Source organism: Passer domesticus, chromosome 1, assembly GCF_036417665.1.
Source record: "Passer domesticus isolate bPasDom1 chromosome 1, bPasDom1.hap1, whole genome shotgun sequence".
Taxonomy (NCBI): Eukaryota; Metazoa; Chordata; class Aves; order Passeriformes; family Passeridae; genus Passer; species Passer domesticus.
Window position 1 is genome coordinate 127,555,821 of NC_087474.1, and position 213,298 is coordinate 127,769,118.

At 36.7% G+C, this 213,298-nt stretch overlaps 1 protein-coding gene and 1 long non-coding RNA gene across 15 annotated transcripts; one reads left to right on the top strand and one right to left on the bottom strand.

Moving 5' to 3' along the window:
• The first annotated feature begins 3,432 nt into the window (after nt 1-3,432).
• C1H8orf34 (chromosome 1 C8orf34 homolog) lies at nt 3,433-193,917 on the top strand. 14 transcript variants are annotated; one of them, XR_010347424.1, is made up of 14 exons: nt 3,433-4,260; nt 26,514-26,661; nt 27,599-27,730; nt 36,302-36,430; nt 50,581-50,609; nt 56,657-56,826; nt 60,706-60,872; nt 100,034-100,169; nt 117,318-117,403; nt 122,256-122,329; nt 132,040-132,160; nt 137,416-137,894; nt 143,183-150,890; nt 151,898-152,928. XR_010347424.1 is itself a non-coding variant. In XM_064388565.1 (14 exons), exons 1-14 carry the CDS (start codon nt 4,192-4,194, stop codon nt 193,900-193,902), a joined length of 1,863 nt encoding a protein of 620 aa, XP_064244635.1. In that variant the 5' UTR covers nt 3,433-4,191; the 3' UTR covers nt 193,903-193,917. The 14 variants fall into 14 exon arrangements, 13 of the variants coding, with proteins under 13 accessions (XP_064244635.1, XP_064244663.1, XP_064244683.1 ...); XM_064388565.1 differs by lacking the exon at nt 151,898-152,928 and adding an exon at nt 193,889-193,917 and having other exon boundaries at nt 143,183-143,291; XM_064388593.1 differs by lacking the exon at nt 151,898-152,928 and adding an exon at nt 193,889-193,917 and having other exon boundaries at nt 143,198-143,291.
• Nucleotides 112,157-117,940, bottom strand: LOC135280577 (uncharacterized). Its single transcript, XR_010347462.1, has 3 exons — nt 116,650-117,940; nt 114,255-114,344; nt 112,157-112,489 (listed from the first exon to the last, which is right to left on the bottom strand). It is a non-coding gene; the product is annotated as an uncharacterized LOC135280577 (long non-coding RNA).
• Nucleotides 193,918-213,298: the final 19,381 nt, after the last annotated feature.

Sequence of the window (213,298 nt, forward strand, 5' to 3'; positions counted from 1 at the left end):
AAGGAAAACATCACCAGATTTTGATGAATACCACCTCTTTTGATGTGCCTGCTACTTCTTCTCTTCTCTGTAATTGTTTTTGAAAGGTTTGTTAAGGAATTTGTGATGACTTTTGATAGCTGAAACATAAAGCACTTAATGGGAACCAGAAAGCTATTTAAAGGTTTGTAATAAATTCATATATTGCCATTATATTTCTCTCAGATTGTAGTGTCTCTTTTGTACTCCAGATGCCATCTCAAAAAATAAACTTCGTACAGAGCATATGGATCAAATTTTAGCCAGAAGGGAAAAAAATTGTTGACTTGGCACTTGGTATTTGTGACCCACGGAGTACTTTTACAGCCAGCCAAGTCATCAGTTTCCTTTTCTGCTAGGCAGTGGCAGCTCTGACTCCTGAAGAACACCTTTGCACGTGAAGCCTGGGTAACTTAACTCTGGCAATGATGAATGGGTACTGCAACTGACTGTAACTTAGAAAATTCAGTGCTCAGCACTGGAACCGTAGCAAACCTGAAAAACTGGAAAATGGATGGCAGGACTGAAATGATGTAGAATACTATGGAATTATTTAATGGGTTCCTACTCTAGCAAAGTCCTTGAACTAAGTAAGTCAAACCAGAAAGGACCTATCAGAAAATGCACACTGTTCTCTTGAAGAAAAGATTGCAGGGTGAGAAACCCACCAACATAATGATGGTAAGAAGCAGGGATCTCAGATATCACAGACAGGATAAGAACTGAATAGAGTGTGGTCACAAGCATCTTAAAATTAGCCCTGTTCTTTTGACTCTTTCTCCTTGTTTTTTGGAATCTTTTTTCTTGGGATACTTTTCATTTTTTGGTGCCTGTGTGCAAATCTTTTCAGTCACTTCTGTTCTTGCAGTTCACTGCTGAGTGTTATGTAGATGTGCATGCTGTGTACTGCTCCTGAAAGAAAAATATCCATGAAATGAAACCAGGACCATAGCAAAGTGCAATACAGAGACCATATTTTATTACTTAGGTTGTAAAGTAATTTACTGTTCAGTTGCTCATACAAAAAGGCTGCTGAAAGTAATAAAAAATTCAGGAATGCCTAAACCAGTAATTTTAATCAAAGGTATTTTTTCCTTTGTTATTAAGATGAAAGTTAATTTTAAAAGACTGTATTAATACCAGTTTTAAAAACTTAGAATACTGTAATTAAATTTTGAAAGTGTTTTTCTCCTAACGACTAAGAGGACAGCAGGGACATATCCAGCTTTCTGTGCTTATTTGGAAATCACATGTATTTACTTATTGCTAGTTTGGTGTGGCTTGTTGTAAACCTAGCAACAGTTTTTGTGCTTTCTTGGAAAAAAGAGAAAAGACTGCTATCAGTAAAGCTCCTTTTCCTATTATACCATGTCACTCAGCCTATGCTCTCTGCAGGAGACACCTGAACTCCCATATTTTAGCAGTCAGAAAGCTTTTCTGTCAGGGAACTGCTGAATACCTTCAACTAGGTAACAGTATCATGAAGCTCTTGGTAAGGAACTGTCTGTGTTCACGTCTCTCTAAAGTACCTAATCCATATCAAAGGATAACCTGTGACTTAAGTCTCATGGGAGCTGTGGGGGTTACAAGATGTGTCTGTTTAGAAAGCTAATTCTACATTTGGCCTTGGAAGCTTTCCCAGCCACAGCAGGACTGCTACTGTGTCTCCCAACACAACTGGAAAATCTAGATTATATGTCTGGGTGAGAATTAAGAGAAGGAAAAATGGTCTAGGGAAAAAGGAAGCAAGAATGACAACAGACACCAAGAAAATCCTTGGTAGGTATTCAAAAGTCATCTGAACATAGTGTTGGGCAATGAGCTGTGAGTCTGTTGTAGCAGGGGGCTTGGACCAGTCCCTTCCAACCTCAACCATTCTGTCATTCAGTGGGAGGAAAGAAAAAAAACCAAACCAAAACACAGAAAACCTCAAAACTCTGAGGTTTTAACAGTGAGATCTTGGCATCTATCTAACTGTACAATATTCAATCATAGACAATTATGCTATCTTTAACTGCCTCCTTTAATAAATTATCTTTTCTATTCATATTGCTGATAGTCTTGTTTCTTTTCTTCAGTCCTCTTCCTGGTCTACACAGAGCAGTGACAGTTAGCAGGTCCTGTATGGCCATGTCCCTACAGGTCTGGAGGTGCTGCTACTTTGAGAAGTCAGGCTGTGTAGGGCTATAGAAACATATGCTCTCATTTTTGCATCATAGGAGGGGGCATAATTTTACAAAGTGGGAGACTTTTACTTATTGGAGCAGTCTGCGTTCTGCTGAGATTGATGAAATTTTACAAACATCCTCATCTGATGGGACTTATTAGAGCCACTGTAGAGAACCTGAATCACTGGCAATTACCCTTATGATTGCATGATCCTCATTAGGCTGATTAAACTAGCATAGCACCATATTATGTAGGTGGCACCAGGCAATACTTTGCTGAAGAAGAAACACTAAAACTCTGAGTTGATACAAATTTTAGGAGACTACCCACTGAGAATCCAAATAAAAAAAAAAAGTGCCATTTTTAAATGACTACTATGGAAACAAACACTGCCTCAGTAAGGCTGGGATGAGCACATTCCAGCAAACCATTAAAGAATTCTACAGGCTACTGCTTACACTACAGGATGTGCTGCAAGCTCTTTGTAACACACTTACACTTGACCTCCTTCTAGTTAGAAGCTTGAGGTTTAGGTCAGTGCAGAAGACTTTGAAGTCAAACAACAGTCAATGGCTATGAAAGCGGAACTCAGAATCTTTTGACTCCTGACAAAATTCATTCTTTTCTTTAGTGATTTCTGAATCAGGAGACGCTTGTACTCTTGCATTTGCAGAACACTGCTTGATTGGGAACAGGCAGCCTGATTCAGCAGTTGTGCTGAATGTTCCCAATAGTCTTCAAAGCTGTTTTGTGTTTTTTAAAAAAATCCTTATTAAAAAAGGTATTTTTTTAACCAAACAGGTTAATGTTAGTACAGCAGAATCAGTTATTGCAGAAGAACAGAAGTGTCAAACCCCAAGAAGCATGTTTTTGCTTATTCTTCTCTAAAGAGGGAGAGAGAAAAAAAAGGCTATGATCCTGCTTCCAGAAATGGTGGGATACTAATTACTTGAAGACAAAATAAACACTGATTCTTTGATGTACCTATTAACTCACTACTCTCTGAATCAAGCTGAATATTTCTCACTTGCTCCATCACGCCCTTGGCTGCTTGCTGGAACTCAACACAACCTGCGACCAGGACGCACCTGCATAGCTACTCCAATTATTCCATTAAAATGCTCGTTGTACCTAAGTGGGAATTTCATTGGCATCAAAAGAAAGGTAGCATTTTAAGATTCAAAGATAATTTAAACAGCAATTAAGGGAAAGCGCTGGCTGCAGTCCTTGCTGCCGGCAGCGCGACTCGTTTCACTCCTCCGCGACCTTCCCGCAGCCGAAGTTTTCGCGTGCCGCTCAGGTGCCTCACGCCGGGCGGCCCGCGGCGCTCACCCCCGCCCGGGGCACCGGAGCCAGGTGGGAGACCCGCAAAAGCCGGCGGGGAGGGAGGGCTGCGGCTCCTCCGGGGGCAAGCCCGTCGCCGGGCGGGCAGGGGAGCGGCGGAGGCAGAGCAGCCCCCGCCTCCCGCCCGCTCTCCTCCCCCTTCCCCCGCTCCCGCCTTTTGTGCGCCGAGCCCGGGCGTCAACGGGCGCCGGCGGCCGCGGAGCTGACAGGAGCCCGCGGCTATCGGCCTCGGCAGCGGCGCTGTGGCGAGGGCGGCAGCGCTGAGCCGCGGCCGCTCCCGTCACCAAGGCGCTGCCTGGCACAGAAACACAGACAGAGACGGACTGACAGACACACGCAGCGCGGAGCGGCGCGGGCTCGGGGGCCGCCTTTGTAGCTCCTCTCCTCCTCCCTGCACCATGCTCCGCTCCAGGCAGCGCCCGCCCGCTGCTCCCTGAGGGCAGCCAGCCCCGTGCCCGGCAAAGCGGGCGATTGACACCCGGCTCCTTCCCCGCGGCCCCAGTTACCTGAGTTAGCTCCGTCCCGGGCACTTTGGCAGCGCCTCCGCCCTTTCCCGCTGTGGCAGCCCTAGTGCAGCGCAGGAGCGAGCCGCCAGCAGCCGGAGGGACTGCAGCCGCCGCCGGGGAAGACGAGCTCGAGCCCCCGCCTCCGGAGCTCTTCATGGCGTCTCACCAGCAGACGAGGATCCAAGCCTACCTGGAGAAGAATAAGATCGGTCCCCTCTTCGAGGTAAGGTGCGCTCTCGCCGGCCGGCTCCTCCGCGGCGGGCAGCGGTGGGGGCGGGGGTGTCCCCACGATGCCGTGGCCCCCGCGCAGCCCAGGTGAACCTGGGGGCGAGGATGAGTTTGAGGCGCTGCTTCGGCAGTGCCGGCACCCCTCACTCTGCCCTGCCGCCCCGCACCACGCGTGTGCCCAGTGTCCCTCCTCCGCGCCCCTCCGAGCGCCGGAGCTGCGCGCAGCCCTCCCTTCCCGGCTATCCCGAGGATCTGCCCCGCTTCTTCGCCCCACCACGAACGCGCCGCCCCCTGCTTCGCACGATCCCGCGCCGGTCGTCAAACAGGTGCCCCTCCGCCCCGCCGCCCACGGCCCGAGTCTCCGGGGCCGCCCCGGCGGCCGCGGGACAGCGGCCCGGCCCCGCCGTCCGGCCGCGGGGAGCCGCGGAGCGGCCGCGCACCCGCCGTGCGCTGCGAGGGGAGGCGGCGCTTCCAACCCCCGCCGGCTCCGGGGCGGCAGCGCTGAGCTCCGGGCGCCGCTCGGCCCGCGGGCGAGCCCCGAGGCGCTGCCCCTCCGGGACCGGCCGGCGGGGGGGGACAGGTGGGTGCCTCCCACCGGGAAACACACCCTCTGCAGCGAGCGCTCGGAAAGAAGTCTGTCCTGCGAAAAGTCCTTGTTGTTGGTGTTTTCTGAGATTTTTATCTGCAGTAACACACCGTGTTTTTGCTATAGGTTTAACGTTTTCTTACAGCGATGCACTTGCAGGGATTTGTAGATGCACAGATGTGCATATTTTACTATTTCAGTACATAAGCTGTGAATACTTAGAATTTGAAAGGGTGCTAGAGCAATCGTGATTATTACCATTTTATCATCCTGTTTCTTATGCAGTTTTAAACATCTAAATGCACATATATTATGCACTGCACTCTGGCAGTATCACAAGGCACAAGTCTCCTTTTTTCAGTATTTAACTTGTTCTCAATCAAGCTTACTATGTATGAAATCTCTTTTATTCTGGTGTGGTGGATGCCTCATTTTCAGTGTATATTTTGCCACCCTCCATGAGAAAGGTTCAAATTTTCTTAGAAAATTATTCACTAATGGTCTGGTTTTATATTTTTTTGTATGCATAGGCTGTTGAAATACACTATGCTGGTTCAGTGCTAGCGGTGTTTTTATTTTGCAATAAATAAAGCCCCATTTGATGGAACAGTACCTGGGTACTAGGGAACAGCAGTTGATTTTTCTAGTTAAGAAATTGATAAAAATGGAAACGTGTGGTTCAATTCCTGGATAAAATTCTGTTCAATCAGCTGTGTTGCTAGGTCTAAGTACGTAACTGACACTTGTTTATTTCAATTGGAATTCAGTGCTTTGGGGTTGTTCAAGGGTTAGGCCCTTGACAGCTCTCATTTTCTTTTAAATTTTTTTAACCCATAGGTTTAAAATTCAAGTGAACCACTTGACATCTCTGTTCTGAGTCACTGTGTGTTAACCTAGTTTCTCCGCAGTATAAGATATGTGTCACTATTTGGATTCTTGTAGGATGTTTCAATTATCAATAGTGGAGAGAAAGATTAAGAAGTTGTATTTGTTTCAGCATTTCATGTATCACCACGTTTCACTAATCTTTGTAATGTAAGAATTTCATTGTGATAGAAAGAATCTGTGAAAGGCTCTTTGCATAACTGTACAGGCTGTCTACAGGTTCTTGGTGCACTCCTGTATACCAGGAAGACTTTTTGGTGTGAAATCTACTTACACCTGAATACTAGCGACTGGTTTTAACGTCTAGGGGTAGAACATTCCTGCAGCTGTTTGTAGTTATTTTAGTCCATTACACTGGGGAGAAGAGGAAGAAGAAGAAGATCATAATTCTTATCTCCTCTACTTCCTGATTGGCCGTTTAAAATCTCCTTACATATTTAATTTTTGATGTACTTTTTGTTCTCAACAGTTTATTGAAGATCTGCAGCCTGTGCTTGATCTTGTAGTCCTTAGAAAAAGAAAGACAGGTATTTGAAGTTGATAGGAATTGATCAAAGAAGATGCACGGATGAATCTTGTACTCTACACTGGTATTACTATTAGATGTGCTTTGTGGTTTTTCAAGAATGCCACATGTTCACAGTCAGATATAGTCACTAACTAACATGTCAGTTTTTCACGTGTCTAAAAGTTCTGACATGTTGCAAAAGGAGACCTGTACTTCATCTTTCATCCAGGGACAGCTAGCATTTTCTTCTACCACTTCTGGTTTGGATGCTAATTAACTGTCACTTGCCATGGATGACAGCCATCTTTTTTTTCAGGGAGTACTAATTTTCTAATACTCAGAACAGAGTGGACTTGGATTCACTTTTCTCCAGTGTTATTTACTGAGCAGGTTGTGACTGTAATTGCTCAATATATGCTTCAAGTCAACATTTTAGGGAGTGCATGAAATAAAACTGGGTAGCTGAGGACAGTCACGGGAAAGAAGGACAGGGAGAGAAGAGGACCTGTGAGCTTTCTAAGACGAGGGCAGGGATAGTGATACATAAACAGACTGTATTTTGTACTTGCATAATTAATAATCAGTGATCAGTGGGACTTTGCACCACTGATTTTAGACATTTACAAAGGCACGGAATGCTGGTGGATGGAACAGTTGGCGGTGTACTGAAGGTGAAGTACAATTCCCCTGCATTACAGTTAAGAGCAGTAGTTGCTCTTGCTAGTAGGTCATAGTGTTCCAGTGTCCTGGTTGTGTCTCTTTTCTCCATGCAGTCCTGTATTTACATGCAGGCCTCCTGTTACTGTGGTTAGGGATTTTTGTACTTCATTAACCAGCAGTACTTACTTAAGAACATCTTTGCTGAAGTTTTGTGGTTTGACACTTGAATTATATTCCTAATTTGTGTGAAAGAGAAGTGTTCAAGAGAAGTGCTGACACATGAGATGCAGGAAGACCTTAGGCTCTGCCTTGGTTAGAAAGTTGTTTCCTTCTCTGTAAAGAAATGTGAGGAGTAACCTCCTGGAGAAAGAATTAATGAGTTTAAGCTGACTCAGCAGGCATTGGCCTTCTACTGACTACCAGTATCTGTTAACACATAGTAGGAAGCCTGATCCACTCTTTTATGAATGGTTACTCAGCCCAGATTCACTTGATTCCAAACATTTTTACAAGGTAAATTCTTATTTATGGGTTAGAGGTGGGAAGGAAGGTGGGTGGGAATTACTGTGTACATCTGAGACTGTGTCTATTTGGAGGTTTAAGACAGGTTGCAAAACAACTTAGATACTGCAGCCTCATTTTCCCTTTTGAATGTAGGTCCCCAAGTCATGACTTCTCAGAACTGTTACTTCTCTGCCATTTAATCTTTCAGGTGCCCAAAAAAAAGATTTTTGCAGGTAAGATTGCTGTGAACCTATAATGCAGCTTCTAAGTGCCCCAGGGCATACAGCTGTTGTTAGTGCTGACAGTAAAGTCTTAAATTGACCCCTTATATTCTGTCAGGCTACATGAGCATCCTTATCCTGTTTTGTGTAGTTTTTGTGTGTGGTGGGTTTCTTTTCTTTTGGTTTTGAAAGCTTAGACATCTTTCTGTATGAGATTGTTGGCATCTGAGAATACTGTGGTTAGACAACGAGTTTAGATTTGAGGAATGCCCTTTAGAAATGCCTCTTTTCTGGGATTTTTGTGGTAACACATACCATGGCACTACCTGATTTTTTTAGATTTTCTTTTTTTTTCACATTAACTTGGAATGTAATAAGAATTCTAAACATGAATTATTTCTGTGATGAAATTTTGCTGTTGTTTTTTTTTTTTTATTCCATCTTTCTAAAATGCGAACAGGAGGTATGTGCCTAAAATTGGCTAGGACAGAGTATTCAGAATCAGCACCCACTCATTTCTGTCTGAGTGAAGTATTGACCCACTTTGCATTTCAAGCATCCAATCGAACAAGTTCTTTGTGTGTGCTAATAATCTCAATGAATAATCCTGCTGCCTGTATCCATACATCTCATCTTCTGTACAAGTGTATCTCTTTAGCATCCAGTTGTGCTCTCATTTGGGCAACCTGACACTTAGTTTTTGTGAATTTGAAAGATGGATCAGCACTCTTGAGAACAGATTGCAATAAATCTTCAAGAGCTCTGAGATAAATTTAGTGGTTTGGAATTTTTTTATTTCTGGAAGCGCAGCTAAAAAGCATCCAGCAGGTACATTGTTGTTATGCAAACCCAAGAACTGTAATTTCTTCGAGTTATAAAAAGCCAAAATAATTCTTCTCAAAGTAAACATGCCAAACTCCTGGTTACCTAAGATTTTTTTTTCTCCAAGTAATGTGGGGTTAGAACTGTAATTTTTATTTCAAAAAACAAAAAGGCTTTGTAATACCACCCTTAGCTTTTTTTTTCTTTTCTTTCTTTAGCAGACATAATTACTGAAGCAAATACAATAGGAAACTGTTTTGTTTGTTTGTTTTTATCAGTGATGTTTTTTTCTTTCCCTGAATGAAATAGCATTATTGGTGTATATTATGCAGTGGTGTCCATTATTTAAATAAAATAACTACACTTTTCACTTAAACCTTAGCCTATTTGGTGATGAACACTATCTATAGTGCATCTTATGACCAACTTAGTCAAAGTTTGGTGATGAATTTTTGAGTTTTGAATTGTCTTTTGAACCGCTGTCCATGTTGGGAAGTTACTTCTTGGTTTTAAATACACAAAGGTAGACACTGTCAACTTGAATATCAAATTAACCACTTCACAATTTCTCACAGTATAAAATTATGTTGCAAGCTGCAATATATGCAATTGGAATGATAGAGGTGAGTTTAAAGAATTGTTTTCTTTTGAGGTTGCTCAGAACCTCCAAATTTTGAGTATTTTGGTATTATACTTAATGGGTTAGATTCTGTTACTAGTGTGAAAGGGTCTGTATTACAGATTACAGAAATTAATTTAGTGAAGCATTTGATTTCAAGCAGCTAGATGGAGCATTTGAAAGGCTGAGTTTTTCAGTACCTATACATCACAAGGATCATTTTGGGCACTAACTGATTAGCCAGTGACATTGTTTCAGCCTGGCAGTTTCTGTTGCAGGGAAGCCAGTATTAGTTTTTCAAATAATGTGTGGAAACCAACAGTGATCTAGAAATGCTGCAGTCTTACACTGTAGGGGGTAGAGAATCACATTTAAGTTCTAATTTTTATTTTTGTTGATGACTGTTGCAGTAAGGTGTTACTGTAGCCTTAATATGCACTGAAGTAAAATACCTATTTAAGGTGAATGTGAGTCAAAGGGAAAAATGGTGTAGAGATGTCCTTTGCATTTTTGAGAATTCATCATATGTTCTCATAGTTGACTTGGATAAAGTTACCTTTAAGGGAAAGCAAATGAAATAACCTAATTAAAACTATAGATACACCCTTTTCCATTAACAAACAGTTTCATAAGCAATGGCTTTGTGCTTATTACTTAGCTTTTGTGGTGACCAACAGGATGGAAATGTCAGAAATTTCCCTGTGGTTGAGGCAGTAATAATTCTAGTTTCCCATGTAATCTAAGATTAAGAAAAATAATGTTTCTGAATGGGAAAAATTACACTGTTTTGCTATCTGATAGTTAATCTCTCAGCATTTAAAAGGAGCTGCATTTTTGTGGTTTACTCCTCTGGGAATTTGTCTGAAGTTAGCTGAAGACTTTAAAAGCATATTGGAAAAAGACAATGAAAGAGATCATAGATACAGGTATGCACTTGTGTGGCTAAGAACATAGATAGTAATCACATAAACCTTGTTTCCATAATGGCAAAAACATTACTTGCTTGACTTGGAAAAGTGGGCTCTCTTAATTGCTTTGAAATCCTTTGGCAACAGACACAGAAATAAATAAAAATCCAGGTAGTAGTTAAATTGAAATAATTGTATCTAAAATATGGAATGATAAGGTGAAAGTACCATAATAGCATCCTTTTGTTATGTTAACTTTTAATATTTTTAAACTCTCAAAATGACCATTACTTTGTTTCTTGAGTGGAGGAGCAGAAGGCATAAATATCTTGCATCAAAAAATACCTGGGAAAATGAGAAGTAGTTCTCACTTGACTTGTTCCCACCATTGTGTATCAGCAAAGCTTGGCTGCTCCATGGTAAGATATAAAGCTCAAAGATATGGTATTGAATTTTTTCTGGCAAGCCATCTAATAATTAATCAGTCTGGATCAAAATAAGCCCATTACTACTGGTCTTATTTCTTTGTGTTTTATCACATTATGAAGTATCTTCAAAGTTTCAGATTACATTAACAATATTGAAGTAATCTCTTCAACTGTTTGTTTTGTTTCTTTTGATTAGTCCAGTCTCTTTGGTACAACAGATCAATGTTAAATGGCAAATATAAAGTAAAATACTTTGATGGTTTTAACTCAGCCTAAAATTTTTTCTAACATGCTCTTTGCTGTTACTTATCTATGCTTGTCCAAGTGGGCCAGATAGTATCCATACTCCAGAGTCAGCACAGTCTGAGCTTTCTGTGTGTTTAGGATCTTCTGGGAGGAAAGGGAACAGCGAGTACCTTAACCAGCATTTCTGCCACACATTATGTGCTACTTTACTGTTCTGGAGCAAGTGGGTTTCCTAGTTATCTGCTTTATCATGGACTAAAAAGAAACACCTAGACAGACACCAGTTATTAGTGTACCTTATTTTAGAAGTGTTACTTAGTAAATTGAACCTAAAAACATAATATTTAAATTGAGTTAGAAACATTTTAACATCATGGTCTTTTACATTTTGCCTCTTTATTTTGAATGTGTAATCAATATTCTTTCCTTTTTTCCCCAATATATTTTATTTTCACTTATTTTCACATCTTTTTATTTGTCTTATTTATGCAAACACAGAAGTGGGGACTAATTTCTCATTTTCAATTGACTAATGATTATTTGGGATTTTTTCATACAGCGATTTTAAATATATTTTTAAAATTCTTGTGGTATTTTATTATCTGGGAAAGCACATGTGTTTTTGTGTAAGTTTTATGAGTTAAGAAGGATAGAGATACTTTTTTACCTCTGGACTACAAGAGGTGGCTGGAAGCATTTTTATGCTCACCAGCTTTCGGAACAAATACTACCCATACACTTTAATGTCTGTAATTAATTACTCAGACAAAAATGAGGTGTTCTTTCCTGTATTGGGTACTATCCCCCTTGCACAGATGCACACTTCTTCTCTTAAGAAATGTCATATGAGCTGTGCAGTATGCCAGAAAGATATGTTAAGAGTTTTTTCTGCCTGAAACCATAAGATGTGGTTAAAAGCTAGTAAAAGCAAGAGCATTTTCAAATGCAGTTGTTAGGAAAACCTTGGGCTCCTGACTAAAGCAGTGGGCTGTCTCACACATTACTAAAGGTGATGAAAAGCAGCACACAGCTGATAGGAGAAACAAGGATTACAGATTTTCATCCTTGGACACAGGTAAAGAGTATGATCACTTGAAATGCACACCTATGCCTCTGCCAAGGCAACCCAACATCCAAATCTGCTCTTAGTAGAGACAGTGACATCCTTTAAAAAGGCTTGCAACAGACACATTTTTGATGGCCTTAACTTTTATGTTAGGTCCCATATGCTGTGCTGTGTCAATTCTCCTTTGTCTACTCAGTTTCACTGAACACTTATTTTTAGTTCCATCTATAAGCGTTCAGGCAGAATCGTTTGGCTGTAGTTATGAAGCCCCTCTGGTTTTTCTCTTCTGTTGATTTGGGCAGTTTTCTTCCCTTATTTGCATAAAATTCAAGTATTATCTTTGCCTTAAACATATAGTTTCCAGTGAAACACCTCAGATTTTGGTGCATATATAGCATACATAGCACTACATGTCTTACAGTTGTGAGAAATACATATACAAAATGAAGAATGCATATGCATTACCTGTGATAAATAGAAGCCTATTTTACATTAGCCACCTCTTAAAAAAAGTCTGTTCATACAGAGAGTGAAAACTTTTAATTGTGTATTTTTGTGAAACATCCTTTCTCCTTCCTCATTTTCCAGCTCCCTGCAATATTCAATAAATGAAATCACTCTATTCATAAACGATATTTCTCTATAGTGTCTGGTACAATATTCTTACTATACAATAGCTCTTTTGTTGGCTTCTGTAGAAGCTGCTTTCTGGGGCAGGAATCACGAGAGTTTGGGTCTTTCAACTGTGTTGGAGCCTTTTTAATTGAATCTTTTCTCCTCTCATAGTTTGTTTTACTCCAGACCCTCTGATGGTTTAGTATTCAGGACTGTGGGCTATGAGGCTGATATAATAGCCAGTTGTTGCAGATCCTGTTCATCTTCATTTCTGGCTGCACATTCCTGCTGTCCTTGTTCCAGAACTGGTGGTTGTTCATGTTACAGTTACCCAGTTTGAGAATATGAAATAGAAGAAAATGAACCCTACAAATAAGTGAAAATTGTTCAGTAGGCTGAGCTCAGTGGGTCACCACGTAGTCTGTTGAGGAATATGTCATTGACTTGGGAGAGAAAATGTAGGTGGTGTGAGGGTGAAGGGAGAGAGGGAAGGGCAACTGCTTTTCTTCAGTAGCAAGCATGAGAGAGGGCATGAGAGATCTGCAAAGCTTGTTGCTTGTTAGCTTTGTATAGATCTTGTCTTTTAAAGGTGCAGTTCCCCATAGGCTAGGGGAATGTCATGGAGCCCAGTTGATTCTGTGAAGGAGCAGAAGAGGGAATTGAATAATTAGGGAGGATGGCTGAACAAATTAGGAGGAAACAGACCATATGAATACACTGAGTGTGAGAGTGAGAAAGGATAGGAAATGGGAGGAGGTGGGATAAAAAAGATTAATGCTATATTGCCAGTACGTTCTTTCTCTTCTCTATTTTATTTTTATAATCTTAGTCTGTATTGTCAAATGGTTACCTGGAATCTGTACTTTGTTTTTTTAAAGAAAGGTTCTAGTGCTGGTGGTTGCTAAGAGTATAAATAAAGAGTGAGAAAGACAGGGAAAATATAACTTATTATGTAAAGAGTATGTATGTTTTGCAGTGTTGGACTCGCACCTCCAGTACTTGATCTTGGATGTATTTCTTAGGCATGGATTTGCCAGAGTTAAAGGTGTCCTTAGCACCACTATTAATACTGGCTCCTGTGCCATGAACTCCTTCATTAAGAAGTAGCTACACTCCAATTTTACAGGCATTCTGCCTCTGCTGACATTTGTATGAATGCAGAGGTAAACAGATTGATTGTGAAATATTCCTCTGGTCAGGTATCTCTATCAAAGAAAGGAATTCTGAATGAACATAAGTTCCGTATTCCTTTTGGTGCACTAGTGCAGGAAAGCTGCTCTGTGTTGTTGATAACAGAATTAATCCTAGAAGCCTAAATAAGTGGAAGCAGTGTCTTCTGGAGACATGAGAGATGGTTCATAGAAATGAAGAGGAAGGGTAGTTTCAGCTGTAGGTGACCTTTGAAGAGAACCTGTGAAAGCAATTATACATAGGCCAGCTAGGAAGAGAAAAGGTTTATGATGCAGACTCTGCGATAGTTTTGTAGAGACAGAATTGGGGGCTTTTGTGTAATTAAGGGTATTATTTCATTTGAAGGAGAAGAAAAGAGAAATGGGATAATTTCTGTGACTGAATGTACTAGGATTTCTCAAACTGAAATGAATGTGCATGTGCATGCTCTATGAAATGCATACAGATGCTCTGAAACATTAGAAAAGGCCTGCGAATCCCGTGTGTGCTGGACAGAGATCCCATATAAATGTGGCAGGTGTTGTGTGTTCCTGTTCAGACACGTGTTAATTGCCTGTGTCCACTGTGTGTATGACATGTTCAGTGCACCCAATGTGACCTGGGTGCTCATCGTCCTAAGGATTCTGAAGAGTCTTGTCCTTCCTATGTAGTGACGACAAAGCAGAGTTGTCCAGGGAAATGCAAACGGAGAAGACCAAGGTTTGCAGATGCAGGCATGCCTCTGGTATGCCATATGAACCACCACCCATAATTGTGCTGATGATACATTTTTGCATGATGTAGAAACACCAGTTAAAAAATCAAAAAAGCTGCTTTAGAGCTCCTCCTAAGTGTGTCATGGTTCAGAATAATGCCATTAGATAGTAATGCCTGTAATCTAATATGAAGTGTAAGACAGTGAAGCTATTTGGAGACAGAAGCTTGATGTAGACTTACCAATAAGGAACAGTGCAGAGAGATAAACACAAAAAGGAGACTAAATTGCTAGAGTAACAGATTTAATCTTGATGTCTTATTCCCTGAAGGAGGAATACCTGAAAGAAAAAGACAGCAGGGGAGAAAAAGAAACTCAAGAGAATTTATTTTATTCTATGTTTCCCTGTGATAATAGAAAAAAAATAGAAAAATGAAGTTGGTCAGAATGAAGATCCACTTAACATTTAAACACTGAAAAAAAGTTAACTAGTAAGGAGAGGAAATAAAATATATAGTAGTTAGGATACTAAAGTGATAGTCATGTATGTGGCTACATTGCTTCTTTTGCTGATGCTGTCCTCCTGCATTATGATGTATTATTTTTGCTTGTGTTTCCCCTTCCTTTGTCTTGTTTGTCTGCATAGAACCTGCGAACCCCACTGGCTCCTACAGTCTTCACATGGTTTAGGAGTTTTAACAGCAAGGCCCTGAGCTCATTATGGTCTTTCTGCTTTCTCTTCTTTCTTTGTGTTGCCTCAGTGCCGGGTAGCGCTATTAATCCCATTAATTGGTGCCACACAATCAAGAAAAAATTGATTTCTCTCTCCTTCTCCGCTACTTAGAGAAGTGTGGCAATTCAGAGCACTGACAAGTCTCAAGGCTGCAGCGCAGTCCATGTGAGCACGCTGTATTCCCTCAGGGAGCCCTGCTGAGTTGGTGAGACCCTGATTTACAAGAGGAAGGCCTTCACTCATAACGAGGCAGATGTAGTATAATGTTAAATAAAGAGCAATCTGATCATCAGGAAGCTTTAATTGGGCAATTGCTGTCTGGGTTGGGAAGTTACTTCACAGTCTCAGAAACAAACAAAAATGTACACCAGTGACTCACAAACATAGTTTTCTAAATAAAAAAAACCATTAGAAAATCAGATTAAGAATGCTTTGACTGTTATTAAAAATAGCTCCACAGCTCCAAAACCCTATCATCATCTAAAATCACACAAATTTCAGCTTCTAGGAATTAAGTGATTTTTAGTTGCCTAAGCCATTGCAGTCTTGATGGTAGAAGTGTCTGATGAGAAATGATGGGTCTAACTCCAGTTCTAGGTATAATTCCATTATCTGTCCTTAATAATTACTGTTGCTACCCACAGAAAGTCTCCAGTTGTTAGTACAGCAGTACCTCTTTAAATATCCACCTAAGGCTCTAGCTTTCTTGTAAAATATAGAGCTTTAATCCTTTGTTTGAAAGCTTGAGCCAGAGGACAGCTCCTGGATGTTGCAGGTTATGTCCCTGCTAGGCTAGTGACATGGTGACTAAATTCATATTCCAGTTTATATAGAGGAGATAGTCAAAGCGCAAATGACACTTTCAAGAAACATACCAGTTCTATGTATGTGTTAAAGTTACCTTGTTTGGGATAGAAAGGGACTTTAGTAAGTTGATCCATATGATATTATTATTAGTACTCATATTTTTTATGTCTTTAAAATAATTTTTTCTGCTACTTTTTCTTTCAGGATAAATGTATTCATTAGCTTGTGTTTTTGCTACACAGAGACTGATACTAATTTTTTTTCCTATTTTATAATTACGCTTTGCATTAATGGCTTTAATATTGCCATCACAGGTGTAGCTTAGCTAATCTGTAACTTACAGAGTGGAATGTGTATCCAGCTTATGTAAGCTAGTATTTATTTAGCTGTCCCCCTTATCTCAGACCTACTTTATAGGGCATGATAGAAGTGTCAGCCTTAAGCCTGTGCAACCAATGCACTTGGCCTCAGAGGTCAAACAGTGGTGTCCGACATCCTCTCATTTCAGAGCCTTTTTTTTTTTGCAGCTTGGTACTGACACAGCTCTCTGTTTTCAACTGCTCTTTAAGGGCTACTGTGAGTTCTTTCACATCACTTCCTTAGGTGAGGTTTTTTTAAGGACTTGGGCATGCAAGTTAGTTTTGGTTTAATGCCATCATTTGTTAATGAAACAAATAATGACATTAGACCTCTCTTCTGTTAAACATGTGCCTGGATGTAATTCATGATGTATCTACTCTATGTGGTCAGCAAAGTTTGGTATTTTTCCTTATATGGTTCAACTGTATGTTCACTTTGGCTCATCAGTTGTCTTTTGCTAAATAATTCTTATCTGGGCATGATTTTAGAACATCCTTCCTCTAAGGAGGAAGTGTCTTGTTTGGAGGAAGTTTTCCAGTGACTTTCTGTGCAGAAGTTGTATGGGGATGTGTTCTTCCTCATGGTGCTTCGTAATGGGCAATACAGTTGAGGAAAGCAGGGAAATAGAGTGAGAAGCTTTTGTCTCTTTTCATGGTGATCAGATCTCTCTCTTTGTTTTGTGACATTTAAATGCACCTGTGCACTGGTTAAGGCTTTTTTTTTTTTTTTTTTTTTTTTTTCTTTTTTTTTTTTTTTTGTGACTTCGGGTGAAAAAAAACAGCATTCAAGTAACAGTTCAACAGTTCCACACAGGATGTTGTAGTTGTGTCTAGGCACAGGAAATCGTTTTTTGATTGTGGAAATAAGTTAATGGAGGACTGTCCTCATACACATGTTTAGATTGAATTTTTGACATTACATACTGCAGGATTAAAATAAAATATAGTATTTCTTAAATGAACAAAGATAAATATTATTTATAAATCAGTCAATATTTCTTTTTTTATTATTTAACATGGTTATTTAGATATTTACTAGAATATTATTCATGCATTTATAATCAAGTTTTGTAATATCTGTGGACTGGAGGCTTCTGCATGGCAAAAGATTCTTGTATTCTTGTAATAAAGAGACCAATTGTTTCCAATTTCATTGTGTGTTTCACAATTTTTTTTTCCAAGTAGCAAAGTTCAAGTGTGTTAATTAAGCAAAAACTTCATCTGTACTTAAGTGGACACTGGTTGAAATAACTTAATATAAAAGTGTTCCTTGTAATAGTAAAAAGATTTTCCAGTTGCAATTAGAGAAGCATTGAGTAAAAGCAGCAGAACTTGACTAAGTGTTCTCAAAAGATTGTGAGAACTTGCGGAGAGTCTGCAGTGGTGGTTGCCCTGACAAGATACTGCACATCTTCTGTTACCTGTGACAGGCAAATCAGTGTGACCTTTCCTGTGGGGGGGGATAGGATACAAGTAGTTTTAAGTGAATCAAGCAACTGCTTACATGTGAAATAACCTCTTTGTCTTCTTAAAATGCAATGTAAAAAACCCTTATTATTATATAAGAAGTTCCAGGCACAATTGCAGTATATAAATTTTACAAATATAAAAAAAACCTCTTTGTGTTTTGCAGTTGTTAAAATTAATTTCCAGATTTTTCCATGGCAATAAATTCTGACCTTTCCAGTTGAGAAATCTCTGTTGTATTGTTGCATATTAAACATTTAGATCTATTTAAAAAGCTGATTACAACATTGGTATGAAGTCTTATGAGACGAAGTCAATCTCTCACAGGTAAATAACAGGAAATTAAGATGTGTATCTGAATAGATATTAATCTATTCAAAGGGTATGAATAAAACTTATAATTATACTGCATATTGTTCGTAGTTGTTTAGCTGCTGTACTAAAAGAACATTTCCAAATGACAGGATTTAAGTAATTTCTAACAATCAGGGAGGATGTATTAACTTCTTTGACATTTGTTTAGTGAACATTACTGGAGCAAACTTAGCGCTAATTTATGTAGGCAGCTAAAGTCAAGGTAATTAAATCTGTGTTAGAATATCTCGACTCTGGTAACTCACATTCTCCATTTTGTGTCTTTGTAATTTCTGGTAATTATTTGAAGTTTTGTGTGAATAGTTTAAAAATTCTTGGTCAAGATTAAAAAAAATATGAAAGCAATTTTTATCATAATTTTAACGCATAGAAGTTACACAGAATATTTAATAACTTTGGCTATACACACTGGGCAGTAAAATGTTTTAAAACATCATCTCATATTTATCTTTCTGTATAACCTGAATAAATCTAATGGTGTAGTAATGCAAAATTATTGAAGGAGTGTTTGGGGGGAGAAAGAAAAGCACCTGGGAAGTGTGGTGGTTGCTGCACTCATTTTTAAAATGTATGTTATCAAAGTTTTCCATGCAAATAAAAGGATTTCTATCAATCTTCAAAACATTTTTTTTTGATTGGCTTCGAGAAAGAAGGAAGTGTTTGTAATTGTGAAGTCACAGAGCAGTGATCTAATTGGTCAAAGCATTTTAAGCATGTGCATGTCTTTGTAATTATTTACTTCTCAGGCATAACGAATATCTAAGGTTAAGGACTTTGCTGAGTCAACTCCTCAATATATCAATTGGTTTTTCATATATGGCCTTCTCCTGATCACTGCTAATAAACCCTTGATAGATCTTTCTATAGTGGTACTGTCCTGGGTCTGACAGGGACTGGGTTTTCTTCACAGCAAGCCTGTATGTTGGTGTATTTCAGATTTGTGGCTGAAACAGTGTTGGTACACCAGCTTTTTAGCTGTTGCTTAGCAGGGATTGCACAGGCTCAAGGCTTTCTCTGTTCCTCTCTCTGCCCACCAGCAAGCAGGCCCAGGGTGGGGATATGTTGGGAGGGGACACACCTGGAACAGGTGTCCCAACCTGGGCAACCTGAGATATTCCTTCCCATGTATTTTCATGCTCACTAATTAAACCTGGGGAGTAAATGTTCTGAAATATCTGTTACTTGCAGACTGGCAAGGCAGTGGGAGGTGGTGAGTGATTGCCTCGGTGTTACTTGTTCTTTGAATTTGTTTTTTTTTTTCCTTCTCCCTTTCCTGTGGTTATTAAGCTGTCTTTATCTTGACCCATTAATTTTTCTTGTTTTTGTTATTTTCATTTTTTTCCCATCCCACTGAGGGTGGGGATGAATAAGTGGCTAGTGTGTGCTTGGCTGCTGGTTGGGATCAGCCTACCAGAGGTAGCCACAAAAATACCTGCTACTTCAGTTTCTAGCATTAGAAAAAAACATGTCTGATAGGTTGAGGCTAAGTCAGTGAAGCTTAAACTGGAAATATGATGTGATTTTTTTTAACAGTTGTAGTAATGAGTCATTGCACATGGTGGAACAAGTGATTTCAACTTAGACCTTGAAATTGAAAGGAGATTACTTCAGCTGATCAGAGAAAGATCAGCTCCAGCCTATTGAGTTAGCTTTTAGGTAAGGCAGTGATGTGTAGTCAGTGTTGTTTTGTGCCTGTAATTTAAGTCCAGGTTGTAATAGTCTTTTCTAGTCTTTATCTATGAGTGTTTCTTTTGATGTAAATCCTACAGACCTTTCAGAAAACGAGCCGTTTTCATTTTCTTTGGCTGAACTGTGAAGTGCATGCCTTGGGGGAAGAATTTCAGTGGCTGATAGAGTGGATGGAAACTGAGGAAGGCTTCTGAATTACGCTTCAGGGATACCTTTCAGTGTTTTCTGCAATAACATGAGCTACTCGCATTTGATAAATCCTTGCTGAGTTAAGATAATGATATGGTAGGCATAATTCCACAAGAGTGAGATTGTCATGCAGAGATACAGGATTGCAGAAAGAAGTATAAGCTATCATAGGAAATCTTCGTGATTTGAAAACTAAACTATGGGAGAAAACGTGATAACTGTTGCTATGATTGGCATCTCTGAGGGCATGTCTTTAACCTTTTCTTATTCTACTGAGAATTATTTAATGTTTTAGAATAACCTAGTATCAGTGAGTTCTCTCGTGACAGTATTCTTGGAATGTTTAAATGGGAGAAAGGAAATATTTCAATAAAACCACAGATTGAAGGTGTTTGAAGCTATTTTGTGAAATCAGAAGTGGTAAAATAGATTGGAGACAATGATATTTGAAATACTAAGATTAGGAGAGGAAAAAACCTCAAAGGATAAATAAGTGAAAAGATGCAGCAAGAGGTTCAGATAGATACTGCATGTTATACTGTGTATGGTGGAGTTTGATAAAGTGTCATGAACTTACTCAGTGAAACTTTGAAATTGTCCACCAGACCCCATGCATTCCTAAGTAAGATCAATGATGCATATTTTATCAAGTATTACATGCATGAGTTGGAATTATTTCAAATAGAGCTAGTTCATCTGAATCATAGAACTGATAATATGATCTGCAAAGAATTTAAAGTGGAACAAGTCTGCTGTTTCTATTCTGCTCTCCAGTCCCCCTAAAAAATGGTTGGTAACACAGCCCCCAAAATTGGTCTTTTCTTATTGAATTGGCACAGATATTTAGTAGATGAACACTTAAAAAAGACAGCTATTCAATGATGTTTGTTTCCAGACTTTCTCCTGTTATTCTCACTCTGTGAAATGTTGCCTGTGCCACTAGTCCCATACCTTAGATTTTTGCAGCAATGCCACCTTTAGGGGAATTTTGTTTGCACCAAAGCATCAGGGCCACCATATCAGCTTTGTACTGTCATTTTACTTCTACATCCAAAGTAATTTCTCTGTGGGTAGTGTTCTCATGCTGTGTACTACAGTTTTGTGATTTTAAATTTAACTGCACAGCTGTCTGAAATGGTATTAGTGAGGTCTTGAAGAAAGAATGTGTTAATTGAAATTCAATTTTAGTCAATTCCAGGTAAAAGTATGAATATTTTCATGAGCAAGCTGAATAGGACTACTGTTTGTTCTCAACTGTTATACTACTATGGTTAGTTTGAAGTAAATAGTATGGTACAGGCATATGAATTTTATTTATGTGGAAATTTGTGTCAGATTGAATAATTTATTTTATAGGGAGATGTGATGATCATTTCATGAACATGAAATATGTTGAAGTCCATTTGATTCATAGTTTATAATGTGATTCTACTACTTTTAATTAAGAATTCCTCAATAATATTTAAAGCCTGGCTATTTTCCAAAAGAAGGATGCTGGTATTTTTCATTTATTTCCGTAGAAAATAATACTTTTTGGTGGAAGTAGTCATTTAAGCAGTCATTTCTGCTCTCTTTAAGAATTTCAGACTTCTAATTTAGTCAGTAAGAATAATGTTAAAATATACGTAAAAGAAATTATTTGGTTTTGTTTCCTTGCTTTGTTACTTTAGTAATCAGAATGGAATTCTAACAAAAATGTGTCAGTCATTAAAAAGTTTCTTAAACCTAATGTCCTTCCACAAGTTTCCCCTCAATTTTGTATCTTCTTTATTTACTTACAGCCTGTATGAAGGGGTTAGCAAGTCTAATTTTAGATGTCTAAGTGACCCAGCTTCACTGTAGTCAGTGCATGTATCTCCAATAAGTCAGTGGAGCCAGGAGAGCAATTCTTCCTATTCTAAGTGGATGTACTCTGGCTGGTCAGCTGGGAGACATCTAGCCCCTCATGACTTCTTTATTTACAAAGTCACTACTGACATCACTGTGGAGACTTGCTGTATTTAATTGTACTTAAACTTCTAATTCAATCCATGAAAGAAAGAATGTAACACAGCCAGAGTCTGTGAATGCTGTGCCATAGTCTGTACAAGTCTGTTCAGTTAAAATGTGATTGTTGTGTAGTTACCATTACAAATTACAGGGCAAGATAGAATGTCTCTTAATTAACTTAATAACCTGATAGGTACATTTAGACAGGGCTAATTAGGACTTTCTTGTAATTGGGCTTATGATTAATAGACTGTGAAGACTGTTTCATTTGTATTAAATGCCTGGAAAGTTACAAGGAAATAAAAATTTGAGCCTTCATTGAATAACTAATAGAGAACCTCAGTATAGCACAATAGTGAAAGATGTAAAGAATTCTTTATAAATTATTGTTTATACATTCTGTATGTTCTTTATAAATAATTAATATACTAAACCACTACTTTAGACCTGGTGTTTTTTTCAAGGTCTTTTGCAACCTTATTACATGTGCATGAATCTCTCTTGGAAGAGAGATTCATCCACAAATGAACTTATACAAAATTTTTTTTAAAAGTCTTACTAACATAGTTCAATAAAACTAGTGAATGTAGGAGCATATGAAGATACCTTTGCAAGATATGAAGAAAGAAGAACTGGTTTGCACAGTGCTAGGTAAAATCCATGAAGCAGTTAACTGAAAGAGCTTATATCACCTTCCTGTTCTTTCTCATTCTGCCTTTAGACAGGGCAGAGCCTAATTTGGGGCAATAGAATTGGGAAGCTGCAGAAACTGATGTATTCACCTGAGTGCTCTAGTCTGTAGTAACCATGGAAGTTTCCTTTGGCCCCTTTTCTGTGCTCCCGTGTGTCTCAAGGGTGCACAGGGAATTTATTATTACTGACTTCTGATCATCTTCTTCACTTCTTTCACAGCTGGGAGGAAGAGACTGTGTGGAGTCCACTGATAGAAAAGACAAAGGGACGTAGAGTGAAAGGAAAACACAGCAGTAGAAAGGAGATGGGAGGGGAGAGATTATGGGTAGTAAGCAGTTCCTTTGGCAGCATGGGGAGCCAATCTGCTATGGCTTTTTATTTGTTATAAGAACAACAGACTTGCCTAATTTGAATTGTAGAAAACTTAGAAATTTGAGCTAAAAATGTGAAAAGTATAATTAATATTTTTAAGAGACTTATCTTTTGGTGTCTTGCACTTTTGTTTTTATGAAGAGTTGAAACTTACCTCATGATTTGTTAATGAAAAAATGAATCTGAGTTTCAATGATCTTGTGCCATTTTTGTTCTGCTTTTAATGCAGAGGCGTCTTCAGTGAGACTAGTTGGTCTTTTCCCTTTTCTTTTTCTTGTGAAACCTTGCATACTTAGCACATTGTGAGTCAGATCAGGCTGTTGCTAACCAAAAAGGAATATTATTTTTGTACCTCATATGCTTTAGTTTTTCTTATTTAATACATTCACTTTTGTAATCTTTTTTAAGAGACATTTCAAACATGTGAAAGTATATTTACAGTACCATGTAGTGTGTTATTCCTGCTATTAAGATGTCACCCGATCAACAGATGAGGTCATTAAATAAGCTTTTGATAATTTAATTGGAAGTTTAAGTTGGTTTGGCTAGAGAATGGTGGTAGAATGAGAATACCCTTTAGTTGACATTCCTAATCTGTAATATTTTTTCACCTCCACAGAAGTATGTGTTTTTACTTAAAAAATTAGGTGAGCACTCACTATGTAGAGTTAATGTTGGTGAAGCTTTGTGCTTGTTTCTTGTTGGGTAGCTTGGGTTTGGCTTTATTTTTATTTTTGTTGCCCCTCCAACCCTCCCACCTCATGGCATAGCCAAGCAACTGAATGCAGGCAGCTAGCATATTTCCATGTAATAATTGCCAATTTTGTGGAGATGAAAAAAGTCTCAAAGGGAACATGAGCTTGAAGAGGACAGGTGGAGAGCTGAGCAGATGGAGTTTCATCCCTTGATGAAACTGGTAGAAACTGGATGAAACTGGTAGTTATGTCCCTTGGCAGAAACTGATAGAAGGACAAAGACAGTGAGGGTCATGGAGCTGTGATCCTGTTTCTGGGATGTCTGACAGTGTGTGAGGCAGAAGGATATGGAAGAGAGATAACACCTTCAGCATGTGAATGTGAATTTACACAGAGGATATGTCTGAAGCTATTGTTCTTGAAATGGAGGTGTTCTTTGCACCTTGTCCAGAGTTCAGGAACTCCATGGAAAGTGGTAAATTGGAGATCACTTCCAAACCTTGCTTGAAGCAGCTTGAGAAGTAGTTTCCTAAGTGTTTCTTTTCTCCCCTTTTGCGGTGGAATACTTGTAGTAAAGAGTTTTGTCTTCTTTAAATGGCAGATTTTATAACCTGAGTTGCCTTTGTACTAATTTTAAGTTGCATTTACTTTTAATGATATTTCTGAGAGTGCTTGAGGCAAATCAGTTTGAGGCTTGTTACACAAATAAGTAGTTTTTTTTTCTGAACTTTACACTCTTCAGTTCCTGAAGATTTCAGCAATGTTATATATTTTTTTTTCCACTTTAGGTGTACTGGATTGGTGCAACACATTTGTTATTCCAAATAAAAGTAGTGCCTACAGTTCTTTAAAATTTTCTAACTGCTGTCTCAGAGTAGGACTGATTATTCTTTTGGAGACCACAGATCTCTGTCACTCAGGTCTTATTATCAATATAACAGTAGGTACAAAAAGTGGTCCTTTTTAATAGAATCTAGTTTCACATCACCTTGGTCTTTAGGTTTTTTGCTACATCTCAGAAGAAGTAAGGAATCTTGTAATCGGTTTTATTTTATTAGATGCATTTCTGTTACTTAAAGACCATTTCTTCCTGCTACAAGCAAATCAGTTATGGCAACAATCAAGTCACATTTGTCTTACACTGATATGTAGGCATTCTAAAATTTCTCATATTTCTATATTAACTTTTTCAATACTATGTTACTATTACAGTGCATTACTAATCTAAGACAAAAATAATTTTCAAACCATGATTCTGAGAAATTATTTAAATTACGAGTCGGTTGTAACAGATTGCCACTCTTCCTTTGGTAAGAGAATCCTCTGCAGTGGAATTACTACAGCTATTGTGGTCGGTTACAAGCACTAGATTACATCTTCCCATTGTTGCTAATTCTGCATTTTGGCAGGGAAAAGAATAAAGGTTTGCTGTTAGTGTTGCCAAGCAACTAAAATATGAATTACTGCAATTTCTGATTTTTTTCTTGTCTGATGTATATTGGAGGGTTTCTCCTGCCTTGGTAAGACGCAGGCCAGATGAAGTTACACTCCATAGCTCCAACAATTCTAAGATTAGTAAGTAGCTTAATTTCTCCCTGTGGAGTTGCAGTTCAAAACCAGAGACAGCCAGGGTTTTTCATTTCGCTGTGGATAAGTATAAAAAATGACATCACAGAAGATTGTGTCTTAACAAGACATGGGCATATTGGGCATATTTTCTCCTGTTTGATGACAAAGAGAACTTTCTGTGCCTTAGTAATCCCGTGTGCAGTTTGCTGCTATTTGATATACTTCCTCTGAAGTATCTTTTCCCAACACACTTAATTGATAGTAAAGCTAAGTAACTACTGACATTTGAAAAAAAAAATTATTACATGAAAGTGTGTGGAAAAGATGAAGTGGGGATAGAATTAAGTGCATGTAAGTTATGTTTAGGTATACTTGGGAATAGGTGAAGAGAGAATATATGCTCTGAGTAACTTAGTTGTTTTGGGGGTTTTTGCCTTTTTTGTTAGTTTATTTTTATTTTGTTCTCATTTTGTTGTACATTCCTGTAATTTTTACTTCTGTGGAGCTTTTTCATTTTGCAGCAGCGGCCACAGATCTCCTGTAGAACTAAATGGGTTTCAGGGTCACCTCACCTGCCCTGAGTCATTCATTTCCTCTCAGAGCACATGTGCAGAGCAGAGTCACAGCTTCTTTCTGGATTCCTAATGTGTTTTGTGCCTAGGAAGCCAGAAGGAACCCCTGCAGCAATAATGAAGAATGTTTCCTTTTCTGCAGCCCTGCACAGCCAAGGTGCAGAACAGCACTTGGATAGCACCAATGCAAGGCATAGAAGATGCTTTCCTGTTGACATTGGCTTTATATCCATGTTTGCAACAGTGTAATAAAATATTTCTTTATTTCTATACTTCAGTGTTTTTGAGGACTTGCTTTAAAAACTGTCTACCTCTTTGATCAGACCTTGGAGTTCCCAGATATGAATGCATATTTGAACCAGACAATTGTTCTGTCTGTCAATGAGATGAAAATTCACAAACTTTCCTGACACTCCAGTTTCCAATGACAAGAAACTTGGATGTATTGGTCAGAGAAGAGCTACTTGCAGCTCTGAAGAGGTGGTGGTTCTGAGTAATTAAATGAACAGCATTACTGTTTGGAATGAATTTGAACAGGTAGCAGGGATTGGCTTTTTTAACCTATGTTCCAGTGGATAAAAGACTGTATAGACTGAGAACACTTCAGATATGAGGACTTCATAGGACCAAGCTAGCAACAGTTTGAGGAGATGGATGTTCCAGCTGTTTTCTTCAAATTTGAAAACAAATCTTTCTTTTGTAAATGCTCATTTTCTTTTGGTGAATACAAGATTAATTTAGGTGCAATATCTCACTAATTTTTTGTTTTGGCTTAATTTTCTAAAGGAGTTGATGACCAAGCTGATAACGGAGACACCTGACCAGCCAATCCCATTTCTAATTGATCATCTTCAGTCCAAGCAGGGAAACCGTGGTCAGCTTCAGAGAACATTGTCTGGCTCTGCTGCCCTCTGGGCAGAGAGTGAAACACCAGGTATGTTCTGTGCTGGAAAGGACTGGTCTCCAGTGTAATCTTCCCACACTTTTGTCCATGGTTTTCTGGATGCACATGTACCTACTGAACAGGTACTGCTTTATGGTTTTGAGCATGCAGAATAAATTCTGTTTATCCAGCAGATACTGAATTTAATATACATTGCTGTCTGTCAGCTCTACCTAGGTATATGTGATGTGAGTATGCATCAGAGTTACAGAATGGAAACAGTCCCAGGGTCAGTGAGAGAGGTTCCCTTGCTGTCCTCTTTCTTTGTTTTCCTTTTCCCTCCCATGGTGTATTTGTGCCTGAGATTAAACTCTATTGAGATATTTTCTTTAATAATACATGTTTTTATTTACCTATCATCCCAACGCTTTAATAAGGAGCCGCTATGCTACTTTATAAACTCCAATGTGAATAATTTATGATTGTAAATCTTCAAAAGCATGAAAATAATATTCTGAAGTATTATCTGCTCTGATTATAAAGTAGAAGACTTGGTTTTCATATTCTGGTACAAGCTATTATTACAATATTAGTTTTGTGTTTAAAAATTGGATGATGATCTGTTTCAGACTATAGAGTTTAAATAGTTGCTGGTAGCCAAAATATTAATTTACTGACAAATCAACCATTTATATCAAATACACAGTTTTAACGTAGGCAGTAAAACATGTACATAACATGGACATTAAGTATTTTTCATAACAAAAAATAGACCTTTTAAATGAAAAACATATTAATTTCTAAGTTTTGATATTTAAAAAGTGGAATAAATATAATAAATATAAAAGCTGTCAGAAATAGGAGGAAAAAACAGCTGTCTTTAATTTGGATTGATATACCTTGGGGCTTTTTTGGTTAATTATTTGTTAAGTCTTTGAAAAATTACCCTGCAAATGTTATGATTATCTAATTTGATTTTTTTTAACAGAAAATAAAGGAACAAGAAGAGATTTTAGAAATTATGATAAGCCTTGGCAGGTAAATGCAAAAAAGCCTAAAAAGTCAAAGAGTGACCTTGCTGTGTCCAACATTTCTCCACCATCACCGGAGTCCAAGTCATGTAAGAAAGCTTCACTACATTAATAATTTGTGCATACTTTCCAACCTGTAGTATGTTTTTCATTTGAATAATATTTAAAATAAGGAAAGCAAACTGTGAACAGAGGAAATGCCTATATATATATATATATATATATATATGTTAGAAGAGTTTAATTCTTGCCTTAATCTCACTTGAATTATAAATATTTTATAATGCCCTATGTTTTCATCAGATTTAAAAGAATTCTGGATAGATTGATTAAAAACCAGACTGATATCTGGGTGCCATCCACTGTTTTATGTTCCGATAATGATTATGGTTTGATATTTTAGTTTACGTTGTCATTTTGCATGTGTGAAATCTGTTCTGTTGGTATTGGTCCTAATAGATTTTTTTTCTGTGTGTCAAGCAATTCAAAACTATAACATATGAACAGATACTGTTCAAGATATGGGAGTAGTGTCAGCAGAACAGGTGTACTGTTCTGAGTTGCTGAAGGAATCTAAATGTACACTGAAAGTAAAGGCAGAGTAGAAATACAGCAGCTGCAGAGAATATTGTCAACTACCTGTAAAGAATTAGTGCAAATGAAGACAACAGGCCATAATGAAATATACTTCCTGTGTACTGGCTATTGAAGAAATCTAATTTTTAAGCTTGATTATTAATGTTGGGGTTTTTTAACAAATAAGTGTATTTAAAATATGCGTGCATATATAAATATAGTTGCACACCCAGGGAATTGTTTATACAAGATTTTTCTCCAAAATAAATTGGAAAATTAGATTCTCTTCTGTTGACTCTTATAGTTTTTTGTTATTTTTATAATAGCCAAATCTTTATAATGCTGAGTGTGACGAGGTATACCAGATGAGAGCAGAGATATAATATGGTGCAATAGAAAATTTGTTGTCTTTCCTCTAAAAGCAATATGGGAAAGTCTAGACTTAGGAGTCAAGGAAAATTGCCCAGTGACCTCACTAAGTCAAAACACTACACAGCAATGGGTAAAGTAAATCATGATAAATTTATGCAATAGAAATACTGTTCTTTTGAGTTATTAATAGTCTTGTATGATTATGAAACATTTTTTACTGAGAATAAATAACTGCAACAAGTAAAAATAGCTGTTACAGATAGCTGTGTCCCATTGTACAGGATTTTCTCAGGATTAATTTTTTTCTAGAAATGGAGCATTTGTCTCTTCTTCTTCATGAAGCACATTGCCTGCTTCAAAAACACTCAAATTTGATCATCAATTCCATTATGCCTCTCAATGGGCACATGAATTTTTAAGTCTGTTCAAAAGAAGCATGTGTATTTTAATTTATTTTCAAGAATAAATAGAGGCATTCCAATAAATGCTTATAGTCACTCAGTCTGTGTCTTATCTAACAGATTTGCTAGATAACAGCAAATTACGGCGATCCACTGTTATACAGTGGCCAAAAGGTATTGTAAGCTGTTCCTGCCATCATACAGTGTTCCTTCCTTCTGCCCTGTGCTTGCTTTTCAGACTCTGTGGTATGCACCAAGTAACTTTCATGCCACCTCCTAAAGATCTCGAGTTCTCTGCCTTTATCCCAGATAGCGGGGGTGACATCAGGTCACTCCCCTCCAGTATGTGCCTACTCCACATTTTGTGTTTGTTAGCCCTTAGGTTGCCCCATTAGAGGGACAAAGAGGAGGCTGGGCATTCTAAACTACCAGGTCTCATGTCAAGCAAAGAAATATTTTATACATCCCTAAAACAACTGGGGTCAAGGATCTGTCCTTGTGGACTGAAGGAAACTTATTAATACTCTTCGCTTGGTAAGACTTACTCTCAAGCTACCCAAGTCTAGAAACAGTATGTGGGAGTGCAGCTTTGCCTGCAAAGGAGGTAGAATTAGGGTGTGCTTAGTGCAACTGACATTCATAAATACATGGCACTACATGGGATTGATTCTAAGCATACTGAAAGAGAAGACTAATATAATTCCAAGGCCATTCTGTCATCTTTGAAAGGTCATAGTTATTGTGGATGTTGCTGATGATTAGAAAAATGCAAATATCTCATTGATTTTGAGGAAGGGCAAACCTCACCCTCTGCAAGGATTATTGAGCAAACTTTCCTGAAAGGTGTTCCTAGTCACAAGGAAGAAAATGTGATTTGAAACATCAAGCATGAATTTATGAGACCATATATGTCTGATCAGATCAATACAGTTGCTGTCTTTGGTGAAATAACGGGCCCTGTAACCAAAGAAACAGTGATGGATCTTTCATACCATGACGTTAGCAAAACCTTTTTCAGCTTCCATTTATCCTTATAACTCTGTTGATAAGATATGGACTCAATAAGTGGACAAGATGATGCATGGAAAGTTGACTCAACTGGTGGATTCAAGGGATTGTGACTAGCCAAAAGGTATTGTGAGCTGTTGCTGTCATCATACTGATGACAGCAGTTCCTTCCTTCCTCCAAATTTCAATTGGAAAGTCTATCTTTAATGGTATGCTCAAGGGACTGGTACTGAGATTGATGCCATTTAAAAGAATTTCCTAATGCCTTGGATGATGGGTAGCATTTCTCTTAGGTTTGTGGTTAGACCAAACTGTGGAATGTGATTGGTATTCTGGGTAGTAGGAGTGCTCTTCAGAGGGATAGGACCAAGAAATGGGCTGAGAGGAAACGTCTTGAAGTTCAACACAGGCAAATTCAAAGTCCTACTTCTTCGATGGAATAAGCCTGAGCCATAGTGTAAGCTGGGATATGTGTGTCTAGAAAGTAGCTTTGCAGAAAAAGATGTGTGATGCTGATGGACAAGGACTTGGAATACAAACCAGCTGTTGCTGTGTGCTCATGCAGTGCTGAAGGTGACCTGCATACCAGGCTGCAGTAGCAAAAGTAGAGCCAGCAGTGTTTGCTTTTGAGATGGCATCTGGAATCCATTGTGAGAAATGGTGATGTACTGGAGCAAGTCCTCTGGAGGCTCACCGAGATGATGACAGTGTTGGAGCATGTGATGGACAAAAAAAAAGCTGAAAGAAATTGGTTTGGTCATACTGAAGAAATGAAAGCTCAGGGGAGATTTCATTGTTACCATCAACTAGTATGCTGGAGGATGGATGAGAAGGCATAGTCAGATTTGTCTTCTCAAGAGTATTTAGTGAAAGGACAAGAGGAAACAAAATTTATACTGCAAGGGTAGTCAAACATAGGAACACAGTCAAACACAGGTTGTGCAGAGAGGCTTTGTAATTGCCATCATGGAGTATATTTAAAACTGAACTGACTATTCTGAGCAACCTGCCCTCAATGGACCAGTCTAGGGCCCCAGGTTGGGCTAGAAGACTTCCAGAGGTCCTTTCCAGCCTAATTATCTTCTGTTTCCATGCTTTGCTGTTTTATGCATTTCAGTTTTTTTCTGTAACACTGATTTATTTAAACCTTAATTAATCCTATTGTTTTTGTTACTTACACCTGCAATTAGTTGTGTCTGAAACTTTTGGAAAATAGTTTGTATATTTTAACTGCATTTTCTTTTAATTGCTATTGCAGAGGTTGGTTTCAGACATGTGCCTTTTTTGCCATATCTTGCATCTCTTATTTTCTGCAAAATGGATTAATGTTGTTATATTAATCTATAGATATAGATATAATCTGTATGTATAGATTAATATTCTAAATGTGCTTTTGACCTTTCTTTCTGGTTTATGCCCAAATCAGCGGGTACCATGTACCCCTTCAACTACACAGATCAGCAAGCAAATATATTTAGAAGGAATTCTTTCCTAATGTGCATACCATATTACATTTGTTTTGTGTCTTCAGCTTCTACCTCTTGTACTTATTTTCCCAAAGCATCTCCAAAGAGGTAGTAAGGACTCATCTGTGAAACAGAAAGTTTTGGACCTGCGGAGACGTAAAGATTTACTCTCAGATTTGTGTTTAAAAGAAAATAACAAATCCCCACACCCAAGAATCTAAAAAGCACACCCCCAAACTGCCAAAAAAACCCCACAAAATTTAAGGGAGTCCATCAACTCTATTATGTTCTGTTTCAGAGTTTTTGTCTTGTGACTTTCTGGTTCAAATGATCACAAACTTGTACATTTATTCAGAACTGTCATTTCAAAGGAATATTTGGAAACATGAGTATATTCGATTTATTTAATTAGGAAATATTTTTTTTTCCTTCAGCCTTTTTTCCTTTTTTTCCTTGACTGCAGTGTGCATGTGATTGCTGCACAAATGTCTCTTCCTTATGCTTTCAACTTTTTTACTAGAAAGATACCTCCACTCCCTCCAGCCTGTTATGATCTCAGGTGCACCTGAAACACACAAACCATCGTTAATATCCAAGCTGTCTGACCAATTGTTTGGTGTGTGCTAAACCAGAGTTAACCAGAAGCTGCTGCTGTTGTTTGGCAAGGAAGAAGCTTGGAGCTAGGGGTGTTTGTGTGTATATAAATGAAATGTTGAAATGATCATGTCATTATCTGAAGAAAAACAAATTTGGAAGTTTCAAACTAGTTTGTAAAACAGACTTTTGCTTCCCAGCAAGCTACTTCTGGCCGAGTAGGTTGATCTCTTCACCACCTCCATATTAAATCAGATCACAGATCATCCTTTCATGCTGCTTTAGTTCAGCATTCTCACCACATCCAGTATGCAAGTACAGTGTTGCGTGCTTCTAGATGCTCTCAGTCAGTCTAGGACTGTAGGCCATCATTCTTTTAGCCTTTTAATATCCAGATACTATGTAAACCAGTTTGGATTTATTATCAAAGAACTCCAACCTGAATGCTATTACAAGATTTAAATACATAAGTAATTTTACGCTAAATTATATTAAACATGTTTTTGTTCTTTGAGATGTAAGATGGCCATAGAATGCATTAATGAAATGTTGGATTTTAATAAGCAATTGGTCTGATTCTGTCTGCAGATCATGCATTGAAAAGACTAGTATGGGTAGATAAAACCAGTACTGATCTTGCACCATCATCCAGCAGAAAACAAAGGTGTGCTGATTAGTGGCAGAATTCATAACAAGTGTGAATTAATCTAATTTATGGTCAGCGCACACCACCAGAAAATCAGAATTACTGGCAAGTGTGTCTGTCCACTCTCCTAAGATGAGATGGTGAAATCTCAGCTCTCTAAAGGGAAACTCTACATCTTTCAATAAAAATGCTACCATGTGGATGTAGTAAATCTTCTGAATTGTAGGCAAATAATTTCAAGAGGAAGTGTTATATAACATATAAATCTCTCAAATAACAAAGATGAGGTTGAGGTGGGTAATGTGATAAGAGATTTGAAATTCCTGATATGATTTTGTGGAATGAGTGAGTGTAATGAAGAAAGATGAAGGTCAGTGGATAATGAAAGGATTTTGCTAACTGTGTAGTGACACATGCACGTAAACGATTAATGATGGATTTTGTGCATACAGAGGAGGATCATGTATTTGAGCAGATTCCCAAGAAGGGTCATATGGTGTTTGTACAGTTCTGAATGCTTCCAACAAAGACATTAATTTTAAAATTACCAGTGCTTGTTGATCCTACAGCTGAGAAGTTAAGGGTGTATATTTTGAAAAATCTGTAAGCAAGAAGGAAATGAACTTGAAAGAACAAACATGTGCCACATGATTCTCCTAAATAGATGTTGTTTTAATATCTGTTCATTATTTGAGAGACTAGGTAAGTAGGAAGTACTATGTCTTCTCTGGAAGTAATGACAATTTCAGTCAGTTCTGATTCTGTTTAACTTCCCCCTCTGTTTTGATTCCTCAGAATGAGCCAAATCATTGTTGAAACAAATTACATTGAAACACAGAAATAATTCATGACAGCATATGTATTTTGGTACCTTTTCACTGAAGTACAAAATGGCTCAGTAAAACACAGCTGATTGTCCACCAGCATGCAAAGCAAATTTCCACCATGGTTTTGACTGATTTCTCACTATCCATCTAGTGAGCTGTAGTCCAAGCTTCCTGTGTTTGTGAGACATTTCTCTGAAATTAGGAACCAGGTCACTATCTTGAGCAAGTGTCCCTACTTGTCAAGAACCAGAGTCTTGACTTTCTTTTTCCTCATGTCAGTTGGTTTGTATACTTGGCAGTTGCTGATCCTGGCAACTCCACAGCTGTCAAGTAGAACTTACATTTGTTTCATCCAGCTTCTGTCCCATGACAAATTTTGCTTCAAAAGGGTTTCTCAAAAACCCTTTTTTATTTTGAAAAATGTGTTTTGTTTCAAACTGCCATGGTATAAAATTCTAGCTTATGTAAACTTTCTGCAACCTGGAAGTTCCAAGGTTTGGTCATTTTGTTTTACGGTTTTGCTATATGAAATTGTTGTCTGTTTGTATTCTGGTGGTACTATGAGATTTTTTTGGTGTGGCAAGTTCAGCATAAACATAGTAAACATAGTAAGATGATGGTAAAATGGCTGCAAAAGGACTCAGAAAGAGAGAGAACTCTTTATAGAATTTCTTTTCTAGTTTATTAAAAATTTATATTTACAGTTAGTAATAATTTTGAAAAAATACTAGGTGGAACATTTTGTTTTCTGTAAATAAGCAAAAAAAAAAGGATGAGAAATACTGAAGTTTTGCTGTTTAATTCATGTATGCTGCAGTCTGTGACTGGAGTCAACTTTTGTTACACAAGAATTCATGTAACTTTTAATTGACCTAGCAGTTCTTAAACCAGGGACTTATAAAATAGTGCTTGAAGTTTATAAGTATCAACAAAATATTACAAGCTGCTCATCTGAGTAGAGACTATTCATACTCTAATACCTTAAATAACTTATACCTTATGTATTTACTGGGAACCACGATAGCTCATTATTTCCATTGTCCTGAGAAGGAAATACATTGCTTGCCTTTATTGAACACAGAGCAGAACAAGACTGTGACACTTCAACTTGTTCCTCTTTTCCCTTCTCCTTATTGAGGATTCTTGTGTCCCTTTCCTTCTATTCTTATCACTGTAGGTTTTTTTAAATGTCTCTTTTGTCTTCTATCTTTGTGAATGTCTGTAATTACAGTCTCATAAATTAACTTCCCTAATAGCCAGGTTCCTGAGTGGGTATTACAGATCAGGATACACTCTGGGTTGTCAGACTCTTCATAGATGTCTGTTTTGGTTTATGTCTACAGGAGGTAGAATCATGTTATTTGTGAAAGAAGGACTTCAACATAACTTTGTCCCATTTCTTTACCTGGGAAAGGTGACTATTGACTTCACTCCGCAAGGGAAAGTTGATCCAAAGTGGAGCAGACTATATATTCACACAGAGAGAAGTCAGCATTAAGGCAAATTTCAGTACCAAGTAATTTAACACATTTTGTAATAGCTACCAGACTTGATGTCTGAACATGATTTCCCCATACCATCATAAAACCAGTCTGAAGTTCCAAATTATCATGAAACCGCCTTTTTAGCACAATTTCTAAGAGTTTGTAAGTTGCCTTCTTAGCATGTAGTGAAAATGATGTTAAGAAGCATAGATTAGTTGACAGCTGTCAAATTAATAAACAAATATTTTGAAGCTGGCCAGGATATACTGGATATTTTAGGCTTGTCTTAGAAGTTATTTTTAAGTCAGCAGCTGGTAAATGATGGTTGTTAAAAATGCAACTGATTCTTTCTGGTGGAAAGGTGACTAGACATCATCATCTTCATATGAGCATAGTAATGCTGTGTTTGGAGACAACCCAACTGTTGCATTTCTTGGCAAAAGCAGCAGCTCACTTAATTCTGAGCACTGGCAAAAAGAACATGTTAAACTGCAGTTCCAGAAACAGCATTGTTTTTGTTTTCATTTCTACAAATTGTTCAAAATGTTCACATTGTTCAAACAAGCTCTGTTCATTGTGCGTCTTACATATCTCAGACACTCCTTTGTTTTAGGTAAACTTAACTCAGCAGTTGAGATGCTGTTATTTTAAAATTTAAGACTTTGGTAACAGATAATGGGCAGCAGATTGTAAGCTCAGGTCTGTGTTTCCCAAAGGCTGAGTTTCTTTAAGTAGTGCAATGAAGATTAAAGGCTGTACAACATGAATGATAAGGCCTTACTTTGTTTCAGTGTTTTTTATGAACTGTGTTATCTACACAATATTATTTTTGGAAAAGAAAAAAATAGTTTCAAAAGCTGTGTCTAAATTATTTTTTTTCTTGATAAAAAAACTAGCAAAGCTAAAAGTTACTAATTTTTCTTTTGACATTTTTTCTTATTGATTCCTAGGCCACACAATTCTGTTTTGTTGTAAATTAGATACCATCATGTGCAATAGTTTAAATACATTTTTTATGTGTTAGTTTTATGATTTTCAATTACTAATGTTAATTATCCAGTTTACCAGTTAATTTGTTGCAAGAATAATTCAGTATGCATTTGTTCACAGATGTTTTTCCTTCACATTGACGGAAGAAAATATTTCCAGCAGTTAAAATAAAAGGATAGTTAAGTAATTTCCACCCAAGATACTTGGGCTTGTAAACTCACTGTGCAGATTTTTTCCTACTGTAGGAGTCTGAACTACCAAATCTAAACTTCATCTATATATCTGTGTATATTTAGTGCCAAGGTCAATAGAGCATCCTAAATGGGATTGGAAGACAAAACCGGAGAACCATGATTTTGATGAACTAAATCATATTCTTCAAGAGAGCAAAAAGCTTGGAAAAGCCCTTGAGAATCTGTCTCGCAGTAAGTTGATTGATTTTAGTTTTTTAATGTAACCATGCAGCCTGAATTGTAATTTGGAGGTATGTATCAGGAACGTGGTCTTCTATTCAGTGAAGACCAAGGTCATTGACATCAGCACTTACATTCCTGTTAAAGTTTACAGATTGCCTGAGATAATTCAGGAGCTCTCCTGAAACTACTATCCCTGCACCACCTTTTTTTTTTTTTTGCTTTAGTTTTCTACCAGTTTAGTGAGCTGAATTAGCTCATAAGGAAATCAACACAAGAGTTTGGTTTGATGAAAATGGTGGGAACATGCAGCAGGGAGATTGCTCCTTTGTGTGGTAGTTAAATGGATTAACCTTTGCAAAACCTCAACCTCATTGATGGAGTTCAGACCTGTTATTGAAAAATATTAGCTGTTTTGTGGCCTTGATTTCATTGACCTTCTAATTTTCAAAAGAAGTTAAAATATTTTGAAGCATCTCAAATAAATACTCAGAAACATGAAATACAGTTATTTCATAGTAAACCCCCATGTATTCTCCCTTAAACACCTGTGTAATGAACAGCTCTGAGGCTTACTGGATATATCAGGAATAGCTGCTCTTTTTTTTTTTTTTTTTTTCCCTTTTGCTTTCTTTCCTGTAGAAGAGAATTCTGAAATACATTTGTGGGAGCAAGTACTGCTAACAATTTTTAAAGTATGAAATGATGACAAGTACTCTTCACCACGCTACATAAAAACTAGGTGTGACGTGATCTGGCAGATATTTGTGTGAGAAATGTTTATTTCTTCTCTCATTAAATTTTATCCCTGGAAGTTCTTGATTTGCTGGAGAATTTACAGATAGTGAGGTCAGAGAGAGCTAGATGAGGAAGAGAAGATCTGTTTTGCACTTAATTTTGAGATTCAGCATTTTTTCAAATTGTGCCAAATACCCAAGACTAGTTTTCCCAAATCGCAGTCACCCAAATGTTTTAGGTTGATTATTCTAAGCAATTTTCAAACTTGTATAATAGTTACATAGCTTTTTTGAAATACTTTTCTAGTAAATTGGTCTATCTGCCTGTAAGGAGCTAAACCAACTGTGGTCAGCATCTCTGATTTTCTGCCTCACTGTTGCCTGTCTCTTATGGATGTGAGTGTAATTTTCAAGCTTTTCTCCTCCAAGCTATGCACAGATACAGAAACAACATTTTGTATTTCAGAAAGGCTTATTTATTCACTCTTTGGAGCTACAAACTAATCAGATATGAGAGTTCAATAATTAATGTCTAAATCCACTCTTCAATCCTACATCTTTGTCTTTCATTCAGAATATTGTGAAGTTTCCACTTTTACCTAGAACTATACCTATACTTTCTTGTACCTAAAATAGATTTTGCAGCATTCTGTACCTCTCCTTGCCCCACATTTTTCTAACTGGAGTGTAAAACTCTGCAGCTCTACTGGGTCCTACACTTGGACTGGGTGAATGTACCTGGCCACCATTGTTGGAATCTGTTTTTCATAGTTATTTCAGAAATGAAACATTCTTCACTGTTCCTTACTAGTATTTGATGCTTTCTGGTGGTTTGTCAAGATAATATAGGAATTGAATCCCATCCCCCAGAGTGCTTTAAATCACTCTCAGCCTGATAATAAGTTCACTTTCATGAATGTGCTCTCTATTTCTTCATCCAGATCATTAATGGAAATATTGTCAGACCTCTTCATGATCCCATTTCAGATCTGAAAACCAGCCCTTGAAAGCTACTCAGTAAGTGTGGTTTTTCCCACCAGATGTTTTTCTACCTTGCAGTGTTTTCACATAGATTGTAATTCTCTAGCTTTTTTTCTTTTAGTGAAGTATCATCTAGGATAGTAAACAGAGTCTTACAGCTGGAGCATTTTGCATCTGCTTCTTTCTCTTATCCACTAGGCAAGTTTCCCAATTGAAAATGCAATTAGACTAATTTAATGTGATTCATTCTTGATAAATTCATGTCAGCTCGTTCTTATCGCCTTCCTATTCCATTAGATGTTGATACATTATTTATTTAACAGCTATGATTCTTGCTGTTGTCTGATTTAGGCTTGGTAGTTAGTACTTGCCCACATCTTCCCTTTTTCTTTTTCAAAAACGTGTGTTTGTTCTTCTCTGGCCTCGCTGTTCCTGAAAGACAGTTGCTAATGGATTAGGTGTTTGTTCAGTTAGTTAGTTAAATGCTCTAGAGTGAATTTCACAAGAGTCTGCTAATTTGAATGTATCTAAATCACCAGCATATTTTTCAGCTTCCCTTGTCTGGCTTGCAGTTTTTCCTCTTAAAATCACTCCTGTTAAGCATCTGGCTGCAACTGATTTTTTTTTTTTTTTTTTTTTTTTGGTAAAGACTGAAGCAGTGAAAATACCGAACACTTGGAATTCTTTGTATCATCTCTTATTTGCTAAGATGTAATAGTTCTGTATTTTCATTTGTTCTCCTTTTCTAGTGTATTTATAGTATCTTTTTTTATGGCTTTTTATGTTCTTTTATAGTTGTTAGTTACTCTGCACTTTAGCGTTTTTTTCTTGTTGCTATCATTTGAACACTTGCATCAGATTAATTCTAAGCTGTTTCCAGATTCTGCTTGTTTCCAGATTTTGTTCTTTTGATTTTCACTTAATTTCAAGAAATAAAGAAATATTTCCTATTATTTCTTACATGTCAGCATGATATTGAGAAATCAAAATGAAAAAGGTAAAAATTCTGTAAATAGAGACAAGGTAGAATTTTGAAAATAAATTAATTTTAGTTCTCACAGAGATAGAATGTTGATTGCACACAGGATATATCTTAGGGTGCTTCAGTTAATAGAAGGTCTAGGACTTTAAGGTGCATGAAACTCACTCTGTGCTGTACCCAAACAAGCATCCCATGTTGTGAATATTAAAAAAAGCCACACAAGATCCCACATCTACCTCTCCTGAAGCTTGTTTTGGGCAGGCTAGTTAGTGCTTTTGCTTCTACAAGCATGCCATGAGTTTAGTGCTGCATTTGGTACTTATCTTGTTTTGAAGTGGTGTGGGACAGACACTGGGCTCAACAGCTGAATACACAAATGATCAAAATGTACTATTAATTGCTTTTTACAGCACCCTCTCTTTCTTCCTTCAGTATTTCTACAGTGAAGAGTGACACATGAAATGAAATGTTTGAAGTTAAATGAATTTTCCGTCAAGTCCTGGAATTTATTTACATTTTAAAGACAAGCTTTAGATCTTTTAGTAAATTTCCATGACTTTGTAGCCTGTTAGACAGCTGACATAGCCTGTGAATTAAATTCTAGTTTCTATTGCTTCATTTACTATGCAGTCCAGATACCTGCTTTGAGACAAACTTGTGCACTTCTTGCAAAATTAGAACTGCCTGTAAGATTTGGAGGGCGAATCTTGGGCACATAGATGTCTGGTCTCTTCTATATTCAGTCCTAGTGGTTAAAACTGAACTTGCTTTTATTTGGACCCTTTCTCCCAATCCCTGTCAAGAGTGAGTAATTCTGTTCTTTAGTAGGTCTGAGAAACCAACAAGTGACTTCACACTCAGAGTTAAAAGTATTTGAGGAGTTTTGAGAGACTGGAGATTATTTTTATAATTATGGTCCAAGTGTGGTGGAGATTGCTGATTTAAGTGTACCATTTTTCAGAGGCTTGCCCACATGGGAAAGCTGGATTTTGTTTGCTTCTTCAATCAGCTGTATGTCATTGAACTGGATTTGGAACTATCAAGTCATCTATTTAGGGAAGATTTTGGTTTATAAAGCTGCTTACAGGAATATACTGTATATCCTTTGTGCATGGTTAATTTTCCTTTATTGCAAGGTCTCCTACCTTTATTGTTGTCATTCTTCTTCCTGTGCTGATCAAAAGGGAGAAGAGTTCCATCCCGTTTCAAATATATGCTCTCGTATTTCACCTTCTGGCCTGTTTGCCTTTAAACAGAATAAAAATCTGTAAAGCTAAGGATCTTGCTAGTGAATGCCTTTGATCTTGCCTTTGTCATTCCCCTATTTTCTGAGGATGGAAAAATAGATAACAAGATATGGAAACCAGTGAATTATGAGAGTTTTGAGTAGGGGAAAATTGAGGACTAAATCAGTGAGATCATGCTGCAGTTAGGTGGGAAGTCTGCATACTTGATGAACAACTTTGCATCTTTTATACAAACAGTTAAGGATTAGGGTGCATATTGAAAATGTGTGCATATTGAAGGTGCTGGTAACTGCATTTGATGAAAAAATATCTTCTGCTGTGAGATAGGTACTCTTTCATAATCACAAATAGCCTTTTAAAGAAGATAACTGATATTTTGTTGGTAGTGTTTGAATGCTTGTTCAGGCCAGGTGTACACTTCAGATCAGAGGGGAAGAAACAAATTTATCATGCTTTGCATTCAGTTGACATTCTAAAGTAAAAAAATGGTAGTAAGTTAACATTAACAAAAACTATGAATCCAAGTCAGTTTCAGGGAATCCCAGAAACAATGGTATCTACGTAAAACCAACAGGAGAAAAGTCCTCTTTTGTTTCTTAATTTTGAAGGGGAGTAATCAGTAAACAATCAGTAAACGGGAAAACCATGGTTTTCCATCTAGTAGGAGATATTGCTGGAAATCATAAGGAATTATAGAATCACAGACTAGTTAAGGTTGGAAGGGACCTCGTAAAGGCATCTGGTCCATCATTACTGCTCAGGCAGGCTCACGTAGAGCCAGGTGTCAAGGCTCTTCAATACCTTCAAGAGTGAAAGATCTCAAAGTCTTACCAGAGGATCTCAAACAGTTATTTATCATAATATTAGAATCAGTTGATGTTGTTTATAATTTTGTTAAGAAAGGTAAGCATGATCTTACCTCTTTAAGAAAAATATAAAATAGTAAAACGTAAAATCGTGTGTTCTGTTTATATTTTACAGGGAAGAAGATAAGCAACAAGAGTAAAAAAATCTCATAACTAGAAGGGTAGAACAAGTTCTAAACAAAATCACAATATGTTAACAAACTGCTAAAATCATGTCCTCAGTTTTGTGGATGAACCTTCGAGTATGTGGGATGTGAGAAGCTTTATATATACATCATGAACTACTTGAATGCATTTAGTAGTCTCTGACAAACACATTAGAATGGGGTTTCATTTAGAATCTTCCACACTGTAGGAAACTATTAATGATTTACATTCCAGTTATGGAAAATGAACTTTATTTGAATGACACTAACATTTATTGAAGGCAGCCATTTCTGATGGTGGTGATCATGATTATATAACTGTAAATGCACATCTTCAGGACACATAACTAGATTTTTCTCATTGCCTTATGGGGGGCATTTTTTTAGGACATAACATGTTAGTATTTTTTTCAATTGTATATAGTTGATGATCTGAAATTGATGTCAAGTTTGTAAAGATGACTTCCCTGATAACAGTTGATCATCTAGCCCTAAATACGTTCTGCTAACTGAACCACAAGACTAGTCATCGTGTAGAGAATTTTTTCCTTCTTCTCTTCAGCCTGAACTTTAAAATCATGATATTCTTGCATGAGATCAATGCTTGTGATTTATTTTGAGATCAACATTTTTAGATAAGCTCAATCAAACCTTTAAGCAAGATAATTTTATCTCAGTACTACAGCTGTTATCTGATACTGCCTTTGCTCTTAAAATCCAATTGCTTTTAGTGTGATGTATGAGTAATAATACAAAATCATATTTTCTGAGATTGAAAGAGGAACAGTATGAGCATAAATATTACTCTTCAATTAAAAACTGGGGCTTGTATGGCCAGGAGGTCCCTGCTACTTATAAGTATCTTTTTCCTGCAGATGTTTTCATCACCTTTGTGAAGGTATTTGCCATTCTGATCCAACCTCCCCTATGTTTCAGGACTGGAGTCTCTTTTTGAGTTTTAGTATTTGGCTTGCTTGAAGTTTCTCTAATATTATTGCAGAACTGGGATTTGTGTGACTGTCATCTCAGCTATGGAACTTTCTAGTTCTTGGTGTAACGGGGTTGGCGTTTGTGGGACAGCAGAACATGAACTATGACTCTGTCCTTGGCTACTGAGTGCTGTGGACTACGCATCTTAACCCACCTATTGCAGTGTACACCTTCCTCTAAAGAGTTCTGCAGTTTTGGTTATTCTCTTCTGAGATGACCCTGGCCTAGGAGAGTTTCTGGAACATAATACTGGTTGGGTACTTTGCATTTTATTTATTTGTGTTTGCATAATTCATTAGTCACTAAACCTAATCCTGAAATCTGTATTCTCTGGAATAGAATACACACAGTTGGAATAGAACAGTTAGAGCTGCTCAGAAATTTGGATAGAGATATTCTGCAAGTCTAAAGCAAAGATTATTTTGCTAGGGATTGATTTTTTTTATCTTTTTATAAAGCTACTATGAGGAGGAGGGATTAAATCCATGTTTTCTAGATATTAACCATAAGATGTGTATTGTGCTCCTATGTCAATGTGTGGTGCCTTGAAGATGACAGTTTCTCTTGGTTTAATATGGCCAAGTGTTGGGAGGAGTATTATCCTTGTTCAAGATGAATATCACTACAGAAAGTTTAAAGTTGTTTAATAATATGAGGACATACGCCCCTCATTGATAAAAAGTCTGAGGTTTAATTTCAACATGCCTTCACAGAAAATCTCTGAGTTACTACTGGAGGAAAGTGGTAAAATTACTCTGTGTAGGTAAAGGAATATATAAGAATGTCTATTATGGCACTCAATGAAAAACATATTTTAAAGTTTTTACACAGAAATGAGTGATATTTTTAGGGGTTTTTGTGCTTTTTCTGGGGGAGGAGTGCTTTGCTTGGTGCAACCAGAGCAAGCATTTTATGTCCTTTATAATCCAAAAATGGTGTGAAAGAGTTTCAGTTTTCCTTGTTTTCAATGCATGGTTCATAGAGGTACAGGGACTAGAACACAGAGTGCTTCCTGCTGCAGTATGGCACGAGGTTTTGCCATGGGAAATGCAAGTGTATCTAAGATGGTCTGTCCCACCAGTAAGAAGAACATAAGCTTCCCCATAGAATTTGGAGTTGGAGAATGCATGGGGCAGTGAACTGCTGGACAGTTGATACATCATATAGTATTTCTGTGTTTATGCTCAAAACTGCAAGATTAATAATGGTAGAATAAGAATGCTGTTTCTGTCCTGGAGTTTGTTACAGAACCTGTGATATGCACTATGAGGTTGACAGTCCAGTCATCCAGAAGTTCCCTGGCCTAGACTGATCCTGAGAATGAATTTTGTCAAGTTAGTCAGAGTGGCATTGAAGTTGGCTTAGTATGTCTAAATTTTGAATGTCAAAAGCCATGTGTCAAATCCAGAAAGCTTTGTTTGGCAGGTAGGAAAACTGTCTATTGGGAGCTCTGTGGCCATCTTCTGGATGTTTAGGAAAATGCATAAACATCTCCTTGAATATTGAATTAAATAATGGTAGTCTGGCATACATTAAAGTAGTAGCATTTTATTTTCTCATGATTGGATACACATAAGTCTTCTCAGGTGTACATGTTGTGTTTAGAAAAATGCAAGTCTCAAAAAAGCCCCTCAACAAATTTTTATTATGTGTTATTTCTTCCTGTAATTATTTACGGACCACAAATAAAAGCAAAAACGGTAGATATCTTTTAAGTTCCAAAACTTTCATTCTAACCAGAACTCCGGATCTGTAATTTCAGGTGTGTATAGCATATGAAAATATTGCCAGATTTTAAGCTACTGTGAAGCTGATCAGGAATAATGCAGCAGTAAGGCATTTTATACCTTGTCATTTCATAGAATCATAGAGTGGTTTGAGTTGGAAGGGACCTTAAAGTTCATTTAGTTCCACCCCTCTTTCTATGAGCTGGGACACCTTTCACTAGATCAAGTTTCTCCCGGCCCTGCATAACCTGGGAAGACTTCCAGGGATGGGATATCCACAACTTCTCTGGGCAACCTGTTCCAGTGTTTCCCACCCTCACAGTAAAGAATTTCTTCCTAATATCTAATCTAAACACAGCCTCTTTAAGTTTGAAGCTATTCTATCTCTACATGCCCTTGTAGAAAGTTGCTCTATAGCTTTTTGTAGCCCTTTTTTACGTACTGGAAGGTGCTATAAGGTCTCCCCAGAGCCTTCTCTTCTCCAGGCTGAACAACCCAACTCTCTCAGGCTGTCTTCACAGGGGAGGTGCTCCAGCCCTCTGAACATTTTCATGACCCTCCTCTGGATTTGCTCCAGCAGGTCCATGCCCTTCTGTTTTTGGGGGGCTCCAGAGCTGGACACTCTCCCGGTGGGGTCTCACAAGAGTGGAGCAGAGGCAGAGAATACCTCCCTTGACCTGCTGGTCACACTGCTTTTGATGCAGCCCAGGGTGTGGTTGGCTTTCTGGGTGCACTGTTCAGGTGCACATTGCAGAGTAAAGTCAAGCTTCTTGTTTACTGACACTCAGCAGTACTTCTACCCAGGGCTGCTCTCAGTCCATTCTGTGCCCAGCCTGTACTTGTGCTCTGACCTAGGTGTAGGACCTTGCATTTGGCCTTGTTGAACTTCCATGAGGCTGGCACAGCTGCCCCACCTCTCAGGCCTGCCAAGATCCCACTGGATGGCATCCCTTCCCTCCAGCCTGTCAGCTGCACCACACAGCTTGATGTCAACAAACATGCTGACGGTGCACCTGACCTCACTGTCTGTGTTACTAAAATACACAGCACCCATTCCAATACATCCCCTGAGGAATGCCACTCACCACTGGTTTCCACTTTGACACTGAGCTATTCAGCACAGTTCTTTGGAGTGTGGCCATCCAGCAGTAACCCTCTGACTGATCCACCCATTATAAAGACATAAAGCCATGTCTCTCCAGAGTAGAGACAAGGATGTTGTATGGGACAGTATCAAATGCCCTGCACAAGTCTGTGTAGATGAGTCAGCAACTTATCAGTTGCTCTTTTTCAAAAATATCTGAAAATTGTGTGGTGCCTTTTGTTTTGAAAATTGATTTTATGCTGTTGAATTGAGAACATCAAAGTCTAAAATCCACTTTTCAAAGAGAAATAATATCACTGAGTGGAAGCTTTATTTAGATATTGGATAAAGAAAGCTCTTCTACTAAGAAGCATATGCATATGCAAAAGCTAGGCATTTTAAGGACTCATGGAATTGTTGTTAACAATGTTCAGTTTTCTTTGAAAAGAAAGTTGATTTCTTGGTAAGCTAGAAATGAAGCAGAATGTCCTAAGCAGAAAACCTGTACTGTGGAAGATACTAATTCTAGACTTGGAAGGATTTTATTTTATTAAAATATAATACAAAGGTTTTGAGAGGCAGCTTTTACATCAGAGAAAATGCTAATGCTATATTGATCTACATCTTTATTTCTGCATACTTACCATTGTGCTTCTGCAGGTTGTCATAGATTTCTGTTCCCAGTCTTCTATCCCTAAGATAGCCATGTAAAGAATGGTTTTAATAATCCATGGTAATTTTAAGAGACAGGACAAACAACTGATCTAGTATTTTAAATATAAAAAATCTGTAAGGTAAATGGCTAATGCAGCATGAGATACACTTTTTATGCAGTCTGCTTAAAGTAGACATGATAATAGTAATTAAAATATAATAAGTTGCAGGTTGTAAGTTATACATTAATAAATATAAGTTACAAATTATAAGTTAATAAATTACATTGTTAGTTAGATATATTTAATTTAATCGTAGCATGCCAGACCTTTCTTGCAATCAGACAGTACATTGTTTTTCCACTCCCCTTCAAAAACTAAGCTAATGACAGAACAAGTGTTCCAGCTGAGAGGGGCTGTGCTAGCATTAACAGCACCTCTCCAGATTTGTTGCTGATCAGAGATGGCAGCAGTTGTGGCTGTGGAGCATTTCTAAAGGACTGTGGAAGCATGTTCATACAAATTACTTCATTGTTCAGCACCCTTACAGCACAGAGGGTTGTTACATCCTAAAGTAGAAACAAGTGCCCTGAATTTGTCTTTGTAATTCACCAGACAACTGAGCTGGCTGGATACTTGTGGTGCCTGATCAAATTTCAGCACCAGTAATTACTTGTAAAAGGGAGGATTTTTTTTTAAGACATGAAATTGGCAGCTAGCTACCTAAATAATTACGGCGTTAAACCTTGCCCATGAGCTTTAGTTGATGATGGGAAGCAAACTTCTCACTGCTTTGGTTGCAATGGTTAGTAAGAGTGGTTGGTCTATTGTATAGTTGTCAGTCACATTATGATATAAAACCATAGCAAATATTGTCTGTGAGAAACAGCTGCTATAAGAGTAAAGGTAAAGCATGCTCCTTTATTTCTGGAGGATTTGCTTTTGACATCAGAAGACCTCTCCGAGCAAAGGCAGGAGAGCAGTTTTTAACACTCCACTTTGTATCAGCTGCCTTGTGTCTTGCAGCAGGGCAATGATGATGCTGCTTTAAACTTCCATTCTCTACATCCATCATCATGCAGAGTCAGGCTTTAAATGCTCTAAGCTGGGGCAAGTCAGAAATTGTTGTTCCTAGTAACTTTTATTCTAACAAAGCCATAGGATTTAAGGTTGAATAAACTAGATGTGTCAGGTTTTCTGGTGTTGAGTTTTTTTGTGATTAGGATTAAGTTTGGATGGAAAAGACTAGTCTCAAGAAGTGACTAAATTGTCAGATTGAAAGTTTTTAGTGTATGGACATTTTTGCTATACCTATGAATGTTTTGCTTAAAACTGCAGTGTTGTTTCTGTTTAGTAGTTTTGTGGAGTGGGCTTTCCCTTTGCCTCTAGTGTTCTGTGATTTTATAATGCTGGTTTCCTATTTAGAATATGTAAAAGGTAAATGAAAACAAATATAGAAAGTGCAGAGAGCATAGTCAATGACACTTTGTCACTTATACAAAGAAGTGACAAAGAGTTTTCTTTTTGAAAAATGCTGATGTCTGGATACTAGCAATTACATGAACCAGAGATAGCAACCATTGTTAACATTTCTCTATAGAAATTCAACTATTTTAAATTGTCAGAGTATTCTTTGAAAATGAGGTAACTGACAGGAACCTATCTGACTGCTGAAAAGTCATGAGTCTGCTAAGGGTCAAGAAATTAACTGGAATCCTAAATACTCCTGTACAATAATGGTGACTATCTCTAGTTTTGTTCTCAGGATTAAGATTTCTTCGGTCAGGTTTGAGTTTTCTTTTGGTTTTTTGTTTGGTTGTTTTTGGTTTGGTTTGGTTTTTTTTGGGTTTTTTTTTTGGTTTGTTTTTGTTTGTTTTAATCTTATGGTAAATATGCAAGAGTTCCAATTTTTTGGGGAGTTATTTTGTGAAAACTTGGGTACATATTATTCCACTTGAAATCTGTGCCCAAAAAATGATGTCACTGTTGGATTTTCTGTCTACTGTCCATAGGATGCAAATCCCCCTCCTCTCAGTCAGCAAAGACATTCTGTGAGTTTGGCAGTTGGAAAGAAAATTGTTAAGAGTTGGGCACACACTAACTGTGGTGCAGTAGTGTCTTGGAACAAAATACGTGTATAACCAAGGTTATTTGTGGTTATTGATCCTAGTCTCTGCTAATGGAGTTATTGGTGACTGAAAGAGTACTGTTAATATTAATGAGGCTCAAGACAACAGAAAGGTCTCTGTGACTGACATGGCAAATGCCACCTCCAGAAGAATCACCGTGCTGAGATTGCTGCAACAAGCTGCTTTAAAAATTTCTTCACCAGAATCCTTTGTCTTTTCTCTTGATGCCACCTTAGAGAGAGAGCGAGCTAAAAAGAGTTTGCAGGTTTAATTCTGTGATTGCAAAGATCAAAGATTTCTAAGTTTGTAAAATTTTATTTTGGCAACGTGTCCTCAGAAGCTGCTAATTCTCTATATGCTTGTCTAAAAGATACAGTTTATTTTAGTGTCTTTCTACTATTTCCAATTTAGTAAAGAGGAAATTTGAGGCATTCTGGTCAATTAAATTACTCAGTTCAGTGTCTTCTCTAAATTCAGAGTAAGTTCTAGGGAGCAATAGGACTTACACAAAGCATTTTACTAAAAGCACACTCATTTAGATTATGGATGTTTTAAAATTTCATGTCTTATATGTAATATAATCAGAGAAGTTAGTAGAGCTTTTTGAGTGAGACATATAGTAGTGCATATTGCTGTTCCATACTACTTTTGCTACTTTGTTCTTTTAGTACTGATCTTTGATAGGCAACACAGGCAATTGGGTAGTAAAAAACAGTTGGCTTTTTTTGGAGCAGATTTTTGGAAATAACAGGATTAGCTTTTTAATTTTCTTTTACCATAGTTGAAAATATATATTTTTAAGGGGTGAGTCAACACAAGATAAAATTGCCCTTCTGTCCACTCCCAAGTTACAAACACCCATTCACAGGGATATGTGAAAGCAGAAGAAAAGGGTACTAATCTTCAATATGAGGAAATAAGCCTGTATCAAAACCAAATTAACTATATTAACGTTATGGGAAACTGCTAAGAAAAAATAGGTTGACTGTTTAGAGAGTGTATGTGGTTGTAGAGTGGATTGACCTTGGTTATGCAAAAATGCATCCATGTGATGGAGAGCTGATGATAGTAGCCAGGTTTTCAAAGATGAGATGAAAAGAAGCTTGATTTGGGTTTTTATTGCCTTCAAGAGTGAAATTATTTTCTCTCTAGAAGATGTCCATTTGGGATTGAAGAAATTCATAACACCTTAAAGTCTGGTTGATGCAACCTGGTTATTATACTCTATGGGCATTAGTATTGTGTCTGGGCTAAATAATAGTCTGAAGTTATTAAAAACTGGCTAATTATAGTGAGGGATAGAAGAATTAGTCAAAACAGATCCTTTTCAATTTAATCCACTTTAGTACTATTGAATTGCTGTAAATATTTATTTAACTCTTGTCATAGTTCTTATGTGTTGATGAGGGTCTTTAAAATATAATTGCAATTCTCGCAGCACTTTGTTCCTTTAAAAACAGAAATTGCTGTAAGGAATTAATCTAAACTGAGAATTAGCCAAATAGAGTTAATGATGAAAAACACAGTAAAAATCCCAAAGAATTCATGTAGGTATGGTATATGAAATAGTATAGAGCTATACATGTATAAGCTTATATATTAGGTTGTACTGCTGCACTCTTAAGTGTGATTTTAGAAAGAGTAAAATCAGCTCTCTGCTCAGCTTCTAATACATATTTTGCAATATAACCTCTTCATTTCATCAAAGAAGATGTCTTGATAACATGATATGGTTTAGAAAACAGTTTTCAAGAGTGTGTTGTTCTTATGTATTTCATTTATTTTCACCACCAGGACAAACTTTTCTTTTTTTGAAGTTCTAATCTTGAAATGTTTTTTATCAAATCTCCTAAGAATCTAAGAGATGCTTGCTTCCAATCTATCAGAATTTTCAGCATGGTGGCGTTAGATATATATGATGATTTGAGCACTTCTTGTGACATACTGTTGTTTGTAAAAAGTTAAAAATTCTGAGACAAACTCTGCATATTTAATGTGCTACAGAATAGAAATAATTGAAAAGTGACATGATGGAAGCAAGCATAGGGAAACCTTGGGCAGGCATCTGCAGAAAAGATGAGCAAATACACAAGTTCTTGTTCAGAGGATTTGGGAAACATTTTGCATTCTGTTGGGAAATTCTACTTTATTCTCTGAAGTTCCACCTGGTTTTAAAGGATCATTTCCACTTTGTATTGTGAAGAAAGAGAGAAGAGAAATGTCCATATTGCCCTGTAATTGCAGCATAATGTGTTTTGCATGCTGGTCAGGGTGAGATTTGCATAATAATGTGTCCATGGTAAATCTGATATTGCTGATTTAATTCAGAAAGCAGATAGACGTATGCTTAAATTTGTTGTCACTTTACTGGCACATCTGCCATTTTAATTTCCATAGTTTTTTGAAAAGTCATTTTGATAATATTGCAGCTGAGGAAAATGAAGAGTGTATTGTTTCCAGGCAATTTCACTAATGGAATGAAATATGATACATTATATGGTACAGCAGCATGCAGAGAACAGTATGTATAGTTTTCAGACTTAACCTTACTTTTACTTACTGTAGTAAAAGACATGTAGAAAGCATTTTTCTAATTTTTTAAAATCTGTTTTGTTTTCAGGCATTGCTATTTCTGATGAACTTGATAAGGTAAGACTGATAAAAGATGTCTAATGAGCAATACAAAGGGACAGATGATTATGATAAGGCACATGCCACTGTCCTGGCATGTACACGTCTGTTCTGTTGGGTTCAGAGGAAGTTTGGGTGTGGAAAGCTGTATAGGTAAGTACAGTATATGTGGATGCATTAAAATCTTGACCAAGAATGGCCTGTCAAGTGTGGGAAAAAAAAAAAAGTGACTGAGTTTAAGACTCTTAATGAGACCATGGAAATACTTTTGATTTTGACATAATCTTTGCTTAATATGTGTTTCTTTGGTTTTGGAAACATTTAGCCTTGAATACCTTATAATTAATGAAATTGAATTTTGCATCCCCAAATATGATTAGTGGGAAATTATTTTTACCACCCAGATTTACTCAGGAATGCACAAGGCATAAAGATCAGTCTTTACCTTCTTGCTGAACAGAAAAATGGTATCTTCAGTTCTGGCTTATTTTGATACCGTACATAGCTAACATGAATTTTAATTCTAGATGTAATAAATTCTACATCGAAAAAATAATCAAGATACGTTTATTTAAGTACTTATGGAAGCAGAACCAATTTTTCTTCCCTATTCTCAGCAGTGAGCAGCAGTGTGCTTCTAGTGCCAAGAAACTTCTATTGTGTTCTTGGTGACAGAAACCATTGCTGTCAGGAAAATGAGTTCAAAAGATACATAAGATAAAGGAATAAAGCCTAATATAGAACACTTTGGTTTTTTTTAAATAACTTTTGTTTCTGCTGGTAAAATGAGGACACAAATCCTTCTGACACAAGTGCATATAAAATAACCTTCACTGTGTTCTCCAAGGAAGTCCAGTTAGGTAAGAATGATAAATGTTGCCGTGCTGTCAGGTGGATCTGTGGCTGCCATTTCCAAGCTATGGCCTAAGTCTTCCCACTGTTTCCATAACTGGGCTCAGAAGTGATGGTAAACACAATTAGGAAGTCCTTCCATTAGAACTCGCAGCTTTGTGAATACTTATGAAGAACTCAATTTGTTATGTTTTGTTATTGAAAAAACCCTCTAAGATACTCTTTGAGGGAGGAAAAAGACAATGTCACATACTTTTTACATATATATTTAGCAAATAATTTCTGGTTGGTTTGGGTTTTTTTAAAACTATGATATCTTATTGTTCAGTAACATTAATGGTTTTTAAATTTAGTTATTCAATGTGAAAACTGAGATGGAGAACATAATTGGGGAATTTCCACAGGATCCAGCCTGAGTGAAGAATGGGGTTTTTTGTTACTATATACTTTATTTTTTGTACTTTAAAATTGGAGAGTGGTAGGCTTTTTAAAAAAAAAAAACAACTTGAAATTGGGTTATATACTTTTAATTAGTACATTTAACATTCTTGAAGTCAGAAGCTATTTCTACAAAAAACCCAAACAATTAAACTCTCTAGCATGCACCAGTTGTACAGCTCAACAGGCTTTCAGCATAGATTTAGAGATGAGTGATTTTTTACCTCCATGATCTTTAGTGAACTTAATTTCTATTTATTGTTTGATCATTTAAGAATTTTTAATTAATGTAAAATCTAGTCTGTTTTAAGAATATAAGCATGGCCAGGACCATTCTGTCAAATTTTGCTTCCCAGGAATGATCCCTTACACAAGCTAATTCCTGAAATGTTACTGTGACTTGTTTCTACATGTATTATTTGTCTTGAGCCAAAAGCAGCTAAAGTCAACCTGATAATAGTTGTTTTAACATTAAAGAGAATTGGTTTTATTTCACCTGAATGTGTTCACAGGTGATGTTTATTTTCAGGTATAAATGTAGTCAAGTTTTAATTTTTTAATACATGCTGATACTAGAGCTTCCTTATCTAAACTGTAGCAGCACTGAATAATTTTTGAAATCACATTAATCTGTGGTTTGGATTAACAGTTTAACTTATCAGGTGCATATCTTTGGACAAGAACAGCATGGCCAAACTTGGCATTGGATTCTAGTAAAACATCAGCATTGCAGAGATGTTATGAGAGCCATATTAAACTCTTCTGTGTGCTCTTCCTTGCTTTACTTCCTTGATGAACAGGAATATTTTGGGGAGCTAAGACTATGACAGAGCCCGTAATTATGCTATTTTATCTATGGTTTAGCTTATGAACCTAGAGAAAACATAGAATGCATGTGTATGTTTCTTTATTTTTGATTCTTTATTTTTGTTTCTGATTGTATTTTTTTTTAAGTATTTCTTTCTGGGTTCAGTAACGTCTAGCTGCCTTTGTCAGGGGAGTACTTAATCAGCATTTTTGGTTGATGTAACTCCCCCTCCAAGTAATCCAGTTAATTAGTTAGTTGCTTAGTTACTCTAGCATTTGGATTTGGAAAACCATTTTGCTCTGAATCACTTTTGTGAAAGAGTGTTTAATTTAAATGGATTCTTGTCAAATATCTCCTAGTATTATTACTTTTTGTCAGTACTTAGAGCTTTTGTCCAAGACAGTAAGAGAAAATACAGGCACACAAGGTGAGTCAGTCAATATGGAATTTTCCAGTCTGACATAATCTCCTAAAATTTCCAAGTTCACTGGTAACCTTGCAAAAAAAGCCAAAAAATCCTAAAATTACTGCAATTAAAATAGGTTTATTGTAGCAATTACCTTCTTTTTCTTTTACTTCAGGCTTGCAGAGGTGTTTTGTCTCTTGATGATTCAGCCTCTGTCTCTAGGCCAAGGAAGCTATGTAAAGTCAGAAACTGGCACTGCAAGTACACTGTGTAAGGAAAGGAAATAAGAAGGGATGCCTTGTCAGTCACATATTTTAAAATGCAGATTTAATATAATACATATTTCTGAACTGACTCACCCTCTTTGCCACTGAACAGGAACTATTGAAGGATTTTAGGAAACTGCACACTTCCATGCATAATGTCAAGGGTTTAATATAAACAAAGAGCTAGGATATTTGTCTTTTTTTTTTTTTTTAATATTCACAGAGTTCTAGGGTGAAAAAAAAAACCTCTAGAGGAAAACACTGAAGAGTGAGACCTGTCATAACATTGTGACATTTGTCTGGAATTCCCAGTGATATCTTTTTGTCACTTCAAAAACTAATAATGGGAGATACTTCAGTATTAGAGATCCAGAGTTAAACCCAAGTGAAGATCTAAAAATGAATCGTAATTTTGACCCTCAATGTTACTTTTTTTTTTTTCTATGCTGTCTAGGGCATGCTTTCTTCTTATATGTAGTATTCTAAAATGAAAACAGGTTACAATTAATAAAATAGAGCAAACAACTATTCTTAAAAATAAACAAATTTCTTCTCATCCCAAAATATTTCTCACTATGGAGATTCCCTTAAAATTCATATCAGAAAATAGGAATACTGAGCTTTTTAAGTGATGGTAAATAAATGGATATACAAAAGCTGTCCTCTCAGGTAGAGGTTGCATCCAGCAGCCACATCTCAGCCCAATGTGAACAGTAGAATCAGCTGTCTGTCAGTCTTTCGCTTCTTCTCCTTTTCTCCACATAAAGGTAGCTTGTGTGTGTCAGTTTGGTAGCCACTGATGTGGACAAGTGAATGACACCTGGACTGCACCATGAAATCGTCCTCTTTGTTTTAGTGCAGATTTAAATACCTACCTGTACTGAAAATATTTCTGTCCATACTACTGTCACTACCAATATCTTCTGTTATTTATGGGTGAATATAAATTGGAAATCAATAAAGATTCTAAAGTTTACATGAAGAAAAACAACCAAAACTATAAAATCTTTTTTGAGAACCGAATACTTAATCTCAATATTTTGTAGCCTTTGAAATAGACTGCCAAATAAACATCCTGGCATTCTAAATAGAGCTCTCTCTGCGTCTCCATTTGGTGCTTTCAGTGAGGCTGCTTATGTAGTTGAAAGGAGGACAATAAATTAGGTCACTGAAACCATAGTGTACTAATCTAACACAATTCAAAAAGGAATGCAAGGTGATAAAGTGAGGCAAAGCATGACTGTGTAATGTAAATTACATTTCTGTTAAGTAGAGTATGAAAGTGCTACTTTATCCTTAAAATGCCTATGAAAGAAGTTGGCATAGCAAGGACAGTCACAGAATTCATGTTCTACTTATTTATATGTTGATTTTGCAGTGTGTCAGGAAAAATTGATGGGCAAATTTTTTGGTGCTTTGCATTTTCAGTTAAGGGACTGAAACCTTTTAGCAAGAATGACAGTGCAAGTTATTCTAACTAACTAGTTCCAGGAACAATTTTTGTTAATTATTAGAAATTATCCTGGGGAGAAAGGGATGGGATAAAATAGCTAGAATAATAGGAATAAGCCTCAGAAGGGGCCAGATGGTTAATTAACTAATGTAAGCACCTTGTGTAATGAAGGCATTATGATCAGGGAAATAATCTTTTTTTCTAAGCTCACAGGAATTGTCACACTTGTGACAATTTACACTTGTCAAGTGCCCAGAGGTGACTGTCATCTAGTCTACATTACCTGACTGTGCCACAGCTCCAAATAGACCCACAGAACATGTATTTGTAAGTACACAAAAAAACCCCAACTCCAGTGGTTAAGTATCCTAAAACATCTGAAGCCATGGATTTGCAGTGGTCCTTGCAGAAAAAACCCCATTGTGTAAAAGTGAATTTGTCAGTCAAGTGATGGACAAATATGGACAGTGGTATGGGGAGTGGAGTGTGGAAAAGCACTCACAAGCACATTGCAGAAAGCAAAACAAAAGAGCAAGGGTGAGTGAGTCAGATCCAGGTCCTGGGTTACATTTGACTCTGAAAATAGAGGTTCTTGTGCTCAGCAAAATTGTACTGTCTAGCCAAAGGGTAAATATATTCAGTTTGAAAGCACTTTGCAGCTTTTTCTCTTGGTTTTTTTTTGTTTTTGTTTGTTTGTTACTTTCATTTCAGTAGAGGCCTCTACTTCAAACTGCTTTTACTGTGTCTGTTTCAATTAGGAGATTTCAAAAGTGGTTTGTTTTTAGGAAGGAGATAAAATATGGTTTCTAGGCTACCTAGTCAGTGTGCTGTACTTTTTACAGATGCTTTTTGTTTGGAAAGCATTCTTTTATAACAGGAATATTTATTGAGGCACTAAGGTAACAGCCAAGGATTTGCTTTCCTATAATTTTCACTCATTAAATGATAGGAATATATCTCTCCTAATTAGGCACACTGTGTTTGAAATATCTTGAGTAGCCTATAAACAGTTTAATTAATGAAAAGTAATTATTCCTATTCCATAATTTCATATCCATTTTTTTCTGCCTTACAGGTGTGTTTTTTAGTTTGACTATGCTGTTCTACATGACCATTTATCTACAACTATTCTAGTAAAATTGAAAAGAGAGATACTCGCTACATCAGAATGCTTTTTCATACAATTTAAGGACAACTTGTTACTTTAATCTAAATTCCTAATATGATGGTGCAAATTATTGCTGTTGTTTTGATATGTCAGTTATATTTTGCTTGCTTCTTATATTCTTGTCCAATTTGTTGTCCTCCACTAAGTGGTTAAAAATACTTTCAGAAATGCATTTTATTCAAATGTTAATACCATTTTCAGAATAGAAAGATATATTATGTAAAGCCCAGCAGGGCTATTTTTAAAATGCAAAATGCAGATGTAGTTATTAGTTTTGCATTAATTCATAATGCAAATAAGAGTGATGCTATTAATCTACAACAGTCTTTTGGCTGGGTTTTTTAATATAAGTGGCCTTGAGTTGCTTAGCAAAACAGGTACACTGAAGATTTTAAGAGCTCTGCATTTATTAAAAAAACTTCCTTTTCTACAGTTGCAATTAAAAAAATATAAAAGTGATTTGAGGCATCAGGGCACACAATTATTTCTTGGAATTTTGTTAAGGAGAACTTTTCATTAGTTCATCATTGTTTCTGGATATTTTGTAGCCGTCTGAAATGATAATGCAATGTATTGGTTTTGTACTTCTAAAATTTTTTTCTTTATCTGTTTACATCTATGGTTGAGAACAAACAGTGTATTGTTTATTTTTTGTTATTTTTATTTCTCTTCAGGACACAGCAGGTTTTAACACTCCCCTTCTCAGACCTCGTGTTATTGGAGAATGGATTGGCCGTGAAGAGAATGATGCAGACCCTCTGGCTGCTGAGATGCTGCAGCCACCTATACCAAGAAATAAAAATGAGCAGTGGGACAGTGAGGATAGCAGCAGTCCTGGAGGAAGGTGGGTTTTCGATCTGGCCTAGAAACTTTATATTTTGTGAAACAGAGGTGTCTTCATTACAAAAATTCCATTTCTGAGGGCAGAGTGCAGGGGTTTTGAATTCCCATGCCATAGTGTGGGCACATGCAGAATAAATAGAAGTCATTAATATGTGACTTTTTTCTTCTCAGGCTTTTCTATATGATTAACTTAATACCCATTTGCAATCGTATGGATTTATTCCCATGTGAAAAGCTAAGTGTATTTTGACATGGTTGGGGTCTATTGTGTAATAATGTTGTGATGTATAGCTTCATTCAGATACTTCATACCCTTCCATCTTTCCTGGGCTGATAGTAGCTATTTATTATTTTTCTTGACATTAAGTGATAAATCTAGTTTTCTCATTTAAAGGATAGATAGACAAGGGAAGCAGTATCTATGTTATTTTTAACAGGACTTCCTAAATTCATTTTCATTTCACATCTCAGCTTTTTTGGTGTTAATAAGTCATTCTCAAAGAGAAATTTTGTTCTCTGCAGTAAATGATTTCTGAAGATTTATTGTGCTTGACTGAAAGAGTTTGTGCTTCAGCTACATGGGAGAGATTATAATACAAGGAGTCAATTTTCCATGATTTAAAGATATGTTTATCACAGAAGGTTAAATACTCACAGCCTTGCTTTAAAAGGGATAAATCTTCTGCACTGCCTCTGTTAATTGACTTCAGCACCTATGTTCTCCCTTAGCCTTGGAGCATATCTCCTGGGTTATAACTAGTACTTTGATTGGAGCAGACATCTTTTTCTTCCTTTTTTTAGAAGGCAGAAACTCTCTGCTTTCCCTTTGAAAAGGTCTGAGGTATTCCTTCAGTTCACATTCTTCCATGTGCCTTCTACATTGGAATTCACCTCCCTCTCACACTGAAACTAATGTGTCACTAGCTGTGCTCTTACAGACTGCATTCATTAGCTTTCCTCGCATCTTGGGAATATTTGTTATCCATGAGTACTTCATTTAATTAGATTATTGTGGGGGTAGCTTTGAGTACTACTATTTCAAAGAAGTAGCAGTGTGTAGTAATGATCCCTCAGCCAGCCCTTGGATGGGAACCAACACAACACAGACCCTGGGTCTCTTCAGTGCAGTTCCTGGGAAAATAATGGAGTCAGCAACTGGCACTGCAGCTTGATTGTGCAGGCCTGGGTTTCTTTTTCCTTATTCAGCAGTTCAGTAAAGGCATTGAATAGATCTGTTCTGAGTTTCAGAGCAAATTGAGGATATTGTATCCCTTCTGTGAATAGAAAGGAGAAAAAATAAGCATCTCTGTCTAATTTCCAGAAGGGAGCAAAGAGATCTAGTTCTGAGCACAGACATGATTCAAAGCAGCACGTTTTTGTCTTTGTAGAGGGTGGTGCAAGCTGAGAGAAACCTCACAGCTAATGCTATAATTAAAAATGTGATTAATGGCTTTGAGTATAGTATTTGAGGAATCATGTTGAGCATCATTATAAAATCAGGTTTCCTGATGTGTGAATAAGGAGAATATAGGGAACTTGAAGCCAGAAAAGACTCATGGGATACTGATGTCTCTGTTTGTAGGTACAGTAAGTGCTGAAGGCCTACTGAAAAATATGTATTGCTAATTGGGAGTACTGATTTTTCAGTGGAAATTAGTAACTACTAAATTACGTGCAGCGTATGGATTTACATTTGGATGACTGATTTTATGTCTGGGATCATTCTTTGTTTCATTAGCATTTCATCAGCTTTTGTATGGCATTTATAAAAATCATGTTTGCAGTCTTGCAAACAAATCATCAAGTTGCAGAACTTCAAGATAGTGGTGATACTAAAATTAATGTCAACTATATATGGAAATTTTAAAGACCCATGTTGATCAAGGTTAATCTGAATATTTAATAATAGTTCACTAATAACTGGCAGTTTCTTCAAGGTCTGATTTTTTAGTGTTACCGTAAATTAAAGTGCTATTAGCAGAATTTTGGAAATGACCACACACCAAATGCATGAGACAAGGACCAAGTAATAATAACTTAGTTTTAATATAGCAAATAATTAGTACACCTAAAAATAGTGTACTAGTTATACTAAAAATAGTGTACTAGTGTACTAAAATAGTGGGAAGAGTATTTTGCTCTCATAAGACTGACTTTATCAGTTGTAAAGAAAGTTTGTCTATGTCATCTGAATTTCAGTGCTCTATTTCATATTTAGTGTAACCATAAGTAGTTAAGTTACCTTTTGTAAAAATAAGTTTCATTTTGGAAAATGAAAGAGAGGGCAATTTGAAATATTCACATTCAGTGTTCCCAATTTTATCTTGTTAAATTTTATTTAGTAACACTTTTAATAAAAAGTGATAGGTTGTTTATCAGTATTTATCAGGATTTATGGGATAAGCCAGCAAACCCATAGAACTAATTATAATACTCAGTTAAAATACAAGAGTGGGAAAGTCAAAACTGTAATTGCTCCATTATTTCCAGGTCCTATGTTTTGTTTTACCTGTCACTAAACATAAGGAAATGGAACATATATGAAACACTGTATAAATATCTAAAGGATCAGACATAGACAAATCATGAGTAGAGTAAGTGCCATCAGTGTGGTGTGACAGAACCACCATTTCCTCCTGAAAAACATGCATTCCTGTGATGATGAGCAATGGAAGCAGACATGTCATATATTTGAAAGCCCGGCGCAGTAACCCAAAAGGAAAAAAAAGAGCAACTGAAAGGACAGGTGTCACTACTGCTCTGACTGGGAAAGACAATGTGGCCAGTCTGAGGTAGCTCTGTTAGAGATGTCTTGTCAAATGGATGAAGGGTCACCTCTTTGTCCTTAATGTTCTGCATTGCTACAGAGGAAAGATTGTGTTTGTCACTGGTTTTGCACTGCTCTCTGTTGCTGCTGTAAGGAAGAAAGGCCAGGTATTAATAAGTGATAAGAGACCATAGAAAAGTGCTGAGAGCAATCCTGCTGGTACTGAGCTCATCTTTCAGAAATTTGAACTCCTTAAAAATAGGATTAAACTCATTTCCAAGTCACTGTTAGTAGTTTTCTACATGAAAAATTTCTTGGAGGAATTCTGAGAAGATGCAAGGCTCTTGGGAATCTTCCTCCAGGGATAATGTATGTACAAAATGGGGAATTTGAGTGGTTTTTATTAGATACTCTTGTCTCTTAGAGCGTGAAATGACCTAGAGCTTGCAGAGACCCCATTCATAACCTGATGTCCTAAACTCAAAGCCTGTTCTTCATCTCCAAGGTGCACTTTCTCCTATTTTTGCTGGAGAAATTAACAGTTGTTGATTATATTAAGAATCATACATTTGCAACAATTCTGCCTTCCTGAAAGAGACTGTAAGGACAGTCTGAGGTGTTGGTGGTACACTCATGAGGTGCCCCTCATGAGGGGCACCAAACTTCTGTCTGTTTTATGTTGATACAGGAAGGAATGGCAAACTGTAGCAAGTCCTGCCTTAGTCCCTTCTGACTTCTGTACAGTTCCAGTTGTCTGTTATTTAGGTCAAAGGCACAACTCAACAAATCAGGAAAAGTGTATAATCCTGTGGGGTAATGGTATCGAACCACTCTAGAGAGCAGTTTTTGTTGTCAACTTTTTGCTGTGCATCAATGCCTTTGCAATACTGATTTCTAATTGCAACCTCTTGTTCTATATATGTAGCTTATTTAGACTTGATTAGTGCGCATAAAAATCAATTGGAAATTTCCCAAATTCAATTAAAAAAAACTGAATTCAATCAAAACAAGAAAGTGAAAACACAAAATAGCTTAGAACATCCAATAGGGGAATGAGTGATGTGTTTTGAAGAGAGCACCAGTAAGAGAAAGTTGTGCTTTGCTCCCTCACAGCTTAAAAATGGAGCCAAAGACCAAAGGATTAAAACATCAACAGCAGCAACATAAGAAACTGCTGGCTGCCATGCTTTCTCAGGACTCCTTTGATTCTGCTCAAAGCACAGCTCCATCTGTAACTGAAGAAGACATTGACAATGAAGATGATGCAATGGAACTACTGGGTAACTGCAAAAAATTATGTGTATTTTCTGAATTTTTTTATTATAAAAAATCAAACAGAGATTAGTCAGAAACTGCTCCCTATGTTTGAAGCTAAAGTATTCAGCAGCTGTGTGAAGTTTGATTAGGGTTTAACGTGAAACTTTCAGGAGAAATGTAAGGAGGACCATAAATGTGTTTGAATAAACTCCCAGCTGCATCCAAATTCCATGAAATCAAATGCTTCAGGTGCTTAAAGTAATTAATTTGGTTTCCTACATAAATCCCTTCCATGTTTTACTTGCAGAATGTATTTCTGTACAAGAATCAGCTTCACTGTCTTTCATCTGGTCCTACTTCTTCTTAGTTTTAACTTTAGTAGATTTTTTTTTTCTTACTAGCTACACACAGCTTATGTAATATGAATTTGTAACCTCTTCAGAGGATTTGATTGTGATTTTCTACTGGACTGTATTGTATCTTGAAAGTTAAATTGCACTCTAGAAGACTTCATGCTCGCTGCTGCCTCCCTTTCCTAGAATTACTAATTGTATTTAATTAATAATGGTTCTAATTGTACTTAATAATTTCTGCTATTTTTCAAAGTTTCAGTGTATGATACTTAAAAGGCAGTCGTGGATTTCATTATTTGTTCACAGTTTCTACTCTATGGAACTTTATGTGGAATCAAAGCATGGGAAACTCACAATCTCAGAATAACTGAGGTTTCTTGAGTTTATGAATTCTGGCATGATTTTTGTTTTCAGGTTGGTCCTTAATCTAAAAATCAGGAAAACACCAGCTGCTCATTTTGCTTTCTATATTTCTATTGCATCCTTGCTATAGTCTTCAAAGAAACACAGTACAGTTGAGGTTGGAGGGGACTGCTGGCGGTATCTGGCACAACATTTTGCTCAAAAAAATCAGCCATTGCAGGTTTTTCTGTGTGAATTTTGACTCTCTCCAAAGAGGAAGATTCTACAACATCTCTAGGCAGCCTCTTCCAGTGCTTAACTGTGCTTATGGTGAAAAAACCCAAAATATATATATATATATATTCTGCTTAATTAATTGTCAATTAATAAATAATTTCCTTTTATTTTTCAGCCATTTTAAGTTTGATACATGCCTTTGTTTTACAAGAAAGAAGAGAATGGCCTGGATCACTCATTATTTATCACACACAGGATAGGTTTTTTTTGTTAATTTCTGTGTGGATATTGAGCAAAATGTATCCAATAGATGCACAGGTTTTTCTTCCAGACATTTCAATCCCTGAAGTTATCTGGAACCAAGAAGGCAGTATAAAGGAATTTTCTAGTGTCTTGACATTTGGGTAGAAAATGATCTATGTACAAAGTAACGTTTTGGAGGGTTTTTTTTTTAATAAGTATTTGATTGTAAGAATTCATTCTAATTTTGTGCCATGCAAAACCTGGAATATTTTTATATCCCGCAGTTCATCAAAACTGGCTAAATTTATACAAAACCAACTTAAAACTGAGAAAGTTCATGACTTTCATAACAGGACCTCCAGTTTGGGTAGGGTGTTATATAAATGAATGTAAGATTCTGAGGCAAAATCCTGACATATTTGAGGAGTAGCCATGCTTGCAGTGATTATAATATTGCCATGTTATAGTAACAACCACGGAGAGTTCAATATGCACTGAGCTCTCAGTGGTATTCAAAGTGCTGTGTTTCTGAAAAACTGGCTTTTATTTTACTTCTCATTTTGCAATTTTCTGGCAGAATGTGTTATATTTGGTATAATGGTTATGCTACATTCCCCAGAAATGCTCAAAATTTGAGAATATGACTGTGTAACATGGGAAGGTTTTAGTTTTCCTCTGAAGGTAACAAAGAAATTCAGTTCCTATCAGGTATTCTTCATTGCTATATTTTCCAGGTCTGTAACTGATACTGTGATTGTGTTTTTGGGGTTTTTTTGCATTTTTTTTGGGGGGGGGGCTTGTGTGTTTTGTTGTTGTTGTTTTTGTTTGGTTTGTAGGTTTTTTTATTATGTATCACATTAATCCATTAACTGCTTTGATGCTTTTTACAGAACCTATATGCCATATAACTAATTTCAAATCATGGCTTTCTGCCATCACTGAATTGCAGGGCATTGTTGCATATAGCTCTTTGATTTGTTCTCTTCAGAGTTCAGTATTCTTTGTTTATTCAACCCTTTCATTTAAAAAATTGCAAAACTTCTTGCTCCAAAGTCAGGATTCTGAGAAAACTGTTCTACTATTTATAGCAGATAATTTAAAGCATACACTACATTTAAAATGCAGAACGCAAACATCCATCTTTAGGTTTGAGAATATTTTTCAGATTTTGGTTGATTTATGTAGATATTAAAATCATGAAGCTGACTTTTTGCATATTTTCTTTAAAAAAACTCCATTGCCTAGGTAAGTCTATGAAGGTTTTACCTAGAATTCTTTTATATTCCAAATAAAAGAAACAATTGCATTTTTACCCATTTCAAAAGAAATGTATGTGCAAAGAAGAAAAAGAGCGTTACAGGGCTACATTTTGATTTCATTTATCACTTTTTATATGTAAGTTAAGATGCATAGGAGCGCTGTTCCCATGATGGAGACTTTCTAAGTGTGTTCAGTTAAGCAGGTGGCTGAAATACATTAGTGACTGACATAATGGAAAGGATCTTCTTGCCTTCAAGAAACTAAGAATTGTAACTGTCAATTTATATGTGTTTGTTAATGTTGAAGGATCTTGGATATCTGGGACAAAACTGTATCAAGGGACTCATTTTTTACACATTATAATGCCAACTATTGTGTTTTGTAAATCTAACCAGGAGCTGATGTAATTATTTGAGAAATTCTGCAACCCTTTTTGGAGTTCTATGACTTTTAGGCTTAAGCTGTCTCTCACATTTGGGTGAAGTTCACTGAGACTTAAAAATTATGTTATTCTCTCCGTATCTCACTGATGTGCATTGGAGAGGACTGAACTTTTACTTTGTCTGAAGTTGCTATGAATATTGATTATACAGTCACCAAAGCATGACTTGTTTGATTTTAAAAAATCAATTGACTAAGTGTAAGAATATAATTGCTTAAGTGTATTGCTGTGCATAAATATACACATTGTAAAAGCATAAGGATTTCTGTAGCACACCTTTATACTATAATGTATTCTTAAATATACATTCTTAAAGTTTTTACAAGTTAAGGAAGATGAGAAAGACGTTCCATGTTGTTTTACACAATTATGGCATAGAGAACAAGTCCTGTCAGGAACATCTCAGGGAACAAGGGTGGTTTAGCCTGGAGAAAAGATGGCTTAGAGGAAACCTTATCACACTCTCCAACTTTCTGAAACGAGGCCAGGTGGAGTTTTCTGTCTTCTCCCATGTAACAAGTGATAGGACAAGGCCATAGGTCATGCCAGGGGAGATTTCGGTTAAATGTTAGGAAAAGCTTTTTCTTGGAAAGGTTTGTCAGGCATTTGAACAGGCTGCCCAAGGAAATGGCTGAGTCAGGAACCCTGGAGGGATTTAGAAGATGTGTAGATGTGGCTCTCAAGGACATGCTTTAGTCGTGGACTTGGCAGTGCTAGGGCAATGGTTGAACTTGATGATCTTAATGGTCTTTTCCACCCCAAATGATTCTATGATTTTGTGATATTTAGTCATAGTACTCAAGCAGCAATTTCTTGGTTTTGCCCAATCTCTCTGTGTGTTCACGGTACTAAATGTGTTACCATAGTTAACAGATGCTGTGCAGTAGTTAACTCTGTAGCATCTCTGCAAAGGGTACCCAGGAAGTTCACTCACACAACTGTGGTTGAAATGAAAGGTGGTGATGACTGAAGCCAAATTCCTGCAATAGATGCATATGCCAGTCTGTATAATTCTGAAGAGCCTCTCTGATTTCAATGCAAATAATCTTATATCTGAGCTGAACTTAAGTGATTGGAGCACCAGAACTTGTAAAAACTCTTCTTTGGAGCTGGTTTCACAAAAATGATGCTTTTTTTTCCATAATGTATAAATTTGAAGTGAAAGTTCAGTGATTGTTTGCCTCATGTTTATCATGTGTAATTCCTTCTATACAACAATAAATACAATAATAAACCAGAATCTTTAAAGATAGAAATGCACTTCAATTAGTAATAAACTTTTCAGTTATTGCTTTGGGAGATACCTGATGTGTTCTTTTTGCTTTAATAACGCTTCTTCTACTCTTTACAATTTCTTTTTTTTTTCAAGAGATTTCAAATGTTAATTATTTAATCACTTTAATACTCTTTAACGGCTGTCTGGTGATATATTTGCATTTTATAACAAGAGGAGATAAATGGAATATAGTGGAGATTGCATTTGCCTGGAGGATGAGACTGTAGCTCGGTGTCTGGTAGTTTACCCCTTAAATATCTATACTGCTTTTTTAATGAGCCTCTGAGTCATTAATGAAAGGGTGTGCAATCTGCAGTGTTTTCAGTGCATTTCCTCTGATTTAACAGTCGTTCCTCTTTTCCTTGGTTCCTAAAGGTCTTTGACAACATGCAGGAAACTGACTCTAGGCCTGATAAATTATACTAATACTAGCAACAGGTTGTTGCTTTTTGTTGACTTTCCCAGATGAACAAAACTTTCTCCATTATGTGACTAGAATACAGAATTTTCAGAAAAGAGACAAAACTACCAGTAGGCATGTGCTGCGTAGGGCACGCACAGAGAATGACACCCCTGGGAGACAGGAGGCTCCTCTGCATGCCAAGACTGGCTGTACACTGCAGTTTTCAGTGGCAGATACAGTGCACTGGTGTGTGTGTAACAGATGTCCTCTAGAAGAGCACTCAGGCTCCATCAGGTATGGGTTTAAATATCTTTTTTTGAGGCAAAAGTTCAGCAAATAGCATATTCAGTTTTTCTATTTTTTTCTGCGAATACATAAAGTCACTGAGCAAGAGAAACGTGCAGGTCTGTTTAATGTCATTCATGGAGTTCATTGATTTCACTTCATCTTGTGGCCATTTGCTAAGAGACAGAAACATCTGTGAGCATATTTTAGTTGATCTGAGAATAAGCAAAGCTTTAACTTATTTTCAAAGAAGAGGGATTTGGTATTTAAAGTCCTAATAGAATCCTGCTCTTGCATTTTTCTATGCTTAATACTAGAGGTGTTTAAATAGAATTTTTAGACTGACAATAAATTTCAGTAAGCTAATTCTATTGTTTGGTTAAGAGTGTGTTTGTAATGTTAGAATCCGTTATTAAATGAATTAGTCACATATTGCAACACTTGTTACAACTGCTGGTTAGATAAGCATAAAATGGATTTAAAATGAGGTTGATTGTGCTTCATATTTCTATAGGGAAAGTAGAGAGAGAAAACCAGTTGTAGTTAGAGATACTAGCTTCTCTTGAGTTGAAATAAGTTACATGAGCTAATAAAAAAGCTCCAGAAGATTAATTATCAAGGAATAGATGTGTGCTGGATATAATGATGTGCAAAAGCCTAAAATGTCATTCATTTATAGTTTGTAAAAGAAACCAAACTTTATTTTAAACTTGTACCTAAACAAGAATGGAGAAAGTGTATGTCCATTAGTAAACCATGTCCTATGCACTACATCTACATATTTCAGCCACTTCCCTGGGCATCCTGGTCCAATGCTTGACAAACCTTTTATGAAGAAATTTTTCCTAATATACAATCTAAACCTCACCTGGCATGACCTGGATCCTTGTCCTGTCACTTGCTACATGGGAGAAGTGCCTGACCCCACCTGGCTACAATGTCCTTTCAAGGAGTTGTAGAAGTGATAAGGTCACCCCTGAGACTCCTTTTCTCCAGGCTAAGCAACACCATCTCCCTCAGCTACTCCTCATTAGACTTGTGCCCCAGACCCTTCACCAGCTGCCCTTTTCTGGATATGTTACAGCACCTCAAAGTCTTTATTTTAATGGGAGGTCCTAAACCGAACACAGGATTTGAGGTTGGTCTCATCAGTGCTGAGTACAGAGGGACAATCACTGCCCTGGTCTCGCTATTCTTGATCCAAGCCAGGATGTTATTGGCCTTCTTGGGCGCCCGGCTGTTTCATATTCAGTCATCTGTCAAGCAGCAGTCCCAGGCCCTGTGCAGCTTTCCAACCACGCTGCTCCAGCTTGTAGCCCTGAGTGGGGTTGTTGTGACCCAAGGGCAGCGCCCACCCCTTTGCCTTGTTGAGCCCCACAAGTACCATTGGCCTTGGCCCATCAATCCAGCCTGTCCAAATCCCTCTGCAGAGCCTTCCTTTGGCAGATCAACACTCCTACCCAATTTGGTGTCATCTGCAAACTGACTTGGGGTGCCCTTGATCCCTTCATCCAGATTGCTAAAGATATTAAACAGGGCTTGCCCCAATACTGAGCCTTAGGGAATACCACTGGTAACCAGGCATGAGCTGGATGTAACTCTATTCCCCACCTTTCTCTGGCCTGGACATCCAGGCAGCTTTTCATTCAATGAACAAGTGCAGTTATTCAAACTCTGAGCAGCCTGTTTCTTCACAGGAATACTGGGGAAATGGTGTCAATTACTGAAGTCCAGGAGGACACCATCCACAGCATTTCTCTTGTTCAATAAGTAGGTCTCCTTGTTGTAGCAGGACATCATGTTGGTCAAACAGACACTGCCTTTCATAAACCCATACTTGGTGATCCTCATCCCCATGGATATGAGGTTTTCCTTCATGCGCTGTGTGGTCGTTCTCAAGATGAGCTGCTCCATGACCTTCCCTAGCACTGAGGTCAGACTAACAGATCTGTAGTTCACCAGATCCTTCTGGATGCTCTTGTAGATGGGTGTCACATTTGCTAACCTCTCATATTTGCATATCAATAAAGTATCTTTACGTACTTGCCCTGATCTTGTATCATCCCTAGAAATGAGGTATCCCTAGGCTGCAAATTGATGTCCAAACTGCTTTGTACTGCTTTAGGATACTCAGGTTAGTTTATCCCTACTGGGGAAATAATTCTCTGGCAATACATTTAAGGAAATCCAGCAAGGGATGTAATTACTTTTGTGCCTGGATCTGTTTTGTCAGGTTGCTGACTCTCCAGTATTAGTAATTGGCACTTGCATCCCATATACTCTGCATATATTCTTTAGCTTACACTGCAGCTCAGAATGAGAATGTTGGAGTTCTCAAGCTGGTTGGGGAGATCTGTTCCACTTGATTGACTAGTCTGTGTGCTAAACTTGCTGCCAGCTCCTGAGCAATCACATTCTCTTTTTGAAGCATGCAGGGAAAGAAAGTAGGAAAAAAGTCAATTACAAGAATCAAACTTGTAATTTAGTAAGTAATTACAGGATTTCTTCACTTGGAGATTCAGAAGAGAGCAGGGGAACTCTGTGAGCTCTGGTGAGGGTTCTTTACCATCCAGTTAAAGGCACTTGAAATCACTGTTCTTGTGCTAGGAGAGCAGGATTGATCTAGAGCTATCCAGACAATTTAGGGAGGTGATAGCAGAGTGAGAGTTACTATGTGTGGTTAGATAGAAGGTAGGAGAATAGAGACAAGTAGTGAAGGTAATCTGGCCCCTAAGGAGTTACAGCTGTGCTAATTATCAAGCATTAAGAACAAGCCTGCTCTTAATAGGCCACAGCTGGATCCAGTTAAGAGGGGTATTATAAAAGAGCAGTCGAGAGGGGAGATGGAGTTTGTTGCCGGTGCTGAGAAGAAGGAGTCAGTGCTGTGAGGAGCTGCCCCTGAGAAATCTCCGAGAAGGTATGAAACCTCTGCAATAAGATGCCAACAACTATGGGTATGGGATTTTGGGTATCACAACCCCACAGAGCTAGTGTTTGAACTGCTTTATGGAATTTCTTGGCTTTGGGGTTCTTTTCAGCTACTGAGGGGAGATTGTTCATCCGAGTAATAGGGAGAGAGATTCAAAGAGACATTTGTGAATTTAATTCATATTGTGAGGGAAGGGTGTGAAGACAAGAAATTACATCCAAACACAGCAAAGCTTAGAGGTATTTTTCTTGTTAATATGCGGCTGGTTAGTGTAATGTTTTTCTGAATTGCTAAAATATCAACTTCTATTAATAAATTGGTCCTTTATTTTATACACAGATAATATTTCTCACAATAATATAATTACTGCCAGCAAGAACATTCAGTGAAGTATAAATTTAGCAGGGTTTTGATGGTTTGCCATAGAGATCTACTTATAAATATAAAATCACACATATAAATTCTAAAAAAACCCAAATAAAATATTTTTTTTGCAAGAGTGTTTCTTAGGTGTTGCACCCTGAATCATAGTGCTGTTTATAATAATGGATAGAATGTGGCATATATAACAATACAAACTAAAAATTGAAACAAAATGAACCAAGCCAAAGCTATGTATGAAATACTTTGAAACATGCTTTTCTGTTTGTCTTTCTAAACTAGAATTTATTGAGAGAAAGGTGTTGGATATCCATGTAGAAGAACTGATTCCATTGCCATGTCCTGCAGAGCACCACAGCAACTTTTTCAAAAATTGTTAGGTTTTTCTGATGCATTAATTACTTGGTGAAGCCTTTCCAATTGTTGAAACTGTTATTTAATGCCATTTGCAGAAAATGTGTTTATTTACATTTCCTGAATATAGTTGTTTCTGATACAGTTAGGGGGAAGTGTATGGAATTTCTGAGAAGGACTATTTGTTGAATCTGATGCACCCAAACTAAGACAGTTCTGTTGAAATACTATGAATATCTTGCCTACTTATCTAAGTATTATAATTCAAAATTTGTTATGTACTGTTTCCCGATATTTTTATACTGTATTTGCTTTTGCTTTTCTGTTTTATTTGGTTTTGGTATTTTATTTGGAGTTTGACACTCCAAATTTGTTTGAGACATAGGGTATTTGTGGTTTATTCCTAACTAGTATATTAAAGATTATTTTAATAACTGCTTTTCTGCAGATGGTAATTTACATTAGTGGCTTCTCCTAAGAGTAGATTTGAAACTGTTTAATCTATTTTCAGAACTGATAATGTATGGCATGCAAAATGATCACCAGCAAGCATTAATAATCTAAATATATAATTTTTGCTGGTTCCTAACATTAGAAGCCTAATTTGACACGATTTAGTGGAATTGTGTTGGCACTTGTCAAGATATGAGCTTATATGCTTCTTATGTGAAGCATAGTGACTATTTACGGAGAATTTTGGGAGAAACTAAAAAACTGTATATTAAACTGAGGGCTCATGATGCTCCTTCCTCTACCATTAAAGAAAAGGAGAAAGAGAGGTGAAGGTCTATTAATGTTACATCTCAATGTAGATAGATATCACTTACATGAGAACTTCAGCTACCACATATGAATAGATTCTAGAAGGGAACAAAAGAGTATTTTATGAAATAGTATCCTCAAGTTGTTACAGAAATTGACAATCACAGAACTTTGTCCTGTGTCAGAGAAAGAGTCAGCATTTAGGTGACAAGCCCTGAAAAGGCTTCATCTCCTTATCTTTTACTTAAAAGTGGAAGCTAAATAATGAAAGCTAAATGTGTGGCTCAAATACATAGCTATATTCAAAACAGTGCAAGGCCCAAGCAGCTTGGAACACTCAGTGGCAGTAGAAAAGTCACTTTATAATTTTCTTTTAACTATTTTATACATATTTCTGTGTCTCAGCAGGTCAGTTAAATTTGTTTCGCTTTCAGGTGGAATATGTAATGGAGCTGATCCCAAGTATGCTAGTGCTAGAATGAGGCTGTGGGTAGGTTTTTGTGCATGCCATCATAATAATGAGAAATCAGATATCTAATGCATTGCTGCCATCTCTTTCTCCTTCTCTCAAAAAAAGTCTTTTGATGTGGAATGTAGCATTTAATTGCTATGTACTTGGTACATTTTAAGGTCTTCATACAAAGTAGTTTTAGGTAGTTTGCCTTGAAACACTAAGTATTTCTCCTGTTGTTTGAAGTTAGGTTAAGCATTTTCTGTAATTGCTGTTTAGGTGATACTCTTAGCATACCTCTTTGCCCCTAAATCACTCATGAGTTCATTCTTGTATTAATTATTCCTATTCTGCCCATAGTATGGGAAAGTCACACAGAGCTAAATTAAAATTTATTCCCTGAGGACTGATTCCGTGTCTCCTTTCATTAAACGAATACACCAAATATTTTTTACTTTTCTCTGGGCAGGGAAACTATTGTTTCTTGCTCATTCTAACAGACTGTTTATTTGGATTTTGTGATTTCCTACCTCATCTACCCCAAATACTTCCAGTTAAAGGTAAGGTGATGTAAAAATTGTGTGCTACTCCGTTTTCTTTTTGGTGGGGTTTTCTTTTGGTACAAGGCAATGCTTTGTGATGTTAAAATTAACTTGCATCTGCAGGGTAGTTGTTTGCCATGTGGTGGGATAACATAGCAGCTGGTGATTCCTCTTCCAAGATGTATAGGCAGCAAATCATATGATAAAGTAATACAGTTACCATCAAAACCTGTTGCAAAAAATCACTACCCAATAAATGCTAGTAGATTATCAAGGAGAAAAAACCAAACTTAAACAGTATCTATAAAGCCAGTCACTAAAAGCGTTTTAATTTTGGCTTGTAAGGTCAGTATGTGCTGAGACTTGACATCCAGTTTAGCAACTGGTGTAATTTACAATTGTCACCATGGTTTATTGATGCAGAATTAATAGAAGGACTATTCAAAAGATATTGATAAAGTCTGACAAGTTTCTAAATCACAGAAATTAAGCAGGGAGTGCTGACTGTGAATTTGTTACTTTGGAAATCAGACTGAAATGTCTGTTACGTTGGACACTACCAATGTTAGTAACTCCAGAAGACTGATCACTTAGTTATTAATGTGTAGTTTATTATTTGTGTTTAGATTCACAGATTTGCCATGTGGATTTGTGAGAAAGAGACTGAGAATTAGGTGTATGATTTTATTGTGAAGAAGTAATTGGATTGTAAGATCTTTTCTCAGACTGTAAAACTGCCATTTTTTAGTGTGAAACCTAACAAAATGAAATTGGAGTTGACAATATTCCCCCACCCTGTTACAGTCACCACTGTAACAGGGTGGGGGAATAATATTATAGCTTTAGTAACACATTCTTCTCCACAAGTGGGAAATTTCAAAATAACTAGTATTCCCAGCTGAAGCAGCCATGAACTAGTACATCTGATATCTCACATATGTGTGATACTGTCTACTAAGAGTAAAATGATGAAATCAGAGGAAGTGATTTGGAGAAGAAGTGATAGTACAGTTAGGAGGATGAATAGAAAAATATAGCCTTATCTTCCTTTTTCTTTTTAAAAATGGCAAAAGTATAAACAGAAATGCGGGTCAAATGGGAAGCTAAGGTTTCCTGAAGCTTCAACTGTTGCAGCAGATCTATGTACTTTGATGTGATGGGTTGTAACAGTTTTGAGATAAGAAGATAGTGAAGAAGTAGAGGTGCTGCCTTTTCCATGCCTTTCACAGTCACTTACAGCTTGTGTTTTCTTACATTTCTTTAAGAAAAAAAAAATGCATGGAGTAGTATACAGGATATAGGTTGTGATAGCAGAGATTAAGTTATGCTGCAGCAAGTCTAGCAGCTAGAAGCAGGAGCCATCCCTTTTAAGACTGTCCAGTATTTATAACAGAGTCCTGTCTATGGGTTGAAGCTGAGGGAACTCTGCCTCCCAGAGCTGACATGGAGGTTCCTGAGAGGAGCCACACCCTTTACTGAGGTGCACAGCAGGACGGTGAGTGATGCTGGGCAGAAATTGATACAGGCAAATTTCTGACTAAATACCAAGGGGAAAAATCAGTGTATGGATAATTAACGGCTGAAACAGGTTGCTCAGGGATGTTGTGGGGTCACTGGCCTTGGATGTTTTCAAGACTCAGTTGGGTAAAACCCTAAGCATCTTGGATGATGCTACTTTAAGCAGGACAGTGAGCCCTAGACATCCTGAGGTCCCTCTGAGCCTGAATGATTCAGTGAATTGCCAGTGCAGAGAGGGCCATGACATGTAATTTTGCTGTACTCTGCTTGTAATGTACTCAAAATGAGATCATTATAAACTTAATGTTGATCTGTATCTGAGTAAACTACTGTGCAAATAAATGTTTTATGAAACAAAACACACAGGCTGAGACAAAGGGATTAGATGTAGACTTCAGAGAGAAAGTAAGATAGGTAATGAAATAGGATGTTTTCTGTGTGATTAGAAGACATGCGGAGGGATTTAAAATATCAGATGATTTAGATAACTTGCATAAGAATTATATCTGTCATTCATGCATAACATGCATGAATGATTGCTGTATTTCCTTATTTCTCTCACAGCTCTATTACCTAACATAAAAAGGCAGTTTCAGATATGGTAACAAGTATTAGAGGTACAAGCTGCACTTGTGACTTACCAGTTCAGTCATCTAGGATGGACATTCATTTCCTGATGAGAATTGTATGAGCCCTCAAGTATTGCTGAAATTTTGTCAAACCTCATGGTTGTCTCCAGAACCGTGGGAGTAAAAAAGAAGCTGCAGGCTGATTCAAAACTAAAATGTTGATTTTGTTTGGGAAGAAAACTGGGTGAGAGGATCAAAGGAAATTGTCCAGTTGAACACTCAGAAGTAATATATTTTTGTGCCACATTTTAGAAGTTGATAGACCATAGTGGTTAATATTAAAATTATACAGATAGAAAGTGAAATATAAAATGACCTAGACAATAATTACAGCCCATTACAGTTGTTTACCTCTCCTGAGCCTTTGAAGTGGACTGAAATACCTCCCTGAAATTATCTAAATAAATGGTAGTGAATGGCTTCCAATTTTTGTTTTCTCTTCAGAACAAGTAATTTTAAAAAGTGGTAGCAGGCTTTAAAGGTGAATAAGTAGCTTAGCATCTGTGAGGGTAGTAACAAGAAGTTAAAATGAGGAGGTGAAATGCTATGAGTAAAAGTTAGTAGAAGTAATAAATTTTGCCCATTTAGCTCTGAAAAAACACCTAAGTGATAGTTTTTTGGTGGAATAGGAGGGTGACAAGATAGATGGAAAAATGGGTCCTCCGAGCACAAAGCTGAAGGCATCCCTGATTCTGTGATAGAGACCAATATTTAGATAGAAGAAAGAAACAGTTTGTACAGGATAGATGAAAGTTTAGTATTAACCAATGGGCTCCACATAGAACAATCCTAATGGAAAATGAAAAAAAAAAAACAGTAAAAAGTCAGTAGAGAGTGTATGAATTTATTTAGGTACAACTGGAAACTTTATCTGGTAGAATACGAGGTGATAAAATATGGATATATTTGGTGCAAGGAAACATCACAGAGTTACACACAAAGGCAGATAGAATTTCTACAGACAATTAGCAGCACCCTCATGTCTCCAAAATCCTTGACAGAGATTATGATAGTGCATTTAACCATGACTCAGATGAGGAGGCAGTGTGATTTAAAATGCAATTAATATTATAATTCAGAATGAGATCTTATGATGACCCACACAAAGCAGTCCTGGTTATTGAACAGGTGAGAGATGAGGTCTTTGTAGTAACTTACAGAGAGATGCAGAGTCACACTGCTCACTGCTGCAGTCTGCAGAGAAGCTACAGCATTCACATCTTGGGAAGCAAGAGGAAGCTACAGAGCTGGGTAAGATGAGTGCTAGGAAAAGCATTGCCTGGGAGCCTGAGGCATAAACATTTAGTCCCTTTCCACTGCTGCACTGCCTGGTTAGGATACTTTGGAGCCTCTGCCTCAGTTTATGTTGTCTTTAAAATTCATTAATGTTGTTCTAATATTTCTAGGGTTTATATTCATTTTTTTAGATTTTTTTTAAAATGGAAACATTTTGAAAATATTTAATTTCTTTTATTCAAATTTGGTGAGACTAATAACATTTAAGAAAATAAATAATCCAAAGGCAAAAGAAACTTCTGATGGATAAGCAATATTTTCATTTAAGTCAGTGATGTACAAATAGAGAGTAATAAAGGAATCTTCTATTTCACTATTGGCCAAATTTTAAGGTTTTTGCTTGCTATATACTGATTTCTTACTAAAACAAGTCCCCATTTCCTACAGTTCCATGAATTCAGTGGAATCTTGTTTAAAAGTTTTTGTTTGGATGCAAAGTTACCTCATATCCTGAGTATCACTCTAGCACAAGTATTTGGACATAGACAAAATGAGTTGCTCAAGAAGTCATGGTTTTGGTGAGAATGACTGGGATGGGCTTCATCTTCTGCAGTAGTCTTCAGCTCCGACTCAGTCTAATGCCTCTGCTACTTGTGACAGCCTGGAAATTTCTTTCCAGAAAGGAAATGTTTCCTGTAATACACTGGAAATAGTAGGTACAATGATCGGGCATATGCCTCAATGAAAACCCTGACATACGCCCTCAGACACTTTCTGCCTACAGAGACAAACACAATTCCAGGATTGGACTGAGAGGCTCCTGAGTTAACTGATTTTGGCACATTGGTTCCAAACACTGCTCTGCATTTGGGACTCTGTTTCTCATTGGTGCTGCAATGATGTCTTTATTCTGCACCAAAAATTTATACTCTGAAGACTTTATAACTGGGATACTGTGATTGCTATTTACCCTGAAATTGCAATTATATCATGGCATATATATAATGAGTTCAGGTGGGACTTGTGTCTGATAACTTTAGACTTTATAGGAATCTGCAATGTTAAACATTGTGCAAAACCGTGAATGGCACTGGGAATATATTTAGGCTTTTCCCTGCAAGCAGCCTCACTAAAACATAGAGACTGTTCCTTAGTGCGTCTTTACTCATGTACCTTGATTGTATGCACTGTTTTGTCCATTTGCACTAGGATTGGGCCATGCAGGTTCAGCCTGTCATTCTTGTGTTCTACAACTGCTTTTAGTTTATTTTAAAATAACATTATAAATGTGATTTACTAGTTCTAATTACTTTGTGAAATAAGCCACTAAAATAAAGAGCATAGAGTTGTTACATTCCTCATAAACCTATTTCCATATATATTATAGCAAAAATACGGACACAAAAATGAACGTTCTGGGTACACAAGAGAGTCGAAGGAGCAGTTTACAGGCCGAGTTCCGCAGCCTAGAGGACGATTAGCAAGTGTGAACGCGTAGCAGGGCGATCAAGTGTCGCTGTCGCGGAGCTGCGGCCGTGCAGTGGCGCCGGCGTTGCCAGAGGCAGCCGTGCCCACCAGGGGGCGCTGCCGCTTTTCCTTAGGGGTTGGTTAATCCAAAACTGGATGAGATTTAATCTGTTTAAAAGGCGAACTAAGTGCCTCGTGCTGCAGGAGAGAAATACCGTGTGGGCAAGAAAACGGGGCGGAAAAAGGCGCAGTGTAAACCTTTAGTAGTGTTATTTTTCCATTCAAAAGTTATCAAAATAAAATAGGTGCGTTATTTTACTACAAGTTGTGTGGAGATTCACATTGAAGACTGCATGTGACTACAAGAACTAATGAGCAATTTCTGCTTAGTGTTCTGTGGTCCACAGAAACTTTTTTTTTGTTGTGGGTTGTTTTTTTTTTTTATTGTTTTGGGGTTTTTTTACAATGAACGTAGATTTTGAAACTATCATCATAGAAATATGCATCAAATAAAAGTAATCAACAGAAGAAATGAGAATCAGATTTAGTTTCTACTCCTTGAATTAAAAAGTAAAATTTTCATAGGAGAAAGCAAACATCTTATTCTTCTGTATAATCTGTATAATCAAGCACTGCTGAAAGGTGCAGCAAAAAAATAAGGCATTACGGACCTCCATTTGGCCTGCATTATAGTGGCTATTTGAAACTGCACAAATTTGTTCTTTTTAACAAAATGTGGGGGGGGTTTGCCCAATTTTCCAGGCTAGGTCAGTGGTGCTGTAAGCCTGTTGCATTATTCATCTAATTGTACAAATTTTGAATATCTGGTTTGTGTCATCTTGATTAATGTAGAAGCACATGAACTCAGAGAGCAACACTTGTCAAAATATGACAGAATCATGTCAACAATTGTTGCTCATAAAGACTGCCACTGCAGTTCTCTTGTATATGTAATTTATCCCAATTTTTGTAAATCTGCTGGCAAGGCAGTTATTTAGGTATGGGGAGGGAATAAATGTGTAGGAAGGAGAAGAACTGCTGATGTTCAGTTAAGGTTTCTGAGTTATAGTTTTGCAAGAATAAACTTTGTTGCTGTGATGAATTTGAACTTCATTTAATTTTATTACACTTGTGTAATTAACTTAGCATGTAGTTAGTTCTAGACTTACCAATGGTGACATTTAAATAGTGCTGGAAAATGATTTATAGATCGAGAGCGTGACATAGTACATGATACAATGTGCCTAATCAAACACATGTACAAAACTACAGTTACTTGTATCAGGCTAAAAGAACTAATTAGTGTGGAACAAAAGATATGTGAAACCCATCATCAAAATGGTCATCTTTCATTCACCCTCCTGCTACAAAATTAATAGAATTATTACTTGTTTTGTTGCAGTGATTATTGTATCCTTTTCCTCGATATAACATTGATATTATTTCTGTGAAATGTTTATCACAAAATAAGGTTTAAAAATATCTTGTGTGTACAGACCAGAAAAATAAACTCTTGGAAAGAAAATGTAAATGAATAGAACCTAAAAAAAAATGGACTCAGTATCTCCAGCTTAGTTGTTTAAAATTTTAACCAATTTGATACTTTCTTTTTGAGATTAGTTTTGCTGTTCATATAACAACTTTTCAGTTGGTATGTTCAAAAGACATTGCATTGGAATAATAGGGACAATTTGATTGTTTGAAATTTTGATTAAAAGTACATGCAGTTTTTGCAATTCATTTAAGAATGTGTGTTGATCATTGTAGAAAATAAGTAGTTAGTGCTACAGTTGCTGTCAAACCCCTCCTACTGAAGTTAAAACAGAATTTGTTTTGTTCTAAGAGGTTGTAGGTCAAATGGCCTTCTCTCCAGCAAAGAAAATTTTTCATTGTGTATGTATGCTTTTGCTTTTCAGACTGTAATTCACACTTTTAGTTTGTAGTACACCTTTTACTTTTTTAGAATCATGTGGGAAAATTGAATTTTAAATGGTTCTAATCCTGACACTATTTTTATCCTGGCAAATTGTTTAATGTGTGACTATTTTAGCAACTTGAATTTTTTATTTTTCGATTTGTTTATGCAAAAGCCTATCTCAAATAGTTGCCTGAGTTAAGTCTGTTGAAAGAAGGGAGAACTTGTGGTTTAAATAAAAAAACCCCTAATGCTTGCCTTTATCTTATAAGAGAAATTATAGTCTGTTTTTCAAATTGTTTTGCAAAAGGAAACAGAACATTGGGATATAATCACTTACTTTTTAAGGGGTTCTTACTATAAAATATTAATAGAAGTCCTTGCTCTATGAAAATAAAAGGCTCAAAAGTCTGTAGGGTAAAAGACAATGCTGATAGAATCTTTTTTTTTTGTGTGTGTGATCACTTCCAGAAAGAAAATTAGGGGGAAAAAAAGCACTAATACTATTCCAAAGATGCTTTTAAATAATATCTCTTTCTAGAGCATAGGCATTTCTCATACTCCCTTCAGAGAGATCATATCTAATAAGCTATGATGATCCTTATAAACAGATGTAAGTTTGCATAGATACTGCTACTGAAAACCATCACTAGCTCAACTTAAACTTTACTCTAGAGAGTATTTACCTGGATCTGTGATGCAGTTCAACTGTAATTCCTGGGAGATAAGAGTGCAGAATGGAGAATAGTGTGCATCATTTTGTTGGGGCATGTCATATATTAACTGAAGTGAGTTACAATGAGCAGGAAAAGAGTGCAAGAAAAAAGAATGGCATAATTGTAACTTAGCTGGCAAAAAATAAAGTGAATTTATAGGGTTTTACTTTGTGACAAAACTACAACTCCAGCAGAATTTCAAGGAGCATTTCCTTTGTAAGCTCTGTCTTCACTAAGTGGATTATCAAACATAGGACTACACTTTTTTTTTTTTAAAGTATGAATAGATGTAAAATGGCAGGACATTTAATCACAACTTGAGAAATACTAGACTTAGGATTCTATTTCATATGTCATTTGAACTCCTTGTTAGGATATATGCTTAGAATGTAATTTTTTAATACATTATTATGTTTTCTCTTGTTCTCTGTGTCTGTTTCCAACCAAATCCATCCTTCACTTTTCCCTCCTTTTTTACTGCATGCCATCAGTTTTGATGCTTGGTGAAACAATGCTGGCAAGTGTCAGCAGAATGAAAAATGATTAGCTGTCCAATACTGGAGCCTTTGAAAAGAGTGTACAGTGTAGAGGTAGGATATTCACCGGGCAGGATACATCTGTCAGTATCCCTGTAGGGTAGGCAGAGTGAGCTGCCAGCCCTAAAAGATTTTTACTAACTTTGGATGTATTTGAAGATTTAAGGCTCTTACAAGGATGCCACATTGACTGTTTTCCACAGAAATCTCAGTAAGATGTCTGATAGTAATTAAGTTCTCATGACTTGCCACAAAATTTAGGGTTCCTGCTTCAGTGTTTGAATTCTAAATGGTAAAATAGGTAAGTACTTTGGCATGAGCAGACATACTTTTGAATTCCTTACACTTAGAAATGATAAAACCATTTAACTCAGTGATATTTTCTAGGAAATCTTTTGAGAGAAATAAGGAAAAAAAAAAGATGAAATTGCATATATTCATCATTATTATAAGAAACTGAAAACGTTATACTATTGTTCAGGAGTTGAAGGTTTACTTCTCACAAGCATCTTTATCTTAAGTAACTTTTTCAGGATGATGGGTGAAATAAATCTGCAGAATCATGTTCTTTATTTTTCAGAAAATAAAGGTCAGTTTTTCCACCTGAAGTTTAGTATATATTTATGTGAATGACCTCAAGTAATCTCCAGCAAAAGTCTGTGATGCACATATATATGTAGGTATATATAATAATAGAATCATAAAATTATTTGGGTTGGAAGGGACCTTAAAGACCAATCCCCATGCTGAAGCCAGGGACAACTTTCACTAGACCAGGTTTCTCAGAGCTCCACCCAGCCTAGCCATGAACACTTCCAGGGATGGGGCAGCCACAGCTTCTCTGGGTAGCCTGTTCCAGTGCCTCATCACCCTCACATTAAAGAATTTCTTTCTAATACCTAATCTAAATCTACCCTCTTTCATTTTAAATCTATTCTCCCTTGTGCTGCCGCTGCATGTTCTTGTAAATAGTCCCTCTCCATCTTTCTTGTAGGCTCCCTTCATGTAGTTAGAACAATGCAATTAGGTTGCCACCCTGAAGCCTTCTCTTTTCCTGACTGAACAATCCCAGTTTTCTTAGCCTAATATTTGGGTTTTTTTTCTCTGACTACAGGATTTTACTTCTTTTTGTTACAAATAATAGGGTATTATTAATTCATTGCCATGAAAGTGAATATTTTTGTAATTTTACAAATTTGAAGTCAAGAATTACAGTGTAAGAATGAATGTTGCAGAATTCTCATAATTTGTTGCCAATAAAAGGGTAGGGCATTTCCTGTGAGAAGCACTTAGATCTTTCATCTGTATTTCCCTGCACCCTGGGGATCACTGAAGCTGGCACAGTAATTTTTAATTGCAATTTAGGTTTGAAATTTTGACATTTATGAATCACATGCCTATTTAGACATGCCTCAAAGAAAAACTGCATATTAAGGTGGGATGAATAGCAGACATTGTTTTTATTATTTTCTTAAGTGTTTTGTTCCAAGTAAGGAATTTGTAAATCTCTTTGTGTGAAGATGCCTGATTCCGCTGCTGCAGGCTGCTGAAAATGGCATTCTTGACAATTTCCCAGCTACTGTTAGTGGTGGAAAAACAAGAACATCATTTTCACAGAGGAGCTGCTGGGACCTGCAAGATCTGTGCCTCAGGGGCAGCCCCTCTGTGGGTTATGCAATTACAGGCCTGGGCCACCTTGCTCAGAATGGCGCAGAATTTACAAGTGTGGTGTATGTCCAGATCTGCAGTTAAGGTACAGGGTTACGATGCCGTGTTGACGTCAGTGTGCAGCGTGTAAACCTGATCTCTGGTTAGAGCTCTTGCTTCTTTATACTGCAGGCTTCCAGCTCCTTGGAAATTCCCAACCCTTGAGTTGTGAGAGCAGATGCTGACTGCTGCCCAGTAGGCTTTCTCAGGCTGGGGTGATAGCAACAAGTAGGTTCCAGTAAGAGCATCTGTGACGAATTAGTACCAAAATCATTGCTGCTGGGTAAAAAAAGCTGTAAATATATGCCTTATGAGGTAGAAATACAGCAAACCTGGTAATTTTTAAAATTAAATATGCTTAAACATAATGATGTAGTACTTTTGAATATAGCTGAAACATGGACATCTGAACATCAGTCTTCCACTGCTAGTGTAAAGGCAGTAAAAGTTGTTGCTGATATTTGACGTTCAGCTAGAACTAGCAAGAATCATATTTGAAATACAGAGCAGGTAGCAGCAAAGTTGTCTTTGTCAGCTCAGAATTGTTTTTCTTAAAAGAAGGAATGAGCAACTGGAGTATTGTTGGTGATCATCAAAGTAGATTTCTGTTTTCAGTGGTCCAGAATAGTTGTGCAATTCTGAAAAAGCTTGTGGTCTTTTTACCTCTGGAAAGGCATTGCTTAACTAACAGTATGGCAAATATTTCTGTCTGTGGTTTTACATGTTTAACAGGATGGGCTCTGAGCTATTGTCCTTTTGCATGCTTGGTTAACAAAATGAGCTGAAATTTAGAGATTAAATAGTGCTCGTACCCCCTAGGCATTGTATAATTTCTTAAAGGCAGTCTGTCTAATACTGGATGAATGGCTCTTGGCTGTGAAATAGATAATGTTTTCTTGGTGCAGTCAAGCTGCATGCAAAGGAAAGCTGCCAGCATTTACAAAACCATTTAATATAAGGAATGGGTCTGACACAATTGTGAGGGCAAGGCCTAACCATATTTTTTTACTATAATTTTTGCCACAGCATAAAATTTCTGAGAGTTTAGGAGTTACACTATGACACTCTTGTGTAATGTTGCATTTATGCAGCATTTCAAGTAACTTCTCTATGAAGATCAGTTATAATCATGATTAGCAGAATTCAAGAACATACAATCATGTTCAGCGTTTCATTGTGAAACTTTAAAGTCTATTTTGTTGGCTTATTAAGCTCCCCTGATTAAAATAAAATTCTCAGTGTATATCAGAACCCTTTTTTTGCACCCTGCAATTCAAAGAATAGTCAAGAAGGTGTTTTCTTTAGTGTTACTAGCAGCCCTTTGGTCATAGGTAAAATAACAGTTTTGTGTTAGCTGGTATGCAATGTCCCAATGTCATTAATTCACACTGAATATCTTTGAACAAATATCTTTAGTTGAACAGTTGTGGAGCCCAGTACTTGTTTATTAACCAGCATCTTGTGTAGTAAAAATAGAAAATATAATTTTAAAAAATAAGTGTTTATTTTGCATTAAAACTAAACCAATTAAATTTATTTTAAAAGTTGTTTCAGAGTATGACCAACTTAAAAAAATTGTATTTAAATTTTTGTATGCATTTATGTTTGCAGTCTTATGGATTTTTAGTTCACTACTTACTAGATTCAGTTCTGAGAAAGATGACATCAGAGGAGTTTCCATTTAAATATTTCAGAATCTCTCATAAGAAATACATCATTAGGATGTGAGCTATAACATTGCTTCTGAGGCCAATATTGGTCTCAAACACGAAATATTTATTTATTGCTTCTCTTTCTCTCAATATCTCTCAATATTTAGTAAACCAGCCATTTGAGTGTGAGTGATTTTTCTCTGCTTTTGAAAGGTGTGTATTCATAGTAATGTCAAGTTTATTTTTCTCCTTAGAAATCTGCAAAAAGGGGGACGTTCCTAGTGACTAGGCTTGAGTACAAGTATCTTTTGATTTTTGACTGTGAGTAATTATGATTCATGAAGGTGTTGGCAAATATTGGCTAGTAGGTACTAGTAGGGATGACTTGTTTGGAGTTTTGTAAAAAGGTTTTGCCAAAACCTCAAACAAAAGCATACTAAGGAGATAAAGTAGTCATAAAGTGAAAAATAAAGTGCTGTCATGGATTAATAACTGCCCATGTGGCAAAAAATAATAATTAATAAATACATTAAGCATATACATTAAGCATATTTATTATTTTAGCATTCCAGTAGCAGTGGGTACCTCTATTAGAATGTTATTGTTTAATGGGAAGTAGGTGAAAAGATAAGTGACATTTACAACATTTTTTCTAAAATATCCAAGATGGTCAGGGCCAAAAACAAGTGAAGAATTTTCTAAAAATTAACAATGTTTTAACATTGTTATGACATTATATCTTACAAAGTTGTTATTACATTACATGTTTTTTGTGGTTGAGAAATGTCCATGAACAGATTAGAAAGAATGATTTGTCCTGCTGCTACATTCTTCAGACAACTAAATTAAAATGAATGGTTGTGATGATATGTTTGCAGGCCCACAACAGCTGTGAACATAAAAGGAGCCAGATACCTTTGACCCATGCTATTAGGTCAAAATAATAACTTTGTCTGCACTGGATATCCTGCTTTCAAGTGCCTTTCATTTGTTCCTGTTTGTATCCAGTGAGTTATCCCCATCCCAGTTTGGTATAGAGCCTTTCTCTTCTAGGTACCCTCATCTCAGAGCAGGTACAGCAGAAGGGAAGGACACTGGAAAATGAGAGGGAAATGACTGAAGACAGAACTTGAAGAGTTTTATGGATAGCAGTTTAGAGAAGGAATGAAAAAGGGCATGCAAAATCATTAGTGAGTATAAATTGTTTCTTGTCTGGCTTCTGACAAACTTGCCTGAGGAGATTGTTGGCTGGAGTTGTTGCCACCCTCAACCATCTGCCTTGCCCTGAGCCTTTAATAGATATGGAAGCCTTCAAGGCAGAGACATCTGATCTGCTTGTAAATCAGCTTGTGAATCACTGCTGTTTTCAGCCCAGTGCTTTAAGAAAAGCTGTTTCTGCCTAGGAGAGTAGCACTGTCTGGCAGGGGAGGGAAAGGTGGTTTCTCCTGGTAACAACTTCAGGCCAGGTGAGTCTGCCAGAGACTTCCTGTATTCAAAATTTCAAGGACTAAAGCTTATTACTAACTACTGAAAGCTGATAAAAAAGGAAATGTTTGTTTTACCTAGGGTTCATTTCAGTGGGGAAATTGTTCACAGTAGCACAAGTGATTTTAGCATGATGTAACCCAATAGTGATATCCCCTGTACATTGTTTTTCACCTGATAAGTTTTCAGCCCCTGTTTTTCAGTGAGGCTATTTTTGTGTGGTCTCAGATGATTTTGTAAGGTGTGCAACTCTGTCTTTGAATTCTAGCCCTTTTAAATCTATTGTCAAGTTTCTACTGAAACTGACAGTTTTCTAATCCGGGAAATTTCCTCCAGTTCCATGCAAATTGGTGGTTGGCTAGAAGACAATCTCATTAGTACGATCCTGAAGCTTCAGTACAAGGTGAAGAGTTACCACTGCAGACTGATCACTATTATGGCTCTGAAACAAACAAAGCATCTGCTGACTTGCTGAAGCATTTTGGGACAAGCTGTTTGAGTTAATGAAGGAGAGCAAAAGAAGAAAGATGGGCAGGATTACTAGGGAGAGGATACTCTAAGAAGTATGGAGAGGGAAGCAGCTGATATTAGCAAGAAGGAATTACTGAGATGTAACACAAATCCCTGAGAATTCAAGATTCATTAGGTTTATTAGGTTTGTGGCTTACAGAGTAACTAACTCTACCTTCATTGTGTATCTTAATTTCCCTGCCAGGCTGAATTTTAATTGTATTATATCTTGCAAGGTTTGTGCTTTTGCTATTCAATATGATACCAAGTGCAAGCCTGAATTTAAAATTTAGAAGATAAATGTAATTTTAAATGCTTCAAACAGCAAATAATATGCAAAGCAGTACATAACATGGCATAATACACACTTATTTGTTAAGTTACCTGTTCTTACTTGAAAACAGGATATTAAACTTAGACTAAACAGCTGTGGCTTGGCCTGACATTCTTTTTATAGAGTATTGCAGGTGAAAAACTTCTGAGAGTGTTCTATTTTATAAAATTAAATGAGAGTGGAATACTGGTTGTAATTGTTAAAATGAAAAAAGGGGAGAGGAAGAATAAACATGGGAAAGAAAGTGAAGTAGGAGCTAATTTATAGCTAAGTACAAAAGGAATGAATGAGTTTTCAGAAGGGGAACTCCTCTGATATGTTCAGAAATCAAAATGTAATTTGAAAAGCCTTGATAAAAATTAGGAGAGTGAGTTTGAAAACAAAGAAGTAAAAACCAAAGAAGCAAATAACTGCACTTCAACGCAGGTCTTCAGCCCACCTAAGATTGCAAGTATTTCATTTGTCTGTTTTGATTGTTGTCTTAAGAAATTACTTCCATCAGGTAAAATTTGGAGTGCTGCAGTAAAATCGTGGCTCCCCTGCAAAAAAAAGAGGATAGTTTCAAACACTCCAAGTCAGATACCACTACCACTGCCATCTTCTGTAAGTGTGAGCCATTTTGAGCAGGCCAAGAGTCTCCTTAGCCCTTGCTGTGGTCACAGAGTCGCTGTGGTTCACGTGGTCACTGTGGTACACAGTACCTTAGATTTGCAGGTTCCTTGTAGGAACTGCACTGTACCTGCTAACATCAAAAGCAGAGCTGCTCCCAGTGCCTGTTCTTGCATTGTCTTTAATGACCCAATAGTCACGAAGACGTCACTCTTTGTATGTGAATATACTGGCAGTAGGTGTTACTGTATCTAAGACATTTTGACTATTAATGTATCAATTATGAAGAAGGGCAAAATGTAGTGGAGACAAAAAGCATTCAGGACATGAGAAATTCACAAACAGAACAATTATTGGAGAGATAAATTGGGGTAATCATCACTTTATGTCATCACAAAACAGGAATGCTTGAAAGTAAATAAAAAATAACCTAAAGGAGCATTTCAGCTGAAGGCTGTTGTCAGTTATCATAAATAGCTTCCAGATCCTGTGCATAATTAGTGACAACTGGAAGGGTGAGGGAGAGACAAGTACAGTAAGAATACACTAAACAAGTCTGTTTAAAAAAAACAAAACATGGCCATGGGCAAAGATGAGGGAAGAAAGAGGAAATGTGCTAGATTTAAATATATCGATCCAAGTTATCATTGATATTAAATCATTTGAAGTCAATGGAATTGTAAAAAGTAAAAGTAGACACTGGAAGCTGTTTGACATAATTCTTTATTTGGGGTACTTTCCTTATTTCACTTTTTTTTTCCCCCTGCAGTTGGGACTGTTGGTTTAATCTAAATATCAATTTTTGAAGCAAATTTCTCTTCTAACATTCAGCTTTGGAGTTGTGCAAGTTTTGACAATTTCTGTGTATTCCTCTGATTTTACTAATGCAGTGATCTCAAGATAGTACATATAATATTTGTGCATAAACTAAATGCAAAGCAAGAGCTGTTAAAGTAAAATTAAAAAATTAAATTAAAATGCTATATTAAAACTAAATCCTAAAATTAATTTCTAATATATACCAAATATTCCCTCAAATTATAGGCTATAGGATTTCCATTTTGTATTCCAAGGAAAATAAAAATGATATTTTAAGATGACTTAGTATTGCTCTTTTCTATATAGATGTTTCCTGGTGATATCTTCTTCAACGTAAATAACAAGACATTACCCTGTTTTAATTTAACTGTTTTTATATCACAGACACTGAGTTAAAAACGAATACTAAGCTGTATTTTAAATTCAGATTTTCTCATTGCCTGCTTAAGAATTCCATGTCTGAACAAAAACCATCAGAGAAGATACTGCTGAGTCTGAGCTGAGTTCAAAATGAATGCAGCAAGAAAAAGATAACCTTCAGAGAGATGAGTTGCTTAGCCCTGCTTCTTTTGGGCCACACAAGCTTGGCTGCTGGCATAAGGATGGACCAATTAGTCAGCTGGCATGTGGGACAAGCAGGTCTGACTCTTCTTGCAGACTTTGTTTAGATTAAACTGATTGTGAAACTGCTCCTGGAGTAATTGAGGTCTTTGAACACACTTAGAAGAGTTAAGTGCTGGCTCCACTGCAGAAAAATATGAGTTTAGCCACTGATGCATGTTTATAAAGCCAAGGTTTTGCTGTGAGAGAGTGTGATCATGGCAAGAAAGATGGTGAGTCACCTTTGGAAGAATATGTAGAAGCGAGGATGGAAATGGTTAGCAAAATGTTGAGATACTGAGCATCTGAAAAAGAAATAAAAATTTATTAGGTTTTGTGTGTATGTATGTGATGTTAAATGCATAATGTTGGTACATTCCTGGACTAAACAGTAGAGGTTACAGTGTGCCTTTGTGGCAAAAGGAGTTTTGAACACAACGGTTTCATTTATTGGCTTACTGTTTTCTAGGTTATATTGATGTAGCCCAAATTTCTTCTCTGTAAAGAAATGGTTTCTTTGAAGTATCCAATAATGAAGGAATAAAATGGAAATAAAAATAATTATAGTTGTTCCATTGTTTTTAATTCTCTTCAGAGAAACTTTATGGTCCTGGGAATAATGAAATATAAATAAATGTAAAAATAATAGAATTTGTCAGTAATTGATTTTTAACCAGATACAAAGAGAGACAAATCCAATTGTGTCTTCCAAAATTTCTCCCTTTATTTTATTAAAACCAGAAGTTACAAGAAGATTGTTTTGTTTTGAATATGATAACAATAAAAGCTTGAAAAGGTGGTGTAAATGAAACTATAAAAGAAAAAAATGTTCTTAAAGGCATAATTAATAAATCAAGTGATAGTCACATATTTGTCCTTTTTAACATAAGAGCATATTTTCTGTTTGTCCAAAACATTCCTACACTATTGCAGAATTTTAAAATACTATTGACTTTAGTATTTTCCTATTTTTGAATCTATAAATGCTGACATTGAAATATGAAAGTAATGTTGCATGTAATCCTCTCTCAATCTTCCTTCAAGTTTCTTCTGATGAGTAGTTTCAGCTTCAAGTTTGTTCAGACAATTCAAGTATTGTCCAGTAGGCTAGAAAAAAAAATATTTGTACTATATAAAAGTGCATTTATTGTTTTAAATCATTATTACAAATCACTGTGTACTGTTTATGCAAAATGCAAATGAAGGCTAACTAATTTTATTCTCATATGTAATCTTTTGCCTAACTAAACTACAAACATGAAACTTTGAGATTGAGAATATAAGCCATGCTTGCCATGTGCATGTTTTACAGTCTTTTTGTGTAGCAATATTCCTCTTGTAGCACGCAGATTTCAGAGCACTGAAGGCAAACCAGCTGGTTTCATGGACTCAGGAGAACTGGGTGCATGTCCTGCACATGCCTTACACAGATCTTGCCATTCACTGTGATAGTTCCCTGTTATAGTACAAAGAAGTGACTAAACATTTATTTCCTTCCAACATTGAACTCTGAACCAAAGTCCTCATTTCTCTCCTACATGTAGAGAATACCGTCACTCCTAATTAGTGCTTGCATTAATGGAATTGTTTCCTCTTGCTCACCTGCCTCATCTCTAAAAGATTACTTTGGCACCTCACGGGAAAGTGCTTTTTCTTGACATATGGATTACTCTATTTTTATTTAGGATATTCAGAAGCTGAGTGAATATTTGTCATTTTTATGTATACAAATGAACTTTATTTATAATTTAATTCCTGTTTCTGACTCTCAGTCAGTTTCTTAGAGTATAAATGACTAAAAGTAAATGTGAGTTAATGTCTGTGGAGAGACAATTCCTCAGAGTGTCACAGATTTAATTATTCAATCACTATCACCTAACTGCAGAAGTACTCTAAGTAATGTTGGGGGTAGAGAAGACTTGTCAAGGTGTCTAACAGTAGTTTCCAGACCTGTTTCTCTATTTGGCTGTATGGGGAAATGTGTCCGTGTGGGGGATTTTATGAAATTATTTCATAGTTACTTGGATGTCCTCAGAGGAATAGAAAAAATCTTTTGACATATTTGAATATTTCTGAGAGGAACTTGTTTTCCTGATGTTTTTCAGGAAATGAGTAGCAACTGGGTTATGTCAGTCACAAATAATTTGGCTGAATTTATCATTGTGGGGTTTTTTATGAATACTCACATAATGATTTGATAAAAGCAATACTTTTCTGGGGTGAAATTTGTTCTAAAAATATGTCTGGTTACTGAGGCAAAATATTGTTAAGGTCTCACAAAGCAGTAGTTATTTTTTTGTCTTTGAATATAAATTTTCTATTGATGTGCTCAAAAGCATTGGTGAAATGGCTTGAATAATATATTTGCTTAAAGAACCTAAAATTGTCTGTTAAAACTTCCAAATTCTGTAACTATTGTAGTTATACCACCTGTGACTTGGGAATTATCTTTCTGATAGCATGTTTAGAATTTGTTAGGATTATATGGATTATATGGGTTTGATTTCTTTATATTGGCAAGAATTCACATCATATGGAACGTTCACATAGAGAAATGCTCCATAAGAAATCGAACGTTAATCTTATGGGGGACTTGGTGTGTTGGGAAGTTGTCAGCCTTCTGAGCTTCTTGAGCTTCTTAACCAGACTGTTTTGAAGTGCTCTTCTGAGAAGGAACTTTGATTGTACCTAGATAATTGGAAAGGTCATTTGGGAGTTGAGGAAAGTGTTTTTGTGGATATGCTGAAGAACTCACTGTCAGATGGTACAAACTGCTTCTTGTGTTTTGAGAAACTTAAGGACTGTTGAATTTGGAGGAATGTAATTTAATTGATGTGATGTAATTTTATGAAGGATCAAATGTACTTGTACACTAGTTTCAGTATAATATTTGTATCTGTAATATGGAAATTGATAAATTATTAAGTTTTGAAATTTTCTTTGAACCTATGGATCACCTTTCTAATTTATGTTAATTTCCAAAATATCAAGACTTATTCATTAGGTCTGCATTAATTTTAAAAGCTGTATCATAATATCAGATATAATTTAATTTATGCACATTACCATATTTAAGGAATTTTAAAACAGATGAGGAAAAGGTGATAAGAAGGTAAGATGCTGTGTGGATAACAAGCCTGATTTTAGTCTGCTTCTCATGTTCAAGCTTATTTCCAAGTTCAATTGTAATAGATTTTATCAGATTGACATTGCTCAGTTAAATAAGAAAAAAATAAAAGTCAATGATTATTTGCCACGTGTAATACTTTTTTAAAAAAATTGACAATTGTATCTTTAATGTGGTAACACATAATATTAAGAATCATATTTGGTAATATATTAGGAATGTGTTTCTGAAAATGTGAATATTCTCATAGAATCTCAATTTTGAAAAACTTCTGTGTCTTGAGAGAAGCAAAAGCAAAATTACAGTAAATTTTAAGGTTGTTAAAGCAGCAGTGGTGAGTCGCAGATGGGGTATCATTCTGTTAATGTAAAAATGATATCTTGTTTTCTTTTATTACTGATGCTTTGATAAACATGTTCATATTCTGACTTGTTAGTGTTACTGAAATACCAGATACCCCTCAGGGTTATGGTTCTCAGAGAAGGGCTGAGCCTAACTGAATATGAAAGCTTGTTTTTGTTGGAAAAGGTGATCCTACTTCCTCCTTTGTTCCTTCAGGCAGAGTTGTAGGCTCCTATTGTTTCTTTTAGATGGATCTTAATGCTTGAACCTTCAGTGTGTCGAGGCAGCTCTGCAACTCTGCCAACACACATGCAGAAGGTTCCACCAAAAATACAGTATTTTTCATTTGCATTTGTACCAGAGTCAGGTAAAAATCAAGCACTGATATCACTGGGAATGGTAGAAAGGGGTAAGAGCGCAGGAATAAATGGGACTTCACCACTGGAAACAAGCTGTTGGAATACAGAACTGCATCCTGAGTGGCTGCAGGTTAGCACCTTGGAGTTTGACCTCATTCATCCACCATTTGAGCTAACAGTATTTCAGGCCTAGTGAGCTTTGCTAGTGTGCCTGAAGATCGAAAACCATTAATTACTTGGCCTTTTTGTGTTGACCTAACTTTCTTCTTGGTGCAGTGCTGCCTGTTTGCTTTTGGTTTGAAATACATCTTTCCTGCTGTTGGGGTTTTTTCTTTATTTTCTCTGTTCTTCCTTTTGATATGGTTTGTATGGTGGCTTTGTCTTTATTTCATTTTTAGCTTTTCTAACAGTCAAACTGCCTGCAGTCTAGGAAATCAGTACAGATGGTTGTTTTTGAGAAGGAAAATACAATAAATTAGTAATTTATCTTCTGTGATACAATGTACTCTTTTCTGCTGCCTCCATCCAGCATGATTGTGCTTCCTAACGTGTTGTGTTTCCTTCACCCTTTTTTCAGCGCTCTTAGAGGAACATTTGATATCTGATGTTGAATTGGCTTTCCAGTCTAGAATCTCTGGCTCCCTCTCAGTCAGTGATCTTGTAAATAGAGTGGTTGGCCTGCGGTTTTTATCCTCCTCGGGAAAAGGACATTCAGTGAGTGCCAGGGGATGTGGTTCGCATCTGTTCCACTGCTGTGGACCCCAAAGTTAAAGACATCTCAAGATCTACCTGAGTTTCACAGCTCTCAATTTAAGGAGCTGAAACCCAAAAGGGAGAAACTTGAAATACTTAAGATAAATTTTCAGTCTGTGGAGTCATGGAAAATTTCCCTTGAGTTCAATGGAGTCATGATTAGTGTTAGTGTGTCTTGAGAACCAGAATTGTCAGATAAAATTTTCTGATTGATTTTCAAAATGGTTTTAATCTTCTGAAATGAGATATTCTGGAGAAATAAGTTGTTCATTTCCAGAAGATAAAGTAGTGTTGAGTAAAAACAAATGCATCTCTGTGATGTTTAAGATACTAGGCTTGAACTAACATTGCATGACCCAGCATGCTGTAATGAGTGATTTGTTTTTAGGCAATTATTTTGTCCTGCAATATTCAATGAAAGCGTAGCAAACAGATGTGTTATATGTACCACTAGACCATTTTCCATTTCAGCCAGGTCTTTGTCTTGCATTGCAGAATGCTTGTACAAGCATTGCAGCAAAACCAAAACCTTAATTTTCTCCTTTCCAAACCAAAAGCATGAGGAAACATAAGCCAATGAACTCATAGGTTACACAAAGAAATGTAACAGAATAAACTGCACCTATACAATGTTTCCAACTGCACGTGTTTTTCCATAACTTAAACTTTATTTAAAAAGCATTTACTTCTCTTTATTAAAACAAGAAAAAAATATTTGAAAACTGTGTGGTATATTTGAAACCTTATTAAATGATTAATCTATTGGATGTGTGCAATGTTTTTGACATACCTGCTAGTTTATATGTTTGACCCAACTGGGGAGATAAAATTTTTTTCTGCCCTCTTTGGAAAGATGTCAGTGGTATGAATTTAATCAATGAGTGAGGAAGAGCATGTACTGTCAACTGTGATGCCATTGGTATGCTGATGGTATCCAGCTCAGTGTCTGCTTCTCGGAGTATAGACAGTGCAGTCTTCCAGATGTCCCAGTGTCTGGCCAAAATAAGGATAGTGATACAAAACAGATGGTCTTGTCTCAGGACCAAGCAGAGTTGATACAAGCTGATAGAGGGATGGGGCTGGAAGAAATGGCAGAGCCTTGGTTGTTGGATGCCATGCTATACTCATTCTCATCCTGGATTCACAGCAGAAGAAGGAGAGCAGTTTTCTCTTTGCAGCTGGGCAGAAGTTGAAGAGCAATAGAAAAGATCCACAGTATATTTCTTCTAGTTTTTTTTAGCTAAGAGCTTTGCTGATTATTGTAGAATTACTTAAGTAGTTACTGTCTCAGTCAGGACTTCAATTAACTGAGAGCTCACTAGGAGCTTTCACATTCAACATAGGAAGTTGCTAAATTTGCCTGTGCACACAGAGAGTTTAGAGATTTCATTTCTTTTTCTCTGCCTGCCCAAACTGTCCAGTCTGAGATCACTCATATATTAGTCCCTAAATTGACTGGAACTTTTATAGCATAATAGGTGCAATAGCGCCTGACTGAAGGGCACTTTTTCTGAAATGGGATATGTGCTAGTTTATTAGTAGAAAATTTAAGCTGCATAAGCACAAGGCTTCTTACTTATTGTAGCTCTCTTTCATGAAGAAAATTATTTAAGTAAAAGTAAAATGTTTTACTTTTACTTAAATAATTTTAATTTTAAAAATGTTGGGGAAATAGAGATATTTGCACTGTAGGAATTTTTGATGTGTGTAGGTTTATGAGAGGGAGCATACTGGCACTCCAAAAATCTTTGGACAAACAGTTTTGTTTTGTTTAAAAAAGTCCTCTTGGAAGGTTCTGTGTTACTGTGTTTGGCATAAGATTATTTGTAATTTTTATGCTTTGCTTCAACTTTCATTTTAATAAAAGGTGTATGAATTTCCACTGGCCTCTCAACAACCTAGCTAAGATTAATCCAGCCAAGGGACTGGTAGAGTAACTTATGTGGCTGCAAAGAGATATGAATGCAGCGCTCAGTGTAAAAATTGGTTCATAAAATGCTAAACAAGATAATATTTTGTCTGATTGGCTGAAAATGCACTGTAGTTGCTCTATGTTTTGAGAGGAATATTGAACTAATGAGTTAGCTCATTTTTGTAAAACTTCATATAAACAGCATGCAGATTATCAGCTTAATTCAAAATAGACTTAATGAATAAATAGGTAAGCAATAATGTAATGTGAAATTCAGTATAACAGATATATATTGTAAGGCACATCTGTACTACGTTAACCAAGTGCACGTCAAAATATTGCCGCTTTCTCCCGTTTGTTAAAAATAAAAAACCACAAGCTGAAATCTTTTAAATATACATTCTTTTCTAATGCTTTGATATATTTGTTATGATTGAAAAAAAACTTAGCGATTTAAACACTGCTTTTTCTATTATTATGAAAAAGCTTTTTTTTGGTAGTTTTCTTTAAGAATGCAGAGTTGAACTGTGGCCCAAATTGCATACAAGTATCGGGGTTGCAGGAACGAGTGACATCGGAATTGGAGCTAATTAGAAACATTGATCAAAATTTGCTTTTAATTTTAAAAGTTGTTTAAGTTAAAACTTAAGTGAAAAAAAAAAAAAGAAAAAATTACCAATGGAAAGCATTAAAAGACATTTCTTTAGATGCCTTCTGAACTCCAGAGTTTCAGGTGGTTTTGTGTATTATCTCATTATGAGCTTTTTGAGATACTATATTGTTACAGTGCAAGCACTGATGTGCAGTTACAGCAATTGCAGTAATGCATTGTAGAATGCGATGTAACAAGTGAAATATTCTAAATTTTATTTTATTGGTCATGTAGAAGTAATTAAAATACTCCAAACAATACTAGATTCCCATTAATGTAAAAGTAAAGTTTTTAAAATAATTAATTAGCACAGAATGAAACTTCCTAATTAATAGTTTAGACCATTGAGTTTGAAATCCCTGCTGGTAAGGAGCAACAATAGTTGTTTAGTCAGTTATTGTTGCTGAACTGGTGGGTGAGCAGTGGTTATTTGGTGATACTAGATCCTTGGGTTACCAGTAGGGTAATGATAAGAGAGCACAACGCTAATTCTTATGAACTGTGATTATAGACTTTCTCATGTAAATAAAACGAGACCATAATGTGCTCTGAAGCCCTTGCACTGCATTTAGAGATGCTCTCATAAGTTGATGTTCCATCAGTCTTGCCTACAATTACTTGTTTTCAGTCAAATATAACTATTACAGCTTGTGGGAAAAGGGAGAATAAGTAGGAACTCTGTGGGCCAGTTCTTCATGTAGTTTTCTAAGATACTGAAGTGTTTAATGAAACTAAACACACACACATCTTTTAACACACACATCTTCATCAGAAAAGGCTACTTCCTATGTCAATTCCAATCCCAGCTGGTGGAAAATAGGAAGAGGGACATACTGAAGAAAGATTCCTTTCACTCTTGCTGATTAAAAGTGAGAACTCAAATCAGTGCTTCGTTGTATATTTCAGTAGCTGAAACAATGCTGCTTTCCCTACTCCCATGTTGGTTTAGTGGTTTTTAGACTATGGTGTGAGATTCTGCTAAATTGGCTCTGACAACTGATACAGGAAGATGTAGGCATGCAAAACCAAGGACTCAGCAGCATCATGTTTCAATTGGCTTTCTGTGCATCTGTCAGTGAAAGCACAAATGTTATGGGAATTTATTGTCAACTTGTGATGCTTCTTAAGTAAGATGTCTTTAAACGATGTGTTCAAAAATCTTAGATACACCTAAGGAGTGAAAGTCTGCTGAGGTATTTATTTAGAATGACATTTGTATCAAAAGTCCATGGCACGGGTCTGAACTAAGTGAAATTCTGGTATTTTAAGATGTTCATCAAAAAACATCTTAGAACATATGTACCAGACTAACAGCATTGTCTGCTCCATGACACTGAAAAAACAAAATAAGATGTCCCACAGTTAGTGTACAGCAGAAGATAACTCTGGTTTTGCATCTGTCAAAGCAAATATTTAAAATATCTTTTTAAATTTAAAGGAGTGGAGCATCAGATAGTCCAAGTTCATGATTCTTCCTAGTCCGGAAGTCTACTTTGTGCTTGCCCCAATATTTTGTTAAGAATTATTGTGGTCTTTTGTTGTAATCTCTTGATATTTGGCAAGATAATTTATCTAAAACAAAGAGGATTGGTTAACATATTAAGACACATAAAAATATTACATATAAAGCTGCTTAGATTCCACAAGCAGAACTTCTATCAGCGGAGGATTTTGTTGATTTGAGTTTTTTGGGTTGGTTTTTTTTGTTTGGTTTGTTGTTCTATTTTTGGCTTTTTTTTTTTTATTGGTTAGGGGGGCTTTTGTTTGTTTTCAGATGGGATTAGTAGAGCATACTAAGAGTCTGTGCTTCACCCAACAATGCCTTGACAAATCAATGCTATATACAAGGAATGCATCAATGTGTACTGCAATGTAAGAACACTACCCCGAAGAATTCATTGCTTCAATGAATGAGACATTATTTTACTGATGCACCAGGATTGCCTGGTGCCATGCAAGAATATAAGTCAGAATTAATTATCTGAATTTTTACTCTCACATGAAAACATTTGGTGCTTTTTTTAATATTAGACTGAACAGATAAACTGAGCTGCCATAGACTTTTTCCAGCATTGAATCTTAAACTTCTTCAAGTACTCCTGGGAAATTACTACATATTTTATAATGGAGGAAGGAGACAAAAGTGACTGGATCATAGAAAACAATACAACATATCTGATTTCATGAGCCTTCTGTGCAATTAAGCTTTCACTGTATTTTATAGAAATTTTGCATGAGAAGAGCTCTGTCCTTAAAGTGAATGGTGTGCAAATCTTGTGCTTATAAGATGATTCCACAATCTGTTATCCCAAGACAAGAAGCAATCTTGCACAGTTTTTGGAATACTTGGCACTAGTGAGTGCCTCTTTCTCTCTCCCCATCCATTCCTCCAAAAAAGAAAGTAAGTAAATAATTGCAAACAATGTCCTGTTTAAAAACATGACCTTGTTATTGGGCTATATTCTTGTTTAGTTGAAGTAGGTAACTTCTTTCCCCTCCCCTTTTTGGTGAAAATTTTCTATATAAAAAAATCACAATGAATTAAGCTTAGCACAGCATTATTGTTAATCTAGAAAACATCTGGTTCTCTGCTATGCTATATTACACTTCTGATCTTTATCTCACTTCCAAGTATTTTTGTGTATTGTTGTAGCAAGGCATAAAGATTGCAGCGGTGTGAATTCCTTTTGGTAAATTGCTGATTTGAGGAAAATGTCAGGTTCTTTTTGCTTGGTTCACATGTAATTTTTTTAACACACAGCACATATTTAATGGAAATTGCCATAGGACCGAAGCTGGGTCTTCACGTACCCTTTCTAGAGAATAGCAGACAGTGAACATTAAATCACAGAAATACAGTGAATAATCATACATTAAAATAACAAACTTTTATTAGCATAAATGAGATTGTTTCGCTTATGTGAACGTTCAGCCTATCACTATGCAAAGATAACAATTTTCTAAGGATTTGAGAAATTTCACTGTATTCTTGTCTTTTGTGGCAGAAGCAGTCACCAGCTTGGCTTTTTTTTCTCTCTTTTCTCCATGAATTACCTCATTGCTGCTCAATAAAAGCACAGAGCCACTCAGCTGTATCATCACTAGTCGGTCTAGCAAAGAATACAAAGAAAGAGAAAGGATTTGGTGTCCAGACCCTGTAACTGTATTGACTCTCTAATGAAATCCTATTTTGCTAAGACTGGTTCTTTCCAATAGGAACATCTGAACCTTTGGAGTTCTTTTTTTTAACTCTTAAAAAGCGGTATTGCATTAACTGACTGTATTTATTTTAATAACTTTCTTATTTGTGGTCAAATATTTTTCTGCAAAGCATACATGAATTATTGAACAATATGCACACATACACTCAGAGTTTGGCACTAAAATTTCTGCATGATTCATTGTTTTACTGCTGCTAGGTTTTGTTGTTTTATTGGGTTTTGGTTGTTTGTTTTTGTTTAAATTAAAAGCCTTCAATAATGGATGGGGTTGATCTGGAAGATGGCATATAAACTTGCTTACCATCTCAAAAATTCCCTTCCAAAGTTATGGGTATTACAAAGCAGCCAGCTTCTCCAAGCTCAGTTGCTTTAGTGAGAAAATGTTCAGTAACTGTACTGTAGGTATCCAGGAGAAACTGAAATAATTTCATATCAATGCAGAGATGCAGTAATGAAATTAAATCAAATGCTGCAGTTATTCTTTGGATTTGGTAGATGGAGTTACACTTGTATTTACTTGTATTATTGACAGCTTTTTGTAGTTTGCTATGGACAAATACCATCCAGTGTTGAATTAGATCAACTAAAATCCTTGAGAAAAATAACAGTTGTATATGAGGTAGATTTTTGGTATTTTAAATCTGCATTTTGTATGCACATTACTGCTGTTATTCTAAAAGCATTTGACAATAAATCAATACTGTATATTATTCTGCCTGTTTGTCCATTGGCTCCTACTACAGGCAGCTCTTGAATCCACATTTCTTGCACAAAGTTTCACTTAATTTTCTTTTGAGAGAAAAAGGCTGGTAGTTGACTAAAAATGACAAAAAAGGTATGAGTTTGATATCCAAATTCAAATATAAAAGGTATCATGGAGGCCAGCCTATATCACTACTTTGTTGAAACACTTGGCAGCAGAGTACCAAAAGTTAATCAAGCAAAGAACAGTTGAAAACCTTATTTAAAGAAATCACATCTGCTTAGTGGGAGAAAAACCTGAGGCATATGCTTCAGTTTCTTTTAAGCTGTAATTCATCCAGTGGTTTACATCTGTTAAAAAGTATGGAACTTTTCACACCTCTTTAAAGCACAATTAAACTGTATTTATTTTAATACATAATGTGTTCCAAATATGTAATACCTTTTCTGAAATGACTCATAGGTAGTTGATTTCATAGCTCTCTATCATATAACCTTCCAGGTCCTTTGAATTACTTTGTGTATTAACCATATATGAAATTTAAAGTAAAAGGTGTTGAAATGGTGTAAAATGATGCCAGAAACTTCACTACACTTGTCAATTTATATCAAGGCAACAAATTGGCTGGGAGGGGTGGTGGTGGGGAGAAGAGTTTTCTTAAGCAGTAAAATAAAACATTACAGAGAAGAAAATGTAGTTCAAGGACTTCAGTCACAAATTTTTCATGTGAGTTTAGCCTAGCTGTTATTGGCTGTTGCTTGTTAAAATCCATGTCTCCCCAAAAGAGTGTTGTTAACAGGGCTTTATCCCAATAATCTGACCACATTGCCCTGAGTTTAAAGCACAGTGGTAAGAGTAGGGTCTATGAACTGTAGAAGACAACCAGACCAACTACCCATTTTGGGTAGAGATCTGGGGGATTGTATCTCATTCTTTTGTGTTTGAAAACCAACTTGGTTCTTCACTGTGTATCTATAATGACTACTTGTGTATTTTAAATTCTAATTAATTCAATTAATTAGGCTCCTTTGATTTTAAAGTTGTCTGTGACTTTTCTTCATCTGATATTGGGATTTAAAATATTTATGTACCTCCTGCTTAATTCAGATCCTTTAACATTAGGTTTCTTTTGTAAACATAAATATATGAAAATACATGTGTATAGAATATCTGAAAGACATTTTAATCAGATGATTATATACTGTGTACCATAAACCACATGCATCAGTCAGTACATGGAATGATTACATGGTCAGTATATGGTCATTTAATAGAAGCTAGCCAGTGCTTTGCTTGTTAACATTTCAGCTAGAGTCTAATCAAGTTATAAACAACTGAAAATTTGGCTTTATAGATACATGAGGCATAGAGAACTTCTGTTAGCAAAAAATATTGTGTGTTTTGTGTTAGCAAAAAATATAGAAATTAATCTTGAAAGACTGGCCTGACTGTAAACCAAGAGAATTCATTTACAGTCTAGCTGAGCTACTGTATTCCAGTGTCATCTTGGGAAAAAATTCTCTGAGACCTTCTTCTGTCTTCCTTCAAAATGTGAATGATTTTACAGTCGTTGAAAATTCCGTTTTTATTGTGAGTTGCCTATATTACAGGAATATGTAATATTTAGGATTTAAGTATGCGTGTTATGATCCCTTTCAATGTGGTATATATGTCCATGTCATATTTTGTGGGTTTAGCAGAACACTTATTTTAGCAATATTTTTTCACTGCTAAGTGAATAGATGATGAAAAAACCACAGAGGAATAGCATACATTAAAAAAATTATTTTTGTCTTCAATATGTCTAGTGTCAAATAGAGCTATTGGACAGCATCTCTTGATGACCAGTTTTTTAGAAATGAACCAGATAAATAAAGATTTTTAAAATATGCAGCATGGTTTGAATGTGGAAATGATACAGAATATTTAAGGAACCCCTTATAAGACAGTGATAATATATAAAAATAAAAATGCTCTCAAATGTCTTTTCCTGTTAGTATGCAAGTAATTGTCTTCTTCCCCATTTTTGAGCAGTTCCATTTTTTAGTGATTCTGCAGGTAAGGCTTTTTTATTGCTGCAAAATTTAATCATGTGTTCATCCCATTGTTCTGTCTTTTGCAGAGGATCTTGATGATCTCAGAATGGAAGGAGTAACAAGTGTGGTGTCTTCTGGGAGCAAATTCAATCAAACTCGAAGTGCTCATACGGCTGAGCCTCAAGCAAAGGTCACATTGAATATATGTGCAAGATGTGCCAGGTAAAATCAAAACAAAACCAGATCATGCTAACCAATACGTTTTTTTCCTCCAGGTATTTGGCTGTGTTTTGTGCTTATGGACCAGGTGATGACCTCTTCTGTGCTAAAAAAAAAATAATTACTTAGCTACTGGCTACCCTATGACCTCTGGCATTTGAATTGTGCAACTTATGTTTAGGCTTGATATGTTGCATTGACAGTGAATCAAAGAATGTAGTTAAGTCTTAGGCCTTGCTTCACAGCTTGAAACTATTTTGAGGCCTTCCGTCTCTGAATTTCATTAGTTATTTGAGCTTCTGTGGTTTTTCGGGGGATGAATCAGGGAATTTAAGGGTTCAAATCCAATTTGAAAAGCACCTGTATAAATGGAGATTTAGTTGCACAGGTGCAGTTCAGGATTTCAAATAGTTGCTTCTTAGCACTTTATAATCTCATCCTGTTTCACCTCTGAGAAATAATTTAGTCAGGTTGAACCCCTTTTGGTTTTGACAGCTGGCAATAATTTTTACATTTACAGTATGAAGACCAAATAAACAGGTTAGTATTCCTGTAGCTTAGTCAACTCGAGAATGCAACACTAACAGAAACCCCTTAAATCTCCTGGATGAATTCTTCTATGTAGACAAAAGCTCATTTGGAGAAAGGATTTAAGCCTGTTTAAATGACAAAACTAGCCTTCTCACCCTTCTGTTAATGGTTCAGATTAACAAGAACAATATAGAGGCATGCCAATTTTATCTGCCTGCCTTTGCCAGTGGCTGCTCTATTGTGTAGTTTGAGAGCGGATTAGCCGATTGTAAATAAAAAAGCAACCTGTGGTGAAATTAAGTCAAAAGTTTGGCCATATGCCACCCTACTTTTTTCTACTTTTTCCCCCATTTTGCTCATAAATTACTACTTTTCTAAAGCTCTTACATAGACATACAAGACATGCTTCAAGACATTTTCTGATGCTCTGGAAGCACAACTACAGGCAGAACTGAATCATTCATGCAATAGCATCTCTAGCAGGGTGGTGGAGCCTCAGGGAACTTCACCTCACAGTACTGTCAGAGCAGCAGTGACTGGGTGACTGGATGGCCTTGTAATTCTGGGGAGTTTTGCTTGTCAGCAGTGTGGCCTTATGCTTTAAGAAAAGAGCAAACATGCAAGTAATGGAATTCTTCCCAATTGATAAAACAAATTGCTTGTGTTGTAAAATGTTTACAAACAACTGTCTACATGAAAGTGTGGCACATTTTTTCGCCTGGCATCCCTAGTCCATGGATTAAGAAGTAAAGATGCAAGGAATATAGAAACCTTAAGTTCTCTAAATTCTGAAGTTCTGAACTTACATAACATCTTTTATGGATTACTATGAAGGTTAATTAAATTTTGAATTCCCTTAAGTAGCTGCTAACAGCAGGTGCCAAAATACTATATATTCTCTCAGTCCTGCACACCAGGGAACAAAGGGCTCAGATCTTGAGCCAAACCTAGCAACCTTGGCCATTGGTATTGTTCTTTAACTGCATGTAATAAACAATTCTGCCCTTTAAAATATGAGCTGTGAGAGAGATCTCACAAAATCCCTTTTGTCACTTCACTTATCAGGGAATGCAAAATAATGCTTTATTTTGCCTGTGCACCTTCAATGATTTCCCTACCGTGTTTAAGGAAATAAGTGGGTGATACCTTCATGACTGTGGTGATTCTTCTTACTCTTGTTGCAGTTGAGCAGTTTCTTTAAACTTTGGAGGAATTAAAAAAATTCATCATTTCTTTAGGAGAAAGAGAAGTAAAAAGAGACAAACGGGTATTTCTGTTGTGCTCAGTAGTGAGGAAACTGGCATTTTTTTCTTCAAGGTGATAAAGTCTATCAATTCTTTTATAGCATTCCTTCCTTCTTAGTGAGGACACCTTTCCTCTCTTCAAGACAGTTATTAGTGCAATTAGCTCTTTCTTTAGTACCTTCACAGGGGTTTAACCTGGAGCCTTTTTGCAGCAGATGAAGTAAGGGGTACAGAGAGTTGCATGAAACAAGTGGCTTTGAAGACATGAAGACAATTTTCTTTCTTGTTTGATTCCAAGACCAATTAGACTGTCTGTTAGTCAATGATATAGCCATTGAAAATACTGTGCTATAAAATTAGAGTTTGAGTATTTGGATCATCTCACTGAATCAGTTTCTCAGTGTTGGCCTTTGTTACCGTTGTTATGACAAAGACTAATATTTAATATAAGGTCAGAATACAGAAACTATTAGAGTATTAATTTGTTTTAGAAATTCTATTTTTATGTTTTCATGTTCCATTTTCTAAGTAGTCTCATGTGCTGTACAGTGTATATATAAGTACTGGGTAATTTGATTGTAGACATGTTTGAATTCAATTTAAAAAGAAGTTAATAAAAGCTGTTATGCATGCTTTTGGTTACAATTAAACAGGTATCTTTCCTCTTAATGTTACTAATTTTTCAGTTGTACAAAGCGATTTGAAATGATTTGAGCTACTAAAGGCAATGGTGTCGTATAGATAATAGGCCTTGTCAAGTCAGATTACCAGATTAGGTTTGCTGAAGGTATTTTGGCTGTCATTAGGAGAAATGCGACTTTTTGCTTGAAGTTTAATTGGCAGAGTTCCATATATTAGGAAACATGTGTCTTGGCTCATACAAAAAGTTGAATTTTACTCATACATTTGCATAATTGATTTCTTTCAATCTTGATGTATTTTTTAAAAAATGCTTTGCTTTCATTACGCTCTACTCAATTTACGTTCTGTGACACCTCCTTCAGAAGTTTTCCTGCTTTCTTGGATATATTGGAGCTTTTCTGAGAGATGTTTATTAAAACAATTGAAGGAGTTTTTCAGTACTAGCTTTAAGTAATTTGGCTTAGTATTTTGTATCTCATCTGGAAAGGACAAATATTCTTATTGAAGTTCCACCCTATTTCTTCATTAAAATAGTGTGTAAGTTTTGGATGCTCTTGCTTCTAGGATTACATTTTCTTAATAGATCGTTAGCTCTCTGTCATTATTTGAGAATTAGAGTGAACAAGTCTATGGCTATGTGTAGGTTACATTAGCCTGAGAAGAGTGCTGTTTTCATTTTGTATGCCTCATAAAACCACCTGCAGTAGGGTGCAGCTATATGTCTTCTATTTCTGTGGTTTCTGGAGCTTCCTACAATGAGAGCAATGACTTGTGAGAAGAATGGATTAAACCAATGGTTTTCCTCCATGCTGATATCCATACTTGTGATCAGACTTCATTTAGTGCCAGTATAGCTGCTTCCCTTTGTACCGCAAAAAGGAATGCCAAATGGAAGTGATTGTAGTTAGAGATAAAAACCAATTTTGTTACAAGACAAACTAAATCCAGTTTATATTGTGGAGGAAACCTGCAATGATGTTGAGACACTGCATTTGGGAAAATATTCTCACTTGCCTGAAGTATTTTAGACAAAAGTACAAACCTGTGTGAATGTCTTGAGAGTCATAAGAAATGAGACTCAGAATTGACATTATTTGAACTAGAATAAAACTCCCAGACTTGCAACGTTTTTAGAAACTGATATTTAACCCTCAATCATAATAATTTCACCAATCATCTTCAAATAATAAACAGGTAGATAGTTATCACAGACCAGGTCTGTAATTTTTAAAAAAGGTAAAGTTCTCCACCCAGACATCCAGGAAATAAAAGTGGAAAATTCTTTCAAGATATCATTCCAAATTGGTTTTTATAGCTTATGATTAAAAAAACTAAAAAAACTCCCCCAAAACAACCAAGACCCCAAAAAAACTTTGTAAAAAAGTCCCCAGAGGGAGATGAGAAATTAAAGCAAGGGTTAATTCTACTGGAGTATAAAATGGTTTGTAGTCTGGCATATAACAGTAAGAAACAGAGAGCTTACTGTTTTCTGTATAGATGTTTCACACACGATGAGCGAAATGCAGATGGATAACAGCTTTAAGAGGTTTTTCAAATGGGGAAGTAGCTACCAGAACAATGTTATTCCCATAGCTGCTCTTGGACTACAGGGCAAGTTAAGTAGCATATTAAGTCATCTAAATAAAGGGGTGACATCATTCACAAGGTGGAACAAAACAAGGTTTATAGATACAGAAAAAAGGCTACAAAAAAAACCCAGCCTGTATTTGGAAGGTTTGCTTTTTTCTATTTAGCCTGAAAGATTAGGAAGGACACTTCTACTAAAATGGATCTCGATTTTGATTATTTGAGTAAAATGGTTATAATAATTCTTTCTTTGTCTAAGGGCACAGTTGGTCTGAGTGGCTTATAAAATAGACTGACTCATGCTGTAACATGTTTTTGTGAATCCTTTCTCACATACAGGAAAAACAAATGCATTTCACATTTGGCCAATGAATTATAAGACATCTTCACGCATTAGCAAAACTTGTATGGGTTAAATAGATATTTAAATGACAATTTGTAAAAGCCAAACACCACTTCCATATTTCTCATATGTATTGTGACTTGCACATTGAACGTTTTGCAAGAATTTAATCAACCATAAGGTAAAAGATAATATTAATGTACTATTGAATGAATTACAGGGGGTTTTCTTTTTTCTTTTTTCTTTTTTTTAAGGACCACCCATTATCCTTGTATGCCCACTGCCATGCTCAAAAGTTAAATCTTGTTCTTGTGGAGTCTTGCCAATGCATTCCTGAAAGTAAGAAGCTTTTTGTTTTTAATAGCGCAAGGGCTGCATTCATTCTTTTTAACATCAATAGATTACAAAAAAGGGGTTGCGTGTGATTAAAAAAGAAATGGGATTATAGAAAACATACTGTGCCACAAGCTTGAAGGCTTCTGAACAAGAATGTTGGGACGGAGCACTAGTCGCATACAAATGTAGGTTTGAGATGCAATGTTTTAGTTAATATGTTAAGATTAGCTAAAGCAAAAGGACAGTGTAGTGAGGCCTTTTAACATATTAGAGGAATCAAAAATATAGATATAAACAAAGTACATCTGTACATTAGAAAATTAAATGGAGCTTTCCTTACTCTCACCCTTAGGATGTGGAGTGCAGTTCAAGTGTAGTAACTTGTATCCTTGAGCTGTTAATGTAGAATAAATGAGGTACTGTGTGCCTGCTGCCATTATAGATATTTTTGGAAAACTTTGTTTGAAGAAAGTACTGAAAAATTCTCATGCCAGTTTGCCTTTCCTATGAAACCTTACCCTGCTCATCATCTGTGACTTTTACACCTTTAACATGTCTTGTCCTTCAAACAGTCTTCAAGTTAGCTTGTTTATTTACCAGTAACCTTTTCTTTAACAATTTGGATTTTTTAAAGTTTGGTTTTCTACACTATAGTCTCCACTACATCCATCCATGCTTGGGATATAATCGTATAAACTATGTGGTGCTAACTGAAATTTAGAATCACATATTAGTTCTCTGCAGTATTTCAGTGTAATTTGAGCAGATGTTCATGACATGGAGCCCTGACAACCAGGAACCTACAGGGGAGGAGACAAAAGAAATGAAGGAACCAGCTATTATTTGACATAATTTCAGATTAATGGTGGAAACTATGGAACTGTTGTTTGAATTGGCCATCATATATCTCTAGAAAAGAACAGGAATTATTTGGTTGGCTGGGGAATTCTATAGTATTAATCTAGCTTCAACTGTTTTATAATCTTAGGGTTTGTATGGAAGTGCTTATATCAGTACCACAAAGCTCTGGCAATACTAATGAGACTTGAGGTCATAAAGAAGCATTTGGTGGAAAACTTGATAATGAGCTGTGAAGAAAATAGTCTGAAGCTTGACAAGTGAATCTACTTTAACTATCAAAAGCAGAAACGCTGATGACTGTAAAGAGGGAAGAAATTGCTGTTAAAAAGCAATTTTACTGCATGCACTGTCCCCGGACAACACTCCTGAAACTTCAAACAAAGAGAAAAGTTAATGAAATTAATTACCTCTATGAGGAAGATCATAAATACTGATTAAAGACTACATTTAAAAAACAGACAATGGTGATGGGCTCCTGGAAGATTTCCTCAAGAAAAGAAAGGAAGCCTACTGAGCTTCCTCTGCTTCCACTCTGCACAAGATCCCTTCCTTATCATTTATGACCAGTCTGCTCTCAGTGTCATTGTGTTCCCTGAACAGAAACCATTGGTAAGGCTGAGTTGTGTTTTGAAATGAGAGGGGTTCTCCTACCTTGCCCAGGCATGTTATCCCAAAATAACTCTAGAACTGGGGATGGAAAGGTGTCAGGGAACAGATACTGCACCATGCCACATTGGGATAGTGGCTGATTGGGTAAGATGACAAAGGGTCAACATCCGGCATCCTCTATAGATGCCATATGTCCTGGCAGAAGAAAGGATGTAACTTTTGCTACTGGTGCATTTTCCTTGGCACTTGGTCTAAGTTTATGTTCTGTCAAATTAGACTAAACCATCACAGTAGATGCTTCTTTGTTTTTAGCAGACTGTTGCTGTTCAAGTCAGACTGTAAGATTTCTTTCCTAAACTGAGCATTCTGGCATCAGTCACCTGAGAGGGAGTAATACCATGAAAATGCATGCAGGACTAAATGACATTGAAACTCCATGGACTGTTTTCCTTTTATCCTGACCATATGTAGCAGTGTGTGCTACCTGCGTGACAAAATAAATGGCTATGTCTGCATTGAATTCTAGCAGGAAACGTTCTGCATGTGCAAATATGCCTTAGCTGCTACGTGAATTGTCAAAACTGCTCTGTGAAGGAAATCTGCAGATGCTAACTTAAAGGTGGTTCTAGTATGTTTACATGAGCTATAATCATCCCTTTAACTGCAGTGTTAAGAGGTGATGGAATTAGAACAAAATCTGATCACAGTGAATATAAAATAAGTCCCTGGTGTTTTTTTATAGTCTCTAATATTATTAATCAATAATACACAGATGTGTCAGAAAGAATAACCTCTCAAGTGCTCCATATAATCTCTTATTGACTCTGTACACTGTGATGCAATACTGGAGAATGGGCACAGGTATATGTGTGGTTTGGTACAAGTATTTGCATAAAGAATAGTCTTTGTATGTCTGCCCAGTAGTGGTAAGGCCAGCTTAGTGACTCAGTTTCTGGCAGAAATTTCTGCTTTGTTAATTTTCCTGAAACCTGGGAACAAATTACTTCAAAGTACCAAGGGGGAAAAGTGTTTCCAAACTAAGATGGTTGGTACAGAATGAATGTTGGCAGGAAAATTCTGTGATTAGGGTTCATGTACAGACTTTGAGGAAGTTTATGTCTTCAAATCTAAAGCAAAAGTTTTGATTACATAGACGTATTTTTTTCTTTTCTGTCATACATTTCATATTATCTTTCTGACTGTGTACTATTTCTAAGTAAGGCTATTATTATAGGACAGAAAGTACTAAACATTCCAGATGACTCATGTCACTATTTTACATTCTTTTGTCCTTTATCTATTTTTTTTGTAACCTTAGTTTTATTGGACCTCTTGTTTAAAAGAGCTGAATTTTCCTCATGTTTGTTTGTGCCAGCTTCACAGATTTTGCCCTAAACAAAATGTTTTATTTGCATATTTTCCCTTTTAATAGTGGCAAACAAGTAAATTAAACTCCATATGGTAATGCTTTACAACTTTTAAAAATCTCCTTTCACTTTGGAAAATTGAAAACAAACCCCATATTTTTCCTTTGGCTAGTTAAAACTTCTTATAAAGTAGAAAAATGAAAATAATTATAGGAAAAGAAAAAGATGTGGCAAAAAGAAATTAAAAAGTAAATATTCACTTTGCTTTTTCGATGAGTTGCATTTGAGCAATGGTTAATTTGCCCAGTTTTGATGCATAAATAGCCAAAACAGTGTATTCATTGTCTTTTGATTTTGTAAGTGCTAAGTACAGCAAAAAGAAATAACTTTATCTTTCCTTCCCTGGAATGGTGTACCACTTTGGTATCTTGTGCTTTCAAAGCAAAAGAAAAACACTGAAGAAAATAATTCAGAAAATGTTTTTACTGGCGCTCATGGTTATCAGAGACAAAGACCATAAATAATTTCTTTAAGATTTGGTAGGCTGACTTGCTATGATTAAGAGTTACACGCTGGCTTGCCTTTTCTTTCACTATCTCATGTTTCTTTAGAACATCTTACTGTATGCAAAATACAAAATGTGTGATTTCAAATTACTTTTTGAGTTCATGGATCTAAGTTTGACCTCTGAAATGCACAAGATAGTATAATTTTTAATCCTAAACCTCAGTTAGTTTCATGGAAAGCTCCCAATTAGTTGTGTTTTGGAAGAATGGCCAAAGTCTCTCTATTTTCAAAATCTTAGTAGTGTCTTGGGAAGGCAACAATATAAGACATGAGATTTACATGAAGTGCTTAGACAGAGATCCCAGAAAGATCAGACTACTTTCCTCCCTCTTTTTTTTACATGTTTTTCCCACTTGGTAAATTCACCAAGCAATAATTTCAGTCCTATCAGAAGTTCCACAAAATACTGTGATAATAAAAATATCATCTCTTGTCAAAAATTATAGAGACCAGTGTTTTCCGATGATGTATTTCCCTCTATGTTGGATTTAACAGCTATTTTATTTCTTTAGAGTATGCACATGTGAGGTAGACTTGTTTCTTTCGACTTAAATAGCTGTCAGTCAGCATAAAAGTAATGGAAGAGTTCCATTTGTTTGAAGAAAGATAAGTGTTTACATGTTACAGAAAATAGACTTAGACTTGAAACCTGAGCACTAGGTACATTTGCCTGTGAGTTACGTCTTATGCATACACCTTATCATGATAAATCTGGTTTTGGTAACAAGGCAGTGCACCAAATTTATCTGGAGATAGCCCTGCTGTGACTTATCTGACAGGGTATTAATATGTGGTTTTGGTTATGCAGGAAGAATGCAGCATAAGATGCTGTGAATTAGTGACATGTCACTCGACTGTCTTTTATTGTTCAACAGTACCTGGATTGTTTTGTTTTTTTTTATTTCAGGCTGGTTGTTAAAGAGCGAACTGGTTTGAGCAGGTTGGTACACTTGCAAACATTTAAAACTCCTGTGAAGGAATTCTAAGAACAGTAGATGTAAAGGATTTTTTTAGGCCTTTTGAATGTCCTGGTCTTGATTTGTAAAAATGAAGGAAGTAAGAGCATATTTGAATATTAAATGAATGCTATTTTGCTGATCCTGAAACTTATTCTACTCTCTCTCAGTTTAATGGAGGGCAACATCTGCTTCATTCTGTCCTTCATTTGCAGATCTTGTCAAGACATGTCTTTCTCTTCTCCTGTACAAAACCCATTTAACCCCCTCAATAATTAAAAAAGACAAGTGCTTTACCAAGCTTTTTCTCCCTTCTTTTCCTTTGCTGTCTTTGATGTGTGCTTTGCAAGCTAATTCTCTATGGCAATGTTTTGAGATTCTTTCTGGTTTTTGTACAACGATATGATGTATATTAGCCACAGAAGTTTCTTCTGGATGAAAAGGATACAGGGAGGAAGCCAGGAGATCATGAGCTTGAGGAAGCTTGTTGGTCATAATTTGAGGCTCTGGATAGCAGTTTAATATAGCTCTTAAAGACACAAATGCACACTCACACACAAAACTCTTTCACAAGTCCTAGAAAAAATGGTTCACAGGAGAAGAAAGAGTGTTAAGTCTGAAAAGACTGACAAAGACTGTAATTTTTCTCCTGTGAGATAATGGTTTGAGGCCAGAAGCAGATAAAAGATTGCCATAAGAATGGCCTAATTCCCCATCTTGTAAAAGGATTAGATAATTCAGTCTCTTTATGGATTCCTTACTCTGGGAAATATATTTCCACTTTTGGTTCTCCTCAGAAATAACTGCAGAGTGTACTTATTTAAAGGCACAAAGACCTGCATTCAGACATATTGGAAAGGCAAACAGCACACAAAAAAGATTAATTTGCAGGCTGTGTCAATGTGTAGGTTTTACTCAGCAAGTGTATATTCTTGTATTACTGGCTGAAAACATTATGCTGTGCATTAAACTATTGGTGATGAGGAAACTTTCCACAAAAATCTCCAAGAGTGACTGGAAAATAGTGTGTTTAATTTGCTAAAGGAGAATGAATTTCAACCAAAATCCATTTTTAACTACTGGTTTTATTAATTTTCAAATAATTTGATGTGTTCTGGTGTTTAAGCACTGAGAAATAGTGTCCTTAAGAAGGTGAGTGCAAAAGCAAGAAACAGACTGTGGTTTGAATGGAATTGGTGAAAATGAATTTAGTTTAGATTAACTGTACCTTAGATCAGGGTGAAACTCAAATAATATAAATTCTGTATACCTCACATGAATAGAATTGCTGGTAGTAAGAAGGCCTGGTGGCCTTCCATCACTTCTTTAAAGTGGATTTAAGGGAATTATAAATCTCTATTGGAAAGCATGCTGAATGTATCATTAAGCATATATTCCTACATTTTATTTGGAAATGGTACTAAATATCTGTATTTATTTGTGTGGTCTTATAGTTTAATATTGGAAATGTCTGCCTTGCTAGGTAATGTTCTGCAGGATAATTCAATAGTCCTCATGCTTCATTTCTCTTCAATGCAGATGCTTCCTGTATTTTAGTATAGAGTGAAAACAGAAACTGTGGCACTGATTTCTTAATATAGCAAAGTGACATGCTGCAGAGCTTTTCTGTTGTTGCTTCAGAGGTGGCAGCCGCTCTTACTGCTCACCAAATTCACAATCCTCTGTTAGAGGATCCTCCTCCCATGGATCTAAGGCATTTTTCTTCTACAGTTCAGTGATCTAAAAATCATACAAACTTTCTTTAAAATCTAATCTTCATTAGGAAGGTAATGTGTGTAGCTAAAGCTGATGAGGAGTTTTACAGGATAAAGAGTACTTTTGCCTGTATATTTTTAAAATAATATTTATTTAATATAATTTTACCATTATATTAACCAGTATAGTCTGTGCTGGAAAATGGACATCTTCGTGTCTCTGTAACTGTGAATACAATAGGATTTTTTCTGGCAAAGTTTTAATATTTTTATATTTGTAAAAGACATTAGTAAAACAAATTGAATAAGTCAGAAATTCCTGGCTTTATATTTAGGTGCTGAAAAAGCTTTGGATTTTACAGCAGTATAAGGGAGTGTAGAACTTGTGGAGTCAGTAAGTCAAGGTACATGAGGTCAGAATTTGGATCAGTATGTTTGGGAACAAAGAATGAAGTAAACTCATTATTATAGGCAAGTCAGGACAGATGATTATGAAGCTTGAAATACTCTTACTGGTGTTGAGGTTGCTAGGGAAAGGTGCAAGAAAACATTCAGTGTAACCTAAAAGCGTGTGGGGCCTCTCAGGGCTTTGTTGTCTCTGATCTCTGTTGCTATAACTTCCCTGGAGTTATGTATTTGTCCTAGGGAAGTTATAATTCAGTATTACAGTGCTATCAGAGAAGGTTAGATGTAGATGTGAAGTTTTAAATTACAGAAAGGAAGCAGGTGATTTGGAGGGAAAAAAAAAGAAGTCCAATAACTCAAATGTATCCTTCTTCTCATCTCTGACTAAAATTCCCTTTGACTGACAAAGGAACATCATCATGTTATGTGTATAATAAGTTTCTTTTGTTAATAAGTTCAGGATATTAATTATTATTATAAAATGTACATTAGAGTTTTTGATCCAAAATAATAACTACTTCTTAGAGAAACTAACTGTAAATCATGGAAGTATGTGGTAGGATTTTTTCAAGAGAATGGGTAACCTACTTTGAATAATTTAAGGAAAATAAGAGATTCAACAAATCAAAAATCTCATTAATTAAGATGCTAATTCAAACATGACACTACCTCTGTTTCTCAGAGAACTTTGTTGTTGTGCACTTAAAAATATGCATCTGTTTTGGCTGATCATGAAAACGACTTTACTGCTCTTTTTGCTGAGTGATTTAAGGATTCTTTACCAAATTTTCCACTATTTCTCACCATGTTCAGCTAAAAGACGTCAACTGAGTCTTTAGCAATGGAGATCGGGAATTTTCCAATTAAATGTGTGTTTTCAGGAATAATGTTTCACAGAAACCAAAATTTTTTACAGTGTTTATTCAGATTCAACAAAATTTAGCTGACACAGGGCAAAGCAAAGAGAATGGCTGGAGCTGCAGTGCTTAGACATGCAATTTCCCCCCTCTTCCTTGGAGAGTGCCCTTTACTGTCCTGGAGCCCTGAAGGAATTTTTCTTCACTACTAAAAAGTCAGCAGAAGCATTTGTATTTTCTTGAAATAGCAGGTTTTCAGGATTTCTTCTCAAGTGGAGTTTCAGTTTCTGTTGTCGTTCACCTCTAGGGAACATCAGAATTTGAGAACAGTTATCCAGCTCTAGTTTGCTATGTTTAAAAATAAAAATAAGTCCTTAGCTGTGTACCAGAATTTGAAGGCCATCCACAAGCACAGTAATTATATAACTCTTGCCTGCAGTTGTTTATTTGGGATTAAAGGAGATTTTATCTAAAAATGATAACCCTTCTGCTGGTTCATTTTAGGAAGGAATAGATAGGATTTTGGTTATTTAAGTGACATATTTCTGGAAGAATAGGTGAAAAAGAGCATTAACCTAAATATAATCTAAATTTCTGTCTGTAAGTGACAATCATCCTCTGAATTTTTGGCACAGAAATTTCCTAATGTACAACCTCTATTATAAACTAGCACAAGACAATTATTAATACACTTACTTAGACAATTATTAATACACTTACTTTGAATCAGTAGTCTATGCAAAGAACAAATACTAGAGGGCATATATCTCAATATGAAGTATTGAAAGCCTTTCTATACTTTGGATATTTCATACTTTATGCCTTCTTAAGCCCCGATGACAGAAAGTACCTATGTTTATAATTATTTTATTAATCCCATGTAGTCCTAAGAAGTATTATGTGAACTATATTGGTATTTTTTAATTCTAGCATTCTGCTATAACATCAAATTTAGTTTATCTAACTACTTATTTTAAGAATGTCATAGAACAACAGTGTTGACATAGAGGAGAATCACCATGTATATCTACATTTAGTGCACTGGAGGAGTTCCCAGGTATGAATTTGCCCTGCATCCAACCTTGATAGGTTGGAGAGATGGGTAGAGAAGAGCCATCTGAAATTCAACAAAGGCAAATTCAGGGTCCTGCACCTGGGGAAGAATAACCCTTTGCACCAGCACAGGCTAGGGGCTGGCCTGCTGGAAAGCAGCTCTGCAGAGAAGGACCTGGGGGTCCTGGTGGACAACATGTGTCAATGAGCCAGCAGTGTTTCCTTGTGGCCAAGAGAATCAATGGTATCCTGTGGGTGCATTAGGAAGAGAATTACCAGTGGGTTGAGGGAGGTGATTCTAACCCTACTCAGCCCTGGTGAAGCCACCTCTGGAGTGCTGTGTCCAGTTCTGGCTTCCTCAGGACAAGAGAGACATGGAGCTCATGGAGCAGGTCCAGTGAAGGGCTACAAAGGTGATGCAGGAACTGGGATCTCTCCTTCAAGGAATGGCTGAGGGAGCTGTGCCTGTGCAGCCATGAGATGACAGAGGGGGCCTTATCTATGTTTACAAGTATCTGAAGGGAGGGTTTCAAGAGGCTGGATCCAGGCTTTTCTTGATGATGCCAAGAAATAGAACAAGTGGTAATAGGCAGAAACTGATGCATAGAAAGTTCCACCTGGACATGAGGAAGAACTTCTTTCCTGTGGAGGTGACATGCAATGGAACAGGTTGCCCAGAGAGGTTGTGGAGTTTCCCTCACTGGAAATATTCAAGAACCATCTGGACACAACACTGTGCCATGTGCTCTAGGATGACCCTGGTCAAGCAGGGAGGTTGGACCAGATGGCCCACTGTAGTCTCTTCCAATCTGACCTATTCTGTGAATCACATTTTTAAAATCATACCAGCAGGAGGACTGTATTTCACACTTCCACAAGCTTGTTTGTAGTGATAGACTCTGTATAATGCTTCTGCACTAAACCTATAGAATTTATTAAGAATAACTTTGGTCCTGAATTCCTTAACAGTTTTTTTGGAATGCATTTTGGGGTCAAAGAAAATTGAAATATTTACCTGTAGGCTGTTTGCTTTTGTAGCTCCTGAAGCTCCAACATGCAGCTGTTTAATAAAACTGAAACAATGTCCTCTAAGCAAGAAAACCCACTAAAAACAGATATGGGAAAAAAATGTTGGTTATCAGGTATCAAACTGACTCAGATTAAAATAATTAAAGCTGAAATAATGCTTTGGTTAAGAGATGAAGGAGTCTATCAAGTGTTAATAAGATAGGTTTAGAAGAGTTACCTAAAAAATACTATGTGTTTTTCTAATGAATGTTTCTTTCTGCTTAAGAGTTTTCAAGTGTTTTCATTTTACTGTGAAGAGATCTTATGAATAATACTACTTTTAAAGAAGAAATTGTAATAGTCCAAGTACCAGAGTTCTTTTAGCAAAAAATAGTGTTTGCGACTTTTTGTTGCTTGAGTTTCATGAGAATCTATTTTGATATGAATCTGTATGTAAGATATACATTAATAAATTGAAAATTGGATGTGAAATTAAGGTATGGATGTGTCAAACATCCTATTCACCCATCCATCCAGTACCCCAGCCACTTCTTCCTACAAAGTAAAATTGTATGAAGTAGATTTTCTGATTAGATACATTGAAAAGATTTTTTGTATGTTTTCTTCATGAGGCAATGGACCACTGAAATATATCTAAATTCTAGAATAAGATGAGAATAGTTCCAGTTATTCATGTGTGGTTTGGATTTATCGAAGCTCAGAATGGGAACATATTATAAAATCTTGACAATTCTGATGGGATAAAAGAAGCAGCTCCACTTTTAGAGATAGTTTTTATATTACTGTAATGTAACCAGAAAGGGTTGGAGTAAATTATCCTTTTAATTAAATATAAATGAACTACCAACATGGCTGGAGAGAAGAGTATCTCACTTCTGGTTCCTGCAATTTCATGCATATCTTTCTAAGACTGAATATGTGTTTGCAGTAAATGTGCCTATGGATATAATGAAGGAGAATGGGTGAATTGTATTGCAGTGGAAAATTTTGTGATTTTTGAGAGCTTCCTTTTTTGCATAGTTATTTCATTTGCAATTTGTTTTCTCCCTATTTTAATATCTTTAGGATACAAAGTAATTTGCTTCTGTTTGACAAGCTAGGCATTTAAAGAATTAGCAACTAGAGCATTAGAAGCCAGGCACAGAGCTATAAAAGATTCATAGAAGTAATTTTCAAGATTAGGTTTACAGCTTCTAACTTTTACATTTTGTTGTCTTGAGTTTTATGTTCTATGAATCTGCCACCTTAGATAAGAAATATTATGAATTTACACTGAGCTTTCCATCATAAATAAATAATTATAGGGGCAATAAAAGGAGTTAAAAGTAATTGGGGATACAGTTATTGGGGGAACAGTTTTGAGGAGTACAAACAAATAGATTACTTTAAGATCCATCTATATTAGATAACTGTGAGAATCATAAAATGTGAAATGTAGATAGGGCAGATAAGGGGCTTCTACTTGGTTTCAAAAGTTAATTTCAAGCTTAGTATAAAACAGCTGCAGAGAGTAAGAATACAGCATGAAAAGAACTTTTTTTTCCTTCCAAGAAATAAGTTATTTCTTTCCCCAAGGTTTTACTTCAATGCATTTTTATGATTCCTGGGCTTTGCAAAATTGAATTGCATTTTTCTTATTCTTTTCATGTCTGAATAAATCCAAGGTACGATAACCTTTATGTAAATGGCAGTTATATTGCATTTAGAGCTACAAAGCACTTCTTCAGAGCAGAATTTGTGCCCAGGGTTCATAAGAGCCTGGAGAAGAATGGTGGAACTCCTGGGATGTTCATTTGAAAAAACAGATAGAAGCATTATTTGTATAAATTGCTGTCAATGCATTGCAGTCAGCTGGTGCAGTGGGAAAGCCTGAAGACAAAGACTGCCATAATTACTGTATTTTCCTTTTAACAAGTAACAAAGGAGGAAATATTCTTGCATACATAACCCCTGTGGTGGGTTAGCTTTGGCTAAAGGCCAGTTTCCTACCCAGCTAGCAAGATGACAGGAGAAAATAGAAAGTAAAAGCTTGTGGGTTAAGATGAAGATAGGGAAATTGTTTACCAATTACTGTAATGGGCAAAGAAGACTTAACTTGGGTAAAATTGTTTTAATTTATTTCTGATTAAAATAGGCTTAGGTGATGAGAAACTAAAAGACAGTTTTAATGTCTGTCTTTTCCTCCTCCTTTTCCTGGGCCCAAATTCGCTCCTTCACTTCAGACTCCTCTCCCCACCCACGGAGCAGAGCAGCGGAGACAGGGAATGGGGGTTTGTGGTCAGGCCATTACAGGTTCTCTCTGCCCTTCCTTCCTCACCCCAGTTTTCGCCTGCTTCAGTGTGGGATCTCCATCAGCTACTGTTCATCCCAGACATACTCACCTGCCTGGGTGTTGGTCCTCCCGGGGCTGCGTGGATATTGCCCCTGGCATATCAGCATGGGCTGTAGGGGAGTATCTACTCAGAGTACAGAGCACCATCTCCTTTGACCTTGGTGTGTCGTCTGCTGTGCCCCACTCTTCCTGTTCCCTGCTCTTCTGCCTGTGTGGCGTTGTGGCTGGCTCTTCCTTAACTATGTTTCCTCCAAGGTGCCACCATTTTGGCTGAAGAGCTCAGCTGTGCCCTGCTGTGGTTCTTTTTGGAGCCAGATGGAACCACCTGTGACTGGCTCAGGGCAGCCCCAGCCTCTCCTCACCAAGGCCACTGCACTGCCAACACATTGACATGGGCATCCAATATAGTGCTATTCAATTAAATTTTTTTCAATGTAGGGAAGGAAACTTGCAGTCTCACATGCGCACCAAACCCCCACTTTTGTAAAATAAGACTTACAAAAATGCTTAAGCTAGGATTCAGTTGGCTGTTTCTTGGAGGCTAGTTTTAGACAGTCCAGGTTATGATTGAACCATGAGTGTGGGCTTTTCAGCAAAGCTGTTATTTTAATTTGGGCAATGTTATGAGCAGGATAAATAACCAGGGATAATCTTCTTCTGTGTCTTATCCATTGAATATGATTGCAAATGTTTTCATTGCATTTTTCCACAATTTAGATTGCAAGGGGATAATTTGGCAGAAAGGCCAGAAGATGTCTCCATGGTATCTCAGACATCTGAAACAGCAGTGTCAGACTCTGATGGTAAGTTATATAAACATTTGCTGCTCATAAAAAACCCCCCAAACATCAACATCTTGAATTTGAGGGTAGAGGTTATGTCTGTAAAAGATTAAACACTTCCAAGAGATTGTTCCTGGGCATTTGAACTCAATCATTTGCGCTTCAAATCTGTTCAAAGAGACACTAACATATTTTTTGTCCTGGCCAATTAACACTCCAGAATAATTCCTAGGCTTATTTTGAGAGATGCATTGGGCCAGAATTTGTTAGTAGACAGATTTTATCTTAGCACACTAACATTTAAAATAGCTTAATAGCATAGTCATGGGCTATTCATTGCTGCTTTTATGCCAAAAAATGGTCTTTGAAATATTTAATTTATTACTACACATGCATCCAGATGATTCAAATGTTTTACAGTAGAAAGAAAGAGTTTATAAAATAACTCTTAAAAATACTTTTTCCCCTCATACAAACATGTTCATATGGTGGGTTAATCTGCAGTCAGGACACTCCAACTTATTTCAATTTCTTCTCAGGTTTTTGAATTGAGTAACATTTGAAATGTTGAAAAAGGCACTTCATAAGGGATATCTTTCCAGAGAATACCCAGTTTTCCTATGAAAGATAAAGCTGATGAAGGTTAACTTTATCTTAGCTGCCGCTGTAATGCAGAGAGAAACAAATATAGGTTTTGACAGAGAATCTGCAAAGATAAATCTTTCAATCTTTCAGTCCATTCCCTTACTGTTGGGTCAAACCAGCAGAGTCTACAAATTGTATGTTTTGATTTGCAGTGTAGTCTTCAGCAGCCATGGACAAGTTAGCTATGGTGATCAATTAACACAAAAAACCCCCCAGAATGTTTTTTTTTTTTAAGTTATCCTACTCTCTGTCTGCTGCCTAATGCTATTGTATATGCTATTAGATATCACAGCAACCTGAGCTTTCACTCATATCTCTTGCCTCATTTGTAAACCAATCATTAGTAACTAATATGTCTTTAAAGATTAATTTTTCAAACTGATTTTGTGAGAATGTGTGGTTTTATGTCAAGACACTGACTTTTCCTTTTATCTGCCATTGATCACCTGATTGAACAAGGTAATGGGACATTCAGAATCTCAAAACATGATGTCCTTGCAATCTTCAGGATGATTGTTGGCAAGAGATGCTCAGACTGATTACTTCAGTCAAGCCCTGTGAAAGAGAGGCAAAATTCTATTCTTGTGAGAGTGATTCCCAGAAAGGGAGGTGGTGGTGGTGGCTTGCTTGGGATAAGTAAGGCAATATGCATGCATGAGATTATTGCAACAAAAGCAAATAGGTGGGTAAGACAGACATGTGGGAAAAAGCTCTACAGTTCACAAAATAATTTTTTAACAGATCTCATCCTTCCATATTCCTTCCTGTGTACCTTTGCTCCTGAAGTGAAAGTATGCCCACTTTGCCATGCCATGTTCTAGAATTGCAGGCTTCAATTAGGTTTTGCTAAGTGGCAGCGACACCAGGATTAAAGAAAGTGAAACCATCAGAAAGTAGTGGATGCTGTGTAATATTGGAGCTGGATCTTTCATTGTCACAAAGTATGGAGCACAAAAGTGCTACAGCTGTTCCACTTTCAGCCACTTCATGTGCTTCTGAATACTCTGCAGTCAATATGGGTACAACGAGGATGGAAGACACTTTCTTCAAAAAACACCACATTCCATAAAATACAGGGAGGAAAATTTAGATAGGAAGGTGGGGCACTGATATCCATGATGTTATAAACATCTGTCTCGTGTCTATGAATATAATGGACCTGTTAGTCATGTAGCTAGAAAATAACAAGGCCTCTTGGGTGAAAAGACTGAGATCAGTAGTAAGGTAATGCCAAATTTCTGTCAAGAGGTGCCCTCAGAAATGTTCAGTGTTTCGTAACCTATGGGTGAGTCTTTTTTTCCTAAAATGTTGGCTAGTGCTACGCTTCAATTTGAAAAAAACCCACAGCTGGATTTCACAAGTAGGTACAGACTATAAACAGACACAGAACTCAGGCAACTGCCCATTCTATCAATCTTTCCTGTAAATGCAGCACAATATTTTCTCTCTTTGCATGTGATACTTATTTCCAATAAATATTATGTATAAGAGGATGATAAAAAACCCTCATAAAGATATTAAGTAACCCTAAGTAACCAAGGCATTGTTGTACTGAATTTTTAGTTATGCCCTCTTATAGATGTATTACATCATGAAATAGTGACTAGCAGGCTTCACTTACCAGGTTTATTTGAATTTATGTTCTGCTATTTATCAGTACCAGTGCCCTTAATGAGGGAAAAGGGCGTTGGGAAGTGCTGATGCAAGCCATCCATTCAAGAACAAGCAAGGTGCTGATGCACAACAAAGTTGAGAGTAGCTTTCTTTAGATAATTATCTGTTTCTATTGTTAGACCTGGAACATCTCTCCTGTGAATTTCAGATTAACTAAACTCAGAAGTGATTGGCAGAACATCTGATCTAACAGCCCTTATAAATAAGCCTCATTTAAAGGAATTCCACCTACTAAAGTCAATGCAAGAGCTTATGTGAGAAGGTCCTGTGCAGCATCAGACACTATACTGACTCCACTGACAATCTGGATCTGGTTCTAATTAACCACTACACTGATTTCCCTCTAGTATAATCCTGCTGAATTGGACAGACTTGTGTTTGAGCTAAGTAGTAAAAATGAGAGGTAGGAATCAGGTGTCAAGATAGAAAAACACAAGAAATTCTAAAGCTGCAGTTTCTTTTCACTGTCCTAAACTATACCTCTCAAAAATTTTCCCTTTTCCATTAGACCACTTCACAGGAAAGAACTAAGGGAAGAATTTAATAGTTTCTTGATTTTGATCAGAAGCAGCAGCATAGATGATGCACAGCAAACTTTCCCTGTAGATGCCAAGCTTGTCTGGGTTTTCTCTTTGGTCAGTTCTCCACTGAGCCTTGCTCTTGTTCTGTAGAGGTTGATGGGAAGAATTGCTGAGATACAAAAGATATTCAAAAGATACGCACTACAACAGAACTGATCCAGAAAAATCAACATCCAACAGCCCCCAATCTGTTTATCAGGTTGGTGGATTGTAGAAGCAATCTACTTCAGTATTTTTGGGAGGTTTTAGATATGTAGAAATAGTATCACTTAGGAATAATTGTTCATTTATTCCCAATTTCCTATACCATACAACCTTGTTTCACTTGTTTCATTTTCTTCTGCTGAAGTCTACCTTACCCTTAGAGTGAAGCCATGATATAAGGCAGGAAAATAAGACGTTATTGCAAATACAGCTTTTGCAGTCTATGCATTCTTGTAGAAGTAAATTTAAAATGCAGTCATATATTAGGGAGTAATCTCCTAATACAGGATAAATGAAAAGTATAAGACTTCTAAACCACTCCTCAAATATCTGTGAAAAGCTGTTTATTATGTGAGTTTCTTTGCATGTATTGTGCAACTCCACATATTTCTGGGGTGTGAGCAAAGACTTGTTTTTTTTGTGACTCCACCTAGAATAATATTGGACAAAGGATAATAGGTTCTGTGGTACTCTGCCACTGTGTAAATATGGTATTTCCTATTTTATTATGCTATTACATCTACAGCTCTACAGATTATATTGTGGTATATAATACTTATCTTGCTAAACAAATTTTGCTAGAGCAAAATTCACATCAGTGATTTATTCCCTATCAAACAGGAGTCACTGGTTGTTTTGGGGTGTTTGGGTTCTGGTTTATTTTTGTTTGGGTTTTTTTCCTCCCCTTTTAAGTGTCATTATAGTAAAAAGTTCAAGACATTAGGATGTAGAGGAAAAGTTTGGAATCGGGGATGTTCAATAAAAACATGAACATATGGAACACATATAGTGTTGTTATGGGTGGAATTGCATGACCAGGGTAAAAAATTAAAGATACAAATATGTGGAAATTAAGATTGAGGACTAGATTAGGCAATGGCAAAAGTGTGGCAACATCTCTCAATTCCCACACAATTCTCTGACCACAGCTTTGCATTATCATCACCTCTTTGCCCTCCACATCAATTTGTGTTTGCAATGAATTGATAACCACAGCTGCCACGCTTCACAGTAAGTTCTGCTTTCATAATACATGTAGCCTGAGATGTTTGACAAATTGGATTCTGGAAACATAAGGACTTCCCTGCTAAGTGTCTGAATAACAGCAGAACACAGGGAAGATCAGGACATCATCTTTTGTGTTAGGCTGCTGACGCAGCGTCTAAGTGCCTTAGCAGAGTGCTAGGCAAAGAGTGAAACTGCATAGAATGTTACTTGGAAATTTCTTTTTCTGATAGGGTTGCATAAAATCTGTTTTAAGTCATTATACATGCATCAAAGAGACATTTTAGACTCCTCACAAAATTATGTCATTTTACAAGTAGCAATATGGGCAAAAAAATGCTTTCAAGGCTTTTAAATGTTGTCTAAATTGACCAAATCCTTTTACTTCAGGAATCTTAACTGAATTAATTTGATATAATTTTATTAATTTTATTAAAGCTGGAGATCCCATACTCCCTTGTGTAAAGGGTAAACAGTATTTAGTTTAAATTGTAAAGTTAATAAAGAATCTAGAAGATACCTTGGCCACTGAAGAGGGTTGCTTATCACTCTAGTCGTGTTAGACACTGTTCCATGTTGCATTAAAGTTATAGATTAAAATCAGACATAAATTATAGTCCATTGAACTGTAACTGAAAAGTAGTACATTTACAGTAGCCACATTTACCATCCCAGGAGTAAATTTTTAGGCATTACATTTTCAAAGTGACTAACACTTACTTGATTAGAGTGATTTACATTTCTCTTGTACCTCTTTGGAACAGCTCAAGTACCTGGGGTTGAAACACTCACAGAAGATATTAATGAGTTTCAGAGTGCTACTCAAGTGGCAGCATCTGTAAGTACCTTCCCTTATGGGTAATCCTGTAATGTTTAAAATTAGTTTCCTAAAAAATAGATTGTGCATAGAGATAAAAGTTGTCTTTGCCAGCACTGTTGTCCTGAGAACAGGGACAGAGAAAGAGAAGAAAACAAAATTTACATAACCCTTCTGAATTTTCAGTTCTCTGCTTTAGTTTTTCCATTCTAGGAAAGGGGGTATTTTGAAATACATTATTATAATCTACAAAACCACATGTTGTTGGGCTTGCCCATTGAAAGTGCAGTAATTTTATACATATTCTGTATGTTTTAAATGCTAGTCAAATATTAATTTTACCAGATAGTATTCAATTTTACAAATTGAAGAGAACAACATAATTCAAACTCTAAATTTCATTCTTAAATGAAATATGAAATATGAAATTCTTAAATATGAAATTGTGATATCTCAAATTTAATTTAGATTTTTGTTACTATTTGCTTGAAGACTAATAAGAGCAGTTTACTAAAAATGTATGGCTAGTTTATATATATTTTTAAAAGAATGCAATGTTATGCTTGGTAATATTTTCATCACTTTTTTATTTTTAAACTTAAGAAGATCTCTGCAGATGTGCAGCTTGTGGAAAACATAACCAGCAGTAAAATAGTTTTTAAAGAATTATATACTCATAATTTTGGTGCTACTAATATTGCACCAGGAGTTTGAATATAGGTTAAAGAAATTATTGCTTTTTTTTTCCCTAAGGCAAATAAATTGAGTTGTTAATTTTTGCAAAATTTTAGAAAAGTGTAAAAGGACACATCAATTCCTGCTCAGTCTCTTCAGCAATACTGCTTTATAGCACACTTTAGTGTTGATATAGGAAGTGAAAGAAGGGCTCAGTATTTGTTAGCTGAGGAAAAAAAAGCAGTATAAAGAAAGAAGAAAAATGACAATGCAGATTGGTCTTGCAGTCTTTAGGCAGCTGATTAAGCAGTGTGAATAAAGCTAGATAGTACTGAAGTATTTACAACCAGATTATTTATCAAAGCAGTTGAGGGATATGGAGTTCCAGATCAATCCCTAAAGCTCTTTGAGAAATTGGAGTGTAAGAACCTCACAGAGCATTTGCTGATATTGGGCAAAAAGAGTAAAGAACAGAACTTCAGCTGGCATTGCTTGGAGCTTCTTTTTCAAACCTCCTTTTTGCTTCCCACCAGCAAACAGAGGGGTAGAATAAATTTTGCAGCGGTTTCAGAACTCACATTTCCTTATTGATTTGGACTTGTAGCTACAAAGCTTGATTTCACAATTCTGCAGACATGCAACATGGGGAGAGAGAAACAAATGAATTGAATTACATAGAAAAAAATACAAGGAAAACAAAAGTTAATTATGCTTGTTAGCAAAATCTTGTTACAGAAAGGTACAGCCTTCAGCTGAACAGTTTTACACGTGTGCTGTGTGCAGGCTTAGGAGCAAACCAACAGTATGTACCTGTGTTCATTTCATGCTCTGGTAGTTGCAGGCTTATTTGCGGTTGCCGGGAGGATGGAACTGCCAGAGGCAGTAAGATTCCCTGGGCTGAATCGCTGAAATCTGGCTGATTTTGTAATTACCAGTGCTGCAAAGAGAAGCCAAGAGCAGTTGCAGCTCTTGCTCTGCCTGTCCATCCTCTCCTCAGGGCAAAGGCAGATCATTTCACATGCCCAAGCTCTGGAAAAACTACTTTGCCCAAGTTTCTAAGGAGCCAGTTACTGTTAGTTCACACGTTTTGGATTTTTTTTTTTTTGTTTTGTTTTGTTTTTTTGGTGTATTGTGTCTTAGTGTTCTTGCTTAAATGCTCTGTAGCTAGCTGATTGTGTACTTTTGTCTCTTTATAATACTTGATATTCAAAATTAAAATCAACTATCCAACACTTCATCTGTAACTGTATCTCCTCAAAAAGAAACAAATGATCCAACTGTTCTCATTGCCTTTCAGGGCTTTGAAGGAGAGATCTGTTCCATGCTCCCCTAATAATTTTCAGTGAGACTTATTCTTTGGCAATCTTGACATACAAAATACAGAGATAAAAGTGAGATGCCTCATAGGAAGGCTGTGTAGATAAATGCAATCTTGAAATGGATTTCCACAATATTTCAAAGTAGTAACACATATGCCTATAAACAGAATTGATACCAAAATATATTCTCATGACTTGAATGATTTCTAGATATTTTATGAGATGCGGGAAAAATAGAATAAGATGTTGATTGGACATTTTTCATAAATTTGATAAATTGATTCATACAAATGTGAATATTACATGTAAAAAAAAATCCTGACATAGTTCAAGGTGTGCAATGTTTAATATTGGTACTGCATTCCAATAGGGTAATTTCTATTTGTGGCTAATTTAATAGATGATTATATAAATTTTTCTCTGCTAAGGTACATTTGACAAATTTTCCTCAAAGGTGCCTTGGCCTTCAAAGGATAAGTGTTTTGAGAAAAATTGTAGGACAAAGTAGCAAGAATTATGCATAAGGATTTTCAAAAAAATCTTTGGATTCTTTTTTTCATCTTTAACATGGATATTAAAACAATCTGGATACTAGTACTCAAAAGAAATAGGCAACATCTATGTCTATTACGTTGTTCATGTAATTTACACTATGCTTATATTATGATTTTCTTGCAGCTTTGTATATGTTTACTGTTCTATTTCTGAAAAAACTGGTTTTTGTAGGTAGACATTTTTCTTTATAGTTTTTAAAATAGAATATTTTGCTATCCTGTATTTTTCATAAAAAGAGTTAATGTTTGAAAAGTTGAAAACTTAGATTTTCAGTGCTGTACAACTCCAAACAAGGCATTCTGGGTGAATAAATGAGTAAAGCTGGCAGAAAGATGGTTGAAGTATTTACAGGAATCAACACTTTCCCCAAGTGTTTTGTAAGGATTCAAAGTGGAAACAGGCATTCAAAACATCCTTGGAGATCCTAGTTTACTCCCTGGCCAATATTTTGTGTCAGGCAAAATGCAAAGTGCCAGGCAACATGCAAAATCTTTTTCTTGAGATTTTTTCACTGTGGTGAACACAAAGTTTGCTAGCCAAATGTTTAGAACATTTCCAGAAACATTAAGGAAAATAAGACTCTAAAAATACAGAAGTGAAACTAGGAAAAATTTAAATGGCCTGGAATTCTAGCAGGAATGGAAAAGCAGGGTTGCAGAGGAAGCTGCTAACTTTACAGTGATCAACAAATAGAAACAGGGTACAAGCACTGAGCAGATCACATGGAATAGCCTTTGCCTTCTCTCTGACTTGTTTCTTTTACCAACTGGATCTAACAGGATTTATGCTTAGTTTTTGGTGGTTTTTATGTGAATCTTGCCTTGCACATGCACGTAAAAAGGTATATATTTCTTTTTAAATTATCCATGTAAGGCAAACCAATTCAAATGCAGCAGAAACTGGAAGAAAAAAGTTGTCCAACTGCAAAAAGCGTTTCTGCTTGAATGTGCCTTTGGTTTTTGCTCTTTATTACTATGAGAAAAATACTGTAATAAAGTGTTTTATAGAAGTTTTTTGTTTTAAATATTTTTTTTCCTGTATTCCCTACTGCTTTGAAACATTCATTTGCTTTCATAGAGGAAATACCGACATGGATTTTCTGTGATAAATGCATAAATTCTTTAATTCTGTGTGTAAAATGACGTTAAGCTTCATGCACAAGGAAAAACTAAGCCTTTATTTTTGCTGTCAATATATGTTGAATACAATAATATTACAATGTTACATTATTTCAGTTCTATTTGTTGGAAGTTTTCATAGCTTTTCCCATTTTTTCCCCTAGAACAGTAATATGAAGTAACTTAATTACTTGTTTGAGTATAATCAACAGAAATCATCCAAACTTCTGCATTTAACTAAATCTATAAATTATTTACTGGGTTGGGGTCACTGTTTGGCATTTAGCAGTTTATTCATTTAAGTAGCTATTTTAAGATAGCACTGCCACATCAGGAACAACAGCAGTGCACCTTTGTGGTAGTAGGAATTGTAAGTGTCATAGTTATATCATATTTATGTTCAAATTATAGATTTATGAACATATTTATGTTCAAATTGGTGTGTTCTGATACAAAAGTTTTCAAATCCAAGCTGATTTTTGTAATTATGTAGAAATTCAGGCACTTAGATTTGAAATTTCAGATTTTAACTTCAATATTTAAATCTTCTATAAAAACAATAACAGTTAATATTGGCTTACTTCAGCTCTTCCACAGGTAGTAACAAATTCCCTACACAAATGTGGATGTTTAACCACTGTTAGGTAAGGTAACAATATAAGATGGTTAGAAAAGCATAATATCAAGGTTCTTGGGAAATAAGTGATAATTCCTGCAAGTAGGAAAGTTAAGAAAGTAGTTTGAGTTGCATACCCTGGACCTATTTGGATGAGACCTCCCTTATGTCAAACAAAATCCATAAACCAGATTTTTTTATATACAGAAAAAAAAAAAAAGAAAAAAATTCTTGGGTGAAAATATTCTTATTAGAAAATATTTAATCCTCTTATTCTAAATTGAAAGAATATTCTGAACTCTAGAAAAATATATGTAAGAAAAGGAAATCAATTAATACCTTGTTTTTACCTGTCTGAAATTTTGTGTTCTTGGACATGACAAATTCAGAAGTGCTAATTCAGGTAACGGTAAATAGAACTGAAGTTTAGAAAAAATTGTTCTGGTTGCATTTCAAAAACTGAAACAAATGTGATTCCCAGGTGACCAGATATTTCCTCCTTCCCACTTTCCTGTAAACAGAAAAACTGTGTGTAAGTTAACTGAAAGTACCATTTTTTTAGTGTAAGGTTTAGCGTAAAATGTGCTGCTGGCTGACTGCCACGGGGAGCCAAAAGCTTGTAATTTCAATTACACGGCATTTCAAGTAGAACAGGCCCTAATGTGGAAGAGAGGATTAGAGGTGGCAGCTGATATTGTAACAGAGCTCCAAGAAGCCTTGTATTTTTACAGTATCAGATGGTTTGCTCACCTTATGTCCTTGAACAGATTATGGAAGCTGAAAGATTAAATATTGGGTGACCTCTTTATAGAAAGAGCATGTTGAATGAAGAATCCTTAAAGAAAATATTGCACAAAAAATATTTTTTAATACTTCCTAGACTACAGATTAAATGTTTTGGTGAGGTAATAATGTAAAATTTATTTCACATAGACTGTCAAGGATTATTTAATTCTTCTGCAGAACATCTGTACTTGCCACCTGCTTGGCCAGAGTGGGAGGGACACTTGTAAACAAATTGTCCAATAAAGAGGTTTTAGGTTGTGGGGTTTTTTTTGTTTGGTTTGTTTTTTGTTCTTTTGTTTTGTTAATTTTTGTTTTGTTTTGTTTTTGGGATTTTGTTGTTTTGGCTTTTGTTTTTGTTTTGGTTTTGTTTTTTTTTTTTTAATTTGGAGGGATCTCTGTGAAAAGCCTATTTAAGATATTTAAGTTATTCAGCAAAGTAAAGCTGTGTTATCATAGAAGGTGTATTCCTTAAACTTCTGTCTCCTGAAGCCGTCAATAAAATTTCCACTTGATTAGCAAAACTATGTAGAATGTAAAGTACAATAAACCCACTTTTCATATACTTACAGTTTGCTAACTGATTTGGTTTCACCTTTTGCTCATTTCATAGTTATCACTCAGTTTTGATGGTCTTCCACATCCACCTGGGCGTGCACGGGAATACCTTGGTTTTACTCTGAAACAGACCCAAACGGCATAGAAATATGTGCTGAATACTTTATAAAAACTTTTTTGGCCAGTAAGGAACAGTAATTTATTTTCTAACAAGTACTTGATTTCTAGATTATGTGAGCTGGAGCCCTAACTCTTGGTCTAGCTATTCTGAAATGCTGTGCCTCTGCAGAACTCACCGGGTGTCACTGGGTATTACATAGCCCAGGTCAACTCAGCTCAAAAGTGAGATCAAAATATTCACATCTGCACTGGCTTTTTTTTTGAGGGACAAAAGCTGTACTGATTCATGCTGTGTTGCATTGTGCTGCAGATAGATGCACAGAGAATCAGCTTGAAAAAACTTTCTTACTCTTATGCATGACCTCCTTAATATTTTTTTTCTGTTCCACTGTGGTATTCCTGGTAAGTTATGGTGTTTTCCAGAAGTTTGGGGAATCAGTGATGAGAGGATTATTTCTGGCCTTATCGTGTGTAATATTTTATATGTTAGCAGTAATTTGGCCAAGGGGGTATGAGGAAGAAAAAAGCAATAATGAATGTATTGCATGTGAAGAAATTATGATGATATATAAAGAAAGTCACTTAAGAAATTGACACAAACTTGACCTTCAAAGTTGACAAATGTATCCCAAAGTACTTTGAACATATTTCTGGTGCTGAGCTCACTGCCTCACCTTCAAAGTTTGAAGGTGATGAAGAGGATGCAGAGTTGTTTCTGCAATTTAGAAAGACAAGAATGTCTTTCAGTAACATCCTCATACTTAGATCTCATAAATCTTGTTAATGGAAATAGGCCATTTATAAATTTTGGGCTAATATTTATAAACTGTAATGAGTGAGCAGAGGAAATGGTAGTTTGGAAGATGCTGAAATAATTGGAAGGATTCTATGCACATACTTCATACATACATGCTGTATTTTTCAACGACATTCAGTCTTCTGTGATTATCATTAAAGTCCAAGTTAACTGATATTAGTGCTTCATTTCTGCAGTTCCTGGCCAGCAGACAAAGGATAAGTTTTGGTGAACTGCAGTAAGAATGTTTAAATAAATGGTTTGCAAACCTGAATCTCTTTCTTAAGTGACATATTTGAATGCTGTATGTATCCACTGGAGAGAAGGCACATCAGGGAATTCTGCTAGAGCTGTACAAATTCATTTTTCCTTGCATTTGACTTGACCTGCTTCCAAAGCCTTCTTGATAACATCCCCTACTTTCAGCTTGTGTTTATCTTCTAGGAATAAGACTGTTGCATAAATTGTTTGCTGGAGACGCTGAGGACCTCTGTCTGTGTTTATGTGTTATGCACCTAGATGAACTCATAGTCTCAAAATGTTAATAATATTATTTAATTCTAAGTGTTATTTAGAAATATATTAAAAAATTACCAGGGCCTGCCTCCAAAAATGTTGATTATAGCAGTGGAATATTTAGCTTCAGAGAAAGAAGAAAAATGGTTACAGTACAGTTTTAATGAATTCTTATACCCTTTTTTTTTTCCAGATCATTTTGATTCTCTATTAAGTAAGCATTTAAGTGGAAGTTTCTATTATTATAAGCACATAATTTGTTTTTATGAAATGAAATTGCTAATAATAAATATCTCATCTTCCATAGAAACTATAGCAATACTTTTCTGATCTTTTGTGAAGCTATTGCCTGAAAAAATGTCAAAAGCTTATGATATTACATAAAATAGAAGATGTACAGGAAGAGTTACAAACTTTGGGGGAAAATTCATCCAAAGTTGTCCCGGTTTCACACGATGTTGGAACAGTGATCTGAAAAGGAGTTTGAATATGTAACAGTAGAGAGCTTCCTGTGCTCAGTCACCTGGTTTTGTATGGGTCCTACATGACTACTGTGTATAAAGAGAAGTAGTACAGTAAAGGCAAAATGTACCAAAAACCAGCAGAGGTTTGTAGAAGAGAAAGATAACTCCATTTCCAGAAGCATTTTCAGGACATGGAAAGTGAAATCTTCTCATCAGGCTAACCTTTGGAAGTATGTTTTAAGGAGGTCAAGGAGTTACTGAAAGCTGATAATAATTTGCTATAATAAGCTTGAACAGTCCATTTCAAATAATTATTTAATAAAGTAATTTAATAGAGATTAATATTCTGTAGTGAGCTCAACAATCCCAGTTGCTATTTGGATGGAGAATTCACAGTGAGGACCCAAGTCAAAAATGCTGAAAACCTCTTGGGGGAACAAGTGAATCAGGTCTAGTGATATGTCTGAAATAAAAATGTTTGAAGGTGCCTTCGCTTCTGAGCAATTTACTGTTTTATTCAGCTAGTCCTCTGTATTTGCATGGGATTAAATACAGGTAACTTTAACCAGGGAAGAATTAGCATTAAAAAAATATTTTGCAAATTAAAAAATGTTGTTACTGTTCTGAAAATTTAATGAATTAATAAGAGCAGAGTTATCTGCAGCTTCAAACTATTTTGTATGCTGGTAAATGTGACTGGGCTTTTTAACATATGCACAAATAGCATTACAGTATAGCTGTTGCTTTAAAAATATAAATCTGTGTTATCTTATTTTAAAGATGCATAGTTCACAATGATCACTTGCACTCAAAGCAGTGTTTATTTGGAATGGATTAAGAATGATGCAAAATATATCCCATAATAACATTTTACTTCTGTGGGATTATTCCTACTTTTCTAAAAAGAAAGGCAGCTACACTGTTTAAAACTTTTTTTGGGGGGAGGGTTGTTTGTTTGTTTTTGTTTTTTTGTTTTGTGGGGTTTTTTGGTTTGTTTGGTTGGTTTTTTTTTTTGTGAATAGAGATGCTATCAAACCTATATTTTCATGTTCACTTCGAACTGTGCTGCACCTTTCCCTGTGGGATGAGTCTGGCCAGGGAAGTGCCGTCGCTCAGGGCAGTGATCCGCAGCAGCCCCGTGTCAGCTGTGATGCAGCTCCAGCCTGGTGGACTGTGCAGTCCCGTGTGCCCTCTGTGGATGGGGCCACCAGTTTGGGTCTCCCTCCTCTGATCAATCATTCTTCTCCCTGAAATTACTTCAGCTTAATGTCTTTGAAATAGTGGCCTCTCTAAATTTGCTTGGGATTTAATGAAAGATTTAAAAATTAGTAAGAGGTGAATGACAATGTGACCATTGCATAAGCCTTTTTTCTTTAGGAAACCAACAAAACTTCCTAGACTGCAGATTCAATGTTTTTGTGAGGTTAGAATGTAAAATTTGTTTCAGATAGATGGTCAAGAATAATTTAATTGATGTTTTTGTTTGTTGTTTTTATTCAGGTTTTTTTTCATGAGCAAGTCGTGCACAATAGATCATATGTTTTACTGTGCATTTCACATACACATCTATCAAGTTTACCTCATAGTATGTTTTGCAAGAATTTCCTAAAACTGTATTTAGTGGATTCCATAAAAAGCAAATAATTTTGAACACCACAATGTTCAATAAAGAAAAGACTGGGGCAATGGTCTGTTTGCTGACAACCTTTTCAAACTGCTGTGGTGATTGGTGATTCAAGCCCTGATTTAGCTGCCGTTTCTGAAAGGAATATTTCTTGCAGTGATAAAATAGTACTGGAAATTTTGATTAGGAAATTCTGTGATATTCTCAGAAGTGCAGCTTTGCTGAGGTGCTGAGCCAAATGTTATGGTAATTTTAAAAAAGTGCAACCCTTACTAAATAATTGGAACTGCACAGAATGTAAACCATTGAGGAATTTTTCCTGTTATGATGTCTCAGCATAGAGCAAGAGCTTATGTGGAGGTGTATAACTGAGTTATTTTAGAACTGCTTCTTTTAACTAATTCCTACTATTTATTTTATGTATGTTAAGAAATGATATTTTGTAGTATTTTGCATAAAATTGTATATATTCTACATAATAAGCACCAGATTCCTGATCATAGATGGGGACACCACTCTCTTTATTGTTTCATATATAAATATGAAACTGGATTAAAAGCACTCTATTTTCTTTTTATCTGTGTAAGTCTCAGACAGTTTGGACCTTGGATGCCATGACTGTTAGACCTGGAGGTTCCCCAAGACAGAAACTCCTAAAGGATTCCTTAGCAGCAAAAGAACTTCAGACCATGGAAAAACACCTAGCTGGTATGTATGGGATCAAGGAACCTTGAAATGCCTAGGAGTACTCACCCAGCTTGCTCTGCCAATATTTCAGATGAAGGAAAAAATTATCTAACTCACATGCTGATGAAAACAGATGAAAAGTTTTTGTTTTTTTTATTGAAGAAAACATAATTAGTGTTCTATTTATAGATGCAATGAACTTCACTGTAATCACACTAAGTGCACTACTTAAACAGTAATTAAACCATGATAAATATATTGTGCTCTGAAAGCAAAATAATGCACCTTCTTTTTGTTTTCGTGTTTCACCCAGACTTATGCAATAAGGAAGTACTGATGTTTTACTTACTGTTAAATAGTCTTTAAAGGCAGGCTGCAGTGGATCTTTAACTGGAGAACAGATTGCTTTGCAGGAAAAACTTGCCATGTTCATGAGAATTCTGGCTGAGTGAAATCTGTTAATTTGTGTGTCTTTGAACATCTGCAATATCTTTGATGGGGTAACTATTTCTGAAAAGTCAAAAAAAACCCTTAGTTTTTTGGTAAAGAGATGTTTTAGAGCTTTATAAAAATTAATGAGGAATATTGTAAAATTTAGCTTGCAATTTGTTCTTCTTTGTAACCAATGTTTTCTATCTTCAGCTTTCATTAAAAGCTATGACACAGACCTATATTGTAGAGGGCCTATGTTATGCATGTCATTTGTCATATGCTGAAAGCTTCATAGATTGATTCTATGAAAAGTAATGCTTCATTGGAACGTAAAGACTGTATATGTAAAATGAAGGTGGAAATGAAATTTATCTGATCATTCTTCTAAATTATTTGGAGAGTGAGGCAGAGAACACTTTTGGTGTGATATTTTAAAATACTTTGGATATTTATCTTGCCAAAAACAATGGTGAGAAAGCTGTATCCTCTTTAGAAAGGGGATGTTGCAGCTGAGGTCCAGGCAGATGACAAAGCTATGAGCACAGTGAGAGAAGCTTTTTAGGAATATGTTTTGGTCATAATGGAGCAAGAACTAAAAATTATGATAGATGCAAATGAAGCCTTTTTAGGTGGGTTTTGTGTCAGACAGTAGAGATGCTGTAATTACGTTTTTTTGATAGGTTCATAAAGCTTGCAGGTGTTAGAGCTGCAGCCACTGCCAAACTAGATTGAAAAATCCATGAGCCCTCTCTCTAAACTGAAACACCCTGGAACATCTAGTGGGAATCAGGAGAGCAGCAAACCAATATGTGGCTTCTGTAGCACAGCAGGGACCTGTGTACCCCAAGGGCCCTGCTACTGAGTTACCACTTGTTTTCCCTTATGTTGTTACTCGGGAGGAGTCTGGTGAAGATCTCCCTACTTTGATTTATGTCCTAGCTGGTCTCACTTCTGTGGTCATACATGCTGTTCTTGCATGTATTATGCTGTGAAAAATGCAGTCCTTTGGCAAAACTGACAGTAATAACTACAGTATTCAATAGAATACGGAATTTTAAATACTTAATTGACTGTAAAGTAACTAGGTACCTTCACTTAATCTCTGAGATTCCTTCTGCAGCTGTGTGACCCTCTCTCTCACATCAGCACTGTTCCTGTCATTTGACTTCGGGCCTGAAATTTCAGTAAAGCTGTTGTGACATGAGGTTCAGCCATTCTACTATTCAGTAATTTTTGTGTGACTGAGAACTTCACGTGAAAACAGCCCAATTATTAAACATTAGAGTATTGTATTCGCAATAATTCATGCCCTATTATAACACCAGTGGTGCTTGAGACAATTACTCCCCTCAAAGACAAGAATAACGTAATTTCTGTGAATAATCAGTTCAGAGTACCTCAGATAATAATGCTGTGGTTTTGCTTAGCCTCATTTATCTTATACATTTGCAAAAGTTCAAGTGAGTCTGTGATATCAGCAAGTCTCTTGTTTCAGTTCTCTTAGCAAGCGCAGTGGAACCTATTAATTCCACGAAAAGGCTGCCATTCTAGGCAGTAATTTAGATGCCTGAGCTATGACTTGGATTACCTGTGTAATGATGAAATATGGCCCCCTGTCCCACATGCACCTTCTTAAGGGGCCTGGCCTTCCCTTATGGACTATGTGCTGGATAAAAATCACTCCTAACGTAAGGCATAATTTGGTGCCTGTGCCTAAATTAGGAGCTAGCACCAATTGCCAGCAACTGCCTCAGTACTTGATATTTGAAAGCAGCAGTTTTACAAAATCAGATACTGGAGCAAGTTTCCTTCTCTACATATGGCTTATATATTTTTTTTGTCTAAAATCCAGGCTCTTATATTATTATGGCTGCTTTATATCACAAGCAAATGGAGATTATTTTTTTTCTTGGTAGTTTATTCCAGTATCTTGCCAATTTGGTATGTTGCACTGATTTTGTGGTCTTCATATACTTCTGGAAAATATTTTATCACAAGAAGAACTGTTAAAAAAATAAACAGTTTATAAGTGCATATGAATCATATCCTTATTCTGGATATTTTTTTATTTGAAAGCAAAATGCCTTTGTATTGCTCTGTTGCATTTTTTCCTTTAAATGACAACAACAAGGATTTTTAAAAATCCTCAGTCATACTTCAATTGTATTATTTAATATGGATCAGATAATACTGCAAAGCTGGGAATGTGTGACTTTTTCTTTCTGGCTGAAAAGCTTACATTAAAGCAAAATCAAACAGAAAATGTGTAAATAAAAAAGAATAATTATGCTATGGAAACATGTTAATTATGTGTAGAGAAATTATTATAATTGGTTTATCTGCAGGCTTGATTGCTCTATGAAATTAAGGAAACATGAGCCAGCATATAATATTTATTTAACTCCATTAAATCATTCAATATTCATGCTATTTCTTAGCATAGTGAATTCACTACAGGCAAGTTGGACATCTGTAATTTTGCAAAGAAATAGACTAAGCTGGTTCTTTACAAGACCACATTCTTCATTTGGTTTAAATGAGTAACCCATAGTATCATTTATTTGCCCCTGATTTTTTTGTCAGGCATTTTACACATTCTACACCAAAAGAGGAGCAGGGAGCAGGTTAAGGGAGTTGCTTCTTCCCCCTCTAAGATCAGCTCAGTTGGTCAGAGCCTGGTGTTAATAATGACAGGGTCATGGGTTTGATCCTCATATGGGCCAAACTGAAGAGTTTGACTTGATGATCCTTGCAGTTCCCTTCCAATTCAGAAGATTCTGTGATTTTGTGATTCACTACTCCACACTTATGAGACCCCACCTGAGTGCTGCATTCAGCTCTGGGGCCCCCAAGGTAAAGAGGATGTGGGCCTGTTTGACTGGGTCCAGAGGAGGCCACCAAGATGCTCAGAGGGCTGGAGCATCTCTCACAGCCTGAGAGCCTTGGGGTTGGCCTGGAGAAGTGAAGGCTACAGGGACAGCTAATTGTGACCTTCCACTGCCTAAAGGGCAGAGCTGGAGAGACATTTTTTATATAGGTATGTAGTGATAGGACAAGGAATAAAGGCTTTAAACTAAAAAAGGAGAGATTTAGATTAGATGTTGAGAAGAAATTCTTGACTGTGTGGGTGGTGAGGCACTGGAACAGGTTGCCCAGAGAAGCTGTGGATGCCTTGTACCTCACAGTGCTCAAGGCCAGGTGGGATGGGGCTCTGAGCAACATGATTTAGTGGAAGGCATTCCTTCCCATAACCAGGGGGTTGGGAACCAGGTGACCTTTAAGGTTTCTTCCAGCCCAAAACACTCTCTGATTCTGTGAAGTTCCAAAGTGTAGGCATATTGGAAGAGTAGTTGTAATAATTTCGAAAGATGTAATAATTTTGAAATAGAAATAATTAATTTTAAGGGGTCAATTAGAAATATTTTTAACTGTGTGCTAGAAATATTGATTTTGTTTTGAAATTTGCTAACGGTAAAATATTTAATATTTAAAAAGTTGAAAGACACTTTTATCTGAGGCTTTCACAACTATTTCAGTTTTACTAGCTTTTCAAGTAATAGCATTTCAATTGTGTGCAATATTAGACAAGTAACACAAAATTGGTATGGCTTATTTTCCTGTTTTCAAGATCTTATAAAATATGTTGATGTTCAAGGCAGCACGTCTTTAATTATTTAACATAGAACATTCCTTTATACCTACTGGTAAACACAAGTGAAAAAAAACCCTCATTTTCCAATATGCAGTTTAGAATCTGTTTCTTTAAGAACATTTAGAATCTGAAATATTTTTTATAAAAATTAAAAAATTAAATGCTTATTTTAGACAAGTTGATTTAATGGGTGTTTAAATCAGTAGAGCCTTCTACAGCTTGCAGGACTGTGATTTGTTAATGGGAAATAGCATTGCTATTTTGAAGATAATCAGCTGTCTCTATGAAAATTAAGTACAGTAGAGTACATGAAAATGAAAATTCACAACAGTAGTGTAAGATAAACTTGATTAAACTGTTTCTTAAGCTCTACATTTGTACTTGCAAGGATTTTCAATATGTTATCAATGCTAGCCTACATTCCAGCTACCCTCACCTGACTTTGATGGCTATATTCTGATTTAATTCATTGGAAGCATTAATATGATTTAAATTATTTCAGGAGGCACTTTTCATTCATTGTCCTTAACCTGTTGTGGTTTTAAAAGAGATCTTATTTCTTATGGCTGTGTGCAAGGCAGGGATTGGACCACCCAATGGCTGTCACCTTTTCTCCTTGGACTCTGGATATTGGTGATGACCTGCTGTGGCACAGATGGCAGGCCAGAGCACAAGGTTCAGGTTCAAACAGGATCACAAATCCAGACATGCCAGAGTTCAAGAGTTACTTTCCTCAGAGTTTTGGTTGGTCAGTAGACAGCAGGGCCAGAAGCAAAAGTTTTTCCTTGAGCCAGTTTTGGATTGCAGCTGAGAATGGCAGGTTTGCATCACTGCTCTATCTTGGTTTGCTAATCTTGATTTTGCAGTAACTGTGCAAAAGCCATGGAGACATAATTTTGATAAAACAAGAGGAATTTTTATAGGCTGTGTTGACACTCAATGTAGAGGTAATATTTCATTGCTGCAGGATAGCTGTGTTTGCAGTGAATCAAATGTAAATAAACTTTAAGGATATGCTTGCCAAACATTTGCACTGTTAATTCTGATGCCTTTCATTTTAAGCATGAATAGATTTTCTCTGCACAGCTTCAGGTTTTCACTTACACTGGAGAAAATCATTGAGAGTTTTAAAGCAGAGAGAAACAGACAGTGAGTTTCTTTCTTTTCCATTTGTTTATGTGTGTGTGCGCAGACATTGAGAAGGACCTCGCACTGTGGGAAGAAGCAAGGCTGTCAAGAAGCCCTGGTGTCCAGCATCCCAGTGTAGTTACACCTGACCACCAAGGCAATCTTCAAGCTGCACAGGGCCCAACCCCAAGGTCTCAGGTGCCAACTCCAACAGGGAAGAACGTTCAGCTCCAAGGAAGCAAATCACCACCGCTGCCCACTAACAGCAGAACACAGGTCTCCAGTGTCACAAACAGCAGTGCACAAACCAAGAGGCCATCAGCTCCAGGGAGCAGACCTATGACCCCAAATAGCTTGTTGTCACGGCCTCTTACCCCTAGCAACCAAGGAAATAGGGAAGGCATTATTAGCATGCAAAGAAGCAGATCTTTGTCATCTAAGAGCCAAATGGGGAGGACCCTCAGTGCTGCTTCAGGGCTTTCTGTGCAAGTGAGTGGAGATGTTGTTGGAACTGTCACTACTCAGAGAAACAGTTTATCAGAAGTAAGATTTTCAATTTAATGTTTTTGCTATGTTTAATAATGCCAAGACTTGATTGCATTTTATGTTCAAGTAACATCAGTATACCTAATGTAACCTACTGTGCTGAAAAGAACTTGAAATATAATGAGAAAATTAGCAAGGAAATACTGCTCAGCTTTGAGAGGTACTCATTAGAGAATGTCAGTATTATTACAGGAATCATACTGAAACACTTGTGTCCCCCAAATTTACCATGAGCTCAGTAGGGCTTTGCCTGTACAATGCATAGCAGTTTTATTAGCATTACAGTTTCTAACAGGTGCATATCTCTGGAGTATTAAACAAAACTTTATCTAATCTTTATGTTCCATGGTATTTTTTTTCCTGCTGCACTGGCAGTGCATGATATTTTCTTGATCTACTTTTTATTTCATATTTTTGGGCAATTGGAATGATTAGTTAGGCATGACTGAAAGGACAGGATTTTCCAAAGCACCAAACTGAATTGCAAGAGAAAATGTCCAACATTGTTGAATCACTGTCTAATACTGTATGCATGGTAACTAGGCTAAATTTACAGCATAAAAATTTCTCGTCACATATTATTGCCTTTTACAAGACTAGTCTTTGTTTTAAACAAAACAAAAGAAAAAGTTAAAGTACCTTGTAAATTCTGAGTAGGATTCTCCTCTGCTAACCTTAGCTGCCTTAAAGATAACTTCAGTGTGTGGGCAGTGGAAATAAAAGCACCTCTGAAAGAAAACCCCTGCTGTCTATCTCTATATATGCCTTACAAAGGTGAGTCTTTTCTCAGGATATGTCAGTCCTTCTATACTGACTTGAGAAGGAACTTTGTGTCTAGACTGCTGATTTTTTACTGGTGGAATATGTTGGTTCCCACCATTATTACCAATCTCTTTGTAATCCATTTGTCAAAGCCTGGAGACCTTTTTTCCAAGACTGAAAATAATATCATACCTTTAGATTGTTTCTAAACTAGAGGAGTATCATCTGTTTTAATAGTCTGTTGGGTGTGACACTTGACACAATTGTTGTCCATCTCAGGACTTCTAAAGGAAATTTTAAATGTTGTTTGTGATGGTGTTTCTTAGGGTTGCTTTTAGAAAAATTAGGGATTAAATACTTAGTATGACCCTTAAATTAATTATATGACATCCATTTGTTGTAAAGGAAAGGAAATGAGGCACAGATTACTCTAGAATTTGGGAAAGAAATCTTACTTAAATTTGGTGGTGAAATAAATACTCATTATTTTGGTGTTTGAATGGCAGTGCACTAATCCCATCACCTGAGCTCTTTCTTCACTTAGAATTGAATATCCAGATTAAAGACATGAGGACTGAAGGTGACTACAGTTCTCCTGAAAGTGTCTTAATTGCCAGTTGATATATTTTCAAACCATGTTTCCCATTAAAAAAAGAATTTTAACACTTTTTTTTTTACCAAAAAAAAAAATCACTTTGTGTCCTCTTTTGAAGCATGGGATGAGTTTGTGTGTTAGAATTTTCTCTCATACCAGAAAATGAGAATTGAAATTAGTTTTTAACTGTAACATGTTCAGAAGAAATGAAGGGTTTTATTGTCTCCAACTAAATTCTTCACCCCTCTTTTTCTTCTTTTTTAGGCAGTCTTGTTCTTAACTGAAACGCAGTCATGTGATGCCAAGTAAAATTATTGTATATACTCCTGAAACTATATGTATGTAATGCGTGAGCGATATCCAGTCTGCCCATCACTTTTGATCTTTCCTGTAAAAAGGCAGACAATTAAAAATGCTTTCTTCTAGAGCCTTTCTGTAGTTATGGTAATAATAAGCAAGAGTCCCATTTAATTTGCTGTGTCTTGTTACTTCTGTTTGCTGATAGCTCTCACAGTAATTGTCCTGTTATACTTTTAATACATGTATATATTTGTCTCAAGAATTTTAGGAAGTGAGCAATATTATTATGCTATTTTCCAGTTAGAATAGCATGTCCAGATTCAGCCAGCAATCCACTGTAAAGCTGATGTTGAACCTCAGCATTTCTATGCAGGACCTTATCCTCTGTTAAAATCCCTTCTAGAAGTGACAAATTCTTTTCTTTCTCTTTGCTCACTGGGTACAATAGTACCTTGGCTGCTAGTGACCCAGCTCAGACCCTATTTATCCTTTCTGACATGCACAAGTGACCTTTGACATAATGGAAACTCAGCTTGGGACTAGCTCTGCTTCCAAAAGGAAAGCTGCTGGTATGACACATTCATACAGAAGACTTTCCTCTTCCAGGTTGTGAAGGCTCGTGGATATCAGAAAGTAGCTGATGGAGATTGACCAATCTGCCACTCCCAGCCTCATTTTTGAAGTGTTATAGTAGAAGCTTGCAAGCTTTCTTTTGCCCACTTAAGCTCCTGGTCACTTAGAGAAGTGGATTTAGACAGAACATACCCAGGAAATACGTCTGTTCTGTGACATTTTTTGCCACATTAGACATTTGGTCCCATTTGTGGCCATATGATTTCATTTTCTTGTGTTGCAGCTTGTCTCTGACCATGGAAGTATATTTTAAAAAGGCAGAGGTGGTTTGGGGTAGGAGAATAAGAGTCCTGCCTGTCTTTGTACTATTACAGATCACAAACATATAAAACTGAAGGCTGATACTGTAATTTATTTTGCAACTTTCATTGTAGGTTTTGCATCCTCTTCCTGTATAAAACCAGTACAATAAAAGAGAGGAACTTGCCCTTATTCTTATTAGCCTTATGGTCTCAACTGGGAATTTCTGCTGGATGTAATACACTATGGTTATATTGCCAATCCTATAGAAGATACTATGATAAGATCTTTGCAAATAACTCTGCTTCCTTATTTTTAGGTGATGTTAATGGAATTAATCAGTAGAATGTTGATGTATATTTGATGAGAATAAGTCAGTTGAAAAGAATGTGACTGCTGGGTGCCAGGAGCATGTTTTACCCTAAGGAGCTTGATTTACTTATTTATTTACTTGCTTATTTGTTGGGTATTTTAACATATCTCTCAATGCCTTATATATGCTTCCTAGATTGTAATGTGTTTCAAACTAACATAACAAGTCTAAATAGAAAAATGTTACTAATAAATACAATTCAAAGTTCTTAAGCTTTAGTAAAGTTTATGCTGCAGCATGGGTGGTTCAATCTTGTTGTAGCACAAATCTTAAATAATTTGGCAAGTACTTAACATATCAGCTGTTAAGAATGTTTTGGGGTTTTTTAATGCTCCAGACTTATAATGATCTGAGATTTTGTGGACAAGTTTCTGCCTCCTGGCACACATAATATTACTAAGTTCTAACAGGTGTGTTTTATTATCAGCTCTGTTCAAGGCTGAATTGAATTATAGCAAAGAAATGCTACCTAGAGAAATAGTTTTATTATCTCTGTAAAGGTAATAAATCAGGGTTCCAAATCCTTTGGCAGAGAAACTTTTGTGCATGTTCCTAATCCTTTGGTGTTCTGTATAAATTGGCAAAGGAATGTTGAACCCTGCTTATCTCTTTAGGATGGATTCCATTAAAGTGACACAATTCTGTGATACTTGTCAATAGTTGTTGAGATGAAAATACTACGGACTCCCTTGTTTGCCATATCATTTTCTGAATACATGAAATTTTGCAATCCTGTCTTTTATTCAGATAATTTTAAGTGGCATTCACCAATCCTTATTAGTCTGTCATAGCTGAGAGCAGGAAACTTCATCTTATTTGAATATAGCCTTGATTACCAAAATTTTTACTCCAATTTACTGGAGTATAGAGTATAACAAAAATTTTTACTCCTATTTACTGGAGTATAGAGCATAACTTGTGATGGGGACTCTTTTTGGTCAGATACTCTCATTCTGTTCCACTGCCTGGCTCAGGTCTTTGCTCTGTGTTTTTGGAAGATTAAAAAGTGTGTGGATCAGTGTGAGAGTCACACATGCCTACTGGAAGAATCCTGTTCCTTGAACCAAAACATATTCAGTGTCGTACTCAGCAGCCTTCTCCAGTACAGCACATTGGAAATGGCAATACATGAGTGAGGCCTGGAGCTCCTGCCTAAGTTTACTGCTGGCCCGTGGCAGCAGTCTTTTGGAATTTTTAACACATTACTGACAATTAATTATTTTACTCCCAGTGAGTTACATCTTGATTGAGCAGCCTTCAATCTCCCAAAACTGATTTAAACAAGCCTGGATTCTGTATTTAAATCAGATAGCCTAAGAATGAACTTTGTGTTGTAATACAATTTAACTTTAAATATGTAGATTATAATTTCAGCTAATGTAACACAAAGCAGGTTTATTACCCCCCCTTTTTTTTCAAGAACTTATAAAAATTTGGCCAGTAATTTTATGATATCTGGCCAAGGTTAAAGTTTTCTTTTAGAGACTAAACTCGCATGTTTGAACTGCCTTTGAAAATAAAACTCTGCATTCCAGTCTCATCTCTCCCAGTGAATATCACAAAGGAATGTGTCAAAGTATTTTATATGTCTGTGTGTATACCTGTTCAAATACATATGTGTTTCTCTGCATGGAAAAATATTTTTGTACACATACCTATATACATTGTATTAAAAAGTAGGCCATTTTAAAACATTTTCAAAATAATATATTCAGCTGCATATGGATTTTTAAACCTGTAAAACATTGATATTTTGATGTTTTAATGGTATCTTGGAGACAAAAGTTTTCATAACATTTTTCCTTCCTAAGCCTTCTCCTTATGGTACAAAACTGTAGGTTCTAAATTGGGTTTCAGGTTCTTGTAGTTATTAGACTAGAAACAGTGAAAATTTTGACAGATCAAAGCCTCACTTAAGCAAGTTGCATTTGAAATGTCTGTGCAGTCCAAAAACCGCAGGGTCAGATATAATATCTGCAATTTTGTCTTGTCACTGCTTTTCCAAGATGAGTATGTATGTGTTTTACATGTCTGTATTTATAGTGGAGACATTTCTAAATAGATCCCTTCACTTTGGTGGGTTTGCGTTTGATTTTTTTTGTTGTTTATTTGCTTTTTGTTTTGTTTTGGGCATTTTTGGGCTATTTTTTGTTTTGGAGTGGTTTTTCTTTGTGGTTTGTTTGTTTTGTGTTTTTGTTTTACTTAATAGATTAAAAAAATTTCCAAGGAGCCTGCACATCCTCTACATTTTGGTTTTATTTCGCAGCAAGTTGGTGTTTTTTTTTGTTTTTAGAGGCTTTCTCCTCTCTAGTTAATTGAGGCTAGTGTTTGCTGCAGTCTTCATATATACAGAACAATTGTCTGTCATTTTATCTAAAATAGATCTGTTTGTGGCAGGATGAATTCTTACAACAGCTTCAACTTGCTCATCAACCTTGGATATTGCCGAGTGACACAGAAAGTGAAGGAGTGGAAGCTGACCAAGACAAATGTAAGTATGTGTGTAAGGACCAGATAATATGTCAAAACCCCTCAACTTTACTTCTGTTTTCCATATCTTCAGATACTGTGGAGATGTCATGCCTGCTCTCAGGAGCTTTTCTCACAAGTACCAATTGCTTATTTGTCTGAGGGCTGAACCTTATAGGATTGATCTGCAGGAGCTTTCCTGTAGTCACTGAGCAATGACAAAACGATCACAGAGCACTGTTTACTTAAGCTAAGTGAAACAATTTGTCCTGATGTGTCAAAGTAGCTGTTCCAGAAAATAACAGGAACTTCAAATAGATAATCTGTTTCATAAATCTGTATTCACCAGCAAAAAAAGGCAAAGTAAAAAACTTGAGGTCTGGAAAGCAGAGCCTCCCTCCTTAGGTCTGACACTCCATTTTCTCTATTTTGCTTACATTCTTTTTAATTCATCTATATTAATAAAAAAGTTCTTAATCATACCAGTATTCCTTAATATCCTACATTCTTTGAAGTATTGGTCTAATTGTGGAAGTGAGGGTCAGCAGGATCAGAGCCTAAATGGCAGAACAAGTAATAGGCTATAAATTGCAGTATTCCCAAAATTGTAGCAAATTCTCCCTGCCTACAAGGTAAATGATCTTACTGTTTCACATTATCTCTTTTAATTCACAGTAGTTTTGTGATCTTCAAGGGTGAATAGGAAAACTGCTTCCTAACATATTTTAGGTGATGCACTTGAAAAAGAACAGATTATTTAATCATCATGTTTAGAAAACTCAATACTGGTTTAAACATCAAGAGTTAATGTATGAAAAAGACATTTTCTTTGCAGAAGGGAACAGTTGTGTAAGGGATTAAGGATTCATAAGAAACATCCCAGATAACAGAACTTTTTAAATTATGCCACTTCAAAAAATTGGTTTTTACTTATACATCAGTTTCACAAATTCATACATAGCCCAGAGTTTGACTAAAATTTAAATTTACATAGTGAGATCCTAAAGAGCATGTGCCAGGTCTTTTTGAACACTATAAAATGTTATAGAGATTCTGTGTATCCAGCTGATTTTAGTCCAAGGCTGTAAGTCCAATTTGACTTGCACCAGAACATTTCAGTTACCTTTGAGGTGAAGCTCACTTTAGATGGCTCAAGAGAGACTCTGGGACCTGCCTTTTATGTGTATGCAATTTTTCCTCATTATTTTCTGTAATGAATTTACAGTCCCACAAAACATTGGTAGGACTGGCTGTGCACACACAGGCTGATGCTAATTGTGTGACCCAGGGAGACTGATGCTCCAGGACATATCAGATACACACCATACTTTTGTATAGCTGGTGTACTTGAATTGTGTGGGTGTGAGGACCCAAAATCCTGTCCTATAATATTCCAAGAATCCTGTTAGGTCATTGTCATTGCTCAGAAAACAAAGTGGTAAGTTAATTATTAAAAGCATGTTGTTAAGTTCGATGTCCAAATGCCTCTTCAACAGTGACAGACTTGAGCACTTGACCATCTCCCTCAGAAGCCTGTTCAGTCTTCACCCTCTCAGTAAAGGAATGCTCCTGATGTCAGTCTGAATCTCTCCTGGCACAGCTTTGAGCCATTAGTCTGTGTTCTCTCACTTAATACCAGGGAGAAGAGATCAGTGCCTCTCTCCCCACATGCCCTCCTCAGGAAGCTGTGAAGTCAATCCTCAGCTTCATTTTCTCCTAACTAGACAAGCCCAAAATCTTTAGTTGCCCCTCACAGGTCATTCCTTCCAGCCCTCTCACCAGCTTTGTTGCCCTTATCTGGACCCATCCAAGAACCTTCACATCCTTCTTAAATTGTGTTGCCCAGAACTGCACACAGTGCTCCAGGTGAGGCTGCACCAGTGCTCTACACAGTGGGATAATCACCTTTCCTGAGCAGCTGGTGATTCTGTATTTGATGCACGCCAGGATGGGGTTTGTCCTGTTGGCTTCCAGGACACGCTGCTGATTCTTGCTGTGCCTGCTGCCAGCCAGCAGCTCCAGATCCATTTCTGCAGAGAGGCTCTCCAGCCACTGCTCTCCCAGTTTATACTTTTGCTTGATATTAGTCCATCCCAGCTGCAGAATCTGGTGTTTTGACTTGTTAAACTTCATGCCATCAATCACTGTCCAGTGTTCCAGTCTATGTAGATCCCTCTGCAGAGCCTCTTGTCCCTCCAAAGAGTCAGCAGCACCTCCAAGTTTGGGATCATCAACAAATGTGCTAATGGTGGATTCAGCTCCTGCCTGCAGGTCATTAGTAAATGTATTGACCAGAACTGGCCCTAGAATGGAACCCTGGGCAACACCACTGGTGACCAGTGGCCCCTTTGAGCTCTGCCCTTCAGCCAGTTCTTCACCCAGCACAGCCTGCAGCCACTCATCCACAGCTGGACAAGTTGTCCTGAAGGATGCTGTGAGGGACAGTATCAAAAGCAGTACTAAAAACCAGAAAAACCATGTCCACTGCCTTTTCTTCATCCACTGTGTGGGTGACCTTATCACAGAGAGCTATCAAGTTATTAAACAGGACTTACCCTTTGTGAACCCGTGTTGACCTCCACGTAGTTAACTTGTGCACCCTCTGTCACTGTTTCTACTACTATAACTAAAGGGATGGAAGAAAAATGTGTTATTAAAGTAATACTTCCTGTAACTGAAATCTAATAGTGAAAAATTTTATTAAAAGTAACTAATGGTGGTAACATCCCTGTCTGAGTTTCTATGCTAGTGACATTGTCAAGAAAGTGCAGAACTGTCACTGCTGACAAAGAGAAGCTGCCAATTCCTGGTTGTAAAATGGAGTCAGCAAGGAGCTTTGGCACACTTACTGATGCCACTGCTTGTAGGTAGACCAGCTGGCAAGATTACACATCATTTTTCACCCCAGAGTAGTAAATCTGTGTGAGTATTTTTTGTGTGATTTAGTGTTGAGAAGGCCCAGGAGTCCATAATTTGTGAGTTTGAGCAGAAGAGCTGCAAAATTAATCTTTACAATAGCAACACCTGTTCTTTGACTCAGCCTTTGATAAATTACTTGTGGATAATATTTACCACATTCTTTGACTACTTTGAGATAATAGCAGCCAGGTGTAAAGCTAGTTTATGGTAGTGAGAAAACAATGCAGAAAGAGAAATTGTGTGAGTCACCTTGAGTTTTTTAAAAGTAATATCGTCTGGTTAGAGTTTTAGAAGAAAAAGGACGAATAAGAGGGGAACAGCTTCAAATGTATTCAGATGTAAGAGTTTAGAGAGGCTATTTTCAAAGTAAGTGATAACTGAACAGAACTGGGTTACTTTCGAATCTCAACATCTCTCAACAAACATCATTTGCAAAACAGATACAACAGCGCATATCTTGTCTTATGGAAATGGGATCTTGGTTCTCAGTTCTTGTAAATCAGACTTTACGTTTTAAATTCTCCAGGCTCTCTGACAGCATTTTAAAAATTTATCCTTAGCAGCAAGTTTCAATGATAACTGAAAGTCAATAATTGTTAAATAATAAATCATACTAATTATGACAACATTTAAAATCAAATAGCTACTCACATAAAAGAGTTTAAATTATACTAGTTTAAAAGATTCGTTATGTTAAAGAAGGAAAGAAAAATACTTCTAAGAAGTTTTGTTGATTTTTTAGCATACCCTTTCCTTTTCCTCTCTGTGCACATTGTCAAATTTTTAGCCATAGGTCAGAGAAAGAGATAGTGTATAATTATTTGCTCTTGTAATGTACATTTTGTTATTAAAAATAGGAATTAAGACATGCATTTTAAGAGCTATTATAATTTAGAAACAAAATATATTTTGCTTGCAAAATGTGTTCTCCTTTGAAACTCTCTACACAATGAGAGATAAAAATTGTCAAGGCAGTATGATCCCAAATCAAGGACCTGTGGTGTTCTTTTAGAGTGACTAAAAATATCTCTAGACAGAACCTCATGTGTATTCTTCCTCTGTGATTCTGGAGACAGTTCCCCATTATCATCTACTGCTTGTGTGCTGATTCTCTGTGAAGAGTTTTCAGAGAATGCATAGAGATCATTCTTGGAAAAATGAGGGACCTGGAGAAAATATTTACCACTTGCATGATCCTTCAGTTTGATGAAAGTTCTGTGAGCTGGCAAGAACAGATTTTCCTCTTTATGGGGTACTGATGCACAGAAACAGAAGAACTGCCATCAGAACATTTTTTTAGACAGCTTTTATGAGAAGAAATTCATCCTTTCAGGGGACTGACTAGAGTCTGCTTGAATTTTCCCTTGAGAACAAGTCCTACAAAGATTGAAGGTTGGAAATTTCTAAGTATCACTAGCTTCCAAGAACCTTGAAAAGACAAAGACAGGGCTTTTGGTATAATTTGACCTGCCATCTGTAGTCTCGGCGAGGATTTGCTGCCCAAAACACTAAGTCTGCTTTCTTGGGTGCCGAACTCAAGAAATAACCGACACAGCAGATTTCCCCAGGTCACACAGCCTTGGACATAAAGGGTCCCTACCTTCAGTCAGTCCACCTGGCAGATGTACATGACAGGCGAATGAAGTAGACTCTTGAAAAGCTTGCTACTTAGTCAATCCGTATTAAATATACCGACAGAACATTAAGGACTGGAAGGCACCCTTAAGGATCATCTGTGAAAAACATTCCTTTGTGCTAATCTGCATAAGGCATGCCAGTTTCTGTAGTCAATGGCACACAAAGTTGTGTATCTATTATCACTTCATTCCAGCTTGCCAAAAGGAGCACTAGATGCTCATTTATGGCTCAGTTGATCCAGGGCAAGTCTTGAGTTCTTGGCTTCTGACCTGTGGGAGGAAATTTAAAAGTTTTGCTACCCTTCATCTGCAAACCCTTTGCTAAGGTTGACAGTGAAATGTCTACTGCTGAAAAATTGAATGGTAATTGGGAGGAAGTGGGATTTCTACTCCATTCATTCTTGCACTGGTCTTGAAACTCTGCAGTCAAAGACACTCTGCTGATGACTTCAACAGTTGTTGAAGAAAACCTTCATTTTCCTATTTGCACATGTCTGCCTAGGGAAAAACCCAAAAGAATGAAAGATTGGGTTTTTTGTAGACTTGAGAAATTCAGACTGTCTTCTAGTAAAGTTCCCATGCATACAGTATTTGCCCATGGGTAAAGTTCCTTGCACTGAGTAAATTCACATGCCAAAACAGTCAATTTATTCTAATTATGCAAATAGGTGTTCCTAAGATTTGGAAGATTGTTTGGCCAGAGTTAACAATAAGGAGGAGTCTACTGCTGGAATATGTTTTTGCTGGGAAAGTTTGCTTTTGCTAGGGCCAGGTGCTACTCAATATGAGTAAGAATGACAGAATCGGGGCTAGAGGAGCAACTGTTGATTGCAAACTTTATGACATCTACACAACCACATTCCATTTCTGTCATTCAAATTCAGCTGTTTGTACTCTGATCTGATAGAACATAGCTGTATTGGAATGTCTCTTTCAGTGTGTTTGAGTTTAGGGCAAGGTTAGATGTCGTTTCTCTAGACAGTAAGGTGCTTATGAGGCATCACTCAAACATTAGTCAATTATATGTCTGGTTAGTAAGAACAGTTTTTTTCAGTGAACAATAAATTCACTATAAATACACACTTTTTTTCCTTTTTTTTTTTTTTTTTTCTTTTGTCTCACAAGTGAATCTGTCCCAAAAATGAACTTTTGGGAGACTTTTATCCCGATTAATGAACCTTCTGGAGATATTGGTGTTTTTCTTTCATTTACTATTTCAAGAAATTGCAGTAAAAACTTCGTATCTCCCCCTTCCACGTAATCTCTGCAAAGGGTGTCATAAAGCTTTTGTCTGCTTGGGATACAAGTTATTTTCTAAATTTCTCCAGTATGCACTTATGTATATTAAAGACAATATGTTATCTCTCATTCTGCCTGCCATTGGCTTGGCTGCATATTTAGCTTGAGAGAGTTCTATGTCCACTTCAGAAATAGGACACCGGAAAGGATTGTGCTCCTGTAAACAGAATTTCTCCAGGCCTATTGGATGGTCTTGGTTGGATGTCTTGTGACACTTGTAGCTGAAGCTGCATCACTTCATATAACTGCTTTTTGAGTCTGAAAGTAGAAGAGAACCATTTTCTAGCATGGAAACCTGCCCAGTTGGATTTAATTCTTTATTGATGGTGAAACAAAAGTAGAGATTGACATTATTTCTGCCACAAGTCAGATGAATGTTGGACAGTGAGTGGTGAGTTCAAATGCAGTTATGGAAAGTTGAAGTTAGACTCAAGTTTCCTATTTTTTGAATGGATGTGCTTAAATCCAAAGCTGCTGTTATCTTCTTATATTATTAAGGCTTTAAGGCACATTGTTTTATTTATACTGACTAATATTTGGTTTCACATTGGAAAAGTTCACATTGGACTAAATATTTAGTATGAGAAGGGAATTTTCCATTGCAGTGAGTAAAAAAAATTTCAAAACCTGTTTTAGTGCAGAAAGCTCTTTTCAGTAAAGCTTCCAAACCTACAGATATCTTTTTCTACAGTTTGCCTTATTATGCCAAACTTGGATTCCCAATGACATTTAATGTAATAAAAAATGACACTGTAATTTAAAAAATGGCCTAGAGAATTATCAGGACACACATTAGGTAAATTAAATGCTGTCTCAATGAGGAATCAAAAACTAGAGTTTCTAATGGGAAGATCTAGATGAATGGGGCTCATTAGGGTCTGATAGGTTTTGATAATGGGTGGGAAGGACAAGTTGAAGTTATTAAATGATATGAATCCCCTGGTATAATGGCCACATTCCAGTAAAATGCACTTTATTATAACCAGATGAAGTATATTTAAACCAAATGAAATATATCTGGCACCAGAGAAACATATCTGTCTCTGCTGCAGAATAATGAAGCTTTGTCCTGGAAAGCAGTGACCTAATGGATTTAGGATGGTCATAGAAGATCATCTCAGTGTAAGCTCTCAGCATAATGCTGTCACAAAGAAGGGTAGACCATTTTTTCAATGCCTTAGAAGTTAGATAGCAAAGTGATTATTCCACATAATATCAGTAAAAAAATCCTCAGATTAGGTGTCTTTCTATTAAAACAGATTGGGATTACTCAGGGGATTTCAGATGATTAAAAATTACCAGGTTTGGGAAACCCTGTTAGGAATTTGCCTCACTTACATAAAGGCATTCAACCAGGAACTTCAGAGATAATGTGATATCTGTAGATAGATGTTTAAGTAAAAAAGATTTAACTCATCAAACTGTGACAAAGGAAATTAAATGCTCTGTCCTAGCAACCAGGAGCTCCAGGTGTTATAAGCAAAAATTAAGGGACACAGTGAACTCAAAGCCATTAACATGTGGTTAACTTCTTAACTTCTCCAGTTAAGACCAGTCCCTGGGTCTTCTGTGGGTAACAGTCACAAGAAGAATCTGCAAGTGAAACTGGCTTACACATATTTGCTTTTCTTTATCCCAGCATAAGACAAGTCCATTACTTATAGAACAATCTGTGATAGAGCTTAAATATCTGCTAAAAGGAGCACCTCCATGGAAAACAGCTGAACATTAGGTATAAATGACGAAAAGCCCCCAACCATATAAAGGTAATAAAGGATAAGAACTGTTGCTAAGGTTCTCTAGGCTTTTTGTCTTGTGTTTTGTTTGGTTGGTTGGTTAATTTGTTTTTGTTCTTGCAGAGGTTTTCATGGTATGTGCCTTGCTTTGTTGATTATCAGTACAGAATCACATACAAAGTCCAGGCTTATCACCTGACAAAATGAAAATTGTTCCAACTGTCTTTAATTAATTAGCTGGAGAAAATGGAAAGAGTTTGTTCCTGCCAATTTTCTTAAATCTCCCAGAAAGGGCTTGTGTATTTAAATGTTCAAAAGGAGTGAAACTGCTGTGCCTGATTTCCTTCAGTGCTTAAAAATGGCAAGGTGGAGGCTTCTCAGGTAACACACAGACCTTTATGCATTCACCAGTACAATTAAATGAGGTTGTGGTGTTTATTTCCGGTTATAACCTTGGTTCTTTAACTGGATCTATGTAATAGGTCCAGTTACAGCATTATATTTTTTACAAACAATGGAGAAGGCAAGTTGTGTTCCAGTCAGCAACATTTGCAAAACAGTCACTTGCAATATGCATCTGTAAATATTTTTAAAGGTTAAATTTCCATTTGCTTTGGGGAAGGTTTTCAACCTGAACACAAGCAGAAATTAAAACCTCGCTATCTCAGCTTATCTGATTCATCACAGGTGCATATTATTTTCAATGGTTTTTGAAACACAGGCTATTTTTTGCAATCCATTACCACTATTGAAAAAGAAGTAGCAGAAAAAAAAAGCCTCTCAAAAACACTGAATAATTGGAACAAATAGTATAACTAAGGACACCGTTGTTTGCTTCTGAATATTTTAGAAACAGAAAAAAAAGTTGAGATTCACAAACATACTGATCCACATTGCTTACTTAACTGTGAATTCAGCATAATAAAAAACTCTTACAAAATGAAAACACAGTGAAGGATTTATTTTCCCTTTTCTGCTCTTTTTGTGTACATTACATTTGAGCCCTAATTTCTGTGTTTTTCTGTTTGATTTCACAGGTTTGTGAAATCAGTGGAATTATTGAAGAACAATTTAATAAAAACCAAAATTATGGTGATCAAAACTACACCTGAAAATTTGAATTAGTTTATACATAAAAAATTTAAATAAAGTTATTTTTCTAGTATCAGCAGCACATGAGTGAAACTGTTCTGATATGAGGATGCTGTAATGCACTGAATGAGAGTATTTACTTAGGAAAGAAGGGTAATTGTCACCTTTTAGTATAAATTTACTATAATATTTTTTTTAGTTTATACCCCTGTTGTTTTGGATTGACATTTGATAAACTAAATTCTGCCTGACCAAAACAAGCTTTGCCTAAAGATTTTAACTTGTCTAAGGTTATATTTTAACTTGTCTAAGGTTTTCTACTCCTTATATTTTTGTAATCTTTGCTCCTTTCTAGATTAATAAACATTAAAGTATTTGCTGCATCTGCCCATGTGTATGTCCCATTCAGGTCTCACAGAGAGCTGGCTGTTCACTCATAGTCACCTGCAGAGAGAGGTCAGACAGGGGAATGGGTGAAAGAGTGTGTGTGGGTAGCAGAAAGAGGTGCTGCTTGTGCTGCATAACTTTGTATTGAATTTACTACTTTGATCTTTAAAACAAAATAAAGACTCTGTTAAAAAGGGGAACACAATAAGGAGTGGTGCATGCATGCAAAAATAAAGCACCTAAAAAAGAATTTCTTATATTATGATAAAGTTAGTTACCCATATGAATTACTGAGACAAACTTGCTGTTTAAAATATTCTATCTGGTGTGTGCTGTGTGCTTGGAATTTTAGAAGATGTGTCAGCACAGACTTCAAATGAAGGGATGTGGCAGTTGCGTTTACTGATTTCATTTACCTGTTAATTCTGTCAAGTGTGTTCTCAGTTTCCTTTGTCTTCAATTATGTATGCTCGGGTCCTGTATCTTAGACAGAATGATATAATGAAATTGCTTGCAACTATTAAAAAAATACAGTATTACAAAGCATCTATTTGTTTAAGAAATAAAAATGAGTTGTCTGTCATAAGTGTTTCATAGTGTGAACTTCTTTCTGCTGTCTCACAAATGCAGAGTGCTAAATGCACAGAAACTGTATGGGCTGTGTTAGTCATGAGCAAGTTAAATGGAAGTTAACATTGTGGTGAACAAGTATTTGCTGTATGTGTCATCATAGTGTACAGTTCCTATGTGTAAAATGTTTGGCATACTGAAACTCCCTGGGGTAGTCCCTTTAAGTTCATTTCAGGAAGGTACTTTGTTAATTTGTCATCAGTAAAGAAAATCTGTAATGCTGAGTGCATTTGCAATATACTTGAGGACTAATTTCCATCTAGGAGGGTATATTGTCATTGATTAGTCAGTTGTGCTCAGAAAAGCATTCTTGTGAAACTAATATCTCCTTTTACATGAGTTTTATTCTTCCTTGGTGGCCCTCATTTCACATTTTACCTTGACATTACTGAAAAATGTAAAAGAGGATTGCCTTTTCTTCTTTGAGTTGCTTCACTAAACATCTGCTAAGCTGCATGCTTTCTGCTTCATGTCATTACTGAGTGAAATTATGACTACATTTAATCCTTGGGAAAAATCTCATTGACTTCAGGAGAACCCAGACTGTTCACAACAAGTTGAGAAAGAAATTGGAATTTGGCAGCATCTTAATTCTAGAAGTTCTGGCATGTATGAGAACTTGAAGATGGTTTTGGCCCAGTAGGGCAGAGATGTTTGGTCAGGGATGTGTCTGGTTTGGAATTTTGGTTACGGGTGAAGAAATACAAGACAGGCTTTGGTCAGAAAGGCAGAATATCAATCCAACTGGTATTCAGAGGGGAAAAAGGCTTTTCAAGTTACAGATATAGTGAGTGCATCAAGAGCTGTTACAGTGATTAAGAATTCAGCACATGCTAATTGTTCACAAGTATCTCAAGGTGTGATAGGATGGCTTGGGTGGCCTCAGGTGCAAAAGCTGTGAGCTCCTGAGATATGGCTGTTCTTGGGACGGGCTGTATCAATGGTATTTTTCTGGGACACTTTCTAAGCTGAAGGGCAGAGGATAAAACCACAGAAAATGGGGTTTTTTTTTGTAAAACTTCGTTTTCACACTAAAACATACAGAAAATCTCATGTGGTTTTCTTTGTTGCTGTTTTAGTTTTCATGATTTTGACGTGATCTCCTAATTTTTTAACACTCATGGTTAGCACTACTCCCTCTAAAGCATATGGCAAATAATTTTGGCTGATATCAGAGCTCAGCCCAGCAACCAGAGCTGGCACTGCAGAGGAGAAGCAGCCACCTGGTGCCCTGACTGCAAACAGGCTGGCAGTGAAGCATTGCGAGTCAGGAGAGCTCCAAGGAGGAGCTGAGGTGCACTTAATAGGCAACAAGCAGCTGGGCTTAGGGGGCCAGGGAGCACAAGCAGCAGCTGGGCAGACCATGCAGAAGGGATGTGTGATAAACTTGTTTTCACCTCCAAGCTGCAGGAAGCTTTACTCATTTTCTGTTTGACCTTTTTGGCTTTGGAAAGCAGTTTCTCAATTGCTTATGGAATAAACTGTGCCTACATGGTGTCTAATTGAATTCAGAGTCAGCTGTGGATGCTCTTGATGCTACTCTAGTTAGTTTGGCAAGAATTTCAAGGTGGAGGGGTTTTTTTTGTTTGTTTTTGACTCTGCACCAGGCACTTCAAAGTCATCCAAATAAAGATATTGTAAAGCTGCATAGAAATGTGCTGCTGTCTAGTTGCATGGAACAGAACAGATTTAGCACTTTTGAGAAAGATACGTTATGGGTCATTGCTGGTGCTATTCAGTTACTGCTTTTTGATGGAAAAAAGAGTCATGAGAAACAGATACATTTTTCCTAGCCATATGTTTGCAACTTAATTTTTTTAATCTTTTATGAATGCAGTGATGTAAGGATGCGTGATTCTAAATAGGACTTGTTAATGAAAAAAATCAAATATGTCTCAGTATATAAAAATGGATGTAGCTTGTCTAAAAAGCTTGTCTAAAAAGCAGCTGTTTTTCTTTCAAAGGCCAGTTTACCATAAAGTAGGCTTTATTGCCATGTGAGTTACTGCTGCTTCCTTTTAAGGCTTTCATACCCTTAATACTTTATCTGGCTAATCTTAAAAACAACCTTAATGTATCTGTATTCATTTCAATAAAATGACATTATTAATGGATTTCCTTCTGTACTGCCCATATCAAGTAATTTCATCATTACTCAGATTTTAAAGATGGCCTTCTTGCTACCCCAGTGTCTAGCTCTAGGATTTATAGGTATGACTGGAGGAAAAACAGGGAAGAACTTTTACTTGCATAAAGCTATTATAATTAAACAATTTCTTTTGAAATATCCAGTAGAAGGTTTCTATGAGCAAATCCTTATCTTGAAAACTTCAGCAATAATTTAAAAACACTGACACAACAATCAGTTGTGCTCTGTATTAACAAAATCTTCTGACCCTATTTTTAGGAATATGTTTCCTAAAAATATGACCTTATTCACTGTTCAGGTGTCTTTCTTCTGAGTCAATACTTAACAAAAGAGGGAGAAAAATAGTTTCCTGCTTCCTGGAGTATTGCTTCAGGTATATCTACATTTTAATTGCAGAGGTGGCTAGATAGGTGCAGGGGAAGTCCTACAATCCAACAACTAAATTCAGAAAAATATATGAACTTGATGAAAGCCAACTCACATGCATGAATGTGATGCTATCATTTCATTGCTCTGGCTGTACATGGACATGCTTCACATTTAATCCAATAAACTATTCATGTAAAATACAGAAAAGCTCCCCTGGGTTAGATTACAGCAGCCTGTGCTGCTCTGCAGCAAGCATGCTAACCATACTGTTCTTTTACTGACTTTTTAGTACTAGCTCCAGGCAGCTACACGAGAAAAAAAGATGTGCAAAAAGTATGTGTTCAGAGAATTTTATACCCATTCAGTCTTCACCCTGGTTTCTACTTTTTTATGGATCAGAGTGCAGATAGTTAGGCAATGCAATTAGTTTTGTAGATATTTTTGTGCTTTACAGTTTTAGCTGAAATTGCAAAAGTTTACGATTAATCCAAAAAAGTTTAAACAGACCACTGGTTTGACAGCATTAGCTTACTTCTTGCTATATTGCTGAATTTAATTGCTCTTAATTATCAAGCTGCTGGTTAAAAGAAGATATATAGTTTTAAGTTGAATTTCTTACACAACTGTTCATTAGAACTTTGGTTGCTGTTTTTTTTCTTGGCATGCTATATAAAACTAAAGCATAAGAAAATATGCTAAAGTAAGGCATAATCAAATTATCAAACTTAGTTGGAAGACACACTTTTTTTTTTTTTTTGAGTAGTACAGTCAGCTACTATTTTCTATGCTTGTCTGCCCTAGATATGCAGCAAATCTGATATGTACTGTCTGTAGAAGTTTCCTCTACATCAGCTTTAAACCTATCAAGGTGCTTCTTCAAGTGAAAACCCTGCTCTGGACTTTAAGTTCAGTTCAATCAGCAAGGCATTCTAGTGATGTTTTCACTTACACAAACTCAGTACAAAGGTAGAAATTTCACTTTATTAAGAACTGAAATTTAATCTACAAAGCTCCAATCTTTGTAGATCTTTGTTGTTGGATATGACAGTGCTTTAGTAACTAATATTATGCCAGCTGCTATTCCAGAAGTTCTGCTGTAGAATTTGCTGCCCTCTCTAGCTCATGCATCTTTATTGTATGAAGAGTATCTGTGTTTGAACCTCACATTGTTTTTCTTTAATTATTATTAGCCAGTCCTGGAGAATGCTTCTGGTTCTAAAATGGTTAGGTAAAATCACAGAACCAATGTCTTCTCTAGATTCCTGGACCTTCTTTTGAGAGCTTGATGATTGATAGAATATTGTTCTAATTTGAGAGATAGAGAAGACTTTTTGCCCACTAAAACCAGCTACAGCACAGCTCTGAAGAGACCCACAGGAGAGCAAACATAAATAGTTCCTCTTGTGAGTTGCTTGAATTCTGAGCTGCTGATGTTCACCAGGGACCTCCTCTCCCAGAAATGTACAGGTTTGCCTGGAGAGGGAATGTAATAGGAAATGGGGCTGGGAAGGGGCCCCAGATATCAGTTACTTGCTCTCCTTGATGCAGCATCTCTGGAGATGGAGAACCCCTCTCTTTATCTTTAGAAAATCATGTACCCAAGAGCTTGTATTTTGCATGACAGCTCTTTCTCAGAACAAAATCTTGTCTTCTTGAATGCATTCTTTATGTCTTAATTGTCTACATCTTGCTTCAGCTCAGATAACAATGAATCGAGATGCCACCCAAAGCAAGAAAATGAATTATTTGTCCTGTAAACCCTTTTGAATTTTTGCAGTGATGCAAATGTGGCCAGGATTTCCTTCCAAGTTACAAACAGTGCTGAAGTAGCAATGTTACAGCCCCACAGATGTGTCAGCAGCGCATGGGGTAGAGAAACCCTGCTTTTGCTCTAAAAGTGACATGAGGTGAAACAACGAAGAGCCTTTTGAGCATCCATGCTTCAGCCTTTGTAGCTGTCTCCAAAAGAGCATGAGGATTTCATGAGTGCATTTCAGAAACTTGCCAAAATACTCTCTGGGGCCTGATAAGTACCATAATTCAAAATCTCTCCTAAGTGCCCTCAGAAACCATTCTCTTCCTATTGATGTGTGTAATCCAACACCTACACACTCGCAACCCCAGGTTTAATAAAGTCTGGGGCCCTTTAGCTGAGATTCCACAGCAACTTATACTTCCTATCCCCCCAGGTGAAGTTATATTTCTGTGTCCAGAATACATTATCTTTTATTGAATTTTCAGCTGGACACAGATCTTGCAGAATTTAAAATATTTTGCTATGAGGATGTGTTGAAAGCATCTGAAGGGCTTGCTTGGGGTATTGTGATGCATAGGCCTTCTGGGAGAGGCTGTAGCATCAACCTCATCTGTAATTCCGTGTCTGCTCTTCACAGGAAGCTATTTAAAAAACATAGCTAAAGTTCCTGATGTAAGAATAGCCAAAACTCCAGAGACAGATGTACACTCACTATCTCTCTTTAAAGCAATTAATCCAAAGTATGAATTAATGTTATCTTCTATCACTTTTTCTGCACACAAAAATGTTTGTAAGGAGTAATGCTGTGTTCAAATGGTAGAATACTGATTTTTCAGCATTTAGACATGTCAGAAGAAGGCTGACTTACTTAGGAAAAGTAAGTGTTGTACCCTGTAGATTTTAAAAGGGTATGAGAATGAATCCAAGAGTGTAGGGATGTTTATTCCAGTATTGTGACTAAGTATCTGTATTCAGAATGCTTTATTTGTCTAGCTTGAGGTAAAAAAACATACAGTGTATCCTTCTCTGCTCCATTCCACTGGAACCACATTCAAGTACATAAGATAACCTTCAACAACCCTTCATAATACTTTTTGTATTACTTCTGTCTTCACTAGTGATTCAGAAACCTGAGAACATTGGCGAGTGTCATGCAGGGGAGTCCTTAACTCTTCAGAGTGGTGCAATGAGAGATGACCTATACTGAGAAATAATATCTACAGAGAATGTTGATATGTTTTTTGCTTGACTTTGAGCTTTGATGGTCATGTGGTGTCATGCTTTTTTCTCAGCTACTTACCTGACCCATGACACTTTTCAGTTTTATGCCTAATGTAGTTATGAAATGCTACACACTGATATGTAATAACAGAGACAATGAGATAAAGTTTTATCCTGTATTTACTAATACAGAGGAAATATTGATGTTTGTGTATAAGATTATCCCATGTGATGTGCCACATCCTTTAGAATGGTCTTCTCTTATTCACAGCATTCATAAATTCTGTGTTCAAAAAGCTTCACTAATTACTGAACAGTGAAAAACATCATATCTAAATTGCCCTGTTGTCTTTTTAACCTGGTGTGTTCTCTTCTTCGTAAGGCAATGTTGTGCTAGCAGAGAGCAGCCTCCCAGCAGCTGCATCTTCTCGGCACCATGAAGGATCATTTGCATCCTTGATGGGGTTTCCAGCAGATTCTGTACTATACAGTGAAGTTCCAGCTGTTGTAGTCCTCATGTTGTATGAGCTTGGAAGACATCTAGTTTTATTACTGTACATTTTTAAGATATCATCTTTCTTTCTAAAGTATTTCTTTTGATTATAGGTGAACTTTGACATAGATTAATTACAGGGCTACAATTTTTCCATTAGGAATATCTTTTCTCCTCCTTCCTGTTGCCTCCATATTAAATATTTTTATGTTCTTAATTGAGGTGGCTCCTCTAATCCAAATATAGCATTCTGGAGTGATTCTGAGAAGCAGTGATAGTTTTTCCTCCTATTAATTGTAATTTACCATTACCATGGAATTTTGGGGAGAGACGGTGATAACTGAGAGAGACTTGAATAAAAAACTTCATGTTTTAGCGTGTTTAATTTTTGAATTTTAAATTCTTTGTTATGTTGTATTGTAAAAGATGCATTTTTCTATTTGAAACACATCGTAAGGTCTGTCAGTAAAAAAATCTCTCAGTTCTCTGTTTAGTGTGCCAGTAATTGGTCTGCATTTTGATTTCATACCCTATGTTATCATAGGAATACTGTAGTGTTCTGTTTTATGGTCTTCATGCTTCTTCAATATTGGAGAAGTTTGGTCATAGTTCAATTTAGCAAACTAACCTTTATGGTTCTCACAGGCTTATGTGAATTTCTAGAGACTGTTTTCCATTCTTCAATAAAAAATTAGTAGTTTTGGCTTATGTTTTAGCTTGTGTTAGTTTCTATTTCTCAGTAGAAAAATACATGCCACCGGACAAGAGGAATCTTCTGGGATTTTGTTTGTATAATTTCTTTGCTTTTTTTAATGCAAATGGGATGGCATTTAGCCACCCAGAATATGTAGCAGAGTGTCAGCTAATATGATGACAGTCTGATTGCCTCCAGGTAAAGGGTAAAGGGGCATTTGTCAAGAGTACTGAAATGTGCCCTGAGATCCACAAGGTTCCACATTCTTCCAGCAAATCAAGCTCTTTCAATTCCTCTGCTTCAAGAGCTCTATGGGCATTTTTGCTGCATTTTTTTTGTCCTCTTCATTGTCTGTCCTCAGTATGTGGCTTTCCACGTGAAGCACTTCCTTTTGCTTATAGGCTGGAGTGCTCTGTTTTCATTGTAGCCTTCCTTGGTGGAGTGTTGGAATGGCCTCAGATGTGTCTTCACATGTGGAGAAAATTTTAGATGTGTTGGGAAGTGAAGGGAGTGTGCACACGAGTGTTTCTGTGTTGCTGTTTGTGCTGTGTGAGTATGTGGACATTTCTGTACATCTCTGCTGCTTTCTGTTTGAACAGATGGAGGTGGGTGGGCATCTCTGCTCCAAGGTGCTCTTTCTCAGGTCATGCATTTCTGAGGCACTACTGCTGGGCTACCTCATCACTTTGAGCTGAACCCCGCCACTGATTGCAAGATCAGTTTGGGAAACAGAGATCCTTGTTGACACCCTTTGATGCACCCCAGATCCTTTGTGCTCTCATAGTTCCCATATCCCGTTGACAGCACTTTGACTTCTGCGGTCATCTGACACTGATGTTCCAGGAAGGTGTCCTCCTGCTGTCCTGAGATGAGCAGTCCTGTCTCAGGTTTGAGAATAAGCTCAGATCCACAAGTAAATGGTGCAGTTCTTATCCTTAAAATGATACAATTTAGTGTTCCTTGTTCTACTGCCAAGCAAGTACCTGGCTCTGGAAAGAGCTGTAAGAGAGCATTTAAAAGTTCTTTCTGCAAACCCTCTATTTGATGCTGATGTGCTGAAACACTGAAGAAAGTGCTTCTCTCAGTCCCAGAACTTGACTTACAGACAATATTTACTGCAATCCATTTTTGACCTACAGAGCTTTCAAATCTGCCCTTTGCTTTGTACATTCTGTACACAGAGGTACCAATTTCCTCTCTTATGAGGGAGAGAAAAGTTATTCATATGGTCATAGGTCCTATAAATTCACAGAATAAGAAAGGCATTTTATTGCTGGCAATGGAAAGCAATATTTATATCACAGAGAGGAGGTAGACTCTCCAACATATTATACAGAATTCTAAATTTATTATAGACATTCATTTTTTTCATTCAAAAAGATTCCTTTTTGATAAAATTTAAGGTTCCTATGGTGAAATATTTGAAACTTGAGACTTTTTTATTGCTTCTATTGCCTTGAAGTTGAAATTGATCATGTAATAAAATACTTGTTCTTTACATACAATTATGAAGCTTTTTTCTCTACAGAATAATTTTGAGTTACTCTTCTACTGACGTATTTCAGAGGAACAAGATTTAGTTAGGGCTAACTTATAGGACTCAGGTAGAGTAAGCAGATAGATACAAAGTTTGATCTACCAGTATGCGCCTAAGTGTCTTTTCTGTGTGAGAGTTAGAAAATTAGTTTTTGAGCTGTAGCCCAGTGCAAACCCTAAACAAATATCAGAGTTTGACTCTTTTGGAAAGTGATTGTGCATTTCCAGTGATGGCAGGCAGTACCACTCTTTGATTTATAGCAGAACAACTTTCACTTATTATTGACCATATGGTAATTTTCACCACCTACATTGTGCAGGACCTGTGTCAGTAGCACACAAAGCAATGAACCTTATTCCCAGGAAATGTGACTAAGATAGAGAATGATGCATTGTGGCATATTGATTGATAGCACAAACCAGTCATAATTAGATATCTCTGAATCCTTTTTTAACATGTGGCAGGCTTTTGAACCCCATTGCATTATTTGGACATTATGGAATTATCAAGTATGCTGGCTTGTTTTCAAATTGTAGATTTGAAGCAGTGTCACTGTTATATTTTCTGGGAAAATCCCTTTGCCAGTATTTCCCTCCTGGGAAGCTGAGAAGCCTCAGAGAAAAAAGTAAAACAATATTGTCTCATTTGCTTCTCCTGTGTTTTGCTGCTTTGGAATGTGGTTGGAGATTGTTTATGCAACAGGTGATTGGTTCATTGGTTTCACGTGAATTGTTTTGAGTCAATGGCCAATTATGGCCAAGCTGTGTCGAGGCTCTAGAAAGAGTCACGACTTTTTCATTAGTATCTTTTAGCCTTCTGTCTGTATCCTTTCTGTATTCTTTAGTATACTATAGTTTAGTATTCTTTAATATAATATAGATCATTAAGTAATAAATTAGCCTTTAAGAACATGGAGTCAGAGTCATCATTTCCTTCCTTCATCTGAGAACCCCGCAAATACAAGAAAGCAGATTACAACAAAAAGGTGTCATGGAACTAGTTTATTTAATATAACGCACAGTCCTGTTTATTATATAATCTATATTAATTGATAGTTTTATTGCCAGAAATGGGGAGAGAGGGATATTATTGAGAGTACTTGATCTTCACAGAGTCATAGAATGGTTTGGGTTGGAAGGGATCTTCAAAATCATCTAGTTCCAATCCCCTGCCATGGGCAGAGACACCTTGCACTAGACCAGGTTCCTCAGAACCCCACCCAACCTAGACTTGAACATTTCTGGGGATTGGGCATCCACAGCTTCTGTGGGCAACCTGTTCCAGTGCCTCAATACCCTCACAGTGAAGAATGTCTTCCTATATCAAATCTAAACCTACAGTCTTTCAGTTTGAATCTGTTTCCCCTTCTCTTGTCATTACATGCTCTCATACATAGTCCCTCTCCATCTTTCTTGTGGGCTCCCTTCAGGTACTGGAAGGATGGGAATATTTCAGATCTTTCAAAATGAAATTTTTCCTTCGTGTTTGTTTTTGCAGTTCTAATTGTTGCACTGCATATTGGAACAAACTGGAAGCAGGAACACTTAACCTATATTTGGAAATGAAACAATTTTTTTTCACTGCTTATGGAAATATCTATTACTGGAATTCTCTGATGGCATTGACTTGGCTGATATGCAGGACTGTAGGAGGGTGTTGTTGGTACAAGTGAAGTGAACTTGACTTGGTACTTCACTGTACCCACATTATTTATGCACTGGTTATGTGTGGCTAGTTGGAAAGGGAACTTCTTTGGTCTGTGTAGCGACAGTGCCACCAGACATGGCAAACATCATTATGTAGGGCATGCTGCTCAAGATATTAGCTCCCATTTGGCAACATGTCTTGGCAAAGTTGTGTGTAGAGCTCTGCCCTTCAGCTGACTGATATTGGGTGATTTATTGAATACCTAAAGCTTTGTGAGCTAGACATAACAATTTCACTGAGGCTGGATAGCATCTGGACTGCCTAAGGGCCAGTGTGTGCCTCCTCAAGCCATCAGGGCCAGTTCTGCTCATACTGGGACTGCAGCAGTTACTGCTGAGAAACCTCCCCTTCCCTTGTGCCGGGGCCTCTGTTTTGCTGGCTGTGTGATGACCTGAAAATGAACCACTTTCTTTTGTCAGTCACTTTCAGCCAGATTGTTTCCCAAAGCACTAAAGTACTAAGCCTAAAGAATAAAACTATATCTTGGGTCAAAGATGGAGCTGAGGTTTACAGAAAGCTATAGCTAGTTGAAATGAAAATAGCAGTAGATCCAGGATACAATATGATTGTACTATAGGCATGTGGAGGTGGGGCTGGAGAATGGGAGGTGAGAGCTGGGAGGGAAAAATTCTGATCCACCATAAACAGATGGTGCATATAAATAAACAGTAAAAGCACATGTGGAACAACATGGTCAATATGCATTATCTACAATTACAACCTCTCACCTGATCCCAGGTCCTTTTGCAATCAATTATGAACTAGAGACTTTACTAGGACTTTACATGACTTTCTCTCATGTGCTTTCTGATGCCATAATTGCTTTTATAATGGAAAATGGAATTAAGTGATAAGAGAGAGAGAGAGAGAGAGAGAGCTCAAAACACATTTACTGTATCTGTGGTGAGAATGAATTGCTGTGATGATAAAGTAAAAGTACGTTCTGGGAAAGACAAGAGTGGTAATTTTTGTAGTCAAAGAGAAGAAAAATAACCTGATAGAAAAGAAATTTATTATGTCAAACTCCTTCTGCCTCAATAATGTTAATAAAGATTGGCTGGAAACCACTTAGCTCTCAGTGAAACTCACTCTATCCTTTCAGACATTCAGTTGTCTGCAGGTCCTGCACACCAAGTTGTCAATCAATGTAGGTTCAAGGTGCCAGCATTTGGGTTTGGTTAACTATCCTTCATGATAGGTCTTACCAAAACTTGCTGCATATCCCTCCATAAGTCTCCAAAACACTTACATGTCTAACTTCAACAAATTAATCTTCCTGATTTTTTAAAATTATTTTTTAATAGAACAAAGTACTTTCTTTATACACACCCCATGGTTTGCATACCCATTTTAGCCACATGAAATCACAGTTATTTTCTGTAGTATTATCTGCAGTTGTAAACATTTAGTAAATTTATAAGAATGGACCACTTTCATTAAAAGTACCTCAGTCCTGTCATGGACTTGTCAATATCTTTAGGCCCTAAATATATGGCTTGTAAATTTGTAGTTTAAAGTGTTGCTTATGTTTGGTTGCATATTACTATATGTGATAACAGACTTCTAAAGAGTTCTGCCCACATTTTGGGAGGTTGGATTATGTGTGCATTTCTTGAGTCTTTACATAAAAAGATAAGAGCCCCATTTGGTAGAAGTCAATGTAGCTACAAGAGATTTATCACTGGCAAGCTCTTTACTTTTATAGGTTTCACAACCTGATTTGTCATGAAGGAAAAAAATGCTTCTGTTGCTAATGATGATAATACTAAATATAATGTTTCTTTAGCAGAATTCTGACGGGAATTCATTGTTCTTGCCTGACACATGCTTTTTCAGGAAAAAAAAAATTTAAAAAAGAATCTTAAGTTCTACCCAAGTATGCCAAATATGTCTATATAGATGTAACATATACTGACTTCCTCTATATTAAGCATCAGTGTTTACTGGCAGCCAAAACAAACAATACTGCAATAAAAAGGAAGAAATAGAGGAACTTGATTTTTATTTGTGGTTTCTTGCCATCCAGTCAGGTAGGGCCAGTTTTTACTGTCTTTGATGAAAATAGAGTACAAAGAAAACTTGACTGATTAAAGAAGTATGGTTCTTAGACTGAAATGATGAGAAACTTCAAACTATAGGCTGTAGACCAAGACCAGTAAAATTTAGGAGCTTTGATACTGATTTTCCAGCAGTGGGATTTCACACCTTTTACTTTCAGATTTCATTAGTGCTCTGGGACTAAATTAAAAGGGAGAGACTTCTCAAACTTAATAATTGTGCTGCGGCAATTAAAAGGATACCAACAGCATTCTGGTGTCTCATTTTAGCAGATTAAGAATTCTGGTTCTTCTTTACTTAAAACCAGCTTTAAATTGAACATCTGAAGTCAGATAGATTGCATGTTTCCCTGAACATTTACAGACTTCCCAAAATTGTTTGACCCTTTATCCAGAAAGGAAGAGAGGAGTTACTTTACCTACTGCCAGTGAGGTGAGTAACCTAGCCCTCTCAGTTGTAGGGCTGCTCAGTGCCTTGAAAGATTAACTAAAAGGGTCTCTGGAAAATTGCCAGCCTCTTTTTAAAACTAATGCCATCTATTTTTAATATATGTTGACATGGCACTATCTTCTATACAATTAGCAAGCAGGTTAATTGTCCTTCTCTCATGTGATGCAGTCCCTGACCCCTTTCAGCCACCAGTTTGCTGCTACTAGAGGAGATTGTAAAGATTCTGAGTGACTTGATAGAGGGATGTCTTGTGTGACATGCAAGGGGCTTCCCCACACTTTATGAATTGTGATGGTAAAATAGGAATTCACTGTTGCCAAAATTAATTCCTTATATTCTGTCTATGGTGGAAAGAATGCAAAAAATAAGGCAAAGAAGAAGTCACTTGAGTTATCCTTTCTCCATAAAGTATGCATTGTGATTACATTCACTGTCATACCTCTGGGACCACTTCCATTTCTGTGACCTGTAATTCTGCATGCAAGCTTCTGGGTTATTTCAGCTACTCTTCCTTATTAGTTTGCCATATTAGTGCCATATAGTGTCCCTGTTCAAGGAGATACTTTCCTTGCTCATGCCTATAGTTGGATTGAAATCAAAGAGAATTCGGAATTTGGCGTGATAAATGGGCTCTGTCCTCCAGATACACTTAGAACGTACTTTTTTTGTATGTGAAAGCATTAAGTTGCACTGTGTCCCATGTTTTGAAGTAATCCCTCAGGTCTTGTGAACTGAATTCAATAAGCCCTGATCTGATAAGATTACTTTTTATTAGGGATCCACTATTAACATTATTTACCCTGATGGATGTGTTCCTTTGGTTTGATGTGCATATGCTGATTTATTGACACTGCAAATGAGCAAAACTCTACATTGACTGGAGATTATCTAAGATATAAAATGTCAATAGCAGTTTCTTGTCATAAGCATGTTTGCAGAATGTCTATCAAATTTCAGTTACCCTTTTCCTCAGCAAGTGAGATTGTAACTGTGTTTTGTGACGTGGCCTTTTTATGTGAGTTCAGCACTGGGCTAATCTGCTATGATTTTAGGGTACAGCACTGGAAAGTCAGGTCCTGTTGAAATCTGATTTTAGCAGCTCTGGTAGGTACCCCTTGTAGTGTCTCTCTCATACTTGTATTAGAAACACTTGACCTTTGCCTTTGAGTAGAATCAAATAAAATATGGAATGTGGCATGGCTTTAGTAATAATTAAGGTGGGATCTCAGCTGGATGTACTGTTCCAATTCATAGTAGCTTCATCCATTGCCTTCTTTCTCTATCAGTTGGAAAAAATCCCTTTTGGATTTATGCATTGCTAAAAAGTACACACGAATGCATACTGGGATGCAATTCTTATACACATTTTAAAAATTTAAATTGACCTTAACATTTAAAAACTTTTCCATGCTAACGGTAATAATATTTCAAAAAGCTTCATCTTACTATCCTACTCCAGATGAGTATGCATGTGAAAATGATGAATTAAATTCTCTTAGAGATGATCATTAGATTTTTTTTTTCTGTATAAATTTCAAGATTTTTGACTGCTCAAATCAGCCGATATCATAAGTGCTGTTGTCTCAGGAGACACTATCATATACCAAGAGGGTAACCACTAGCTGCTATCTTATTCCAAGACAATAACCTCTCGATTAATACCATGAGATTTAAAGAATGCTGAATAGTTCCTAGTTTTAGCCTGCCTCATTTTATAGCTCCCTCCATTTGATTACAGTGTCCTTGGGGCATGCAGGATAACCCCAAACAAAACTAGACTGTATTTTTGTAACCTATCCAAAAGATGACACTTGCAATTAGTTTGCTATTTGCTTGTAGTTACATTAATTCAGCATTGTAATAGTGAAAAATCGGTCCATTGCAATGTCAAAATTCTAAAATATTTTTTAAACATCTCTAAATGAGATATGTTTTCAAATACATATTTGTGTTTGCAGTGCAAACATAAAATATGAAGATGGCAGAACCAAATTTACAGCAAGGCCTTTGTGCATTACTGCTTGTTTTTAAAGAATCTATATAGACTATATAGTGTATACCATGCCTCACATTGTTAATGTTAAACTATTTTGTGATTTAGCCTGTTATTAAATAACAGTGTTTGAATAATAGACAATAGAGGTGGGAAAACTGTTATTCTTTAGCTAAGCCAAGATAGTTAGAGTTTGTGGCCTCTCTGTTATTGTTCATCTAGAAGATACAAAAAATAGCTATATTATGAATCACTCTGTGGAATACTTTAGAATACCATGTTATTGAATTCCCCATGAAACCTGGCTGGATTACAACACTACTTTTCCTATCCATTATCAGTAAAATCCCAAAGAAACTATAGTAGACTTTTAATGACCTTTGTTTATAAAAAACATCAAAATGGTATCTATACTAACTTGACAGCTAATTAAAAAAGGTTTGTCTCAAATTTGATATGGACATTGGTTAAATAGCCTCTTAAAGCCCCCTCATTCATACTTATACTGTATCGTGAAATAGCAAAGTTTAATAGTTCAGACACTTTTCCTGTGTGGAACACAGGTATTTTATCAAAACTAGAACATTAGAAACACAAACCAGCATTGAAACTGCTATTTCTCAATTTTGACATGAATACTAGCATTTGCCAAGTGAAATTGTAGTGATCACAGCAAAATTATTGCCCTTATTTATGCTATGCTAATATCAAGTTTCATCTTTTGTCTTTTAAATCTCCATAGTAATATTCCCACATCCACTGAGAACAATAAGAGATCTGGATGTGGGATCAAACTTTTTACAAGAAGATTTTAGTGTACTGTTTCCCACATCCCCACAGTTTTGAGAAACCCACTCAGTCTTTTGGTTGTCATTTGTTTCATTCCTGTCTTTTCAGGCAAAATAGAATAAGGACTGCCAGGTGAGTTTCTGACTACACATGGACAGTGAAGCAATGAAATTCACAGAATGCATGATTCCTTTAATGGAGATGTCACTGTATGCACATATAGATTACCTCAGAACTAACAAAGTCTCATTTTCATATCCAAAACATACTGAGTTAATCAAACAGACCCCACTTTATTGACTCTGCACATAAATCTCAAATTTTAACAGCTCTAGTTATCAACTAACCCTAAATGTCCTGAAACTTTGTAGACAGAAAACCAATGAATAGATTTTAGCAAGGATAGTTTCTAAATAAAGCAAGATACTCAACAGAAAAGCATCTATCCTCTCTTTTAAAAGGCTGCAAAATCAGAAATTTTGCTAGTTCTCACTGAGCACAAATCTTGGCCTTAAAAAAGGCAGAGAAATCTTCACTCTGTAGCGCACTCTGGTGTTTAGGGTCCTGCCCACAAAAAGCCAGTGGCATGGGATTGCTCTTCTGGAATCAGAAGGGTTTAATTATGATTTTCCAACATCTTGAGTACTCTAGGCAGCAAGATACACAACCCAGAACATGTCTCTTGTTTGTTTGGGGTTTTTTTGCTTGCTTGGGTTTTTTTGCTTGCTTGGATATTTTTATTTTTTTCATTTTGCTTCAGGCTTTTGAATACTGAAATGTGGAACTGCTCTACCAGACAAAAGAGCAAGGTCAGAACAGTTAGTACTCTAATTGTGATGACACATGCTTGTATGAGTTCATGGCCTCTCACTTCTGCTTTTGATCTTTTGGAAGAGACTGTGCATGTGCAGGAAGATTCTGTAAATATTTCCAACAATCAAATTTCTCACTGGAAGATTTTGGCCCTTCTTTCTTTCTCTGTGCTTCCATGAAGGAGCTGATAAAGTTTCTAAAATTTCTTTAGAATATTTTGTTTTCTGCTTAAAAATCTGGAACTCACTCTGGTAGAAAAAATAGGTGCTTGAATGGTCATCTTTCTGCTTTATTCTGTACCACTAACCTCCTGCCATGTGTTTTCACTGAGCAAGAAAAATGTTTGATAGTGCCTAGACAATGCAAACTTGAGAAATTATTAGTGTAGACATTTAAATGACATTTTTATATCGTACCATCTTCCTTATCAGTCAAAGCTACTGCTAATCATCTGGTGATGTAATAAATAATTTAGATTTCTCGGTCATGCATTAATTCAAGGAAGTGCCATTGTGACCCATTTAATCCACTGTAAAGCCAATCACTACAATAAGGATATAATAACTATGAGGTGTTTGGAAAGACAATTTAGTTCTTCTGGTAAGGACTACATGGCTATTATTTAGCCAAGAGCAGCATTGTACATCCTGTGCCTTGCATCACGTAGCATTGCACAGGTACGTGTACATGCACAAACTTACCTGGGAACAAATCCAGTACTGATTTGAAGGTCTTTGTAATAAGTGGATGGAATGCCAGCTTTTGAAATCCTGCTTCTGTATCCAGAGCATGGAGTGAGCTTTGCACAGTCTCCAGAGAGGGCAGAAAGACAGATGACACGTGATAAGATCCAGCACATCTAGGAAATGATGCAGAAAGCTACCAAAAGAGAGTTAGGAAAAATGCAATAAGCTTGGCTCTGCACTCACTGTTTGGTCTGGGATGGATTGGAAAGGACTGGGAGAGGAAATCATTGAGAGCAGCCTGGGGGTTCTGGTGGATGAAAAGCTGGACATGAGCTAACAATGTGAGCTTGTTAGCCCAGAAAGTGAGCTTCATCCTGGGCTGCATCAGAAGAGGAGAGGCCAACAGATTGAGGAAGGTGATTCTGCCTCTTTACTCTGCCCTTGTGAGACCCCACCTCAGGTTCTGTGTCCAGGCCTCAAATCTTCAGCACAAGAAAGATGTGGACCTTTTAGAACAGTTCCATGTTCTATCCAGCCATGAGGATGATCAAAAAGCTTGAGCACCTCTCCTATGAAGACAGGCTAAGAAAACTGGGATTGCTCAGTCTGGAGAAGAGAAGGGTTCAGGGACACCTCATTGTGGCCTTCCAATATCTAAAGAGTGTTTATTAAAAATAAGGAGTGTGACATTTTATGAGAGCATGTAATGATAGGGTAAGGGAAAAGGGTTTTAAACTAAAAGAGGATAAATTTAGATTCTGTTCTAGGAAGAAATCTTCAGTGTGAGAGTGGTGAAGCACTGGAAAAGGTTATGTGAAGAAGTTTTAGATGTCCCATCCTTGACAGTGCTCAAGGCAAGGTTGCATGGGCCTTTGGGCAATCTAGTCCAGTAGAGGATGTTGGGGGGTTGGAAAGAGGTGATCTTTAGGGACCCTTCCTATCTGGACCAATCCAGGATTGGCTTGTAAAGAGCTGTTTCAAACCATCAAGGTATTCATCTTGAAAGCAGCATTTGGAGTGGCTTACTACTGCCATCCTGAAGAGTTGAACAAGTGTCTTTCTTTCTTTCTTTGGTTTCTTTTCTTTAGTTTGGTTTGATCTGGCTTTTTTAATTAAATTAGCCATTTGGTGCCAGTTGGTCCTGCTTGTATTTGCTCCATGCCATACTGTGTGTATTAAATAACCACTGAGTTACTGATTACAATCAGTGATTGTCTCTTAAGACTGCCACAAAACCTATGGCAAAACTTCAGACGCAGCAGAGGTTAAGTGTGTCTGTTCATATTATAATTTAATCACAGGCCACTGGCTTTGTAGACATGCAGGGTTTGGTTTGGTGAGCAGGCTCAGTAATTGCCAGTGCTGTGAAAGTTGAGTTATACTGAAAACATGGTTGTTGCACATGGTTAGGTCGGAGGTCTTGTTACCAGAATGTATATTTGTCTGAGTTCAGTGCCCTGATCTCCCTGTTGAATCAGTTTCAAGGAAAGACCTTTATTTTGCAATAAAATATGATTGCTATCACACAGGAACAAAAGATATTTCATTTGATTATTCAGTAATGATCAATTTTTTTTAATATAGTGAAGGCAGTTTCTTGTGAACATATGGCTGCTGCAAGCCCGGTATTGTAGTCTCAGTAGCTGCAGAATAGATTTTCCTTTCCACCCACTTCCTGAGAAAGAATTACCTAAGAAATATCCCACCATGTCTTCTGTTTAAAATCCATTGCCAAGACCAGGTACTCCAAAAAGGGGAAATCAGTGGAGTTATCTTAATTTGTCCTCCTACATAAATAGACAGTGCTTTCATAAACAGGAAGAACTAAGCATCATTAGGGAGCACATTTGGCCTAAGTGCATTTTCTGGAAATATTTATGCTCTGCTCCTTGTTTTTTGATAGTCAGCCTACATAGCTGGGAGAAAGTGGTCTTGGGTCCTTTGCTTCATTACAGGCTGCAGGCTGATCTGTTACAACCCCGATTTCTTCTTTAGAACTATTTTAATATTTCTGAGGGACAAGTAATCTCCAGCTGTATGATGGCTGATTCCCTTACTTCTTATATACCTCTAACACATCCATTCAGTTTCGGGGGGATTCCATGCTATGCAGAAATTAGATTACTTTTATGGATTACTTTTTGTATTTAGCATTGTATGTATGGGAAGCCTGTCACAAATCAGATCTGCCAGAAAGGGGATGTCAATGGGGCTAATTGCTTTGATGTAACTGTATTACATATTGGATATAATTGAGCTAATAAAATTACCCTTTTATAACAATTAAACACCTCAAATCTAATTTGCTACTTTTAGAGTAATGTTCTTTGATTTAGTAATGTGCTGGGAAGGCCTGTAGTCATTGTAGATCCATGAAAATACTTATATCTGGTGGTGACATTATGAGTGTAAACATCTAAAACATATGTTTAATTTTATATTGAAGACATTTACATTTAAAAGCAGTTTTACTAAAAACTGAACTATATTCAGGTAGAAAAGGCATTCAGCTGTTCTATTTTAAATTTTTTCAACTCAATGTCCTCCAAAGCATCTGCCAGTTATGATGGACTGCTCTAGTGTTTACAAGTTTCAACATCTGCTGGACTACTTATTTTTCCTATATAATGCTGGAACCAAGCTCATTTCTACTTGAGAATCAAAGCTCTACCCATTATAGCAGTACAACCCCTTCAAACATTGCACGTATGGCAGTGACTTCAGTCTTTGTAATCATTTTATACAGTTTTGTAAGTGGTGAACAGTACTCATTGGTTTGTTCTGAGTTTTGTTTTTCCTTTTCTATTCTATACTCTGCCTTCTTTCCCACACTTTCTAAATGTTTTCTCACATCTCTCCTGATTTATTCTGTGGTTTAGCATGATGAAGACTTTTGTGTATGATAAAGACACATTCATAAACTAGAACCAAATGACACCTTGAACAAAATGTCAGGGTCTAGCAGGACCTGCCCAGGCCATCAAGACAAACATCCTTTTGACTGCAAAGCCCAAACCTCAGAAGTTACTTTTCTCCTCCCCATTTCCCTTCTTTTCCCCCTTTCCTCTTCCATTCTTAGTACCTTTTATTAGGAAAACAGCCTTTGTTTTTCTAAAAACCTGAAGACTCCAGTCCTGCTCTCCTTAGCCCTGTTGTCCATTACTCTGACACATGCTGACAGGGAGAGCATCTGTCTCCCAGGCTCAGGAGCCAGGACAAGAAAGAGACCAAAAAGCAGTTGTGAGGTTTGCTTGCTCCTCACAACAAAGCCTGGACCAGGAAGTGTCCACTTAGAGGAGAGGAGTAAATAACAGTAAACCTGTTGCTCTGGCAGCAGTTATTTAGGATATGTTGCTATGGAGCATTTGCAGCTACTCACTGGGTCTTGGCCTTGATCTGTCACTGTAAAAATCTGTCATTATTTGCATTCACAGGAGCTTAGACATCTCCAAACAAAATGAGTTAAGTAGCATCTCATTGCTTTTTAATGGGCTTGCAATTTTAATTTTAAGAGGGCAAGAGTTACTGCATGTTTGTTGGAGTCTGCTGGTCATGAAGATCTGGTCTCAGAGCAAAGTTTTCTCAGGCTAGTAGAGAGGCTTTTGGAGATTTTTTTGCTTTTGTCCAGTCCCTGCACTTTGAATTGTTTAATGGAGGCAAATACACAGGAAGGAGGTGTTGGTTAAACCTTTGTCAGCTCTTTCAGTTCCCAGCTAATTTAGAATCTGAATGCTAGCCCCAACTCCATTAACATTGAAATCATCAAATGTGTGTTGTTTTGGACCAACTTAGTTTACATTAGTTCTGTTATCTAGTCTTCTTGAGGCACATGACCATTAAACTCAGCCATGTAATGGACAATGTAATAATGTTTGCACAGTTTATGTCTTATTACAAGTGATTATGTACTCAGACAATCAGTACTGTATGACCAGGCCCAAGAGAGGACTATAATTCAGCAGTTCTTCTGCATGCCCTATGAACAAAAACATGCCCACATGCCTTCTCCATCTATACCCTGTCAACATGCCAGCACTGAAGGAATCAAAATTTGCTGCAGCTTCACTGCATTTTTGTGCTTTTTTTGGAGCCTGAGATGAACAGCCTGCAAAGTGAATATTTTTATTATTTTTTGAGTTTTCTCAGGATGTAATTTGGATCAATCACCTTTGTTTTTTCAATGTAATTTGATTTCAAACCCCTATTTTTACATTATATTGCTGAGCTAGCTTTTTGCTTTCACTAAGAGGGATTGGAATAACCTCATATTGTCTCTCTGAACGTGACAGTTGACATCCTGAAATTATATATTTATGTATGTTAAACCACAATTAAAACACACTATATTGCACTTTAAAAGCTGATCTCATCATCCTCAGTTTAGCTCATTTTTCCCTTTCTTCACCCATGCCCCCATTCCAATGGTGGATTGAAACCAGGCTTTCTGGCTGCAGCCTTTGAAATCTGAATTTCATCAGTGATAGAGCACTGGAATGTCTGATTTGAAGCAGAAAAGATTTATTGCAATCAATGTTAGTGTGCACAAAGTCACGCCATCCTGTTTTAAAAGTTACCTGCTGCCTCTCTCTTCCCTCCAACCACTCCACCTGACTTAGACCTTACTGTAGAACAGTGTACTTGAAATCCCATCTCAGACAAGGGTGGGGTTTTCAAACTATTCATTCAAAAATGTAATAATTATGATCAAAGCATATTTCACAAATTGAAATTAATCACATTTTTAGTGTTGGCCCATGAACAATAAACAATTTCTTGTAGGGGGCCCTATTAGAGATCAGTGAAAGTTCAGAACTTAATTTGTCTTTAGTGCATTTTTGGGGAGAAGTAAATGATTTCATACAGACTTTCTGGCTCTATGTGAGCTTTCCTTTTGGCACAAGTTTACTTTTAAAAAAATGTAGAACAGACAGTAGCTGCATTTCATAAACCATTCTATTATTTCAAGTTGATTTTTAACACTATATCTAAATTGACAGAAAGAAAAAGCTTGGCAAGTGTGTTGGATCAATTAATTATCTGTGATGCTTTTAATTTGTGAGGGGAATTGTGATTTTCAACTAAGCACGAAGTCATACTAGCAATTGGCAACTAAAAAACACATTTTCCTATAAACTATACATGGAGTAAATGAAAAGTATACAAACAGGAAGAAACCTTATGGGGGTTTTCTTTTTTTTCCTGCAACATTATGTAAGTACAGGTAAATTATAGACAACTGGGAGCAGTTTGTTTAGGTGGATATATGTTCAAAATGCTTTTAAACATAGGGTTTATCTCACACACCATGAGTTGTCTGGTTTTGCTGTCATGAGGATTCTTATGACATTCTCATATTGTAGAGATGAAATTAAGTTCCTTTCCTGAAATGTGGGAAAGATTCCACGAAATGTCTGTTGTTCACAATCGATACAGGATGTAAATCAATTTACTGAGTAACAGATCTCTTCAGAAAGTGCCAAAAAAGCTATGAATTATTTGAAGGATGTGACCTTGGTGTCCTCTTATTGTCTCAGAGGATGACGAAAGGAGAGAAAGTTAATTTCATGTATATGCCTCATGTAGATATTTATCATCAGAACTGATACAATCTTAAATTTTCTTTAAACACCTCCAAGATGAGTTTCTAGTGCTGGCCAAACATTCCAGATTGCCTCCAACAAAGGGAAAACTTTTTAAAGTTTGAGAAAAAAATATGCGTGATAGCTGTGAGGGAACATGTTAGGTTCTTCACAGGGTAAGAACATTAAAGGACAGAGAAAAATAGAGCACATTGGAGCACAAATCAGAACAATTTTTTTTTTTAAATGTCTTTTTTGGTGCCTTTTCAGAAATGTTTTTGGGTAGGAAAATTGATAAGATGGGTCCAGCACAGCTCTCAGTGTGGCTGGATTTACTATGTAGTGAGGCTCTTAGTACAGCAGAGTCCCAGAAATTCCAAATGTTTTCAGGATATACTCACAAACCAAATAGAAATGTAGTTATAAGCCATGTGGGTAGCCCAGGATCTCAGGGTTATTATAATTAAGCTTTGCCAAGATTTTTCACAAAGTATCCTGAAAGCTAGATTAAAAACAGGAAAATGAATGATGGTTTCTACCAGCAGTGTGGGTCCACCTTTACCAGAAGTTCTGCCATGAACAGGCTTTTGCCAGAGAATTCTTATTCCTGTTTTCTTTATCTTAGTAGAAGCCCTGGTTTTTGGAGGAGTCCTGAGAATCTCTTTCCTCGTGAAGAAGTGGCAGTCCTGCCACCTCATGTCTCAGAGACCCTGTAAAATGAAAGGGCAAAGCCCCAGATTTGTACTGGTAGATTTTGGAACTAGAGGAGTACAGAGACTTAACATTTCTCTCCACAAGCCATGAAGGTTAGGAGCAGTGTCTTTAATTGTTGGGTACTTTCAATACATGCAAAGCTGTAACCAAGCTAAGCTTGAAAACTAAGAGTCTAATCAGCTCCTACCAGTTTGAAAATCTTCTGTTTAATTTACATGTAATAGTTTTCCCACAGCTCACACTGGAGAAAGTTTCCATATGCTGACACCCTTACCTATTGATACTGTATTTGACTTCAGGATTTATGAGTGAAGACTTTTCTGAATGTTTTGCACATTAATGTATGTGTGATCTGCCATGGCTAGATCCACAGAATTAAAGGGCAGAACACTTTTGAGAAGATTTAAAATTGTATTCAGAAACCAAGTTAGGAGATCATTAGATGACCACTCTGGTGGAATAAAATTGTGTCTCTTTTGTGAACACATTACTGTAATTGCTTTGTTAGTTTTGACTTAATGATTGTAGTGAAATGCTCAAGACTGGACTACTTTTACTTATTATTTACTAGTTATTAATTACTTATTAACAATTTACTTATTATTTACTTGTTTACTATTATTTGCTTATTATTTACTACTATTTTACTTTTCTTACTAGCTTTACTTATTTTATCTGAATGTTAGCTGTGTTTTAACAGAATGGGGATGCATTTGCTGCAAGAGCTAATGCCACTAGTTCACAATCTGAAATTATTTCTGTTTATTTTCCCTTTAATTGATTTGAATAATGTAATCTGTGCTATTGCCTTTTGGTCTGTGTTTACTAACCTCAGTGCAGTGCCTTTAAATCTCACTGGCTTTAATAGTACATGCAATTCATAACCTTGTTTGGATGTATCTTAGTTGTTTTACCTGATGTAGCTGTAAATTAATTCCTGCTTAGGTCAGAGAAGAAAGCCTGTTTAATCTGTTTCAGGTGGTTAATCTCAAAACATTACTTCCAGCATCCTCTTTTTAGTTTTTCAATCTCCTCTCTTTCCACTTTTTATTGATAAAGTCTATTGATTCCCATGGTGGACAAAACTTCCTCCTTGCACCACTTATCCTCTGCTGGCTTGTCCTGTGTCTGATCTTTGTCTTTGCTAAGCCAGCCTTGCTGCCAGCCTCAGTGGCCATCATCTGTTGTTTTTACAACAGGCTTTTATGCATTCATGAGAAAACTCCAGCCAGGCTTCCATCTATTCTGTTTAAATCCCTGCTGCTCAGCTGCAGTGCTCTTTACTAAGCAAGATATCAGACAAAAATGGACTGTTCATCTAAACTCATCAGCTAAACAAGCTTCCAATTCATATTTACGGTCCATCTCAGTTCATTCTTGCTGAGGAGCTGCTTTACCTTATTTCACTACCTGAAGTAGCCCATTGTACCCCTTACTTACTAATATTTATTTGGACAGCAGAAGGGAAGCTGACTGGGTGGTGCTTGCATAGCCTGGCCCACAGGAAGGTACTAGTGAGTGGCTGGGATGCAAGGAAGACCTACAGGTCTCTCCAAGGAAAAAGTCTGGGACTCTGTGCAGAGCTTGCTACAGTGAGGAGCCTTAGCCTTGTTTGAAAAACTTACATGCTTCTCTAATAGAGAAACAGTACAAATAATAACACCTTCAATTTAGCTCTCATACTCCTCTGAGTTTTGTGTTTGTAATATATGAACACAGGCGGACATTCTTTTCTTTTTTCTGTGAAAATTAATCTGCAAAGGTTAATAAATGGATATTACATATTTCTGAAGTACTATCTAGTCAAGCAACAGAAATTCTTAATTATTTATGCAGGGACTAACTGGCAAAATGAAGGGCAAAGGCTGTGACTGAGGTAGTTGTGCATAGAAGGTACAAAAGTGCTTGGATCTTTCCATGAAGACAAAGACGTGAGCAGCTCAGCTCACTTACCTCTGACACACACAAGCCCAGGTGGACTTATTCTCCCAGTATGCATGCCTCTTATTAATGCTATTAAAAATTATTGCTCCAAACAAGATGAAAATACACCCTTAAGCTAACAGTTTAACATTTATTTCCAATCTTATATTTGCTTTTTTGGAAACATAGAAGAGAAATATCCTTCATTTCCCAGGTGGAGTAAAGGGGAACAATATAAACTTTGTATTTTAGTGTGAAAAATGTAAACACAGATGAAATGTACTTCAGAACTCATTTTGCCAAAGCTTTTCTTGGATGATTTCCATCAGCATAGTTATTGTAATTATTTTCCAAATGTTTCCCATGTGATTCTCATTTGCTGTATGTTTAATTCCCTACCTTAAATGAGGGCACTCAGGTATGACTAAAGATGGCAGACATCTAAAGATTTGTAGGTTCAACCTGCATAATGGCCCCACAGTGGTCACATAGGTGCTCATGTGCTCTTATATGAAATACAACAAGAACTGGTTAAAATTGTGTGTGTGGATTCAGTCTTGTGCCTTTTGAAGCTAAAAAGCAGATGTTATCCATGGCATACTTCAGGTATAAAATTAATATTAATTTTAAAAATTTATTTCTGCTATTTGACACATAAAAGCCTTAGTTTTCCCATCAAAACTAGCTAAACTAAGTAATTAAAGGTCAAAGCAGTTGCAGCAAAATTATAGCTGCTATTGAATTATGTTATTCTCATAATTTACTTCTTTTATTCCTTCTCCTCTAGACACCAACTCCAGAAAAGCACTGTGTCTCAAATGCAGGTTAAGAGTCAAAACTTGTCAGTTTAGACACTAGTTAATCAGCCAACAATAAAAATTTTGGAATTAAGGCTCATTTCACTTAGTTTGTTCTATGGCTAAGTCATTTCAATGGATTTAATACTCTGAGCAGTAAAATGCAGACTCTGTCCATTAAAATTTTTCATCCTACATGAATGTGGCCTTCCTCCTCTTCTTTCACTTTTCTTAATTTAGAAATGTCTTGTTGGATCACAATGGTGTTGCCAGATTATCTAGGAGATGGGGAAGCTGCAATGCTAACAGCAAGGTGACTTCCTTGCAATCCTGAATGAACATTAAAAAAACCTAGAAAAAGTCAAAACCCTGGAAGAATGTTAAATGTGAATCAGCTCTGTCAATTCCAGGCTAAATCTCAAGACAGAAGACTACCTCCTCCTGCAATATTTAAACTTTCTGGCGTATTGGTGGAGGTCATGTAATTCCCTGAAAAATAAAATGTTCTGCACAACACTTTTTTCTTTAATGAACCCAGAATTTGTGTCAGAGTATCTTTTTAGTTTCATGTAATGCAGCATAATGCTCCATTTATTGAAGCAGAGGGTAGAAAACAGAAAAGCCAAAGGATCACAACTGCAAAAAAGCAACTCCTTTCATAACTATCCCTATATCCCTTCCAGTGCAAGAGACAGAGGGCAGCCTTGCATTTCTTTTTTTTTTTCTATCCTCCTTGGCTTTGCTTTATGTTTTGATTTCAAATGTTATAAGACACAAAGTAAGTTATTCAAAACTATTTATTAGCTTGTTAAACTGAAATGCTTTTGCTCCTTGGCCTGGTTTTATGGGAGCCCACAAAACATTGAAGTACCTCACAGGCAGTTCCCCACCTTTGCAGATGACATCAGTGCAACGGGACTTGATTTTTCAATACATCTTTAAAAATATATTTCTAACAAGTACACATTCTTACATGTATTTTCTTTCACTTGAATCAGCCAACTTATATGAAGTCATGATTTATGTCTCCCAAAGGATCTTAAGAATTTAGAATCTATAAGCCTGATCCTAATGTCTTTACTCAGGCAAAATGCCTGGAATAAACCAGAGGATATATAAGGCTTCATATAGCATTTGGCCATGAATTAAAAAACACCATTAAGAAAAGCATTTGCAGATATCAAAGGTGAGCTTTGCCTCTTATCTAAAAGCAAAGGAGCATTAAGATACACCACAGTTTATTCCACACATATAACTTCCAGCAGTTTTCTTGATGGACTCTATCATATTTTCAGCAATGTCCATCTAGTCCATCCCAGCAGGCACTGCTACACATACATGGGGCTATCTTTATGAGCCTTTAGCTCTGACCAGGTGAGTGAGCATTCCTGAGGACACTCATCCTGTTCTCTATCAATCCCCCTTGCAGAGATTTCTCCTCACACACAGGCAGCTTTTTGAGCTCAGTCACAGCAGAAAATGTGCTTCAGGAGCTGAGATAATGCAGCCCCACAGCTCCCGGGCATTTGTTCTGCATGGGCAGAGCAGAGCTCATCTGAACCACCACCCTGTCCTTCCAAACACAGAGAGTTTGGAAGTCCAGTCCTTGGCTCCAGGTGTTTCACTTTCCAGACCTGCTCATGTTGTGGTGCTCTGCTTGTCAGGGTAGATACAACCACATGTTTCTCATGATCTTGGTACAAAGCAGACTGTAACTGCAGCCTCAGCAACCAACCCACATGTCTGCTGCACATCTGTACAGTGAACAAGTCTGTGATAGGGGTTTTCTGGGGGGACTGTTGTTTTCTTTCTTTTTTTTTTTTAACTTCTGTCAGAGAGTCTTAAATCTGGAGTTGTGGTTTTCTGTTATTAAATGTAATTTCAATGAAGAGATCTGTTGCATCTATCTGCCCTGCTCAGTTAGTGCCTCAAGCTCACCACAATCTCAGAGTTTTATAGATGAACCATATGTTATTTAAAAATCTCTTACCTGGAAAACTGCTCCTTTCTTATTGTGGCAAGATTTATTTCACTGAAAGCAACACAATTTAGCCTTGTCAGGCAATAAGTTTCAGTGACGTGTCGAAGATCCCAGAGTGGATGGAGCTGATTGAAATCCAGGCTGCCCTGCTAAACTGGTATTCCCTCTGCCTTAGGCCACACTGAGTTGCCCAAATGCTTGAACAAGAGTTGTTCAGGAAGCTCCCCCATCAAAGATTTGTTTTCAGCCACCTAGGGTGCGTTGCTCTGGCATTTCTCAGCCACACAGCCATGGCAAGGATGACCAGGAGAGGGGCAGGAGTGGGGTTGAAGCCTGGACCACTCTAATTCAGACCTAAATAGTTTTATACTGCAGTGGGTTTGTAGGCTTATGCAAATGGAATTGCACTGATTTGTAGCTGTGGGACCCAGCTTGTGAAATTTAAGTAAAAAAATCTTATCTGGTAACTATTTCAGAAAGCATTCCATTTGTAGTGTGAACCTTTACAGAATTGGGATTGTTCAAATAAGCAGAATGAATCGCGATACAGATCCTAAAACCCACCATCCTTTTAATGTCATCTGTTCCCTAATTCATCTCTTTGCTGCCCCTTTTTCCTCTGAGTGGAAAGTTCACATGAGACCATTAGAAGCGAGCATTCCAAAAGGCAGAGAAAGGTCATTTCATGTACTGTTTTGGAAGTTCCCTAAAGTGAAAAATTATATTCTTGAGGATGAACATTCCACAATGCCTTAAGGTGCAGTACATTCTCTAAAAATGATGCCTAAGCATATTTTTTACTATCTGTAATACTTCCAGCATAGTAAGATTACAGACATGCTTGTAAGGATTTGCTGAGAGCTATAACAGTCAAATCTTTCCATAAATTATCAGCACAAGAAAGCAGTCTTTTACTAGAAATTGATTTAACACTAACAAAATTGTGCTTATCTTAATGAGTTAATTTGGTGTTCTCATGCATATCATATACACTTCCTTGGGGCTTTAAATGGCATCTAAAAATACATGTAATGGATATTTAAAGTGAATTGTCTCTCTCTCATCTATGGAAATATTAGTTCTATGTCTGAATTAATGCAAAAGATATATAAATAGGTGAAATGGAAATTTCAATGGAAATTCAAAATGAACTTTTCAATATAGAAGTATTGATTGATGGCTTCCTTCATTAATGTATATCAAATAAAAGGCTATAAAATTAGAAGGTCATGCGGACATCACTTATTATGATTACTTGCTGTCCTGGACATTTTTATTAATGTCTTAATGCTCAGTAGCTTTAAGCAACCTATCATTTTGCAAAATAAAAGACAATTGATCCAGTTATTTTTAATGGCTGTATATTTCTTAGCTGTAGCGTGGTGGTGCCTTTTCTTTTTTACAGCAGAAAAGGATCTTCCTTCAAGCTATTCAATATTTGTGATGAATAAAGATTTTTAAAGTAATTGAATATTTAATTAACCTAAAAGCCTTAAAAGCAATTAAAAGTTCAGCTTGGGGAAGGTGACACAGGCCTGTTTTGTTCTGTTTTTGTCATTGGGAATGACTTCTGGGTGTGAAGTTTGCTCAGGTGATGATGGCAATACCTGAGTAATCAAAGGCAGCAATAAGCCCTTCAGTCATGGAAAAGTTCCATTTCTTGAAGATGTAGCATTCAGGTGAATAGTAAAATCCTCAGTGTAAATGTGGGACACATTTAGCAATAGCATACCCCAGATATTTAAAAAAAATTCTGTTTACAGATTACATTTACAATCTGATATACATTTATCAGTTATCAGGCTGGTGACGGATTACATTTAATTATTATTCTCATTTTCAACACAACTCTCCCCAGTTCCTCTAAAAAGGTTAATTTTAACTGCATCTGTCAGACAGGGGCAGTACCCTTGTGAGCAAATGCACACTGGTGATAGTAGAGTCTCAATATTGCAGGGAATTCACAAAAAAATTTTAATAGTTTAGATGAGATTTTTACCCTAAAAATAGAGATGCTCTACTATTAAACACTGGCAGCATACACAGGGAATGCAGATGATAGCCACTGCTGAAGGAGAGTGCTGATTTCTTTTTAATCCATTGTTCCACAGAAAAAGTAAAATCATCTGACTTCTTAATATGGTAATCTGTTATTAGCCAAATGTTTTAGTAGGCACATCCAAATCTTTTTAATCCATGCTACTGTATCTCTAGGGACATGCAAGCTACCTTGTACTTTGCACTGCTGTTTTATTCTGTAGCATCGTATATTGTGAATACAAAACTGTAAAGCAAACTAAACAGAATCCTGCTCAAAGAAAAATATAAACCCCAAATAAAACTTCTAATAAATTGAAACATGGGGGAATATATACAAAAAATTTTCACCCTCTGCTGTCAAAATAAAAACGGAGTAGATTTCCCCCATTTATAACACCTTAACACATATTTCTGTTCCCCCTTCCACTCACTTGAGCACTCTGTTTTAGTATATTGAAATACTGGTTATGTGTTTATTTAAAAATTAAGAAATGTTTAGGAAATGACACAGTTTAGCCAGTGGCAAATAAGTGAAATTAAAAGTTGGCCTTCTGCCGCTGAAAACAGAGACATGCTCCTAATGTGTTGACTCAAAGCTCATAACATTTCTGGCAAACGAAGCATGAAGCATATTGTCAGATAAGTAAAGACTGTTACAACCAGAAAACTACTTTACATGAATACTAAGATTCCAAGTCAAGTGCTGAGAAGTTAATTGCTGGGGTTAAACTGCCTAAGTAATATTAATTCAACCTACTTGTACATGTTATGATGTTCTTTAATTATATGATAATTGCAATACACATTAAGTGCACAGAACATTGTGAGGGCAAGATCCAGCTGCCAGTCCAGCTCTGTCTGGAATCTTTCCATGCAGTCATTTGCTGTTCTTCCATTTGGCCAGATGCTGGGACCTTGCGGGGTTGCCTCGATGACATCCTTCTGGGAGGAGGTGGTGGGAGGCACACGTCTCTCCTTGCAGCTGGGCTCAGAGCCAGAAGTCGTGGTGCCAACACAACCTGCAAAAAGAAATCCCAAGGGCAGGAGCTAGTCCTGCAGCTACAGAGCTTTGTTCACCTGATTTATTGCATGAGTCTGCTTGAGGGAGCACTTGATATGTTTTTACAGAAGCTGAAAGGTGTCAGTGAATAAAACAGAGGCTTTCAAGAAGAGAAAGGACAATATTAGTACTACAAGAAACTGAAAAACACAGCAACATTGAATTGGCCCTTATCTCTGTTTCTGTCACAGAATTCTTCATGCAAAGATATCAAATACTTTTAATTAACATTCTCACAGCTGCCTACTGCCAATCCCAGCACTAGCTGTAAGAAATGGAAAGAGAACTTTTTCAGGAAAATCATCCTTATTTGTTAAGCATTGTGATAGTACTAACAATAAGACTGAATTAAAAGATGGGGAATAAATACTTGTACTGTATTTAATACATTAATCTGAGAAAAAGTGTAGAACTGTAAGCCATGTAGTAGCTGTTGTCTGTTTGATGATCCTACAAGGGAGGCTGTGCAAGAAATGGGCAATTAGAGACTTCTATAATGATCATGCATAAAGAGGAGATTGGTATCCATGTTAATTCTGACTGTTGTCACTTTTGTGAGGGATTCTTTGTTTTAATGTGTTCCATTGTGCCTGGTTGTCTTTAACACAGGAAGCTAAGGGAAGGAGCAGGGCAAAGAATGACTCCACAGCTTCAGGGCCAACAAAACTGAAACTCCAGAACTCAGCTAAGATCCCAGTCCACACTTGCAGGGGTTGGCTATTACCTAGCGTTAAGCCACACATTTTAGCAGTGGTTTTCACAGCAGTGTTTCATTGCACTACAGAGGGACCCAGGACTGCTTCTTTTCTTCCCAGATTTCTAAAGGGAGCAATTTCACCACTTATAGACATGCTTATTTCTGCCTCTCAGCCCTCTCCTGCTCCCTTCTGCTTTCGTCCAGACCCTCAGCTTCTGACGTCTTTCAACACATGCCTTTTGTTTCCTTGTCTCTCTTTCCCCTTGGATCAGATTCTTTCCTTTACTGCCAGGACACCAATGTGAATGGCATGCCTGATGGATAGAAACTGGGTTTCTGTCTTAGTTCTGGACTAATGGCATGACAAAACTGCTCCTTCCCTTGCAACATTTCTCCCAGGGAAACATGCATATTTCCAGTATTCTCAGCCACAAGCATTTAAAATATCAAGACGTAGACCACGACAGATCATGCAACTGCCTTCACAGTCACAGGACTGTGTTAAAAAACCCCAAACCCCAAACTTCTGTTGTTCTTTTTATTAGACTTCTTGGGTTTTATTTATTCTCAATTATTTTTTGAGATTTACCATGTAGCCACACTGCGTTTTCAGGTTTTTCATTATAAGAGTGAGTTCTGAAAACTTTCTCTTAAAAATATTGACAACTAAAATTTTCTTGAGCTCAGCAGGACTTCAGAAGTTATCATTTTAAGAATGTAAAGTGGTGCAGAAGGTGGGCTAGAACCAGGAGCATTGTTAGCTCAGCCCCTTGTCCGTGTATGGGGATAAGGCATGCTCAAGGCCCACAGAATCCTTGGAAAATGTAGCTGCCAGGCTTCAGCTGACTGTCTGGAGCATGTAGCAATGTGCTTTCCAGAGCTGTCTCCATCAACATTTTAATTGACATCGATTTTTGTGGCAAGAAACCTCCTGAGCAGATTCATGCCTCTACTCCAAGCAGCAAGGAGAACAGACTTCTTTCATGAGGCAGCTGGAAGGACTTCTACATGGACAACACCATTTTAACCTTAACACTCTTCCTGGAAATGGGTGAAGCATTTAAGATGACACTCTCTAGAATAACTCAGCCTGTAGTGAGCAAACAGCATTATATACTTCAGGAAGAACAGTTCAAATATGGCAAACTTCTGAGACACTCAAAATAAAAGTCACTGTGGGAAAAAAATTATGCAATAAGGCATTGTTACGATTTGTGTTTAACATGAGGTGAACTTGGGGATTCTAATTAATTTATTCCATATTCACTTTTGGAATAGTTGGAATAGAAACAAACGAAAGTTTGCTTCAACACTTAGCTATGTATTGATACTATGCGACTATGTTTATATTCTTCCGTTATTATTGCTGTGTTTAAATACCTAATTTTAATTATGTGTCTAAAAGGATCTGTTCTTTCATATTAATGAATGTTACTTTTGTTTTAAGCTCCATTTTAAAATATAATTTCAGGACATTATCCCACTCTAAAATTCTGGATTATACCAAGATATCCTTATGATTAACAGTACTACTCAAAATCTCATTTTAATATATATTAATGAAAATAAAGACACTTGGTATTCAGAATAGCATTTCTTTTGGGTTTCTGTCAATTGTGGCTCCAAATTATGCCCTGTCACTTTGGAAAATCTCCTTTACTTAGTGGGAGTTGACAGCTTCAAGAATGGAGAAAAAGGGGCAAAATATATTTGATAAGCTTCAAAATTACACTTCTTGACTGTTTTCTACTTATTTTTATATAGATCTGAATTCAGTTGGTAATTAAATTTCTTCATCACATGGTGGGTATCATTTGCAATCCACTGTTTGAAACTTTTCAAATCTTTGAAATGATGATGGGCCAAACCTTACCTTATCCCACTGGACTAAATCCAAAATAATTTTGTGAAGAAAATGAACATTTGAAGAAAAGGACCTGGAATTCAGACTTACCCCAATAAACTCACTTCCAGATTCACATTAAGGAAAGGCTGACAGCACAGTAAAGTATCTAGCTGTGAATGCAATTTAATGAATAAAACCATGGTTCAAATTAGGCAGTAGGAGGACTTAACAGATGACTGTTGTGGTACTTGTGTCACACTTGTATTATATTCCAAACATGACTTTCTTTTTCTGTTTCACCTCTGAATCTGTCCCAGATCTAGAATACTTAAACCTTTGTATCCTCTAAACCTACAGTCAGAGCTCTCATAAACGGCGAAGAATTACATCAGTCTTTCACACACAACTCTTACAGCTGTTGAATGCCTACAGTATGCTGCACACAAGTGATAAAAATGTGCATGTGTGACACTATGTCTGCTTGGTAGCGGAAAGGGAGAGAGAGATGCTGAAATACCCAATTCTACTATTAAATAATGACTTGCTTATGAGACTCACTGACCTATAAAATGCAAACATCTGGTCTAGGTGTTCAGGATCCAAATGAATTACCCACCAAAGACTAACCAGGCATATCAGACCTCAACTCACTCCCAACAACCAAATCACCCAATATTTCACTTGTGGAAAAAGTAAGTGTTCTGTTAAAGTGGGACTAGTCAAATAAATGTTTTTTCCAGTACTGACAATAAGGCTTTATGATTTGTGTTACTGTATTCATCAGCTGTGTTCTGTTGCTGTTCTGCTAAACTTACCAAAAGCTTCAGATTTTTCGTGACTTTCCTCAATCACACTCTGATCCCATCCTCTCTGATAATTTATAGACAGGTCTTGTTGGAACTGGGAAAGAACAAAAGTCAGAACTATGGAGAAGGGTTTGTTTATTGCTTGAATTTAAGATACACTTTTGTGTGAGTCAGTATTAAACAAGAACTTGTGCATGGTGTTGAAGCAGCTGTGATAAATGGTAGTGTCAAAGACTTTACTGATACTAATCTGAGACCTGATTACTTGTAATTGTTCTATTTTTAGTACCATAATAGGCATGTGCCAGACTTGGTTCACCACTTACATGGCTAGTTGTGGCCATGCCACAGAAGCTTCAATGTTGCTGTGTGACAGAGCTGCTCAAATCTCTGTGTTTGCTGATGGCTGAAAAGGGAGAATGATCAGTATGCCTCTCTTTGCTCTTATCTTGTCTGATATCTATTCTCAACACGTTGTTTTGCTGCTGCTCTATGGATCCCTGAGAGACAATTAGCCTTGCCTTTGGGAAGGCAGAAATCAGACCACTGGCTCTGTGTTGCAGAGAACAAAGAAGAAAGTGTGTGCCACTGCTGGGTGTTTGGCATTTGATGAAATGATGTTTTCTCAGAAGCCTGCATTGAGCTTGCCTCCCTGGCAGGGCAAAAGCTGTGCCTGTGTGAAAACCAGGTGGCTGCAATTCCTGTCTAGCCATGCTTAGGTCTCAATTATCCAGTAAAGCACCTGTGTCTCCTGTGGTCCCGGGCCCTGTAACCCAGGGGGAGAGACTGGATTTTTCAACTTGGAGAATATGAACTGGCTGCAGCAGTCATAGCAAAACTCCTGCCTCCAGCAGGTGAGCTGAATGGCTTTTTCTAACAGGAGCAGCAGTTGGCTCCTGGCACTACCTGCAGAATAACATCTGCTAGGAGCCTGGCAGAGAGCAGTGGGAAGAGTTGGCTCTGTGGATTATAAACCTTGGATGCCTTCTTACCCAAATTTTGTCACTTTCTCCTGCTAGTGGGCCAAGTGTTGCTTAAAAAAAAAAAAGAGTACGCTCTCTCACATAAAATTCATCACTGGAAGGAAACTCTTAACCCTGATGTTAACACAGTTAAGCTTACTTTGTCCTCGTGAAGGAATGCAGAGCTGTGTGTGAGGATGTGAGGATGGGGAATAGAGAACAGGTGGAAGTATACTTTAGCACATGCATGACATCTGCCTTCTTACATGTTGTCTAAGTGAGAGGTGCTTTGCTAATGACTGTACATAATTTTCTTTCCTCATCCACCCCCACCCATCTTCCTTCTGACCTCCATAACTTATTCTACTCCTTAATTTCCATCTTCTGGCAATGCTTCATAAAGATGGTCTACATGCTCACTAGTCTATAGGGGAGAAACTTGCAGAGAAGCGGATGCAAAATAACAATGTTTAAGAAAAACGTAATTGATTGTTAGTACTGTCATGCTAACTAGTTACATCTTCTCTTTATATGTTTTATCCACTTATTTTAGATTGTTGGCTTACTGGAACAGGAACTGCATTTTATTATGACTTTTAAAAACTATACTGAATTGCAAAGAGTTCATATCAATCAGGAGACATGAAAATTATTTCACAAAGAGGGATGTCACTACTTTTTTTGAGACCTCAAGTAAATTTTCTTTTACTAAACCAGTCAAATCTAGGCTGTAATGCAAAATTAGCAATTCGTTATGTACTTTTCAAGAAAGGTTATGCATGAAGGTAGAGCAATAGTTACAAAAGCTTTAAACTTCTCACAGTGAATTGTCATCAATGGCAGTGCAAAAGTGACTGTATTTACAGACAGGAAATCTTCTCAGATAAACACATTGATAGCTGTTTAACATTTCCTGTTGATGCTGTTCCTGTTTTCCAGTTACTCTTCAAACAGGTTAAGTTGAAAATGCTAATAGATGGATTAACGTTGTGCCACAAAATGCTATACAGGGTCCCCAAACATAAATATGTAAGGCAAAGCTGGTTTAGTAACCTAATTTAATAACTGATATTTAAATATCCATATGGACAATGCAATAAGCCTAAACAATTCACATAGTAGAGTTGTTTATCCTCTGTGAATCTGTTTTCAATAGCTGACTTGTTTAACCAACATAAACAACTCCCTTATTAAATCATGTATAATTTTGGAACCTGGGTTAAAACATTCCCACAATATTTGGTGCAGATGTTATAAAGTTGTAAAAATCTGCAGAATACCCTGTTTTAAAGCTGGTTATTTTAGGATTAGGAACAAGATGAGTAAACTGAATGAATGTCAAACACACTATAAATTATGAAAACATTAAGTAACTGTTTTTACCTTATTTGCCTTTGTGGTGAGGATAACAAGTACTGGGACAACTGGGAATCTGCTTGATCACACATCACCTGACACAGAATTTTGAAATAGTATGAATTAAGGTCCAACACTGATGCATACAAAGTCATTCTGCAAAATTGTTGAATCCTATAGGTACCACCATTTGTTAGGTATCATCAGTGTTCCTTGTGTGACTGAGGTTCCTCAGTGTTTACATGCCCAGAGGTACCTCCAGTTGCTGCGTTTGCTCCTTCCCTTTGCTGAGTGGAATTCAGGACCCAGAAGGAGTAGAGGCTTCTTCAGCTGAAGCTTTTTGTCACCCGGCATTACCCTCCCACCTCCCTTTTCTTCTCACAGTTTTGTTGTGTGGCAAAGGGAAAGTTGTTCATTACTGCCCCAAAATATTCAGGAGGAATTTATTGTTCCTCTCAAGTATGGTCAACCAGCCTCACAGCTGTGAGGGCAGAAACAACTCTTAATTTTGACCTGACATATTCCTGCTTACCTGAGATACCAGGTCTAACACTTTGGGCCGCATTCACACTCTGAGCAAACCTGAATAAGACAGGATGAAGGGCCATGCTCTTAGTGCCAAGTGAGGTTTGAGGATTGTGATGTGATAATAAATTGAATAGAGCAGCCTCACATTTTGTATCGTGTTCCTGTAGCTGGGCACAGTGGAGGAGTCATGCAATTTGTCACTGATGCTGGGACACATCCTTGAACTGTGGTGTAGTTTCAATTATGTTTGGAATATGATAATTTGTAAAACTCCCTCGGAAAATATTGACTGAGTGAACAGTGAAAATTATGAGTTGTGCACATCAAGGAGCACAAACTCAGGGGCTGCCTGTAAGATGCAATTTGGGGCATTTCTGTGCCCAAACCAAAATTTCCTCACAAGCTTCGGGTGGGAAATACATTATCATAGACTATGTACCAAGGGAGAAACTTAAGGAGTTTCAGTCGAAGCAGTAGCCTGGTCAGGGTCCTTGGTGAATGAAAAAATGCAATGTACTGCGATAACTTCTAAAAATAGATAATGATTTTGGTTTTCAGTTTAACCACTTCAGTATTTTGATAAAACATTAAGAAAACACAAAACCTAAATCAGAACATGTCTTTTTCCCCCCATGACCAGGAATGGGTTTATCACATGTGGATTAAGTAAAAAGAAGAAACCCCATGAGCCATGTGAGCGATTCACTTTACCAACACTAAGTTAAAGATGAAATGTGAACATTCCTTTCCCAAGAATTTTGTGCTTCACATGCCATACAGTAACAGATGAATTATGATTGTGAAAATCCAGTCTGTGGGACAGCCTGTCAGTCTGTGTAAACTGATAGTAAGGGCGCAAATGTACAAGGGTGCTGCCTCTGGTTTGCAAGCCGGAACACTCCTCCTACTCCTCACCCAGTGTTGGATGGCTCTTCAATGACTGAAATAGCTGAAGCTACCAGAATGTTTCAGTCAAAGACAAATTTTGGTAATTCTTGCCTTTGGCAGCCACTAGTCCTATCTATATGTTACACAAGCATCTTCAAAGATCCCCCAGATAAATGAGAGGGAATTGCTGCCCATGGTTAAGCAACATCCATACTTTCCTCCCATCTGCCAGCCTTTGCCCAGTCTCTTCTAAACCCTCATCCTCTAGCATGCATTCCTAAATTTTCCCTTCTGTCAGACACACACTTAAAACAAGTTCCTTCATCTTTCCTGCCTATGCTATCAAGTGGATCTTGTGTGCGTGAGGACTCCTGAGAAGTATTTAATAGATGTGGTCATATTTACTCCTGCCAGCTGTACTGAAAGTTATGAAATGCCACCACCACCACTGTTCCCTCAATTCTTGTGCTTCAGAGAAACTTGCTGACAATTGCTTGAAGGGTGGCTATTTCCCATTGTGCTCCATGACAGTAAAGCCAGATGCCCCCAGGGAGGAGGATGACCTCGTAACTGGTGAGGAGATGGGGACAAGAGAATCCCATTAAGAACAAAGAGGCAGAAATACCACTTGAAAAATCACAGCCCGCTGAGGTCAGCTGGGAAAGAATAAGGGGAGATGGCAGCCATGTTGAAAGGCGTCTTCAACAAGGCTTTGCTGAGCTTCTTTACTGACCAACTTTGTCATGGAGCTTGTTTGTTGATGAAAATTAACAAAAAAATATCAAAATCATTGAATTTTAGTTTTTTTTTTCAAAAACTAGCAATTCTAAAGAGGGCTTACAACCTTTTTTTAAACAAGTGTGGCACTCTGATAAGTCCCTGTCTGTGAGTGAAATTACAGAGGGGTCTCCAAATTACTTTAAAAGTGTTTCTTGCACTGCCCATCAAAATATTAAAAGTGTGTTTTATTCCATGTAATGCATCTATCTCAAATAAAACAAAAATTTAAACCAAACTAAAATTATGGACTGCATCCCAAGACACTGAGAGACAGTGAATAAATTAATTTTTGGGTAGAAAAAAAAAATTTATGTTATAACTTTAAAGAACTGATCAGAAAATAAAAATCAACTACTTTATTTGTTGAAGAGTTTTTTTGCTTTTATAGTGGAAATGATGCTTAATTTATAGGCCTGCTACTAACTTCTCCTAGAACCTAGTGTTCCTTCTCAAAATTAATACCTATAAATAACTGACATTAGGGAGAATAAAATTCAGGGTCCTGTATACATTGTATTTGTACATCTTCTTTACTTATTTTCTTTGTGTTTTGACCTATGCAATTTTCCTCTAGATTGCTAGACAAATTTAACTTCAGCAAATTAAAACTTGAGATGACATTTATTTCTGTTAAGCAAATACGTAGCTTTGAGAACATAAGTATGTTGTGAATTATAACTGCAGTGCACTGAGTCACATACTTGCTTGACAGAAATAAATGTTAGCTAGAATCAAATTGCATAACTCAAAGTGTACTATCTTAAAAATAAAAAATTAAAAGCCTAGATAATTTTCTTTGAGATGTATTGAAGGATAAAAGGAAGTGCATCTTTCATGTAATTGTATTAGCTCTCACACACTCATTTGCAATTTTCACAGAGGGGAAAAAAATCAGGAATACTGTTAAAAGCATCTGCTAAGCAGATACTTGTAAAAGACTATGAATCATTTCTGTGTACAGTACACAGTTTTAAAGGAAGATTTTTGATACATTAAATGTTGATCCTTGTAATCCTTGTTATCCTTCCTTGTCTCAGCTGTTTATTTCTAGCTACAAGGTCATTCAGCTCTTTCTGTATTTCTGTATGTTGAATTTGACATTAGAACAACAAAACATTCGTTTTCCTTTCTTTTAGCTGCACAATTTATTTTTAGAAAATCCCTAAACATATAGATAGAAGTTATTTTGAGCTTTAAGAAAAATCTTAGTGATTTTGAAAAAAAAATTATTTATAATTTTTTTGCCTGAAATCTTGCTTCCCATGATATGCATTATGACTTGGCTTTCAGGACCATTCTTATTCAATCATGTTTTAAGTCCCATATTGAGATAAATTTGGAGCTTTTCCCACTTATTTTGCTGAGACATAATCTGTTCCTTGTTGCAATATTTTTTTTCCCTGAACATCTAACTTTCTCCTGTGATAATTTCAAAGTAATTTTTTTTAATATTAAGTTAGATGATCAAATTGATAACAAATCTGTGGTCTTACCCAAGAAATGAGCAAATACAGCAGTAACATTTTTTGTTTTTTCCTGAAAAAAATAATGTTTTGCCAATATTGCAGGAAGTACAATTTTTTTTCTTATTATTTTTATCTCCAGAAATTTAAACTGCAGTCCTGAAAGCTGCATGTGCTCTACATCTGCATGATGAAATTACCTTAACTGGGACCACTCACTTCTTTTTCTAAACAGCTACCTAAGTGTGCTTGCAAGATTGGAGTCTCAGAATATTTTTATTTTAAACAATATGATAACATCAATCTGTAATGGTGACTTGGAGCTGTCATTCATTTAGAGAAATGGAATCTAATTTGTTTCAGCCAGGACTAATCTTTCTCTTGAATTAAACAATGGGTTTGGCTTTTTGTTGCTCACAGTGTTGTTTTAGAAGAGCGCTCGGTCGCTTTTTGAGGAGGATTATATGTCATATTGCCTATGGTAGCAGTGGACTCAGTTTGATGACTTTGAAGACCCCCTTCAATCTTGTGCTTATATATTGACCCAGTCATTATTATTGCTGCTGTTTTGATGGATATTTTTTGTTATGTCCAAAATTTTAGTTGATGTATATTCCTGCATGGCAGCACACGTGTTACACTTAAAGTGAAGGCTGAAGAGAATTCTACAAAAGTAACCTGCTAGAAGAGACCTTCTGTGACTAACAAATTTACTGGTATATTCTTGCAATGACAAATAGAGAACACAACTGTATCCACTGCTTTTCTCCCTTTTTTTTTCTAGGTTATCCTCTTTAAAAATGTACCCTGTAGGTGTTCATGTTAGCTGGTATTTCCTTTCAGTGTCTCCAGTAAGTTATCCTTTCATTGTGGGTAAGTAAGAGTTTGCAAAACTTTGCACCCTTATTCTTAAATTAAATACTGACAAGGAATGGAAGTGTAAAGCATGCTAATAAGCAAGACCTCCCTGTGGGAACCTGTGATAGAAGACTGTTTCACATTGAGAGGCAGACAGCGCTGTTGACACAGGCTGTCAAAAAGGCTTCATGTCTTTGAAAGAAAATCTTAATCTTCTTTATTCATGTGTGAACAGGTCCAGGCCTTCATCCCGTAGCTCATATGCATTGACTGTTTAAACTGTGGGTTGCTAGGCTTTGGGCAGGGTTTGTTTGCTTGTGTCTACATTGTACGAATGGATGAGGACTGAAAATTAAAATCTGTCTGACACAGAGCACTGCTTTTCTGTCTCTGTTTGAAGAGACATGGCAACCCAGGGTGAAATGAAAAGGAATTTTATTGAGCGCAAAAACCGCTCAGTGTTTAAATGTTGGATGCAGGAACTGAATGGTCAATTTGGGAGGCTTGTAGGTTGTTTATAGACATTGGGATGGCTGTCAATCACAGTACAATGGTGAAATTTGTGTTGGAAAAAAAGTGCTTTTTAGTGGCTGAACTCCTGTTTCCTGTTAAAATGCTCACATCAACAAACAAAAAGAGGTTTTGTCTGAAGTTTACAAGCAAGAAAATTTCAGAATAACAGAGATGCTGCTACTGTTGTGGCATCTTTTGATCATTGCGGCACTGACTATTTAACATTTAAAACCAAATTTTACACAGAGAGATCCTATTGCTCCGTGGATCAGATACTGATCGACTTCTGTGGCTTCTAAATCAGGAATAAAATTCAGGAATATGTTGATTAAATGAATGGCATTATGCTATTGAAAAGCACTATGACAGTGGATTCAGAGACCTTGTGTATGTCTGTGCTGTTAAAAACTTTACTTAGATATGTTTTATATGTTCTTTATATGTTTATAAATCTATAACAAGGAGAAGCAGAAGATAAATAGCACCTATAAAAAAGTAATCTCTTCCAGCACTTGTTAGTAAGAAGTAGAGGAAAAAGCCTTATTTCAGAAGCCACTTTCTCCTTTCCATTTATTGTTAAAGCTAACTGGAAGCATTTTGCTACTTCATTTTACAGAAGCTTGTATTATCTCAGCTATAAAATTTCATGCTGAAACTTGGCCGAATGTCAAACTTGCCACTATAGGCTTTGGAATAATTAAAAAAGAAAAAAAAAGAGGGAACTGAAGGAAATAGAAATAAGCCTGTTTTAACAGAATCAAATTTTAAATGTTAATGCTGTTGGCTTTTTCTGGTTTTATAACATGAAAAAGCATGTTTTACAGAACACTGGCTGAGAACTCAGCCCTCAAAATCTGATATAAAATGTGGTTTCTGGGCCCCTGTGGGATTTGTAGGAGGAAAGAAAAAGACTGTTTCTCCCATTGTAATTCTTTCACCTCCCAGCATTTCAGCCCCCATCCTCAGTGGTAGGGAAAGCAAGGAAAAATGGCCAAGGCAGGGCAGTGCTATCACCCAAGTGATAGTTCATATTAAATTCTTACTCATACTCTTATGAGCATTCAGCCCTTATATTTCCCATCATCACTGGGAGCTCATAGAGCATGGGAATGTCATGCAGTTTTCTGGTTCTGAACAACAGGGCTCCTGCTTTGTGTTCACCTTCATATTTTCACTAACTTCCTCAATGTATATGTATGAGTTTACAGTTCTTTTCATGTCTTTCTGAGCAGGTTTTTCATTGGAAGATGCAGTATGCTACTTGCCATTTTGTCGACATGTGTGTATAGTTAATCCTGAAATAGCTACCATCTTCAAACATCTTCATTACTTGTTTCATCCTTCTCCTTAAATATATAGCCTTAAAGCCTATGATGTAGGTAGTTCCTGAAATATTCATCATGAGGAGCTCTCCTCTATAATTTTTAAATCACAGAGTACATCTGAGGACAGTCTCAAAACTAAATTTCCTATCACTTTGCAGATTTCTGAAATTTGTCTGTTTACCTTTTACCAAATCTTTGCGTAATTCCTTCAGTAACTTCAGTTACAGAACTCACACAAACCAGCAAAAGTTAATCATATAACTTCTTTCCAAACTGAAATTTCTGGTTTTTTGAGATGCATCTTTCTTTCAATTTAAATTTGCCATAGTAGAGCATGTACGGCCCTAATTTGTTGTTTTATAATTGGCTATTTACTACAACTCTCTCTCTTTTCAGGTTTTGTTGTCTTAACAACAAGTCCTAAGATAAACTGATGTGTGTAACTGAACAGAAAAACAAAATTAGAGTTTACATTTAGAGAAAGAGTGAATTTTTTAAATCTCTGTGTTATATACAGGAACTATATAGGCACTCAACCTGCTCAGTGGAAATTCACAGAGGGATGTCTCACCTGGAAGCTCATTTTCTCTTCTCTAATATCCCACATTCCTTGTTGCAAAGGAGCTTCCCCCTTCATTCCCTTCAGCCTCTGCTGCATTTGTCTTCAGCAGGAGTGCAGCTGCATGAGTGAAGTGCTGTGGGGTTTTCCAAGCACTGTCCTTGGCTGTACTGCCACACTCAGCAACCTTTGGTGATTTGTATCACCTCGCTGTATGCCATTTTTCCCTCTCCTGTAAAATAGGATCAGTGATAAGGGTTCTGCATAAAAGCAGTGATGAAAACTGATTTTATGAATAGCAAAGTTGCTGTTGTTTATTACTACTCATAAGTCTCAGCTGAGTAAAGCATTTCAATTTCTTTATAGTTTCCTTCACCAATGCATCAACACAGCTTGTGTTGCTTCCTCTGTGATGATTAAGAGGTAAATATGTCTTCTCTTGCAGAAAAGTAGAATACTTATATTTTGCTTTCACTCATCATCTTCCATGTTAACTCTTGTAAGGTTCTACTACTTATTATTCTCCCTGTTTTAATCTCTTAGAAGCATATGTCAGTATATGCTGTTCTTGCATGATCAATACATCAGTCTTTATTACCGATCTGCTGCCCCTTAGCATGCTCGATAGATACAGCTGCCCCTGGAGACACCTTCCTCCCAGGTTTATCTCCTTCTGTCCTAGGTCTGCTCCCTTTGCCATCAGGAATGTCAAATACAGAGCTTTCTTAATATGCTAACCCTATTCCCATCCTATTGATTTCTTCCTCTCTGCTATGATCAGCTTTTGAAGTCTTGATTTGCCAAGGTCTTCACATCTTAAAATGTCTTCTAAAGACTGACTTTTTCTATGAGGATTGTATAAAAGGAAACCTTCTTGCTCTTCTTTCCAGGTGTGCTTTAGTCTTTCCTCTGCAATGTAGGGTCCTTGCGGGCAGGGACAGGGTCAGATTCTATGGATGTGGACATGAGCTTTATTTTTAAAGGAATTTTATCTGGTACAGAGGAGTGGCTGCAAACTGGACAGATAGCTAGGAACTGTATGCTGCATACAGTGGTCAAACAACAAACTGCATCTTTCAGGCAGCAAGTGTTCCTCTCCCTCCCCCCTTCCTCCAGGCTTTATTCTGGAGGTCTAAGTTTATAACAAAAGAAACAAAAAGGTTTTTATATAAATGGGAAAGCAAATGGAGCCCAGCTCATGTTACAACTCAGCCTTCTGACAGCCCGGAATGGAGATCTGCCCTACTTAGAGGCCTCTCTTTGCTCTGAACTGCAAGGGAACTTTTAATATTCCCTCACTTGCTCTGAGTGCTCTCTGATTAGACCTTCACCTCCAGCTCGGTCTTAACCCAAACTGTACATTTGGCAAAGGTTGCTGCAACAGTTTTGTCTGTACAGTAACTGCAACAGTGGAGCCATTATCCGCTGCCTCAGTGCTATTGGGGTATAAATAAGAAGCAGGGTGTGTATGCAGTGTTGTGACTGCTCAGAAAACTCCACTGTGCTGCAAGTCCTTTAAAGTAATACAGTGAGAAAGTATTTCAACTTTCCATTAGTCATAAAAGCCAACATTTTTAATATGCATGATTAAATTTAGTCAGGGAGATAAATGTGTGTTGTTTTTTCTCCTTTTTTTTTTATTTTTGAAAGAGATTAATGGAAATAGCCCAACCCTTTTGGTGTTGGTGCTTAAATATGTTTAAATTTAAGAGGGTGCTTTAAATTAACAAAGCAGGTGCCAGAATGCCTAAATTCAACCTTCTTACTCAGGTGCCTAATTTTAGGCAAGGCAGTATTAGTAGGATTAAATATCTTTTATTGGACTACTTAGAAAAAAAACCTTAGACTTGGGAACACAAATCATTCTCTTGTTAGGTGCTTGAAACTTTAGAGAAATCATTCACACTGTAATAGATGGTCTGTGCTGAAAATAAGCCACATTTGATACTTTATTTCGTGCAGGCTTTCTGTAAGCCACGTAACAAAGGTGGAAAAAAAATTTTAAAGCAAATGCCTGGAAAAGCTGCAAGATGTAGCGATGCCTGAACTGAGAGATGCAGATTACTGCCAGACTTTGGGGTTGAATGATTGTCGTTTTATGTTAAAGTGACTTATAGGTGACAATATTGTTGTTTGTTTTTGCCTATTTTTAAAATAATTTCTTCCTTTAAAATAAGAGCTTCCAAAATGTTATGGTTGTAAAATAAGAAAGATTTTGGAGGGTGTGGAAAAACAGCTAGATTACTCTATGGCCCCAAAACAAAATGGAAAGTGTGGTCACTGGCAAGAAGAATTTGAATCTGGTACATTTTATGGAATAAATCACTATCTGGCTTCTTGTACGGTTATCTCAGTACATAAAAATTACTAAAGAGTAGGAGAAGTTTGGGCAGGTCTATTCAGAATAATAACATGGCATACAGAGCATCACACGATCCTTCCATACAAGGTTCATCCAATGTCATCATCTCTTTTCTAAACTTTCTTTGCCCTTTGTTATGTTTTCTGCCTTTGCAGGAGAGAGAAGCAGAAAGGAGATGAGGAGATTTCAGGGATATTATTTTCTCTAGTTTTATAAAGGACCAGATAAAATGCCATATGACCTTTAGAGCTGCGGGTGACCCTGTTTGATGAATGCTGGGCACACCACAGTATTGTGATGTGCCCTTTCCACTTAGAGCCCATAAATTCTAACTTCCCAAAATGCGTAGCTGCAATCTTATGCTAGTGAAGAAACAGATGGATGTGTCACTGATATTTGGAGCCAACCATTTTCAAGATGCCAACTTCCATGCATTGTAAAAATGGCTAATTACTTTGCTTTCCTAACTGCCTTTTGCTTGGTAGGACGCCATTGGCCTTTATCTCTGTTTTTATATGCCCAGCTATTTTGTTAGTGCTCTGCACTCTACACCCCTGCTTCTGTTTCTCAGGAAGTTAGGCAGTGAGTTATATATTCACTTGAGAGAAAGTGAATTTTGAAAATAAATTTTGAGAATTCTCTTTAAATTTGAAATCTACAAAAAAGTATATGTGGGTTGTCGTGTGTGTGGAAGAACCTTCAGTTTCTACTAACAATGCAAAGATTGATAGGGGAAAAGCTTCTTTAGAAGACTCTTGCTGTGTCATGAGATATACTATAGATAGATCTACAGAGCTATCTAATTTTTATGCCTGTACACTCCTCCTTAAAAGGATTGCCAGCTTTGTCAAACAGTGAGGTTTGGGCACAGTTAGCTTTTCCTTCTCTTGGGAAGAATACATTGACTTTGACTGGTTTGCCCTTTGTGAGTCTGGTCTTTAGGACTCTGAATCTCATCCTAAAACACGCTCTAGAGAGCAAAGTAGAAAATGCGTGTTCATTGCCTGAGCACTGCACTGCTTCAGCTAAAACTGAGAAGACTTCATTCTGTATTGTAATAGGTCTGGCAAAAGGAAGCCAAGAGCCTCACAGGGGGCCAGCAGGTTTTTGGATCTCAGTCTGAGTTTACTTGTGAGCTTTTTCTTAATATCACAATGGGCTCTTGCTGTGTGCTTCTAATGCCTCAGCAATGAAGTCAGGGTATATTATGCCATCTGTCCAGGAGTCAACACTACAGGTCAAGCTAATTTAAACTGGCACTTTTCATCTCCCTATGCTTGTATGCATTACATTTAATAGTTTAAGTGAGTGATTGTATCTCCTGACCCTGCAACAAAGACAAAGCACATGTTTGTATTTTTTCATTATCTCTAGCTGTCAGGAATAAGGACATTTGAAACTTTAATGAAAAATATGGTTTAATCAGAGGCTGATACAAAACTTTTGTTTTAGGAGTGGTTATGTTCCTTTAAATTATTTTTCATGTCCATTTCTATTTTATTTTCTTTGAAAGGTAATTAAGAAAGAAATCTTATATATGGTAGAACTTTGTCAATTTAATCCTGGATTGAAGAATTTAAATGCAAAAATCATTCTTCTTCACATTTAGAGTTAAATTTATTAGGGGAACTGTTTGCCCTGGGGCAAACAGAAGAGTTAAATGATGATCCTGGAGCAAAATTACTCCCATAAATACTTTGAATGCTGTGAAAAGAGTAACCTCTACATCAGTATTTCTCAGCTGAGCTCTTCTATGAACTTAAAGAAGTTACATGTATAGAGATGATGGGTGAATTTTTAGAATGGAGGTATGATAAATTAAAAATGTGCACAACAGTATACTAATACATGTTGAAAAATCTAGGGAAATCCTTCTCAAGAATAGTAGTCAGTTTGCTTCATCTGTTGTATTTTTCCTCCTTCTTTCTGCTGTTTCTCTGACTTGTGATTTCTCCTCACCACCATGTTTCCAGTATTCTCCTTTTCTGGAGAAATGGAACCATTGCTGAGGAGGGAAAGGGAAGAAAGCCCACACACAAGTATTTATTTCTTAAAAACATCTAAAGTTTGGAACAGGGATACTGTTCATATGATTAGATTGTCAATATGCTACTTTCCCTCAATTCCAAAAACGTTATACAATTAGGATAACATAAATCTATCTCCTGTAACCATATTAGCCTAGGGCACCAAAGCTATGACTGCCAAACTCAAGATAATTTCAGAACCAATTGAGACGTATCCATGTAAATTAATTCTGTAGACAGATATATGGGTTGTTTTGTTTTGTTACAATAAAGAATCTTAGTGTAAACTTGGTTTTATATGATGGATATGGCCAGCTATTGGTCTAATTTCTTTTTTTTATGATGTGAACCTTTGTCAATAATCAAAGACATGGCACCATTCAACATACACACAAAACCACACAAAGTCTAAATATTAGGAAATGAGAATAAATACTCAGTGTTTCAAACACTACACTGAGGCAGAAAGAGACACATGTCCCTCCTTGTCATCCAAGGGACCCCAGAACTGAGAGAAACCAAAGGGCAAAATGTGACTGAGCCAATAGCCAGTGTGCAGACGTGAAGGTACAGCCTGCCCAAGGTACAGCTTATAGCTGAGAGTGTTTGAACTGCCAAAATTAATGTTTTTACAGAAAGGTATTAATTTCACACCTACTTTCTATACTAGTGAAGTTAAACTTGGGACAAGGAGCACAAACATACTAAATCACTCATTAACAAGGGTAAAAGGAAAAGAAAACACAATATGCAATAGATATTTTTCATATAATACTGAGTATAATTTCATATGCATGTCCTTATACAAGGAAATATCTGTGTTATAAGTAGGTACAAACAGAGCAAATAAAAAAAATTGAACTAGGATTTAAAAGCTGGAAAGAAATATGATTCTTTCAGAAACATGTGGAATATTTTTAATATTAACCCTTATATTCTATACTGTTTCTCATCTCTATTGCATCTAAAATATACTGAAATTTTCTAATACTGATATATGGTTTATTAATCAAAGTGAAACTGTAAAATATTTCTTACCATTATTGTGAATTAAATATTGCATTCTAGGTAAAGGTTACCTGTCCAGAAGCTAGATTCATAATTGAGAAGTAGGAATAATGGCATATTGCACCACTGGTGAAAGAAGAAAATTATGAGAAGCTATAATGGTGACTTCATGGGCTGTTATAAATCTGGCAGGGGAATGATGTCACATAGAGCTGTACCTTTAAAAAGACATTAAATTAATCCAGTAAGGCAGGACAAAAATGGCTTAGAATTACACATTAATATTAATTTAGAGCAAAATGTATTATAAATTCAAAATCAATTCCTAAAGAAGGGACTTGACAAATTTAATGAATAAGTACAGAAACTCCCATTATCAGTAATAAAACTATTAAAAAAAATGAAGAATGAACATTTATTAGGTTGAATGTGTTATACTTACACTGCATGATAAAAAACTGAGGTACTTCTTATTCATGCTTGCAATTCTAATGTATATAAATCACAGAAAGGACCATTGCAAAAGAGCATTTAGAGAAGAGGGAAGGGACAGATAGTCATTAGCAGCAAAATAAGTGAGAGAATTTTGTAGGAGAGGGAGTGCAGGAGAGTGATTTAGCCTCCTTTGCTTCCAGCACACTAAATGATGTTATTCTACATTATAAAAACGGACTTAACAAGCGGGCATTTCCCTTTAATTCAGGTTAATTCCTGCCTGTTGTGGTGCTCAGCCCTTGCTGCCATGGCAGCACATTTCAACCCATGAAGCACCAGATCACTGATCACAAACTGCAACGTCCCCTGTGCTTCCTGCAGTGTGCTTCCCCACAGGAGAAGGCATTCTCTGACTTTTGCCTCAATTGGCATGGCATAATGGGTCCAGCACAGAACCTGACAACATCCTACATAACATTCTGAGATCCATTCTAGCTTTGTTTTCCTAAGGAGGGGCTTTCTGCTTTGTAGTCCCAGCTGAACTTAGGTATGAGCTTGCTATTTTGCAATTCCTAAGTGAGAATGTCTCTTAAGGGAGTTACTGTCAAGAACACCAAGCTCCACAGAGCTTGACTTCCAGAAGAGGTATTTAGAGCACAATGAGCAGGAGCCAAGCCCATGGCTCTTGCTGTTTGTCTGTGGTAGTTCACCTGCCTGGTTTGTCTCAGACAGTCTTGGATTGACGAAGCTTTACACTGTATGTATACATCAACCATTGGTTTTTGAGTGGGTGAAGGCAAAGTTGTTTATCCATCATTTACACTATTTGTTTTTGCCCCCGATTTTTTGACAGGACAGATAGCAGAATGGTACCTTACTTCTGTGAGCTACTGGTTAGTAATACAGTACTACGTTCAGTTTTTTGTTCAGGAGATAAAAATGCAGAACCAAAATTCACGTGTTGTGGAGACTGCAAATTCTTTTCCTTTGCAAAAGCTTTTGGGAATGGAAGATTTTTTCTTCCTGCACATCTGACCTTACAAGAATTTTGCTCTTTAAGAAGGAAGGACATACTGTGGTTTCATTTGCAGATGGCTAGAATGATAATTGTCCCTGTAGGCTTTACAGACCAGGCCTTTGGCTAGTTTGGGAATACTGTCTTAGGAAATTGATGCCAGTTTTGCCGTGTTTATTTTTTTATATTCACTCTACTGTGCTTGGTGTTTTGCTGATCTATCTTTGGAAAAAGTCACATGTTAGTTGCTTGAGAAAAGAGATCTGTTGACAACTGACATTACAAAGAAGTCCACAGAAGATTCAAAGAATATTGCTCTTTCTTCTGTTCTTCTTTTATCATACTCTCTTCTCTCTGAGCTCTTGTAAGCTTGTTTAGTAGGCTGAGATATGCTGTGTATATTGCATAAGGATATTATATAAGAGGCTTCTGACAAAAAATTTATTGCATTTACTGAGACTTGATGAAATGTGAAAGAAATAAAGTTAACGAATGTACAGTACTATTTTGCTAGGTATGGACATTAACAAACATTATTTGTTGAAATTTCTCCTCTAAATCAGTAAATTATTGGAAATGAGCAGAATTCATTAGGATTGATGTTGCTGCAATATTAATATATTTCTTCTCTGTTAAAATTTTATTAATGCTTTCTCCTATTAAGTAGAAACTGCAGGAATGTAAATCTTACTGTATGTGATCAATAACCAAATTAGCCAAAGGTAACTTTCAGTCTTATTCCTTTACTCTGAATAAATTGAGGAATTTAATTTACTTTTAATATGATATTAAAGGGAAGAAACAAAACTGAAAAAAGAAACAAAAAGTATTCTATAATTTTGGGACAGAATAGATTGAGTATTATATTCCTGTAGTGAGAGACTGCCATGTAGGGGCACTTTACTTCAATATTTACTTCTGCTATGATTAAGAAACATGTGGCGGGTTTTTCCCTCAATCAATCGTGCCTGGTAAGCAGATGTTGGTTTAAGTAGTATAACCAAAAATTAATTGGGTGCTAGAGGCTCAGAAGACTGCTCTGCTTTCAGAAACTGGAAAGCCCCTTTCTGATTTGGGAGCATGTATAGCCAATCCAAGCTGAGAGCTGGAGACAAGTTGTGTCCTGCAGTATCATTCTCCTCCTGAGATACTCTGCTTCATGCTGGTGTGCAGGGCTTGTTCTGCACATCCCACTCCTGTCTATGCCGTACAAGTGCTCAGGATGATGAGCTGAAGCTGTGATTTACTGTGTCAGAGGGGTGGCAAAGTCCGCTGCTGTCTTTGAGACATTTTTAAAAAGCAAGTTGCTGCTGCAGCACACTAACACACAGCTGTTTTAGGCAGGAACACCTTCTGAGAGGTTTTGCAGCTTTCCTTCTGAAAATGACTGCCTGCTCTGCTGGAAGTTTTCTTCACATGCTCAGTCATTCTGAATTTTTTTCCTTTGATTTTTTTCTAACAAAGGTACAGATGGCCTAACAAGTTTACAGTCAATAGGTAAACATACTTGCATAATAATTAAGGATATAATTTCTGTTGTATAAACTGATTTAGTTTAATTTTAATAAGAGCTGAACTTGATCCATCTGCAAGTGAGGGCTTAGTTCCTTCAAACAGATAAATATGCTACAGACTTTGTACAGCTAAGATGTCTGCAATTTTTTATAAGCTAGCAGAGAGGCTGTTTTATTTAACATAGTTCACACTGAAAATATGATTTGATTCTAAGTTTAAAGGAGAAGTGCAAATTCTAAACCACAGGCTTTGTTAAAGCTTTCTAATTCCATTCCAAGTATTATGGAAGTCTGATGTTTGAATAAGGCCAAGTCATCTTTTAATTCCTAAACTGGCTCCCATAAAAGGCTGAAAAGTCTTTGATCTATGTAAAAGGGAAGATCACCAGGGAGAAGTCTCTGCTTCTGTTTGTCCAAATGTTGCAAGCAGAGTCTCTAGGCTATAGCTAACAACTCAAATTATATTTGTTTGTGTCTTAGACAGACTTTTTGATTTGCATATAAAAGGGGTTTCAATGGCAATATCAGCTCTTTTATTGGATTTGCAAAGGAGGAAAAAGGGTAGTCAAAGTTTGATCTAATAGACTGGCTTGCAATGATGTCATGGAATTAGAGTGTGATAGTATAAGGTAGCATAATATTGCCTGATATCATACTTCTATTTCTAAAATTATCTGGTATGTACATACCAAATCTGATAAATTCAATGCAAAACTGGGGGAAAGAAACTTTTTCAATATTGGACTAAAACATGGAAATAAAATACACTCTATGGAATGGAATGAAAGAGAATAGACTAGGATGGGATAGAATATAAGTTTTCCTGAAAGAAAAAAAAAATATCTGGAAGATTATTCTAGGAGGAATAAGGGAAATTCACCTTCCATATATGTATAAAGTTTGTAGAATGCAGTTTCTAGCAAGGTCTCCTGAATTTTTTTACTGGTCATTTTAGTGAAATATAGAAAACACAGAAATAGGCTGAAGAGCTGTTTTGACTATTTAATAGCGAAAAATATGAAGGAAAAACAGGAATTACAAAGAAGGCTCCATGCTACAGCTTATGCTGATGGCATCTAGTTTTATTTTGAGTGAAGTGGGAGGCACAGTACTATTCAATAACACTGTCATATGTCTTATGACTGAAGTTATACTTCTCATAAGCAGAAAGGTTATTTATAATCACCTGTGAAAATTGCCTACCAGTATTTTTTCTACATAGCACATTCCTGTAATTACTTTTTATTTCCCAAAGAATGTCAAAGAGGGTTTAATGAACAAACCTTTCCAGTCTTTGTCTCCTCCCATCTATAACAGTCTTACATCAGGGCATAGATAGGAAAAATTGTTCTTGCAAGCCAGACTTTACTGTTGTCTTCTTGAGCATTTATCGCAACCAAATGCAGATACCAGAGGTTGTCCTGCAGAAGAACCATGCTAGATTAGGCTGGTGCTTATCTCTTCATGTCACTGGAGCCCTTGACTACGTGCTAGAGATGATACTTGCTTTTTCCATTATCCCCATTTGGCCATCACTTTAATTCCCTTTTAATGTTACGGGGAAAAATAAGTAATTTTTAAAATTACGTGAGCTAAGTTTGCATGAGCTAACTTCATCCCTTGAAGCCTTACAGCTTCCCTCTCAGTGTGAAATATGGCAGCTCTAGAAGTAAATGTACATTTTTTACAAATAGTAGAGATGCTAACTAGATTACAATTTGTTTCTAGTATTATATAGATTGCTTCAGCATATTAGGTTTTATTGTTCTTCATGAGAATGATGTCATACCATGATCTCATATTAAGAGCTAATGCAAAGTACAGCTGCTCTTCTCCAACAGTCCTTTTAAGCAATGCAAATGTACTGCTTTCCTGTCTGCTCTACTTAGAAAGGCACACGTGCTCCAAATAGTATCTTTTTAGCCTGATGTAGTTGGAAAAATAAAACATGTCATCTCTTCTTGCAAATTTTGCCTTTGTTATCTATGTAGTGAGTAATTGCTAGAATAAAGGGTCTGGACAATCTTAATGACATCCAAAGAGTTCAAAGGAGTCTGTAAAGTTTGTCATCACTGCTTAAGTTGTCAAATCATAGAAAATAGTCCTGGAAAAGACCTCAAGAGGTCATGAAGTCTCTAAACTAAGATCAGCTATACCTATCTGTTTTTTTCCTGAAAGATGTTTGTCTAACCTTTTTCACTGATGGAAATTCCATGACCTTCTGAGAAAAATCTATTCCAGAGCTCTTTCTTAATGTTTAACCTTTGATGCTGTCACTGCTTGTTCTTTCCACCATGAGCAAGTAGAACAGATGATTTTCTTCTTCTTGACAAGAGCTTTTCATGTAATTGAAGGATGCTATGATCTTTCCCCTCTTTCCCAGCAAACTATTTTTCTGTCTTTGTGTTTTCTAATCTTTAACCATTTTCTTTGCTCTTTTCTGGAGAGGTGATGAAGCAAGAAGATTTGATATCCTCCTTGTAACCCTGTTACCTTCCTTTCAATCTTCCTGCTAGTTTAGCAAGCAGAATAGAGATAAGACTCTTTAGATCATCATGTTCTCTCTCAGGCTACCTGAAAAATTTGCTCTGGTATTGTTAGCTATTTTTCACTTTTATTTAGTTATCTCTTTGCTTTTGTCACTGTATTGTGGGGTTTGGGGTTTTTTTGTTGTTGTTTTTGGGGTTTTTTTTGTAATTTTAAATGTAAATAAATATATTTATTTGGATATAAACAAATGTAATCTGAACATAAAATCATTGATGTGACTCCAAAAAATTATTCTTCAGAGAAGTTTTGTCACTTCTTGTATTGCTGAACACATTTCCATCTGCCTGAGCAGGAAAGGCTGGACATGTTTGTTTGCCTTGAAAGCTTTGATTACCTTGGTTTCCATATGATCTGCATCTGTGTTAACTATATTAGTTTACTTATCACCAAGGATCTGATTTAAACCATTACCATAAACAAACACTTCCTTTTCAAGAGACATCATTAGGGACATCATATCCCTTTGGATCCTGCAGGCTAAGACATTTTGCCTTCTTTAAAGCTTCAGAATCACTTTTGCATCAAAACTTTAAGTTTCTTAGCAGCAGTTTTCAGTTTGTTTTGTGTCTGTACTTTGTCTATTGACTGAGCTGCACCCATTTCCACTATGAAGTGTAGGTCACTGCTTTTTTCTTTTTCCCTATGCAGCTGTCCTCCTGGCAGTCCTTGTGGGGAATTCTTCCAGTTTTGTTTCAGTCCCTGAACTCTACAGGACTGAGCCAAAAACTCTGTCATGCAAGTACCATCAATAAATATCTGTTTCTTAAGCTTGTGGGATCAGTCTTTTTTTTTTTTTTCTTTCTTTTTTTTTTCTTTTTTGTATTCTGCCTGGAAATTCCAAAGTTACTCCCGATGGGAGATCCCCTTGTAACATCTGCTCTGAGACCACACCTTTAATTCATTATCAATGGATGTAGCATTGCCTTGCTAATGCAACCTGTGGACAAGACAAAAAAAAAAAAAAGTTGAAATTAGACATTGAAATAAATTCTCCACTGCCACCACCCCAATAAAATTATGTGACACTTAAGACTTGCTTGACTTTGGGAGAATGTTGTTGCTCTGAATTGTGAGAAACACAATTGTGGGACCTATTGGAACACATTAGTCCTGGGCAGAGGTGTTGGACTTCCATATAAAAATGTAGCTATGTAACTTAAAAGAGTTTTATGCATAAAAGAATATAAAATTAAAATTTTGAAAGACTTGAGACAGATAGAAGTTCTGGATTTCACATTGCTTTAGCCTAGAAAATCAGTTTCTGGTGCTGAAACAAAATTTAATGTGGCTGTCAAAGTTAGCTTTCTGTCTTTATGGACATCTATGTGACCTTTGTGGGGACCCTTTCTGATTTTCCATGAACCTCATATGGATGTAAAGGCAATAAGTCCTTTCTCCTCCCCTTTTCCAATGCTTTTTGAGATGCAAATATTCATGCATGGGTCACAACAGTTCTGAAGTCCAAGAAAGCAAAACCATGTGGTCGGGGGCTTTGAGAATTGTCAGTGAAGCCATATATACATTGTGCTTTTATATATGGAAAAAAATAATGGTTTCCTCTCATATTTGAATTTGAGGGGAAAAGAGAATTTTCAAAGGCATGAAAGAGTTCAGTCTTCTGAGCATGAATATCTAAGCAAGATGTGATCCTAAAATGACAAGGAGTCAACATCTGGGTATGTTTTCCCACATTAGCAACTGCTGTCCTAAACTGCTGTTGTATGTGATGTTAAACAGCTGCTCAGTTTCACCCCAGAGGTAAAACTATTCTGTATTGGATTTACATTTAAGTCTCAGAACTTTCCAGATAAAAAGATCTTAGAGAATGTGTAAAGTAGAGGCACTGGATCTTCACTGTACTTGGTACCTAGAAACTCATGTTTTAATTCAATAAAAAGGTGCTGACATGTTTTAATATTTGTTCTTGGCACTACCATATTCCTTTATCCAGCCACCGTTTCTCATTATCTTTGTACTAAATTGTTCAAGTCAGTCATTTCAGTCTGTCCCCACCATGTACTACTGAAATACCATACAAACAGCTGCTACAAATATTAACAGCTGGTCCATTTCAAGGTACTGTACCTTTGTCTACAGTTTGCAGTAAGAATGATCTCTATCCTCACAACAGCATCAACCCATCCAGCAGGCTGAAAAGCCTGATGGTTTTTGAAGCTGAGTGTTTTGAGTAATGTTTCTTACCATACTGATTTTTGGAGAAGAAAAAAGTTTGTATAGGATCAGGGAAAGAATTATTTTGAATTTGTTCATATTTAATAATATTATGACCAAGAAATTTATAAGGGGTAAAAAAGTTGAATGTTTTGTAAGGCATTCTTCCTGTAGTGATTACGGACAGGATACTGAAATGTGGCTCACTAATGCCTGTAATTTTTGTCTGCATTTCTGTATCTTAAATGAGATGAATCATGCTACTAGAAAGAAAAGGCATGACTATAACACACCTGCACTGGATGGCACTGCAATTCCCCAAAACCTCCATGACATTGTGTAAACATGTGCATAACAAAGCAGAAATATGATTTTGTATGCACTTGCACAGAGAAATAAGACATAATTGTGGTTTCTTACAGAAGAATTGCTGATGCGAGAATTATGGATGTCACTTCTTCCAAAAGTTTCATCGCAAAAGGTTCTTTTGAAGGTGGCCTTCTTTCCTAAGTCCAGATGGAAGCAGTTAACCATTTTTCTGATTTCTAAGACCAATCTGAGCTCCAAGTGCACTTGCAAAATCAATGGCTCTGGAGTTAACTTTCTGTTTACTAATGTAGTTCAAAAATTAGCTCAATTGTATAATATTTTTCCTTCAAAATGAGTTCATGATTATTTTCATAAGTGAGATGTTGCTTTTCAGTTTGTCTGAATTACTGCAAAAGATCTGACTTGCAGTGTAAGAACTGCAAAGTATATCCTAAAAATGTTTTCAAGTATACATCTGTGGGTATCTCTCTCCTAAAGTCTATTGAAGAACATACCTGAAAATGGTATGGAGACATTTATGCTTCATATTAACTAACTGTGTCTGAATCATTGCCATAAAAGAAAAATAGGAGGCTGGATTCAAAACAAGATTATTGTGGTAGCTGGAACTATATTTTGAGATGGTAGAACCCTCTGAGTACACTAAGGCTGAAAAGTCTTGTCCAGCCACTTTTCCCTCTTTTGCCCTAGCCTTGCTAAACAAAGGCATGTGAGAGCTTTCATAAAGAATCAGACAGGGCAAATGTTCACTTATTTACTACTTAAAAATTATCTGCAAACAGCCACAATTTACTTGACATGCATGTTAATGAACTGTGCTGTGTACTACTACACAGCTGTGTACCTTCCCTCATTGTATGTATTTTTACACATGCAATTCGGTGCTGTAAGCCTTACTCCACAGTAAGTGTTAGTTCTAGAGTCACAAGAAAGCCTTACAAAGTGTTCTCTTCCCCTTGAGGAATATTACTCTGTATTCAGCTCACATAACACAGACTCTTTACAGATTACAAATGTCATTCAAGTCAAACCAGTCTGGTAGTGAGTCTCCTCTAAATAAACTTTCTTTTATTTCCCTGGTCTTAAAGTCTGTTCTCTGTCTCTTTATTTTCTTTGCTCTTTTGTGTGGGGGTGAGATTTATAAGGACTGCTGTTGCAAGCTATACGTTTTCTTACATCAGTCCTTTTGGGCTCAAGAACACGTCTCTGTTCTCTCTTGGAACAGAGAATTTACAGTGGCCATAAAAAGGACCCCCCAAAAGTACGATTCACCTTTGCAAGTGTTCTGAATTTGATGTAGAAAACCAGCGAGATGAAAGGTTGTTCCTATTATTCTCCTTGAAGAAAACCAGCTCCTGGCTACCATTAAAATTAGTGAGGAGCTTACACCAACTCTTTTTTTAAAAGCTAGAGGAAATTCTTACAATTTTTAGAGTCTTCATCTGTACCTTTGCAGAGAGCCAAGCTGGCTTGAGATCTGAGAAACTTTCATCTTCAGGAAAATTCAAGCCCAGCTCCCAGAGTTTTTCTTAGGTCTGTGTCTAAGGTAACTGTATTTCTTCATGGAACACAGTGGAATATTCTAAACAAAATATTAAAACCTTTTATAAATGAACCTAATTAAGCATTTTCAGATGAATAAACAGTAGTTTCATAACTCTTGCTATGAAATCTCATAATCTTATAATTAAATCCATGTTTAATATCAAAATGACAGCTTGATGGGGTTCCTTTGAGGATTAAATATGGCAGTGTATCACATGCAGTTTTCCTGCTCCATACACTACAGATTTTACGTGGGGATGACACCATACTAAGTAAAAAGACAGGTGATCTATTACCTGGATCATGTGTGCTAAATAATGTTGAACCTGGTACCTTGCACATGAGATCATTTTTTTGGGATTGAGCTCCCTAAGGTTTTCTTTGTTCACATTCCCCCAGATTGGTCATCTCACTCTGAAGCAGCATCTGTAAAGTCTATGAAAAGTAAGAAAGTGAAAATCAGACTTTGGTTTTCTTAGGATGTATTCCAGAATTCTCTGACTTGTGTGAGGTATGTTTCCCACTGTTACTAGCACGCTGGATGAGATCTTAATTGATCTCTTGTTCTTTATTTTCTGGGCAGAATGGAGTCTTTGAAGATGAATACTGGCTCATAAACTAAATGCTTTCAGCTGTTGCTGCTGAGCACAACAATTCCTAAGAAGATTTTTGTCAGTTGCTAAGATATTTCCTTGTTTTTATGAAGAAGAAAAGGTTGTAGTTTAACCCTTAAACAACTTCTGGATAACATTACAAGTCATAGTAAATGTGTACAGTAGAAATTTAACAGCTGGAGAAGGAAAGCATTCTTTAGAAAGACTAAGCATTTAGAAATGTGAACACTGTAGCCTGATTACATGCAGGATTAATATGACCTGTTATGCAGGAGGTCATATTAGTTGAGTAAGTTGGTCTACTCTAAACTTAAAAAACATGAATGGATAAATTTAAATAAACTAAAATAAACGTAAATATTACTACTGTGTGTATATGTAGTAACTATGTGAGAAAAGGTTGCAGGACAAGACCAACATACAGCATGCTGACACAACACAAGGCAGTATCAATCTTTCACAGAAAGCCCTTTCTTTCCTGTATTCCAGAAAGGAGCGACATGTTACATGGTGCAGCTGGCAGTTTGTCTTGGCCTGATAATGCATGATCAGAGCCTCATGAAACAGTTTAGTTGGAACGCCCTCCCAGTACATAAAATATTTTAAATGAAAAGCAGAAACACAGTGGGATGAGAGGAGTGTGTTTGGGAGTCAGGCATGTCTGAGTCCAAATTCTCCCATAGCAGAACTTCCCCTCCCTGCCTTTCTCTCTCCCCAGCTGAGCAGGTCACAATATTCTCTGTCTTGCTGGAGTAAATGTTGACAGTCTTTTGAACCTCTCCAGCATGAAAGAAGATTACTTCAGGAGCTTTCAATTCTACACACATCACGTTAACCTTGCTACCAGGCAGCAAGAGGCTGGAGATCAGCTGACAGGAATAACTGGTATGGGAGCCTTGTGACTGCTGCCTGGAATTATTGCAGGGTCCACAACCAGGGGAAAGGGAAAAGAGAAACTAGAATCTCCATTATAGCCAGGGCTGAACCTAATACTCACAGTATTGTATAAATTACTATGGATGAAATAGTAAGATCTGGAACTTCCATTTTATTGGGTTCGTGTGTTCATTGTTGGGAAACCATTTGAGCTGCCACTGAAGGCTTTGGTGAGGTGGGAAAATGAATGTCTGGTAGGAATAAAATATACATCCATATTACATATAGCAAGAAAAGTCTTGTTTCCTCTAGAGAACTTGCTGAGATGCTGGGAAGTACCTCACTCTCCCTGTTTCTCTGCTGAAAGCAAGACACCTCAGCTGTTTCCCAACTGCCATCAGGTTTTGTCCCCTTTTTCTGATATACATAACAAGTGACAACCCAGTCCACTTACAAGCTGCAGCTCAGAGAGTTCATGCTGTTGGCTGAGG

Excerpts from the sequence above, each read along its gene's own strand:
- C1H8orf34 (XM_064388526.1), top strand. The coding sequence starts at position 4,192 with ATGGCGTCTCACCAGCAGACGAGGATCCAAGCCTACCTGGAGAAGAAT. Across the intron at positions 100,170-117,317 it reads ATATGTGCAAGATGTGCCAG|ATTGCAAGGGGATAATTTGG; the intron begins GTAAAATCAAAA and ends TCCACAATTTAG. Across the intron at positions 132,161-137,415 it reads CATGGAAAAACACCTAGCTG|ACATTGAGAAGGACCTCGCA; the intron begins GTATGTATGGGA and ends GTGTGTGCGCAG.